We start from the raw sequence: 246094 nt of genomic DNA, 5'->3' as shown, positions 1-246094 counted from the left end.
AGATCTGTGAAACAGAATAAAAGCCTTGGGAAATAAAAAGCATGTCTGGGCTGCTTCTCTTTCAGAGCCACCTGTCCAAGACCTGTTACATCATGCTTGGAATCACTAGGTGACAATAGTGATTGATTTCAGGACTGTTGCACAATAGCTGCTGATTTCCAGAGCCAGGCAGCCAGTGTCTGGGCAGCGATTCCCAGCTGCAGCAGCTCCCTTCAGCTGCCTGCTCCCCAGCTGATGTGCTTTCCACTCAATGCCTTTCTTTCTCTAGCAAGAAATAAACACTCCCCAGCCAGGCTCACTCTCCAGGACACCTTGGGTTTGGGATGAAGTAACTGAAAGAGAAGGGCAAATGGAAGGCAGATTCTTGCCCAGCTCCAGCCACCGAGCTGGCAGCTGAGCCCCCCCGGGGCTGCAGGCAGGACCCAGCGTGCAAGGAGGTCCCCACAGCACTGCTGCAGGCACTGTTCCTGGCTCAGCAGCTCTTCCCCCATTGCCCTGCCCTCTGCTCACAGCAAAGCTGTGTGGCCCTCAGTGATGGGACAGTGGTGATGTGGGAGAGGACAAGGAGCAGGGGACACAAACCCAGCAGGTTCCACCTCAACTTCCTTACTGAGAGGCTGCTGGAGCCCTGGAGCAGGCTGCCCAGAGAGATCATGGAGTCTCCTCTGGAGATTTCAAGACCTATCTGGATGAGTGCCTGTGTGGGCTGCCCAGAGAGGTTGTGGAGTCTCCTCTGGAGACTTTCAAGACCCACCTGGATGTGTTCCTGTGTGCCCTGCCCTGGGTGACCCTGCTGTGGCAGAGGGGTTGGACTGGATGGTCTCCCCAGGTGCCTTCCAGCCCCTGCCATGCTGTGATCCTGTACTGTTTGGTCATTCTCTGGAGGTTTGGTTCATGCAGCAGCCTGGGGAGATCAAACTGCTTTGGGGCAGGCTGTGAAAACCAAAACTGTGCCTCTGAATTCCTGCCTTTGTAATTCCCTGGGAGCAGGAAGGTTGTCAGGTGGGGACTCAGCATTATCCCAGGGATAAAGGCCCTGGCTGGGAGCTCGGCCTGGAGGGATGGGCATGGGTAAATCACCAGCTTGGGAGCGAGTTGTGCTAGCCCAGAGATTTGCAGCCTGGGAAGCTGCTTTAGCTCAGAGGATTTTTAGGATGGATTAAGGGAATTCTGTAAATACAAACATCCTCCTCTTGGAGGAACTCAGAGCACTCTGCCTGGTGAAAGGTAAGCCCCCAAAATAAGTAGTGTGGGTCTGGCTTCCTTTGGACTGGATCCATGGTGTTAGGGTAAGGCTCTGCTCCTGGTTTCTCTTCCCCACAAGAAAGCCAAAGCAATTTCTGTGGAGTCAGGAAGGCTGCTGGGGGAGAGCTGCTGCTGCTTTCCTTGCACTCCAGTGGCTGCATCACAAGCAGGGAGGTTTTCAGCTGCCCAGCATGCCTGGCAAGCTTACTGCTAAGTTTGGTTAGGAAGATGCTGGTGTGGAGCTCAGCACCACTCACAGCAGAAGCTTCTCGTGGCAAACAGCCCTGCTTGAAAACTCCCACTGCCAGAGCCCCCAGTGCTGCAAACACTTCTGCCTGTGCTCACAGGAACCCACAACTGCATCCCTGAGGCCAGGGGATTCCTCACAGGCATCCAGCTCAGCAGGCACATGCTGAGCAGGAGCAAAGAGCCAAGGATTAGCTGTCCAGGGCCTGGCCCCGGTCCACAGCTGGGCTTTTTGTGGCCTACAGCAGCGCAGGTAACAGCAGTATTTGCCCCACTGGTGTCTGGATGTGCTCGTGCTCTCTCCTTGCCCCTCAGCACACCTCTTGGCTGGGTGCTCTTGCCCAGGCAGAGCCCTCCACCCGAGGAGCTGTGAGCTGTCATCTCAAGAGCCAGCAGTGCAGGGCCAGGAGCTGCTGGGTTTGTTCTGCTTGGAGCAGGATTCATCCCCAGCAGCTGCCCTGAACGATTTCACCTTTTGCCTTTCATTCTTCTTCCTACCAAATATTTCATCCCTTAGTCATCTGTACAGGGTGGCTGGTGACACTGGCAACGGCTCGGGTGTAAAATGAGCCCTTCTGCCTCTCCTCTGAATGGTGTCACTGGCTCCTCCGGCCACGCCGCCCGGGCTCCTTCTCCAGCTGGGAAGCTGCAGGCTTTGTCATCCCCTATCACCTCTTGCTCATTTCCCAGACACCCAGGGACATTCATTCCGTTTCAAAGCTATCTTGTCCTCTTGCATTCCGTGCTCTAAAGGTACTTGCCAGGGTTATTTGAGGTAAGCAACAGCTCTCCACACCTCACTGCCCAGCCTAATGAGTCCGAGATGTTTTCAACGCACAGCTGCTTTCAAGTGCTTGAGCACTTAACTCATTCACACCTCTCTCTCTGCTCCCAGACATTATTTAAGTGCTCTGCTAATTCCCATCTCCCCGTGGCCCAAGCGCAGCTCCTTTGACGGCTGGGGAGGTGGAGAGCAAGAAGCAGTAACAGTTTCTCACGTTTTCTTTCTGCCTTGGAGCTGGCTCCTTCCTCCCTTGGCCGTGCAGATGCAGCCGTGGTGAGTTACAAACAACTCAGTGGTTATTCCGCCTCTGGGCTCCCCAGGGTAGTTCGCTGCTGTCCAAGCTCAAGCCCTCACTGCAGGAAAAAAAAACAGCCAAAAGGTTTGTCAAGCCCTGCAACAGGCTGCCCAGGGCAGCCTCCATCCCTGGAGGGGATTCAGAGCTGTGGAGCTGAGGGAGGTGCTTTAGTGGTGGCCTGGCAGTGCTGGGGTAAGGGTTGATGGTCTTAAAGGTGTTATAGAATCATAGATCCATAGAATGGGTTAGGTTGGAAGGGACCTTCAAGATCATCCAATTCCAAAGCCCTGCCATGCCCAGGGACACCTCTCAGCCAGACTCAGCTGCTCAGGACCCCATCCAACCTGGCCTTGGATCACCTCCAGGCAGGAGGCAGCCACAGCCTCCCTGGGCAGCCTGTGCCAGAGCCTCACCACCCTCCTGCTGCAGAACTTCCTCAGCTCCAGCCTGACCCTGCTCTGCCTCAGCTTCAAACCCTTCCCCCTTGGCCTGGCTCAGACACCCTCAGGAAAAATCCCTCTGCAGCCTTCCTGCAGGATGCCTTCAGCTCCCAGAAGGCAGCTCTGAGGTCCTCCCAGAGTCTTCTCTACGCTAGGCTGAGCAGTGTGGTTTGTTCAGCTCACAAATTTGGGTGGGAATGGCTCAAAACTCAGCATTCCCAACCCCTTCCTCTTGCTGCATGCAGCTCGCTCAGGCTCTCCTCCTCTCCAGCCCAACCCACTCCTTTTAAGCCTAAAACAACAACCACCAAAAAAACCCCACCGTGATTTAGGCTTGCTTAAGGAAACAGCAAAGGCTGAAAACGCTAAAGCTCCCCTCAGAGAAGATCAAACACTTTTGCTCTCTTAGCCCTGCAGCACCAAATGCTGCTAAATCTTCCCCTGGCAGTCAGGGCTGGGGTGAGGGGGAGAAGATTTTTTCAGCTGCATGTGAAAGGAGGAGCAGGAGGTTGATGGATGAGGCAAGATTTCAAACGACTTACAGATAGCTCTCTCTTGGCTGAGGAAGGATGTGGCACACACCAAAAAAAGGTGGAAAAGTGAAGTGTTGGAAAGGTTCCTCGAAATGACTCAAAATGGTGATGTGAAAGCAGGAGGTTGAAGCCTCTCTGTGCTCTCATGGCCAAGAGGGCAAATGGGGTCCTGGGGGGGCATGAGGAGTGTGGCCAGCAGGGCAAGGAGGGTTTGCTTCTGCTTGTACTCTGCCCTGCTGAGGCCATCTGGAGTCCAGGGGCCACTTCTCTGTCTCTCCAGAACTGGGGAGCCCAGAACTGCTGGGGAGCGTCCAGGGGAGGCTGCAAAGCTGCTGAGGGGCCTGGAGCAGCTCTGGGAGCAGCAGAGGCTGAGAGCCTGGAGCAGAGCAGCCCCAGAGGGCAGCTGAGCAGTGCTCAGCAAGAGCTAAAGGCTGGGGGGCAAGGGGCTGGGGCCAGACTCTGCTCAGTGGTGCCCAGGGACAGGGCAAGGGGCACAGAGTGGAACCCAGGAGGCTGCAGCTGAGCAGGAGGAGAAACTTCTTTGTTGTGAGGGTGCTGGAGGCCTGGAGCAGGCTGCTCAGAGAGGCTGTGGAGTCTCCTTGTGTGGAGAGTTTCCAACCCCCTTGGCCCTGTGGGAGCCCTGCTGGAGCAGGGCTTGGGCTGGGCGAGCTCCAGAGGTCCCCTCCAGCCCCTCCACGCTGGGATTCTACCACAGGAGGCTGCAGGAGGACAGCAGCAAAGCCCCGCTCCGCCCGGCGGGGACCGCAGCCTCCCACAGCAGCTACCCGGCCACAGCACGGCCCCGTCCGCTCCCCCTGCCCCCCTTCCCCAGGCCCCGGCCCCTCCTCAGCAGGCTCTCCCCGCCCGCCGCCTCCCCCGCCCGCCGCGGCCATGGCGGCTCCGTAGCGGCGGCGGCGGCGCCCGAGCGGAAGGCGATGGCGGGGCCCGGCGCGGCCCCTCCGCGCTTGGCCGTGGCCCTCGCCGCTTTGGCGGCCTTGGTCGCCGTGAAATATTATCGGGACGCCGAGACGGCCCGGCAGCAGGTAACGGAGGCGGCGGGGATTGAAAGAGAAGAAATGGGGGCCGGGGGGAGGGGGAGGGGGAGGAGAGGCTGCGCTGCCCCTCCGTGAGGGGACGGAAAATGGCGGCCGGGAAAGGGCGGGAAGCGGCGGCGCGGCTGAGGGCCGCGGGGGATGGCTGCCCGGCCGGGAGGTGGTTATCGGTGGGGTGAAAGGGAGCGCCAGGCGCGGGGGTGCCAGGCTTGGGGTGGGCTGAGGGGAGCAGCGCAGGACAGCGGCCGGGGGGGTGGAAGTGGCTGCCGCTGGGCTGAAGGGACCACCACAGAGCCGTGGTCGCCAGGGTTGAGGTAGCCGAGAGGCTAAGGTGGCTGCTGCTGGGCTGAGGGGAGCAGCACAGGACAGTGGCCGTCAGGGCTGAGGTGGCCATTGCCAGGCTGAGGAGGCCACCGCCTACTAGTGGCCATCAGGGTTAAGGTGGCTGCTGCTGGGCTGAGGCGACCACCACGGGTCGGTGGCTACTGAGGTTGAGGTAGCCACTGCCAGGCTAAGGGCATTGATGGCCATCAGGATTGAGGTGGCCACAGAGGCTGAGGTGGCTGCTGCTGGGCTGAGGCGACCACCACGGGGCGGTGGCCATCGGGGTTGAGGTGGCCACAGCCAGGCTGAGGAGGCCACCACATACCAGTGGCCATCAGGGTTGAGGTGGCTGCTGTGGGCTGAGGGGACCACCAAGCATCAGTGGCCTTTAAGGTGGTCACAGAGGTTGAGGTGGCCATTGATGGGCTGAGGAGAGCACCAGGTGGCCACTGCCAGGCTAAGGGACTCTCCAGGCATGGATGCCCCTTGGAGTCAGGGTGGTGACAGAGGTTGAGGTGGCTGCTGCTGGGCTGAGGGTTTGATTTCTCCTCCACCTCAGCCTTGTCTGCTGCTGTGGGAATGTTTCTTTGGCCAAGCAACCCACAGGCTGGTGGGAGAAGAAGACTTTGTGCAAACCACAACCCTCCTGCTCTGGCTGGCAAAGCTCCATCTCCCTCCCCTGGCACAGGCAGGGAAACTTCATTGCTTTTAATCCCAGCTTAGAGAGAAAAAAGCAAAGAGCCTACAAGCCCTGGAGAGCTTCCTCGAAGGTGCTGTCAGCAAAAGGCCAAGCCCTGACAGCTCTCTCCCCTTTCAGACATCATTTCTGTCACCCCCTTCGGCGGGGTGCAGCAGCACTGCTGCCTGCTCTGGAGGAGTCTTTGTTCCTCTGGCGTTGGGATCTTATCTCCAGCAGGTCCTTGTGGTCCTGGTGTGGCTGAGGCTGTGTGGAGGAGCTCACAAGCTGCTGCTGCTGGGCTTGGAGTGTGGGAATGGATGTGTCCAAGGGTTGTGCAGAGCTGCTGTGCCGTCCCAGGGCTGCCTGCAGGAGAGGCTGTGTGAACAGCTCTGGGGAGGGCAGCACAGGCAGGAGCAGGCAGCAGGTTGCCCCAGAGAGCAGCTGGACGCTGGAATCATCTCCTAGGGGCAGCAGGGGGTTGCCCTGCATCGGTCAGTTTGAAGAACCAGCTTGCCAGGGTGCTGGGCCAGCTCCTTTCAACTCCACCATCACCTGGAAAGGTTGGAGCAGGTGGTCCTTGTGCTCCCTCTGCCCTGGTACTCTGGGATTCCTTAATCCTTTTTTGTTAAGCTCCTGCACACCCTTCCTTGTCTTTCCTCAGCCATCTCCACATCCAGGCCTCTGGTTTGTATTCCAGGAGGGGTTTATTTCTGTCTGTCTCAGTCCTGGAACTGCCCTGGAAGGCTCTGAAGTGCTTTTGTTGCTGCAGCTGTTGGGAGCAGAGCCTCGCAGGCTGCATCAGTGCTGCTCCAGGCTGGCAGGCAACAGATGGCAGATAAAGTGGTTGAGGAGCTGAGGGGATGGGGATGGTGCTGCAGGCAAGGAGAACAAACAGGCTCCAAGAGCAGGATGCAGAGTGCTTAGCCTTGGCTCCAGGCTGTAAGGGGGGTGGCAGAAGAAGCCACCCCAAGTGCTGGGTCACAGGCTGCCTGGCAGGGCTGTGCCTTGTCTGACTTGCTCTGTGTCTCCTGCTCCCTCACATCAACGTGGAGCTCTCTTCTGCTGCCTGCAAGTTGTCCCTTTTCCTTCAGTGCTGAGTGGAACTAGGAGCACCTAGAGGCTTTCTGGGGCTGCTCCAAGGGAGGGGATCATCCATGTGTGGGCTCTGCAGGTGGAGGAGCACAAACTGGAGCACAGGAGGCTCCACATAAGCATGAGTTAAAAATCCTTCACCTGGAGGGTGGCAGAGCCCTGGGGCCAGCTGCCCAGGGAGGTTGTGGAGTCCTCATCTCTGGAGGCAATCCCAACCCACCTAGCTGTGTTCCTGGGTGATTTACTCTGGGTGCACCTGCTCCAGCAGCAGGGTTGGCCTGGATGATCTTCAGGGGTCCCTTCCAACCTCCATTCTGTGGAGCTGAGGCAGAGGGTGGCTGGGCTCTTGCAGAAGCTCCAGGGCTGCCCAGAGCAGGGCCAAATGAGTAGGCAGCAGGGAGCCAGGGGCTGAAATGCTCCATCCAGCCCTGAGGGTGGAGGCTTGGAGAGGAATCTGAGCAGAGCATGGGTGGGGGAGAAGCTGCTTTCTGCAGCTGCTTTCCACAGGCTCAGTTGATTTCCTTTGTGGTTTTGTGCTGGGGACACTCAGGGATTTACCTGCCTCTGTGTCCCTGGGCACCAGGGAATGGCAGAAGGGAGGACCTCCAGGTTCTCTGCATGTCCACAGGCTCAGGGAGGAACAGTTGGAAATTTTTCTGACACAAGGCTTCTGGGGCCAGACTCTGAGCAAATGATTCAGTTGGAATTACTCAGGCAGCTGGAGCTGGGAGGTGCTCAGCCAACAGTTCCTGGACACCCAGCCCCAGTGCAAACAGCAGAGAGTGCTGCCAAGGGGAGTCCAGCCCTGGCTCTGCTGCTCTGTGTGTGTGCTGCAGAGCATGCAGAGCAGCACCAGCCTGAGAGGGGCTGCAGGGCGTTGCTGCAGGAGGTTGCAGTCTCACTCACCTCTTCCTCCCAAACTAGGAGCTGGCAATGAAGTCTCTGGGAAGTGAAGGGCTGTTTCTGTTCTCTTCTCTGGACACAAACAATGATCTCTACCTCAGTCCAGAAGAGTTCAAGCCCATAGCAGAGAAGCTGACAGGTGGGTTTCTGGCTGCCCCCAGGTGGGATGCTGGGGAAGATGCCTTTGCAGGAGCACTGCAGCAGGCTGGGCAGGGAGGTGCTGTTCTGGGTCTTATTTACATGAAGAGAGGCTGTGGAGCTTTGTGTGGTTTAGAAAAGGCTTAAGCCCTGGGCATGGCTTTCACAAAGGGTTTGGATGAGGTGGAGGAGCCCATTGCTGGCCTAGCAGAGGACAGAAGTGACTTTGTGTAGAGCTTAAAGGGGATTTGGGATGGGTGAATGCAACAAATACAGCTCAGCCCAGGCTGGGCCAAAACTATTAGTGACTGGCAGGGCTTCATTCATACCCTCACAGCCTCTCAGACAGCAACTGTGAGAGCTCATGTTTGGAGCCTAGCAGCCTGTGGCCAATGTCTCCTGGTGGTGCCAGCAGGCAGAGTGGGTTGGTAATGTAGAGGAGAGCTTAAAGTGCTGCCAAAACACAGACAGGTTTTGCTTGGGCTGCATTAAATTGGCTGAAGCCTGTGGCCTGATCCCTCCTGGGTGAAATGAGACTCCTCAGCTGAGCTGGGGAGGCTAAGAGAGCTGTCCCCTACAAGGGGGACTCCCCTTCAATTCATGCAGCCAAAGCTGCTCCCTAGGTGGGTCTGGGCTGGTAGGGACAGCTGGGAAACTCCCAGGGCTCCTGCATTTGCCAGGATGAATGTGTGAGCACTTCCCAATGGCTTGAAAAGGGAAGGAGGGGAAAGTGCTGCTGCAATTCCTGTCCCTTTGTCTAGGGGTGGCTCCCATCCCTGAGTCTGAAGAGGAGGAGCTGCCTGATCCCAGTGGGGAGACCTTGTCTGTGGTGGCTAAATTCCAGCCCTTGGTCATGGAAACGATGACCAAGAGCAAGGATGGCTTCCTGGGGGTAAGTATCCTGCAGAGATCCTGCTGGGAGCAAGTGCTGTGGGCTGGCACCAGCAGCTGGCAGCAGTGCTGGGGGGAGGGGGAGGTGGTCTTGTGGAGCCCCTGGGATTTGCTTGGAGAGCAAATTCCCTGCTCTGGGCAGCACTTCATTTTCAGTGCACTCAGCAGTGCTGTGCCCCAGTTAGCTCTCCCTTCCTGGGGAGCAAGGAGCAGGCAGTGGAGATGGCTCTGCTGGAGCCAGGTCTGAGAGCAGAGCTGCTGTGTGCTCTCCTCCCCTCTCTCCCACCCCCCTGCTCCATCACTGTCAGCTGACAGAGCTGTTTGGTGGGGTAGGAAGAGTTTAAAGCATGATTTCCCCCCTCACCCCCCTTGTCCAGAGCCTGCTGCAGCCCAGCTCTGCTGCAGCCCAGCCTAGGCTCTGGTGGTGTCTTCTGTTCACAGATTTCCCATGTTGCTCTCTCTGGGCTGAGGAATTGGACAGCCCCAGCAGTGCCTCTGAGTGTGCTGCTTGCCAGGCAGTTCAAAGCCTTTCTTCCTCCAAAGAACAAAGTGGATCTGGGGGATCCATGGTGGATAATTCCCAGTGAGCTGAACATCTTCACTGGCTACCTTCCCAACAACAGATTTTACCCTCCTCCTCCCAAGGGCAAAGAGGTGAGATGCAGCTTCACTTCTGGGTGCCTGAGAGCAGCTGTGTAGGTGTTCTGCCTTGCAGCCAGCTGAGCTGAAGGAGTCCCTGGAGGGGAGGTGGCTGTTGCATTACTGTCTCCCTGAGCTCCCCAAGGGAGCCAAGAAGGCTGCAGTGCACAGCCAGGAGCACCACCTCCTCGTCGGGGGGTGAGCCTGGGAGCAGGCAAAAGCTCTCTCAGGGCCGCAGGAGGCCGAGTGGAGTAACTTCAGCTTGCTTCACTGAACTGGTTGGGGGTTTACAGAGAGCCACATGTGGAGTGTTGCATCCACTTGTGGGTTCCCCACTCCCAGAGGGACAGGGAACTGCTGGAGAGAGTCCAGTGGAGGCTCCAAAGGTGCTGAGGGGCCTGGAGCAGCTCTGTGAGCTGAGGAAGGCTGAGAGCCCTGGAAGAGCAGCCTGAGAGGGGAGCTGAGCAGTGCTCAGCAAGAGCTGAAGGTTGGGGGGCAAGAGGCTGGGGCCAGGCTCTGCTCAGTGGTGCCCAGGGACAGGGCAAGGGGCAGAAACTGGAACCCAGGAGGTTCCAACTGAGCAGGAGACACTTCTCTGGTGTGAAGGTGCTGGAGGCTGCCCAGGGGCTGTGGAGTCTCCTTCTCTGCAGACATCCAACCCCCCCTGGGCACTGTGCCCCTGGGAAGGCTGCTGTGGCAGCCCTGCTGGAGCAGGGGCTTGGGCTGGGTGATCTGCAGAGGTCCCTTCCAAGCTCCACCATGCTGGGGCTCTGTGGAAGCAGTGCCCTGGAGTGGCACAGCTGGCAGGCCAGGGTGAGTGCTGTGCTGCCAGGGGCAGCTGTGTCTGCACACAGTTTGCTGCAGCAGCCTGGCTGCGGCTCTGCCCCGGGCTGCTGGGGCAGGTGTCACTGGGCACACAGCTGCTGGGCCTGGGCAGCCTGCTGTCTGTATTGATCCCACAGCCACTCTTTCAGAGCAGTATTGATAGAGGCAGCCTCCCAGATCAGTTTACTGTGCTCAGATGTTCACCCAGCTGGGGTGGTGGCAACCTGCAGCAGTGGGAGCAGCACAGCGGTCCTGGGAGGTGACCGTTCTGGGAGGCAGCCTCTTGCTTTGCCCCCTTGCTCTGGGATGAGGCAGGTCTCTGAGCCAAGGCTGAAGCCTTTTGCTTGCAGCTGTGGTGGGAGGGTGCTCTGGAGCTGCAGCTGCCCCGTGGGGGGAGGTGGCCCTGCTGCTCACACTTCTTTCCCCAGGTCCTCATCCACAAGCTCCTGAGCATGTTCCACCCGCGGCCCTTCGTCAAAACCCGCTTTGCTCCCCAGGGAGCTGTGGCCTGCATCCAAGCCATCAGCACCTTCTACTACACCATAGCCTTCAGGTGAGGCCCTGGGGGCACTTGGGACTTTGTTCCAAATTTCAGGGGAGTGCAGAAGGCCTCTGGGAGCCCCTGGCAGAGGGGTTGGGGGGTGCCATGGCGTGTGAGGTCGTGTTCCCGAGCGAGGCCAGATGTGCCCTGGCTGGAGGGAGGAGAAGCAGTTGGAGGAAGAGGATGGTTCACAGCCAGCTCCTGCCTGTGTGTGACACTTTGCTGGTGCCCAAAGACCACTCCTAATCCCAGGGTCCCTGAGGCCCTGATGAGGCAGGGGCTGTTGCCCAGCTGCAGCAGAGCAGCCCTTCTCCATCACTCTTCCTTTGGAGCTGTCCCTGGCTGAAAGGGGAGAGGCTGACTAGCAAGGAATGAGTTAGATGGTGGCCAGTGGGGAAGTGTTCTCTTGTTCTGCTGAGGGTGTTGCACACAGCTTTTATTTGCCTGACCAAGCTGGGAGGGAGGCTGAAGGGGTCTTGGTCTGTTCCAGTGCTCAGGAATTGATAATGCAATTCATCCTTCCTGGATGGACACCTGCTGCCCAGTTCCAGAAGGCATGGCTGCTGGAGATGGTTCTGACCCCAGGGATCTGCTCCAGTCTTTTCCTCTCTTCACTGTGCTTTTTGAAAGGCTTTTGGAGCTGAGCCTCTGCCCCACTTTGCCTTTTTGATTTCTGGTGCCTGGAGATAACTTCTCCCTGCTGTCATCTGCAGTGCGTGATCCATTCTCTCCCCCTGGCACTGCAGCTGATGGCTCCTTTCTCTCTCCTTTCAGGATCCATGCTGAGTTCCAGCTGAATGAGCCACCAGACTTCCCCTTCTGGTTCTCCCCAGGCCAGTTCACAGGGCACATTGTCCTCTCCAAGGACTCAGCCCACGTCCGGGAGTTCAGGCTCTTTGTTCCCAACAGCAGGTACAGCCCAGAGCCTCTGGGATGCAGTGCAGGAGTGGGGCTGTGTGTGCAGGGAGGCTGGTGACAGCTCTGCCCCTTGCTCTGTGTGGGCATCCTGGCCTGGGCAGGGTGGGCAGCTCCCACAGCCAGCTCTGGCAGGCTGGTTCTGCTCTTTGCTCGTCTGTTGTCCCCACACCTCCTTCCCTGCCAGCAGCCATCGTGGGCACCCTGTCCTCCCTTCTCTGGGTACAGCTGCTCCCCAGGCTGCTTCTGTTGCACTTCCCAGGAGCAGCTGTGTGGATGGACAGCTCTGGGGAGCATCTGGCTCAGAAGAGGCAGGGAAGGACAAAGGGCAGGGGGGGACAGGGGAGAAGCAGGGCAGAGGTTGCTGGGGGCATGGAGCATGGGGCTGGGGATCGTTGTCCTTGCACAGCCTGGCCTGCCCCTGACACCTGCTGCAGCCCTGTGGCCAAGCCTCAGCTGTGCTGTGCCAGACCACTTCAGAGGGAGGGACCTGCAAGAGAGACACAGGGATGGGAAACTGAAGCTGTCCTGATACTGCCACAAGCACTGCTCCCCTTGCCCTGTCCCAGCAGGCCCTGGCTGTGGCAGGGACTCCCCCAGCAGCCAGAGACCTGTTGCAGGCTGCAGAAGGCTGCTGGGCTGTGTGTGATGGATGAGCTCCTGCTCTTCAGCCAAGGCCCTGGAAAATCTGAGTGAATTGAGCTCTGCAGAGCTGGCAAATGCACCTTCACTGCTCACTGAAGATCCCAGAGCCATTTCTGGGTCTGATTCACTCACCAGTAGCTGTCACTTGGTAGCTGGAGGATGGGGAGGGACAGGCAGGGTGTGGAGGGCAGCCCCTGGCAAATCCAGTGCCTGGCTCTGGGCACTGGAGCTCAGCACAGCCCTGCTGCTCTTGCTTCACACGTTCTGTGCTCAGTGTCTCACAGGTTAAGGTCTGTGTCTGCACAGCTGCTCACTAGCTCTGTCCTGCTCTCTGGCAAGCAGCTGGGAGCCTTGCAGAGGAAGAGAGCTTCAAATCTCTTTGCCCATGCTGGCTGGAGTGAGCATTCTATTCTAGCATTACCCTGGTGAGTTAATCCCTGTGGCTCTGTCAGCACATTGGTTCAGCAAGCAGACACTGCAGCCCTGCCAGCAGCTCCTGAGGAAAGCCTCTTGCTTCCAAAAAGCACTTCCCAAAGTCCAGCAGGATCAGGATGTGCAAGTTAAGTGCTGGGAGGGACGTGGGGGAGGGCAAAGGAACCTCTCTCTTCCCTGCTCTGACAGGCCTCAGAGGTGTGGGGGCTTGTGTCATGGCATGGTAGGGGCTGGCAGGGACCTTGGAAGATCATCGGCTCCGACCCCCAGCGTCCGGAGCGCTGGGGGGGTTCCTGGGCCCTGGCCTGGTGTTGCTGCTCTTGTGCAGGGAACACTCTGATCCCTGAGGAGCCAGAGGCTCTGGGCTTCAGTGCTTGAGCCTGCAGTGGATGTGGTGAAGGGTCTGGGGGTTGCCCTGCCCAGCTGTGGGCTGGGCTGGCTGTGAGCAGGGGGGGTTCTGCTTGCAGGTCTCTGAACGTTGACATGGAGTGGCTGTACGGCGCGAGCGAGAGCAGCAACATGGAAGTGGACATCGGTTACCTGCCCCAGGTCTGTGCTCTGTGTGCATGCAGCATCCCAGCAGGGAGGGACTGCAGCTGCTGTGGCCCTGGGCTGTGTCACCTCAGCTGGCCCTGCTCTTCAGAGCTTTCTCTGAAATGTTCAGTGCAGCACAAGCTGCTGCTCTGCTCCGGCCCCCGCCGCAGCCTGGCTCCCTGTCGCCACTTCTTGTGCTGCTCTGGTTTTTCCCCCTCTGTGGGCTGAACCCTGAGCTCCTGGAGCCCTGTGACTCTTCCCATTTGTTGAGAAGATGAGGAGCTGAAGCCAGGCCGTGAGCCCAGGGGGTGTACAAGCTACAGGGTGTCTGAGTTCAGCAACTCTGTGAGGTTCTTCCTCTGTTTTGTGGTAATCTCAGCTCCTGGGGTAGGAAACACGAGTCAGGATTTTGACTACCCGAACTGAGCAGTCTCCCTGTCTCCTGAACTAGCTTCACCTCTCCCTCGTTGCTGAAAGTCAGCGAAAGAGGCTTAGGAAATCATTTCAGACGTGGCCGAGCCGCGAGTCCTGGGGAGCTCCTGAGCAGCTGCTGCGCCCTCTCGTGGCTAACCCGGGGCAGTGCGAGGGCTCTGCTGGCGGCGTGAGCCGGAGCTTCCAACCGGTCCAGCAGGTCCCGGTGGGTTTAAGAATCCGGTGTCCCACAGCCAGAAACCTCCCCTGGGAAGGTGGAAGCCTGGAGGTCTGATGCATTCCCAGTGCAGCAAGCCCAGTCAGGCAGCACCTGAGGGAGATGGAGTTGCTGTCCTGCTGTCCCCCAGCAAAACCCAGCTGCAGCTGAAGGGCAGCTCCAGGAGGCCAGAGCTGAAGCTGTCTCAGTGTGCGTCTTGATCCTGGCAAGAAACGGAGGAGTGGGATGCCTGCAGTGTCCAACTGAGCCTCTTCTCCTGCAGATGGAGCTGGAATCAACAGGACCTTCCATCCCCTCTGTGATCCATGATGAAAATGGGAATGTGATTGACAGCAGGGACCCCTCGGGGGAGCCCATCCACTTCGTGTTCGAGGAGATAGCCTGGCAGCAGCAAATCCCCTGGGAGGAGGCAGCCCAGAAGCTGGAAGTGGCCATGTATCCATTCAAGAAGGTGAGGAAGGGGCTGGGCACATTCCTCTGGGGCAGTTCATCTTCACTGACCCAGGCAGGCACCTGGGGCACCAGCAGAGCCCAGAGGCCACAGCCTGGTCAGAGCAGTGCGAGGGTCTCCAGCTCGGCCTGCGGCTCCCAGGCGCTGCCTGTGTGGCTCAGGGGGCTGCCAGTTTGCAGATGAGGGAGTGCAGCATCTCTGAAAGGCCCTTTGGGTGACACAGGCAGGAGCAAAGCCTGGGTGTCACCAGTGCCATGCTTGTGTCATAGCTGCAGCCCCATCCTCCCCTCCTTCCTCTTATCAGCAGCTGCCAACGCGGCGCTGGAGCGGCGCAGGGATCGGTGCTGCTTGCAGAGCTTTCCTCTGGCCTTGCTTTGCAGCCTTCAGCTGCCTGTGGACCAAGCTTTCCTTATCAGCAGCAAACACACAGCCTGCCTTGTGCCTCTGCACCCTGCAGGGAGACACAAATTTATAGCACTGGGTGACCCAAACTCTCTAACACACCAGCAGCCCGTGGAGCAGATGGCTGCTGCCTGTCACTGCTTGCTTGGCTGAGGGGATGTGTTTCAATAGCTGCCTCCTTGTGCCTGAGCTTACAAATGTCCCTTGGAGCTGCCAAGATGTTAATACAAGCTCCCTTCCTTTGAGTGATTGGAGCAGCCTCTGTGCAGGCTTCCTCTCGGGCAGTTCTGAAGCCCTTTCAGTGAGGTTTGGTAATAAATAGCCCCAGGCCAGATGTCCCAGGCTGGCTGAGGTGTGTTTGCAGACAGATGCTCTCTGCAGTGTGGGAAGATAAGGCTCTGCAGGTGCTGCTGACAGCCCTCATGCTGGGAGGGGCTTGCTGCAATCTCACCAGGAGATGAAGTTGTCCTTGGGGATTGCACCACAGTCGTTTGCTTTAATCTGCAGGATCTGCTGCACCTTAAGCTCTCCCTCTGTCACCTGTGGCAGGCCCTGCAGACCCTGCTCTGTGTGTCTCAAGCCATCTCTCTGTCCCCAGGTCTCCTACCTGCCCTTCACACAAGCTTTTGAGAGAGCCAAAGCAGAGAAGAAGCTGGTGCACTCCATCCTGCTGTGGGGTGCCCTGGACGACCAGTCCTGCTGAGGTGAGGACAGTCCCAGCGTGGCTGGAGGAGTGGTGAGCCTTGTGCTGGCTCTGAGAGGAGCTGGGGTCATGAGCCAGCAGCAAGGGTTGTGTTACTTGCTCTGGCACCGAAGATGCTGACCAGAAAGGGGCAGAAAGTAAGGAATGACTGATCAGAGCTTAGAGCCTCAGCAGCAGGATCAGAGCTGGTTGAGACAAGCTCTGGCTAACTCAGGTGCCTTTGCTGAGGGAGAGGCATGGGTCTGCTCTTCCCCTTTCTCTTCCCTTCTCAGTCTGCTTGAGTAGAGGCAGCACCTGCAGGGTGAATCATAGCATGGGTTGGGTTGGGTTGGAAGGGACCTTAGAGATCATCCAGTTCTAACCCCACTGCCATGGGCAGGGACACCTCCCACCAGCCCAGGCTGCTCCAAGCCTCATCCACAGCCTGGCCCTAAACACTTCCAGGGATGAGGTGTTCTTAGTCCTCTCTGCCCTTAAAGGCTCCCCAGCACAGATGGGCTCTGCTCAGCACAAGCAACAAGAGGCATCCAAGGTGGACCCCAGGGCCTGATCCTTTCCCAAGGGCACCACAGCAGCCCCCAGGGCCTCCTGGTCCCTCTGTGGCCTTGCAGGAGGCTGGGGGCTGCTCCGGTGAGGCTTTGAGCACCCACAGGAGGCAGTAAGCTGTAGGAACCTGCCATGGAGGGGCAGGCTGGGGCTGGGGGGCAGAGCAGGGGCATGCTGGGGGTGGTGGCATCAAGCATGGCAGCAGTGAGTGAGGAAAGACAGCCAAGGCTCTGCCTCCTCCGGCAGGTTCGGGGCGAACTCTCCGGGAGACCGTCCTGGAAAGTTCGCCCATCCTGGCCCTGCTGAACCAGAGCTTTGTGAGCAGCTGGTCCCTGGTGAAGGAGCTGGAGGAGCTGCAGGTGAGTGCCACAGCCACACCTGGGGCTGGGGAGCTCAGAGGGGGCCTGGCAGGAGGCTGCCAGCAGGAGCAGGGAGCTCCCACCTGGGCCGGGGGTAGGCTCCAAGCTCTGTGTCCTAGCAGGAGCCAAGCAAAGAGCAGATGGAGGCAGGCTGGGGGGATGGCACAGTGGCTCTCTCTGCTCTGTTGTGCCAGTGTTAAAAGCTCAACCAAATGCTTCAGTGTGAGAGAGCCCTGCCCAAGGCCATTTGTGCCAGCAACAAACTGACTCCTCTGTAACCCAGCCAGATGCTGTCTGAGCCCTGAGTCTGCCGCTTTAGGAGCTGGTCTCTGGGCCTGTGCTGTCAGCTGAGGTCATTCACAGAGCTGGAGGCTCTGGGAAGAGCTGGGATCAGGCTGTTGGTGTGTCTGGGAAGTGCCATGGGAGAAAATCTAGAGGTGAAATGTGAGAGGGAGGCTGACTGGAAGGGAACTGCAAGGCAGAGAAGGAGAATGGAGCCAGTTCCTACCATGCTTTGTGGTCTGCCTCCTCCTCCTGTGTTCAGTGTACCTCCTGCTGGTCTGCTGGCTTCAGCAGGAGTGTTTCTTTGGGGTCCTCTTGCAGAACAACAGAGAGAATGAGTTCTACAGCAAGCTGGCTGGCCTGCACCTGGAGAAGTACAACTTCCCTGTGGAGATGATCATCTGCCTGCCCAACGGCACCGTGGTGAGCTCAGCACCTGCAGCTGGCCCTTGGCCCTGCCTCTCAGAGCCTGCTCTCTGCAGGGTCATTCACAGACCCTGAAGCAAGTGTCTGCTCCCCCAGCCATGCCCTGGCTCCTCCAACTCCCTCCTGGTGCTGTGCTCTCAGGGGTGCAGCAGCTCTGCAACACAAACAAAACAAAGGTGCAGAGACAGAACAGCAGCAGCGAGGGGGAGCAGTCAGACTTGCACCAGATACCTGCCTGTGATTCCTCACTGTCCCTGGCTGGAGACCTTTGGGAAGCCACTGCAGCTTGCTTCATGCAGCCATTGTGCTCATGCTCAGGACAATATCTCCCTGTCAGCACCTTCTGGCACATTTATCTTCCTCCTGGTTCCCCAGGTTTATCACAGCAGATCAGCCATTAGCACAGCCCCAGGCTGCAGCTCTGCTCTGCTCCCCAGCCATCCCCTGCCTTGCTTTGAAGGGTGACAGCAGCTTGTGTGTGCCAGCAGCTGGGCACTCTGCAGCCCAGCATCCTGCCAGGGCTGAGCTACCAACATGTGCAGTGTCTCACTGCTGGCTCTTCAGTGGCTTCCCTCCAGAGGAGGCTGTGGGCTGCTGGGTGGCTTCAGCTCACCCTTTCCTGTCCTCCTTGCCCACCTCCAGAGAGGTGTTGGAAGCTCAGTGCTGGGTTTGGGCTCAGAGCACCACCCCAGCTGCCAGGGCTGCCTTCTCCCTCCCTTCAGAGCCAAGTTCTGCACCTGCCTGAGTTTTCCCAAATCACCTTCATCTTCCTCTCAACCCTGGAGAGGGGTCAGCAGTGCTGGGGGAAGAAACAGCCCCCAGAGCTTTGGGTGTCACACATCTCTCTGCTGTGCCCTGGGTGCTGAATTAGCACTTGCAGAGCGCTGGAGACTCTGTCCCAGGCTGCTCCCTGTGTGCTGGCTGCAGGCCAAGGCAGTGGCTGGGGACCTGGTCTGGCCTTTAATGTCTTCATTCTCTCTCCCAGGTTCACCACATCAATGCCAACTACTTCCTGGATATTACTTCCATGAAGCCTGAGGATGTTGAGAGTAACCTCTTTAGTTTCTCAACCAACTTTGAGGACCCTTCAACTGCAACTTACCTCCAGTTCCTGAAGGAGGGACTGCAGAGAGCAAAACCATACCTGCAGAGCTAAAAACAGAGGCACCTCAGTGCCCCACAGAGATGGCCAAAGACTTCAGAGACTAAAGCAATTCTTCCTCCTCTTCATGCCAGGTGTTGAGATGCAGACAGGCCCAGGACTGGGGCCTGGCTCTGGGTGTTGGATGGAAGGCAAGTTCCAGGTGCTGCCAGTTTACATCACCTGCCCCTGCTGAGTTCAGGAGGGGAAATGCTTCAGCCTGTGAACACTGGGGGGGCATATGCCATGCTTTGCCTCCCACCCTGGTGCTTTGCCAGCTGCTGCTCAGCCCCTGTGGTGAAACTCCTGTAGCAGCCATGCCAGGTGTCACCCAGGAGCCTCTGGGCTGGGCTCTGTTGTGTGTGGGATCGTGGAGAGCAGCAGCTGAACTCTCAAGGACTGTGCCTGTGCCCCATGGGCTCTGGTGCAGGCTCCAGCCCAGCTGGGAAGCTCCCTCCTGGTCTCTGGTGTCCTCCACAGCTCCCTCCAGGGCAGCTCTGGGCTGCAAGCTGCCTGCTGGCTTGGATGGCAGCAGTTAGCACCGGTGGTGGCAGCCAGTGCTTAGGGGGACTGCAGCTGGGGAGGTGTAGATGTGAGCCCAGGAGGCTGGAGCTCTGGAGTGGCCTCCTCCAGCAGCCTGGGTGACAGGATGGTCTCACCTGCTCAGGGTCTCTGCATCTGAGGGAGGTGCTGAGGTTGAAACAGTGAAATGAGGAAGGGAGGCCAGGGTGCAGGTCAGAGATGTCAGGTGTGGGTTCACTCAGGCTGGGGAGGTTAGGGAGCAGCCCTCAGCTCCACCAGTGCTGCACTGCAGGCTGTGGCACATGGCAGTGAGCAGTGCCCCCATGCCACCCAGCCCAGGGCTGCTTGCTTCTCCCAGGGCCTGCTCAGAGGTGGTGAAAGGCTCTGTCCCTGCTGGCTTTGAGCTTCCAGCTGGCACTGCTGAAGTTCCTCCTGGGAGCCAGGGGCCAGCACTGCCCTGAGAGCATTGCCTGAGGCCGAGGGCTGAGCAGCTTCACTGAAGGGCTTCTGAGGAGAGTCTTTCCAAGGAGGTAGTTGGGACAGAGCACCTCTGGCCCTTCCCTAGAGCCACTCTGAGCAGTTGCTCCTCCTCTGCACCAGTGCCTGGCTACAGAGTGAGCATGATCTGGAGAAGGAAGGGGTAAAGGAGGAGAGTTCTGAAGCTGTTTTCCTGTAGACAGGTGAGGAGACAAAGCACCTGCAGGGGGGCTGCAGCCAGCCAGGGCTGCTGATGCTTTTTCTGCTCCCTGAAGCACAATGTTGTTGGACCAAATCAAGTGGGGGAAAAGCCTTTGGAAGGATATTTTCCTTCCTGGGCTCCAGGACCTGGGAAGAACCCAGGGGTGGTGATTCCCCTGGCCCCACCCTCCCCCCAGCCCTCCTGTCTGCATCTGTGGCTGGAGCCTGAGCTTAGACACAGCTCTGGGCTGAAGCAGTTTAGCTTCACTAATTTCCCTGGTGAGATGAATTTCCCCTGGGACCTTTCTCAGTGTTGGCTTTATAACTATGCATTAGCTCTGCACTTGGCTCTCCCTCCAGGGGCCCTGCAGCAGTGACAGGCTGGGACCTGGCCACACTTCCAGCTGCAGAAAGTGCCAAAGGCTCCAGGCAGCGTTCAAGACCAAGCAGCCTTGGCCCTTAGTGCAGCTCTGGTCTGGTGCCCTTGGGACACTTGGGCCTGAGCAGGAGTGCAGAGCAGCCTGAGTGCCTGCCTCCCCTGGCTGCTGGGGAGGCACAGATCTGCCCTCCTGGCTTCCACAAAGCTTCCTAGGAGGGATTTTTGCTGCACCTTCCCTGAGCCTCCCTTGGTCAGGGGCTTCAGACAGTCACTTGTGCTGGCCTGGAGAGTCCATCCCATTTGTTTTCCCTCCCTCCTGTTCTGCAGCAGAAGGGGCAGAGGGCAGTGGCTGAGCAGGCATGTGTCTGCCCAGTGGTTGTGCCCTGTGGTGTGCCCAGCTCAGGGCTTGCAGGAGGCAGCATCACTCATGTGGTCCTGCAGCGGCAGGGACAGTGCCTGAGCCTGCAGCCAGCCTCGGGGGTCCCTGGGAGCACCTTGGTGCTTCTCTGGTGAACTGCTGGGCTCTGGCAGCCCTGCCTGGAGCCCCCCCGGCGCTGCTGTGAGCTCGGGGTGGAGGCTGGCAGAAGGAACCCCAACAGCAGGGTCGGGGGGGGCCTCACCCGTGTCCCATTCACTGCCCGAGGAGCTGTCGCTGCCCGCGGGCTGCAGCCGGCAGCCAGCCTGAGGCTTTCCTGATCGGTGCCGAGCTTTGTGCCTCCCTCTTTGTAAGCGCCAAGGTTTGACAGCTTCGTGTTCCCTCGGGGGAGGAGGTGCTGCTTTCCCCCCTTGCTCTGCTGAGCTTTGTGACGCCCTGGTCTGAAACCCACGGAGCGGGGCCAGGGCCGATGTTTGCCAGCGAGGCTGGGGGGGAGCGGCCCCGCGCGGTTCTGCGGGGAGGGGGCCGGAGGGTCCCGGCTGTAGCTGCACTCCTTAAAGCCATCCCACCCCCCGCCGGCTCCTGCTGTGCTTCTCTTCTCCGGGGCGGGGATGGGGCTGGGACTCCAGAGTAGGATCCCAGAGGGGCTGGAAGGGATCTTAAAGAGCTGTCACGGCCAGGGTCACCCCCAGCCCAGCTTGCTCAAAGCCCCATCCGGGCTGGCTTTGAACACCTCCAGGCCTGGCAGCCCCAGGTGCCTCTGCTGCAGCGCCTCAGCGCCCTGCTGGGGAAGAGTTTCTTCCCAGAGCCTCAGCTCGGTCCAGCCCCTGCCGGTGCCCGGCCGGCGCCTCCCGTCCTGCCGCTCCGTGCCGCTGGACAAGGTCCCTCCCCGGAGCCCCGGCGGAGGCTGCTCTCGGCTCTCCCCGGGGCTGTCCCCAGGACGGGGCGGGGGCGGCAGGGCCGGGGGGAAGGCGGGGCGGGAGCGGGGGTCGCCGGTCCCCGTCGCCGCCTCCCCCCGGTGCCGGCGCATGCCCGGCCCGTCCGGAAGCGCTGGGGGCGGCTTCTGCTTCCGGGTGATGGCGGCGGAGGGGCCGGGAGCGGGGCCGAGCGGTGCCGCAGCCCCTCAGGTACCGGCGGGGCGCGGGGGGCCGGCTGCGGGCGGGGGGCCGCGCTCGGTGCAGCCGCGGGGGGCTCCGTGCGGGCAGTGCCCGCAGCCAGTCACTTGTGCCCCGCAGTGAGCAGCTCCGGGCCCGGCGGGGAGCAGGGGAGGATGAGCCGCGGGAGCCGCAGCAGCCAGCGCTGAGCTCGCCCCGAGGGCGCCGCCGCGGCCGGCGATGGCAGCCGAGTCCGTAAGTAGCGCGGCCGCCGGCGCCCCGGGCGCCTTCCCTTCCCCTTCTCGCCTTCCCTTCCTCTCCTTCCCCCGGTCCCTTCCCTTCCCCTTCCCTCGGGCCCTTCCTTCCGGCTCCGCGGTGCCCCGGGGCTCCCCGCTCGGGGTTCGGTGTGAGACGCACCCCAGGCGTTCTCCCCGGCAGAGCCTCGGCCCAGCCTCCGGGCGCTGGGGGTGCAGCAGGCTCCAGCAGTTAATAAACTGGTAGTGAGGAGAGCGAAATAACCTGCTTGGAGTCCAGCCTGCCACAGGCATTGGCGGTGCAGAGCCTTGTGCTGGCTCCTGTGGCGGCCACAGGACTGGCAGAGAGGACAGTGGTCAAAGACACTTCACCTCCTGAGCCCCCCAGGAGCTCCTTCTGAAAGCCTCCACGGCTGCTCTGGCCACCCCCAGTCGAGGCTGGCCCTGGGGACCCTCCATCCAGTGCTGCTGACATGGGGCAGTGAGTGTCCCTTTAAATGAGGTTTTCAGCTGAGCTCAGCTCTCTCCTGGCCCCCTCATGTGACACTGGTCTCCTCTTTGTGATCTGCTCCCGTCTGGAGCTCAGTGGCTGTCACTGAAGGCTTCTCCTCGGTGCTGAAGACACTGCACCTGCACTGGCAGTGCCCCAGAGCCAGTGACTGTCCCCAGTGCTCAGCTGAGACACAGGCTGTGACCTTGGGGCTTAGCAGGTTCCCAGTCAAACACATCGCTGAACAGATGAAAAGGCAAAGGTCAGAGCTGCTCAGGACCTTGTGTGGGACAGTTTGCAATGTAATAGCCTTTAGAAAGGGCAAATCCTGAGCAATCATCAGGAGGACACAGAGCTGCTGGAGAGAGCCCAGAGGAGGCCACAAAGGTGGTCCCAGGGCTGGAGCAGCTCTGCCCTGAGCACAGGCTGAGGGAGCTGGGGCTGTGCAGCCTGCAGAGGAGAAGGCTCCAGGGGCACCTCAGAGCTGCTGCCAGCACCTGAAGGGATCCTGCAGGAAGGCTGCAGAGGGACTGTTCATGAGGGTGTCTGAGACAGGACAAGAGGGAATGGTTTGAAGCAGAGCAGAGTTTTGAGTGGAGCTGAGGAAGTTCAGCAGGAGGGAGCTGAGCCTCTGGCACAGGGAGGCTGTGGCTGCCTCCTGCCTGGGGGTGTTCAAGCTGATGAGGCCTTGAGCAGCTGAGTCTAGCTGAGAGGTGTGCCTGGGCATGGTGGGGAGGTTGGAGCAGATGATCCCTGAGGTCCCTCCCAACCTGAGCCGTGCTGTGACCCCAGGGGATGTTAATCCTCTCCCTTGGCTTCTTCCAGACCATCCCCATCTGGCAGAACAAGCCCCACGGCTCGGCACGCAGCGTTGTCAGGAGGATTGGATCAAACCTCCCTCTGAAGCCCTGCCCCAGAGCAACCTTTGAGGTAAGAGGAGCCCTGGGGGGGTCTGGTGATGATGTGCAGGAAGCTGCTGCCCTAGAGCAGCTCTGGCATCACTCCCCAGCTGGAGTCACAAAGGTCCTGCACCATGGGGTTCTTCTTACCCTTTGCTCTGTAGGTTCTGCTCTTGCAAGTGGTTGTGGGCAGCTGGAGGGCAATCCCTCCCCAGACACTGCTGAGGGCTGGGCTCCCAAGCTGGAGGAGACACCGAGTTGGAGCTGCTGAGCCTGTGCCTCACTGTGTGACCTCCAGCAGGGCAGATGCCCTCTGGGCCTGTGTTTCCTCAGGGCTTCTGCAAGGGCTGAGTCCCTGCTGGAGCTGAAGGGCAGCCTGGCACTTGTCAGTGGCAGGGAGCTGCACGTGGCCTTGGCAGGCTGCTGAGCTGGATCAGATGTCCCTGCACTGCCTGCTCCTCACCCAGCACAGCAGCCTCCACAGCTCCACACAGCAGCACAGGGACTGGCCCCCTGGGCTGGGCACTGCTGAGGCCACACTGGGGGCGGGCTTGGGGCCCTCACTCCAGAAGGGTTTTGAGGGCTGGAGCAGGTCCAGAGAAGAGCAATGAAGCTGGGGAGGGGTCTGGAGAGCAGGGCTGGGGAGGAGCAGCTGAGGGAGCTGGGGGTGTTCAGCCTGGAGAAGAGGAGGCTGAGGGAGACCTCACTGCTCTCTGCAGCTCCCTGGGAGGAGGCTGGAGCCAGCTGGGGGTTGGGCTCTGCTCCCAGGTGGCAAGTGAGAGGATGAGAGGAAATGGCCTCAGGGTGCACCAGGGGAGGTTTAGGTTGGCCATCAGGAACAATTCCCTCACTGAAAGGGTCCTCAAGGCCTGGACCAGGCTGCCCGGGAGGGTGATTGATTCCCCATCCTTGGAAGGGTTGGAAAGCAGCGTAGGAGGGGTGCTGAGGGACATGGTTTGGCAGCAGACTTGGTGGTGCTGGGTCAGTGGTTGGACCTGATGATGCTGAAGCTCTTTTCCAACCAGAGGCATTGTTTGGCCCTGTGCTGGGACTCCCTTTCTGTGAGCTGAGCGGTGCTGCTGTGGCACAGCTGACCTGGAGCAGAGGAGAAGGGCTCTGAAGCTGCTGCAGCCCACCTGGGACAGCAGGCAGGACAGGACTGCCCCCTCCTCAATGAGGCTTTCTTCTCTTCAGGTTCTACCCAGTGTTTCAGAGCTCTATTTCAACGATGTCCCTCCAGTCCCCACCCTGGCAGACGTTGTGTGGATAGCAGCAGACGATGAGGAGACCTACGCCAGAGTCAGGTGGGGGCCTCCTTGTGTCCCTTTGTGTCCACACTCTGCATGGGGCAGGCACTGCTCAGGTCACCACAGCTTCCCCTCCTCAGGGTCTGGTGTGGGTGGTGCCTGTTTGAAGACAGATGAACAAAAGACCCTGGGAGGGTCTCCTGTAGGATGTGCTAAGAGCCTGCTGAAAGATCGGTGCAGGGGAACCCTCCCCCCTGATCCCTGCTGTGTGCTGGTGAAGAGTTGAGTCCTGCTGGGTTTGAAATGTTCTGCCCTCAGGAGTTTTGGTTCTGGCCCTTCCCTTCTGGAGGACAAAAAGGACTTTGGGAGCAGAGGCAAAAGTTAAGGGGTAGGTGACATTCCCCACCTGCACCCAGCACACTGCCTGGCCCGGGGACAGGTTTAGCAGGAGAGAAATAGCTTCAGGCCACAGGAGCATAGCCAGGCCTGGCTCTCTGTGTCCTCCCCCCACATCCTGAGCTGCTGGGGCACAGGCCAGGCCTTGCGTCCCTGCGAGGCACAGGGAGCCCAGAGCGGCACAGCACAGCCCCGCGGTGGCACAGGGAGCTTGGTGCAGACATCCCCGCGGTGACACAGACACCACCGAGGGGCAGAGGCTCAGCTCAATGTGTGGGAAGCCTTCTGCTGCCCTGAGGTGGAGGCAGAGCGCCCCCAGGTGCCGCAGAGGGCTCTGGGCCTCGCCGGTGACCCCGCGCTGCCTGTGCCGCAGGAGCGACACTCGGCCGCTGAAGCACAAGTGGAAGCCAAGTCCCTTCACCGTCATCCAGCGAAATGCTTCGGTCCCCAACCTGAGGAAGCAGGAGGAGAAGCTGCTGGCCCTGAAGAAACCTGGTTTACCAGCCCTGAGCAGGACAACAGAGCTCCAGGATGAGCTGAGTCACCTCCGGAGCCAGATCGCTAAAATCGTGGCTGCGGAGTCAGGTAGGGCTGCAGGGAGCTCTGTGCTGGGCAGCAGCAGGGGCTGAGAGCCTCAGCCCCCTCCAGGCCTCCACACAGAGCACAGCTGCTCAGTGCTGTTCCAGCAGAGCTGCTGCTCTGGTTGGTAGGATTCCATCTCTGCTGTCAGCTCAGAGCTGGCTCTGTCTCTGGAGGAGGAGCCCTGCTTGGCTTTGGGAGGGAGCAGGAGCTGCCTTGTGGCTGTGCTTGCTCTGGAGGTTGACTCATCTCAAGCACCAAGCTTCACTTGGTGTCTCCCTGCCCTTCCCTCCCTGCTGCCAGTCAGCCAGGAGCCTGAGGGTCACCTCTGGGTTTGGGTCAGAATGAGGGGTTGGTGTTTGCTGCTCTCTGGCAGTGCCCTTCTGTAGCAGGTGAGGTCTGTGGGGCAGGAGAGGACCCAGGGTGCTCACACATGAGGTCTTTGGGGAAAGGCTGAGCTGAGGATTTTCTTTGTTGCAGTAAAGGTCTGTGCAGCTAACAGCCTTGGGTCAGCCTCAGAGCTGAGCAGTGAGGAGAGGCTCCTCTCCCTTCCCTGTGTGCTTAGCTCTGAGATCACAGAATCACAGAGTGGAGGGGCTGGAAGGGACCTCCAGAGATCATCCAGTCCAACCTCCCAGCCAGAGCAGGGCCACCCAGGGCAGGTCACACAGGGGCACAGCCAGGTGGGTTTGGAAAGCCTCCAGGACCTCTCTGGGCCCAATCTTCCTGATTGTCCAAGGCTTGCTGCAGCCTGCTCCAGAGTCTCAGCACTGAAGAGCTTCCTAGGATCAGTCTAACCCTGCCCTCCCTCAGCTGCAAACCAGCTTGAGGAGAGGAGGTTTAGAGTGGAGATTAGGAAGAAATTCTTTCCAGTGAGGGTGGGGGGACACTGGCACAGGCTGCCCAGGGAGGCTGTGGCTGTCCCCTCCCTGGAGGTGCTCAAGGCCAGGCTGGATGAGGCCTTGGGCAGCCTGGGCTGGTGGGAGCTGTCCCTGCCCATGGCAGGGGGCTGGAACTGGATGAGCTTTGAGGTCCCTTCCAAGCCAGCCCAGTCTGTGGCTCTGTGAGCATGGTGCCATGGGAAGCAGGGGACAGAGGCTGTGCTGAGTTTGTTTGCTCACAGCCTGGCTGAGGAGGCCTCTTGATTTATCTTCTGTTACTTGGAGAGGGGGAGAAACCCAACCAGCAGCTGCATGGTCTGGGCTGAGTTCTTCTCTCCACCTCTGCTCTTTTCTCTTCCAGCTTCTGCTTCCTTCACACCAGATTTGTTATCTCCAGGCAGTTCAAATGCATCTTCTCCCTTGCCTTGCTTTGGACCTTCTTTCCAGTCCACAACTTCCTTTGTCATTAGTGACATCACAGAGGAGGAGGCAGAGCTGGACAGCCCTGAGCTGCCCTCGGTCTCCATGCTCTGCTCTGCCAGCTCTGAGTGTTTTAAACCAGAGCCAAAGGATCCTGAGGAGGAGGATTCTGTGTCTCTCTCCAAGGCCAGCAGCTTTGCAGACATGATGGGCATCCTGAAGGACATCCAGAGGATGAAGCAGAGCAAAGACCTGTAAGTGCTCTCCTGAGCTCTCTGCCTTTGTTTTACCTCTGCACTGGAACAGAAAAGCCTCAGGCTGAATCCTAGAGGGGCTCAGGTTGGAAGGGACCTCAAAGATCATCTACTCCAACCTCCCTGCCACGGGCAGGGACACCTCTCCTCTCTTCCTCCCCTCTCCTCTCTTCCTCCCCTCTCCTCTCTTCCTCCCCTCTCCTCTCTTCCTCCCCTCTCCTCTCTTCCTCCCCTCTCCTCTCTTCCTCCCCTCTCCTCTCTTCCTCCCCTCTCCTCTCTTCCTCCCCTCTCCTCTCTTCCTCCCCTCTCCTCTCTTCCTCCCCTCTCCTCTCTTCCTCCCCTCTCCTCTCTTCCTCCCCTCTCCTCTCTTCCTCCCCTCTCCTCTCTTCCTCCCCTCTCCTCTCTTCCTCCCCTCTCCTCTCTTCCTCCCCTCTCCTCTCTTCCTCCCCTCTCAGCTCAGTTCCTAACTTGCTTCCCACGTGCAACAGCAGCATCTTAGGCTAGCTCAGGCTGTGGTTACTGCAGCTTAATTAAAGCTGTGTGATAGGTTAGAGTTACATTAAACAAGTCACTGATGAGCTTTAATTCCTAGGCACAGCCCTCTGGTGTCACTGCAGCACTCCAACACTTAACAGGATCTTGCAGGCTTTAAGTGGATGAGGGAACCAAGTGGTGCTTAATGAGATAACCACAGAGATGCTTCTCTGATGCTCCTGCTTAGGCACAACCTGGGGAGCTTCAGGGCTGGCTGAGGAGCACTTGCAGAGCTGTAAGTCAGCAGCTGTGAGCCAGGGCCTGTCCTGGTGTCTGTGGTGCCCTCTGAGAGGGGAGCAGCTCGGTTTGGGGCTGCTGACTGTGTGCTGGGGCTGGGGTAAGGACAGGGAGCTGAGGAGCTGCTGGGACTGGGCACAGCTGCAGCAGTGTTGGCATTTTCTCTTCACTGATTCCCTGCATGTTTTTGTCTTCCATGTAGAAACAGAACAGCAATGAAGGAGGAGGACCCAGCTGTGCTTATAGCAGAAGTTCTGAGAAGGAAATTTGCTCTGAAGGATGAAGATCTGACCCTGAAGGAGAAATGAGGGCTCAGTCATCAAACTCTGTAAGCAAAAGTATTATGCTCCCAAATCTCCTCCACTGTAGCTGCCTTCCTAAGGACTGAGCCTTCTGCCTCTTCTCTGAGTTAGGAGATGGTTCCTGCCCTGGACATGGCCTGGGAGAGGCCCTGCAGGTTGGATGCCCTGCAGGTTTTTGATGTGGTTTCCATGAATTTGTTCTCCAGAAGAAAAAAAAACCAAACCAAACCAAACCACTTTTCAAGGAGCTGGGAATTCTTTCCCACCTGTGTTTTGATGTTGGTGATTGCTAAGGATCTCCTCAAGAGTGCAATGAGTGCTGCTGGACAAAAGTTCTTTCTACCTACACTTCTTTTCCTTAGGTTCCAATGAAGCATTACCTTAGAAGGGCCTCACTCCCCCCCAACCAGTTACCATTTCCAGTAGAACCCAGTGTCCACCATCCACTTCTTTCCCTGTTGAGTGTGGTACAGAAGCTGCTGAGAATAAGCTAATTAATGTGTCCTGGTCTGTAGTGTTTAGGAGGTTGTTAAAGCAGTGGTGAAAAGAAGTCTTCTTGTCTGCCCCAGTGGTGGGCTGAGGCCACAGTGGGTGGGCAAGGGCTGCTGGTTGGCTTTGCTGTGCCCCTGGGTGTTCCCTCACTCCCCACACTTGCATGACAGAATGGCCTTAAGTTCTTGGCAGTAATTTAATGTTTCCTGACTAGTTCCTGTGTTCAGAGAATGTATTTTAGTTAGCATTCAGAGAGGTCTATTTATTGAACCACCACCCCCCCTGCTGAGAGCCCAGCACCTGCCACGAGAGCTTTCACCCCAGCAGAGGTAGGAAGGGACTTGGCCTTGCCTGTGGCTGTCGCTGACCCCAGAGGTTTCCTGCAGCTCCACCTCCTCTGCAATGTTCCTCATGGCTGTATTCAAAGTATGACTTTGGTTTTCTTTCCCCCTTTCTATAAACTGGAGCCTTAATAAGAGCCTGGCTGTGCCTGCTGCTGGTGGTGTGCAGGGGGCAGAGGGGAGGTGGCTGGGGGGCAGCTGCTGCAGAGGGTGGTGCTGCAGCTGCAGCGACTCAGATGCTGAGAGCTTGCTTCCTCCACCAGGTTCCCAGCCCTTGACAAAGCAAACCCTCAGCCCTACCCCAGCTGGATCTCTCACACTGAAGTTGTGGCCCCAGGGGAAGGGGAAGCTGTCTGGAACAGCAGCACTTGGCAGTGGTGGAGGTGTCCTCAACATGTAGAAGAGAATTAAAACAGAGCAGCCTCTTGTTCTGGAGCAGGGGCACAGATGGCCTCGGCTCCTCCTGACCCCTGGGGGTTTGGAGCAGCTGGGCCCTGTCCTTCAAAGCACAGCTCCAGCCTAGAGCCCTCCCCTCCAATCCCCCAGAGCAGGCATGAGGTGGAGCCAGCCAGGCAGTGTGGAGGCACCAAGGCTGTTGGTTGAGCTGTGGAGCATCCAGAGGCAGCTGAACCAGCACTGCCCAGCTCTGCCTGGAGCTCTCCCTGTGCTGTCTGACACACACCAGGCTCACCCCTGAAGGAGCCACACCTCGGGCCTGGGGGCTGCAGCTCAGACTCGCCCAGAGCAGGTGGCACTGTCACCATTCCTCTTGTCACAGCCTTCCTCAGCTTCAACCTCTGCTAACAGCAGCTGGGTGCTGTGATCCCACCCTCAGCTACCAGAGGTTCACAGACACAGAAAGTGCAAGGCCTTGGCCACAGTCCCCAGCTGTCACCTGACAGGGCTGGCACAGGGCACAAGCAGGACACAGCTGAGCCCAGGGCTTCCTGCAGCAGCTGAGGCACAGAGTGTGGGGCCTGAGCTGAGCCTGCAAAACCTTTACCTTTGGACTGCCACAGCTGCAGGAGCAGAGGGCTGTGACCATGACAGAAAGCAGCTCCTTCAAACACTGAGCTTTTATTAAAGCAAACACAGAGGCCCTGCCTGTTGCAGGGGGCTGCTGCATCTGCCACACCACCACCCACAGACCCTGACCCATTTCTGACCACCTCCTTAATGCTTTCCTGAGGCTTTGTGAGGTCAGCAGATGACCCAGCTGGGGGCACTTCATGTTTAACCAGCTCCTGAGAGGAGCCACCTGAGGTCACTTAGTGTTTAATCACTCTGTTCCCCTGGGAGTCCTGGGTGAAGAGTAAATCATGGCACAGGTCTGCCCAGTCCTGCCCCGCTCTGCTCAGGCTCCTCTTGGCAGCAGCCCTGGAAGAGCCCTTGCAGGGGGAGCTGGGCAGGGAGCTGCCCTGGTCCTTGGCAGGAGAGAGGAGCCTCCAGCAGCGGTGGGAGATGACTCTGTTCCCCTCTGAGTCCTGGGTGAACAATTCTCTGCAGGGGCTGCTCGGCCCTGCCGTGCTGCTGCGCTCCCGCAGGGGCTCTGCTCTGCCTGCTCTTGGTGGAGAGGAGTAAACCCCAGCAGCACAGCTCCTGCCTCTCCTTACAGCAGGGTTCATATGCTCAGGCTCAGACACATCAGTTAGAGAATTAATGCTCCTCAGCTGCTGCAGCTCCTTGCTCTGGTTTGCACCACGGCTGGGCTGGGAATCAAGCCTGCTGCTCAGCCCCTCGGGCAGCAGCTGCCTCCCTTCTCTGTCCATCCTGCAGCCTGAAGTTCTGCTGCCAACTCCTGAAGGCAGTTCTGCAGTAAACAAACCTGACTCGAGTCTGTGAGCCAGGACCTGGCTGCCCTCTGAGTCCTGGGTGAAGCTGAAGGGGACTGCTGCAGCCTCTCCCACCCTGCAGGAGGCTTGGCTCACGCTCTGGGCCTCTGCTTCTAGGGAGCCTGGCAAAGGAGCTGCCGAAGCTGCTGCTGTCCAGGCACAGCACCGGCCTGGAGCCTGCACCTTCTCCTCCCCAGCTCTGCAAGATGGCTTCTGGGCTTCTTCCTCCACCTGCAGCAAAGCCAAGATCTTCACAGGGGAGGCAGCCAAAGTGCCACCTTTTTCTTTGCAGTCTTCAGGCAGGGTGGAAGGAGATGGCCTGCGGTTTTCTTTGTCTCTTTCATCTGGAAACAAGAGGGAGCTGGTTAAAGCCAGAGCACAAAAGCAGCCTCAGGAGCACAGAGATTGTGAGCTGCCTCCTTTATCCACCCTAAACCCCAAACTGGGAGTCCAAACCTCTTCCTCACCAGAAAATGCACTTTTCTGCCTAGTAAAGCTGCCAAGCAATGAAGTGAGAGGATTTCCTCTCAAGCCTGCAGCCACTCTCCCCCAGGGCTGTTCCCCATTACCTGTCTGTCTGCAGAAGAAGGAGGAGATGGAGGTCTGCTTGCTGCGTGGCTGAGAGGCTCTGCTCTGGGTGAAAGGCACCGAGAGAAGCTTCCTCCCCAGAACTCGAGTGGACACCTTTGGCTTGACGATGAGAGGCTGGGCAGGGAGAGAGACAAGAGCAAAATGAGCGCTGAAAGCCAATCCTGTCCTTCCCCAGCGCTGCAGCACGGAGCGGATGAGGTTGGGGGGGGGGGAGGGGTCACCTTGTCCACCCCCCTGCCCAAGCCCCTCCAACCCCACCGTGTCCCCCTGGAAACCTCTCTGCCTCCCGCCCGACCCACCGCCTCGCTCCCACAGCCTCTCCTACCCCACCGTGCGGCCGGATCTCAGCCCCGCGGAGCCAAACGTTTCCCCGGGACAAGGGTCCGGGCTCGCCCCGGTGCCCAGCCGTACCTGCACCGGGCTCTGCTTCAGCTCCGCCGTGTCCAGCCACACGCCGCACGCCCCGGCCGGCGGGGCCGCGCTGCCGCCTCGGCGTCCGCGCTTCATCCCCGGCCCCGGGCCGCTCTCTAGCCTGCCTCCCGCTCCCGAGGGGCCGGGGAGGGGCCGGAGCGGGGCCGGAGCTGCTCCCCGTGCCCGCCGGCTCCGGTTCGGCTCCGGTTCGGCTCCCGTTGGCTCCCGCGCTCCGGCCCCCGCGCGCGCGCTCTCCTGGCGGATGGACCAATCAGAGCGGGGGGGCTGGACGAGCGGCGGGCGGAGCCCCGCCCACCCGGTGCCTACGTGAGGAAGTGGGCGGTGTGGGGGGCGTGGCTACGGCAGTGGGGGGCGTGGCTGAGCGCGGGCCGTGCCGAGCTGACCTCCCCTCGCGGGCGGGATCGGGCCCCGGGCCGCAGAAGAGGGTCGCGGCGGGTGGGAGAGGGGGAGAAGGAGCCCGAGTGCCGCGGAGCTGCCACGGCGGGTGGGAGGCAGGGCGGGGGGGAGCAGCACTGCACCCTTGGGTTCCTTCCGTTCTCTCTGGTGCTCTCCTGGCCCCTGCCCAGCCCTTAGCTGAGCGCAGCCCGAGCCCCGAGCTCCCCCAGCCCCCTCCACCTTCCCTTTACAAGCCACAGCTGCAGCCCCAGCTGTTTCCTGCCCTGCGTCTGCACCCTCTGTGCCTCAGCCCGTTGCACCAACAGCCCAGGGCCTCATCCACCACAGAGGCAGAGGTCCCAGCTTCTCTGGGACAGAGCAGCAACCCTGCTCTGTCTCTCCCCGTGCTGCACCCCAAACCCTGTCACTGCACTGACAGCTCTGTACCACTCCCCAGGCCAAAGGGGCCTGAAATGACATTAAATACATTTTCTACCCTTGTCTGTGGTTCAAAGCAGCTCAGCTCAGTCCCTTTCCATGGGCTACATTCTGCCACCACTAGCAGGGGGTCAGATGGCATCTCCTTACCTTTCGCTGTGGGACACCTGGCAGCTTCCAGCCCCTTCCCCAGGGCACAGGGCTGCAGCACTAACACCATTTTGTTCCGACTGTTTTATTCAGACATGTGCAGTAAGCCAGGGTGCTGCTTTAAGAGCAAGCTGGAACTAATCCTGAATTGACAGAAAGCACAGAAAGCAGCTTTTCCTTTCCCTCCCTCCAGAGCACTCTGCTGTGTGACAGCTCATGAGCAGCTTCATTCCTCCTCTCCTCGAAGCCTGCGGCCGGATTCACGCCAGCACCGCTGCCGCCGGCTGCAGGCTGACCACATGGATGAGCTCAACAGCTTCTCCCTCGGGGACCTCACTCTTCTTTGAAGCTCAGCTTGGTTTTCACCTTCCTGGCCATGTAAGCAGCTGTGAGGACAGAGCAGGTGACGGTGAAGAGGCAGAGGGCAGAGAAGTTGTGTGCCAGGTCGCCCTGGAGAGCGGAATAGATGTGCCGCCTGGACTGGTAGTCCAGCACCACCGCCTCGATCTGCGCCAGCGTGCAGAGCACCAGGCACACGTGGAAGATCTGATGGCTCTGCCCAAAGAAGTGGCATTTGCCAGGGAACCACTTCTCAGGGTAAGGGTGTGAGAAAAAAAAGGCCCCGACCAGGAAGAAGAGCACCTGGCACTTGTGGTAGAGCAGGGCCGGGTCGGGGCGCCCGGAGGGCGGCGTGGCGCAGATGCGGTGCACCACAGGGCTGATGTCCAGCAGGTAGGCCAGGCCAGAGGGCAGCTCCTGGAAGAGCAGGCTCAGAAGGCGAGCAGACTGGTGGTACTGGTACTTGGCATAGCAGGAGCCAGCACAGGACAGCCATGCCAGCAGGACAGCCGCCGGCATGTAGAACCCTTTGACCTTCTCGTGCCAGCTGGGCTCGATGGCGTAGTAGTAGTGCCCCAGGGCGCTGCCGTACTGGTAAATGGCCACCCCCACGTAGTCCATGAAGAAGAAGCTGTAGTGCCAGAACTCGGATTTGGCCTGCAGAAGGTGAGCCAGGGTGCTGAAGGTCAGGTAGGTGATGGACGCCACGATGATGATGAGCAGGGGCCGGGCGTGCAGGTCCTGCCCAAAATCCACCTGCAGGCAGAGCTGCTGGAAGCGCAGCAGCAGGATCAGCGCCGCCACCAGGTGGGTCCAGACGTTGATGGCTTCGTTGTGCTGCTGGAAGAGGGTGGAGAAGTAGTAACGCCAGGTCTGCCGCACGGGCCGGTAGCCGGTGTGGATGTAGGGCTTCCAGAAGACCTTTGGCACCTCCGAGCTGCTGACAGTGGAGGGGGAGAGGGGGGCCAGGAGCTGAGGGACTTGCCGCACGTTGATGAAGAGCCGGCTGAGCTTTTCGGTCACCACCGTTGCCATGGTGAGCTTGTAAAGGTCTTTTCCAAGCGAAATGGTTCTGTGGCGAAGCCGAACTGCAGGTCCCCCCCGTGCAAAACCACCTTTGGGATGAAGAGAGAAAGTTTTGCTGCAGGGTTTAATCTTCACCAAAGAGATACAAACCAGCAGGGGCTGTTTGGATGCTTTGTTCTGATTTGTTTTCCGGAGATCTACAAACTCCTGGCTGGAGAATGGCCTGGAGTGAAAGAATCGCCGAAAACAGAAGCAGGAAGGAGGCTGAAGGGAGATTTAAGACCCCATCAAGTGCCCCACGCAGCACAGGCGACAAACTGTCTGGAGGAGAGCAGAGGTGGAGGACACCAGCATGGGGTTGCCACAACAACCATTCGCAGGAACATCAGTTCCTAGCTCCCCCCTCCCCAGCAGCTTGAGATCTGCTACACAGCCTCAGCAAACCTCCCAGCCCAGCAGCAGCAGCTGGGATTTCCCCTTCTGTGAAGCCTCTGCAGCCTCTTCACAAACCAGCCGGGATCCCACCCACAGGGGGACAGCCCTGCTCTGCCCTCACCGGGGGGGCACCTAAGGGCGTGAGGGTACCACCAGATGCAGCTTCTGCGTTTGGAGCTGTCTCCCTTCTCCCTCAGCTCCTGGTTTTCCAGGTGGCTTTGCACACACAGAGCACAGCTCCAGTGAGTTCATCCTGTTGCATCACTGAGGTCCAGCAGCACAACCTTTGTGAGCAAGCATTTCCTTACTGACCTTTGTGAGGCTGCTGTCCTCACCAAGATAAGGACAACCCCGCGGGCCTGGCCTGCCTCTGCTCCACACAGCCACACAACCAGGCTGGGCAGAACACGCTGGCGATTGCCCCCTGCCCCCCTCCTCCTTCCCCATTACCTGCTCTTGCTCAGGCAAGCTCTGGAGAAAACAGCCTGCCTGCTCTCCAGCTCCCGTGCTGATTTATGCCTCAGCTCCCGGCAAGTGCAGACATTTCAGGGACAGCTCAGGCAGGAAAAGCTCTTCAAAGTTTGGGAACAGCAGGAGGAGGAGCTGGGGCTGTTTGTTTTAAAAGATCTCTGTCATTTCCCCATCGAAGTGGAGCAGGGAGGGCTGCAACTTCTGCCTGCCTGCCGAGCAGAGGCACAGATAAAAGCAGGCTGCTTGCTGCTCAGCTTCCCCTTTTCCCCCACCTCATCTGGTTAAAGAGGCCTCATCTCAAAGCCCATGTGGGCAGCACCTCGCAGGGGGCAGCCCTGACCCTTTGCTCGGCCTCCTAAACCCTGGGCTAGCACCGGCGCAGGGCTGCCAGGGAAAAATTAACTCCACAAACCTCTTCCGGACTCGCAGCTCCTGCGCCCAAGCCGAGCAGCCTCCGGTCCTGCCGGGGAGCTGGCAGCCAAAGCAGAACTTTCCCGAACTGAGCTCTTCTGAGCAAAAATCCGACGAGCAGCTCGGAGGAAGCTGCTGCCCTTCAGCTGCCCGCGCAACCTGCCCCCGTGCCAGGGCCGCCGCTGCCCGCGGGGATGCCCGGGAGGGGGCTCAGCTCCGGCTCTGCCCCCCGGTCACAGCTGCCAGGAGACCAACTCCTCCGGGAAAAGGCACTCCTGGGGGTGTGCTCGGGGAAAAGCCAGGCTGGGAGCAGCCAAGCGGGAGGCAGGAAAGGGAGTGGTGTTTACTTCAGGTTCTCCAAAAGCCGTTGGAGCAGGAGCTAATTAGCAAAGCTCATCCCAGCACTGGGGCTGGGCTGAGGGGGAGCACAGCCTGCGCTCGGGCAACCATTAATCTGCCTCTGACCTGAGCAGCGACCTCGGGAGATGGCTGGAAGGCTGCCTCGGACCCTGCTGTGTCCTCCCTCTGCCAGGCAGCATCCACCCATCCTGCCGGGCGCTTTCCTAACCCCCCAGCCCCCAGCTGTTAGCATCCCCGCTCGCTCCCGTGCCCACAGCTGGATTTCAACCTTCCAAAGAGCGACTGTGGCTCTTTTAGGATGCGATGGGTCCCTTCTCAGCACAGCCCCACTGAGCTCCCCCGGATCCCCCCTGCCCGGGCCAGCCTCTCCCCTTCGCCTCAGCCCCTGCCAGGATCGCCCCCGGGGTGTTTGGCGCCCGGGGGTTGAATTTCAGGACGCTGAAGGTGAAGGTCCGCGGAGCCCCAGCCCCCTGCCCTGCTGCTGTCTCGCCAGCCCCGATGCATTCCCCCCCCCGCCCCAGAACCCCACCGCACAGACCCCTGCCCCGGGGACCCCCCCCCATCCCCGGCACCTGCCGAGCCGCCGCTGCTCCGCTCCCGGCCGCAGGACGCTGAGCGCCGCTGGTCCGGGGTGGGTCCCGGGCCCCCGCCCCCTGCCCGGACCCGCCCCCGCTCCGCCGGCTGCCGCGGCCTCTCCCCGGCGGCTCCCGGCGCCCGCTCGCAGGCCTCGGTGCCGAGTCTCTGTGGCCCCGGGCTCGGTGCCGGGCCGCGCCGGGGCCGCTCTGCCGTTTAACCGGGGCCGCAGGCTGGGCTGGGCGCTGGCTCCAGCCGCGCAGCTTTTGTCTGCTTTGCCCTTTCTCATTCGTTTATTTATAGCAACCTGTTTGGGTCCAGCTTCCCCCCCCGAGCCAGCCCTGGCTCCCCTCTCCTCTCCTGCATGCTACTTTCCCCCTTTCCTTACTCCTTTCTTAGATCATTATTACTGTTTGCATCCCCCCTCCCCCATTCTCCTCCCCCACCCCTCAAAGCTTCCATTCCCTCCCAGCAGCTCTCGGGGAACCAGACCAAAGCTCCAGGCCAAGCTCAAAGCCCCAGGCACTAAACTGCAGATAAGCAGAACCGCAGGCAGCTGCCTAAAGCAGACGAAGAGGAGAACAGAAGGCCCCAGGCTGAGATCTGACAGCTTTGGCAAGACAAAAAGCTCCCATTTTGCATCTTTCGGTGCTCCCACCCCCATCGGGGGTTGGCAGCGCTGCCATCCTCCTCCCCCACGCTTTGAAGACGGAAAACAACCCCCACAGTGTCTGGGACACTTGGTGTGCTCTGGGCAGGTGAAGGAATGGATTGAAGAGCTGATTCCTTTTAATTGCTAATTATGCTCGGTCTTGGCTATGGGAATTGAGCCACTGATCACCGAAACCTCCACCGTGTGACACTCAGCATCCCCCAGCAGCTCCTTCTCTGCTGGGTCCCAGCCTTTGTCTCAAAGCTCAGCTCTGAATTCCCCTCCCTCACCTCCCCAGGTGCATCCTGTCCTCACATCCCTGTGCTCTCAGCTTACACCGAGGGCCATGGACCACTCCAAACCTGCCCCCTGCCCTGATGGGGGTGGTTGCTCCCTAAGAGTCTCTTACCTCAGGTTATGAAGGATCAAAACACTTCTGGATGTCCCTCAGGGCAAGGACCAGATCCCAGCTTTGCAGTGCAGCAAGCCTGACTTGATCCCCACATCCCTCTTGCTTCCAGGGTAAGGTCAGGTCCTGCTCAAACACAGCCCTGATGCAGCCAGCAGTGGTGGAGTGACACAGGACAGCTTAGGCAACTGAGGTTCTTCTTCAGCAGGCCTCAGCAGAGAGCTCAGCTGCTCCAGGGCTCAGTGAGGCCCTTCAAAAGAAGCCCAAATCCCACTCCCTGCCAGCTTCCCCCTCCTCAGCCCAGGCCAGGCTGCCACCTGGGCAGTGCAGAGGCTCCAGGATGGAATTAACCTGAGAATCAGCCTGCTGCTGGTGAAGCCTCAAGAGCAGACCCCCCAGGGGGCACACCAGCTGAGTGCCCCAGCAAGAGCAGCACCAGCAAGGGGCTGGCAGCAGCTGGAGCTCCCCTGCCCTGAGGGCACACCTCCTGAAGCAGAGTGGCTCAGAACCTGGTGGTTGCACTGGTGGCAGCTCACACCCCAGCTGCTGCTGTGGCCTCACTGCACCAGCACCTGTGGCTGTCCTCAGAGGGTTTGGGGGTGCTGGGTTTTCAGGGCACCTGTAGGATGCAGCAGCTTCACAACCAATCCACCTCAGGAGCCTGAGGTGCATCAGCTCCATTCCTCACCCCCCAGCGAGACAAAGCTCTGGGTGTGGGCAGGAGCTCAGCTGCAGCACATCTGGGCAGGCACCAAAACAAGCTCCAGTGCTCATTGTTCCAGCACAGGTTTGTGCTCTGCCCCTGCAGGCAGTGGAACACAAACCCCCATTGAAGAGCACAAATCAGCCCCAGCAAACCCTCCCCCCAAAAAAAGGCAGAAGGGCTGAGAGCAGCCCTGGGGGAACAAGGCCTCGTTTGTTGGCGTGTCAGCAGCCCAGGGGAGGTGGTGCTGAACTCCTTTGAACCAAAACACAGCAGCTGACAACTGCTGAGGTGTCAAAACAAAGCTCTGATTGTGGAGGTCAGACAATGTGGGAGCTCAGGGAGGGGGGAGGCAGCAGTGCAGCCTGCCTGGGACTGCTGCAAGGGCTGCAGCAGAGCTGCCCCCCCCCGGGACAGGACACCACAGACCCCAGCCAGGGGATGGGCAGTTTGGAGAAGAGAAGGCTCTGAGAAGAACTTAGTGTGGCCTTCCAGCATCTGAAGGGGGCTACAAGGCTGGGGAGGGACTTCTCAGGATATTGGGTAGTGACAGAGCCAGAGGGAATGGACTGAAGACAGAGGAGAGATTTAGATTAGAGATCAGGGAGAAGTTGTTCCCCATGAGGGTGGTGAGAGCCTGGCACAGGCTGCCCAGGGAGGTGGTGGAAGCCTCATCCCTGGAGGTGTTTAAGGCCAGGCTGGAGGTGGCTCTGAGCAACCTGCTCTGGTGGGAGGTGTCTGGCAGAAGGGCTGGGGGGGACTAGGTGATCCTCGAGCTCCCTTCCACCCCCAACACTTCCACGAGTCTCTGTCTGTCCTTACCTCCTCTCTCCCCCTCCCCACAATCACTCCTCCTGCTAACAGCACTGTGCAGCTTTATTTAGTCATTCAGTTACAGCAGGGTTTTTAGCAGGCTGGGACAGAGCCAGAGCTGTTTTCTTTTGAAGTGTAACAGATACTGAGCATGGAACAGTGTACTACAGATCCCTTTCACAAATGTCTTACAGAGCTGATACAGTACCAAGCCATCAACCCAGCAGCGAGCAGACAGGGCTGGGGGTAGGAAAGGATGCAACAAGAAGAAGCTACACTGGAAAGACAACACTTTAGAAAAGAGGTGGCACATGGAAATCTCTCCTCTAAACCCCCCAAAAGAAACCAACCACCAACCAAAAGCCAGAGCTAAGGGCCGAGTCTGGAGCTCGTGTTACAGTCCTACAGCAGAGTCTAGGAACTCAAATGAAAACAAATACAAACCCCAAGCAAACCCAAGCCAACCCAACCAGAAAGCCAAAGATAAACCACTGGCCAGTACAGTCTTTGGATATTTAGAGGAGGGGGAGAGAGTCGCTTCCAGGCTGAATCAGTCGGTTTCGGCCTCACCAGGGTCTTTGCCTTCTTTGTTCTTTCGAACCTCCTCGATATGCTTGTCCTGAAAGACAGCAGCAGGAAGCCATCAGCTGCCCTGAGGCCCCAGGCAGGCACTGCCCTGAGGCCCCAGGCAGGCACTGCCCTGGCTTCCTTCCCACCCAGCCCCAGCTCAGGGAAGGGTCCCAAGAGCCTGGGTTGCAGCAGGGGGCTGCAGGATGAAGCTCTGCAGGAGGACGCGAGGCCCTTCCCCAGCTCCATCTATTGTCCTCCGCTCCAAGGGGAGGATTTTTGCCAAGTCTTCAACAGAGTAATAATCTTCCAGGAGCAGATCACCACAGAACCCCCAAAGGATGCCAGCCTCAAAGCCTCCCCTCCCCCTTGGCCATTTATCACAGACTGGCTTAGGCTGGCAGTGCTTTAAGCTCCCCCAGCCCAACCATTCCCTCGCTCTCCCAACCCCGGTGGCTGAAGCACATCCCTCAGCACCACAGCCACGCAGCTTTTCCATCCCTCCAGGGATGAGGATTCAAGCACTGCCCTGGGCAGCCTGTTCCAAGGCTTCCTTGGCTTTTCCTTGGCCAGTTTTCCCAGCAAGGACCACGGCTGAGCTCTGCCCCAGAGGGGGCCTGGGGCTCAGACTCACCTTCTCCCTCAAGCGCTCCAGCTTGGCAGCCATTTGTGCCTCACGGTTTTCTTTGTTAGCTTCCATTTTGTGAGTCAGCTTCTCCTCAGCCATTTTGCTGAAGTTGTTGTTCTCCTCAATGGCTTTCTGGAGCACCTCCTTTTCATGCTCCCTCTTCTCAGCAAGCTGCTTCAGGACTTCTGCTTCGTGAGACTGAGCAAAGAGAGGACGCAGGCTCTGAGCGCGGAGCCGCAGGCAGCCACAGCCAGGCAGCTCCCAGGAGGGTTTCTGCTGTCACTTTGTGCTGCAGGACAAAGCTCCCCGGTGCCTCCCCCACCCACACCACCTCTGTTTCACTGTTATGAGCTACCAAGGAAGTTCAAGCCCCATCTGGATGTGTTCCTGTGCGACCTGTGCTGGATGCTATGGTCCTGCTCTGGCAGGGAGTCGGACTGGAAGATCTCCGGAGGTCCCTTCCAACCCCTAACATCCTGGGACGCCTTGCAAGCCACCTTGAATGGCATTTCTCTGCAGAGCAGCAGCAGGATTCTTTGCTGCTGGCACTGGCAGCTCCTGCCCAGGCAGCTCTCACTCCTCACAACACTGAATGGCTGTGATTGAGGTCAGAGGAGGCTGCACTGCACTTGGGCTCTGCACAGCCAAGGGGCTCCAAGCTCCATCTCAGCAGGTCAGAGACTGCCTTTGCAAACCTGCTCATGACATCCACTACACTTCCTGGGGCAGAATTGCTGTTATGATGCTAAAGGAGACAGAACAGGCAGCAAACCCAACCCCCACACCAACCACCCCAGCTTCATCCTGAAAGCAAAACCTGTCCCCCCAGTTCAAGTGAGCACTCCAGAGCACTGAGAATGGGTAAAGGAGATGTTCACTGAACCTGGCTGCAATCTCTGGGGCTCTGAGGAACCTTTGTTATGGCCTTGCAGACTAGAACAAAGGTCCCTCAGAGCCCCAGGGATTCCAGCCAGGTGCAGTTAAGATCCCATTTACCACCACACCAAGCGGTCATCAGCATCCCAAGCAGCACAGCCCAGCAGAGCTGAGCTGACTGCAGCCCTTCCCCTCTCACCTTGCGCCTCTCCTCTGCTGCTTCCAGCTTCTTCTGGATCTCCTCCAGGGAGACATCCTTCTTCTTTGGAGGGGACAGGGGGAACTCCGGGGCTGCGTCTTTGGAGCGGGGGCCGAGGATCAGCTCGAACGCCTGCCCGGAAGCGCGCTTCTCCAGCTCCTTCACTTGGATATCTAAGGAGCACAGGGACAGCAAAGGCAAAAGAGGATTGGAAGGCAGGAACTGGCTCAGGCAGCTTCAGCAACAGCCTCTGAAGATTGAGCAGCACAGAGCTCGCTGGAGGGGACAGGCCGCGAGGCAGCGGTTTTGCTGTGAGCAGCAACAGCTCCGCGCAGGAGCAGGGCAGCGCTGTTTGGAATTCCTCTCCAACACATCCCTACCCAAGTGCCTGATGTTTAGCTTCAGCCCAGGGTTATGGACAGAAGTTTATCAGCACTTCAGATAAAAAAAATAATGTAAACCACTCTTTCTCCAGCAACAAGGCTCAGAAAGTGCCAAAAGGTTTTCACCTGACAGAAGCAAAGGTCTGAGAGCAGCGTGCACAGCAGTGTGCGAGCCAGCAGCTGGCAGGCCAGGCCCTGCCCAGTGTCAGCTGCAGCAGCACACCAGAGCTGATCACCAAGAGGGGAGATGACAGCTCTGGTAGCAGAGCAGATGGCTCACAGAGGAGCTGGGGCCCATCTGCTAGCAGCCTAGGCTGGCAGGGCTTTGGGTCTGCTTTTACAAGCATCCCATTTTAACTGCTTCTCCGAAGCAGCCTAGGGAGGGGAGAACAGCACAGCAACCACAGCTGAATTCACTGCATGGGAGCTCGAATTATTTCTGAAGACATTAAGAGAGAGAGGGGGAAAAGCCACCCAGTGCATAAAGCTACATACCAGAAGTAGCCATGATCAAGAAAATACCAATCCAGAAGCCAACTCTGGAAGAACTTCAATCAGATGGATTCCTAGAGAACAAAGAGAAATGCCTTTGAGCAGCAGGGAGATGAATTGCATTTCTTCTGATAAACTGCTCAGCATAATTGGATCTGCTGAACAAAAGCCAGTCAGGACCTCCAGTCGGTGAGGCTCAGGCTGATGGACATTGCTAGGCACACCAGAGAGGTTCTGTCCCTGTCAGTGGTGCTGCAGGACCTGCATGATTGCACAGCTGGGCATTTGCAGTCCCTGTCTCACTACTGCACTGTAACCAAGAGATGCAAACAAAGATTCCCATTCCCCCAGCAGCCCCGCAGCACACCCTGCTAGGGGCGTTCCACCGACGTGCCCGAGGTAAAGTGGGGCAGAGCCCAGGACGGCACACCCAGGATTGCTGCTGCTACCAAAGAATCTTAAACACACACCGAGCTCCTTTAAAATTCCGTTTTATTTGCACAGCTGAAACCCGATGCTGCACATCACCACCGACGGGGAGCACGCACGCCGCCCCCCCGCCACTTATTAAAAGAGCACGTCACAAGAAGGCCATAAAACCTGTCGGAAAAAAAACCAACCCAAACTGCTCCCCCCCCGTCCAGGTTTTTAATTGAACCTGCGGCGGGGGCTGGGGGGCTGCGCGGACCCGGCCGGGCGGCGCTAGGACCACGCAGTCCCCCGGACCCCAGCGGTTCCGCCCCTCCCGCTAACAGCCAATAGGAGCCGAAGCCGTCGCGCGGCAGGGCGGAGGCCCCGCCCCGTCCCCGCACGCGCCTTCCTCACCGCACCGAATTCAAACAGCCGGGGAGAGCGCGCGCGCGCCCGCCTGCCCGCGCGCGCGGGGGGCTCGAGGGAGGGCGGGGCCAACCGTAACATCCGGGCACCTGCCGCCCCCCGCCGCAGGTGCGGGACCGGGCCCCCGCCCGGGGTGAAAGGGAGGGAGGGAGAGGAGCGGGCGGGGGGGGCCACAGAAACGAGACGACGCCGCCGGGCATCACCCGCTCACCGCACCGCCGCTGCACGGGGCTCGGCGGCGGGGCTGCGGGATCCATGGCGGCGGGGCGCGGCCGCCCGGGCGCCGCCCCTTCCCCACTAACAATGGCGGGGTCCTGTCAGGCAGAGGAGGGGGCGCCGCTGCCGCCGCCGCCGCCAGTAGGGCGTCGCCCCTCACAGAGCGCAGCCAGCTCCCGGGACAAAGGACACCCCCATCCCCACCGGGATCCGGAGAGCCAGGGACGCGCCCCCCGCCCATTGTCTCCCGTCCCTTTGTCACCGCGACGCCCCAGAAGCGGGCGGGGGAAGGGGACGCGACCCTCTGAAGGGTAAAAGACAAAAGAGGCAGGCGCAGGACCCCCGCTCCTCAAGCGCCCGCAAACGCCTGTGGATCCCCAGGGGCTACCCCTGGCGCTGACACCCATCCTCACCTCCCGCCGCTGCAGCGCCGCCGCCCATCTCACTGAGCACCGCAGCCCCCTGGGACCACCGCCCTGCCCTGCTCCTTCTCAAGCCCCGGAGGGGCTGCGGACTCCCCGGCGCCAAGCCCCGTCCCGGCCAGCCCGCAGCCCCGCCGCGCACCCACCTTCCCGCTCCGCCGCTCCAGCCACACTCCGCTCCCGCCCGCCCCGCCGCGCACAAAAGCGCCAAACAATGGCACGTGACCCGCCCCGCCCCGCCTCCATTGGCCCAGCGCGGCGGCACGTGCCGCCCGCCGCGGGGGGGACTGGGGGGGGGGCGCGCGCCCCCTCCCACCCTCTCCCCCGCCGCCCCGGTGCATGCCGGGAAGCGTAGTCCGCCGGCAGCGGGCGGGGGCGGCGCGGGGCGGCCACCCCCGAGACCCGGCCGGGCCCGGGAGCGGGGTGCGGGACCTCGCCGCGACGTCTGCCGCCTCCGCTGGCCGCCCCGGGGTCCCGCGCCCCTCTGCGTCGCCGTCTCCGCCCGTGCCCGCAGGGCTGAGGGACTCCCTTTGTCTCCCACCGCAGTGGTGGGGAGGAGCGGGGTCCCCGTGCTCAGGGTCGCCTGTCCCCTCGGGGGCAAGTTTGGTGGGCTCGGATGGCCGCCTCGGAGCTGGACGTGGACCTCGGCGCCACGGTAATCTCAGGGCCATGGCCACCTACCTGGGTGCCACCCGGGCACCTCATGGCTGTGGCCACTTGCCTCCGGCCCATGGTCACCGCGGTGCTACGGTCACCTGCTTCAGGACCGCGGACAGCTCATGGCCTTTGGTCACCTCCAGGTCATTGCCACTTAACCTGGAGGCCACAGTCACCTGGAGGTCACTTCAGGGCTAGTCAGTTATCCTAGGGCCATGATATGCTTAGGACTCTTGGCCCTCCCCACGTTCCCTTGGGCACCAGCTCAAGCCCAAAGGAGCTCGGGGGGTCTTCCAACCTCTTCATCCCACAGCCCCTGGCAGTGTACTCTGGGGGACAGACACTTGGCCACCTTTGGGGTGACACTTGCAAGCCCAAGCACCTCATGTGTGTACCCAATGGCCACCTCAAGACCATCTGTCCCTGTCCCACAAGCTGCAGTGCCAGCGCTGCCCGGGCTAATGCCGTTCCCAAGTGCAGGTCAGGGATTTGCTCCCAGATGTGCTTTACATGGCCCAGCTGCACGTTCACACCTTCCACACACGCCTCTCCTGTCCAATCCCCCCGGCAGCTGCCGTGTTCCAGACACTGAAGTCACACCAAGAGGCGATGTGCAGGCGGCTGGAGACCTGCACAAGCCCTGCTGCAAAGAAAGGACTTCCCTGGGGGGGACCCACCCTTGTTAAGCACACTTCAAACCACCCCCCAGGAGTTTTTGCCCCCCCAAAGCAAGCAATCCCACCTTGGGGAAGGGTAATATTGTGACAGAAAGGCATCAAGCTTTCAAAACAGAGATTATTTTAGCCACTTGCCCTGGTTTTGGTGGTTGGGTTGTGAGGGTTGGGGTTTTTTTTGCTGATCTGACGTCCATTTCCATGGAAACCACATCCAGGCACTGAGCTGCTAGAACTGGGAGAGGTTTCTGCTGGAGCAGCTCGCTGGGCATGGGCAGAGCCATTTTCCAGCAGCGTGGCAGAACCTTGGCTGCTATTTTTTTGGGGTGGGTGACTGAAAAGATTTCCAATTCCAAGTGCTGCTCGGCCCCTGGGGGCCCTGCCTGGGCCCCTGCTGGGGCTCCCTGGCTCAACACTGTGTCGAGATCACCCCCAACAAGCAGGTTTTTAAATGAACCCTCTCGAGTCCTTGGATGAAACTGCCTCAGAACGCTGCTGGAAGACAAAAGCAGCCAAGAGAGATCCTTGCCACCAGCCTGTGTTGTACTTTGTCATTTATTAATTAGCATCCCTGTAAATCAACAGTGGGCTGGCTGCTGTGATAGTAAGGCTAGGGAGGGAAAGCAAGGAGCTTATCCTGGGATCAGGCAGGATTTCCCAGAGGAAACAAGGCTCCCTGGGCTTGGGGTTTTGTGTTTGCTACCTGGGTGACTGCCTTTAGTCAGTCCTGGCCCCTCCACACCTCCTCCTCCTCAGGAGAGAGGCTGAGGAAATATCATTGACTGCTTTTGAAGAAGGGCTGCAGGCTGAGATAAACCCAGGAGGCGTGCAGGGGCTGCTCCCAGTCTTATTTCCTGGGCTTCTCACAGGGAAAAATGAAATAAGAGAGAGGGAAGAGGGGAAAAAAAAGACCTGGCTGCAACTTAGCTTCCTTTGCAGGTTGGTTTTAAGGCTAAAAATACCTCTTTCAGACAAGAGTTCTCCTCTGGGAGAGGCAACACCTTGTGTTGATTTATTATAGAGCATTTCTCGAGGGGAGCACTGAGCTGGGAGTCACATTTGGGATCCTCTCTCAGCTCTGGCTGTGCCACTTCACTGCAGGCTCTTCAGCAGCCCCCTCCCAGCAGCTGCCAGGGCTGCTTCCAAGGCAAAGCCAAACCTTTGAGTGTTGTGAGTCAAGGAGAATGGGGAAAGCTCTGAGCAGCTTTCACATTTGATTTGTGTTTATTGGCACATCTGCTGTGACCCTCAGCAGACTCCTCCTGCATGGAGCCTCCAGGCTGTGCTAGGTTTTGTCTGCTGGAGTCCTCATCACCACCAGAAGCCTCTTGCTGGAATCCCAGTTTTTCCCAACCCCCCCAAAACCCAAACCCCCAAACCCTAGGAAGCAGCAATCAGAGTTTCCCTCCCATGTAGAATCATGGAATGGTTTGGGTGGGAAGGGACCTGTAAAGCTCATCCAGTCCAACCCCCTGCAGCCAGCAGGGACATCTCCAACCACAGCAGGTTGCTCAACCTCACCTGGAGTGGTTCCAGGGATGGGGCAGCTCTCACCTCTCTGGCAACCTAGGCCAGGGTCTCAGCACCCTCAGTGTCAAACATTTCTCCCTTCTCTCCACTCTGAATCTGCCTCTTTGAGTCCAAACCATCTCTCCTTGTCCTGGCACCACAGGCCCTGCTCAGAACTCTGTCCCCAGCTCTCTGCTCAGCCCTTGAAGCACTGCAAGGCCACCAGAAGGTCTCCCTGGAGCCTTCTCCTCTCCAGGCTGACCAAGCCCAACTCTCCCACCCTGACCTCACAGCAGAGGGCTTCCACCCTCCCAGCATTGCTGTGACCTCCTCTGGCCCTGCTCCAACAGGTCCCTGTCTGTGCTGAGGACTCCAGATTGGAATCATCTCCCAAGGGAAGCAGTGGATTGCCCTGCACTGGGCAGTCTGAAGCCTCAGCTGGACAGGCTGCTGGGGCAGCTCTTTGCAACTCCACCACCCCCTGGAAAGCTTGGAGCAGATGATCCTTGGGGACCCTTCCAGCCTGGCATTCTGATTCTGTGATACAGCCAAGAAGCTGATAACTGCACCCAGTGCAGATCATCACTGCACTCAGTCCAGATCATCACTGCACCCAGTCCACATCACAACTGCACCCAGTCCACATCACAACTGCACCCAGTCCAGATCTCTGCCCACCAAGAGGTCAGGGAGGAGCTGTTCTGAGCACAGCCCAAGCATGGCTGAGGTTCAACATCTCCACTCTTGGTGAATCAGATCAGTCAAGGTGCCATGGGCGAGGACTCTGCCTGTGTGAATTCAGGCCGTGAGGTGCTCAGATTTAGCACAGAGATTAAAGCCTCTCCTGTGATGTGCTTATCAAAACACCCCACAAAGAGAGTGACATAATTAGGTGACAACTCAGCCCACAGCAGCTCTTTTAACTTGCAAAAATATTTAATCTCCAGTAAGGAAGAACCCAAACCCTGTGCTGCCTGAGTATTACACTGCCAGCCTCAAGCACTCCTGGCCTGACAGCTTATTTGTTCATCAGAGGATGTTTCAGAGCACCTTGGGTAAGTCATCTCAGCAAGGCTTTGCCAACAGTCACTGCACAACCCCCTGAAAGGAGGCTGGAGCCAGCTGGGGGTCACAGAATCACATCACACACCAGGCTGGAAGAGACCTCAAAGCTGATCCAGTCCAACCCTCGACCCAGCACTGAAGGCTCAGTGCTAAACCCTCTCCCTAGGAGCCAGCTCCACACACTGCCTGAACAGCCCCAGGGATGGGGACTCCACCACCCAAGGAACAAGGGATAGGACAAGAGGAAATGGCTCTAAATTGCCCCAGGGGAGGTTCAGGTTGGACATTAGAAGAAACTTCTTCACTGAAAGGGTTCTCCAAGCCTGGCCCAGGCTGCCCAGGGAGGAGGCTGAATCCCCATCCCTGGAGGTGTTTCAAAGAGGCAGAGCTGTGGTGCTGAGGGCCAGGGCTTAGCCCCAACCTTGGTAGAGAATGGTTGGACTCTTCAAGGTCTTTTCCATCCCAAAGGATTCTATGATTGGCAAAAGTTCATTTTAAGCCCAGAAATCCACTCTGCTCTTTGACCTGAGGCAGTCAGCTGAAAGGGTTTGGTAAAGAACCTGCTGGAGGAGGCAGCAATCTGGAGAAACTCCTTCAAGGCAGAGAGAAGGCCACCAGATTTCCTCCTCTTTGTCTTCCTCAGTCCTTGCATTAAGCTCCAGCAGCTTGCTTTGCCCTCCACACTGCAGCTCCCCCATCCCCAGGCTGCCTGCACCGACCTGCTGCTGCCTGCCAAAGGGCTACCAGGAGGAGCAGGGCCTGCAAAGGTCTCACTGCTCTTCAGGTCCAGAGAGATTTGAATCCAGATGCAGCCAAGGAGCCCAGGGGGTTGCAGAATAAAACCATGAAGGCATTGAGGGAGTGTCTCCCTCACAGTGCAAGATCTTGCACAGGCAAGGAAGGCTTAATGCTGCAGGAATCATCTCTGCTGTGAGGAAAGGCTGAGGGGTGTGAGGCTGAGAAGAGAAGGCTGAGAGGGATCTGATCAATGTGCATCAATATCTGAGGGGTGGGGGTCAGGATGGAGGTGCCAGGCTCTGTTGGGTGATGCCCAGTGACAGGACAAGGCACAACCAACACAAGCTGGAGCCCAGCAGGTTGCACCTCAACAGGAGGAGAAATGTCCTTGGTGTGAGGCTGCTGGAGCCCTGGAGCAGGCTGCCCAGAGAGGCTGTGGAGCCTCCTGCTCTGGAGAGCTTCCAACCCCCCCTGGCTGTGTCCCTGTGTGCCCTGCCCTGGCTGACCCTGCCCTGGCAGACCCTGCTCTGGCAGGGTAATTGGACTGGATGATGTTTCAAGGTCCCTTCCAGCCCCTGCCATTCTGTGGTTCTGTCAATATTTGCTTACTGCAGGTGTCCAGGCTGATCCTGGATTTATGCTGAACACCCTCACTAAGAAGCTGTTCCCCTCCCATCAGATCTGCTCTTGCCAGTGTGCTGTAGGAAGTTACTGAGGGTTGGGTTGTTCCAGCTCAGACAGCTCCCCCCCAGCTTCCACTGCCAGTCTGGGCTCTGAGACATTCACTCCAACTCACTTCCTTGCTCCAGAAGATGAGACAAGTAAAAGCTCTCTCCACAGATGGTGCTTGCAGCAGGAGGGAGGAAAATCCTCTCCCAGGGGCAGCAGTGGATTGCCCTGAACTGGGCAGTGTGAAGGCTCAGCTGGACAGGCTGCTGGGGCAGCTCACTGCAGCTCCACCATCCCCTGGAAAGCTTGGGGCAGGTTAGCCCTGGGGGCCCTTCCAGCCTGGCACTCTGTGCAGTATCTCCATTCCTTGCTTGGGTTTGGGGCAATATAACCCTGGCAGGTGGCACTGACCCCTTCTAGTGCAGTCCTGGGACTGTGCTGCCCAGTAGCCAAACTGTGGTGCTGAGGGCTGGCAGGGCTCTAGAGCAGAGCAGTTCTGTGAGCTTCCAAAGAGCTAAAGACAAACCCCCCACAAGACAAACCCCCCACAAGAGCTAAAGACAAACCCCCCACAAGCTCCCTGCTGTCCTTGCCAGGAAAAAAACCCAAACCACCTTCTCCAACCCCTGAGATGGTGACAGAGCCGAAAGGAGAGGCACCCACCCGTGGGCACCTTCACCCTGCCTGCAACCAGGACACTGAAGGAGGTCTTTCTCCCACCTAGAGAGCTCTGCTTTCAGTCCAGGCAGGTAAAGGGAGCAGGATTCCCTTCCCAGCTGCTGCTGGACCTCCTGGCCTGGTTTGCTTTCTTTGTTTGCTAAGGAATGAGTTTCTACATGGCCAAACTCCTCCTGTGTCTCAGCTTAGGTTTCTCTCCTCTCCCATCTTTGAGCTCTGTGAGGCAGCCCCTGCCCCTCTCTGGTGCGTGTGGGGAAGAGCTCAGTGACAGGAATTCCACAAGTTTCTTGCAAACAGATGGCTGGGGAGAGGCAGGAGTGAGGAAAAGGCTTCAGCAGAAGCTCAGCTATTATTAGAGACCAGAGACTTCACACCAGGGAGAGCTATGGCAGGCACCATTTCAGAGCTGGTTGCTTTCTTCCTGGGCACCAGCAGATCCTCCAAGACACCAAGGTGTGGTTGTCCTCCTCTGGGAGCTACCTGCCCCCCACAAGGACAGACCTGTGTGTGGCTGCTGGCTCCCACCCTCCACCACCTCCACAACCAGCCAAGGAGAGCTGCCCAGAGATCTCCCCAGGTTGCTTCCCCCCCACACACACCTCCTTGTTCCCACCTGGGCCAGGAGCCTCCACCCCTCCCTCTGCATCCTCACTGATTTTTCCCTTTCTGCTCCCAGCCAGAATCCACCAAATTTGCATTCCCCATATGGAGCACCAAAAGCTTTTGCTATTCAGGGAAGCTCACAAACAACTCAAAAATAACCACCCTGCACAGAGCTGCAGCACCCAGCCACAGCCCCAGGCAAGGGGCACTGGGGAAGGAGCTCTGCTCCAGGCTGCTTGGGGTTCTTCTGGGGGGGGTTGTGTGCGAGAGCCAGGAGCAGAGGCAGTGATTGGGTTTGGGAAGTGGCAGAGGCAGCCACTGCAGCTGGGATGGAGCACAGCAGGCAGGGTGATTTTTGACAGCCACATGGAACAGCATTGGGAAGGCATAAAATATTCAGCAGGCACAGAAAATTCCAGGGGAGGCTTTGCTTTGGCTCTTTGGAATAGGGGAGGGGTGGGGAAGCAAAGCTGGGGATAGCACTAATTATCCCCCAGGTTCTAATTAGCCCCTGGAATTCCAGGCAGGGATGCAGCTCCGGGAGCCTTTTGTGCTATTAATACTTCCCTGGCGTGACAGAGTTAAAAATACTCCCAGCCAGAATGTGGCTTGGAAGTGTCACAAAGGGAGGAGCTCAGGGATGGAAATCCTCTTAAAGGAGCAGGAGTGCCCTGGTGGCAAATAAACAGCCCCAAGGAGCATCCTCTCCTGGGAGCCTTCTCAACCCCAGCTCCCTCAGGCTGTCCTCACAGCAGAGCAGCTCCAGCCCTCTGCTCATCCTCATGACTCTTCTCTGGACACCTTCCAGCCCCTCCAGATCCTTCTTGTGACAGGGGCTCCAGAACTGGGCACAGAGCTCCAGCTGGGGTCTCAGAGTGGAGCAGAGGGGCAGAATCCCCTCCCTGGCCCTGCTTGTGCCCCACGCTGGGTCCCCAGGCTCTGCTCCCGGTCCTGCCCTCTCCCCTGGCATAGGAGGAGGTGGTGCTTGGGAAGATGAGAGAGCTGAGCTGAATCCCTCGTGGCTGTGAGCATGCAGGGTGCTCAGCTCAGGGCAGCCTTGCAGCCCCCACAGGAGATGAGAACCAATTTGCTTTGGAGATGAAGAAACTCAGAGTTAGTTATTTACCCTTCAGAGCTTCACCCAGAGCAAAGCTGTGATTTGTGCCAACAGAAAAGAGACCCAGCATCCAACCAAGCAGCTACTCACCAGCCCAAGGAGCCCAAGGAGCTCTGCTCTGCTGGGTGCTGCCCAGGGCTGGCTCAGGAGCCAGGGCAGCCCTGCTCCTGCTTCCCACGCTGCTCTCCTGGGCTGCTGTGCTGGCCCACAGCTGGGCACTGAGCTCCTCTAGCAGAGCTGGAGTGGTTCTGCCTGCACACCCCTGGGCTCAGCTTGCAGGGCCGAGGGCCTTCAGGAGCTGCTGTGAATCCAGGCCTGAGTGTTTTCCTTTAAACTACAACAAAAAACAAAGGGGGAAAAAAAGCAAAGCCCAGGCACAGCCCAGGGCGGCCTGAGGGCACTACGAGGAGGCTCTAACACATGCCTCAATTTGCATTAATTAACTCGACAGGGAAGCTTCAATCAAGCAAATGAGATTGTGGCTTTGGTTGCTTTCTTTTCCCTTTTTTCCCTCCCTTCCCTCAGCAGCAGCAAAGGCTGCAGCAGGCTGCAGTTGCAGGCTGCAGTTGCAGGCTGCAGTTGCAGGCTGCAGTTGCAGGCTGCAGTTGCAGGCTGCAGTTGCAGGCTGCAGTTGCAGGCTGCAGTTGCAGGCTGCAGTTGCAGGCTGCAGTTGCAGGCTGCAGCTGGCTGCATGCATTTGCGGTGGGCTGGAAGGGGCTTCCCAGGAGGGGGGCAGCCACAGGCAGGATGGGCTGGGGGTGGGGAGGATGAGGAGAGGGCTCTCAGCTCCAAGCTGGGGCTGTGCTGACACTCACGGCTCAGAGGGGCGAAGCTCTGAAGGCAGAGGCGGTGGCTGAGGGGAGGTTGCTCAGCGGAGATAAGCTGTGGGAAAGGGGACTGTGACCATTCACAGCCCAGGCAGGCTGCAGGCACAGCTGTGAGGGGAATACCAATGGGCAGTGGGGTTGGGCTGCTCCGGTTTTAAAGCCACCAGGCTGAATTGTAAACCCATCAAACCCATCGAGATGCTCAGCTGGCAGGGGACCCCTTCCCAGCCCCCTGGGCTGCCAGGCTGCAGGGGGTGTCCTGGGTGCTAAACCTCCCCCCGGGATTAAATGGAATTGGTGTCCCCTTCCCATGTTCCTGAGATGCAAAACACTTCCATGGATAATCCACGGGGGGGCTTCTGGCTGTGGAGCCTGGACAGGTCCCATCCAGCCCTGAGCAGCTGTGAGGACACAGCCACCCAGAGCTGGTGCTGGGGGGCAGCTGTGGGCAGATCCTTCCCAGCTTCATCACAGAGTTGGTTTGGTTGGGAGAGGCCCTTAAGATCACCCAGTCCAACCCTCAACCCAGCACTGCCAGGGCACCTCTAACCCATGGCAGCCTGGGCCAGGGCTTGACAGCCCCTCTGGGGAAGAAGCTGTTCCTCAAGTCCAGCCTAAACCTCCCCTGGTGCAAGGTCCAAATCTTCCTCTTCTCCTTCCTCCCATTTTTTCCCCCCAGGAAAGGCTCTAATCCTGGACTCCTGCTTTTTGCCAGGAACCCTTCCAGCATGGCACATCCAAGCCTGGGGCAGCCTGGGGCACCCCAAAGACTGGAGGGGTCTCCCCTCTGCCCCTGCCTGGGGAATGCTGCCTGCAGCAGAGCTGTCCCAGCCTCTTTCTTTCCAACCTCTCAGGCTCAGCAAAGCAGTCCAGGGAAACAGGAATGTGAGGAAAGTCTGCTGAAGGGCTTTGAACACCTCACGAGGAGCAGCTGGGGGAACTGGGGCTGCTTAGACTGCAGGAGAGGGAGCTGAGGGGAGAGCTCATTGCTCTTCACAGCTCCCTGAGAGGAGGCTGGAGCCAGGTGGGGTCAGTCTGTTCTCACATGCAGCTAGTGCCAGGACAAGAGGAAACAGCCTCAGGGTGCAGCAGGGGAGGTTTAGGTTGGACATGAGGAGCAATTTCTTGCCAGCAAGGTTCCCAGGCACTGGCCCAGGGAGGTGATGGAGTTCCCATCCGTGGAGGCATTGAAAAGCTGCCTGGATGTGGTGCTGAGGGCTGTGGTTCAGGGGCAGTGGCTTAGCAGCAGGGGTGGGATTCTGAGCTCCAGGTGGGTGGTTGGACTTGATCTCAAAGGTCCCTTCCAGCCTCAGCAGCTCTCTGAAAACACTTTCCCTGGGTGCTGCAGCAGGGATTTGTGCCACATCTTCCACGCATGCTGCCTCTAGCCTCGGGGCTGGAGCATGTAATGGAGGAAAGTGCTGCTCACAAGAGGAGCCTGATTGAAGAGGTGGCTCCAGGCTGGATTTCAAAGCAGAAGCAGCAAGGCAGTGAAGTAAGAAAATGCTCAGAGAGGGCTCCTGCACCCCCACATCCCCCAGAGAGCAGAGAGGCACTGATGGAGCAAAGGAACAAAGGTGCTTGCCCTGCCCAGGGGATGCCAGGGCTTGTCTGGGGACTCTCCTCTTCCTTCTGGGGGGGTTTCCTCCAGAGAAACAAAGCCATTTGGGGGCTGTGGGCACAGAGGCTGGCTCGGGAGCAGGGAGCAGAGGGCTGAAGCTTTCCCTGCTCCCCCAGCCCCACGGGCACCGGGATGGGGACAAGCAGCTCTCTGTGACCTGAAGGGTTAATGGGCTGTCAGAGTGTCCCTCCTGAAAGCCTTTACATAAGAGTCTTGCAGAATTTATAGCCTGCCTCAGCTGTGCCCTGCCCCGGAGCTGCTCCCCTGGAGCTGCCAGCGCAGATCCCCGGCCGTGCTAATTCGGGGAGGAAAATGGGATTTGATTCCTGCACCAGTCACTGTCCCTCACGGGTGAAAAGGGACCTGACTGGCTCTGCTCAGCCCCCTCCTGGCTCACCCACACCATTCATCTCAGGCATCGACCTTGAACGTCCCCCACCCTCCCTCAGCATCTCGGCAGAGCCGTCCTGAGGCTCTCTGGGCTCTCACATCCCAGCCCTGCTCCAGGGCGTGAAACAATTAACAAACAAAATTAATCTGGAAGCCTCACAAGCACCAGGGGCTTGTGGTCCTCCTCACAGCAGCCCTTTGTGTCCCTGGAGAGCAGAGGGGATGTTGAAAGATGTCCTCTCTGCTGCTGCTGCACAGTTCTGCACCTTCCCCCAGGGCCATCCTGCAGCATCCTCAGCCCCGGGACTCAACCACGAGCGGCCAGGGGCCACCGGCAGGGCGGGGATGTGGCTGGCACAGTGGCACAAACCTGGGCACCAGAGGAGCGAGATGCTGCTTTACCATTGCCCTTTCTTCCCCTAGGAGAAGAGCTTGGCTGGCACCCCAGGCCCCAGTGACAGCCAAGTGACAGCCAAATTGGTCTCTGTCCCTGAGGATTTTATTCCTGCAGCCCCACAGCCCTCACCGCAGGCTCCCTGCAGCAGGGAGGGCTCTCCTGGCAGGCTGCCTCGGGCACATCCCACGAGCATGGTCTTCAGGTCCTGCTCTGCCCCGGGGGTGTCCCCATGCCCTCCTGCCTGGCTCAGTCTGGACAAGCAGGAGCCACTTCCCCAGAGCCTGGCTCCCACTGGTGACATCTCAGCAGGCTACAGGTGGGAGCGGCTGAAAGGTGCTCCTGGAACCAGGGAGTCTCCGATGCCCTCCAGGAGCTTTTCCCACTGACTGAAGTCCTCTTCCAGGTCTGCGTGGGGCAGAGATGGTGGCAGGGTTCCTACAGCAACCATCAGCCCAGCTCCAGGAGCAAAGCAGCCCCCAGGTCACTTTGCTTTGTGCAATGGGGATGGGGAGCACCAGGGCCAAGCCCAGGCAGGCGGCGACCACCCCGCAGCCTCCTGCAGGCAGGGAAGCTCTTGTGCCCCCCCCAGCCCCCAGCCAAGGTGCCTCCACCCCGTGCCATACCCAGATGCCTCTGCAGGAAGGCCAGAGCTGCCCTGCTGGTGATGTCCAGACACTTGTAGGGGTCCAGGGTCCCTCTTGCTTTGAAGATGAGGCTGAGCAGCTTGCCGGTGAGGAAGGCGAGGTCGGTGTGGCTCTGGTGCACGGTGCCCCTGGGGCAGGGAAGGGGTTGGGCTTCAGTGGGAGCTGGGCAGAGCTTCCCCTGCTGGGACACAGCTTGTAGGTGCCGCCAGCAGGCTCCTGGCAGGGTGGATTCCCCACCAGCTCACAGGATGGTTATGATCTTCGTCTGGCTGTTTCTGGAGCTCAGCCTCTTCATCCTGGCAACGCTGTCTGGTGTCTGGAACTTCTCAGTGTTGATGAAGAGCACAGGCCTGGGCACCTCGGGGTACAGCGCATGCTCCAGGGGGAACATCCAGGCGTCGAGAGCCACCGCGCACCTGCGGCGGGGGACACCCAGCACTGCCACCCACACCACGGCTTCCCTTCCCACCAGGAGGCAGCCACCTGCCCCCAGAGCCCCCCGTGGCTCCTCAGCCCTGCTGGGGCTCACCTGAAGCTGGGCTCCTTCACCAAGGCCAGCACTGCTGTCACCCCGCCGAAGGAATGGCCGACGGCAGCCACCTTGGTCACATCGATGCTGTCCTGCAAAGAGCAGAAGGACTGCAGAAGGAGCCTGGGGCCAAACCTCACAAGGTCCTTCCTCAGGGCAGGAAAAGCCAGCAGCAAAGCTGGGTCCCATTTCCCCACTGGTGTGACAGGACCCAGCTTCCTCCCATGCATGGGCAAGACAAAGGAGAAGAGAGGCACTGAGCAGCCAAGATGTGGAAGGCTGCGGCTCCGCACAGCCCCTGCGAGTCCCAGGAGGGGAAGTCTCACACAGCAAGGCCTAATCCTGCCAGCAAAGGGCACCCAGGCCCCCCCAGGAGCCAAACAATGCCTGTGGCTGGTCCTTCAGCCAGCCCCAGATACCTTCAGCACGGAGAGGTCGAAGTCCTGGTGCAGGACGTTGGGGACAGGCTCCCCGCGGCTGACGTCCTGCAGGAGCCGCAGCGCTCGCACACATTCCTCTGCTCGATGGTGAATCTGGGGGGGAGAGTTGCCCCTGCCCTGGTGAATCCACCTCCTCCACCCCACAGGTTTTGGACCCAGATCCTCCCCTTGAAGTCCACCCATGCTCCTCCCTCCAAAACCCCAGCGCCCGGAGCCAGCAGGTGAGGGAGGAGGCTGCGGCGCGGGGAGGATGCGGCGCAGTTATTGGGAGGTTTCTGTCTTGGTTTGTTCTGAATTCAGCTCATCTGACAGCTCAGAGAGCAGGAGAGGAGCACAAGAGCTCTGCTCTGGGGAGGCAGAGCCCAGGTTCCTCACCAGCTGCCCCTTGTTGAAGCCATCCCTCAATGCAAACACCCACAGGGAGCCCAGAGCCACCCCGGCTGCCAGGAGCCACCCTGGATGCCAGCCCAGCTCAGGGGCTCCATCCAGCAGCAGCTCAAAACACCAAACCACCAGTTTCAGGGGGAAGAAGCCCTGGCCTAGAGCCACTTTGGGACGAGGTCCTCTGCTCCCCTGAGGAGACAAATGCTGTTGGCTGTGCACATCTAAAAGCCTTCCCCCTGCGAGGAGACAAGCGACAAACAGAGCTGCAAACCTCCCTCTGCTCCTCCCTGCTCCCTCCAGCACAGGAGATGCTGTCGCCGAGCCTGACCTGGCAGCTCTCTCCCTCTGTTCACAACTTATTTCCCCTTCACCCTCTGCATTGATGCTCCTGGGCTGCTCTTTACAGGCAAACTCTCTCCCTCCTTTGTGCAGCGTGCTGGGAGGTGACCTCAGGCTGCCAAAAGCAGCTCCAACCACTGCGTTTCCTGGAGAGCTTCCCTGCACCTCGCTGTTGTCCTTTGCAACAGGGCAGAAAGGGGCTGGGGGGGCTCAGCAGGAACTCTTCCTGCTCCCCAGCTAGCAGCTGTCTGGGGTCAGCCCAAGGAGACAACAATCAGAGGGGGCACAAAGCCAGCAGCAGGTCCAGAGCCCTGCTGGGCCGGGCAGAGAGCCTGGCTGTCCCCAGGGCTGGGGTGACATTAAGCATCTGAGGAGATGGCAAAGCCCAGCCCGGCTCAGCTGGGGCTGGCCACGGGGCCCCCGTGCAGAGGAGAGGAACAGGCTGCACAGATTGTCCTCAGCTTGCCAGGAGAGAGCTCAGCCCCAGCGCCGCGGCAGGGTGGGTTTGGGAAGGGCAGGAGAGGACGATCCCAGGAACGCAGGGGACAGCTCAGCTTGGCAGGAGAGGTTTCACACCTCCCCAGCTGCCCACCCCCAACCCCCACCCTGGTACCTGCTTCTTTCGGAAGTAGAACTCCTTCTGCCCCTGGGGCACCTGCTGGAAGGGGATCCACTCCTCCCTGCCGGGCTCTGCTGTGCAGAAGTAGGTGGTGGAGGCGGAATGGTCCCTGCAGCAGCAGGGAGGTGTGTCACAGGGGCACCACACCCTGCCAGCCCCACCACGGAGTCACAGAAGCCTTTTGGTTGGCCTTCAAGCTCACCCAGCCCAGCCCTTAGCCCAGCACTGCCAGGGCACCACCACCCCTTGGCCCCCAGCACCACAGCTCCACGGCTCTGAAACCCCTCCTGGGATGGGGACTCCACCACTGCCCTGGGCAGCCTGGGCCAGGCCCTGACAACCCTTCTGGGGAAAGAATTGCTCCTCATGGCCAACCTAAACCTGCCCTGGTGCAACTTGAGGACATTTCCTCTCATCCTGTTGTTTGTTACCTGGGAGCAGAGCCCAACCCCCCCTTGGCTCCAGCCTCCTCCCAGGGAGCTGCAGAGAGCAATGAGGTCTCCCTCAGCCTCCTCTTCTCCAGGCTGCAACCCCCCAGCTCCCTCAGCTGCCCCTGTTCTCCAGACCCTTCCCCAGCTTTGTTGCCCTTCTCTGGACCTGCTCCAGCCCCTCCATGCCCTTCTTGGAGTGAGTGGCTCAAAGCTGACCCCAGGATTTGAGATGCAGCCACACCAATGCCCAGTGCAGGGCCACAATCCCTGTGCCAGTCCTGCTGGGCACACCATGGCTGCTACAGAGGCAGCATGGCTGCTGAATCCTGCAGGGAGCAGGGCACACACCTGTGCTCCAGCGATGCCACCACGAAGCCCCAGGATGCCAGCTCCAAGCAGACTGAGGAGTACAGGGTCCTGCCAGGGAGAGGAGCAGTCAGGGCCCTGCTGCCAGGGCAAGGGAGGTCCAAGTGGGGCCACAGGGGACCCAGGACACCTCTGTCCCCATCCCAGCTGCGGTCCTGAGCATGGGCACAGCACTCCCTTGGGGCTCATCCTACCGGAAGGCTCCCAGGCCATGGGAGAAGATGATCAGTGGGTACCCCCTGCTGCAGGGCTTGAAGGGCCCATTCCAGCTCACTGGCACACGGCAGGAGCCTGCAGAGACAGAAACTCCGGAGCTGCCCCCAGCACTGCAGGGGGGGTCTCAGCAGAGAGAAGCAGAGGGGCAGAATCCCCTCCCTGCCCCTGCTGCCGATGCTGCTGGGGATCGGCGCAGGACACGGCCGGCAGCGCTCGGTGCCAGCTCATGCGCAGCTTTGTACCCCCCCAGCACCCCCAAGCCCTTCTCCACAGGGCTGCTCTGCATCCCTGCAGGCTGGGGGCTTGCCCCCACGGGGGATGTGGTGCCCAGCACCCCCTTACCGAGGGCCAGGCTGGCCAGGGCAGGGAACCAGCGCCGGCCGCGCTGGGTGACATCGCCCAGCCCGGAGAAGTACTCTCGGCGCGGGATCCAGAGCGGCCGCTCGGCACCGGCCCGGGGCACGCAGGGGTAGAAGAGGCGAAAGAAGAGACCCTGGGGGAGAGAAGGGAAGAGGGCACACAGCGGGGACAGCGCAGAGCGCCGCTGGCCATGGCCACACCGAGCGCAGCTCTTGCAAAACCCGGCGGGCTGCAGCCTCCCTGCTTTGCCTTGAAGCCTGTCCCTGTCCCCGTCCCTGTCCCCATCCCCGCCCCGTCCCCGCCCCCGTCCCTGTCCCCTACCTGCTGCGTGTGCCCCACCATGACATCCGTGCAGCCCACCTGGTGAGGTCCCTTCCCCGGGGGCAGTGCCAGCGACTGTGCCCCCCCCATGCTGTCACGGCTGAGCCTAGAGGGAAGCAGAGTCAGGGTCCACAGGCCGATCGGGGGACCCTCACTCAGACCCCCTGAGTTCCCCCACCCCTCCCCCATCATCCCAAACCCCTCACTCCAGCGCTGCTCCAGCAAATGCCCCAGCAGCAAGAGGAGAAAGCAGGCTCCCAGTGCCCGCCCCAGGCAATTCCAACCAGGCAGAGACCCTTGGGGCTGCTCTAGGATGGGGCTCGGCAGGACCTGCCCCATGGCCACCCTGCTGAGGGGCAGCTGTCCCCATCCCTGTCCTCTCCCTGCACTCAGGGTTGCTGAGGGCTTGAGGGGAAGCAGCACAGCCGGATGCTGTGGAGCTGGGGGGGCACAGGGCATGTGTGAGCAGGGGGTCAGCGTGGGGCTGATGTGGCTGTCACTGCCCTGAGTACCCACAGGAGACACCGAGGGCACAGAGGGGACAGAGCTCTGCACCCCCGCCCAGTGCAGAACTACAGCTCCCAGCAGACTCCGGGGACGCTAAACCACAACTCCCAGCACAGCCCCGGCCGGAGACTACACCTCCCGGTACGCACCGAGCCTCCGGACTACACCTCCCAGTATGCGCTGGGTCCCTGGACTGCACCTCCCAGTACCCCCCAGCAGAACTACAGATCCCAGTGCTTCCCGGTGCCCCTTCCCCCGCACCCTTCCGCAGTCCCAAGTGCTCCCCCCAGCACCCCCACTTACAAACACAGCTTCCCACAGTAGTACCCCCACCAGCTCCCAGTGCCCCCCAGCTCCACCACCAGCTCCCAGCGCTCCTTCCGTCTCCCGGTGTCCTCACTTACCCCGCAGCTCCCGGTGCTCCCCAGGAACTCTCAGTGACACCCCCCGCCGGCTCCCCCTTCACTCCCAGTGCCTCTCCCAAGCCCTCAGGGCTCCTCCTGCTCCATCTGAGCCCTCCAGCTCCCAGGTCTCACGCCCCAGCACCCCCCACTCACCCCCACTCCAGTTCTCCCTGCGCTCACCAGTGTCCCGGGTCACAGTTCCCAGCACTCACCACTGCACCCTACACTACAGCTCCCAGTGCCACCAGGGCAGGAGGCAGCTCCCAGTCCCACCAGGGCAGGAGGCAGCTCCCACTGTCACCAGGGCAGGAGGCAGCTCCCAGTCCCACCAGTGCAAAAATCACAGCTTCCGGCGCCACCAGTGCAAGATGCAGCTCCCAGTGGCAAGAGTGCAAAGTCACAGCTCCCAGTGACACCAGTGCAAAGTCACATCTCCCAGTGCCACCAGTGCAAAGTCACAGCTCCCAGTGCCACCAGTGCAAAGTCACAGCTCCCAGTGCCACCAGTGCAAAGTGTCAGCTCCCAGCCCTGCCAGTGAAGGACACAGCCCCAGACCCTCCCACCACAGCCATGTCCCCACCACGGAGGGCTCTGGGGGGCCTTGCCCACAGGCAGTGCCCTAACCCCAAGGTTGCCCCGTCCCTGTCTGCACCCCAGCTGGATTCCTGCCTCCCCATGTTCCCCCTCCCCAGAGGCTCAGAGGTGTCCTGGGGCTCCCACTGCCCGTCCCCATGTTCCCTGTCGTCTCTTAATCCTCTTTCCACAGCTCAGGCAGCCCTGGGCCCACAGTAATCCCTCTGCACCCAGGGATTAACTCCCCACGGGGCCAAGCTGCCCAGGCCTGGCAAATAAATACCCAAAGATTTGGTAAAATGCATGCCTGCAGAGCTGCCACACAGCCAGCCCACACCAGTGCCCCCAGCACGGAGCCCTGCCAACCAGGGAAACTGAGGCAAGGGCTGGGCAGTGAGGCTCTCACTCTGTGTCCCACCCAGCTGCTGAGGCAAGGAGAGGGGACCCCTCCATCCCCGAAGTGCCAGCTGGGGCCGCTGGCACCCTGCCCGGTGCCAAGCACCGTCCTGCCCAGAGGCTGGTCCAGCCGCGGGCTGAGGCCGGCCAGGTTGTTACACCCACGGATGGGATCCAGCATCCCGGCACGTCCTGGCTTGCCTGGCCGGCGGGGCAGGGCGGAGGGCGGCTGGCACGGCTGGGGATGCCGGGGCAGGGTGGGAGAGGCGAGCTCCGACCTGTCCCTCCTGCCCACTCCAGCCTACGCCTGGCTCCCCACGGTGGGGCTCAGCACATCGCCCCAGCAGAGTCCCAGAGGGTCCTGGCTGCAGGTGGTGGGGGGCTGCTCGAGGTGGTAGGACCTTGCTTGGGGCTATCCTGCTCTCAAGCTTGGCAGGGCAGGGGCATGGGGGTGAACCACTAGGGTCCCACTTACATGGGCGTCACTGGGGGAGCACTGGTGGCCAGCTGGCTTTGCTTCCCCCACAGGAGCCCAGGGTCCTCTGGAGTATGGGGATGTCACTGGAGCTTGAGGGGGCCACTGGAGCTTGGGGGTCACCAGAGCCTGAGGGTCGCTGGATCCTGGAGGTCATCAGAGACCAGGAGTGACATGGGGGCCTGGGGGTGTCACCGGTGGAGGTGGCCCCAGCTGTGTTTCTGTCCCTGCTCCCCATCGCTGCCCCACCATGACCCCATCGTTGCCTTGTAACCGCTCCGTCCCTTGAGGGTTCCCCGGGGGTCTCGGGGGCACGGCGGTGCCGGGAGGCTGCAGGCACAGGCGAGAGCTGAGCCCAGCAGGACCATCCGCTCCCCTCGGGACTCCCGCGGCAGGACGCGGAGAGGAGACAGGGGACGTGGGACGACCCTCGCGTGGGGTCCCAGAGCGGGCGGCGCAGGAACCCTGCAGAGCCCCGGGTTCCCCCCCCGCGGCGGCGCGAGGGGAACCCCCGTCCCACGTGGGCGCTCTGCGGGGGCCAATGGGAAGGCGCCGCAGGGGGGGCTCCTCGGGGCGCGGCCGCTGAGCCCCGCCTACGGGGACAGGAGCGACCAATAGGAGGTGGGAGGGCGGGGCCAAGGTGGGAATCGACCGCGGGGATAACAGATGCGGGCGGGAGTGGGGGGGGGGGGCACGGAGCCGGGGGGTGAGGGAGCACCGGGACCGGCCGGGCAGCGGGGCCGGGCACTGACCGGGGAGGAGGCAGCCACTGAAGGCAGGCAGGGAGGAGGGAAGGCAGGCAGGCAAGGAAAGAGGCAACAGGGAAGAGGCAACAGGGAAGAGAAGACAGCCAGCCCTGGGAGAGGGACGGACAGGGGGTCGCCAGCCTCGTGAGGGGACAGACAGACAGGGGACAGCCAGTGAGGGGGAAGTGACACAGACGGTCTGACACGGGGACAGTCAGACAGGCAGCCTCGAGGGTTGCAGTCACCTGGGGACACACGGGGACAGACAGCCCAAAGCAGGGATACACGGGCAGGGTGACAAGCGGGGGGAACGTTCCCAGCGCCCCCAGCCGGAGGCACCCCCGGAGCAGGCGAGAGGAGCAAGGTGAACTCCCGGGACCGGGGCTGCACAGAGCCTCTCGCAGAAGCAGCGGCTCTTGCGCACCGGGAGAGCCCGGCACGGTGGCACGGCGGCTTCTCTGCCGCCTTTCCCGGCCGGGAATGCAGCCCGGAACCACCAGGAGCCTTGTACGGAGACTTCAAGGCACAACGGTCCGAAACCCACCAGGGGCTGCGTGTCCCCAAAGGTACAAGGGACACCGAGCTGCGAAGGAGCCGGTTGGGAAGAGATGGGGGGTCCCGGGGGAGCGGGCGTGTTCGTTCCCAGGAGGGGTCTGGGGATCCCACGGCGGGGACGTGGTGACGGTTTGCGGCGGCAGGACGGCGACAGCGCAACCTCTCCCCTTCTCCAGGGATTTGAAGCTGGGCCAAGCAGCGATGGAAACGTCATTGTCGCGGCACAGGGGCCCAGCGAAGTGACCGCGGAGCAGGACATCACTGCACCGAGCTCTGCTCCACAGCTGGAGAGAGGGACGGCCCCAAAGAGCCGGGGGAGAGAGGGCAGCAGGAGGACCTGGGGCTCATCCGCGCTCCTGTGGGCTGCAAAGATCACGGGACGACACCTGGGGGCCAGGAGCTGTCCCACCACCCACTTGGGGTTTGGGACGTCGGCCTTGCAACTGGACTCCAATCCCAGCCCGATGAGGAGCCAGGGAGGTGCATGAACCTATGCAGACCAGGAAGAAATACATTTTCCTGGCTCTCCTTGCCTCTTGGCTCCTGCTCTTCTCCTTCTTCGGAGATCAGCTGCGCCGTTTCGCATTCTTTCCCGGGAGGAAAGCCGAAGCCCAGAGGACTTGGCCTCGCTGGACGGATCAGTCCCTTCTCAAAACCTTTGCAGACCCCGGGGAGCTGCAGGGCGATGGGGACCCCTCCCTGCCGTCACCCCGGGAGCGGCGGGCGGCGCGGCTGAGCGTCTACAAGAGCAGTCGGTGCCGGATGGAGACCTGCTTCGACTTCTCCAGGTGCCAGAAGCACGGCTTCAAAGTCTTCACCTACCCCCGGGAGAGGGACCAGCCCCTCTCGGAGAGCTACGGCAAGATCCTCTCCTCCATCCAGCGCTCTCGCTACTACACCCCGCGCCCCGAGGAAGCCTGCCTCTTCATCCTCAGCATCGACACCCTGGACCGCGACCACCTCTCAGGCCAATACGTCCGTGATGTCGACGAGAAGATCCGCGGCTTCCCGCTCTGGAACGGCGGCCGGAACCACCTCATCTTCAACCTCTACTCGGGCACCTGGCCCAACTACACCGAGGACCTGGGCTTTGACCTCGGCCAGGCCATGCTGGCCAAAGCCAGCTTCTACACCCAGAGCTTCAGGCCCGGCTTCGACATCTCCATCCCGCTTTTCCCCAAGGACCACCCGCAGCGCGGCGGGGGGGAGGGGTGGCTGCGTCACGACTCCATCCCCCCCCGAAAGAAATACCTGCTGGTGTTCAAGGGGAAGCGGTACCTGACTGGCATCGGCTCGGGCACCAGGAATGCCCTGCACCACATCCACAACGGCAAGGACATCATCTCACTCACCACCTGCAAGCATGGCAAGGACTGGGAGAAGCACAAGGACCCTCGCTGCGACCAGGACAACGTCGACTACGAGAAGTGAGTCGGGGACGGGGTGGGGCAGGGGCTCTGGTGGGGAGGACACCCCCACAAATGTTGCTGCTGCTCTGCGGGGGGCAGCTGTGTCTGTCTAGGGTGGCTCTCCCCTCCAGGTGTGGGGAGAGAGGAAAGTCTGGGGCTTTCCTGAAGGAGAGGAAGGTTTCATCTGCAGAGTGAGGCAGAGGTTGTTCAGGGCTTTGCTGTATTAAAGTTGGAGTAATCTGGGCAGAGCAGCTCTTATCTGCAATCACCCTGGCTGCCTCTAATACGATTTCCCTTTTGCCTAGCACTGATGAATGTTGCATTTCTTCTCCCCCGCTCCTGCCCTCCCCTAACAAAAACATTTCTCTTGGACATGAACCTGAGACATGCCCCCACCCCCCCCCAACACTCAGTGGCTCTGCTAAGCATCCCACAAATCTGGTGGGCCCTTGGACATCCCAATGTGGGCAGCCCTGAGCTCATCTGGCCAGGGTGAGGGGTCAGCCTGTGGATATGGCATGTCAGGATGTGGTTTAATGGTCCTGGTGGTCTTAGGCTGGTGGCTGGACTTGATGATCTTAGGAAGGCAATTTGTGATTTATGAAGCAGAGACGGTGGCAGCAGTGTGTGATGGATCTTGGTGGGAAAATGAGGGGGACAACACTCTGTCAGTTTGGGGAGCTCCATATGCTGGCTCCTCACCTCCTCCTGCTTGGCTGCTTGGGACCTCTCAGCAGCTGCCTGGTCCAGGGCTGATAAACACAAACCCTGTCCCAGTGGTGATGGGCATGTCCCTCAGACACCCAGCTGGAGAGCAGATGGGGAGAGACCACGTCGAGCATCATCCTCAAAGCATCTTAGGAGGTGCTGGGAGGTAAAAGTGGAGCTGGGGTGCTGAGGCACTGGGATTAGCTGGGGCTTCAGGGCAGCTCAAGCGTGGCATGGCCCTGTCAAACAGGTGCCACCAGCCCAGCTGGGTCAGCCCCTGTGGCAGAGCCTTTTTGGGGATGGGGCTTTGCAGGATGGTGGAAGATGCCACAAGCAGGGTGCCCAGGGTCAGCCCTGCACCATGCCAGGGGTGGTGCAGCCCAGGTAATCTCCTAATGCTGTTTGCAAGTAGAGGAAGCTTTGCACCTCACCCAGGATGGCAGCAGATAGATTGGGGACACCTAGTGCAGGACAGTGTGCTCCTGTGTGGCCCCAGACTCTGCCATCCTGCTCCACCACATGGGACACCTGGGCAAAAAGCCATTGGCATCTCCATTGCTCTGGGCCAGCTCTGCCCAGTCTCTTGGGGGCAGACCTGGGCAGGGTGAGCATGAGGACAGAGCAGTGTGGAGGGCACAGCTGGCAAAGCAGGGGGACCACAGCTGGCAAAGTGAGAGCCCAGCTGCCCCATTCACCTGGGGCACAGGGGATGTCCCCATTTGCTGGGGTGCTGGAGGGCAGCACTGGGAGCAGAGGAAGGCCTTGCTGGGGGTTCCATCACCCTCCTCACTCCCGGGGTGGAGCTGCTGGAAACAAACCGGTTCTGTGCCCGGATAAAGGCTGGCTTGTAGCAGCGCTGTGGTCTGGGCTGCCCCAGGTTTAAAGCAATCAAAGTGGGTTGGGAAAGGCTCTCTGGAGCCGATGGGTCCCTGGTGGCACCGTTCCTGGCCGGAGCCATGGAGGGGCCGGGCAGAGGGAGCACGGTGGGCTCCTGTCCCAGCTCCTAACAAAACAAGGAAGCCCTGACGAGCTGATTGCCCGGAAACCGCAGCGCGTCAGGAGCGAAGCCTTTCCATCGCCGGCTGCTGGCCCCGCAGCCCGCCCGGCGCCAGCCTCCCTACCATCAGGGGATGCTGCCCACGGCCACTCTGCCCCCCGGGACTCATCCTGCAGCCCGCCCAGCCCCGGCAGTGGCAATGGCCTCATATTGGTGCTGGGGGTCACGGCGGGGTTGGGGGTCCCCAAGGAGCGGGTGGCAGTGGGGTGAGTGTCCGACGCTGCAGATGTGGCTGTCGCTGCTGTGGTTTCGTGGAGAGCTCTGGCCCCTGTCTGAGCTGCTCTCCCCTCTCCAACTGGTTCCTTGGCCAGAAGCTGGGGTGTTAACGAGGCAGGGTGCACTAATGGAGTGTTTGGCATCCACCAGAGACCTTGGGACGGTTCACCCGGAGGCAGGTTTTGGTCATAAAACTTTATGCTTTGGCACTGGAGTCAGTTTCCCACATCCCAGGGTGCTGGGGTGCTCCACGGTGCTCCAGCAGCCGTGGAGGGGACACGACCTCAATATCCAGGCTGACGTCAGCCCCATGTCCCCCCCACGGGAAGACCTTTCCCCCTGGGGACCAGCTCATTTCAAGCAGCTCTTTGGCCTCTCAGCCCCTCCCCAGGCTGGGTCCCCCACAGCTCCCCGTCAGCCCATCCAGGAGCTGGCTGCCCCTTAGCTCCCTCCCTGTGGGCAGGAACAGACAGGGTCTGTCCCGACCTAAAGTCAATATTGGATTTTCCGGCGCGGTCGCAGGGACCCGGCAGGGGCTGCGCCTCTCCCCACCCGCACAGAAAGAGCTTTCATAGCCCCACGGTGTGAGCCCAGCCTGGGGAGGGGGGAGACGCTGGAGCCCTGCCTGCCCCGCTGCGGGCAGCCGGCCCTTGGCCCCCTCCGAAATGCTGCCAGCGGGGCAGGCAGGGCCGATCCTGCCCGGCAAGTCTGGGCACGGCAGGGGAGTCGCCGCAGTTTCGGGCTGGGGGGTTCGGGCGCTGGCTTTGCAGGGGTTGGGATTCATTAAGGGCAGGTGGAGGGAGCTGGGTAACACCCAGCCGAGCGCTGCCTGGGCCCCGGGGTGCTATCCTGAACCCCCTCTTCAAGCTGAATTTGGTTCTTAGCTCTGCCACAGATTCCCTTTCTGACCATAGACGCCTCCCTCCGTCACCCAGGGCATCTCTGCTCCACCTGCCCCATAGAACCAGGGCTGTTCAGAGCCCAGATCGGTCCAAATCCAACCTAACGCTGCCCTGGGATGCTCAGCCTGTCTGGATTCCAGTGGAATACTCCAGGAGGCTCACAAGGGGTCGGGAGGGTGTGGGGGGACATGCCTGACCTCCATCCCCATCTCCCTTCTCAGGTTTGACTACCAGGAGCTGCTGCACAATTCCACCTTCTGCATCGTGCCCCGGGGCAGGCGCTTGGGCTCCTTCCGCTTCCTGGAGGCTCTGCAGGTACGGGGCGGGCAGGGCGACAAAGGACCCCTGCGGCTCTGGGGTCTGGGGACTCCGTCGCAGCCTGTGTCCCACCACAGGCTGCCTGCATCCCCGTGCTGCTGAGTGACGGCTGGGAGCTGCCCTTCTCTGAAGTCATCGACTGGAGCAAAGCTGCTGTCGTGGGCAGTGAGAGGCTGCTGCTGCAGGTACCATGGCTGGATCCTGCCCCACACTGGGAACAGGGACCCCCCCATTGTTGATACCAGGGGCGGTGGAGCCCCCAGCCAAGCTTGGGGATGAAACCTCTGCATCCAAGCCTGCGAGGATCCGGGGGAGTCTCATCCAGCCCGGAGCAGAGTGACCCATCCCAGCTGCAACCCAGGGGCGGTGTTCATCTCGGGGTGGGGGTGTTAAGCATCTTCCCAAACCCAAAGCCCTTGAGGGGGGTCCTTGGCCAGGTGGCAGAGTAGTGGGTGACACAGGGCTGTCCCTTGGGGTGGCACAGAGGAGACCGAGGCAAAGTAGCCGTGCTAGGAAGTCAAGGTAAGAAAGCAGCTCTCCCCGCCCCGCACCACCGCAGATCCCCTCCATCGTCCGCTGCATCCACCCGGAGCGCGTCCTGGCATTCCAGCAGCAGACCCAGTTCCTGTGGGACGCCTACTTCTCCTCCGTCGACAAGATCGTGCACACCACGCTGGAGGTGAGTCCCGCCCGGGGACCACCCTCCCTCCAGCTCCTGAGGTCACAACCTGGGTGCTGAAAGGCTCTTTTGGGCAGATCATCAAGGACAGGCTGCTGCCGCACCGCTCCCGCTCCCGCTTCCTCTGGAACACGCTGCCCGGGGGGCTCCTGGCTCTGCCTGACTTCTCCACCCACCCCGGGGACTTTCCCTTCTACTACCTGCACCATGGTAGGACCCCACCTGCCCCAGCTGAGCACGACGAACTCAGTGCATGCCCTAACCTCTATCCTCTCCCCTCCTCTATTTTTTCAGGCTCCAGCCCCTCTGAGAAGTTCACAGCTTTCATCCGGGTGGTCTCCTCAGCGGGGTCCCCTTCCCAGCCCATCCTCAGGCTCATCCAAGCTGTCTCTGGATCCCAGTACTGTGCCCAGGTTGGGGGAGCTGAGCCCTGCACCACTCAAGTGCAGCTTACAAGGATGTGGGAAGGATGGGGCAGGGTCCTGTGGGCTGGAGACGGACATGAGTGGGTTTAGGGGTGGCCGTTGGTGTCACCCTTGGGTGGGCAGAGCTGTGAGATCACCCATGGGTGATCCAGTACCATTCTGGTCCGAACTGCCACGAGGTGGTGAGCTGGGCTGGAGCAGGTTCTGTTGTGGGGCTGGGGAGGACTCAAATGTGGCTGCCCTGCAAACACTGATGGCACCAACGCACTCCAAGGGGTCCTGCCAGCCAAAGACCCCTGGACGTGCTGCTTCTCCCCACTGCAGATCCTGGTGCTGTGGAGCTGCGAGCAGCCACCACCGCCAAGGGGGAGATGGCCCCAGACCACCGTGCCTCTGACCGTCATCCAGGGCAGGGGAAAGGTGAGAGGAGCTGGGGCATGGGCAGGGGGCTGGGATGTGGGCAGGGAGCGGGGGCATGGGCGGGGAGCTTGAACCGAACACGGCACAGCCCACCCTGATTATTCCCCTCCGTAGCTCAGCGGCCGCTTCCTCCCCTACGCTGCCATCCAGACGGACGCGGTGCTGAGCCTGGATGAGCACAGCAGCCTCTCAACCAGCGAGGTGAGGCCATGGCCACCACGGCCCCTGGCCCCCTGGACGCTCAGTGGTCAGCACAGTGCCGGCAGGAGCTGGTGCCGCCTGTCCCCACGTTCCCCACGCTCTGGGGCGATGATGAGCCCACTCCCACAGAGCCCCGCACCCCGGTGACACCACCCCCTGTCCCCTGCCAGGTGGATTTTGCCTTCGTGGTGTGGCGCAGCTTCCCCGAGCGCATCGTGGGCTTCCTGACACGGAGCCACTTCTGGGACCCCGAGCAGGGGCGCTGGGGTTACACTTCCAAGTGGACCAACGAGCTCTCCATCGTCCTCACTGCCGCCGCCTTCTACCACAGGTACCCAGCCAGGGAGAGGCTGGCGGGGGTGGGGCACTCAGCCGCATCCTGCCCCCCTCCATCCCCCAACGTGATGCCCTCCCCCAGGTATTACCACAGCCTCTTCACCAAGTACCTGCCGGCGGGGCTGCGGGAGCTGGAGGACGGCCTGGCCGCCTGCGAGGACATCCTGATGAACGCCCTCGTGGCTGCCGTCACCAAGCTGCCCCCCATCAAGGTCGCCCAGCACAAACAGCACAAGGACACTGTGCCCCAGCAGGTAGGCTGCGAGGATGGAGCTGTGCAGAGCCCTCCAGCCAGGGAGTGGAGCCCCTCAGCCCCGCGCTCCGCTGCCGCCAAGGCGAAGGGCACGTCGGGGGCGGCCGGCGGTCTCCCCCAGCAGCAGGACTGCCTCAACCAGCTGGCTGACTGGTTTGGCTACATGCCCCTCGTATCCTCCCGCTTGCGCCTCGACCCCGTCCTCTTCAAGGATCAGGTCTCCGTCCTGCGCAAGAAATACCCCCGCCTGGAGAGACCCTGAGGGCTGCTGGGTGGCTCCGGCTGTCCTGTGCCCGGAGCCCTCCCGGCGCAGGGGGTGGCTGCTGCGGAGGTTTCAGTCGGTATTGGGTTTTACCAGTACAATAAAGGTGGGTGCAGAGGCTGGCCGGTGACTGCAGGATGTTGGGGGAGTGGGCTGTGCTGCGTGGGCACCCCTGGTGGTTTGGTGCTTCTGCCGTTGGTGGCCACCTGGGCGCCCTGGGAACGAGCCGTGTGGCACCCAGCCGAGCATGCGGCAGCCCCCAGCCCCCAACCCTGCAGGCAGGGCGAGTCCTTTGGCTTCCCAAGGGCAAACAAAAGAGCGATAAGAGGCGAGGACAGAGCGACGGCGTCCTCCCTCCCCTTCAGCTGCCCCTGCAGCCCCCCATTGCCTTGGGGACTCCTGAAGGAGGGGGAAGGGTCATTGCAAGCTGCCTTTTGCCCCACTGAATAGAAACAGGGAACATTCAGGCTGCTGGCCTCCGCCAGCTGCTCGCCTGCGGCCCCGCAGCCGCGGGTCTGCCCTTGCTGCAGACACCCAAGATAACGCCCGGGCACTGCCAGAGCCAGCAGCCCCCACACGCTCCCAGCCCTTCGCTCCACTTTATTTTCCACGTGTGCAAAGTGACCCCCCCGGGGCCAGGCCGGGGCTGCTCAGTCGCGGGGGGGCTGGCACTCCCGGCAGTCCCTCATCTCCTCCGAGAAGCTCTCCACCTGGATGGTGGTGGTGTGGAAGCGGAAGGTGCCCCGCAGCCGGGAGCTGGCCTCCTCCAGCACCTCCTGGGCGTCGGCGTCTGCGTCTGGAAGGACCGACGGAGGGGATGTTGGGGTGTGGGTGAGCCCCAGATCCCCTTTCCCCCACATGCCCCAGGCAGTGGCACTCACTGATGGCGATGTGCACGGAGAGCAGAGGCTGTGCCGCCGTCAGTGCCCAGATGTGGAGGCTGTGCACAGCCTCCACCCCTGCCACTGCCAGCAGCGTGTCCCGCACGGCGTTGAAGTCCATCCCTTTTGGGGTGCCTGGGGAGGAAGAGCCGTGGGCATTGGAGGAATGGGGACTGCTGCACCTATGGGTGGCACCATAGCCCAGACTTCACCCCCCCATCCTCCCATCCCCGCCCCGGAGAGTGCCTACCCTCCATGAGGACAAGGATGATGTCACGGAGGATGGTCAGCGTCGTCCCCAGCACCAGCGCAGAGAAGAAGAAGGTGCAGATGGGATCCATAAACTTATACTCAGGCTGGAGGGGGGGGGGAGATGGAGGGGCAAGAGAGGGTGAGGAGGGGCAAGAGAGGGTGAGGTCCCTCTGGATCCACCACACCACCCCAAATGCCCATCAGCACCAGCAGGGAAGGGACCCGGTCCCCTCTGCCTCACCCTTGGGCCTGACCAGAGCTGGCTGAAGTCACCATGCCCATGTGTCCCCCCCCCTTTGCCCCTGTGCCCACCCAGACCTTAAAGAAGATGATGTAGGAGGCAACCAGGACACCAACACTCTGCAGCAGGTCCCCCACGACGTGGACAAAGGCTGCACGGACGCTGGCATTGGGCTCTTCGCCGCCTGCCCCATGGCTGTGCCCATGCCCTGTCTGGTGCAGAGCCAACCCCATCCTGTGGGCAGGAGAGTGGTGACACCCCCAGGGCTACCAGGCACAGGCTGGGGGGCACCCGGGGAGGGAGAGAGGTGGCAGTACACACACGATGTTGGCAGCCACGGCGCAGGCAGAGGTGATGAGCATGACGCTGCCCTCGATGTCGTAGTCGCCCGAGACCAGGCGCTGGGCAGCCAAGTAGACCAGGACACTTGTCACCACCCAGATGGAGGCCACGGAGAGCAGGGCCCCCAGGATCTCTGTGGAGAGCACCCCCCCAGCCCCACATTGCTGTTTTGCCAAGCCTGAGTACCCTCCCAACTCCCCCAGCAGTGCCAGGGCTCTGGGTGGGCACCCAGTGCCCAGCCCTGGGGTTGTTCCCTGTATGGGGATGTGGTGGCTCTGCCCTTCCCTGCCCTTGCCCGTGGTGCTGGGGCTTTCCCAGGGCTCCCTGAGGCACCCAGTCTGTATCTGAGGGCACCCTGGGATGCTCTGAGTGCTCCCTGGATGGCAGCCCCAGGGATGGCACCATCCTGTTACCTGCCCGGTGCCAGCCAAAGTTCATGGTTTTGGTGGGGGGCCGTGAGGACACCCAGAGCGCAAAGAGGCTGATCATGATGCTGGCAAAGTCTGTCAGGAGGTGGGCTGCATCTGTCAGGATGGCCAAGCTGTGTGCCAGGTACCCACCTGTGGAGAGAGCAGGCAGCAGGGACGTCAGGGTGGCATTGTGCTGGGTGTCCCACCTGCCAGGCACAGCTCAGGTCACCCTGTGCCACACTGGGGGCCCCACTGGGTGCTTCAACCTGGTGAAAAGCAACGAGGAGCCCTGCCCCCACCCTGCCCCCACGCCATGGGCGCCACCCCGGACAGACCTTGCACCCACCACTCACCTACAACTTCCCCCACCATGAAGACCAGGCAGATGCCAGCAGCCAGGTAGAGCTTCCTGCGTGCCCGCCGCTGCCGGCCGGGGTGCCCGCTGGCCTCCCGCGTGTGGCAGTGCCGGCTGTGCTGCGGCCCCAGCTCCAGGGCGGGCACCTGGCCCTGCAGGGAGCTGTGCCCATTCTTCTGCACGGCCCCCAGGTAGGACCTGCCGAGGAGAGGGGTGGGCTGGGGCAGGATGGGGGCTGGGGGGATCTGGGGGAATTCTGGCGCACGAGTTGGCGCCTGAGCGCCTTCCTTCCCCCTCCCCTTCCCTGGACGCACACCTCCGGAGGAGCCCACCTGGGAGCAGGACCTGGGAGAGGGGAGACCACATCCCAAACACTCCCCCCCGGGCACCCCCTACCCTCCTGTTCCCTGGCTCAGCAGATGCCGCTTCTCGCCGTCGGCCGCCATGCTCCCGCGGGTCAGGGGGCCTGGGTCGGTGCCCTGCTGCGTGCCCGGCGCTGGTGGCAGCCGGTGGCCTCGGCCCGTGTGGAGTGCTGGGGACTCGTGTGCAAAGCGCTGGGACAAGGGAGGGAGGGACCCGGCCGGCTGCAAAGCGGCAGCGACAGCGGCGGCTCCGCTCCCCCGGCACCGGGGAGGCTGCTGGGGGAGGAGGGGGATTGCCCTGGGACCCCACCATGGGCACCCCGCAGGAACTCTGCACCAGGGGTGGATGCAGCTTGCCCAGGGTGGGGGGAGGATGGAGCACCCCTTTAGCCCCCCTTAAAGCACCTGGGGACACCCTTCCCAGCTCTGGGCAGCCCTCGCCTCCCCCCCCCCCCCCCCGTTTAGATCCAGCCATGGAGCAGCCGTGGGATGGATAAACCTGGGACCAGCTCCAGCCCTCCCCAGCAGTGTCTCCTGCCCGGGGGGGGGGCGGAGGGGGGGAGCAGCACTAATTGCCCTGGGGCTAATTGCAGTTGTGGCACAACCTTGGGAACCACTGTGGATGCTGCCTCAGTTTCCCCCTGGGCATTGTGCCAGGCTCTCTTTTGGCAGCAGAAAAGCCTTTATGGTGCATTGCTGCTGCATTGCTGCTGCATTTCTGCTGCATTTCTGCTGCATTTCTGCTGCATTTCTGGTGTGTTTGTGCTGCATTTCTGCTGCATTTCTGATGCATTTCTGCTGCATTTCTGGTGTGTTTGTGCTGCATTTCTGCTGCATTTCTGGTGTGTTTGTGCTGCATTTCTGCTGCATTTCTGGTGTGTTTCTGCTGCCTTTCTGCTGCATTTCTGGTGTGTTTCTGCTGCCTTTCTGCTGCAGTTTTGCATTCATGATCTGTTTTGTTTTGCAGTCCTGTTGGCTCAGCCAGCAGCGAACCAGCAGCAAGAGGAGGAGGCCACCCCCGTTTTGGGCACACCTCAGAGCACCCTCCCCCTCCCCATCACACCCCCAAGGCTGGGCAAGCTCTGGCCCTGGGCACCCCGCTGCCAGGAGCCAAATTCCATCGGGGGCTGACCTGCCCCCGCCGCGGGCAGGCAGGCAGCCAGCCGCGGGGTGTCAGCGCTGCCCGAGGTGCTAATGAGGCTGAAAATTAAGCGCTGGGCTGGAACGCATCCCCCTGCCACGCTGGGCGCTGGCAGGGACACCCACGGTGGCACCGGCCCAGCAAACCCACCCCTCCCCACGCCTCCAGCGCCCACCGTGGGCCGCGCAAGCTGAGGGCGAGAGGCGAGGAGCGGCAAACGAGCACAGAGAGCCGGCAGAGTTCTGTAGAAAATAGCTCAAAATTCAAAGCTGTGACAATTCTGTACAAAACAAAGATACAAAACGTGAGGCATTGGCCTCTTTGCACCCCCGTAGAAAAGTGTCCTGTGCTGGGGCAGGGGCTGGCTCCCAAGGCCACCAGCCCCTGCCGTGTCCCCCCCCTCTCCCCAGGTCCCGTCGCCGGACAGCCTGCGCCCGCGGCGTCCCTCCTGCGCCGGCAACCTGGCTCTGGCTACTGGGGAGCTGTCGAGGGGAAAGGATGGGGGAGGTCAAAGGGGGGTCAAGCAGCCAAAACTCCCCCCTGGGTGCCTCAGGGCACCAGAGAGGGTGCCGGGGAGGGTGCCAGGGCTTAGCCCTGTTGCTCCTTACCCATCACTGTCCTCTCGGGCGCCACATCCTGCTCCACCTCTTCTTCCTCCCCATCAAAGTACTCCTCATCTTCCTCAGCTGTGCACAGATGGGAAGTTGTCACCACAGGGGCACCAGGGGAGTGGATGAGTGCCACCAGGTTGGTGAAGGGGCACCAGGGAGGCAGGGGCTGCCTTACCCAGGTCGAAGTCCAAGGCGTGGACTGCCTCGGTGAGGTGCTCCAGGCTGATGGAGAAGGTGTCCATGTTCTCATAGCCCTGCTCGATCTTCTCCAGCCTGCCACCCTTGGAGGCTTCTACAATCCTGGGCAAGCAAAGCATGGCCATGGCCCTCCCTGTCCTCTCACCAGGCAGGGGGACTGAGGAGTGCCAGGTCAAGGCATCCCCACGTTCCCCACCCGGGTGACCCCAGGGCTGGATTTTGGGGCGGGGCCTGGGCGGTGGCCGAGTTTCCCCCGGGCCGGGCACTTACATTTGGATGAGCTGCTTGGCGTTCTGTGGGGAGCAAGAGGAGAGGTGAGTGGAGCTGTGCGACAGCCGCCAGGACGGCCCCGAGCTGGCTGGGGGGTGCCCTGCGGGCGGGGGGTGGGGTGGTGGGGTGGTCTCACCATCAGGAAGGCAGCCCCTCCGGTCTCCTCCATGGCCTGGATGGCCGTCTCCAGCAGGCGCCTGGACTTCTCCAGCTGCTCCTTGTACTGGCAGATGAGGCCCTGGATGAAGCTGGTCTTGTCCCCCTGCTCGCGGCTGATGCGCTGCAGCAGCTCGGACTTCTTCTCCTCCAGCAGCGCCGCCAGGGCGTCGAAGCGAGCGCACAGCTCCTGCCTGGCCGCTTCGCCGTTCTCCTGCGGGCACCAGGGGGCAGGGGATGCCACCTGCGCGTCCCCTGCTGCTGCCACCACCACCAGCAGCCCCGGGGGTTCCGGCTCCCTCCCAGCCATCCAGGACAGGATCAGCCAGGTTGGAAGAGACCTCCAGGACCATCAAGTCCAACCCTAACTAACCAACCAGACCATGGCACTAAGTGTCCCATCCAGGCTTTCCTGAAACACCTCCAGGGATGCTGACCCCAGCACCCCCCGGGCAGCCCATGCCAGTCTCTCTTTCTGGGAAGAACTTCTTTCTATAAGCTCAAGCCTAAACTTCCCCTGGCACAGCTCGAGACTGTGTCCTCTTGTTCTGGTGCTGGTTGCCTGGGAGAAGAGACCACCCCCCACCTGGCTACAAGCTCCCTTCAGGCAGTTGTAGAGAGCAAGAAGGTCTCCCCTGAGCCTCCTCTTCTCCCTCAGCCTCTCCTCACAGGGCTGTGCTCCAGACCCCTCCCCACCCTCCTTGCCCTTCTCTGGACATGTTGGAGCAACTCAACATCTTCCTTGAACTGAGGGGCCCAGAACTGGACACAGAGGGTCCCCAGCTGAGGTTCCCACCCCTAGGTTTCAGAGGGCTCCTTGGGATGCTTTGCTCACCTGGGTTCTTTGGCAGGAGTCCTCCAGCTGGGTGATGATGGTCTGGATCCGGTCGTTCCCTGCCACCAGCATGGAGATGCAGTTGTTCAGCTCGGTCTGGGTTGGGGTGGATGGAGAGAAACAGCTTGAAGCCCAGCAGGGATGGGGAAATCTCCCACCCCAGTGTGGGGGTGGGCCAGCCACTGCCCAGCCCCGGCTCTGCTCCCCCCACAAGCCGTGGCAGCTCTAAATATAGGGCTGTCTCCTAGGAGAAGTCACCCGGGGGCTATTAATACCCCATGAGCAGATCCCAGAGCTATTTGTGACAGCCCCAGCTCAGCACATCACCCCAGGACCAGCTGTGTCCCCCGTGCCCCCCCTGTCCTCCTCTCACTGCACCTTCTGGCCCTGGAAGACGTTCTGCAGGGGGGCAACCTCGCAGTCCTTGTGGGCACCAAAGACTTTGCACATGGAGCAGGTGGGGACCTCACAGGTGACACAGTAGATGTTGATCCTCTCATCCTCGTGCTCCTTGCACATGGGGTGCTCCCCCTTCTTCAGTGGCCTGCTGGAGAGAGTGGCATGGCTGTGGTGACAACCCCACCGTGGTGGCATCCCCAGCAGGGTGATGTCCCCCACTGCAGTGACATCCCCCTTGCAGCGTCACCCCCACTGCAGTGACATCCCCCTTGCAGTGTCACCCCCACTGTGGTGACATCCCCACCCACGCTGCACAGCCACCCCAAAATCAGGCTCCCAGGGAAGCAGCCAGAGGCCAGCAGGAGCCCACACTTGCTTCTTTGGGAGCCACCAACCTCTGTGCCTCTGTAAGCCCTGAGCCCAGCAAGTCCCAGCTGAAGGCAGTGCAGTGCTGGGCACGGCAGCAGCCAGCACTGGTGGGCAGGAGGCCACACTCCAGGGATGCTGCACAAGCTCCTAATTATAGCCTGGGGCTGACAGGGATCTGCTGTTGTCACCCAACTCGTGACCAGGGTGAGGGTGCCCAGAAACCCCTGGGGGGTCCCAGCTGGGGCCTGCAGCCAGGCTGTCCCCTCTGCAGCACCAAGGGACATGGGGACAAGCCAAGCCCCTGAAGGAAAGACAGAGCTGGCCCCCCAAGCCCCCCCAGCGGCTGCAGACACCTGCCACGTGCCATCAGCCCTGTCCCCATGGCTCTCAAACAATATTTACAGTGTTCAGGGAACCTGCTCAGGGCCACTGCTCTGCCTCGAGAACCTGTGACCCCCCTGGGCCCCCCCCTGCCAGCTGCTTGCTGCCCCCAGCCTGTCCCTCTTGCCCCTTATCGGCCAGCAGTGCTTGCTGCCACCGGCAGAGCCTGGCTTTGTCTCCCACACCTCTTATCTCCCACCCGGTGCTCCAGCGGCAGAGCATGAGGTGGGCAGGACCTGTCCTGCACCTCCTGAGTCACTGAGAGAGCCAAAGTGCTCTGAGCAGGAGGGGGATAGGGCTCAGAGGAGGAAGATTTGGGCATTCCTCCCCTCCCCCCTCCCCCCCCCCCCCCCCCTTTTCTCACCCAGCTGCAATCTCCTGCAGTCTCCATGCTGGGGCTGGGGCTCAGCAGGGGGGCACCCCCCTGTCCCCACGTCCCCACATCCCTGCCATGGCAAGGCACAAGCAATCAGCCGCGGCCACCCGTGCCAACCTGGAGCACTCCTGCTTGTAGATGTCGATGATGTTCTCCACCAGCAGGTTCCTCTGCAGCCCATAGACCCCGTGGCGATCCAGCAGCACCTCGTGGCGGCAGGATGGGCACCGGAACCGGCCCCCAGAGATCACACTGCCCCGGCTCTGCCAGTAGGGGTTGGCAGCCTGGGAGGGGGGAGATGAACGCTGAGAGGTCTTTGAGCATCCCTGCAGCGCCGCAGGCATCCCCGCGGCACTGCCAGCACCCCAGGGACCTCCAGCCCGGGCGGGAGGCGGAAGGGTGGCCGCGGAGCTCCCCTCTCACCTGGAAGACGTCGTTGGCACACTTGCGGCAGAGGTTGTGCTGGCAGGGCAGGATCACCACCGGCTTGCTGAACATCTCCAGGCAGATGGGGCAGATCAGCTGCTTCTCCAGGCTCTCCATGGGGCTGCCATCCTGCAGGATGCCTGCTTGGAAATCCATCGGCACCGCTCTGGCTCTGGCTCTGCTCCCCGCCGCTCTGTGGCTGCCGCTGCCACCCCTTGCCCTGCTATTTATAAGTCGCTCTCTGGTCACGAGGAGCCAAATCCTGACGCGGGGTCGGGTGTCTGGGGAAGGGGCAGCACCTGTCACATGGGACTGAGCCATCGGGATGCCACTGGCTACGGTAAACAAGCCAGGGACAGGCTGTCCAGGAGGCCCTGCCCGCCCGTGCCGCGGTCGCCGGCACATCAAAACTGGAGCCAGGGGGGCAATGGGGCCAGGCTCCACCCTGGGGCCAAACAGCCACACACCCCAGGGGTCACCGTGGCCAGATCCTGGGGCTGGACCCCACAGTGGCACCAGGGATAGGGCGAGGAGGGGCAAAACCCATCCCCGTGGTCAGGCAGACGTGGTGACGGTGCCCGGAACGGGGCAGAGCTGCCCCAGGGGTGGTTCGTTTGGACATCTCCCTTTGCACCCCTATTGTGTGACCACTTCTGGGGAGGAAACATTGAACCATGGAATGGTTTGAGCTGGAAAGGACCTTAAAGACCATCCAGCTCCAGCCCCCTTGCCATGGGCAGGAACACCTCCTGGTAGCCCAGGTTGCTCCAAGCCTCATCCAGCCTGGCCTTAATCACTGCCAGGGATGAGCTGTCCATAGCTCCCTGGGCAGCCCAGTCCAGTGTCTCACCACCCTCACAGTAAAGAACTTCTTCCTCATGTCCAACCTAAACCTGCCCTGCTCCAGTTTCAAACCATTGCCCCTTGCCCAGTTGCCACAGGCCCTTATCAGAAGTCCCTCCCCAGCTCTCCTGTAGCTGCTTCAGGTCCTGGAAGGCTGCTCTGACAGGCTCCTCACCACTGGCTCCACAGGTTATGCTTGGAGGAGCATCAGAGAGATACAACCCCCCCGCCTGGCACACGCACCAGAGTCCTCTCTTCCCTCCCCAGCCAGGCTTTGGGGGGCTCTTCTGTACCCCCAGAGGCAGGGAGGGCTGTGAGGGCTGCTCCCAGTGCTGGTGTTCACGGTCATGACCCAACCAGCCCCTCCACTGGGTTGCAAAACCTGACCCAGAAACGTCTGGGGGGAAATTGGCCAAGCACAGCCCCCCCCGGACCTGCCACCCACCGGGAAAAACAGCCCTGGCACACGGTGCCCAGCTGGTGAGGTGATAAACAGGATGTGTGCCAAGTGCCACTGCCTGTCCACAGGGAGACCTGTAAATATGGGCAGCTGTGTGAGGAGTAATTATAGCACCCTTGGCTGAGGGGCACACTGGGGGGGAGAGGGTGGGGTGGGATGGGGGCTGCTGCTGTGCCCACAGAGACTGCAGGCAGGAGGGGATGGGTGCTGGGGAGCCTGGGGGGCACATGAGCAAGGAGCATGTGGAGTCGTGGGTAAAAGGGGGCAGGGGTGCACAGGGACCATGGGTACAGAGGTACACGAGTTCAGGGGTGCATGGGTGCACCAGTCCAGGGGTATGTGGGTGCAGGAGTGCAGGGCTACACAGGTGGGCAGGTAAAGGGGTGCAGAGGTGCAGGGGTACAGGGGTGCATGAGTAGCTGGGCACAGAGGTACACAGATCCAGGGGCACATGGGTGCAGGGGTACTCATGTGGATAGGTACATGGGGACATGGATGCAGGGGTACAGGGGTGCACAGGTACCAGAGTGCACAGCCCCCATTTTCTCTGCAGCACCCCCAGCCCCCCAGCCCAGCCCAGGGCAGGGCAGCCCCAGCCCTGTTTTGGGTGCTCCTTCCTGGCAGCTCATGTGCTGACCAAGTGACTGCGCTGGGACCCGCCAGGCACACCTTGCAAAGCTGTCCCCATTTCGGCACTTGGGGCTCTTCCAGGAGCAGCTGGCATGAGGCAGGGCTGGCTGGGCACGCAGGAGGGCAGAGCGGAGGTCAGCCCCTGGACGACGCCAGGAGTGGGGCACCCACGTGTGCACCATCCCCGCGAGCAGGAGCTGGCCCTGCCCAGGGGTGCTATTGATTGACTAATTGCTTCTGGACTCGGTTAAGGGGATTCACGGGAACGGAGGGGTTGTAATGCCCTAAGCAGCTTTCAGAACCCACAAGGGGCTCCTCGGCCCCTAATTGGCTTGGGACGGCTTAGGCGGGGCCGGGGACACTGATCAGCGCCGGGCTGCTGCCCAATGAACCCGGGAGAGAGCAGTGCCCTGGCACGAGCCTATCTGAGCAGCCTCCCAGGGGTGGCCGTGGCTGCTCCCCACATGGCCCCGCGGTGGGTGTGCAATGGTTGAGGGGTTGGGGGGAGGATGGTGGGGGACCGCGACGGGACCCCTGTGCCCCCCACCTCCTGCGCACGGGGGGCACCTCCAGCCGCACAGCCTGGGCAGGGAAGGGGACAGCGACAGCGAGCGGGCCGCGGGGACGGGGGACAGCTCTCTGCCAGGAGCTGTGTCGCCATCACACGACGCCAGAGCTCAAACAAAGGTGCGAGGGACTCGCTCCGCTCTCCCAGCGCCAAGCGATGAATGAATGAATGAATTAATGAATGAAACGTGGACAAAAGCCACACAAAACAGCCCGGAAATAAAGGGGGCGCGGAGGGGGCACTGCGAGGGCGGGGTGGGCGCAGCGCCGGGGGCTGCGGGCACGGAGAGGGGGAAGACGGAGACCCCCCTTGCACCGGCACCTAACAGGGGCTGGGCGCGCCCCCGCGGCACCAGCGGGGACGGGCGCGCTCCCGCTCCCCACGTCCCGCCCTCCCCCTCGGCGCTGGCCAATCAGAGGGCGCGGCGGCGCCGTTGGGGGCGTGCCTAGCGCGGGGCCGCGGCGGCGGCGCAGGGCAGGGAGGGGAGGGGGCAGCCCTATAATGGCGGCCGGGCGGCGGCGGCGGCGCGGCGCTGGCGGCCCTGAGGTAACGCGGAGTCTGCCTTCGCCCGGCCTGGCTCGGCTCAGCCCGGCCTGGCTCGGCTCGGGGGGGTGGGGAGCGGGTCCAGGCTGGCGCCTCAGTGCGTCATAGTGGGGCGCCCGCGGTGCGGAGCGCCGCTCCGGCTGTGCGAGGGGGACCTGGCCAGGCGGCTGTGGCCCAGCGGTGCCGGTTCCGCCTCCGGCCGCGGCTGCCGCGGTGAGACCCTTCCACCCCCCGCTCCCGGCCTGCCCCCCGGAGGCAGCGGCGCCTCGGGCGTTCTCCTCTGGAGCCGGGCGCCCCGCGGTGCAGGTGGGGGCCGGGTGTGACAGGGGCGAGAGGGAGAGGGGGAGGGGGCCGCGATGGATCTCGTTCCGTAACTGCGGCCGCCAAGCAGGCAGGCGGCGGGGGAGGGCGAGGTGCCGGCTCCCGGGCCCGCAGCAGGGAGCGGGAGCAGGGCCGGGCCCGGCCTGTTTGCGCCCTGGCAGGGCCCCGCAGCTGGCAGCAGCTGGCCCGGGCGGTCGCTGCCCCGGGGAGCAGGAGGCTCTCTGCCTCGGGTTGGGCAATAGCCCTGGGTGGCATTGCCAGAGCGGCCTGGCCCGCGGTGGGGGCGAAGGGAGGCAGGGAGCGGCCCCAGCACCCGGCAGAACGACAGCTCCAGCCTGGGAACGGCACGCAACCGACTGGCACCGGGGGCGGGGGGGGGTGGGTTCGGAACGCCCCCTGCTCATTTTGACCCTGGTGTGAGAGTGTTTGAGCGGCGCAGCCTTTCCTTCGGGCGACGTGTGGCCGGCGGGGAGGTCGCAGCTCCTGCTGCTCTGCCCCTGCATGGGAGGAGCCCAGCGCCGGCCCGTCGGATGCTGGGGGGCGAGTTCGCAATCCCGAGGCTGTGCCTCGCAGCCCTGCTGCAGGTGCAGGCTCCCTGCATGCATCCTGCCAGGAGGCTCTCCTGCCAATGCCTTCCTCGGGCACCATCACACTTGGGTTCAAAATGTCGTGGTCAGTGTTCAGCACGGAGCTTTGCTGAGAGGATGAGACGTCCGTGTTCTGCTGCCCTGGGACTGATCACATCTCTCTTTCTCTCTCTTTTTTTTTTTTTTCCCCCTTTTTGTTTTTCTTTTGTTTTTTTTTTTTAAAACAAACCAACCCAACCAAACAAAAGTACTTAAAGAGTGGAAATAATTGAAAGCTTCCTACTAATCAGAGGCTGTTTCAGTGTGGCCCTCACTGCTTGGTTTACTGACATAAATGACATTTCTCCCTGGCAGTCTGCCCTCCCTCCTTGAGTTGTTTTCTTTCTGTTGTGGGGATTTGTGTTCCATTCTGCTTCAGCAGTGACAGCTGGGCCAGACCAGCTCTTCAGTTTTCGTTTGCTTTGCCTCTTGCCCACAGTCAGTGTCCCGTTTTTGGTTTGTCTGAGTGGAGGTGGTGCCTGCCTGGTGCTGCTCTGGTTTGTGAGCATGCAGGGAAGGTGATCAATCCGTAGCAGTGCTTGGTGGCTTTTTGTTTCCTCTCTCTCTGTGTTTCTTGTTTTACTTGTAGAGCAATGTCTCGACTTCTGCCCTCTCCCTGCTGAGCAGAAGTGAGAGTTAGATGCTTGGGTACAAGCTTCTGCACCCACTCAGCCTTTCTAACATCCTGTAACTGTGAGCTCCTCATTCAGAGGAGCTGGGGGGGGGGGGGAGGAAAAAAAATCACAGTGCCCTCAACAAAAGAAATCAGAGGTGACCTGAAGCATCCTCTTGCAGTGTCAGTGAAAGAGCTGAGCTGTGACTGCACCACTGAGTGCACGAAAAGGCAGTGCTCGTTAATTCAACCTAGTGCTGCCCAACCTGCAGCTGGAAGCTCCTCTCTGGCGTCCCAGGGTGGCTGGGGAGGATGACCCCACACTGTTATTCCCACAGATGCTCCCGGAGGACGCTGAGGGAAAGGCGCAGGAGCCGACGCCGTAGCGCTGCCTGGGCCGGCTGCAAGCCTGGGTTTGAATTGTTGCCATCTTGAGAACCGGGCTGTGTTTGAAACCTTAGCTCCTTCCCCTCCCCCCCCAACCCCCAAAAAGATGTAATTTCACTTTGTGAGCAGCCCATGGCCGCAGGTAGAGGGTTACAGAGTAGCTGGTGGCGCGCCGCAGCCCTGGAAGGCAGCCTTGCGCTCCGCGCCGGGCTGGCAGGCGCTGCCCTGCTCCCGGCAGGGTCTTGCTGGGCCTGATCCTGCCTCCCCCAGCCCCGTGTGCGGGGGGGGGGTGGCAATTCCAGCCCTGTGCTCGTTGATTTTAGCTGTGTGGGTTTCTCCCCCCTTCCCCAGAACCCCTGGCCCTGAAGATGGTGAGTAGCCAGCCTAAGTACGATCTAATTCGGGAGGTTGGCCGCGGCAGTTACGGTGTGGTGTACGAGGCGCTGGTCAGGAGGACCTCCGCGCGGGTGGCGGTGAAGAAGATCCGGTGCCACGCGCCGGAGAACGTGGAGCTGGCGCTGCGCGAGTTCTGGGCGCTCAGCAGCATCAAGAGCCGGCACCCCAACGTCATCCACCTGGAGGAGTGCGTCCTGCAGAAGGATGGCATGGTGCAGAAGATGTCCCACGGCTCCAGCTCCTCCCTCTACCTGCAGGTACTCCACACGGGCCCCAGGTGGGGAGAGCAGGTTTGGAGCGCAGCCCTGTGAGGAGAGGCTGAGGGAGCTGGGGGTGCTTAGCCTGGAGGAGGCTCAGGGGAGACCTTCTTGCTCTCTACAGCTCCCTGAAGGGAGGTTGTAGCCAGGCAGAGGTTGGTCTCTTCTCCCAGGCAGCACCAGAACAAGAGAACACAGTCTCAGGCTGTGCCAGGGGAGGTTTAGGCTGGAGGTTAGGAAGAAGTTCTTCATAGAGAGAGTGATTGCCCATTGGGATGTGCTGCCCGGGGAGGTGGTGGAGTCACCATCCCTGGAGGTGTTCAGGAGGAGACTTGATGGGGTGCTTGGTGCCATGGGTTAGTTGTTCAGGTGGGTTGGACACGATGATCTTGAAGGTCTCTTCCAACCTGCTCTATTCTATATTCAGATCCTGAGGGATTGCTTGCTTTGGAGCTGTGCTTAGTTAGGAGAGCAAACTGCTTGGCAGAGCTGGTTGGGAGAGGAGACTCTGAAATGGTTAGTCAGGAAAGGAGAAAACTGTGAGGCAGGAGAGAAAAGACAGGAGAGGGAACTGCCACAGTCAGGAGAGGGGGAGAGGAGTTAGGGGAGAGAACTGCCACAGTCAGGAGAGGGGGAGAAGAGTTAGGGGAGGAAACTGCCACAGTCAGGAGAGGAAAACAAACAGGAGAGAAAACAAACAGGAGAGAAAACTGAAACAGGAGAGGGGAAAAACCAAACAGCAAACTGAAACAGTTAAGAGTGGAAAAAACAGTTGGGGGAGAAAAGCAAACAGGAGAGGAAATGTTTCCCCTGGCTGTTAGAGAAGACCCTGTGCACTGCTGGCAGCCCAAGGTGCTGATCTTCCCAGGGCTGTTGCTGCTGCCCTGCGTCATGTCACCTGGAGCCGTGCCAGAAGAGACTCCAGGACTGCTTTTGAATGCTCCTCTGCTGTGCTAGTTGGAGACCCCAGGGTTAGTGGGCAGACATCTCTGGTGGGACAGAGCTGTGAACCCCCTTGGAAGGGGGGGTTGCACTTTGTGGCATTTGATGTAGGAAGCCACCACTCAAAACTCCTTTGGAGGTGAGCAGCAGTTGGTGGCTTGTGGCTTTCTTTGGGGCATAACTAACTATTAGTCTCTTCAGAGGGGGGTAACAGCATTGTGAATGAGGGGAGAAATACCAGCTGCCCTGTGTGCCTGCTGGCAAGTGCCCTCCAGGCTTGGAGCTGGCTGTGCTTTGAAGGATAAGGAGCTCTGGGAAGAGGCCAAGGCTGGGGAGGTCCTGGCCAAGAAGCTGCCCCCTGGAGAAACCTTTGGTGTCTGTGGTTGGACAAGTCAGCAGCCTGCTCTCTGTGCTGTGCTCTCCCCAGTCAGCTTCTCTCAGTTTGCTTCTCCTGGCTGTCCTGCTGGCATGTCTGAGGCAGGACCTCTTGTTCAGCTGGCAGCCCTGCCCAGGCCACCTTGTGCTGAGTGCTCAGAGAGGATTCTTGCCTTGGTCGACTCCCTGGGGCTGGGTGGTTGGTGCTGCCCTGCTTTCAGGAAGGGATTAGGGTAAAATAACTCTGAGGGAGGAATTAGTGCCTGCACCTTCCTAGTCCTTAGTGCCTCTCTGGAGAGACTGCATCCAGCTTGTGGACAGCTGGCTGAGGGAGAGCTTAGAAACTGCAAGGTGGGAGAGAGCTTCCAGATCACCCACAGCTGGGTTTTGGTGGCAGTGCCTGCTGGCAGTGCAGCCTGGAGAGCTCCCCTGTGCCAGGCACGAGCACTGCAGATTGATTTCCTGCTCCAGGGAGCAGAGAAGAGCAAAGGGCAAAGCTGAGCTGGGGATCACTTCTTCACAGCTGGTGCTGCCCTGGAGGAAATCAGCTCTCCCTTGGCAGGTCCTCTCCCCACCCAGCTGACAGTGCCAGAGCTGAAGGGGTGCAGTGTGAGGAGGCTGCCTGGGGAGGGAGGGTGGTGTCTCCTGGGGGGCTTTGGGGCAGGTGCTCAGCTGGGGTCAGCTCTGCTGAGAGGTGAAGGGAGAGTCCAACCCCAGGCTGGCCTTGTGGTGCTTTGGGGCTGCTGCCAGCATGCAGCTGGATGCTGTCCTTGACCTGGGGGCCAGGAGAGCTCTCCAGCTTTGTGCTGCTGCTCACCCCCTGCTCTCCTCTCATACCTTCACCCCCCTCTCACTGACTGTGATCCCTAAACCTGTGGCTCTCCAGCTGTGACTGTTTGAAGATGGTCTGCTTTGAGCCCTGGCACCAAAGGCAGCCCTCCATTGCTGGTCAGTTTTCCTCTGCCATGGCAAAGGTCACTTTTGAAAGCATTTGAAGATGCTTCTGTAAATCTTCACCGCTGCCTTCGCTGCTCCAGGCCTGGTGGAGCTCCTCTGGGTTTATCTCCAAGTGGAACAATTGCAGAGCCAGCTCAGAGGGGCAGAGGGGCACTTGTGGCCCTGAGGAGGGAGGATCAGTGAAGCTGCTGGCTGGCTTTGTGCTGCTCTCTGTCTGAAGGAGCTGACTGCTCCAGCTGCTCCCTCAGCCTCCTGAGCTAGGGATGCTGCAGCACTGGAAAGCACTCATGGCTGAGGAGTGGGCTGAGAATCCTCAGCAGGGGACAAACACCAAGCAGTACACCAGAGTCACTCCTTGGGACTTTGTTTGTGCCCTGGAGGTGTTGGCCAAGTGGGTGGGACAGGCTCTGCTGGGGTGGGACACTGTCCAGCTGAGCAGATGGCAGTGCAGTGGCCACTTGGTATCTTTCAGAATGCTCTTATCAGGGTCTAGCTCCAGCTCCTGGGCAGCAGCCTGAGCTTGATAGGCTTCAGCCATGGGGGGATGAGGAGGCTGGCAGATAGATTGTGATCATCAGAGAGGGGATTCTGCCCCTTGGCTCTGCTCTGCTGGGACCCCCCCTCCAGTCCTGCCTCCAGTTCTGGTGCCCCCAACAGAAGGAGGACACAGAGCTGCTGGAGTGAGTCCAGAGGAGGCCACAGAGGTGATCCAAGGGCTGCAGCACCTCCGCTGCGAGGCCAGGCTGAGGGAGCTGGGGGTGTGCAGCCTGGAGAGAAGACTCCAGGAGACCTTAGTGCTGAAGGGATCCTCCAGGAAGGCTGCAGAGGGACTTTTCAGGAGGGTGTCTGAGACAGGAGAAGGGGCAGTGGTTTGAAGCTGAGGCAGAGCAGGGTCAGAGTGGAGCTGAGGAAGAAGTTCTTCAGCAGGAGGGAGCTGAGACTCTGGCACAGGCTGCCCAGGGAGGCTGTGGCTGCCTCCTGCCTGGGGGTGCTCAAGGTGATGAGGCCTTGAGCAGCTGAGTCTGGTTGAGAGGGGCAGGGTGGGGAGGTTGGAGCAGATGAGCTCTGGGGTCCCTTCCAAGCTGAGCCCTCCTTGGGTTCCTCGTTGCTCACCTCAGTGCTGCAGGCTGGTTTCCACCCTCCCCGCTTCCCAGCTCAGTCTCTGGACGGAGGCTTCGGGCTTCCCCCGTCGCACCCTTGCCTCCCCAGGGCCGTCAGGGCGGTTGTGACCCTCTTCCTTTGCCCTGCTGCAGCTTGTAGAGACCTCGCTGAAAGGAGAGATCGCCTTCGACCCGCGGAGCGCTTACTACCTGTGGTTCGTGATGGACTTCTGCGACGGGGGGGACATGAACGAGTACCTGCTGTCCCGCAAGCCCAGCCGCAGGACCAACACCAGCTTCATGCTGCAGCTCAGCAGCGCCCTGGCCTTCCTGCACAGGAACCAGATCATCCACAGGGACCTCAAGCCCGACAACATCCTCATCTCCCAGAGCAGGGGGGCCGCCGCCGACCCCGAGCCCACCCTGAAGGTGGCCGACTTCGGGCTGAGCAAGGTGTGCTCGGCGGCGGGGCCGAGCGCCGAGGAGCCGGCCAGCGTCAACAAGTGCTTCCTCTCCACCGCCTGCGGCACCGACTTCTACATGGCCCCCGAGGTCTGGGAGGGACACTACACCGCCAAGGCAGACATCTTCGCCCTGGGCATCATCATCTGGGCCATGCTGGAGAGGATCACCTTCGTCGACACGGAAACCAAGAAGGAGCTGCTGGGCAGCTACGTGCGGCAGGGCGCGGCCATCGTGCCGGTGGGGGAGGCGCTGCTGGAGAACCCCAAGATGGAGCTGCTGATCCCCGTCAAGAAGAAGTCCATGAACGCCAGGATGAAGCAGCTGCTGAAGGAGATGCTGGCGGCCAACCCCCAGGACCGGCCCGACGCCTTCGAGCTGGAGCTGCGCCTGGTCAACATAGCCTTTAAGGACAGCAGCTGGGACACGTGAGCCGCCGCGCCGGCCCGCCTGGCTGAGCTGCTCCTCCCCTGAGCCTCTCCGGCGGGGGGGGAAGGAAAGAGAAACAAAGAGCAGAGCCTGAACTCAGCCCTGCAGGGTGTGGTTTGTAGCCGGCGTAGAGCCTGAGGGGTGCGAGGTGGAGGCTGCCGCCGGGGGGAGTGCGGGGCCGGCGCGGGGGGAGGCTGTGGGGGTGTCGCTTGTGCGTGCTGGCAGGGGGGGCCTGGAGGGAGGGAGAGCCGGGCTCGGGGCCCAGCGCTCCTGCAGGATTTCCTACATTCCAGTCTCCTGTGTCAGTGTTGGGGATCCTGGGGGGGTGGGGGGAGGGGAGGAGCCCTGAGGTTTGCATGCTGGCAGTGCAGACCTCTCCAGGCTCTGTAGCTAGCTCTGTGTACATACTCACGTGGAGGAGCGAGTGGGAGCGAGTGTGCCACTTAAATTATTGGCTGTGGGTCTGAATGATTGGGGCCTGCTAGGAGACCAGGTGGAGGAGACAAGGTGAGAAGCATTCCCTCTTCTCCAGGCAGGAATTTGTAGTTCCTTATTTATTTTTGTTATGTCAAATGCAAGGTCTGAGCCTTGGCTTTGTGGGCACAAAACAATGCACTGCAAGGGGCTTGGCAGTTGCTGAAGTGCTGGTGTGGCCAAGCTGAGCCCTCAGAGCTTCAGCAGCCTGTCGCTGAGGGACTCAAAGCAGCAAGGGTGCAATCAGGTGCTGGCTGGGTGGGGAATCATTGGGCTTTGGTTTTCTTCCAGTAACCAACTACTTCATTAAGCAGTGGGGCTCCAGTTCTGCAGCCTGCTCTTGTGCCTCTAACCCAGCAGCACCTGGGGGATTTCTGGCAGCAGAGTGCTGTGGGTTCAGGTGGTGGTGCTGAGGGTGAGGGAGCCCAGCACTGTGAAGTGTTGATCTGAAAGCTCTTCAAGCTGCAGTGGCAGCAGAGTTTTCCTGTTAGCTGAGTCTGTAACTAGTACTAACTACTCATGGCCTCTCTGGTGCTGCCTCTAAGCCAGTAGTGCTGAGGAGACAAAGGGCTGTCTGTCTGTCTGTCAGCACAAACCTCTGCTCAGACAGGGCAGAAAGCTCAGTGGGCAGCATGTGGAAGCTGCCTCCCATTTGTGTGCCAGCCTGGGCCCTTCTCCTGCTGCTTTCCTCCTTTTGAAGAGGTTGAGCTTGATTTAAAAGCCTGGCTGGTGGGCTGGGAGGCTTTGCAGTGGCTGAAAGGCTGCTCAGCCCCCAGCTCTTACCCCACAGCAGCAGACTGGATGTGCTCAGGGAGGCTGCACTGAGGCCACCTGATGCTGTTGAGCAGACAGAAGCTGCTTTGTAGCAGCACAGCCCTGGGCTCTTTGGCTGCAGCCTGTGGCCCTGCTCCTCAGTTTGACCCTCCTGGGGAAGGTGCAGTCTCAGAAATCTGCCTGTAGAGCTGCAGCAGAGGCCACTTGGCTTGACAGAAGCAGCTGAGTGTTTGGCTTTTTGTTCAGCTCTCACCTGAGTATTTCCTTCTGGAACTGGCTGCTGTTCCCTGGTGCTCTGGTGAGAGCAGCTCTGAGCAGCTGGCTTGATTTCTGGCTGGGTGTGAATAAACACCACAAACCACAGAGGTTTGTGTGCTAAGCCCAAAGGATTCAGGTTCTGCCCACCCTGAGCTCTGTACAGGCTGCAGAGGCTTCTTCCTGGTGCCCTGTGGAGCTGGTGGCTGTCACCTGGAGGGGTTGAGTGCTGAATTCTGGTTCCTTTGCTTCAGTTTCTCATTTGAAGGCAAGTTGTGCTTCTCAGAGAAGCACTGAGGCTTTCCCAGGCAGCACTCTGCTCCCTCAGTGCTTATTGCTCAGAGGATGCTGCAGAGGTGAGTCTCAGACGCTGGAGTGGGAATTGATGGGAAGGAGGTGACCACACCTACAGCCTGTGGCCTCTTCCCTGCAGGATGCTCAGGCCAGGGAAGAAGCTGTGGGGCCTGGAATGCTGAAGAGCTCAATTTATTGTCCTCCAGAAGTGGAGGTCTGCTGGGTCCAGGATCATTGAAGCCTCAGCCTGTGACTGAAAGGGGGGAGATCAAACCTCTGGCTGGCTGTGCCCAGGCTGCTTTGCAGGGCTCCCCTTCCACATGGTCATTCCATGGGCACAGCTCTAGAGGGGTCTCCTTTTCCCCTGTTCAACTCAAAAGCACTTCACAAGCACCTCACAAACTCCTGCCCCAGATCACACTCAGCTACACTACCTTAAAGTGCAAACCTCCCCCAGGGTGCTGCTGACCACTGACCCTCCAAGGCACTTTGGTTCCTCTCTGAGGTGTCCCAGAGGATGAGCACTGAGCCTGCTGCCAGCCTGGCACAGGAAGAGGCTTTTGGGCTTTGCTTTGGTGGGTTTGGGGTTGGTTGGTTTGGTGGTTTGGGTTTTTTTTTGTCTCCCAAAGTTTTCTTTGCACTGATTGCCACTTTACAGGGGGGGGAACCTCAAAACCCCCCTCCCATGGTGCTCAGCCTTGCTGTTGGGTGACACTGAGTGTTCCCTGTAGGCTCTCCAGGTCTCTTCTGTTTGTGTTCTCTGAGGTCTTTGGGGGTTTTAAAACCTTTGGTAAAGAAAATTGTTTGTAGCAGCTGCAGTTCCTCACCAGCCTGCCACAGAGCCCAGACCCTTCTCAGCACTCAGAAGATTTTGGTGGTGGTTTGGTTTTTGTTTGTTTGGGGTTTTATTTCCTCCTTCTTTTCTAAATCCTCCTTTGCAATCTGTCAAATCTATTTTCTGGAGAGTTTATAATGAGCAAATTTATTGTGTAATTTATTGAGTTCATGACTGGGGTTTTGAAGTAAAAATCTGAATTTCCAGGCAGTCTCTGAGCTTTCTTGGAAGATGCTGAGGGGCCTGGAGCAGCTCTCTGAGCAGCAGCAAGGGCTGAGAGCCTGCAGAAGAGCAGCCCCAGAGGGCAGCTGAGCAGTGCTCAGCAAGAGCTCAAGGCTGGGGGGCAAGAGGCTGGGGCCAGGCTCTGCTCAGTGGTGCCCAGGGAGAGGGCAAGGGCCACAAACTGGAGTCCAGGAGGCTCTGCCTGAACGGGAGGAGAAGCTTCTTTGGTGTGAGGGTGCTGGAGGCCTGGAGCAGGCTGCCCAGAGAGGTGGTGGAGTCTCCTGCAGAGGGCTTCCAACCCCACTTGGCTCCAACCTCCTTTCAGGGAGCTCTGGAGACCAAGGAGGTCTCCCTTCAGCCTCCTCCAGACTGATCCTAACTTCTGCTTCATTTCCCTTGCTCTGCAGAGTGCTGGAGCCTCCAGCTCCAGCTTGCCCACCCTGCTGCCTGGGCAGGGTGATGCCCCCTGAGCAGTGCTGGTGGAAGTGGTCACCCTGGGGCTTTCCCTTGGGGCTGCTTTGAACAGAGCTTTGCTCCTGGGCAAACTGCAGAGTCACAGCAGATGTTGCTTTGTGGTGGAGATAAGTCCTGTCTGAGGCAGCCATTCAGCAGCCACCTGCCCACCCCTTGGAAGCCTGCCCTGGCTTCCCAGAAGCAGCTCTTCTGTCCCCTGGGCCAAGCAGAGGCCCTGGGGTGGCCTTTGGCCTGCAGGCAGCGCCGGCAGCCAGCCCTTCGCTTTTCCCTTTGCTCCAGCACCGGCCCAGGAAGCCTTCGGGGGGTGCTGATCCTTCGGTGGCTTTGGCTTCACTGCTGGCTCCTGTGGGCAGATCACAGAATGCTGCAGGCTGGAAGAGGATCCTCAAAGGTCATCTTGTGTCCCCCCCCCCCTGCTGGCAGCAGGGACATCCCCAGTCTGGCTGCTCAGGGCCACATCAAGTCTGATGCTGAATGTCTCTGGGGCTGGGGCCTCCACCATACCCCTGGGCAACCTGCTCCAGTGTTCCACCACTCCTGTGGTGCAGAACTTCCTCCTGGAGCAGCCAGCAAGGCCAGGCACTGCCCAGCCCGGGGTCTGACTCCCCCATGGGAGCCTTGGTGTCTCCTTCCAGGCCCTGACTGCTGTGTAGCTGCTGCTTGCACCGACTTGCCTTGGATGAGCTGCTGGGCTCAGATTTGTTCATGGCTGTTTGAACCCTTGGTATTTTGAAACCAGAACAGCAACCCTCCCAGTCCTGCCCTCTCCCCAAGCAAAGCTCCTGCACCCTGGGCCCTCCCTGGCTCACAGCCACCCAGCTCCCCTGGGCTGCTCTCCAGGCAGTGGCATTTGCATGGACCTCGGAGCAGAAAGGGCTTTTGTGGGTGGTGTAAGTAAAGCAGCAAGTAGGAACAGGTGGCTGTGGGACCAGGTGCTGCAGCCCTGCCTGGGCCTGGTGGAGCTGAAGGGATTTCTTGGCTTTGTTTTTAAAGGAGAAATGCAGCTGGAAAGGATTCAATGGCACATGGCTGGCTCCAGCCTCTGCCTTGCCCTATCTGCTTGTCCAGATCCATCAGAGCCGTGCCGGGAGCCCCGTGCCGGGAGCCCCGTGCCGGCCATGCTGCTCCTCAAGCCTGCTGGGTTGGCTGTGGGATGGAGATGGAATCAGCAGGGCAGAGAGAGCCACATCCCCCCCATGAGCCAGGAGGGAGGGCAGCTTGCAGGGAGCTGGGCTGTGGCACTGGCAGCTGGAGGTGCTCTGAAAGGGGCAGCTGTGCTCTGCCCCTGGTGACCCTTGAGGCCTCTCTCAGAGTCTCTCCCACTCCAAGGGCTGGAAGGTTCCATACCTGCCCCCAGCTGTGGGTTGTTTTGCTTTCCTGGCTCCGTGCTTGCTTCCTGGTGAGCTGGGAGGGGGCAGAGCCCTCCTGAAGGGCAGAGAGCACCTTGGGACAGCTCTGAGTAACCTCAAACAGAACCAAGGGACTCTGAGCATCCACCTGACTAAGAAAAGCTTCCTGCTGCATGCACAAGAGGCAAATCCCTTCCGAGAAGGCAGTGACAAACCTTCCTCACCTCCCGAGGGGCTGCAGGAGCTGCAGCAGGAGCTGCAGGGATGCCGATGCCAGGAAGGGCTCCTCAGATCCTCCTCTTTTTGGTATCCCAAAGGCAATCTGCCAGTAAGAGGCTGGCAGGTGCTCCAAGGAGGAGCCAGAAAGAGGGCAGTCGCTCTGGGGCGGGCGTTGGGTAGGAGCATCCCCTGGGAACGCCCCGAGAAGGTGAATCCGAGGCTGCCTCTTCCTCACTTCTGGCTCTGGCGGAGCCGCTGCCGGGATTCCAGCCTGGAGAACGCAACCTGGCCCCAACGAGCGGTGACTCACGGCGGCTGAGTTAAAAATAAGGAGCTGCTGGCTGCCCCTCTCCTCCGTGGGAGCCTGGGGGCGGTTCCTGAGGCTGTCAGCAGCTTCCCCGTTCTCGTCAGCGCAGGAGCCCTGGCCCCAGCCCCTTCCCGGCACCGGTGCTGTCACGGAGGGAGATGTTGGACGCCAACCCGGCCCCAGTTCCTGGCACAGGTTCTCCAGCAGCATCACGACAGGAAGGATCTGCGCTGGGGGGCAGCAGTGCTGGGGCTGGGCCCCCTCTCATCTCCCTGCCCTGCGGGTCCCAGGGCTTTGTCCCCGCTGGAGTCTCTACAAGCAGCCTGGGCTGCGGTGTACCCCAGCTCCCCATCCGTGCTGGCCGCTGGAGGTACGGCAGGAGGCAGCAGGTCCCTAGGGAGCCCTGGGGGCTTTCTCTGACCCTGCTTCATGGTGCCGGGGTCGGGGTGCAGCAGGTCCTTCCTCCCTGGCTGCTGCGGTGCCACACTCGCAGCCCCCCGGGGAATGAGGGGGGTGGGATGGAGGGCAGCGCTTGGCCCTCGGGAAGGGGGGAGAGGGCAGCATAAAAATAACCTCTGGGCCAGCTCCAGCCCTTTGTGGCTTCCTGCGATTTACAGCCCTTCCCGGGGGGAAGAGGAGGCAGGAACTGGCCTGGCTCGGGGCTGGCTTTGACCCTTTCACCACCAGCACAGAAGGTGCTAGAAGGGCTTCTCATCCTTCCTCCTCTCTCCTGGCCGGGGCAGGATCCTGGGGAAGAGAGATCGTGGTGGGCTCTGGCTCCTGAGCTGCACCCTGCACCTCAGGGTGGATGTAGGAGAAGCTGCTGGAATGGACAAGGTTTCCCTGTCCAGTTCCTAATTCCCTGTGTGCTGGGGTGGATAGAAAGACTCAGACCTGCCTGGGGGCAGGGTTAGGGTCAGGGTCCCTTCTGTGGATCCCAAAATCCCAGCCAGGCTCCCGTAAGGAGGTGGAGGAGAGCTGGCAGAGGTGAGCTGGAGCTGCAGGAGGAGGAGGGTTAATGTGGCTGGGCAGAGGCAAGGCAGCAGGGTGGGTAGGCTGAAGGCTGTGGCTGTGACACCAGAGCCATGCTGGCAGGGTGGGCTCCTGCTGACGGGGCCGGGCTGGCAGGGGTTAATGGGGTGGCTCTTCCTCTTCCTCAACTTCTATATGAGGCTCTGGACAGCTCTGGGCTCAGTTCGCAGCGGGCAGCCAGAGGAGCAAGGGCGGAGTGAGACCGGAGCATCCCTACCCCCACCCCTGCGTGGGCTCAGGTGAGCAGCTTCTGCCTGCCGAGCCCAGCGGCTGGGCACGGATCCTGGCATCCTGGGCACACTGCTTCTGCCAGGGTGAAGCTGGTGGGTGATGAGACCGTGGGCTGGGGGCACCTTCCCTTGAGCCACCAGGGAGCTCTGTCCAGCACTGGGGACCTCATCCCTTGGGAGCACAGGACCAGACAAACGGCGTGCCTCAGATTCCCCAGCTGTAGAGCACTGGTGGGGGTGGAACCTGTGGGCTGTGTGTGGAGGTGCCTGGGCAGAGGGCTCCTGGGCTGTTTGTGCTCCAGTGAGCCCTGCTCTGCCCTTGTCCCTGCTGTCACCTGGGCAGGCTGCGGGGCTGGGTCAGCTGCTGGCTGTGGTTGCTCCCCGTGGCCGTTCAGGCCTCTTCTGCTCAGTGAAACCCTCTGCTTCGGGCAGTTACAGCCTCCAGCTCAGGCTCCATCCCCCCTTCCCCTCATCACTCACCTCCACCACTGGATTCACCACCCAGCCCCCCAGCAGTGCTCAGGTACAGCTGAGCTGGAGCCAGGGCTGATAAAAGCCTCTTTGCGCCATGGCTCCAGCAGGAGCGATGCCCTCCCACAGAGCTGAGCTCAGCCTGGCTGGGGAAGGGGCGGCCCGGAGACCCCAGAACATCGCCCAGCTGCGGCGGGGGCAGCTGGCCAGCTCTCCTGCCCGGGGGCTTTGTTCTGCCGGCCCCGAGCTCGGGAGGATGAGGCGGCAGGCTCCGCTATTTTTTCCTGTCGGGATCCACTCCTGGGATGTGAGCGAAGCCGGCGGATGCTCGGCGCTTCTCTCTTCCTGCCCACGGATTGTGTCTGCCAGGACCGGCAGAGCTCGCTGCCTGCTGTCTCCTCTGCCACGCAGGGCACTCAGGGGACCCCCAGCTCTGCTTCACTGCCCCCTCCTCCTCCTGCCACTGCTGCAACCCCGCTGCCAACCCTGCTCTCTGCTCTTCTCCTAGGACCGAATCCAGAAGCTTCTGGACCCTCCCCTGCTGCAGCACCGGACCCCTCCCCACAGCTCCTTGAAGGGGAGCAGATCGCCCAGGGGTGCTGCTTTGGGACTGGGGGACGATGGTGCCCCTGGGCAGCCCTTCTCTTGCTGTCTGCGCCTCCAGCAACCTGCACCTCGTGGCCCCTGGCCGCAGCTCCCCTCTGGCCTGGCTGAATCGGGGTCCCGAGTGCCCGCGGGAGCTGGGGGGCAGCCGGGGCAGAACCCCCAGCGCCGTGGAGCGGCTGGAGGCCGACAAGGCCAAATACGTCAAATCGCAGCAGGTCATCAACAGCCGGCAGGAGCCGGCGCTGCGGGGCTGCTCTCCTCGCTTCTCCCCCCGCGGCCGGCGCCTCCTGGCCCGCCAGCAGTGCACTGAGCTGAGCCCGGGCTCGGAGCTGGGCCGGGAGGGTGCCCGGAAGCTGCCGTGTCCGCAGTCTCCCGTGTCGCGCCGGGCCGGCGGCAGGCGCCTGCTGAGACCGGACTCCCTCATCATCTACCGGCAGAAACGAGACTGCTCGGCCGGGGACAAGGAGAACACCAAGAGCTCCGGGCTGGTGCGGCGCCTCTTCCAGGGACACCTCAGAGACAAGCCCCCCAGCTCCCCGCCGGCCAACAGGCTGCGTGAGGGACCTGCAGCCCCCCAGAGCCCAGAGACCCCCATGCTGTGGGTGTCCGCGGAGAAGAAGGAGGCGAGGAGGCGAGGTGCCAGCAGCGGGGGCAGCGGTGACATCTTCGCCCTGCCTGGCAGCCCCGCGGCGCAGCCCCCCGAGCCCCCCAGCAAGCAGGCGCTGGCGCTGCGCCTGTCGGAGCAGGAGAGGTTCTTCAACTACTGCGGGCTGGACCGGGCGCTGGTGGAGCTGCTGGGCCGGGAGCGGTTCGGGCCGGCGGGTTGGGACACCGCCTCGGCTCGGCTCCCCGGCTCCGGCGAGTCCGAGCCCGGGCAGGCCTCGGAGGTCAGCGAGGGTGACGCGGAGCCAAGCGAAGAGGAGCCGGATGCGCGGCTGGGCTCCGCCGTCTCGGTGGTGGAACGCAACGCCCGGGTCATCAAATGGCTCTACGGCTGCCAGAGAGCCTGGGCGGCTGCCAAGGAGTCCACCGTCTAGCAGAGGCAGCCCGGCTGGGGACAAGGACATCCGTGTGGCTCCCACCGGCTGGATGTGGCCCTTCCCCAGGGACGATGGGCTGGTGGCATCCATGGTCCTGGTGCCACGGGGCTGCTGTTGGCTGGGAGGTAGCCCAGCCCCAGGGCTCAGCGTGCTGGGGGCACCTGAGGGGCCACTAGGGAAGGCGCTGCCCTGGGCGAGTCTGTCCTTGGCTCCAGGGCCGATGGGCTGCTGTCCCTGTGCTGTAAGCCACTTTGCCTTCCCCAGCCTCCCCGGGTGGTGGGATGGGCCTGCAGCCCCCATCAGCTGCTCACCTCCCAGACCAGCTGCATGCTGTGGGGGGTGGGCAGAGCCTGAGCACACAGTAACAGGCAGTGCCCACCCCACAGCCCCTTCCAACACTCAATAAACCTGCTTGGGGTTTTTTTTGTACCCTGGCTTTGTGTGGTTTGTGTGGGCAGAGCCCAGGCTGGGGCTGGAGGGACCATTTGGGGCTGGGGTGGCAAAGAAAGCACCAGGGGTCAGTGAAAGGGGCACCTCAGGGTCTTTAGTGCAGACACATCGCTGAAAGCCACCGCGGAGCCCTCAGGCAGCAGCAGGGGGATGCCCACCAGCGGGGGTGGGGGGCGCCTGTACTGCTGGAGAGTCTGGCTCAGCTCAGCCTCCTCTAGTTGCCCTTGGGGGCACTTTTATTCCGGATCTCGGCCAGTTTACCAGCCAGGAAGCCCCAGTGGAAGGCTCCTTCCTCTGGCTCCCGCAGGTCGCTGTCGTCGTCACCCGGTGGCTCCCCCGGGCTCTCACTCGGCTCCGGGGGGGTCACCCCCTTGTCTGGCCCCGATGCCTGCTGCCACTTGGTAGCAAAGAGATCCCAAAAGCCAGGGGCCTTATCGGACTGGGGCGGCTCGGGCGGCTCGGCGGCCAGCGGGCTGGGGAGAGAGTGAGGACCGGAACGTCGGTGTCGGGACCGGAACGTCGGCGTCGGGACCCTTCTCATCAGATCCCACAGTGACCAGGACTGGCACCCCCAACCCATGGCAGCTCTCCTCCTGCTGTCCCCCAGCCCCATAGGGTATAGACAGGGGAGGGGGATGCACGGACTCAGCAACCCCCAGGGTCTGGATCCAGGCTTTCTGTTCCCCCCCCGGCCCCAAGCTATAACTTACTGGTCTGCGCAGGGCTCCGGGCTGAGCAGCTGGTGCTCGTCCTCACGGGTGAAGAGGGACGAAAGCGTCCGCCAGCCGCGGGCACCCACCCCCTGCACCTGCGTGGGAGGCAGCACTGGGCTTACCGGGGACCTACAGGTCCCAGCGGGCCCCGGCCCCTGCTTCCCTCCAGCCCCCTCCTCACCTTCCTCGCCAGCTGGGACACTGGGCTGGGTCCCTCCTCCATCAGCGCAGGGCTCTCATCAGTCTCCATCAGCTCGGGGTTGTCTCCCTGCAACGAAGCCCCCAGATGAGGGCAGGTGTGCAGGCAGGGAGAGGGCAGGGATGTTGGTCACCTCGCTTTGGTGGGACACAGGCTTGGTGGTGACCTCCCCGACCCTACCTCTTCCCGCAGCACTCCGTCTGCTTGCACTCCCCCCAGGGTCTGCAGCACTTTGGCCTTGTAGAGCCTCCAGAAGCCCTGGGTCATGGTGAGGGGTTCAGCGGGGTCAGGAGCCAGCAGGTGCTGTGGGGAGCAGGAGGGGTGCAGGGCTGCCCCCCCCCGGCACGCCGTGGAGATCCAGTGGCTTCATTAAAGTTTCAGGGGCCACATCCATGCACAAAGGGGAACCTGAGCCCGGCCTGAGCCGGGGGCAGCACGGGGGCGGCTGCTCTGGTCACTCCCAAACCCCTCTCTTCACCGACTGCAGAGCCCCTCAACGCCCCTCGTCCATAGGAACTCTCCTCCAAAGCTGGGGCCACCCCAAGCCTACAGCATAGAACAGGGTTGGGGCTCAGGCTCCCCCCGCCACGGGTCCCCATCCATAATTGATCATCCGGGGTGAAGGAAACACGATCAGCGCCGGGCCAGGCTGCACTGAACCTTCCGCAGCTCATCCCCGCAGTGACCGGGGCAGGACGGGTGGCGGTCATCCCGTGAGCCAAGGCCAGGCCCGGTGTCTCACTGAGGAACCTGGGAACGGCTACCGCTGGGGGGTCTTGGGGACGCGACTGTCCCCTACCCTGGGGATATTCGGACAGGGGCCGTAAGGCAAAGCCATGCCGGGACCCTGGGGGAGGAGACCTGGTCGTGGGGGGGCGTGGCTTTCCCGGTCCGGGGGGGCGTGGTTTCATAACATATGGGCGTGAGTAGCCAGCCCTGTCGTGGGCGGGGTTTGTCGTCTGTGGGCGGGATCCATTGGCGGGACCTGCCGGCTCGTGGGCGGGGCGTCCTGGGGCGGGGTGGGGCCTGCAGCCGCCTGCGCCTGCGCACGGCGGAGCCGGGGCCCAGCGTGGCTGCGCCATGTCGCCGCGCAACGGCCGCCGCACCGGTGCCCACCGGGCCCACTCGCTGGCCCGGCAGTTAAAAACCAAGCGACGTCGCCGAGACCTGGATGAGATCCACGTGGATATGCAGCCCGAAAAGGCCGCTCGGCTGCTGCACCAGGAGCCCGACCCCGACTTGCCAGGCTGCGCCCAGTTCTACTGCCTGCACTGCGCGTGAGTGTGGCCGGGACCGGGGTGGGGGTCCCCGAACCGGAGGGGGGTGGGAGGGTGGGGCGTGTGTGTCCCCGAACCGGGTGGGGGTTCCCGGTCTCGGGGGCTGGATCTTGGAGAGGGAGGGTTCTAACCATTAGGGGATCTTGGTGGGTCCCTGCTGAGGTGGGATTGTCGTGCTTCTGCCTGGTCACTCAGAAGGGGTTGTCCTGATCATGGGGGCGTCCCTGACTCCTCAGGAGGTTGTCCTGGTCCTGGGGGAGGTCACAGACCCTGGGAGCGGGTTGGCTTTGTCCCGGAGGTGGTTCCTGGTCGGTTGGAGGGGCTTGTTCTGGTCCTAAGGGGTCTGTGGCCCCTATGAGGGGTTGCCATGTCTCTAGGGGTCCCTGCCTTCTGGGAGAGGCTAGCCCTGACGAGGAGAGCTCTGACTCCTGACAGAGATCTTGTCCTGGTCTCGGGAGGAACCTTGGCCCTTGAGGGGAGTCTCAGGGGGGACTAAAGGCCTTCAGTAGGGCTCTCCCCAGCCCTGCTCCTATCTCGGGCCCCTCTGACCCCCAGCCTCTTAATCCCCACTCCAGGCGCTACTTCGTGGATCTGAACAGCATGAAGGAGCACTTCAGGTCCAAGGTGCACAAGAAGAGGTAAGGAGAGGCCTGAGGGGTGTCCCCAGATGCTCCATGGCCCCATGCCCTGACTTTGCTCTGGGGAAGCAGGTGGTGCCATCAGTTCTGTGCCTGTCTTGCTTTTTGGAGCTGGGGTGCAAGGCCTGAGCCCTCCTCTTGCCCTCCCACAGGCTGAAGCAGCTGCGGGAGGCTCCCTACACGCAGGAGGAGGCAGAGCGTGCCGCGGGCATGGGCTCCTACATCCCCCCGAAGAAGGTGGAGGTGCAGACACAGCCGCTCGAAGAAGCCTCTGAGATGGAGGCATCCAGCTGACCCTGGCAGGCTGAGGGGCCAGGGGGCTCCCTGAAGGTGTCTCTGTCCTCAGCGTGGTGAGAGCAGCTCACCCCAGCACAGCCGGCGGCCGACACGGCGCAGCTCCGGGCAGCCCTCCTGGCCAGGGCACTGCTGAGGAGGAGCCAGCAAGGCCCTGGCTGCCCTCACTGCCTGCCCTCATTTCTGGGGAAGGGGCAAGCTGCCTGTCCCCTCGGCTCTGCTGTGACTCTGCACTCCTCTCTCGGCTGTTGCAGCGGGTTTAGGCCTCTCTCCTTGTGCCAGGGCTTGACCCTGGTGAGGTGCCCATTAAAATATGTCAACCAGCGCCCTGGCAGTGTGGAGAGCTCCGAGTGTGACCCAGGCCCTGGCTGGAGGGTGGCAGCCACCTCTTGGCATAGAAGACATCTCTGTGTTGTGCACTTCCCAGGCATGCAATGGAGCCATTGCCAGTGTCTGTGCCAGCCCAGAGGGATGGCCTCATCCCAGTGCTCCTGCCCTGGCAGGCTGGCAAAGCTCCCTCTGCTTTGCCCTCCCTGGCCCACTGGCAGCAGATACAGAGCTGCTTTCTGGGGGGGTGAGGGAAGAGATGCTTGACTGAACTCTTCACCGAGCACTTGGGTCTGTAGCGAGCAGCTGGGCTGCCAGCCCTGCCCATCTGAACCTTGAGAGGGGGCTGCAGGTGTTCCCCCAGCAGGGACACCGAAAAAGCAAAGGGATTTCATCTTCCCACAGGGCTGGCAGTGCCTTCAGCCTCCCCACCTCTTCTCCACCAGTCTGATGCTGCTCTGAGCAGGGTGGTGACCCTGCCTCTCAGGGGGGCTTTGGGTGGCAATCCCCCCACCTGCTGCTGTGAATTCCTGCAGAGTGGCTCTTGGCTATGCAGCCTGGGCAGCAAAGCCCTCAGGCTGGAGGTTTGTGTCTCCTGCTGAGCTGGGGATGGAGCAGCAGAAAGGCAGAGGGACCAGCAGCTGTGCTTGACAAGAAAGGATTTATTTTGAGGGGAGATTCAGACTAGACAGAAGGAAGAAGTGTTTTACCCCGAGGGTGGTGAGACCCTGGCCCAAGCTGCCCAGAGAGGTGGGAGATGCCCCATTTCAGGTCGGGTTTGGGGCTCTGAGCAGCCTGCTCTGGTTGGGGATGTCCCTGCTGGCTGCAGGGGGGTTGGACTGGATGACCTTTAAAGGTCCCTTCCCACCCAAACCATTCCATGATTCATTCTGTGACTCCAAGCAGCCTGCCTGGGTTTGTCCCCCCCTGCCCCTGGGGGATGAAGTGCTGCAGCCCTGCGCTGTTCCAGAGGCTGGGAGGGAGGGAGGAAGGTCTCAGCCCCCATCCCAGCAGGATGTGCCTGCCTGGGGGGGCACATTGCTGGCCCCATGTCCCCCCTGCCCTGCTGCAGCACAGACTGGGCTGGTCCCAGCCACTGTTACCTAACAGCGCTCGGTGCTGACCTCCTTTCGGCAGGCTGGGCTGGCTGCAGCCACAGCACAGTCCCCGTGGGGACAGGGGGGGCTGTGTGGCTGCCAGCAGGGTGCTGGGGCCCCCCCAGACCCCTCTGCTTTTGGGGGTGGGGAGGGACATGGCACGTGGCTCCCTGTCAGGCTGTTTCTGTGGCTCAGGAGGTGGTTTCACTGTTCTCCATGGCAGTTGATGCAGCTCCCAGAAGTGAGGACAGGCAGGGGGCAGAGGGGGGAGTCCCCCAGCCCTGGGGCGCTGCAGCCGCCTGGCTGTGGAGGGGAGGGCTGGACGTGGATCCGCATCGGGTGGGGGCCAGCAGCTGGAGGGGGTCCCTGGCACACCCCTGGGGATCATCCCTCTGGCTCTGGGGGGGTCTTGGCAGGACCAGCCATCCTCCGGGTGCTGTAGATGGAGAGGCAGAGCCCAGCGGCTGCCAGCAGCAAGGCCAGGGGGGGCAGCAGCCTCTCCCCCGGCTCAGCTCCCCTCCCTGCTGCCAGCTGCATCTGCAGGGGGAGAGAGAAGAGAGGGGAGCACCGTGAGGACCCTCAGCCCCAACCCCCCTGGGGACAGGGGACCTGCAGCAGTGTCCTGAGCAACCTCATCACACCCAGACGGGTGTAAGGGTGATGGGAGCAGAGGTGAGCCCCCCCGGGCTGCATTTGGGGTGCTCCATGTAGTGCCTGTGGGGCTGTACCGCCAGCACTGGAGCCAGGGTACGGCTGCCACGGCCAGTGGGTCTGCTGGGCAATGCAGGCTGGGTCCCAGGGGTCCCCATGGCTCCCCCAACCCTGCTCCCCTCTTACCTGGAGCAGGCGGAAGTACCCCGGGGTCAGGCGTCGGGGGCGGATCATGGCGTGGCCAGGAGCAGCAGGATCAGGGTCAAGAGCGGCAACGGGGCTGGGGTCCCGAGCCCCCCGCCCCGAGCTGCACGAGGGGGCTCTGGGTCTGCCGCCCCCGTGCCAGCCCCTCGCAGAGGGCAGCCGGCGCCGGGCGAGCGCGGAGCAGCTGTCAGCTGCGATCAGTGCCCACTGCTCCCCGGAGCGCACACGGCAGGGCGGGGGGGGACGGGCACCCAGGCGCTGGCGGGGGGGCCAGGGCCAACCCAGGACAGATCTGGCGTGTGGAGGACCAGGCTGGGCACGGGCAGCACCTCCGCAGGCCTGCGCAGGGGTCGCCCCTCTCCCACCCTCCGCCTCAGTTTCCCCAGCTGGGAAGGAAGGGGGGGAGTTGTGCCTGATGGGACCCCAGACCCCCTCAGGCGGCGGGGAGGGGGCTGAGCAGAGGCTCCCCTCAAGCTTTCCTGAGGGTCTGCGTGGCTAAACATTGCGCCCCGAGGCTGCTGGGGGGCACCCACCGGTGTCATGAGCTCGGCCAGGACTCAGCCCTGGCTGCGTGCAGCGGGTCGGGGCGGGGGGGGGGCACGCCTGAAGCTTAGGTGAGCCGGAGGTGGGGGTGCTCCCCGGGTGGGTCTCGTTTCCCCGCGGGGGAGTTTCGGCAGCGCTGCCTCGCCCCGCAGCCGGTGACTCACCGGGGTGCGCCCTGTGTCCGTGCGGGGCGGGCGGCGGCGGCGGCAGGCCGGCGGTGAGCGGCACCCGGGAGCGCCAATGGGGCCGCCCGTGCCCGGCGCAGGTGAGAGCCGCTCCCCACCGCCGTTCCGTTCCGGCCGCCATGGAGCCCCTGGGTGCCTGGGGCCCTGCGCGGGTGGCTGCCTGGCTGCGAGGTGAGCGACCCCCCGGACCCTGCCCTCCAGCCGCCCCCCAGCCGGAGGGGGTCCTGCTCGGGGGCGGCATCCCGGGGAGGGTTTCCCGCAGCTCGGGGATCTGGGGGTGGCTGGGGGGGGTGGCACCCCTTTGTTGTCCCTCAGCCTTCTCCCACGGGAGGGTCATGCACTGGATCTGGTAGGTGGTGGGGTTGGGGTCCGGCCATCCCTTGGGGTGGGGGTCTGGGCTGAGGCCGGGCAAACTCGTGGCATAGGGGAGTCCCCCCCCGGCAGCCTGGGGTCACAGCCTGGGGTCACCGAGCCGAGGGCCAGCAGGGACACCGCCGGGGGGGTGCTGGGCTGCCCCCCCGGGTGTGCAGCTGGCACTAGGGCAGAGCTGTGGCAGGGCTGGACCCGGCGGTGCAGGGCTACCCCTTCGAGGCCTGGGGGCTGGCAGGGCCCCAGCTGCTGGCGCTGTCGCCGGCGGCTCTGGAGGCGCTGGGCGTGTGGCGCCTGGGGCACCAGGAGCTGCTGCTGGAGGCTGTGGAGCAGCTGCGAGCCCTGGTGAGTGCCAGCACCCATGGGCGCTGGGGGGGGATGTGGATGTAGCCCGGGCTGGATGGAGCAGGGGGACGTGGGGACACCCAGGGCACGTGAGGGCACTCCGAGGGAGGATGTGGGCACAGCTTGGGCTGACTGAGGGTGGAGACGGAGGGGCACCCTGGGGTGGATTGGGGACACACACATGAGGGCACCCTGGGCTGGAGAGGGAGGATGTGGGGGGCACCCTGGGCTGGAGAGGGAGGATGTGGGGGGCACCTTGGGCTGGGTGAAGCTGGGGAGGCAGGGGCACCCTTGATTGGGTGGAGGATGGGGGACACTGGGACACTAGGCTGGGTGGAGGTGGAGGTGAAGGAATCAGCCTGGGCTGGGTGGAAGTGGGGGACAGGGGGGCACCCTGGGCTGGAGAAGGAGCATGTGGGGGGCACCTGGGGCTGGGTAAGGGGGAAATGCAGGGGAACCCTGGAATGGATAGAGGAGGAGCCATGGGGGCACCCCAGGCCTGGAGGGGTGGCACAGGGGCACCTCAGGCTGGCTGGGGGTGGGATTTGAGCTCACCCTGCATTAGGTGCAGGTGAGAACGGGGGGGCGCCCTGGAGACCCCCCCTGCCCTCTGCCCCCTCCACAGGACGCGGGGCTGGCAAGCACCAGCCTGCGGACGCTGACCGAGAGGCTGCAGGAGCTGGCGCAGGGCATCCAGGGCCTGGTGCGGGGGGGGGGCACCGGCAGGGGCTGACCCCCACCCCCCCTCCCTCGGCCTCCTGTCCCGCGTTGTCGACCTGCTGGGTGCTGCCAAGGGGCTCTTCTCCTGGCTGAACAGGTCTGGGGGCGGGGGGGGCACCCGTGGGTGCGGGGCACCCGCTGGGCCGGGGGCTGAGCTCTCTGTTCCTGCCCCCCCAGGTATCTCTTCTCCACCCTCAATGACTTCTCGGCCAGCAGAGACATCGTCCTGCTCTGTGCCCAGCTGGCAGAGACGCTGCAGGCGGTGGGTGTCCAGGGTGGGCATGGTGCCCGGGGGGGGGGGGCAGCTGTCTGCCCCCCAGAGCTCTGCCCGCTGGAGCAGAGGCAGAGAGCTGAAAGCTCTCCTCTGATCCCCCCAGGACTGCCCTGCAGCTGAGAGGGACAGCAAGATCCTGTGGATTGTAAGTGCTGGCTGAGGAGGGGGTGGTGAGCGTGGGGGGGAGCCCAGTGCTGGCAGGGCCCCCCCCAGCCCCCCGCTCTCACCCCCAGTGCCAGCACATTGTGGGCATCTGCGAGAGCATCCTGGGCTGCAGCCCCCCGGCGCTGCTGGACTGCAGGGCTGTGCTGCAGCGTGTGGGGCTGCAGCGGCTCCCCGGCCCCCAGCACAGCCCCCCAGCGTCCCCACACACCCCAACGCTGCCTCTTGGCCTGTGGGGGAGCCCCCCAGCGTCCCCTGACACCCCAACGCTGCCTGCCAGCCCAGGGGCCTGCCCCCCGACGTCCCCTGACACCCCGACGCTGCCCTCTGACCTCCCGGGGGCTGCCCTGCCCCTCCTCACTGCCCCACTGGTGAGTCCTGGGTGCCCTCCCCTGCCCCAGGGCCCCCCAGCACCCCCTGCACCCTGCTGACTCCTCCCTCCCACCCTTCTTAGGGCCTCGAGGTCACCTCCTCCAGCTCCTGCCTGCACTTTGTGTCTGCAGCCACTCCAGAGGTGAGTGAGGAGCTGCTCCCCCCGGTCTGTGCCCCCCGCTCCGTGCCCACCCGTCCCTCAGTCACCCACTTCTAGCACCTGCCACGGGGATTCCACCCCAGCTGCAACCAGCCCTGGGAGCCTCTTGGGGCCCTGATTCATCCCTACCCCGACCTAGACCCCGGCGTGGCTGCCTGCAGCTGAGACCCTGCCGCTCACCTCATGAGTGAGCACAGCCTGGGCCCTGCTGGGATCCCCCCCAGCTGGTGCTGTGCAAGGTCAGGCTGCTGGTTAATGGTTAACCCCTGCCAGTTCTCCCCAGCTGGGAGAGCTCCTGAGTGAGGGATCAGCTGGGTGGGGAGCAGGGACAAGCACCCTGGGCTGGGCAGCCCAGTCCCACCCTGCCTCTGCCCCAGGCCCTGGCTGCCCACGGGGGCCGCATCCTGCCCGGGGATGAGATCGTGCAGGTCAACGAGCAGGTGGTGGTGAGTCAGGGAGGGGCTGCTGGCTCCAGCGGTGACCTCGGAGCTGCAGGGCCCGGGGGGGCTGGGGGCACATGAGGGCTGTGGGTGGGGGGACACAGGATCTGCAGCAGGGAGGATGGGGGGGGGTGTGTGGGAGCTGTAGCTGGGAGGATCTGGGGGGGACACTGGAGCTGGGACCCGCAGCCTGCAGGAGCTGTGGCACTGGAAGCTCTGGGGGACACAGGAGCCGCTGCTGGGGTGGTCTGGGGGCTGCAGGAACTGCTGCAGGGGAGGGCTTGGGGGATGTGGGAGCTCGTGGGGCTGTGTCACTGGGGGCTGTGCGCAGGTGGGGTGGACCCACAGCAACCTGGTGAAGAAGCTGCGGGAGAAGGGGAGCGGAGTGGTGCTGGTGCTGAAGAGGATCCCCCTCCCCCTGCCCTGCTCACCCCCCTCCCCCAGGCAGCAGGTGAGTGACCCCAGCACCACGCTGGGCTGTGCTGGGAGCCAGGCAGGATGCTTGGAGGCATCTCCCATCCCTGGGGGGTCCCCAAGGCTCGGGGGGACCACGTGGGGTGCTCCATCCGCAGCTCCCAGGTACAGTTCTGGACGCTGCAGATCATCCTGGCACCAGGAGCAGCGAGTGCCCGGGCAGCCCTGTGTCCCTGACCTCCAGGTGAGCCTCATGCCCCGACCCCCCCAGCCTGGAGCTGTCTGGGTGCCCCCAAGGCCTCTCCCCAGCCCTTTCCTGGGGGGAGAGCAGGCAGCGGCCGCCTGGCAGCGTCCTTAGGGCAGGGAGGGCCCAGGGCCTGTGTTTGCAACTCACTCACTTGGTAACGTTCAGAGGGGTTGGAGCTATTTTTAGCCATGACCCTTCTCCTCTCCCGGAATGGAAAGGAGCTGGGCAGGAGCTGGCAGGCTGGGCTCAGACCCTGCTGGGCAGGAGCTGGCAGGCTGGGCTCAGACCCTGCTGGGCAGGAGCTGGCAGGCTGGGCTCAGACCCTGCTGGGCAGGAGCTGGCAGGCTGGGCTCAGACCCTGCTGGGCAGGAGCTGGCAGGCTGGGCTCAGACCCTGCTGGGCAGGAGCTGGCAGGCTGGGCTCAGACCCTGCTGGGCAGGAGCTGGCAGGCTGGGCTCAGACCCTGCTGGGCAGGAGCTGGCAGGCTGGGCTCAGACCCTGCTGGGCAGGAGCTGGCAGGCTGGGCTCAGACCCTGCTGGGCAGGAGCTGGCAGGCTGGGCTCAGACCCTGCTGGGCAGGAGCTGGCAGGCTGGGCTCAGACCCTGCTGGGCAGCGTGGAGGCCGCCGGAGCCGGTACCACGCCGCCAGCCCCACCACACCTCCAGCCCTGCTCCTCCTCGGGCAGGGAGGGCTGTGGGTGCTGGAGCCCTGTGAGAGTGACCTCCGTGGTGGTCAGGGAGGGGCTTGGCTCAAGGGATTCCTTTCTCCCCTCCCCAGTGCTGCTGCTGACTTGGAATCGGGGCCGGACTCCGCACCAGACCTTGGCAGCGACGAAGAGGACGGAGAGGACAAGAGGGACTTGGGGCTGCCCGGGGCGGCGGTGGGCGAGCTGCTGGGGCTGCCTGGCTGCGGTAGGAGGGGGGCAGGGGAGGGGGGCTGGGATGGTTTCTCCCCCCAGGATGGGAGGCTGCAGCCTCGCTTGTTGTTGTTCACAGGTGTGCAGGAGGAGGCATCGCAGGAGGGTGGCACCCCCCTGGGCACCCCCCTGGGCACCCCACCAGGCGCCCTTGCTGCTGCTGGGCCTTGCACCACAGAGCTCAGCCCCACAGTAGCCCCCACTGAGGGGTCTGGGGGTGCAGAGCACAGCCCTGGGGAGGTGAGAGCCGGGGGCACGGCGGTGCTGAGCCTCGCAGTGGGCATCAGTGGGGGCAGGCAGGATTCATGTCCCACCTGAGCTGGGAGGCATCCCTGGGGTGCATTCCCCTCTGAGCTCCTTGCTGTGGGTGTGCAATCCGGGGGTCCCCCAGGGTGCTGCTGGAGGGTTCAGCCAGTGCTGCCCTGCCCTCAGCCCCTTGCATTGTCTCTGACTTCTCCTCTCCCTCTGCCCCCATCCAGGGCAGCCCCCAGGCAGGACGCAGACCTAAAGGTGAGCAGGACCCTGCCGGGCGTGGGGCAGACCGGGCTGAGGCCTCTCCGGGGCCCTCTCCGCTGCTTGCCCTTCCCTGCCTGTGACTCCCCTGCGCCCCCTGCCCCCTCTGTGGCTGGCAGGAGTGGCGACCAGGCTGAGCCGCCGGCGAGTGTCCTGCCGGGACCTGGGCCGGGTGGACTGCGATGGGTGGCTCCTGAAGAAGAAGGACCACGGAGGCTTCATGGCCCAGCGGTGGAAGCGGTGCTGGTTTGTGCTGAAGGGCCACACCCTCTACTGGTACCACCACCCCAACGTGAGTGGGCACCCCCCGGGGGTCCTGCCCCTGCCCCTGCCCCGGCCGGGCCGCGCTGAGCACAGCTCCTTCCCCCGGCAGGATGAGAAGGCTGCAGGGCTGCTCAACGTGGCCACCTACGACCTGGAGAGCACCAGGGAGCAGAAGAAGAAATAGTGAGTGGGGTCTGTCCCACCGGGGAGCTCCTGGCTGGTGCTGGAGGGGGAGGATGCAGCCCCAAGTGTGCACACTGCTGGGTGCCACCTGTGTGCTCCTGAGGGGCTGCTGGGGTCCCTGTGGGGCTGCTGGGTGCCACCTGTGTGCTCCTGAGGGGCTGCTGGGGTCTCTGTGGGGCTGCTGGGTGCCACCTGTGTGCTCCTGAGGGGCTGCTGGGGTCCCTGTGGGGCTGCTGGGTGCCACCTGTGTGCTCCTGAGGGGCTGCTGGGGTCCCTGTGGGGCTGCTGGGTGCCACCTGTGTGCTCCTGAGGGGCTGCTGGGGTCCCTGTGGGGCTGCTGGGTGCCACCTGTGTGCTCCTGAGGGGCTGCTGGGGTCCCTGTGGGGCTGCTGGGTGCCACCTGTGTGCTCCTGAGGGGCTGCTGGGGTCCCTGTGGGGCTGCTGGGTGCCACCTGTGTGCTCCTGAGGGGCTGCTGGGGTCTCTGTGGGGAGCTGGGGTCTCCATGGGGGAGCTGGGGTCTCCGTGGGGCTGCTGGGGTCTCCATGGGGAGCTGGGGTCTCCATGGGGAGCTGGGGTCTCCGTGGGGGAGCTGGGGTCTCCATGGGGCTGCTGGGGTCTCCGTGGGGAGCTGGGGTCTCCATGGGGGAGCTGGGGTCTCCGTGGGGGAGCTGGGGTCTCCATGGGGGAGCTGGGGTCTCCATGGGGGAGCTGGGGTCTCCATGGGGCTGCTGGGGTCTCCATGGGGGCTGCTGGGGTCTCCGTGGGGCTGCTGGGGTCTCCGTGGGGGAGCTGGGGTCTCCGTGGGGAGCTGTGGTCTCCATGGGGCTGCTGGGGTCTCCGTGGGGAGCTGGGGTCTCCGTGGGGGAGCTGGGGTCTCCGTGGGGCTGCTGGGGTCCTCACAGGGCTGGCAGGAGCTGCAGTGTGGGATCCATGCTCTGGGCAGAGGTGCACTGTGCTACTGGTGGTAGCTGGGCCCTGGTTGAGGGCTGGAGCATCTCTGACAGCAGGGAGAAGCCCAGAGCCCTGCACTGGGTTGGGATGGGGGTGCTGAGGTGCAGGGCAAGCTGGATGGGGCCCTGGGGCTGGCTCTGGGTAGCCCCAGCAGCAAAGGCAGCTGCCTGCTTGTCCTCCTGCAGCGTGTTCCAGCTCTCCCATCAGAGGTACAAGCCTTTCATCTTCGCTGCAGAGACTCTGGCTGACCTCAGCATGTGAGTGGCACATGGCAGGGTGCTGGCACCTCCACACCAGGCTGGCTCTGACCCTCTCTCTGCCTGTCTGTCTGTCCTTTCTTGCCCCAGGTGGGTCAGTCACCTAATAACAGCCAAAACCAAGTATGCCCTGGCCCACCAGTCAGTGCCAGACAAGGAGGAAGGTAGGGAGAGCTTCCTGAGGTGGCAGATGAGGTTGGTTCCCCCCTGGGAGATGGGGAGCTGTGGGTCAGCCATGGCTGCTGTGACAGCTCCTGCCTGAGACTGCTGGGAGCTCTGCCTCTCACTAGGGAGGAATGGGAGGAATGTTCCCTGAGAGGTGGGCTGGGGAGAAGCTCAGCCCTGGGAGGGGCTTGGGGGACAGCCCAGGGCTTCCAGCTCCCTCTTCTCTCACTGTCCCCCTCCAGACTGCTACAGTGAGACAGAAGCTGAGGACCCTGACGATGAATCCCCCAGGCCAGGATGCGACTCCGTGAGTGGCCCTCGGGGACACCCCAGGGAGGGGACAGAGGATCCTCATCTCACCTCCCATCCTGTCTCCCCCTCAGCCAAAGAAGAGGTTGCCAACCCCCCTGGAGAAATCCCAGCTCCTCTCAGGCAGCAGCCAGCCCAGCAGCACAGCCAGCAGCCCCCAGGGCAGCCCCCGGCCCTGCTCGCCCATGGGTAGGTGCTGGGGGGGTGACCTCTGTCACCTCCTGTGCACCCTTCAGGCCAGGCCAGGGCCACCCTTTGTGCATGTGTGTGGGCTGGGGAGGGGGCTGGAGCTGAGAGCTACCTGAGTGTGACCAGGCAGCCTCTCAGGATGCTTTCAGGGCAGGGTCACACGCGGGGGGTGCCCCATGGGGTTTGGGGGCTGCCCCATGGGGTTTGGGGGCTGCTCCTTGCTGCAGCGTGCCCTTTGCTCACCCAGAGCCCGCTGGGGAGGATCTGGAGTGCCTGATGAGGTGCCTGAGGCAGGGGGGGGTGTCCCTGCTGGGCCGGCAGCGCTTCCTGACGCAGGAGCAGTGCCGCAAGTCCTTCATCCGGCGCAACAGGAACCCCCAGGTCAACGAGAAGGTGCACACCGTGCGGGCCCTGCAGAGCACGCTCAAGGTGGGACCCTGCAGCGCCCCCCAGAGACCCCTGCCCATGGGCAGCCGCCCCTAAAGATGTCCAACAGGTGGCAGATGTGGAATTGTTAGAGGGGAGAGCCAGGAAGGTGAGGCCAGGCTGGGAGAGTTGGGGCTGCAGCTTCCAGTAGCTGAAGGGAGCTACAGGAGAGCTGGGCAGGGACTCTGGGCAAAGGGTTTGAGGGACAGGATGAGAGGTGATGGCTTCAGACTGGAAGAAGCTGGATTGAGATGAGACAATGAGGAAGAAATTCCTGTGAGAGTGGTGAGGCATGGGAATGGGATGCCCAGGGATGCTGTAGAGGCTCCAAGCCTGGAAGTCTTCAAGGCCAGGTCAGATGGGGCCTTGAGCAACCTGGTCTGGTAGGAGGTGTCCCTGCCCACATCACTGGGTTGGAACTGGATGATCTTTAAGCTCTCTTCCAACCCAAACCATTTTGTGATGCCCCTTGGCAGGCCAAGCTGGTGGAGCTGCAGGCTTTGGAGCAGCTGCTCAGCGATGCTGCTCTCACTTCAGCAAAGTTCTCACGCTGGAAGGAAGAGCACCAGGAGCTGTACCAGGAGCTGCAGGAGTGGTGGGCACCAAGGCAGGGCCAGGACAGCAGCGGGGGGCTCGAGGCCGAGCATGGCTCCCACAAAGAGGCAGCTGAACCCTGACACCCCTCTGGCACAAATCCTTGCTGATAACTGGTGGTGCTGTGGGAGCTGAGTGGGTGCTCTGCCTGTGCTGGGGGAGCTCATGGGCAATGGATGTTTTTGAAGGCTCAGCCCCCAGCGTGGACTTGCTGCAGAAGTGGTTTCTGCTGCATCCCCAGGGAGGGGACAAGTGACAATCTTGCTTTTTTGGAGGACCTTTTGCCTCAGCTGCACGTTGGCAGCAGTGGCTCCTGCCTGGAGGAACAGTGCCTGCTGTGGTGCTGCCAGCCAGCCCAGGGCTCTTCTGCTGTAAATAAACTCTCAAGGCAGAGGGGTGGTGCTGTGGCTGTTCTGGGCACCACATCATCCCTGCAGCGACAGCTCAGGGACGACTGCACTCGGGGGTGTGGGGGCCCATGGGTGGGCTCCAAGGGCAGGAAGGGTGATGAAATGGGGAAGGTGTCCCAAGGGGGGTTGGAGTACGCTGGGGCCTTTGTGCAGCTGACAAGGGGCAAGAGGAGAGCGTGGGGCTGCAGGAGGAGAGAGATGTGGTCAGCATGGAAATGGTGGAGAGGTCCTGCCCTTCCCTGTGCCCCCTGGCTCCTCAGGGACACCACAGCTGAGCTGCCCCCACGTGGCTGGGCGTAACGACAGGCACAGTGTCCTGGCTCCTGTACCGCCGGTACCCAGCTTGGAGGCCTGGGCTGGCTGGGGGGGAGCAAGGACAACGGATGGACAGGGGAAGAGAGCGGCCCGGGCCGGGCTGGCTCAGGTGCCCGGTACGGCTCAGGTGCCCGGTACGGCCCAGGCCAGGCCCCGCGGCCCAGGCTCACGCAGCGCCGCTGCCGGCACCACCAACAGCGCGCCCGGGGAGGAGGCGGGGCCTGACCGCCCTACGGGTAGCGACAGAGGACATTTTGCCGAGCGAGAAGCTGTTGCTCTGCTCGCAACGCGGCGGGGCGGGGCTCGGCGTGCCGACAAGCCAATGAGCGAGGGCAGAGGGCGTGGCCGGCGCGCCGATAGGCTGCTGGGCATGGCCCTGCCCCTTTCCCTCAGCCGCGCCCCCTCCTCGCCGCTGTAACGGTCGCGGCGCGGGGCGGTGCGGGTGCCGCGGCGGAGCCAGGTGAAGCGGGGGGTGGGGCTGGGGCCGGGGGCCGGGACCGGCCGGGACCTCTCCGCTGCTCGGCCCCAGGGGCGGGCAAAGGCCTGGGGCAGCGCCCCGCCTGCCTTCCCCCTCGGTGGAGCCATCCCGGGCAGCTTGGTGGCTCCCTGTCCCGCTCAGGGACTCAGCCTTTTCCCCACACGAGTAGGCCCCTGGGGACAAGGCTGCGCCTTGGAGCCAGCCGGACCCTCTCCCTTGCCCTCTCCCTTGTCCTCTCCCTTCCCTCATTCCGAATCACTGTAGTCCCCATTGCCTTCCGATGGGCGAAGAGCTGCCCCCCGCCCTGTGGCTTCGCATCGCCCCAGGTACCGGCCAGGCTCTCCCCCTCCGCCGGGTGAAGTGCTGCTTCCCCTCTCCTTCCGACCCCCGACCCCCGCTCCCCTTCCCCTCGCTCCTTCATTTTCTCCGTGTTTTGCACGAGTGCCTTCCCAGGCTCTCTGCAGGGCCTGCCCTGTGCTCGCTGCTGGAGGGGGGTGGTCTGCGGGGCGGTGTGGGTGCCCCCGGGGCGGGCAGCTGGCAGGAGCCGAGCGAGGTGGGAGCGCTGCGGTTGCTCTGTTTGATTGCAGGAGCTCAGGTTTGAATCCCCCTGTGGTAACTGCCCGGCTGCAGTGCTGGAGGCAGACTGAAACTGGGAATCTCTGAAGCATACCTGAATGAAACATCAGCAGCACTCCATTTAGCTGGAGGTGTTTTATTTCTTGGCTGTGAGTGAAAGGCTTCCTTTGGTTCATTACTCTGCCGTGTTCCCGGTGCCTCTCCTGTGCTGTGCACTCTGTGTGGGTTTCTAAGAGCTAATGGCTCCTGTGAGCTCTATGAATCAGTGAGGCAAAAGTCTGTAGGAGCTGGCAGTCGAGGATTTAGCGGAGCAGAGCCTTGAATTGCCAGCGGGAAGCCTGGGAGCTGTGGGTTGCACTCCCCTTATCGGAGGCAGGAAGCAGATAAAGGAAAGCAAGGCTGTGGATAGATAACCACTGCCATTTATGGGGCAGCAAGGCTGACTTCTGCCTGCCTTGGTGCCTGTTGTTGCTCGGTGACCTCTGCAGAGGGCAGGAATGGGCTTTTAGAGGGCATTCCTTAGCCTCTGCTGGCCGTGTGTGGGTGCCGTGGTGCTGCATACCTGGGGAGAGTGCTGCAAACAGGAGCTCCTCTCCTGGCTCTTCAGGCACGGAGGAAACCTACAGCAACTGCAAAAAGCTGTTTGCTGTTGGGAGAGTCCTCACAACCTGATCTAGTGGGAGGTGTCCCTGCCCGTGGCAGAGGGGTTGGGGCTAGATGGTCCTTGAGGTGCCTTCCAGCCCTGACATCTGTGGTTTGAGAGGAGCTGCTGGTCAACCATGAAACACTGTGCTGCTCTGAGGGAGCAGCTGCTCTGTTCCCTCTGCTTGGCAGTGGGGACAGGGTTTGCTTTATGCTGATTTTTCAACTCTGATTCTTTCAGTTTGCTGCCCTGTAGCTCAGAGGGAAGCTGAAATGGCTGCTCTTGAGAAACATCCAGACCTGAGGCTCCAGCAGAGCAATCCAGCAGGTAAGGAGAGTCCCCTCTGCACAGCCCAGCTGGTGGCAGCTCCTGTTTCAGTCTCTGTGAGACACATGGCCAAAAGCTTTTGATTGAAACCCCACTGCCTTACTCCTCCAACAGAAAAGAGCAGCAGGGCTGTGCAAGGGCAGGGAGCCATTTGCCACCAACCCTCTCTCTTGAGTGCTGGCTGACAAATCTGGAGGAGTTCTTAGCAGTTCATGCCAAAAAGGATCTTTAGCTACTCTTGCTGCTGCTCTTTTCAGGCTGGGTAGCAGAGCATCAAGTGGGAGTCCTCTCTCTCAGCTTATCAATGGGAACATCACTTCCTGCTTCTGCATTCTGACTCCCACAAGAGGATTGATTGGGGTTTTTTTCCCCACTCTCCTGTGTTGCTGCCATTGCCTTTGGCCAAAGGTTCCTTCAGCAGCAGTGCAGGGAGTCAAGCAGGGATCACTTTGGGGGTTGGTAGCAGGGGTAATTAGATCTGGTTTAATTGGGTGTGTTAAAAGGCTTTTCATCCTGTTGTCTGACACACAAATATCCCTGGCTTCTCCTCTGCAGATCCCAGCACCAGCCAGAGGAGTCACCTCCTGGAGGCTGACTGGAAGACCCCCATGCTGTCTGCCAAGTTCCAGAGCCGTGTCGGTCGCTCTGCCAGAGTGGCTGCCAGCAGGGGTGGGGGCATTGGCACCTCCTGCTCAAGCAGCACAGAAGGTGATGGGCAGCATGGGAGCAGGGGCAGCCAAAGGCTTGAGGTTCTCTCAGACTCACAGGCAGTGACTGACCTGAGGTTACTGAGCCCCAGACTGCAAAGCTCAGGGAGAGCAGAGTCTGTGGTGATGTTTGGAGGCTTTCAGAGCCAGCAGCGCAGTGCAGAGTTGTGCTGCCTGAAATCTAAGCAAATGATTAAGGAGCTAAGCTGCTTTGGTTATCTTCTAGCTGTAGCAAGCATGTCAGAGGACCCCAGCTGGTGGGGTCCAGCTGCTGGAGCCCACCCAGCCCAAGCCCCCTGCTCCAGCAGGACACCCACAGCAGCTTGCCCGGGATCAGAACGGCCAGGGGGGCGTTGGAGTCTCTCTAGAGAAGGAGACTCCCTCAGTGTTCCCTCAGGAGAATAAAAACATCCAGTGGCACAGGGGAGAGAAGAATGGTCCTCTGGGAAAGGCCCTGCTGAATGTTTGTGATCTGCACAGAATTGTTTTGGTTGAGAAGACCTTCAAGGTCATGGAGTCCAACCAGTCCCTGACTCTGCCAAGTCTGGGGCTGAGCCATGGCCCTCAGCACCACATCTCTGCCTCTTGGAAACACCTCCAGAGGTGGGGATTCAGCCTCCTCCATGGGGGTTCTGTTCCAGTGCTTTGGAACCCTTGCAGTGAGGAAATGCCTTCCAGTGTCCAACCTAAACCTCCCCTGGTGCAATTTGAGGCTGGTTCTTCTTGACCTATCAGTTGTTGCCTGGGAACAGAAACTGCCTCTCACCTTGCTCCTCACCAGCCCTCTGCTCCAGACCCTTCACCAGTTTGTGTCCTTCTCTGGACCTGCTCCAGCACCCCAAGGTCTTGCTTGTTATGTGGGGCCCAAAACTGAGCCCAGTACTCAAGGTGTGGCCTCACAGTGCTGAGCCCAGAGCACAGTCCCTGCCCTGCCTCTGCTGGCCACACCATTGCTGATCCAAGCCAGGAGGCTTGTGGCCTCCTTGGCCAGCTGGGCACAGGCTGGCTGATCTTCAGCTGCTCTTGCAGCCTTGTTGCTAACTGCTGAGTTGCCAGCTGGCTGAAGCCCACCAGCCCCCAGGTCAGTGCTGGAGTCAGGAGTGTTGTCACAGCCCTGAGCACGTTCAAGGGAGGGATTGCAGCACCTGCACGTGGGCTGCTGGGCAGGACTGGAGCTCCTGCTGGGGACACTGGGCTTTAAATTTAGGTGCTGTCAGAGGAAATGGTACTGTCCCTCCTGCCTGCCAAGGGAACAGCCTTACCCCTGCTGGGTAGCAGAGTGTTCCCTGCAGCTCCAGGGCACAGCCCAGCAATGCCCACAGGTCGTTCCTCCTCCCTCCTTGTTTTTGAGGTCTTTGTTGTAGTTTTCCTGCAGTTTGGTGGTGGCCTTTGCAGAATCTCTGCTGGGGTGCATTCAGACTGACAGAAGGGATGAACACTCGGAGTGCTTTGAGCTTACAGCCAGGTGGAAATCCTGAGAGTGCTGATGTTGGGGTAGGGAACACCAGGTGGGGAAGGGCCTTTGGCCGAGGCCCTGAACAAAACAAAGTGGTGTACCAGGGAGAGCCCTGGAAATGCTGTGGTGCAGAGTGTGTGGGGACAAGGAGTGGGCACAGGCACTTTGCTGTTTGCCTTTCCCAGCTCTGGCTGTTGCTGTATTGAAACCTGAGCCTGGCTAAGAATAGCTCTGGGCTCCCACGTAGCCAGGGCCGGTGCCCGCCGGGCAGGGCAGGCTCTCGCTGCCCCTGCCCCACTCTGTCTCCTTTCCTGTGGCAATAAGGGCAACAGCCTCCAGAGAAAGCTCTTTTGCTGCAGTGTCCTGGAGGAGCTGGAAGGTCATCTGCTTGGTGGTCTGGTGGTCAACTATGTGTGAAGCTGACCATGGGCTTAGAGAAGGCTCCAGTTAGCTTTGTGTACGGTTCAGAGGTGCTGAGCTGTGGGACGGGCAGGACAGGATCAAGGTCTCAGTGTTCAGCTGAGTAAGTTTCAGCCTTTTTCTTCCATTTAAAGGATTTGATTTCTAAACCTGTAGGAAGATAACCCTCAGATGTTTTGAACTTCCTCTGCTATAACCTTAAGAGCTGACAAACCTGTGCTGCACTAAACCTGGATTCTCCCTGTGGTCCGCGGGGGTAGGACGATGCCGGCAGGCTGCCGCAGCTTGAGGCGAGGGCAGCACAGGTCTGCCTCAGCCTTGTGGCTGCTGCTGTGTTTAGTTCTTGTTCAGGGGGTACAAGATTTGGGGTTCAGTATTATTTTGGGCTGCTCTTGTCTGGATGCTGCCAGGGCTGTGACTTCCAGCACCACTCTTCTTCTCTCCCCAGACTTCTGCAGTTCCGCTAGCGGTTCCTCATTCCAGCCCATCAAAGCCCAGGTGGCCATCCCAACAGCCCATGTTATGCCTTCTACACTGGGTGCCTCACCCTCCAAGCTGTGTCCTGCAGGAGACCAGAGCTGTTCTCAGGGTACTTCAAGCCCTGCTATGCCAGGATCTGCCTCTGAACACGCAGGGCTCGCGCGGAACGGAGAGCTCGGGGCCGGGAAGGTGCCCCCCGGGGAGCTGCTGCGTCCCTACAGGGCTGCAGGAGAGAATGGTCTGGGGCAAGGCTGGCATCCTGTGCCTGATCACATGGGAGCAGAAGACACTTGGAAGTTTGACACCCCTGCTGTGGAGTCCACCCTGAACCAGTCCCTGCTTCGGGACGCTCTGTGCGCCGACCCTCTCCGCAGGCTGCAGAGCTTCGCCCCGGGCGCGGGGCTGGCGGAGGCAGGGAAGGAGCATTACAAGGTGCTGCCAGAGGGCAAACAAGCAGCCAGCGGAGCCTGCCAGCCCCAGGAGGGTGCATGGCCAAGTGGCAGCAGGCTGATGCCAACAGGAGGCCAGGCCAACAATTTCCTCCCCAAACCTGTGAACCCAGGCTCCCGGGGCTGGGGGCAGGAGGGCTGCGCGCTGCACGAGAGGGGCTGCGAGCTGAGCGCCTGGAAGCAGCAGCTGGAGAAAGTGAGGCTGCAGCTGGAGCAGATGCAGGTAGGGAGCTGCTGGGGTGCCTGGGAGAGGGGCAGGTAGGGAGCTGCTTCCTGGTCTCTTCAGGTGTGAGTCATTGTCTGGGGCTGATGAAGCAAGAGGGAAATGCTTCCTGCTGCTCTCTGTCTTGCAGCAGTGCTCTCAGTGCTGGGTGGTGTCCCTGCTGTCCTCTCTGCCAGCAGCCCTGCATTGTCCTCCAGCACTGCACTGCAGCTCAGGCCAAGGGGTGGAATCTCCCAGCCCCTGGAAACTGCAAGGAAAAGCATGCCAAGTCCTTCAGAGTTCCTGGAGTGATTCTCTTCTGTATCCTGAGTGAGGGGAAAGAAGCCTTGGTCTGGAGAGAAGCATCAAATAGCTGCAAGTGATGAGGTGGAAGCAGTTTGGGGCTCACCTGCCACCAGCTGCACTGGCAGACACAGGCTGTTTGCAGCACTGGGAGCTAAAATTGTTTCTTAATCTCCAGTTGTGCTTGGGCAAAGCTGCTTGTTCTTGGACATCAACAGGGACTGAAATAGCTCTGTCCTGGCATGCAGATGAGCACACAGTGTGCAAAATAGCTCTGGTGATGTTGCAATTACCTCTCTGGAGCACAAACTTTTCCCTCCTGGTTTTGTCTCCTCTTGCAGTTACAAAATGGAGCTGCCTGCCACCACCCCTCCCTGTGTCCTTCACTGCCTGCACCTGACCCAGCCCAGTGGATCAGCATCCTGAACTCCAATGAAACCCTGCTCAAGGAGAAAGAGCTTCTGATTGACAGGTGAGAGCTTGAGGGCAGGAGACCTCCTTGCCCTCCACAGCTTCCTGGAAGGAGGCTGCAGTGGGGTGGGGGCTGGCTCATTTCCCAGGGGGCAAGAGAGGACAAGAGGAAATGGCCTCCAGTGGCAGCAGGGGAGGTTAAGGGTGGGCATGAGGAGGGCTGCTTGGCAGTGTATGGAGCACTGGAGCTGTGGCAGTGCTTGTGTTGCTCTCTGCTGTGTGCTGAGCAGGGCCTCACCTGTTGCTTCCCAGGCAGAGGCAGCACATCTCCCAGCTGGAGCAGAAGGTCCGGGAGAGTGAGCTGCAGGTTCACAGTGCCCTCTTTGGCTGCACAGCATCCTATGGAGATGTCTACATGTTGAGAATGCAGGTAACTGGCTGCAGCACTCAGCTGCTTCTGCCCTTGAACACAGCCTCCCTGGGCAGCCTGTGCCAGAGCCTCACCACCTTCATACTGAAGAGCTTCTTCCTCAGCTCCAGTCTGACCCTGCTCTGCCTCAGCTTCAGACCATTCCCCCTTGGCCTGGCTCAGACCCCCTCATGAAAAGTCCCTCTGCAGCCTTCCTGCAGGTTCCCTTCAGCTATTGGAAGGCAGCTCTGAGGTCCCTCTGGAGTCTTCTCCAGGCTGCACAGCCCCAGCTCCCTCAGGCTGTGCTCAGAGCAGAGCTGCTCCAGCCCTTGGCTCACCCTTGTGGCCTCCTCTGGACTCCCTCCACCAGCTCTGTGCCCTTTGTTGATTGTTGTTTGGGGACTGGGAGGGCTGAGATCCCAGCTGTGAGACTGTGCAGCTGCTCTGCAGCTAACAGAGCTCCCTGGCTGTCCCTGCTGCAGGAGCTGCAGAGGGAGAATGTCTTCCTTCGAGCCCAGTTCACAGAGAAGACTGAATCCCTCAGTAAGGAGAAGATTGAACTGGAGAGAAAATTGGCTGCTGCAGAGGTAGATGCAAAGCTGATTCGAGAGTCACTGAAGGAAACAATGCAGAAACATGCAGAGGAGCTAAAGAAGCAGGAAGAAAGGGTAAGGACCCATTGCTGCAGAGGGCTTTGATTGCAGCAGTGCTTAGGTGAAGGTTTCCTGCAGTATTTTCTGATCTCCTTGTGGTGGTCTCTGGTTGCTAACCAAAAGCCTTTCCTCCTGCAGCTAGAGTGTGAATGAGTGGCCTTAGAGAGGGCTGAGCAGTGGGCAAGGGGTTCTGTAAACTAAGCTTGCATCCACCTGTCCCCACAGGTAAAGGGAAGAGACAAACACATTAATAACCTCAAGAAGAAGTGTCAGAAGGAATCTGAACAGAGCAAGGAGAGACAGCAGAGGATTGAGACCCTGGAGCGGTACCTGGCTGACTTACCCACCCTGGAGGACCACAAGAAACAGAGTCAGAAGGTAAAACCTCCTCTGAGTTGTGTTGAGAGCTCTTCACATGCTTGCTCAGGTGGCTGTTCCACAGCTGCCCAGCCAAAGTTGTGCTTGGAGGAGGAAATGTTCTGAGCTGGAGCTGAGAATTGCCACAGGGGTGCTAGAACCCCCCAAGGGCATCGCAAACGTGGCTGAAACCTGAGGGAGGTGGTGAAGCCCTGCTGCTGGGAGGCCTCTGGAGCCTTGTGATGGTCTCTGTTACAGCTGAAGGAGTCTGAAGTGAAGAGTGCTGCTATGCAGGAGACAGTGCTGGCACTGGAGACAGAGCTTGGAGACATCCAGGCTGCTTTCAGGGAGCAAGAGGTGAAGCTGGAAAACCAGAAGCAGAAGGAGCTGGAGCTGCTCTCCACAGTGCGCAGGTAAGGCTCAGGAGGCCTGCAGGGAGCTTCACCTTGGCACCAAAGGGAGCCCAGCAGAGCAGTGCTGCCTCAGCACAGCCCCTGTCCCTCCTGGCACCACCAGCTCCCTCTGCATTGTGTAGTCAAATTCCTCCTGCCAGCAGTGCAGGCTGGGAGCAGAAGCAGATGGCTGAGCGAGGAGAGGCCTCTGTGTGTCACGGGAGTTTGTGTCCCCAGGTGGTTGCTCTCGACCATAGCTCCTTGCAGATTGGACCTGCAGGTACTGCCTCTGGACAGTGATCATGGCCAGCACCAAGGCTGTGCCCAGAGGAAGAGCCCAGTCCCAGCCCTGGCAGTTTGCAAGCTGGAATGCAGACAGGGCAGCCCTGACAGCTGATGGGAGACTCCTTTGCCTCTTTCTGCTGTTCAGTGAGGGAAAGCCCTTCGGCAAAGCCTCTTTTCCCCATGGTGGTTTGCTAATTCCAGCTTGCAGGACAAGGTGCAGCAGTGTGTGAAGCATGCAGAGAGAGGACCCCCTGCCCAGGATGGGGAGAGACAGAAAATAGAGAATGAGTCCCTGAAGAAAGAATGTGACTGCCTCAGGAAGGTAACAGCCTGTCCCAGCTGGGAGCCGCTCTGTGCCTGCCCCTCGGTCACACCAGGCACCGAGATGACAGCAGGGACTTTGGCTGTCACAGGCAGTCCCCACTGCAGTGACAGCAGTTCCTGGAATTCCAGAGTGAGGCTCTGCAAGCTGTTGGTGGTGTGTGATAACCATCAGCTCCTGGACTGGCACTGCAGAGAAGCTGCAGCATGCAGGGGAGGGGAGAGGCAACCCACAGGAATGCAACTGCTGCAGGCTCTGTTCAGCTGATGCTCGGGGTGGTGCTCTTCATTGGGTGCCTTCTGCCAGGGGGTTGAAGTCCACTGCTAACAAGGGTCAGGGATTGAAGCAGAGGGGGCAGGAGTGAGGAGGAGAGGGGATGCAGTCCTGCTGAAGAAGAAACCTCGGTGGTGTCCTGATGCCTCTGGGTTTGATTCCAGATTGTGGACAAAAAACAGAAGAAGATGGAGCAGTTGTCCTTGCAGATAAAGGTGAGAGGAGGCTGCAGGGAGCCCCAGAATCCAGTCTGCTGTGAAGGGAGTTAGACTTACTGCTTTCCCATGGTCTGTTCCAGAGCCTGGAGGAGCAGGTGGCCCAGGAGGAGGGGACAAGCCAAGCTCTGAAAGAGGAAGTGATGAGAAGAGCAAACGCACTGCAGCAGCTCCAGAGCGCAGTGAAGGAGGTCAGCAGGGGTGCAGAGTGCCTGAGTGTGGCAGCTGAGTGGACAATGGGTTGCCCTTTAGCAAGGCCAGCAGCACCTTTCCTGCTTCCTTGCCTTCTCAGTGCTCTGGAAGGAGCTGCTCTGCTCAAAAGCAGAAGGGCAGTTTCCACCTCGGGAACTTCGGCTGGGGCTGGGATGGAGGACGCTGAGTTCGCCAGCTGGGGGCAGCAGGGCGGCCAGTCCAGACTCAGGCCCTGGCTGAAGGGCAGGGCCGAGCTCTGCTCTAGAGCCTTAAGGAGCAAGCACCACAGCAGCCCTTGAGGGGAGGGGTGGTCCCTGCTGGGGTGAGGGGCTGGTGCATGCCCTGCAAACGCTTTGTTGCATCGTGGCAGCGCCGAGCCTGAGCGGGGGGAGGGCCCGGAGGGTCAGATGTAAGCCAGCTCCTCCTGCCCTTGGTGCTGCCACTGTCAGATCCCTTGCAGTGTCCCAGCTGTGCCCTGAGTGAGCACTGAGTGCTGTGTGCCTTTGTCCAGCTTTCGGTGCAGAACCAGGACCTCATCGAGAAGAACCTGAGCCTGCAGGAGCGGCTGCGGCAGGCGGAGCTGAGCAGCCAGCCGCTGCCTGCCGAGGCGGCCAGGCTGGCCCAGGAGCTGCAGGCAGAGCTGGCCAGCTGTCTGCAGGACCTGCAGGCTGTCTACAGCATCGTCACTCAGAGGGCTCAGGGCAAGGACCCCAACCTCTCTCTGCTGCTGGGCATCCGCTGTAAGTGACTGCCGAGCCACGCCTGCTCCCTGCCGCAGCAGCTCGCTTCCTCCTGTATAATGCAGCAGGGAAGCTTCTCAGCTTTCTGGGATCCTGACCCTCAGCTCCCTGCATGCTGCAGGGACCAAATGTTAAGCAGCAGCTGCTGCTCTCTTGCAAATGTGTTTGGTTCTTCTGGCTTGCTTGCAAATGTCTGTGTGTGGGCTCCTGGGTCAGGGCTGCGTGGGAGCTAACTCCCCTCTCTGGCTCCACAGCTGTGCAGTGCTCTGCCAGGGAGAAGGACGACTTGCTGAGCCCTGATGGACTTGCCAAGAAACTGCTGGAGGTAAAAGAGCTTCACAAAGAGGTGGAGGACTTGAGGACTGCAATATCTGACAGATATGCTCAGGACATGGGAGACAACTGCATCACCCAGTGAAGAACACTGCCCAAAGTAAGGCAGGAAACGAAGACTTGAAGCCCTCAGGAGCGCAGAGCTCCTGCAGCCCCAAACCTCTTCAGCACTTTACCCTCCCTCTGCTGGGGTACCCAGTGTGTGACCTGACCAATCCCTGGCAACCAGGGGGGGCCTTCCCAGAGGTGTTCAGCTGCTGACTGGAACGGTTCAGGGCTTGGGTGTCAGGGTTTGCAGCAGCTTTGACCTTGTGGAATGTGCTTTGTGCTGTGCTTGCTGGAGCTGCTGTGGTCTCTGACACTGGGAGAGGAGTCCTGAGCTGCCTTCCAGGCCTGTCAAATGCTGAGCATGCAAATGGGACAGGTTCAAATCATCACTCAAAGGAAATGCCTGCCCTGGCCTCTCTGATAAGTTCTCTGTGCAGACCCTGTGTGACTTGCAGGACCAGAGGATTATCAGAGTGTTCAGGGGACACCTGTGGGCTCCACAGGCGAGCAGGGCTGCTAATTACACAGCTGCTAATTACAGCAAGGTGCTGCAGGCTCTGCAGATGCTGTGTGCACTGTTCTGGCTTGGATGCTGCTGTTGATGGAGCAGGACCTGCTTGCCTCAGGTAAACCTGACCAGAGGCTTCCAGTAAATGACAGGGGTTGGGCAATAAAGTAACACTAGAAGGAGCCTCTTGAAAACTCTCCCCCTGGGCACTAACCCCAGAAGCCTGAAGCCTTAAGCCTTTTACCCCCCTCAACAGCACTCTGTGGGTATGAGTCAGGCTGCAGAGGAAGTGGACTGATGCTGAAGTGCCTTAATGTGCTAGAGAGACCTCCTGTCCCCACACTGCTTCGTGCCTAATGCATCTGCTGGCAGGGTGAGGAGCTGCTGGTCCTTGTAGTGACCTTGGAGCCATCAGAGATGATCCTGGGGGCCCTCAAATGTCTGCAGCCTCTGCACCCCCAGGGACTCTGCTGCAGGCCAGCAGGGAGACTGCCTCTGCTTGGCTCTTTGCTCAGTGGGAGAGATCCATTCTGGTCCTGACAGGGCAGGATGAAACAGCTGGATCCAGGAGCTCCTCCTGGTTCCTGCAAGGCTCAGGCTTTGTTGCAGCCTTGCCCCTCATTGTGGGGGAGCTCCCTGCCCCTCTGCTAAATACTGGGGGCTGGTAAATAAAGTCAGCAGGGGAAGGTGGTTCACTTTATCACAGTCCCCCCCTGACCTTCATGGAGCTGAGCCCTCGCTTGTGACAGTGCTGTGGTGCTGAGGGGCAGCTCTTGTTTCAGCTTAGAGCAAGATTTACAGTGGTGGTGGTGGGGGAACACTCCTGGAACTTCTGCTGCTTGGGTACTGGTGGTTCACTCGGGGGCTGTCAGCCCCAGGTTTGGGGGAAATGCTTCTGCTGTTGCTCTGTGGTTAATTTCAGACCAAATCTGTTCTGTTCTGTGTGTTTTGGCCCCTGCTAGTGCTGGCAGTAACAGAGGGGTTGGGTTGCTGTCCAGAGCTGCGTTCTGCACCTGGGGTGTTCCATTTCTGGTTGTTTCTGTTCCTGGGCTGCTGCTGCCTTGTTCTGAGCTCACTGGGCCAAGGCTGTTTGTTGAAGCAGTTTGTCCTGATGGGGAGGGTGCAGAGCAGCAGGGTGACAGCTGCTGTCCTGCTGTTCATCACCATCCCCTGTCCCTGCATCCTCCTCGGGGTGCAGGCTCTGGTTCCCAGGTGCTGTGCAGGGTCCCCTCTGCCCCCGCGGCGCTGTCTGTAGGAGCCTGGCTGGCAGCATCTCGGCTGAGCAGCCTCCTGCGGGGCTGGGCTGCCCAGGCCGTGTGGGGGCAATGTCCTCTCCTCATCCTCCCGCAACCCCGGCCCCCGCTGGCTGAGACGGGCATCCCACCCGGCACGCCTTGGCCCTTCCTCTACAGGGGCAGCAGGACCGCGCTCCCCCCTTGTCCCCCCCTTGTCCCCCCCTTGTCCCCACCTTGTCCCCCCCTTGTCCCCCCCTGTCCCCCCTTGTCCCCCCGCCCGCTGGCGCTGGGCGATCGCAGCGGCCTTGCTCTCGGCCGCCGCTTTGTACCGAGCGTTTCGCATCCCGAATAAAGCTGCTGTGGCTCCACTCGTGCCGAGCCGCCCCGTGGGGGCCGTGCGTGGGGCGGCCGCGCTGCCGGCGGGGGCCGCCCGGTGCCCGCCCGGTGCCCGGCGCCGCCGACGCCGCATGCCCGCGCCCGGCGGCGCCATTGGTCCCGGCAGTCACATGGAGGGCGGCGGCGGCGCCGCCCGGTCCGTCCCGGTCCCTCCCTCCGAGCCTCCCTCCGCCGGGCTGAGCGCTGGGAGCGGCCGCGATCGCAGCATGAGCACCCTCAAGGTCTACAGCACCTCGGTCACCGGCTCCCGGGAGGTGAGCGGCGGCGGCGGGGCTCGGCGGGGCGCCCCCGGGGCGGTGTCCGTGCCCTGGGCCGGGTCTCTTCCCCTCTCCATCCCGGGCGTCCCCTCCCCTGCTCACGCTGCCCCGTCCCCTCCATCCCCCGAGTCCCTCCCGCTCCCCACGCAGGAGCGAGCCCGGTGGCCGGGCGGGCTCTGGCCGGTGTCCCGCAGGGGGAAGCCAGCCCATGAGCCCTGTGCCGAGCGCGGGGCGTCCTGGGCTGCACGCTCAGCCTCGGGGCTCCTCTCCCCCTCCCCATAACCTGCCCTTTCCCACCCGGGCTTGCAGATCAAATCCCAGCAGAGCGAAGTCACCAGGATCCTGGATGGGAAGAACATCAAGTACGAGCTGGTGGACATCTCCCAGGACAATGCTCTGCGGGAGGAGATGAGGGCCAAGGCAGGCAACCCCAAAGCCATCCCGCCCCAGATCGTCAACGGAGACCACTACTGCGGGGTGAGGCTTGTGCTCGGCGGGGCCGGGGGTGGGGCCGTGACCCTGCCCCCCTGTTTTGGTTGGGGAAGATGTGAGGACACCTTCCAGGTGTTTCTCCTGGGGTGTACCAAGCACTGCCAGGGCTGAGGGAAGGGCTCTTTGGTGGCTTGTGAGAGGTGGAACCCGTGCAGGGGGCCTCTGGGGGGCTGTCCCCACCCTGCCCTGTTGGCTCCTGCATGCCTGTCCCCCATGCTGTGACCCAGTTTGTGCTGCACCCCTGGGGACCCTGTGCTGCCTGGCAGGGGGGAGCCTGCAGCCCCTGCCTGCTGAGCAGCCCTCTGGCTTTCCCCACAGGACTATGAGCTCTTCGTGGAGGCTGTGGAGCAGAACACCCTGCAGGAGTTCCTGAAGCTGGCCTGAGCCCCTGGCTGCCCTCCTCTCCTGGACTCTACCTGCGTTCCTGAGCACCCTCACCTCCCACCACCTTCACTTCCAGGCTGTCAGCTCTGTCCTGGCACCATGACCTCTCTCCCAGCACAGGGGAAAACCCATGACCAAAACTACTCCTTGCAGCTGTCTCCAATTCCCTCCTGCCTAACCCTGGGATCATCTCAGAGGGATCCAGAGCAAGCTTGATGCTCCCTGGGAACAGAGCTGGGCCTGGCTCCCTCCACAGCTTCCAGTGCCTCTGTGAACAGCAAAGCCTCTGGGGCTGTGGAAGTGCAGCTCCCTCAGCCCTCTCCTCTGCAGGGAGAGCTTCCCCTTGGGGAGGGAAGGGCTTAGGCTTGCAACTTACTTCCCACTTCTCCCAGCTGCTGTTGAAATTGTAACCCTGCTGCCTCTCTTCCTTGGGTTTTGGTTCTGTTTTTCATCTCAACTGCAGCTCCTGGCAGCTCAGGTGATTGTTGTTGTTGTTTGTCTGTCTGTTTGGTTTTAATTTAATGCACAAATACTGCACAGAGCTGGGGCCTGGCCACCCCCTGCAGGAGGAGGCCCAGGCTGGGCAGCTCAGGCTGCTGGCACTCTGCTGGCACTTGTCAGGCTGCCCAGGGCGAGGATCAGTAAGCCCTGGAAGTGGGACCCCTGGGCTGCTCTGGGCTGCTGGGGGCCTCCCTGGTGAGGGTTAGCAGCTCAGGGCTGCTCCAGAGCAGCTGATCCTGGGGCTGCCCTCACTCTGCTCTTTGAGTTGGCTTTTGCTTGGGGTTTGGTTTGGTGGTTTGGTTTTTTTTTTGCAACCTGGACCAAGTGCATTTTGTTTTCCTGCCAAAAAGCAAAGTTTATAACCAGTGTTGTCTTCAGAGATGCTATTAAATGTTACTGTACCTTTCCCCCATGGCCCTGCTGACCTTCTTTGCAGTTTGCTTTTCACTTTGACTGCAGGTTAGCCACCACCCTCTGTAAAGACTGAGTCATTTCCAGCTCCCAGGAGCTGAGGCAGCTGTGCTCTCTGCTGCAGCTCCACACAGCTCTTGACACCTCTAGAGTGCTGCTGCTAATCAAAGGCTCCCAGGACTTGCTGAATCCCCTGCAGTGTGCTAGTGACAGGAACCTCTCTGAAGCAGCCTCCTCTGCAGGGCAAGGAGCAGGGCAGGGACAGCTTCAGCGAGAAGCAAAGCCCTGCTTGGCTCTAGACCAGGTTGCAGAGGGGCAGTGGAGAAGGCTGCCACAGGAGAGGGTTTCCTGTGTCTGCTGGAGGTGGCAGAAGGAGGAAGCAAGGCTGTGGAAATTGAGTCAGTGGTGCCAGGCAGCCCATGGCAGAGCTGCAGTGGTGCTTCCTGAACTGGAGCTCTGAGCACAGGGTCCTGGGTGAGCTCTGGGCATCCTGCCCCTTCCCACAGCAGCTCTGCCTTTGAAATCCTAATGGGCACAGGAACTGCAGCTCCAGAGATGGTTTTATTGGGAGCCTTGCCGGGGGCTGGGCCAGCAGTGTGCAGGGCCTGTGCCGAGGGGGAGCCTGCCGGGAGGCTCTGCCTGGCGCCAGGGGGAGTGCCGGGGGCTGGGAGTCGAGGGGGAGCTTGTCACAGCTGCAGGGAGGAATGTGCTGCAGAAGGGGGCTGCAGAGCACAGCCCCAGCACAGCACAGCCAGGAGGATGCTTGCCTCAGGGCTCAGCAGGGAAGCAGAGGGATCCAGCTCTTCTCCAATGACAGGGTGTCCTGTTGCAGCACCCAGCTCCTGCCTGCTGGAGGGAGGGAAGGAGGGAGGGAGTGGGGCTGAGCCTGGTGTGGCTGGGGCTGAGCCTGGGCCTGGCTGGGGCTGAGCCTGGGCCTGGCTGGGGCTGAGCCTGGGCCTGGCTGGGGCTGAGCCTGGGCCTGGCTGGAGCTGGGGGCTGTCCAAGGGAAGGAGTTGTCCACGTACAGGAAACCCAGCAGCAGGATCTGCTGGCTCTGTCCCAGCACTGCAGTGGCTCAAGGCCTCCAGATCTTGCTTCAGCAGGGACTATCTGACTGCTGCTCTCGTGGTGTGAGTGCAGCTGAGACCGCTGGGGAGCGCTGCATGGAGAGCATATTGCCCCTGGCTGTTTGTCCTGCTGCCCTGGAGAATCCCCCAGCCCAGCACCAGTGCAAAGCAGGTGGCCTTCCTGGGCTGGGGATCAGCCTTGTGCAGATAAGAAACTAGACCTAGACCTAGAAAGGAATCCCCCTGCTGCCAGAGGGAGAGGCCAAGCTGCTGCCTCCAAGCTCTTCTCTCCATCCCAGGTCACAGCACAATGAAACCAAAGCTGGAAGGGCTCCCACTCCGTGCTGAGGGTGCAAGGCAGCTCCTTCCTGCAGGGCCTGGGGGGAGCAGCTCTTGCTGTTAAGCTGTGTGCAGCCCTGACCCCCGCTGTGGGGAGAGGTCTCTGCTCCTCAGCAGCAAGCAGGCACTGGGGGTCAGGCCACATTCCTGCAGGCTCCTGGAGTTGTCCACATACACCCTGTGGGGAAAGGTGCTGATGATCTCATAGGAGGCAGAGTCTCCACCCCTAGGAAAGAACAGCCCAAACTTTCCTAAGCACAGCATCCCCTAAGGTTTTCTCTGGGCTGCTCTGGCTGCCCCAGCTGTGCTTAGGTAGGAGCAGCAGCAGAGTTGCACAAGCACTGGGAAAAGGCTTCCCACCCAAACTGCAAGCAGCCAGGAGCAGAGTGATTGTTCCAGGCTGCACAGCTGCAGGGGGAAAGGAAGCTCTCACACCCCAGCTGCAGGGAGCTCCTCAGGGGCTCAGCCTGAGGCCAGGCCTGCAGCTCAGAACTAGAGTGGGAAGAGGGGAGAGCGAAGGAGTGCCCTCAGCCATCTGGAACTGTCCCCAGAGGGCAGTGTGAGCCCTTGGGCAGCGTTAAAGGCGCTGGGGCACAGAGCTGGCTGAGCTAAGGGTGGTCTTCAGCCAGGCTGGAGGCTGCAGCGCAGCTTCCAGGCTGCACCAACCCCTTGAGAATGGTGGCACTGGTCAAGTGAGTGGTGCTGAGGAGCTGGGAGGAGGCAAAGGCAATGCTGGGCCTGGTTCAGTGGCAAATGTGAGAGGCCAGAGGAGGTTTCCCTCTGCTGCTGAGCCAGCTTCGTGCTACAGGTGGGCGTGAAATGCTCTGAGCTAAAGGTCACCCTGGCAGCGCTGCCCAGGGGGCATCTCTGCGGGAGGAGCAGCTCCTGGAGCTGGACTAACCCTCAGCCCTGCTTGGCTCAGGCTGCTTGATGAGCTCCAGGGCCTCCAGCAGCAGCCCAGAAACCTTCCCTGGGCCTACCTGGTGAGCGCCAGGCGCCGGCGCAGGTCCCCGATGGTGTCCGTGGGCAGCAGCCGCAGGACCTGGCTCTGCTCCCCGCCCTCGGACTTGACACGCAGCCTGCAGACGGCAGGGCCAGCAGCCTCAGCCTCCTTCCCCCTGCAGGTCAGACACCTGGGTCAGCTGAGGAGGGAGGGCTCAGCTGGGGGCAGAGCCTGAGAGCTCTCAGGGCTCTGTTTGCCCTTTGGACGTGCCCTGAGATGAGCAAAGCTCCCTCTGGGCGTGGGCGAGAGCAGCCCCTGGCCCAGGCTGCTGCTTGGTGCTGCCCCTGCTCCAAGGTGCCTTGGAAAGGAGGCTGCTGGCCTGGTTTTAGCTTCCTTTTGGATCAGGGCTGTCTGGAAAGTACTTTGTCCTACTTTTGGTTTTGATTAAAAATACTCTGCTTGCTGCTCTTCTCTGCTCCTCAGCTCTCTGTGTCCTCCCTGCCAGGAGGCTGCCTGGGGGGAAGTGCTGTGTGTGACCTCCCCCTCAGCTGCCAGCTTCCTGGGGGCATTCTGCCATGTAACATCCCCACAAACAGCTCCTTTGCTGGTTTGGGCTTTGCCAGGTGGTTGCAGACTCAGGGCAAGTATTTGACAGCAGTAAGTAAGATGTTGAACCACAGAAGCCTGTGGCAGAGGTCACCAGCTGGGCAGGGTCACCAGGACCTCCCAAAAGCCCAAACTTGTCTTTTTCCCCCTAATGATCTCTGAGGTGTAAGATAAAAGGGCCAAGTCCACTTCGTTCCTCAGCTGAAGGCCCTGAAATGACCTCTCAGTGATGAAAGAGGAGGAAGAGAAGAGCCTGAGAGGGCAGGGGTGGAGGGGCTGTGCCCATACCTCTCCAGGACAGGCAGCCTGGCTGTCTCCAGCAGGTTCTCTCTGCTGCTCTGCACTCCTCCAGAGCCCTGAAACCAGCCCAGGTGAGCTGTCAGCACTGCCTGCCCTGCACACAGAGCAGCCAGCGCCAGGAGAGCCCAGGGGCAGGTGCCCAAGTGCCACCTCTGCTCTGCTGGAGCCCTGCTGGGAGGAAGAGGAGGCTGTGCAGAGCTGAGGGAGGCCTCAGAGGGAGGTTCCAGTGCTGTGCAGGGTGCTGAGCCCAGGCACTCCCTGCTGGCCTCCTCCTGTGGGTGCTTGGGGGGGGTCTGCTCCTACCTGCTGCACAGCTCTGGCTGAATCCTGGACCCTGGTGGCCTCTCCAGGTGTTGATGGCTTGGGAAGCTTGGTGAGAAACTGCTCCAAGGAGAGCTTGGGACCTGCCAGAGCAGAGGGGAGATGAGACCAGGTGTGGCCTCTTGTACATGATGGTCCCCTAGGAAAGGCTGAGCTGGGCCTCTGTGCACCTCCTGTGGGAACAGGCTGAGAGGCTTGGGGCTGCTCCGCCTGGAGACACCCTGGAGGCTCTGGGGAGACCTGGGAGCAGCCTTCCAGTATTTGAAGTGGGCTACAGGAGAGCTGGAGAGGGACTTTGTACAAGGGCTTGGAGTGACAGGAGGGGGATACTGGCTTCAGACTGGCAGAAGCTGGATTGAGATGAGGCATTAGGAAGGGATTCTTCCCCAGGAGGGTGCTGAGGCTCTGGGACAGGCTGCCCAGAGAAGCTGTGGAGGCTCTAAGCCTGGGAGTGTTCAAAGCCAGCTTGGATGGGGCCTTGAGCAGCCTGGGCTGCTAGGAGGTGACCCTGCCTGTGACAAGGAGTGGAACTGGATGGTCTTGAAGATCCTTTCCAGCCCAAACCCTTCTGTGCAGCAAGAATGCAGCAGCCAACAGGGAGAGCTCCAACCTGCTGGAGCTCCTGGGCTCCCCAGCTGGAGCCTGCCCCACTGCCTGCCCCAGGAAAGGGCTGGCAGCAGCAGAGAGCAGCTGCTGAGCACACAGCTGTGATGTGCAGCAGGCACAAACCTCCTCAGCTCTGCTGTGGGCAGGAGAAACTGCCCCCTGGTGACTCCTGCAGGCCTGGGGGAGCTCTCACCTGCTGAGGGTGTGCTTGGTGCTGCTGAGGGTGGAGCTGGGAGGAGCTGTGGCCTTCCAGCAGGGCAGAGGTGGCTTTGGGAACCTGCTGGGTTTCTGCTCCTCTGTTGCCAAGCCTCATTCTTTAGGAGGATTCAGTGATGAGAGGAGCCTGGCTGGCTGCCAGCTCCTGAAGCAGCACTGGCACTGCCAGCACAGGGCCCTGCCCCAGAAGTGTGCCCTTCCTTGCTGAGACCCTGCACAGTCCTCTCCTACCAGCTGGACCACCCTGGAAAGCTCTTTGGGAGCTGTAGTTGTGGAGGTTGAAGAACGTGGAGCAGCTGTAAGGAGTTACCTGGGCTCCCAGGGCTGTCCTGCACCTCACTTGCTCTGGACCTGCCAACCACTTGGCCAGGGCCAGGAAACCTCCCTGGAAGGTCTCTCTCCTGGAACACCACATCCCTTCTGTCAGTGACCTGTTGGAGGAAAGCCAACTGGCAGAAGCAAATCTGACTGCTGCAGAAGCATTGGAACCACAGCAGTGACAACCCAGAGTTGTGAGCCCCAGAGCAAACCCTGGGAGCTGCTCCCCTGGGAGCTACTCCAGCTCTCCACACTGCAGGCAGTGCACTTTCAGCTCTCTAGCAAAGCCAATCCTGGCAGGACCAGCAGGTGCCCAGGATCTCCCCTCTAGGCCACAGGGGAGCTGTTCATCTGTCTCAGCAGGCTGCTGCTTTCCATGAGCTGGGCCTCCCCTTTCCTCTGCTTCCACACCTGGGAATGTTATCTGGCTGGAAAATGATGTGAGAGCTGGAGGTGAGGGCAGAGCAGAAGGAAGCTGCAGTGGGGGCTGGCAGGTGGCTCTGACAGGGCCCCAGCAGTGCAGAGAGCTGAGCAGGCTCTGCCAGGCTGAGCCTCCAGTCCCTTTCACACTGTGTCCACTCCACAGGGGCTGATTGACTCCAGAGTGCTGGGCTGGCCTGTGGCTTGTGGCCATGGAAGCTCGAGAAACACAGCCCCAGGAGCTGTGCCCTGCTGCCCTGCAGGGGGAGGCCGGGGCTGGGGCTGTGCCCTGCTGCCCTGCGGGGCTGGGGCTGTGCCCTGCTGCCCTGCGGGGCTGGGGCTGTGCCCTGCTGCCCTGCGGGGCTGGGGCTGTGCCCTGCTGCCCTGCGGGGCTGGGGCTGTGCCCTGCTGCCCTGCGGGGCTGGGGCTGTGCCCTGCTGCCCTGCGGGGCTGGGGCTGTGCCCTGCTGCCCTGCGGGGCTGGGGCTGTGCCCTGCGGGGCTGGGGCTGTGCCCTGCTGCCCTGCGGGGCTGGGGCTGTGCCCTGCTGCCCTGCGGGGCTGGGGCTGTGCCCTGCTGCCCTGCGGGGCTGGGGCTGTGCCCTGCTGCCCTGCGGGGCTGGGGCTGTGCCCTGCTGCCCTGCGGGGCTGGGGCTCTGCCCTGCTGCCCTGCGGGGCTGGGGCTGTGCCCTGCTGCCCTGCGGGGCTGGGGCTGTGCCCTGCTGCCCTGCAGGGCCAGGCCAGGGCTGGGGCTCTGCCCTGCTGCCCTGCGGGGCTGGGGCTGTGCCCTGCTGCCCTGCAGGGCCAGGCCAGGGCTGGGCTCTCACTGCTCACCTGCAGGGGGATGCCATCTGGGTAGTGCAGCTGCAGCTCAGAGGGGAAGTATCCATCGATGATGTCCTGCAGGCATTGCTGAAAGAGGGAGAGCTTGAGCTCCTCTCTGCCCTGTGTGGCCCAGGCCTGCTCTGCTCTTTGGGGGGTGCTGGGCAGAAAGGATGCAGAAGCCACAGCAGCTCTAACTACTCCCCAGAGTCATCCAAGTCCTCAGTGGGCACAACCCTGAAGCCAGGAACCATCCCAGCTCAGGCTCCCTGGGGCTCTGAGCAGCCTGCTTCTGCTTTTAGGATCTAAGCACGAGAAGAACTTCTTTACCTTGTGGCTGGCAGAGCCTTGGAGCAGGCTGCCCAGGGAGGTGGTGGAGGCTCCTTCCCTGGGGCCCTTCAAGGCCTGCCTGGCTGTGCTCCTGTGTGATCTGCTTGAGGTGATCCTGGCCCTCCAGAGGTCCCTTCCAAGCCCTAACTCTGATTCTGGGGGGAGCTGGAGGTCTCAGCAGCTGCTCCTTCCTAGCCCTGGGATGAACTCCCAAGCCCTGCTCCCACACCTGCCCTTTCCTGGGGCTGCCAGGGCTCCAAGCCCAGCTCCTCCCCAGCCCTTTCCATACCTGTGTGGCTGGGTGCTGGTAGGGCTGGAAGGGTCTCCCTGCCAGCACCATCCCATTCTGGTACAGAGTCAGAGGGAGGGCTGCTGGCTGCCTCAGCTGAGCTCCCCCAGCTGTCAGCTGGATCTGAGTGATGCCTTCCCCAGCCAGCAGGTTCAGATCCTTCACCTTTGCCAGGATCAGGTCAAAATCAATCTGCTGCTGGGAGACAACAGCTTCACCTGTGGAGAGGGCTCAGAGTCACAGGGGGAAGGGGCTGCCAGCAGAGCAGCTGCTGCCTCCCTGTCTGACTTTGGGGTGCATTTCAGACCTCACACTTTGGGGCTGTGCTGCCTCTCCACCCTTTGCTCTCCTGCACAGGGTGGTGTAACAGGGCTGCTGTGTGCTGGGGGGGTGTGAAACCACAGGGCAGAGGGCAGCAGGGCAGAGGGCAGCAGGGCAGAGGGCAGCAGGGCAGAGGGCAGCAGCCCTCTTGCTACAGGCTGGAACTCCAGAGCCAGCTGCAGCCCTTGAGAATCATCCAAGAGTTGTGGCTGGAAGGACCTTTAAGATCCTCCAGTCCAACCCTTCTCTAACTCAGCCAAGGCTGGGGCTAAGCCATGGCCCTCAGCACCACAGCTCTGCCCCTGTGAGATCCCTGCAGGGATGTGGACTCAGCCTCCTCCCTGGGGTGGTTCCAGGCTTTGAGAAGCCTTCCAGTGAAGAAGTTTCTCCTAACACTCAGCCTAGACCTTCTCAGGTGCAACTTGAGGCCATTTCCTCTTGTCCTGTCTCTTGCTCCTTGGGAGAAGAGATCAGCCCCTAGCTGGCTCCAGCCTCCTTTCATTGAGCTGCAGAGGGCCAGAAGGTCTCCCCTCAGCCTCCTTTTCTCCAGCCCAAGCAACCCCAGGTCCCTCAGCTGCAACTCACCTGACCTGCAGACCTTTCCCCAGCTTTGTCACCCTCCCCTAGTGCCCCCACTCAGCTCCTTGCCTTGAGCTGTGAGCTCAGGACTGCTGTTAGCCCTTCATGTGGGGCTGTAAAATGCAGAGTCAGGGATTAAGCAGCTGGGCTGGACAAAGGGAGCAGGGCAGGCTTGGTGAGGAGGTGCCAGGGTAAGCACAGCTGCCTGCTGTGGCTGCCTGTCTGGGGGCTGCAGGAGGGTGGCAGGAGGAAGCAGTCAGAGTTGAGATGAGACAGAAAGAAAACTGCAGTCAGAAGGGGAAGTGAAAGAGAAGGAGGCAAAGCCCTTGGGGGCTTTCTGTTCTGCTTTTTGAGAGGTGACAAAGAAGGAAAGCAGGGTGGGGAGGAAGCCATCCTGGGAAGGGGGAGCTGAAAAGAATGCAAATGAATTCTGCTGCTTCCCTCCTCCTCTGCCCTCCTGCACGTGAGGGAGGGAAGAGTGCCTGAGCTGATGCTTGCACAGGGCTAGGGAGCAGCAGGGCCTGACCAGCACAAGTGGTATCCTCTTGTGCTATCCTCTCTCTCTTTCCTCCATTACCACTGCCCAGGCAGCCAGGGCCAGGCATGCTTGGACCCCATGCAGCACAAGCAGGTCTCAGTTAAAGCTGGGAGGAGAGGCAGGCAGTGCTCAGTGATGAGGGCAGACACTGGGGGTAAGTCACTGCACCCCTGGGAGCACCAAGCAGCTGGGGCCACCTTCCACCCACCTTGGGCCAAGGCTGTTGGAGCAATCAAGCTTCAGCCCTTTGGGAAGCAGCTGCCCTGAGGGTGTCCTGCAGCTGCCTGGGCCAGCAGGTTCTGCCCTCCTCCTTTAGGCAAGGCTGGCAAAGGACAGGTGTGGAAACCCCAACCCTACTGCCTGGCTCAGCTCCTGAACCTGCTGCATGGCTCTGCCCTGTGGTGGCCTCAGCACAGGACCACAAACTCCCAAGGCCCCAGTCCTGTGCCTCTGCTGCTGGCCATTCCTTCTGTGAGAGTGCAGCAGGAGCTGGGGCAGCTGCTTCAGCAGGGTGCTGGTGCTTTACCTGGCTTCCAGAAGCTCCTTGCTGGCAGCTCTCCCTCATCCTTGCCTGGTTCTGCATCTTCCAGCTCTTTGTGTCCCTCTCCAACCCAGACCAGGCCATAGTCGCTCAGGAAGCGCTGTCAGGGGAGTGCACAGGTCAGAGCTGCAGAGCTTCAGGCAACCAGACATGGAAGAGGGCTCAGCTGTGACTGTGAGAGCAGAAGGGGAGCTGAGAGGCTTTGTCTTGAGGCTCTTGGGCCCTGGCAGGGTAGTTTGTAGCAGCTCTACTTGCAGTTAGCAAAAGGGCAGGTGAAATGATTGGTGGTGAAGCAGTGATGCCCCAGGAGGAGTCCAGCAGGAGGAGGCTTGGAGGAGGCACCAGTGTTTGTATGTCAAAGCCCTGCTGCCCTGCAGCTCACCCCCAGCCTGCTCTTCCTTTGCAGAGGGCTGAGGTGAGGATCTGTGAGCATCAGAGTGGCAAAGGCCAAGCAGCCTGGGACTGCAGTGAGCTCCCAGTGCAGCTGCAGGTGGCTCAGGGCAAGGGAAGCAGGTGGCTCACCTCCATCTCCCAGACCTGGCTCTGCAGCTGAAGGCTTCTCCTTCCCAGCTCCTCTGCTGTGGATGAGTTGGGAGCAGCTGAAAGGGAAGACTTGGTGTGGGGGCTTTAATGCACAGGAGAGAGATGCAAAGAAGAGCTGCAGGCAGCCTGTGGCACACAGGCAGCACCTGCCTGCCCCAGCACTGGGCTCAAGGCCCTGCAGGGCAGGGGCTGAGCATGAGCTCTGCACTCTGGGCCCTGCTGACAGACTAAGAGGCAGCTGGGAAGGGCAGCAGTGCAGCTTTGGGCTGCAGGGAGCTGGTGTGAGCAGTGCTGCTTGCACCTGAGGTGGGAATCACTTGGCTCAGTCCTGAGGAGCCTCTTAAAGCAAGGAGCAGCTGCCCACTAAAGCTGGAGCCAGAGCCCTAGGCTGGAGCCAGGCTGCTCTGTGGTTTAACAGGCACCTTCTTGTTCTCTGCCCAGGAAATGGAGCACTCACCACAGCTTCATGCTGCTAAGCTGTGGTAGGAAATGTGTCTGGGCTCAGCTGGAGAGCTGCTGGACTCCAAGGAGCTGAGCAGGAGGGAAACCCTTTGGTGATTCACTCCAAGCTGGGTTCAGTTCAGAGCTTGCCTCACAGGGCAAGGAGCCTGAACCTGTTCAGGGCTCCCAGGAGAGTTTTGCTTCCTCAGCTGGGAGCAGCTCTGGGTTTTTCTCCAGCCTGTTTGAACTCTGCACTGTTTACCTCTTGTTTTGTTGCTCTTTTTCCTGAGCACCCTCAGGTAGCTGTGTGCCTGTTCTGTGCTCATGGAGACTGAGTAACCCACAGAAAATAGGGCAGGAAGCTGCTGGGGTTTTCTCACTGCATCAGAAGGGCTGAGGAGCAGCTGCAGCTCTGAAGTGTGGCCCTGCTTTGGCAGCCAGCACCACCTGTGTGTAACTGATCCCTCCTCACCTGAGAGGCTCTTGGGTCTTCAAGGCAAGAGCAGCTCAGAGGGGAGCTCTCCAAGCTTGCTCTGTTTGGGTGCCAGGAGCTCTGCAGCACTCCCACAGCGAGGTGCCAAGGGCAGAACAGTTTTATTACCTTCCTGCTGCAGAGCCTTCATCTTCTCTTCAAGTTCAGCAATTCTCCTGTCCTTCAGCACAAGAGCAATGACCTGGTTTAGTTCCTTGGCCTTCAGGACCCTGAGGCACAGCTTGCACAATTAGCCCTGGCCAGCTGGGTCAGTGGTGCTCACACTCCTGCCCCACTCAGACAAAATGAGGGGCAGGGAGGCTGAATCACCTCAGAGGTGCTTTAATTAGCCCCAAATGAGGGGTGGGCTATAAATAAAGTGCCCCAAGAACAGGTGAGGGACATGCTGACCTCTCTCTCTCCTCTTCCTCCACCTGCACAAGAGCTGTAGGCAGGCCCAAGGACTCCTGCCCTGGCACAGCTCCTGGCCTGGACCCAACCCCAGCCCCCCTGCAGCCTCCCTTGGGAATGAAAAAGAGGATTTCTTCTAAGCTGCAGTAATCAAAGAGGTCTGCTCCAGGACAGCTCTGCTGTGTGAGCAGCTCCCAGTGCAGAAAAGGAGGAGAAGAAAGGTCTGAAGCCAAAGCCAGCAGTGCTGGCAGCTCTCAGCAGGTGCTGAGATTCTTGGCCTCTCCCCTCTCCCACCCCAAGGGCTGGTAAAATTGCTCTGTTGCTTGGTCAAGGAGCAGAGCAGGCTCCAGCTCAGTTAGGCTCAGCCCAGATGAGGTCTGAGCAGATGTTAGCACTGCTGTGCCTTCAGCCATCAGAGCAGGACACTCAGCAGGCTCAGCAAGGCCCAGGGGCTTTACCTTCACTTGGATTTCCTGTGCTTGTTCCTCTATTTTCTGTTCCAGCAGAGTGATTCTTTGCCTCAGGAAGGACAGGGCCCCTGAGGCAGTGCAGGCAGCCTCTGGAAGCACAAACAGGTGGCACCTTTCTAAGCTGGGGATCAGTGCTGGAGGCTCATCTGCACCCCAGGGAACCCCACACAAGAATCCAGCAGGCAGGAGCAGGGAGCCCTTTAGGGGTGCTGGGTAGGAATCTGTTGGCTCCTGGCTGCTAAGGAGATGGAATTAGCCCTGGCCTGGGGTGTTAAAGCCCACCTGATGGCCCAGAACCCCCTGACTGTGGAAGAACCTTACCCTGCATGTTCTTTCTTTTCAGGCTTCTCCCCCTTGAGCAGCAGGGGAGGCTGCCCTGCACTGGATCCTTTGTCCTGGGAGACAGGCTGGCATCTCCTGGGAAGGGCATGGAAGAAAGAAAAGAGGTCAGTGGCTTGGCTGTGACCTCTCCAAAAGCAGGTAAGGACAAACTGGGGTTATGCTGAGGGGAAAAAGAGGGCAGGAGGAGGCAGAGTGTTTCAGTCCCTTCACTCCCATAAGCTCCTCAGCTAACTACCCACTGGTTAAGGGCCAGGCCCCAAGGGAAGGTAAAAATCTCAGCAGCAGAGAAGACTGAAGACAAAATGAGGCTCAGAAAGAGAGCAGGAGACTGAGACAGAGCATTCTGCACTGCACAGGGAGGCAGAAGGGGGTCCTGTGGGGCTGCTTTAACCAAACCAAAAGACACTCTGGGATGAACAGAAGCAGCAAACCTCACTGAACGTGGTAAGGGAGTTTTTGCTCTAAGCTCTAGTAGGAAGGATGTGACCTAAAATGGAGCTGTAAAAATAGATGAGGTTCTACTGTGCTCTGGGGCTTGCTGAGGATGTGGAAATCTTTTGTTGCTTATCTGATTTGGGACATGCAGGAGAGAGAGCTGCAACCATTGCAAAACAGGTAGGAGGGTAAGGAAAACCTTGCTGACAGAGGCAATGAGCCTGGGCAGCTCTGCCCTGGCACTGGGGGGAGGAAGCAAAACCCCAAAGCACAAGTCCATTAAGGTTGGGAGGGTTTGCTTGATGGGCAAATTTGATAGAATGCTGGCCCCAAAGGCTCTCAAACTGTCAGCTGTCCTCCTCAGTCCACCTCAGTTCCTACACCCACAGCTTGCAGCAGTTCAAACCCTTCAGCCACGATCTGCTGCCTGGGAGCAGAGGGGGTGGGATTCGGGTGAGCAAGGTGCAGGGGTGCCCTCTGTGCCAGGGCAGGTGATGCTTGCGGTGCCATTGCAGCTACAGAGATCAGTTCTCTGCTCCAAGCTGACGGAGCTCTAACGCCAGAGGACCCTGTGGGCTGCGACTGACCCGGAGCCCTGGCTGCTGCTGGCGGCCGCTGCCAGCCAGGAACCGCAGCAGGTAGGGGATCTGGGGAGTTTCCTTCGCGCTGGGGTTGTTTCTCAGCCGGTCACAGCCGTGCGGGTCTCCAGCAGGCCGGCAGCCATCAGCTGCTTGAGGGAGCGCTGGCGAAGGGGCTCCGCGCACCGGCGGTTACCCGGCACGGGGCAGCCCGCCTGCGGGCGCTGGGGGGACCCGACGTGGGTGGCAGCGCCGGGGGCCACCCCGGCCTGTGCTGGGGGGGGGGGGAAGGCCGTGTGTGGGGGCGTCCCTCACGCTGTTGGGGGGGTCCCCGGCCGCAGGGGGTCCCCCGGTGCCGCCGCAGCACTCACCCGCGCTCAGCGCGCCGCCATCTTGTTGACGGGCGGTTGCCATGGCGACGAGCGGCGCTGCGATTGGCTCGGCCCTGGCCACGTGGGGAGCGCGGGACTACGGATCCCGGCGTGCACCGCGGCGGGGCCGCGCGGCCCAGGGAGGGGCCCCGGGCCGGGCCGCTGGGCGAGGCCGCGGGGCGGGGCCTGCGCTCGGCCCGCGGCAGCCCCGCGGCCGCTGGGTGGCCGCAGATGGAGCTGGGGCTGGGGGGCGGCCGTGGCTGCACACGAGGCGGCCAGCAGCACCCCGGCATGGATCAGCCGTGGTGCGGGCAGCAGGAGCGGGGCAGGGATTGTCCCCTGTGCTGGGCGCTGGTGAGGCCACACCTCAGACACTGCGCTCCGGCCTGGGCTCCTCGCCCTAGGAAGGACATTGAGGGGCTGGAGCAGGTCCAGTCTGACCACACACTGTTGCTGGTGGCCTCAGCTGCTGCTTTTGTCTAGCAATGCTCCCCCTCACCCCAGCACTGTTTGCTCCCTGATGCTCCCCCTCACCCCAGCACTCTTTGCTCCCTGATGCTCCGAGCTCAGACACTCACAGAATTGTCGGTGTTGGAAGGGATCTCAAGGCTCAGCCAGTTCCACCCCCCTGCCATGGCCAGGGACACCTCACACTACAGCAGGTTGCTCACAGCCACATCCAGCCTGGCCTTCAAAACCTCCAGGGATGAGGCTTCCACCACCTCCCTGGGCAACCTGTGCCAGTCTCTCACCACCCTCCTGATGAAGAGCCTCCTCCTAACATCCAATCTGAATCTGCCCATTTCTGTTTTGGTTGCAGTAACTCCACTCAGCACTCCCTGCCATCCAGAGACCCTTCCCTGGACCTCCCACCCACCACCACCACTCTCCTCAGCTCTCCGGGGCCCTTGGCCTCGCCAGTCAGAGAGGAGCGGAACAGAGGCTGATTTTTAGCACCTTTTATGGGATGTTTGCTGTCCCTCAGAGACTTTCATTTTGACACTTCCATGAGGTGCAGAAATCAACGAAATGTGGTGAAGCTTTGCTGCGGAGGAGCCCTCAGCTGCAGGCTGTGCTGTGATGCACTTCACCACCACAAAAGCAGACAGCAGGTGTGTGTGCTCCCTGCCTTGCAGTAGCTTCACCCCTTTCAAAGTGGCTTTGAGATAAGCAGATCTCTGTGCCCTGCAGCTGCAGGTGAGTGGGTGAGGAGCTCAGATCTGCTGTGAGGAGGCAGATCCTGGGCAGCTGGAAGGGTTTCCCTGATCCATTATCTGGAAGAGCCTACCCCAGGTGTGTAACTGAAACTCAGAGGGATGGCTTGGTCCCAGCTTCTGCCCCGAGCTGCAGGGATGGTTTGTTATGTGGTGCCCTTGTTGAAGTGTTGGCCTTGATTTGCAAACCCTCCCAGTGAATGTGGTGGGGGTTAACCCTTTGTGGTTGTGGGGCACAGGAGAAGGTGAAGTAGAGCTCAGCCTGGTGTGGTTCATGCTGGTGGGAAAGGAAGAGCAAGGAGCTCGCTGGCTTTGCTGGAGACAGGGAAGAGGAGCTGCTGCTGTGCTGGGTGATGGAAAAGCAAGGCTGGGAGGGCTGTGTTGTGTGGAAGGGTCTTTAGTGAGGTGGGAAAAGGCAGGGCAGGGAGCTTGCTGCCTCTGCCCAGGGAGCAGGAGCTGCTCTTGTGCCAGGTGATGGAAAAGCAAGGCTGGAAAGGCTGTAGAGCATCATCCCCACGTGGAGCTCCTCCAAGCTGTGTCTTGCATCTTCTAGCTCACAGCATCAGCAGCCACTTCCCCAAAACTGCCCTCAGCAGTGACTTCCCCAGGCCTGTGCAGGGAGGGAGGTGTGACTGGTGAGGCAGGGCCACCGGGCTGCTTAAAGCCTCCTGCCGCGCTCGCTGCCAGCAGAGGAAGTCTCAGGACGCGCTGAGAGCTGAGCCCCAAGCATGCAGCCCCTCCTGCTCGCCCTGCTCATCCTCTGTGTGGTAAGACAAACCCCACAGCATGGGGCCCTGTGAAGCCTGGGGAGGGTCCCAGCCACCTCTGTCCCCTGGGTGTGTTGGCAGCCAGGGCTGGGTTCAACTGGTGGGAGGATTCCTGCTGACCTGCAGCTGGGAACCGCAGCCTTTGGCTTTTTGCTTCACCTGATGATGTTGTTTGGCTTTAGCCTCGGCTGGCTGTGGCCTCTAAGGTCCAAACTGAATCAGAGAATCGTTTGTTTGGGTTGGAAAAGACCTTCAAGGCCATTGTGCCCAACCATTCTCTAGCTCCACCAACGCTGGGGCTAAGCCATGGCTCTGCCTCTTTGAGACACCTCCAGGGATGGGGACTGAGCCTCCTCCCTGGGCAGCCTGGGCCAGGCTTGGAGAACCCTTTCAGTGAAGAACTTGCTTCTAATAGCCAACCTAACCCTCCCCTTGGGCAGCTTGAGGCCATTTCCTCTGCTCCTTTCACTTGTTAGTAAGGAGACAAGACCAACCCCCTTGCCTTAAGACCATTGCTTCTATCCAGAACCTTCTCTGCTCTTAGCTCTCCACCCCACCTTGCAGCCTCTCCTTTGGTGTGGGGACACCAAGCATGGCTGCAGGGCCCCCAGAGGTGCTGGGCTCAGCTGTGGGGACGCTGGGTGGGTGCACACAGGTGGGTGCACAGCTGCCTGGTTTCCTCCTGTCCCTTCCCACTGTTGTTTTCCTTCCTGCAGGGAGGCTCTGTGGGGGTGCTTGTGCTGTGCTGGTGGCCTTGGCTGTGTTGTGGGAGGGATGAAGGTCCTGGTGCTTTTGGGGAGGTTGCTGCTCCTTGGAGCAGCTGTTGGGATGATTTTTGTGCCTGCAGCACGTTGATAACGGGGCCAGATTTGTCTGTGCTGATGTCTCACACAAACTCCAGGCAGCTGTGACCCACTGCAGGCTCCCCAGGGTGCAGTTATGCCTTCGGGAGTCCCACTCTGTGTCCAGGCAAACCAGCCCAAGGCCCTCACAGCACAAGAGTGATTGAGAGGGGCAGAGCTGGGTGCTGGGACCCAGTCCCTGGCCTTGTCCCAGCTCCAGAGGGACCTGAGGAATGGTGTGAAGCAGCGTGGGGGGCAGTGCACAGGGGCAAATGCTGTCCCTTCTCCAGCGACCCTTGTGGCTGTGATCCCTGCTGTGGGCATCACACACAGCTGCTTGTGCCAGGTACCCTGCACAGGCAGGGCAGGAGGGATGCCCACACCTTCCCTTGGAGGTCTCTTCAGAGACAGAAGGAACCTGCCCTGCAATCATCATCCCCTGTGTGCAACCTCCCTGCTTGCGACAGCCTGCGCTGCTGGGGCACAGGGGCCCCTCCTCCTCTCCCTCCCTTCCAGGGGGGGCATTTCCCAGCTCTGCTCCTGCACCCCAGGTCCTCATGGTCCCCCCCTGCAGTGGTTCGAGGGGCAGAGCCCCTCCCCCAGCTTCCGTTTTGCCAAACAGATTGCTGAACGCCTCTGCCCCGAAGCAGGGCAGCGAGAGGAGGCAGAGCTTGCCCGGCTTCCTCTCTGGGGAAAACCCCCAGCCAGGGCTGAGGGCTGCCCGAGGCCAGCAGCCCCCGTGTGCCTGCCCGGGGAGGTGCCGTGTGAGCACCGGGCTGCCCTGGCTCCTTTCTGCCCGCCAGGGCTGCCGGGCAAGGGCTCTCCGGGGCGTTTCTGCCCCGTGCTGCCCTCTGCTCGGCTTTGGAGCAGCGTTTTGACTCTCTTCTTTTCCAGTCCCTCGGCCAGGCGGACACGGGGAAAGGCCAGGAGGAGGCCCAGCAGAGCACCCGTGCTCCGACTGCCAAAGTCCCTGTCAGCAGCATGAGCCCGGCCTGCAGCAGCCCCCCGCTGCTCTCCCTCGCCCTGGGGCTGGCTCTGCCTTTCTTCCTGCGCCACTGACCCGGAGGGGGACACCATGCACCTCACCTTGCCCCCCCCAAGACGACCCTCCCCAGGGTGGCACCCCCTGCACCTCCGCGGATCCTCGCAGCACAGAGGCCCAGCCAGCCCAACGCCACCGCTCCCCTCCCTGCAAATCAAACCCCAACCCTGGCCCTGCGCCGCGCCTGAGAAATAAAAGCGCTGCCCTAGAGGCTGCTGGCTGGCTCCGGCTCCGGCTCCGCTGTGGGGCTACCGGGGGGCAAGGGTCGGTAACGGAGATCCCCCCACCCGCCGGGGGCTTCGACCCCCCGCTGCCGCTGGAGCCCTGCGACCTGGCTCCCCCAAAGCGCTCTGTAGAGCCCGGGAGGTGTCCCCGGCCCCGCAGCCCGAGCCTGGACCGCGCTCCAGCGCCCCCCTCAGGCCAATCGCACGTCAGGGGCTTCCACTCCTAACCAATCAGGCGCTGCCAAACTGCCTGCCGCTAGCCAATCAGGGCCCGGCAGGGGGTATATAAGGGTGGGAGAGGTTGGCAGCTGCTGCCGGTCAGCGGCGGGACGCAAGGAGGGGCGGCGGCGGCGGCGGCGGCGGCGGCGGCGGCGGCGGCGGCGGCGGCGGCGGCGGCGGCGGCGGCGGCGGCGGCGGCGGCGGCGGCGGCGGCGGCGGCGGCGGCGGCGGCGGCGGCGGCGGCGGCGGCGGCGGCGGCGGCGGCGGCGGCGGCGGCGGCGTAGGCGTAGGCGTAGCAGCAGCAGCAGCCCCCGGCGGGAGGGGGGGGATTTGTCTGCTCAGCTCGGTCCCTACGCACCGAGCGGGGCGGCCCCGGTGCGTTTGGATGATCCGCGGTGGTTTCCAAGCGCTGGAAGCCCAGCTGAGGTTGTACTGGGAGGCAGCATCCTCCTTGCGTGGCTCCTCGGGTGCAGGTGCCCAGCGTGGTGGGGGTCCGAAGGGACCTCTGGAGGTCATCCAGTCCAACCCCTCTGCTAAAGGAGGGGCAGCCGCCGCAGCTTGCCCCGGATAGCAATGGCCAGGCACTAGAGGGCACTGAGCACCAGTCCTGGGAACAGGATTGGGCCCTTTGCTGCAGGGCTTGGAGGGGGGCAAGGAGCTGGGGTGGGAGGCAGCTCCCCGGGGTGGGGGCTGCCAGGCTGTGGCCATTGCAAGGACAAGGACACCAAGCACTCAGAGCACACAGAGCTGGCCCAGCTGAGCAGGGCTGTATCTTACACACCTCCATAAATACAGTCAGAGGGGCAAGCTGGTGGGGAGGGGGCTCGGTAGGGAGGGGGCTCAGCCACTCTCTGGAGGGTCCCACGCTGGTTGTGTCTGTGGGGTCCTTTGTGAGCTACACACAGGGCTCCCCGGGAGGGAGGTGAGATCCTTCCTCTCGTGAGGGCGAGGCTGGAGGGCTCGCACACAGCAGCCAGGGCTGAGAGTGCTTGGGGTGCAGCATGTGCGGAGTACAAAGCCTCCCACCTCAGTGCAGGGGTGCTGCCAGGGTGTCCCCATCCTGCCCTGTGGCACTTCTGGGCATGAGAGCTGTACACCAACCCCTCATAGCACCTGGATGTCCCAGATCTGCGTGGGTCTCTCCTCAGCCATGTCCCAGACGATGGCATGGTCCCGGTCGTAGGATCGGCCACCTGCCAAGGGAGGGTTTCAGGAGGGCACTCCTGGCGGTGCTGAGTGCCCCCACCCGCAGCCAAGCAGCCCCTGTGCTGCAGCTGAGGCCTCACCCTTCACATCAAGGATCATGTCCTCGAACATCTGGCTGTGGATCCGTCCCTGGGAGTCGATGCTCCAGGTCTGCCTTGGCATCCGGGTCTCAGACCACAGCACAGCCTTGGCGCCCTTCCCAGCTGGGCCAATGACCTGCAGGCTCATGGTGGGGGCCACCTGCAAGCAGCAGCGGTGCCCAGGTCAGCCTGCTCCTTGCCATTGCCTCTGCCCAGCACAGAGGCTCAGAGAGGTTTCCCTGTAAATGCAGCTGGTCCTGGGCTGGGACGTGGGATGAGCAGGAGAAGCCCTGAGTGAGGGGTGGGGAGGATTAGGGTGACAAAACAGCCCCCATGGAAGCCAGAGAGGCCTTCAGCTCTCCAGGGCAGACTTGGGGAGGAGAGAATCAACTGATCTTTGGGGACAAGGCTGAGGTCAGGTGCTGGGACAGGTTATTATAAACCCTGAGGTTTGCTCTGGGGTGGGGAGTACCCAGCAGGAGTCCTGCTGAGGGCTCCCCAGGTCCCCTCTGAGGCTCTGGCTGGAGCCCTGACCTGGTTTTTGATCAGTCCATCCTCGTAGTACCAGATGGAGCTGATCTGCTCGCTCAGGCTGGAGACCACCACCCGGCCTGCCTTCATGTCCTCCACATCATCAGGCACCAAGAGGTAGAGCTCCAGCTCCCTGCTCCTGACGCGGAAGTAGATCCTTCTCTGTGAACACAAACCACTGCTCTGGCACCGGGATGCCCTCCTGCCTGCACCCCCAGCTCCTGGCTCTGGGAAAGGAGGACCCTAGTCCCTTCAGGTGGCTGCCCAGAGGGTTCTCCTTCTGTCCCCCAGGAGGTCCCTGCCTCTCCCCAGGGCTCTGGCCTGTCTCTGACAGCTGGCACAGACACAGGCGTGGCTCTGCCCACAGGGATGGTTCACAAGGTGCCTGCCCATGGGGAGTGCTTCACCCTGAGGCAGCCACTCCCAGGGCTGGGGACAGGGATCTGGAGGGGTCTGGTACTGGGCTGGTGGCACCTCCCACGGGCCAGGGCTGGCAGCAGGGTTCTGCTGCTCTGCAGGCCATGCCCAGAGCCGGGGCCGCATCCTCCCCCCAGCCATGACCCCTGGCAGCTCTTTAGGTCCATGAGAGCCTCCTGCTCCAGGGTTTTGGGGTTCAGCCTGCTGGGTGCCAGCACCTTGTCCCACGCCAGGGCAGCACCCACCTGGCGGATGGGGTAGAGGGAGCCCACGTGCTGGAGGCCACTGTAGGTCAGCCAGTTGGTGATCTCGGTGCAGTCCAGCAGCCACTGCCGCCCACGGAAGTCACTGTGCTCACACAGCACCCAGCTGGGGAGGGGAGGAGGGGAGGGGATGGGGTCAGGTGGGATGGGATGGGGTGGGATGAAAGGGAGGGGGTGGGATGGGGTGGGCAGGACTCAGCAACCCCTTGGTGAGCAGATGGCTCCCACCATGGGGCGGGGCTGGGCAGGGCCGGGGGTCACTCACATGCCCCCCTTGACGCGCACGGACAGCACGTGGTTGTTGAAGCCTTCCGCCTGCAGGCTCCGCACCTCCGCGTTCAGCTCAATCTCCTTCCCCTCAAAGCACTCCAGGCCGTGCAGGAAGATGGAGGGCTCGGAGAAAAACTGTGGGGTGGGGGCAGAGACGAGGTGTGAGGCGGGGCAAGCAGAAGGAGCAAGCACCCGTGGGTGCAGAACGGCCCCTGGCGCTGGTGGGAAGGGAAGGAAGGGTCTGGGGCTCACCACTGGGACCTTCTTCAGGGAGAGGATGGCGGTGGAGGAGAGGCAGCCCATGGCGCTGAGCGTGGGGTACTCGCCCTCGGACAGCACGTGCTGCTCCCCCGCGAAGGCCTCCCCGTCACACAGGATCCAGCTGGCAGGGGGCAGCACCAGGTGGCACCGTGGTGGGCATCCGTCCCTCCCCTGGCCCGCCGGCACCCCTCCGTCCTGCCCACCCTCCTGGGCAGCCCCCATGGGTAATGCCTGTGGGGCTGCCAGCCAGGTTGCTGTCCCTGTCCCTAGCTGCAGGCAGCAAGGCCCCAGGGCACCCTACCTGCCCCCATGGACCCTGCAGGAGCGTGGGATGAAGGTGTCGGGCAGCACAGCCTGGTCCTCCTCGAAGGCAATGTGGTCCCCCATGAAGTCAGGCTCTGAGAAGAGCAAGATCTGGGGAGGAGGAGCAGAGGGGCTGGGTGAGGGCAGCAAAGCATTACCCCCACCCTGCAGGGCTCTGTGCCCCCAGGGGGGCACATCCCCTCCCCAGCCACCCCCCCTGACCTTGGAGACGAAGTGGAGGTTGTGTTCCCCGACCTGGAAGCAGACAGAGGGGAGCTGGTTGGTGTCTTGCTGATGCCTGGCACCCCCCCAGCCCTTGAGCGGTGTGCAGGGGGTGGGGGGCGCAGGGGGTGCTGGGCGCAGAGTGCCGGGGGCGCAGGATGCGCTCACCTGCAGGATGGGCTGCACCGAGGCGATGCGGCAGTCGGTGGCGCCCCAGTCCTCGCAGCTGCGGTACACTCCCTTCTCCAGCACGTACTGCTCGCCGGAGAAGTTGGTGCCCTCGTAGGCCACCCACCTGCCGGCAGAAGGTGGGGGGAGGCTCAGCCCCTGCCCCCCCTGCCCGCCCCCAGCCCCCTGCCCGCACTCACACGCCGCTCAGCACGTGGATGGAGTGGGTGGCAGTGCCGTATCCTGCCAGCCGCGTGTCCGGCAGCGCCTCGCTCAGCTCCACGCTCGGCCCCTCCTCGAAGTCCATGGCCTCGAAGAGGACCAGTGCTGGGTCGGAGAAGTCCTGTGGGGAGAAGGAGCCCCCAGCCCCAGCCCCTCGGTCCGGTGAGGGGAAGGGGCTGCAGGCCAGGTGCTCGCTGCCTGGCCTCAGGGACCCCAGGGAGGCTGGGGGCAGCGCTGAGCACCTAGGGCTCTGCATGTGATGAGCTTGGGAGGGGAGGGAGGGAAGGGAGGGCTGCCTTTGGGGGATGGGCCCCGGGGGGCTGGCTCTCCCTGCCCACATTGGTTCCTCCCCAAGCGGTGGCACCACCCCTGCCCTCACCGTCCGTATCAGCCGTAGGGACACCAGCTCCTCGCCGTAGCCACCCCACTGCCTCCAGTCCTGGTACTGCCCTTCCTCCAGCAGGTACTGGTGGCCACGGAAGCCTTCCTTCTCGTAGCCAACCCAGCTGTGGCACAGGCAGACACGGGCAGTGAGGCCTCTGGAGGACACCATCCACGCCGCTCCGGTGCCACCCAAGCTGCCCACAGCCCTGGGCAGCTCCCCTGAGCCTTTAACCCAGGGCTGACCACCACCTTCCCAGCCTTCTCCAGCCCACCCCACGCCACTCACCAGCCACCCAGGACATGCAGGGAGCCCACCGTGGCCAGCGCTGGCTCGGCCAAGCCCTTCAGGTCGTAGAGGTCTCGGCTGATGGTGAAGCTGCGGCCCTGGAAACCTGCGGCCTCGTAGATCAGCACCTGGGGACACAGCAGGGGGAGCAAGGTGCCCATGGCCGTGCCAGCCCCCTGCCCGCCCTAGCACTGCTCCAGCTCTCACCTGTGGCTCTCCAGGTCTCTCCACGACAGGGCAGCCCTGGAAGGAGAAGGAGCCCCAGTGAGGCTGCGGTGTCAGGAGGGGACGGCACAGGGACATCCACTTTCCCCCCTTAAAGCCTGAGCTGTATTTTTGGGGTCATTCTCCCTCTGGAAGAAGCTCTTTTGGGTCTCATTTAATTGTTTTCCTTCACCGCCGATCCCCTCCCCAAGAGCCCTGCCGAGAGCTGTGCTTGGCACATTTGCACCCTGCTGGGAGGGGCTGCTGCCTGCTGGGCTGGGTATGGCCTCAGCACCCCAGTGAGCTCAGCACAGCACTCACCAGCCTGATGGGGTGCATGGAGCAGATGGATGGATCCTTAGCACCCCAAGCCTTTAAATTGGGGTAGCCCCCCGGCTCCAGCACGTAGGGATCGTCGTCGAAGAAAGGCTTGGAGTAAACCAACCACCTGGGGCAGAGGGGAAAAGCCTCCCAGAATCAGAGTCACAGAAGGGTTTGGGTTGGCACAGCCCTCTGAGGCCATCCACTCCAACCACCAACCCGACCCCCCCCGGGCACCTACCCACGTCCCGGAGCGCCACGGCCACAGCTTTCCTGAGCACCTCCAGGGGTGGGGACTCCCTGCCCTCCTCCAGCCCACACTGGAGCCCACCTGGCACCCACCCAGCCCCACAGTCCCACTCACAAGCCTGAGTGGACGATGATGGAGGCAGCAGCGAGCGCCTGGCCCTGGGCACGAGTGTCCTCGGCCGAGTCGGTGAAGCGCAGCCTGGCACCGGTGCCGTTCTCCCCGGTGAAGAGGCTGATCTCGGGGGTGCAGTAATCCTGGGGGGGGAGGGGGGGGGGCACAGGGGTGGGGCTGGGTGTGCTGGGACGTGTGGGGTGAGTGGGGTGCTGGGGGTGGGTCCCTGTGCTCACCTGCACCACCCTCTTGAAGGAGCCGATGCGGAAGGGTCTGCTGCCCGCGGGCTGCCCGCTCTGCCCGTAGGCTGCCCAGGGGTTGTCGATCTCCACGTCCCCCTCGGCCAGCACACACTTGCGCCCGTGGAACCGCGGCCTCTCGTACATCACCCACCTGGGGTCGGCATGGGGTGGCAGCAGAGTCAGGGAGGGGCAAGTTCCTGCTTTCCCCCACAGCCCCGCAGCCGTCGGGAGCCCCGGGGGCAGCGCAGGGGTGGGGACGTTTCTGCCGCCGCTGCGGCCCTGCCTGATCGCAGCTGCGGTAATTAGCACCGGCAGGACGCTCACTCCTCAACCCCAGGCTGGGACTCGGCTACCAAGCCCAGCGTGGGGAGTTCGTGAGCCCCGGGTGAAACCTCCCTCCACGTTCTCGCCCCACCGCTGCCCCCTACCCTCCTCGGATGACTCGGATGGAGATGGTGTGCGAGAGCTCCCAGGATGTGGCATCGGGAACGTCCCCCCAGATCTCTCGTTTCTGGCCAGCGAAGCCAGCCTCGGAGAAGAGAATGATCTGGGAGGGGGTGGAACAGAGGAGAGAGGTTACTGTCCCATCCCACCCCACGCCCCAGCCAGCCCAGCCCGACCCCACCATGCTCTCTGTACCTTGCCAGGTCTCCTGTTGATCTTCTCGACGCCCTCCTTGTCCTCCTGCTGTGAACACCCGAGGGGACAGGCGTGTGAGGAGCACGGAGGGACATCAGCTGCACCATCCATCTCTGCACAGCCCCAAGGAGCTGCAGCCACAGGCTCACGGCTGGCGTCTGCCGGTCCCTCCCCGTGCCCTGAGCAGCCACACCTCGAGCATTCCTGCACCGCTGGGGAGCAGCCTCCCTGCCTGCCCCGGGACACTCCTGTCACCCGCCCCGGGACCCTCCCATCGCCCATGGTAGCTCCCTCCCATCACTTGACCTGGTACCCTCCTGTCAGTCTTCCCAATACCCTCCCATCACCTACGCTGGTACCCTTCCATCACCTACCTTGGTACCCTCCCATCACCTACCCTGGTACCCTCCCATCACCTACCCTGGTACCCTCCCATCACCTACCCTGGTACCCTTCCATCGCCTATCCCAGCACCCTTCCACCACCCACGCCAATATCCTCCATCACACACCTTAGTACCCTCCTGTCACCCATCCCAGTACCCTCCCTTTGCACCAGGGCTTTTCCTGGCCTCTCTGATGGGAAACCAAAGCCATGTGCTGGGAAGGGGAAGGACGCTCCAGGATTCAGCCCCCACCAGCTCCCCGCACGCCCAGGACAGAACTAGCTCTCGGTGCCCACGCTGCGGGATTCACTCACCAGGACACCAGCAGGACACGGGGCCACGGTGCAGTCTGGCTCCTCGGGGGCAGGAGTGATGCAACCAGGACTTGAGGCTTCCAGCGCGACCGTCTGAGGGCCAGGCTGGTCAGCAGGACCAAGCCCATTGTAGTCCCCAGGGATGGGCAAGCCCATGCCAGCCCCGTCCCGGGCGGGCAGCTGGAGCGGGGCCGTGCTGGGGCAGACGAAGCGGCTGTAGAGCACACTCTTGTCCAGCCGGGAGTGCGGCTTCCCCTCATCCCCCGGCCGGTGCTCCAGGAAGTGAGAGAGCAGCGCCATGCCCTTGAGGACGTTCCCCCGGAAGGGCACACTGCCGTCTGCCAAGCCCCTGGCCACCGCGGTGGCATTTTCCTCCACTCCCACCTGCCTCAGTGTCCCCGGGAGCGAGCCGCCCTCCGCCCGGCCATCTCCGGCCGCGCTGTCCCCAGGCCCCCGGCGAGCCAGCGCCCGCTCCTCGGGGCTCAGGTAGGGGTTCTCGATCTCCTCCTCGGGGCTCTCCTCCTGCTGCCCCACCGGGCCCCGCTCCAGCAGCTCACGTAGAGCCTCGGGGAGGGAAATGGGGGCGCGGGGGGCCACGCGGTCCTCCTGGATGGGGGGCAGAGCAGCACAGCGACCCAGCGAGGAGGGCCGCGGCTGCCGCGGGGTCTTGGGCGCTTTCCGTATCTCCGAGGGCTCCATGTTGCGCAGAGTGTCCACGAAGATCTCCATATCCACCAGCAGCTCAGGGTCCTCCTCGGCTGCGTCTGGAGGGCTCTCAGCCAGGGGGTCAGGGGCTGGGGGTTCACAGGGGGGCTCTGGACTGTTCTCAAGCTGTTGAGCTGTGCCCTGGGGCTCCTCCGTTGTTTCACTCCCCAGCTCAGCCTCAGCCGTCGGAGGCGCTGGTGCTTTGGATGAAGGCTCTGGAGCACCGCTCGCATCCAAGGAGGGATCTTCAGGGGTGCCGTCGGCTCCGGGGGGGCTCTCTGTCCTCAGCGGCGTGGTGGAAACGGTGCCATCCCCATCTGCCACATCTCCCTCTCCCGCACCAGCCGCTGCAGCCTGGCTGCCAGCGTCCTCCGAGGGACACTGTGGGGAGCTGGTTCTGCTGGTTTGTGGGTCCCCAGGCCTGTCGTCGTCGCTCAGAGTTGCATTCAGTGGCTCAGCTTCGGCTTGCGGTGAGTGTTTGTCCCCAGGGCATCCCTCAGCCGCGAGCCCGGCGGCCTCTGTGGTGCCCGGTGAGCTCTCGGTGCCATCCTGCCCGTGGCTCTCCCGCCGTGGTGGGGCCATCGTGGCACCGACAGCATCCTGCTTCCCATTTTGGGCTTTCCTTCCCTCCACCACCCCCGACTGTGTCCCAGCTGCGTCCCTGCCCGTCCGCAGCACCGTGACGTGCCTGGCTCTGGGCAGGGCAGGGGCACAGCCAGGCTTGACCGTGCAGGGTGCACCGGGGCCCTCACCAGGACCCACCGCGGGGCGCTCAGCGGGTCGGGTGGGGAGGAGGGTGCCATGCACGTAGCTCTCCCTGTGCACAGGCACCTCCTGGGAGGTGCCCACCGGTGGGGGGTTGCTGTCACCGCCATCACCGCCACCAGCGGTCCCCACCTTCCCCCTCTCATCCTGCCTCCGGGGCTTCTGCGCCGGGGAGTACACCTGGGCGAAGACGGGGCCGTGCGCCGTGAAGTCCCGGAGGAGGCTGATGGAGGACGAGCAGCGTTCCCGGGGTGCCGGGGTGCTGGGACCGGTCGCTGTCTTCTCCACGATCTCCCTCTCCCAGGCCTGCAGCAGGAGGGAGACGCGGGAGGGACTCCCCTCCCGGCCCCGTGTGCCGTCGGTGTTCTCCAGGCGCCGAGACACCAGAGAGACCTTCTGGAATCGGGAGCGGCCCTCGGGTCCCGGAGCAGCGGCCGCCGGCTGCTTCATGCTCAGCTCCGCGCTGGAGACAAAGCCCCCGGCCTTGGCCTGCCGGAACGAGGGATCCATGCCGGAGGTGGGGGCAGGCTGGCGGCTGCTGTGGCCACCTGACCCCCCCGTGCTGCTGTGCTGGGGCAGGTGGAGCTGCAGGGAGAAAAGGAGATCCTGGCAGAGGTGAGCAGAAACCACCCTGCAGGGAGCAACCCTGGTCCCTGAGCCAGACCCTCAAACCACTCCCCAAACTCCCTCTGATCCTGCAGGATATTCTGGGGGGCTCCCATGAGCACAGACAGTGGCTTTGGGGCTCTCAGGATGCCCATGCCATCCATCCTGGTACGTGTGGGGGGCAGCATGGGTCCCTCAGCCTGCCTGTGCCAACGCTTCTACATCCAGCAGACGTGGCGGGGGGTGTGTGTGGGGGGGTGGGTGTGCTTCACCACACTGCCAAGGAGGGCTCCAGCAGGGCTGGCACAGCAGCGGTGAGTGTGGAGGATCCGGCCAGGCCATGCCGTGCCCCGAGCTGTGCCGTGCCCCAAGCTGTGCCGTGCCCCAAGCCGTGGATGAGTCAGGAGGGCAGCAGGGCTGCGCCGCGTCAGCAAAGGCAGCAAACAAACAAGCCCACGGAGCAGGAGGGAAGCTGCTCCCCGGGGGAACGGGGGCTGGCCGCCGCCAGGACCGGGGCCGGGGCAGCCATGCGGTTCAAAAGGAGGAGATGGAGACCTCAGCAGCATCTTCCCTTGACTTTTCCCTGCTGCTTCCCAAAGCTGGGATGGCTCCGTCCAGCTCTGCAGCCTCGTCGGCAGGAGCAGACTGCGCTGATCACCCGGCGCTGGCACCCAGCTGGCACCCAGCGCCCTGTGCCTTTGTGTTCGGTGCTGCAGAGGGGGCATCGCTGTGGTCCCCCAGGGTCAGGACAGGGGACAGCGACGTCCGGGCTGCCTCAGCTCGGGGGAATGCTGGGGGAGGTGTCGCTGTGCCGTGGCAGCGTCCCTGACCCAAAAGGGTTTTATTGCTGGGTTGGGGTTCAGGAAGCAGCTGACACAGCAGGTGCTGGGGAGGGAGCCGGATGCGTCCCAGCATCTCAGCATGTCCCAATTAGGAGATGTTTGGTGTCACCTCCAGGCTACGGGGACAGCATCGGGGACAGGTCTTGGGGCTCAGCCTGAGGACAGGCTGAGCTTGGGGTATCCCGGGCAGGGATGAGGACATCTCCCTGCACAACCCTCGGGGCTGGTTTCTCCAGGGGACGCCGTGGGAGAGGGCCCTGAAGTGGGCACAGGTTGAGCTCTACCAGCCCCTAAGTGGGGTGGGGGAGGCCGGGGGCAGGCAGGGAAGCTCTGGGCGCCTTGCTCTCCCCAGCCCAGCAGGTCTTTCCGGTAGAGATAGGAAGGGTTTGTGTCATTTTCCAGGAGGTGATGAGACCTCGTCTGGGGCAGCCAGCGCTGCTCGAGGCTGGGACCAGCCTGGGTGGGGCCACACATCTGCATGGGCAAAGCCACAGCTGGATCCTCAGGGTGACGGGAAAAGGGATGGGTTCACGGAGATGTGCTGGGGCACGATGGGTGTCAGGGAAAATGAGCAAGAGCAGGGTCAGGCTGGCAGTGCCAGGGCAGTGTGGTTTGCACAGGGACGTGACCCTCCCTGCCCTGTGATGTTGCCATCCCACTGGAGATGGAGCTGGAGCTGCCTGGCACCTGGCTGCGCCCCAGGCTTGCTTCAGCTCTGGTTTCTCAAGCGCTTGCTGGTGGTGCCCAGCCACGCCATGCCCCTGGCCCCGGGGTGGCACCAGGACAGAGATGCCAGCTCCGTGCAGCACTGAGGTGCTGGGGAGGAGGGGGCAGAAGCTGCTGACTCAGCATCACAGCTGCCTCTTGCCCAGAGCTGAATTTCCAAAGATCTCCAGGTCTGCCTTTCCCATCCCTGCAGCTGGGTCCAGCACCCAGTGCCACCCTGGGCTGCCCAGTGCCCTGCTGGCCTTGGGAAAGGAGGTCACCCAGGAGCCCTGCTCTGCCCTGGCACCTCATTTTATTGCTAAAAATATTTCCTGCTGATTCAAGGAGATGAGGACAGGAGGAGACAAGGACAAGAGCTCCTGGCTGCTCCTGCCAGCCACCCCTGCCCGCCAGGACGTGCTGCGCTGGATCCCGCTGGCGTTGCCACACTGGGGGCGCAGCTCTTTAGTTTTGCCCCTGGCCAAGCCAGGCCAACCTGCCCGGATCAGCTTCCCAGCATCCCAAAGGGTCTCCCAGCATCCAGCCCGGATCTGCCAGCACCCGAGGGAACGGCACAACGTGTCACTTAATATTCAGAAGGGACAAAGGGGCCGAGGGCAGCGGCTGCGGCTGTCTTTGAGCTGGTGACCAGGGATTAAGCTGAGCCTCTGGCCACAGCGGGCTGAGCCCCAGCGCCGCGGGCTGGGAGCCGAGCTGCCACCTCCAGGAACGGCCCGGATTAGGTTTGGGTGGCTGCTGCCGTGCCAGCTGGGGTTCATGGTGAGGGCAGGGAACTGCCATCTCCCCCTTGCTGCCCCTGGCTTTCCCCCGTGTCACAGCAGCCATGTGCCCTGCAGGGCAGGAAGGGGGCACAGGGGTGATGGGGAGCTCCTGCCCCTGTTCCCCCAGCCCAGGTCATGAGGCCACCGGAGCTGGAGGAGCTCCAGATCGCTGCAGCGACTCTGGGGATGAACTTTGGCGGCAGGAGGGTGGTTACGGCTCCAGCAGCCCCCCAAATTAGGGGAGTGAAGGCGAGAGAGACAGAGCTGGGCTGAGTCCCCACCTCCCAGCCCCCTCCCACCTTCCCTGGCCAGTGCTGATCCTGGAGGGACAGGGCCACATCCCAGCACCTCCCAAACCAGGGCATGGGCCAAGCGCCGGGCAGCCCCCACGGGTGGCAGCCGGGACAGGAGCAGCAACGTCCTCTGGATCCCAGCACCGCAAAACCTCCCTCCCTTCCGGCACCTGTGCACGCCGGGCTGGCTCAGGCAGCACCCTGTGCCTTGGCCCCCCCAGCTCTGCACCCCCACGTACCTGCTGGCCGAGGGTCCCACCGTGCCGGGCAGGCGGCGAGCGGGTGCCGTGCCGTGCCGTGCCGTGCCGTGCCGTGCCGAGCCGAGCGGGTTCTGGGGGTGCTGCTCCCTGCGCAGCCCAGCTGGGCGGACCGGCAGAGTCACCCTCCGAGCACCCAGCCCTCGCCGAGCACCCAGCCCTGAGCACCCAGCCCTGGCGCAGGGAGGTTTGGCATTCCTCAGGTGCTGACAGCCGGGGAGCCGGTCGGGCTGGTTCCCCAGCACCCAGCGCCTCCATTTCCTCCGACTCAGCAGCGCCGGGAGGGAGCCCGGACGGCCTGGGTGGCTTCGGACCCCCCGCAGGTCCCTGCCCGGTCACCCTCTCCCCATCACCCAGCTCGGTGAGGGTGATGGTAACCTCGGGCAGCCTCGGAGGGGCTCGGTCACCAGCGTTGTCACCAGGACCAGCCGGCTGGGCCACCACATCGGCCGGGCTGGGCAGGGCCGTGGAGCTGGGGGGGTCCCAACACACTGGTGAGGAACTGCGGTGTCCCCAGGGCTGCGGTCGCACCCGGATTCATAAACTACGTGGGGGTCCCACTTGGAGGCCCCCGGCTCTGCAGCACCTTCCTGGGGGGCTCCCAGTGCTGGGAGGTCTCTCGGGTCCTGTAAAGCTCTGCAGGGACTTTGTGCTGGCCTGGGGACAGAGCAAGGGTCACGGTAGCCCTGGGCCACCGCAGGACGCCTGACCCCGGGGCACAGGGCCCTTTCCCAGCAGCAACGACAGAGCCAGCACCGCCCTGTAGCCTCGCCCTGCCCTCCCGCTCCTCCCCAGCACCCGCGGGTGCCCTGCTGCTCTGCCAGCCTTGCCCCAGGGCCACCACTCCCGGCGCTGGCCCAGCCCGAGAGCCACCAGCCTCCACCAGCCCGGCACAAGCAGCCACAGTTCAGCTCGGGTTAGGGTGCCCGGGGTCACGCAGCTCTGAGTCCAAGGGTGGCTGAACACCCATGTGGGACTCAGCTGCCCATCCCCATGGCACCAGCACAGGAGCAGGATCTGGCCCCTGCATCCCTCCAGCATGATGGGACAGGGATGTGGGGTCCTGGAAGCGCTGGGGCTGGCTGCAGTGTGTCAGTGTGCGTGTGCACATGTGCAGGGGTGTGCAGGGCTGTGCAGGGCTGTGCAGGGCTGTGCAGGGGGTGTGCAGGGGGTGTGCAGGGGTGTGCAGGGCTGTGCAGGGGGTGTGCAGGGGTGTGCAGGGCTGTGCAGGGGGTGTGCAGGGGTGTGCAGGGCTGTGCAGGGCTGTGCAGGGGGTGTGCAGGGCTGTGCAGGGCTGTGCAGGGGGTGTGCAGGGGTGTGCAGGGCTGTGCAGGGCTGTGCAGGGGGTGTGCAGGGCTGTGCAGGGCTGTGCAGGGGTGTGCAGGGGGTGTGCAGGGCTGTGCAGGGGGTGTGCAGGGGTGTGCAGGGGGTGTGCAGGGGGTGTGCAGGGGGTGTGCAGGGCTGTGCAGGGCTGTGCAGGGGGTGTGCAGGGGCTGTGCAGGGCTGTGCAGGGCTGTGCAGGGGTGTGCAGGGGTGTGCAGGGCTATGCAGGGGTGTGCAGGGGTGTGCAGGGGCTGTGCAGGGCTGTGCAGGGGTGTGCAGGGGCTGTGCAGGGCTGTGCAGGGGCTGTGCAGGGCTGTGCAGGGGTGTGCAGGGGTGTGCAGGGGCTGTGCAGGGCTGTGCAGGGCTGTGCAGGGGTGTGCAGGGGTGTGCAGGGCTGTGCAGGGCTGTGCAGGGCTGTGCAGGGGGTGTGCAGGGCTGTGCAGGGCTGTGCAGGGGGTGTGCAGGGGGTGTGCAGGGCTGTGCAGGGCTGTGCAGGGCTGTGCAGGGGGTGTGCAGGGCTGTGCAGGGCTGTGCAGGGGGTGTGCAGGGGGTGTGCAGGGGTGTGCAGGGCTGTGCAGGGGTGTGCAGGGCTGTGCAGGTAAGTGCCAAACCAGCCCAGCTAGCCCCAGCTCTGCGGGAGGCAGGAGCTCCCTGCTGTGTCCCCCCACACCCGGTGCTGGCTGAGGAGGATTTAGTCAGCGCTGGGGATGGTCCTCCCCGAGGCAGAGCAGCTCCCCAGGCACTGGAGGGACACTGGGGTGAGCCCAGGCTTCGAGTCACTGTGTGCAAAGGGAAGGAGGAGGCACGGGGCAGGCTGTGGGGACAGGGCCAGGCTGAGCTGCAGCACCTGGGGGGTGAGGGGGAGGATGACATGAGACTGGAAGGAGCCTCACACAACCTGGGGGTGTCCCAGGGGTCTGGGGGTTTTCCCTGCTGTCCCTTTCCCTCTAGGCAATTGGTGCACCTGGAGGTCGCTGCTCTGGCCACACCTGCAATGAGTTTCCAGATCTCAGCACCGGGGAGGGGCCTGAGGGCGGGGTGGTGTTTGCCACAACTGCTGGTGGTGGGGGGTGGTGAGGGTGAGAGGTGGTGGCTGTGCCAGGGTCATCCTGCCTGGGGCTTTGGCTGGAAAGGGTCTCTAAGCACCTCAGAAAAGGAGAGGAGACCACCGGGGGGAGGAGGAAGCTGCTGGCGATCTGGGAGGTGAGACTCAGCTGCCCGAGGAGAGGCTCTGCCTCCTCTCTCCTGCCCCCGGCCCCTCTCCTCCAGCCCTGCTCCCCCTGCCCTGAGCCATTTTCTCTCCCCCTGCCTGGGTCTGCTGTCAAGGGGAGTGAGGCTTGAAGTGGAGTGTGGGGGCTGAGAGGAGACTCCTGAGCCCTGAGCTGCTGGAGCTGCTGCCCCAGAGGAGGATTTCTTTCAGCTATTGATTTCCCTTTACCAGAGAGCAGGAATATGTATGGGGCTGAGGTCCTGATCAATCGCTGCTCTGCACAGGATCGATCAGCTGCTGCCCAAGGGCTTTTAATCGAAGGGAGCTGTGGATGTGAGGAGGAGCTGCCAAGTTTGGGCACGATCCGTGGCTCCAGGCCAGGACCAGCTGTACCCCCTCCTGCCTTACCCAAAAGGCAGGGAAGCTGCAGGGAAGCCTGGCACCGGGCACCACCCTGGCACCGGGCACCACCCTGGCACCGGGCACCACCCTGGCAGTCACCCTCACGATGTGTGCTCCTCACCCTTCCCTCCCCCAGTGCCAATGCCCTGGGGAGCTCGGTTTCTGAGGGGCAGGATGGCCATGCCCCATCCCCTCCATGGGCACCCCAGAGCTGCAGAGCAGCCCCCAGGGGAGCTTTTCGGGGGGGGAAGAAGGAGCCTGCTGGGGCGTGCTGGGGAGCACACCTGTGTCTCCCGTGCATGGCTGCACCCCCAGCCCCGCGCTCCCGGTGCTGGAGCGTCCCTCAGTCCCGACTGGGCTCATTAGAGGCACGGGGCGAGCAGGGGGTGCCGGGGGCCAGCGAGGGGGAGGACGGCACCGTGGCCTCCGTTATTGATTGCTTCATAGCCAAAGGTCAGCAGCGAGCGTGCAAGGACAGGGAGGAGGGAGTGGGTGGGTGGCTCTGGGACGCTCTGGCCACTGGAGCTGTGCCATGGAGAGCAGGCATCGGCCTCTAGGGGTGCACAGGGCACGGAGCTGGTGTGGAGAGCCCAGGATGGGTTCCCATTGCACAGGCACCCACAGGCCATGGATCCCCCTCGTGCCTCAGTTTCTCTACCAGCAGGGTAGGGCAGGAGGCAGTGGGGACTGCAGGGAAAGGTCTGTGTCCATGGGAGGGAGAGGGGAGGTTGGCTCAGGGCATGCTGGATGAGGTTTGTGCCTGTCAGTGTGCAGCTGGGAGGGTTGGTCCTGTGGGATGGGCAGGGAAAAGGCTTCCTTTGCCCTGGCAGGAGCTCAGAGACTGGTTTTGAGCTGGTCTGTGCCCTCCCAGCTGGCAGGAGGTTGCGGTGACTGTGCTGGGAGACAGCACTGGAGCCACAGCCCCAATAACACCAGGGCCCTTCTGCTCCCCAGGACCAGCCCCTGATGGGGTCTGCAGCACCATAAGGACCCCAGTCCCCACCTCTAGCAAAGCACCGACCCATGTGCTTTGGCCTCATCCTGCCGGGCTCAGGACCTGGCTGGAGCCAGGCAGCACTGTGCTGCCCATGCAGGGGTCTGCAGTGCCAGGCAGCCCTGGGCTCCAGCACAGCCCAGCCCTGCCTCGGCTCTGCCATGAGGGGGAAGATTTACAGGCTGTCAGAGCTGGGGCCAGAGGTCAGCAGGGGTCAGAAAGTCCATTTGGGAGAGGTCACTGTCCACTTCTTTCAATCTAATGAAGCCATTATTGGTGAAAGCAGTCACTCTGCTGGCTGCTGCCTTGAAGCTGAGCAGGGCACAGCGACAGGCTCTGAAAGAACAGGAAGGAATCCCCTTCCCCTTTGCCTTTGCCATTCAACAGGCCCCCAAAACAAATACACCACCCAGAGGACTACGACGTGGGGACACCGCCGCTGCCCGGGGAGAGCAGGCTGGGAGGTGAAGGGACACTGCTTGGAAGTGCTGTGCTCAGGGATGTGGCTGTGTCACCTGGGTGGAAAGCCACTGAGGACGGGGCAGAAACTGGGGGGTGCTGAGGAACTTGCTGCCGAGTTTAAATAGCTACAGGAAGGTGTCTCCAGGGGCTGCCAGTCCCTGCTGGCCATCGGGGAGGGGCTGGGCTGGGCAAGCAGGGCACGGTGAGGGATTGGTTTCTGAAGGATTCGTTTTGGAGGAAGCAAAGGGCTCATTCCTCCTCACTTCATCCTCCTCTACCTCAAACCTCTGCCCACTTCCCATTCCATGACAAGGTCTGCCCGGGGATGCCATACCCAGGCTGTGTGGATGATGGCATTGTGGGAAAGCAAAGCCATTTCTGCTCTGCAAAACTTGGCCCCAGAGCTGGGGGCTCGTTCGGGTGCCTTGGATCCCCCACGCATGGGCTGGGGTCGTTCAACCCCCAGAAATGTGTACTGTTCCTGCAGGACAGGAGTGAGACACCCAGGCAGCCAGCTCTGCCCTCCCGAAGTCCCACGGTCAGGTGGGGAGGGAGAGGGGCTGGAAGAAGGGATGAGGAGACAGGAACGGAGCTGCACGGAAGGGGCTCCCCCAGGTCCTGGGTTTTTTTCCTTCCGCCGCTTCCTTCTCTCCTGCGCCCCAAGTATCCAGCGAGCGAAGATTAAACGCGGCCGGCGGAGCTGGCTGCGGCTGGCCAGGAGAGGGCGCCAGAGGCACCCGGGTCCCGCAGCCACCGGGACGGTCCCGCAGCGGATTCCCCACACCGGAGCCTCGTCACGGGTGGGAGTGGGAATCCTGGGCTGTGCCCGGGAAGCACACAGCCGGGATTTGTTCTCCTGTTGTCGAGGAGCTGCTGGATGGCTTTGGGGACTGGAGTCAAGACTAAGAGGCCAGTGGAGTTTGCTTCCCCCGCGCCCTTTCTCCCCCCGTTAAAAGCAACGTGAAGAAGCGGCACCGTGTGGGCGTCGTGAGAGGGTCACGGGCATCTCCTGCTCCACCTGTTCCCCGTGGGAGGCGACAGAGACTTCCCTGTTGGGGGGACAGACTCGGTGGCAGTTCAGCTGCTCGCCTTGCCTTTGGGATGCCTTCATCATCCTGCTCTTCCTCCTCTTCTGCCCTAAGCCCAGAATTCGGGGGTGGGAGTCCGGTTGGGGCTGCTCGGCTCTGGGGGAAGGGACAACATGGAATGGGCAATGAGCGGGGGGCGTGCGGGGCAGGAGGAAGAGGAAGGGCAGGAGGAGGAAGAGCAGGAGGAAGAAGGGCAAGAAGGTGAAGAGGAAGAAGGGCAAGAAGGTGAAGAGTAGGAAGGAAAGGGCAGGAGGAAAGGCATGGCAGTAGGAGGAAGGGCAAAAGAAGGAGGATGAAGAGAAGAAGGAGGAGGGAGAAGGGCAGAACGATGAGGAAGGGCAGGATGATGAGGAAGGGGAGGAAGCGTCAGCAGCCGCTCAGGACCCTGGACAGCGGCCGTGCTGTTCAGCACCCTGGACAGCGGCAGCGGCCCCGGGACTCGCACGGGGTTTCCCCACGCGGGGCTTCCCCGGCAGCCACGGTCTGAACCGGGGAGTCCTCACCAGGAGACACCGGACAACCCCCCCCAGCCCCCCCTCCCCGTGCCCAGCCACCCCACAGTGCACCCCCTCAACCCCAGCTCTACACAAGGGCACCATGCGAGGCACGTCCCGCGTGGGCGGCCGCAGTCAGATTTCCCCCACCCGAGCTCTCCCTGTGGAAGGTGATGGGGGGCACTGCCGCTTCACCCCAATTTGAGGAGCGGGGGTCGCCCCCAGAGCGCGGGAGGGGCGGCGGGCGGCGCTGTGCCCCCACGGGCCGGGGCGGCAGCAGGGTATTGTCCGCCCGCCGGAAATGGAGCCGGGATGGTCACTCGCCCCTTTGTCCCCGCCCGGCCCGGGGGGCGCTGGGCCCCCGCCCCCGGCACCGCCGGCACGACCCAGGGAAGAACGGTCCCGCGGCTGCAGGGCCCGGAGGTGCACGGTCCCGGGGGTTCCGAGGTCCCAGGGGTGCACGCCCCGCTCACGGGACAGGGGATGGGGGCGCAGGAAGCCCCCCCGATGTCCCGGAAAGCCGATCCCCGTACCCCATCTCCCCCACCCCCCTCGGTGCTTCAGCCCGGCCCGGTCACGGTCCCTGTCCCCACGCCGTGTCCCGGACCACGGTTCTCGTGCGGCTCCACTCGTGCTGGGGTGGGTGAGAGGCGCGGAGAAACGCCGTGGAAACTCCCCCGCAGCCCTCGGGGGTCCTCCCTCCTCCCCGCCCCCCCCCCCGGAGAGGACCACATCTTCCCTTGACAGGTGGCCTCGCCCCTAAGTATGGTGGGGGTCAACCCCCACCCCCCCACCCCAAATCCCTCCCGGAATGTGCGGCTATTACCGGGGGGGGGGGGATGTGTGTGTGTTAATTAGGATCACGTGGGGGCGGGATGGCGGAGCGGGGCCCGGTGGGTCCCGGGGGGGGGGCGGGGGCTGTGCTATTGTCTGCGAGAATTTGGGAGCCTTTGAAAAAACCCTTCCCGCCCCCTCCCACCCCTATTGTTGGAGTGAAGATGGAGTCAAACCTTTCTCGGCTCCCTCCCGCCAGGGTCTAAGCTGGGGGATTTTTTTTTTGCCCCCCTCTCTCTCTTTTTTTTTTTGTTTTTCCCCTCTCTCTGGAAGGTTTTTTTGTTTTGTTTTGTTTTGCGAATTTTTTTTCCTCCTTTTTTTTTTTTTTCTCCTTTTCTTTTTCCTCTTTTTTTTTTTTCCTTTTTTTTTTTTCTTTTTTTTTTTTTTTTGGCTGGGCCGATACCCTCAAAGCTGGCCGAGGAGGAGGAGGGAGAAGGAGGCGGTAACAGCCACAACTCGGAATTTGCAAGCGAGTGTCGGGATGGGGTCTGTTTCCAACCAGCAGTTTGCAGGTTAAGTTATATTATTGTCGCAGCCCGCCTCGGCTCCGCGATTATTAATAACGGCAGCAGAGCCCAGCTGGGGGGCTCAGGAACCCTCCCCACCCCCTTCCCTCATCCTTACCGCAGACCCCAGCCCACCCAGCCCTCACCGCGTCCCGGCAGTGAGGCCGGGCCCGGCGTGTGCTGCCTGCTCCGCCGCAGCTCTTGGGGGGGCCTCAAGGGGAAGTTTATTTTATTTTCCCACATCCCCCCCCCGCCTCCTTCCCCAGCTTCAGGATGAACCCAGAAGTTTGGGGCCGGTGGCGGCTGCTGGGGCTGTTTGGGAACGGGGGGGTCCCCGTGCAGCGGGGGGATGCTGAGAGCCGGGGAGAGACTTTCTCCAGCGTGGCTCGCTGGGGGCAGGGGGATTTCGGGTTGGTATTTTGGGGCAGCTTTTCCCTCCCCCCCCCCCGCCTTCTGTTTGTTTTGTTTGGGGGTGTTGGGGGGGGGTGTTGTTTGGTTTTAATTTTGGGGGGGGGTTGGTTTTGGGGTGGGTTTTTTTGGTGATTGGAGTGCTTGGGGAATTTGGAGTGTTTCGGGTTTGGGACTTTTCCGTTGGTGTTGTTTTATTGTTTGGGTTGGGTTGTTTTTTTTAATGTTTTTGATAGGGGAGAACGAATTTCGTTCCCCCCCACCCCACGCACCACCGGCAGGACCTGCCCTCATTTCCCCCCACTCGCAGGGTGATTCCCAAGCACACGTGGAAGCAGAGCCGACCGCGCTGCCCGGGAGGGGCTGAGTTTTTGGGGGATTTGGTTTTGGAACCTTTTCTTTTGCCTTTTCCTTGAGAAACCTTGAGCAGGATTTGGGGCTCCTGCTGCCCGGCTGGGGTGACGGGGACCCCGCGGTTCCCCCCAGCCCCTCGGCTCAGCGGCTCTGTGGGTCTCTCCCCAGGTGCGAAGCCGGGCGAGGAGCCGGCCGGAGACTCCCCCAAGGCGGAGAACGAGCCCCAGCCGCTGCACGGCTCCGGCATCTGTAAGTGGTTCAATGTCCGCATGGGCTTCGGCTTCCTCTCCATGACCGCCAAGGGCGGCGCGACCCTGGACTCCCCTGTCGATGTCTTCGTGCACCAGGTAACGGGGCCGGAGCCTGCGCTGGGGCTGAGGGAAGAGGATCAGCCCCTGGCACACTCCCCTTTGAGGGGATGCGAGGCGGGATGGGGGACCCTCACCACGCCGCCTCCACTCCAGGTCCATGGTCCCTCCCTACATCCCGACGGTGGCGGGATCTCCCCGGGCTCGTTGTGGCTGGTGGCGAAGGGGGAGGCAGAGGCCGGGGGCTCCCCTCGGGGGACCGACTCTGTAAACTGATCCCCGAGCGATTTAATTTTCTCATCATGGGTCCCCGGGGAGCCCCTTGGGGTTGGCTGCAGGGGAGCAGGTGCGAGCGGGGCTGCCGCTCACCTCATGGAGCGACCTGGGGATGAACTGCGTTTCCCCCTTGGAACAGGGTCCTGGAAGTGCTGAGCCACGCAGGGAGGCAGGATCAGGCTGTCCCCAGCTGTGGCTCATCCCCTTGGCGGGGGCAGTCTCTACCCGGGCCCTCGTTTCGGCCGCGGCTGGCACAAAGGCGTGCGGGGGTCGTGTACGTGCCCCTAAGGATCCTGTGGGGTAGTGACAGCCTCGTGGTGCGGGTTTGATCCGCACACACCTTGCTGAAGGGGGAACCCCCACGCGTGTCGGTGATCCTGCGCCGAGGGAAGATGTGAATTGAGGATTGTAACTTTGAGCCCCTCCCACAGCTGGTGGACCCCATTTAGGGGCCAGGGGGTACAAGTTTGGAGATGGTGCTCGGAGGGAGATGATGTGGGGCTGGCAGCGGCTCGTGTGGGTGGGGGCTGTGTGAGAGAGTGGTGTGTAGTCCCTCGCCCCAAGGAAGTGGCTGCCATCAGGGCTGGGGAGTACAGCGAACAGGAGTGAAGGGAGGACAGTCACAGGCATCCCTGAAGCAAACCCGAGCGAGTCTGGGTGCAGCTGGGAGCAACTGCGCCGGATTTGGCCCGCGGCAGCGGGATGGTGCCGGCTCTGGGGAGCCTGTGGCCAGCCTGGCTTCAGCAGCTGCTGTTTTCCCATGGACCCAAATCCCCCCAAGTTTGGGTCCTGTTTGAGTGGGGGTGCAGGACTGAGCCCCTGGGCTGTGTTCCTGGGGCTGGGGGCTCCAGCGAGTCTGCCACCCTCTGCCCACGAGGCAGTAGCTGCTCCAGGCAAGGCTGCAGCGATCTGGGAGGTGAATGATGACCCAGGGAGAAGCAAATCCTTTCTGCCTCAGCTGCAGCCTGTTAAAAGTGCCTCGGCGGGAGTTACCCTCCTGAGCCAAACCCACCAGCTGGGGTTGGAGTCGAGGGCTCCAAATCAGCTGGGAAAACCGGGATCCTGGGGCTCTGGGAGAGCAAATGGGACTTTGCATCTCAATGTAGCACAGCGGGACCCAGTGCCCCTGGGGGGAAGCCTCCCGCCCTCCTTCCCTTCTCCTGGGGGTTTATTGCCCCCAGACAGTCTGGTTTCCTGATTGCTCTTGCTCACATTCCTGCAGGAAGAGAGAATTAGCTGGGGTGCCTCTGCCGGGAGCATCCCACCACCCACACAGGGAGCAGTGCAGCTTCCCACTGCCCCCCATTTTCTGGGCTCCCATGTGCAGGGTTTGCTGCTTTTGGAGGAAATATGGTGAATGCTGGGGAGAAGTTGACGATTTTGGGTAGCAGCAGGGCAGCACGAGTGGTTCTCACAGGCAGGGTGCTCCCAGTGCTGGGAGCTCCTTGGCTTTGGGCTGATACTGAGTTTTCCCCCTCAAGGCTGTGCTTTGCCTCCTGCTCTGCTTGGGCTGATCCTGGTGCTTCTTCCACCACAGAGCATCCCGGTACTGCCTCATCCCCCCCCTGTCAGAGAGGGACCGAAGTGTGCTCCAAGCCCTGCCTTGCTCCTTTGGGGTGCTGTGTGGAGATCCAGGTCTTTCTGGTGATGCTTTCCCCACCCCAGCGTCCAGGCCCTTCTCAAGAGCTGGCACCAGCTCTGCTCCCCGGGGAGGGGGTCAGGCCTGGGAGGGCAAATGCCAGCGCTGCTTTGGGGAGGGGGGACGACAGGCAGGACTCAGCCCCACGCCCCCAACCAACCACTGGGGGTTTAACACCCTAGAGCCCCCCACAACCCGCTTCTTCCCCTCCTCATTTACATATGTGAATGATGACCCACAGGAAGTAATTGTGGGAGAAAGAAGGGAATTGGCCTCTTTAGATCTATTAAATCACTTTATTACAGGAACCAGGTCTGAATGGCTCCTCTCTGCGGGGAGCGCGTCTCCATCTCCCTCTCCCTTTATCTGATCACAAAGAGATTAAAATCTCGGCAGGACAGGAGACTAACAGGGCTCCTCGGGGCTGCCTTTCCCTCGCATTGTGAGCTAAAAATGAGGCATTTGGGTTCAAATGCCTCCCCCGGCCACTGGAGATGGATTCATTTGGGGCCTGTGAGGAGACGGGGGGATGAAGCACCGAGGACCAGAGCAGGTTGTCCCGAGGAGGAGAAGGGTTTGAGCAGCATCCATGAAGGGAGTGGGGTCTCGAGGTGGCAGAAACCAGGCTAGTGCTGAACTCAAAGCTGCGGTGGTCCCATGGAGATGTGGCTCCTGGGCTCTGGGCACCACTTATGGGAGTGTGGGGCTGCAGGGAAAGGTGACCTGGGAAGGGCAGGGGAGAAAACCTGAGCATGCCAGGGCCCCAGGGCTCGGTGCTGTTGGCCAGAGCAGGAGTGAGTGCAGCCCAGCAGTGTGGGGGTCGCAGCCCATCTCCAAACTTGGACCCTCCAGTCCTGTCTGGGAGTAGAGGAAAGGGCTGCTCAGCCCTGGGGGACCACTGCCCAGCGTGGCTCTGCCTCCCCAAGTGTTTCTCTGAGCCAACAGGTCGAGATCTTTGATAAAGATGATGGTAGAAGGGCTTTGGGGTTTGGTTCCTGGTGATTTTAGCAAGGAGAGCTGCTGGGCACTGGCTGCTGCCATGGCCACAGGGAGTTTGGTCCCTGGCATCTTGGGGACACAGTTCTGACTGCCCTTGAGGGAACAGAAGGCTGTGCCCATGGTTAGACCTGCAGGGGCCAGGATGTGGCACTCCCCACCCGTGGCAGCGTGGGGCCACCACGGGGGGGATGCTTTGATCCTACCTTGGTGCTCTGGGTGCTGTTATCCCCAGGAGACCCGTGGGGGTCAGGGGTTGGTGGAGGGGATCTGTTCTGGCTTGGCTGAGGACTGGGCAGTGTGGAGGCACTTTGGCTGAGCTGACCTGGGCGCTCTCCTGCCTGGGGCTGGAGCCAGCCAAGATGTGAGCCATGGCCTGGGCTCTGAAACAAACCACCACGAGCTTGGAGGCAGCTCCAGGCCTGGCTGTGCAGGAGAGCAGAGGCAGGGACAGGAGGGAGAATTGATCTGCTGGGGAGCAGGATCCAGCCAGCCCAGGAGCTCCCTGCTGCCTTTCCCCTGGCGTGGGGAGCAGGGCAGGGTCTGGCTGGGAGTGGGATTTGGTTTGTGCAGAGCTGGGATGGCAGCTCAGAGCAGCCTCCGGTGTTAGCCACTGTGTGGGACTTGTGATGCTCACAGAGGCACAGCACACATTTGCTGTCCCCATTTTTCTGCTGTCTCATGTGCACCACTCCTGGGTTTGCTCTCCAGGAGCCGGGCTCACCCCACAGCCCTGGCTGGGCACCCTGAGGTGCTGGTGTTGGGTGGCTGCAGCACCTGGGAGCACCGGGGTTGCTTGCACGTCCTTGGGGAAGGGATGCCCTGGGGTAGAAACCTCTCTGCTCCTGGGGGTGGGGAGGAAGTAGTGGCATTTTTGGGGGGTTGTTTTTAAAGAGCTGCTGGAATCGAATCGTCTCACACTGCTTGTGCTCCTCTTCCTGGTGGTGAAGAGTGAAAGAGAGAGAGAGAGAGAGAGAGAGGCTTTATTCCACCCCTGGAACTCCCTCAAGACTCTCGCACAAAAAAAGCCTCCTGTCTCTGTCTAAAGATTAACTGATGGCTGCAGGCTCATCCCTTCCCCCCAGCTCCCCCTCACAGCCCCAGGCTGAGGGGCAGGGAGGGAAAACACCCTTCAATGGGCTCCCAGATAAAGTGGCCCAAATGAATGGGAATCGCTCCTCTTGCAGCTCGGGGAGGGCCGGGATGGAGTCGCTGTCTTGACAAACTCCTCTCCCTGCCCCTTCCCCCTCCCCCCCCCCCTTCGTATTTTCCCTCTTTTTCCCTAAGGATAGGTGGGATAGAGCTGGGATCACCAAGGGAAGGTGTGCTGCTGCTGCTCCCATCCTGTCCCTGCTCTAAAGTGGGATTATGAAACAAATACACAACCACTGGTCCCAGTTAGCTGCTCCCTGAGAAGCAAAGGAGGCTTTGGCACCCTCAGGGTGGGGGAAAATCCAGCTGAAGGAGCTGGAAGGGTGGACTGGGGGCAGGTAGCTGATGGATGAAACTCCTGGGGGTGCCCTTTGTTCTGGTTTTTCCCATAATTAATATCTAGCAATTAATGTTGCTGGCTCATGGTGGGAAATGAAGCACACCTGTAGTTACTTTGGCCAGAGAGTGATTTTATTCTGAGTTTCACTTGAATTGGGAATAAATCCTCGAGGATATTGTTCCAGGTGAGAGGAGGGAGATGCTGGAAAGCCCTGCAGGTGTTCTGCTAAAACCCCTCTGCTCTCTGGGGTGCATCACCCTCTCTGCCTCTGCACCAGGCCCCTGGAGCTGGGGCAGGACCCTCTTTCCGAGCAGCAGCCACCAGCTGCTTGTGTGGAGCTGCAGGAAGGGCCCAGGAGGTGATTCCTGCTCCCAGCCATACCCACGTGAGCCTGGAAACCGCAGCCCGATTCCCAGTGCCTGAGCTGCCACCACTGGGACAAGATTTATTGCCTGGGCTGGGGAGAGGGAAGGGCTTTGCTCAGAGCAGGATCCAGGCACTGGCTGTGAAGGCAAAGGGACATTTCCCTGCTGGCCTCGTGGGGAGCTGGGCTGGCCCTGGCGTCACTGCTCCGTGTCGGCAGAGCCCCCAGCCCTGCCAAAATCTCCTTCGGGGCTGCTTGCCCTTGGACAGTGTGCAGGTGAGGGAACAGGGCTCAGAGTTCCCATGGGCTTGGGCTGCCCAAAATGCTCCGGGCACGGCCTGGCCACAGCTTGCCGCTGCCGTTCGTGTTCCCACAGCTGTATCTTGGCGCAGCATCCCGACCTGGCTCCTTCCCCGAAGGGTTTCGGTTCAAACCGCATCGCTCCGGCGAGGTGCAGCGGCGGCTCCGCCCCAGGCCCCTCCGGACACAAAGCTGGTTTGATTGAGTGGCCAGGGCTGGCCGGGAATAAACGTCCCCTTGTGTCACGCTGGGGAGGCCACGGGGACAATGGTGACCCCGGGGCTGGCCGAGCCCCTCCAGAGCCTGGTGGGGTGGGGGTGAAGCAGATCCTGGTGGTTCGGGGAGCAGCAGCTGGATTTGGGGGGTTCCGTGGTGTCGCCCCTTGGGAGGGGAAGCAGAGGGAGGGAGGAAGGCACCCATGTACAGGTGGAGGAGGGGTGAGGGTAAGGGGCACCCAGTGCCAGGGGGTGTGGGCAGTGCTCAGCTGCTTCTGTGCTGCGTCTTTGTCTGTGGTAAATCACGGCGGAGCTGCCAGGGTGTGGGATGGGTGGAAAAGCAGAGGGGTGCCCGCCGTGGGGGTGCCCAGGGAGGCTGCAGAGAGCTGGGTGAAGTGGCATCGGCTCTGCTTCGGTTCCTTGTCCCCCTAACGACGACAGTGAGGTCCTTGTGCTGGGCTGTGCTTTAAAGCAGTTTGATTAGGAGGCCGGCAAGCGCTTTGTGATCCTGAGCCCAGGGTCACCCTGCACACCCCCGCACCCAAACCTGACCCTTCAGCTCCACCGTGGGACCCAGCCCCCCAGCACCCTCCGGGCAAACGCCGGCTCGGCCGCGGCAGGCTGGCTGGGCGCAGGGCTGATGTGCGGAGGGGCTGCAGGGGGTCAGAGGGGCCGCGGCCATGCCTGCCACCCTTCCCCACCCCCCCGCCGTGGCCTGGAACTCCTGGAATTTGGGCAGCGGGAGCTTGGCCGCCGCCAGCCCTTTGTTCTCGCTGGCCGGTGGCTCCCGGCCCCGGCCCTCCCCTGCGCTCTCCCCCCACCCCGCCCCATCCCCAGCATCCCCGGCTCGCTCCGATCCCCCCCCTTCCTCTCTTTATTTTTTTGGGGAGGGAGGGGGGTGTGGAGGCCTGGGAAGGCTCCGGCTTTGTGTGTGGTGTGGGACAGGGGCTCTGGGCCCCTTCCTTTCAGATGCAGGAGGTATGCAGCTAATTCAATGGGCTGCAGTTTGATTACCTATCTGATAACAGAGGAATGCCAGCAATGTGTGTGTTTTGGGAAGGGGGCAGGGGGGATGCGCAGGGACCACCGGCCACTCTGCAGCTCACATCAAAAGGCTGCGGGCGGGGGGAAGAGCTGGGGTGCCCTGGCAGCTGCCCCCCCCGCCCCTTCCCCACTCCTTCCCTGGGGAGAGGGCGTTTCCTTTGGCCTTTTGGTGGAGGGGGGAGCGGGGGGGTGGTTGTCATCCTCGCTGGCTCCTGGAAAATAAATCGCTTCCCCCCTGTCATGTTGCAGCAGCTTCTGCCCCGGCCTTCCTCGCCCTCAAAATGGGGGAGCTGGGTGGCTCCTGGGGGAGCTGGACCCCTGGCACTGGCGGTGGAGAGCTTGGCTGACCGTGGGTGATGGTGCCAAGGCGTGGGCCGAGCTGGGGGCTGGGCAGCAGCCTGTACACTGAGGTGCCCCCTGCCACGGCCAGGCTCTGTCCCAAAGCTTGGAGATTCCTTGTCTGCAGTGTAAACACAGCTGGGGCTGTGGGCACCCCAGCAAGGATCTCTGCCTCCTGTGCCGTGGGGGGCTGCTCCCCGTGGGGGGCTGCTCCCCGTGGGGGGCTGCTCCCCGTGGGGGGCTGCTCCCCGTGGGGGGCTGCTCAGCTCTTCCTCATCCCCCAGCCACCACAGCTGCTGCTGAACCGGGGCAAATTCACCACCCATGGAGCCCCTGTCCCTCAGACTGCCTCATGTGGAGGGGTTTGAGGGCAGCACGCTGGGCACAAGGCAGGGCTGGTGGCCAGCCCCGGACTGGTGGCCACCCTCAAGGTGTCAAGGCTGAGCCAGGTGCATCCTGTGTTGTGCTGGCAGCTGCAGTGCTCAGCACCCTCTTGGTGATGCTCAGCACCCTTTTGGTGATGTTCAGCACTGGGGGAAGCCCAGTTAGGGCTGGGAAGCAGTGTCTGGCTGGCTGCTTGCCAGTGGTTTAGTGATTATGGCATGGCCCAGATCAGCCCAGGATGGGCAGAGGTTGCTGTGAGGCTCTGTCATGTCCTTGTTGTCACTGGGGACCTCATGGTTTGGCTCTTCCCTTTGGGAGCAGGAGCCGGTCAGAGAGTAAATGCTTCTGCTGATCCCCCAGGCCCAGCTTGGAGCCCATCCCAGCAGGCAAGTGGAAGTGAACTAAGTGGCTGTGGGTGACTTGGCCCAGCCTGTGGGGCCTGTCCCACCCAGAGCTGTGTGCCCAGACACAGAAGAGGGGAGAAAGCAGCAGGAAAAGGGCCCTCAAGGGTTGTTCCTCAAGCTCTGCTGTGTTCCCACTTCCCTTGTGCACGGCACATCCTGCAAGCCCTCCCCCCCAAACCCAAACAAAACAGCCACTCCTGAAACCTCACGACTCCATTTCCTCCCTCTCTGCTTTTCTGGGTCTTGGCAAGACCTGGGGTGGAAGAGGGAAGCCTCCATGCCTGCCCCTGCGGGAGGAATGAGAGCCAGAGCTCCACGTGCCGGGAGCTGCCCAGGCCATGAATGGGGGAGATGCTCCATTCATGAACGCGGCTCCCGCTGCAGCGGCGCAGGCGCCGGCGCCGGCTCCGCCGGGAATCCCCAGCCCGCTGGAGCTGCTCCTCCCTCTGCCAGCCAGTCCTCCCCCTTAGCGCTCTGCTCATGCTCGTTTGGGCTCTGCTCATGGAGCTGAGAAAGCCCTGCTGGAATCGCTGCCTGGGCTCATCCCCTGGCAGAGCAGGAGGAGATGCTGGCACAGGGGGGCAAGAGGTGCCAGCTGCACCACCCAGCTCAGCTCCCTCTGGGCTTGTCCTGCTCAGATGGACAGAGCTTGTGCAAGTGGAGTGGGTTTTTCTATCTGCTTCACAATCTCTCCTCCCCAGCCTGGGTCTTTCTGAACTTCCAGTTTGATTGTGTGGTGATGATCATGGCATGGACCTTAAAGATCATCCAGTTCCCACCCCCTGCCATGGGCAGGGACACCTCCACACAGGGGGTGTTGGCATCTCCTGTGCCACGGGAGGTGTTCGTTTAGTGCCTGGTGGATGCCCCAGCTCCACGCTGACCTCCATCCTGTCCCTGTTCCCCCCTCCCAGAGCAAGCTTCACATGGAAGGCTTCCGCAGCCTGAAGGAGGGGGAAGCTGTGGAGTTCACCTTCAAGAAGTCCTCCAAAGGCTTGGAGTCCATCCGGGTGACCGGCCCCGGGGGGGTCTTCTGCATCGGCAGCGAGAGGAGACCCAAAGGCAAGAGCCTCCAGAAGCGCAGATCCAAGGGAGACAGGTAAGGGGGGCTGGGGGCTGGGCTGGGGGCTGGGCTGGGGCTGGGTCAGGGGCTGAGCTCTGCAGGCACCAGGAGCTGCCCAGCAGCCTGCCCATGGCATGGGGCTGGGGTCGGGCAGCGACCCCTCCTCTGGGGAAGTGTCTTCCTTCAGGGGTTAATGAGTGGCAGATGCAGCTTGGTGGGGAAAGGGCAGAGATCAGGGACACCCCAGGGGGCTGCTTCCCTGCTCTGGGAGAGCTGTGCTGGGCAGGGCTACTTTTCTGGAAGAGAAACTCTTCCCTGTGGGAAGGCAATGGCTGGACGTGGCCAGATGTCCTGGCAGCATCTCCCACGGTGCCACTGGCAGCCCTGGGGCAAGACTCAGGCCAGCTCTTCATCCTCCCTCTCCTCTCCCATCCTCTCCATGCTGGCTGCCTGGGGATGCTTCATCCCAGCCTGCCCAGTGGATGCTTCCCTCCCCACCCAGCTGTTCCCACAGGCAGGTTTCTGATTCAGTTGGGAAGGAAAAGGAAAGAGCCAAAGGGTTGTGGCCACCCCAGGTGGGTGCAGGGTTTAAAATGGAGCCAAGGCAGCTCCCTCTGCCCACATCACTCTGGTGTGGAGGTGACACCTGGGGCATGAGTGCTGCAAAGACACAGCTGGGAGAGGAGCCACGTTTGGGCTGTCCCCGCAGCCCCTGCAGCCTTTCTCCTCTCACTCCTCCCACTGCCTGCTCAAGCTCTGCCGAGGGCTTCTGGTCCACAGAGGGACACAGGGTGCAGGGTCTGGAGACACAGGAGCCAGAACCGGGATGGAGCCCTGATTTTTGTCCTTAAGTGCCCCCCTGCATCCCTGGCTTTGGTCCCCAAGTGCTCGGTTTGGCTGCAGAGGTTTGCTGCCATCTCCTGGGTACCAGCAGCACCACGGAGCCAGGGCCAGGCTGGTCAGGCTGGGGCTCCGTGGGACCCAAACGCAGAGCAGAGTCACCGCCCAGCAGTGCCTGAGCCATCCTCAGCCCAGCTTTGGCTGCAGTGCCAGGTGGATCCCCCCAGGCACCCATCCCCCCAGGCACCCATCCCACCTCATTTGAGTTCTCCTCCTCGAATCTTTCTCCTCCCTCCCCCGCCCCCCTCCCGCAGATGCTACAACTGCGGCGGGCTGGACCACCACGCCAAGGAGTGCAAGCTGCCCCCACAGCCCAAGAAGTGCCACTTCTGCCAGAGCATCAGCCACATGGTGGCCAACTGCCCGGCGAAAGCACAGCAGTCGCCCAGCTCGCAGGGCAAAGCTGCCTGCGGCCGAGAGGAGGAGGAGATGCACAGCTCCGCCCTGCTCCCCGAGCCCCGCGAATGAGGCAGGCTGCGGGGGGCCAGGGAGGGGCTTCCACCGGGCTCAAAAGGCTTTGGCAAGGCGAGGGGCAGCCGGGGGGGAGGGGGGGAGGGGCGGGAGGAAGGAGGGCAAGGGGAAGGACTGGGGAGGGATGACGGCAAGGCTAACAGCAGGGACCTGGTGTCCCTGCACAGATCTTTTCCCTCCCCTGCTCCCTTCCCAGCCCTGTTTTAACTGGGAGGGCTTGTTCCAAAACCAGCACCCAGCACATCTCTTCCAGCTGAGGAAACTAAACCCAACCATATTGGATTTCATTTTCATTCGCCCAAGTGAAGCCAGGCAGTGGTGTCTCTGGGAGGAGGAGCAGAGAAACAGCATCTCAGGGAGGAGCTCTCACAGCTCCTTGTTCTCCTGAGCTTCAAACAGGCCCTGGCACAGCTTGGATGGGCTGCAGGAGACCCTTCCCCATGCCTGCTCCATCCCTCTGCCCCAAGGAGAGAGGCCAAGGGGAGAAGGCTGGCTGCAGAGGGCTGGGGAGATGCCCATGGGGGGACCCTCTGCTCCTCACAGCTCCTTGCTTGAGGAGCTGCAGTTTTTCCATGGTCACCCACTGCTGAAAGCAGCAGAGCTCAGATTTGGGCTCAGCCTGGGAGGATCTGGGGCATCTCTCGGGGCTGGGCTCACACTTACTGTCTGCTTGTTGGGTTTGGGGGAGATCAGGTCAAAAGAAACCCACTTTTGGGTTGTTTTTTTGGTCCCCTAAGCCTTCCCCCAGGTGCCAGCCCAAGGTGTTTTTCTGCAGCCATCTCCTCCCCTCTGAGGCTTCTCCCTGCCTCCAAAAGGTGGAGCTGGGCAGCAGGAGGGTTTCCTGGAGCACAAATGCTCTTTGTTACACCTGGGGCAGCAGCCATGGGGCAGAGCCAGCTCCCAGGGACGTTGCTGGCAACATTTCCCTGGGAAGCTGCACATGAAACCCACCCAGGGCTCAGGCAGCTCCAGCTGTGCCTCGACCCAGGCTGCCTGGCTCTGGAGCCAGCACCCTGCCCCTGCTCCTCCTGCCCAGCCCAGGCTGCTCCCAAACCAAAGGCTGCTGGGCTGAGCCTTCCCAGGGGCAGAGGAAAGGGCTCCCCCCAGCTGGTTGGTGGCTGCTGCCCTCCTTCCCCAGCAGCCCCCCCTCCAAGTCTTGCCTTTATTTATTGGCCCCAGTGGACAGGTTCCTGTCCTGGGGCAGCCATCCCCTGGCCATGCTGAAGCCAAGACCAAGTGAAAGCTGCACTAGGACGTGCGTGAGTGACGTATCCTTGGGGGTGTTCCTTGTCTTTGGGGTTATCTGGGGGGGATTCTGGGGGGTTTTTTTTGGGGGGGGAGGGAGGCTGTGGGTGGTTAATTTTTTTTTCTTCTTCTTCTTTTTTTTTTTTTAATATAAATATTCTGTTCTTGTATTTTTGTATATGTTAATCTTTAAGGAGAAAGAAAGAAAGAGAGGGAAAATAGGAAAAGAAAAAGGAAAAAGAGAAAAAGGAAAAGGAAAAAAAAAAGGGAAAAAAAAGAGAGAGAGAAAGGACAAAATTCCTGCAACTTATTCTCAGGTATTTGAGCAATCTCAGGGATAAAAATGCCTCTGGAGCCCAGTGCTGGACAGACAGGAGGGGGTTTTATGTTTTCCAGCAGCACAAAGATGTGACAAAGTTTGTACTGGAAGTGTAGCTCTCCCTCACTGATGCAGGACTGACCCTGTCCAGCTTTCCTCTGTGGGTTTGGGGTTGGGGGGGGGGGGTGTTTTTGGGATGTATTTGGGATTTTGCTTTCTTTTTGACTGTATTTTAATAGAGTCTCTTTGCCCTTCCCTGTGGACTGAGGAGGAATTTGGCTCTGCAGATCCATGTGCAGGGATGGAGAAGCCAGGCAGTGCCATGGGGCAGGGAACCAGCTGCTAGAGCCTGTGTTGGCTCCCCAACTCCAGATTTCCTCCCAGCCCAGTGGCTTTTGAGGACTGTCCTCCATTTCTCTCTCCTGTTCACTCTCACAAATCCCCTTCCCACCATCCCAGTGGGAATGCTCCAGTCTGCCCCATGCCCAAGTCCTCCCATTGCCCGGGGGCTGGGATGTTGCACAGGCTCCCAGCAGGCTGCTGCTGTTTGGCTGGGGGTTGGAAAGCCAGAGGATGGGGGTGCCCAGCCTGTTCAGGGGGCCCCAGCCCAGGCAAGGGGACATGGCAAAAGGTGACAGCAGTATGGGAGGCTCTTGGGAGCCTGAGGGTTTTCTTCAAACCCCTGCCCTAACCTGCCCTCAAGCAAAAGGCTACCTGAGACCTCCTGGGGTAAAGGACCTGGTGCCAAGGTCGGATCCAAGTCCCAGGGAGGTACAACTGCTCCATCTTTCTCCTCCCTTCCTGGCTTTCCCCAGATTCTGGCTGACAATGGCCAGGGAAAACTCCTGGTCCCTGGTCTGGGGGCACTAGGACTCCACTTTGCAGCTTGGGGCTGGCTGGAGCCTTCCCAGGGAGGGTGTCCTGCCGTGCTGGTGGCTCAGGCCGCGGGCAAGGCTTCTGCTGGTGTGTAGGTAGTGGTAGGTTTAGCTGTAGAGCAGGGCTGGAGCAGGTGAGGAGCACCAACTCCACGCTGCCCGCTGGGCATGGCTCTGCCCCGGGCGCGCAGACGGAGGGCAGCTCCCCAGCTGCTCACCTGCCCTGCTGCAGTAGTTTCAGTGGTGAGGTGGTGGTGCTCTGCTCGGGAGGGTGGGGGTGGGGGTGTGGAAGGACATCTTTAGTTCTTGACTAGCAATGGGATCTATACAGAACTGCTTCAGGCTTTTGTCTGCACGGGGTAAATGCAATAGAGAGCTCCAGGGCTGTGTCCCCAACCCGGGCCTGGGTCCCGCTGCTGCCTCGCAGGGGGGCTGATGGCCTTCCCCTGGCACCTCTGTTGTGCCAGGGAAACTGCTGCCCCCTTCCCTCCCCCTCCCCCCCCCCCGACCCCCCTAATTCTTGTATCTGTCTTGGAAGAATCATGTAGGACCTTTCCCACCCCCTCCCCGTGTAATGGTTTGGTGATTTTTCTGCTAGCTGTCTCGTGTGTAAATAACCTCTGTAAAGCTTTCCACTTTCTCTCAGTGTTCTCCTTGATTATTGTTTACAAATGGAAGAGGAATAATAGTAATAAAAATGATAAAAATAGCCAAAGCATCTAATAGGTCATGGGCCAGGGAGAGAGGATCTTCTCTGTAGACTCTGCCTTGCAGCTCTGTGTGGGGATATGAGCTCTGGCACCATCCCTGTCCTAGGCTACAGCAAATAGCAACCAGCTCAGAGAATCGCTCAGGTTACCCCTGGGGCCAGCGTGGTGCTGGCATCCAAGAGCACAGGGATTTGCTTTATCTGCAGAGGGAAGCCAGGCTGGAGAGGGTGGGATCGATCCACCACCCCTCCTCACCGTGGTTCTCCCTCTGTCTTGACAATAATTAACTCGCTGCATCATCCCCCACCCTGCCCAGGCTCGGCTCGCAGGCGCTGGGCACTATGCATGAGGGCAGAGGGGAGAGGCAGAACACTCAGGGTCCTGCTCTAACCCAGGAGCATTTGAATGTATGAGATAAAACTGCGTCCCTCACGAGATAGGGGAGGGAGCCTCCCCGGCTGGGAAAACCCTTTTGAGTCACAAGATTGTCTCGGAGGACACAGAAGAATGTAATCCATGTTTACTGCTAGCAACCAAAGCTTGTTTGTGTCAAACTCTTGAGTTTGTATCGAGTGGGTGGGAGGGAGGGGGGGACGGGGGTGGTCTGTGTGGGGGTCAGGGCTTACCCTGACTCCCAAAGAGATTTCCTGCTGGATTCCCTGCAGCAAGATCCCTTGCTGTGGGTTCCCCCACACCTCCCCCCCCTTCCTTTCACTTTTTATTTTGTGTTTGTACCGAGTATGTCAAAGGTTGGTGGTTGGTGGTTTTTATTGTTTTCTTTTCTGGAAAAAAAAAATTAATAAAGACCATGGGCAATGGCTGCTGCTGTTCTGAGCCTGCTTCCTCTCCTTCCTTTCCCTCCCCGGGGCTTGGGCAGCCTACATCCAAACCGGGGGCTGCCTGCGCAGAGGTGGAGGGAGGGCTGGGAACTGGGACACCCAAAGCTGCCTCGACCAGCAGCCAACCACCCCGGCCACGCTGCCAGCCCCCCATGCCCCCCGGCCACGCTGCCAGCCCCCCATACCCCCCGGCCACGCTGCCAGCCCCCCATGCCCCTCGGCCACGCTGCCAGCCCCCCATGCCCCCCGGCCACGCTGCCAGCCCCCCATACCCACCCTGGCCTTGCTACCAGCCCCTCCCCCCACTGATTCCCCCAGTCCCTCACGACCAACTCAGGCCCAGCCTGCACACCCCAGTCCCACCAGACTACCCCAACTCTGGCCCAGCCCTATCAACCCCCAGCCCTCCATACCGGCTCCGGCCTGCAGCCCTCCCACAAGCACCCAGGCTCTGCCCCTAGGCCAAGCCGACTCCCGTCTCCGGCCTGTAGCTGCCGCACAGCCGCACCGCCCCGGCCGCGCTCCTCCGGCCCCCCCTGCCCTGGGCCGCCCCGGCCCGGCCGCGCTCCTCCGGCCCCCTCCGGCCCCCCCCTGCCCTGGGCTGCCCTGGGCCGCCCCGCCCCGGCCGCGCTCCTCCGGCCCCCCCCGCCCTGGGCCCCCCCTGCCCTGGGGCGCCCCGGCCCCCTCCGGCCCCCCCCCTGCCCTGGGCTGCCCTGGGCCGCCCCGCCCCGGCCGCGCTCCTCCGGCCCCCCCTGCCCTGGGCCCCCCCCGCCCTGGGCCGCCCCGCCCCGGCCGCGCTCCTCCGGCCCCACCCCTGCCCCGCTAAGGGCTCAGCCGCGGCGGCCACAGCCCCTCCGGCCCCGCCCCCGTGCACGCGCCCGGCCCCGCCCCGCGGCGCAGGCTGATGACGTCAGCGGAAGCGCACGTCAGCCTCCGCGGGGGCTGAGGCGGCGCCGCCGGCAGAGAGAGCTAACGGCGGCGGCGGGCAGCGGGGCGGCTCCTCGGCTTTGGCGTGCGGGAGGTCTCCTTCCTGCCCCCGCGGCCCTTCCGCCGGGCTGCTTCCTTTCCCCTCGCGGAGCCGGGGCAGGTCTGAGGCGGGCCGCGGCCCCGCCGTCAGCGGGAGATCCGGCGGCCGGGCCCGAGGGACGGCGCCTAGGCTCCGCTGTCCGCTTCCCGTCTGCCCCGTGCCTGGCGGGGAAGGCTGCGGAGAGGCTGCCTCGCCCAGACGCTGGTCCGGGTATCTTCCTTCTCACTTCTCTTCCACCTCTGCTTGGTACCGTTGGTGAGTGTTGGCCCGGCTGTCGGTGGGGAGAATGCCCCTCGGCGGGGAGCGGCCGGAGGGGGCTACATTCTCCCGGCTGCACCCTGTCCGCTGGGCAGGAGCGAGTCGTGGCTTTTCTGGTGCTCAGTCCCTCGCTGATAGACGTGGGGCTTCCTGGTGAAGCGTGTTCTTTAAGATGGAAGCATGAATTCGAGTGTAAAAGCCTGATTGCTGTTAGCAGCCGAAGGTGGCTTTGGAGAGGGACGTGATTTCAGCCTGAGCTGTTCAAGGCGGGCGTTAAGAGCTTTAGGAACAGAACCAGAGGGTCAGCAGTTCCTTGCCTTAATGTTTTGTGGTTGCATCTGTGGCTTGCCAGCCCTTCCTGAGGGGACAGGCAAGAAAATGAATGCCATCAATGAGTGGAATTTGAATCTGGTTTGATCCCTGAATGGGCACTGGGTGGTTGGGTCTGGACTGTTGCCCCCACAGCTCTCCCTTCATTGCTGCTTTGTCCATGTCCTGGGGCTCTGAGCTGAGAGAGCTGAAGGTTAAGGTGGAGTTTCAGCAAGCTCGTGGTAGCTCAAAGCAGATCTTGGCATTTGATGTGCAGGTAGAGAGGTAAAAATCCAATGGTTTTATGGCTCTGGGGGCTTAGGTCCTCTAATTGTGGAGGAAGAAGGAGACTCAGTAGTGCCACAAGTGCAGGGCAGGTGGTGGTGGAGATGATTGCTTCATTTGAAGGGTTTCCAAGAGCTCCAACACAAGAACAGTGAAGGGCAGTTCGTGCTGCTGCCACCTTGGGGCTCACCTGGTGGGAGCCCACCTGTGGGTCTGTGCTCCCACAGCAGCCAGTCTGGCTGGAAAGCACAGCAGAGGTTTTCCTTGCTACCAGCTGGGGCAGAACCCAACTCTGCTGACACACAGCTGGAAAATTCCAGAGCTGGTTTCTCAGCTTCCCTGGTGTCTGCATATCACAGGTGATTAAAAAGGGCTCCAGAGCAGCTACTCAAAGCCTCCTTTCCCCAAGCTGATGGTTTGGTGGTGTTGCTTTGGGTTTGGACAGAACCTCCTGTACCTCTAACCCCTTTATTTTCATCCTTCTGTTGCAAAAGAAAAGGAGCTGTGGGGAGAGATGTCGTGGATCAGAGAGGGCGAGCTGACCATCCTAGAGAGGTTTTGTGCCAACATCATTAAGGTAAGGAAGGAGTTTGGCTGCCTGGGTGCAGAGCTGGCAGGTCCCTCAGGGCTGAGAGTGGCTGCTCAGCTCCAGCAAGGTCATGGTGCTGGCAGGGGGTGCTTGCTAATGCTGGCACTTGGGTGCACATCCCCAGACAGCAGCCAAGGATGGAAAATTACTTCAGCTGAGTCTTGCAAATGAGCGAGGAGGCTGTGGGCAGCACTTGCCAGTAATGAGCTTACACTCCCAGCCTCCCCTGCTTTGTGCCCTTGCTGATGAGTGCAGGGCGTGGGAAGGAGGCAGAGAAGCAAACTGGTGGTGCTGTGAGGCTGAGAAGTGCAGCTGAGGTTCTGCTGAGTAACAGCACAGCAGCTGCAGGGAGATTCTGGCCTTGCTCAGGCTGCTGCCCTCCCTGCAGGATCTGTGCAGACCTAGTGAGGTCAGTGGAAAGCAATCCTCCACTTAAAGGTGGGGAAGGCTCATGACCTCCTTTGTGTCCTTGTGGATTGTGGCTGGGGAAATGCTCTTGAGCTCTGGGACACAAAGCACTTCACAGTTCCAGCAGCATGGAGCTCTGTGCCCTGCCTGTGGCTGCAGGGGGCTGGCTGTGGCAGTGCTGCTGTCTCCTGAGTGCTGCAGTTCTCTGTCTTGATAGGATCAGGGAGGGTAAAGCTGCTTTTCAGTGCAGGCTTTTACCTTCCTGCCTTTTAGAGAGCCTAAACTGGGACTAGCAAAGAGGTAATCAGCATCTGGCTCTTTCCAGCTCCAGGCTTGAAGCTGGGGGCTGGTTGTTACACCCCTACAGATGGTGCCACCAGGAGCAGAGGGACTAAGCTCTCTGTGGTGCAAGATGCTGGCTGCTCACTTTCTGCTCTGTTCTTTCTCCTTCCCTGGGCTGTTGTCCCTCTGCTCTCCTGTGGCTCTCCTCTCCCCCAGGCAGGCCCGATGCCCAAGCACGTTGCCTTCATCATGGATGGCAACCGCCGCTACGCCCAGAAGTGCCACGTGGAGAGGCAGCAGGGGCACTCCCAGGGCTTTGATAAGCTGGCACAGGTGAGAAAGGGGTTTGTGGCTTGATGTTGTGTGGTGAAAGGTTGAGCCACAGCCACCAGATGACTTTTTACTGCTTGACTGCTGTGTTGTGTTGCTTTTCTTCACTGGAGTCGGGCTCGTGCTTGGAGCTGGGGTTGCTCACCAGGGTTCTGAGCTGCAGCTCCTCTCTCTCTGTGCTCTGGCTGGCTCTGGAGTCTGCTTCTCTGAGTTCTGTTTTCCACTCTGCTTGGGTTTGTTTTGCAGACACTCAGGTGGTGTCTGAACCTGGGCATCAGGGAGGTCACTGTCTATGCCTTCAGCATTGAGAACTTCAAACGTTCCCAGGAGGAGGTGGACGGGCTGATGGATCTGGCCAGGCAGAAGTTCAGCCGCCTGCTGGAGGAGCAGTAAGAACCCTCTGAGGGGTGTCCCACAGGGTGGAAAGGAAGCAGAACATGATTAAAAGGTGTTGCAGGGATGTTAGAAGTTGTGAAAAGGGATTAAATGAGGGAAATGGTTCTCCAGCTAAAGACTTGGGTTGAGGAGCTCTGCACATCCCATCCCAGTAAGCAGCTCCTGAGCACAGACAGTGCCCCTGCACACCAGATTTGTGTCACTGTGCCAAGCAGCTGGGACAGGACAGCTTTTGGAGGAGCACAGCGCCATTAGAAACTCCTGCAGGGCACTGAAGTGCTTGGTAGATGCTCTGCTGGAGTGCCAAAGCCATGCCTTGACTCCTTGCTGGAGCAGGCATGGATGATTTCCTGCCTTGTGACGTTCGCTCCCCAGCCCACCTTGCCTGACAGCAGCAAGCAGCTGTGCTGCTCTGTGGGTGACCATTCATTTGTGATCAATTACAGATGCCCAGTTCTGCTTTGGTGGGTGTTAGGCAGAGAGAACACAGCAGAGTGCAGGGTCCTGACTCTTGTCTCTGGCTGTAGGGAGAACCTGAAGAAGCATGGAGTGTGCATCCGTGTCCTCGGGGACCTGCCCCTGCTGCCCCTGGACATCCAGGAGCTGATTGCCCAAGCTGTGCTGGCCACTAGGAACTACAACAAGTAAGGAGCACAGTTTGAGGGGGCTGATACCTCACATCTTCCTCTTCTACTTGAAGTCTGAGTCTTGGCAGATCTTCTCCACCCTTTTTCTTTAACTTCTTTGCCCTGCAAGCCCAAGCATTGCCCCTGGGCTCAGCACTGCTGGGGGCACACCTTGGGTACTGGGGGCATCACTCCCAGAAGGACACTGAGGGGATGGACAATGAAGCTGGGGAAGGGTCTGGAGAGCAAGGCTGGGGAGGAGCAGCTGAGGGAGCTGGAGAAAGGAGGCTGAGGGGAGACCTGCACCTCCCTGAGAGGAGGCTGCAGCCAGGTGGGGTTGGTCTCTTTTTCCTTGTAACAAGTGATAGAATGAGAGGGAATGGCCTCAAGTTGCACTGAGGGAGGTTTAGGTTGGATATTAGAAGAGACTTCTTCCCTGGGAGGGTTCTCAAAGCCTGGCCCAGGCTGCCCTTGGAGGAGGCTGAATCCCATCCCTGAAGGTCTTTGCGAGAGGCAGAGCTGTGCTGCCGAGTGTTTAGCCCCAGCCTTGGCAGAGCTGGAGAATGGTTGGGCTCAATGATCTGAAAGGGCTTTTCCATACTCCAACTGTTGTAGATGTTCTCTCTGCCACCCCCTGGACCTTCCTGGTGTTGGCATTCCACACTTTCCCCTCTTTTCAGATGCTTTCTGAATGTCTGCTTTGCTTACACCTCGAGACACGAGATCAGCAACGCCGTCAGGGAGATGGCCTGGGGGGTGGAGCAAGGCCTGCTGGAACCCAGGTAACTCCTGGCCCAGGGTGCTGAGAGCTTCCCACCTACACCTTTATTAACCACCTCTCAGGAGCCAAGTGGCTTTTCAGCAGAGCTCATGAAACCAGCGTGACTGGAAGGAGTGACCTGAAAGTTACTGCTGCGCTGTTTGGTTTTTGTTACTTGGGTTGCTGTGGTGACAGAAACACAACCAAGAGAGAGGAGGAATTGGGTCTGTGGCTCAAGTGAGTCTGAATGGGAGGGCAGATTTCTGTGCCACAACAATTGGCTGCTGGGCTGGCAGACTTTAGCTATGAGGTCAAACAAACAGATGAATCATGACTGCTGAGCTGTTTCTCCACCCTGGAGGAGATGGAGGAGTTAGAACTTTGCTCTCTGCTCCAGATGGAAGTCCTCACAGTCTGCTTCCACCACTGTGTTGGGTTTCAAAGAGCATGGAGGGGGTGGGGGGAATGCTCTGGGGGCTAAAAGAGCATTAGAGGTGGCCTGGGGAGCAGTGGCCATCAGGAGTGAGGTGATGACTGGCTGTGGCACTGCTCCACCGCTCGGGCTGCAGCTGCAGCCCCTCAGTCACTGCCATCCTGTGCTGGGTGAGGGCAGGGATCTCACTGAGCTGCCTCTGTCCCCTCAGTGACGTGTCAGAAGCGCTGCTGGATCAGTGTCTGTACACCAGCAACTCCCCTGACCCTGACCTGCTGATCAGGACCTCTGGAGAGGTTCGCCTGAGTGATTTCTTGCTCTGGCAGGTAAAGTCTTTGCTTCCTCCTGGAAATGCTCCCTTGGTGCCCCAGTGCTCTGCTTGCTTCAGCTGTCAGCCAGCACAGGGCTCTCACCCTTGCTGTGCTAGGGATTAGATGACTTCTTGGATGGATTCATGGAGTGCTGGAGCACCTCTGAGGAGTGTTGCCTGCAGCCTTAAACACCTTGCAGCACAAGTCTGAGATGGTATCAGCCTGAAAGCAGTGAGTGAGAAATGGCAGCTTGGTCTGACAGCAGACAAGGGAATCCTGAACTGCTCCTCCTTGTGCTCCTCCTCCCACACTTAGATGGTTCCTCATTTGCTTGGCAAACTCCTGGCTTTGCCTCACTTAACCTGGGAATATGTTTCCTGGGATGAGGAAGTCCCAGGAAGGATTTCTAGACTCCTGGGAGAGATGTGTGTCACCTGTCAGCTGGAGCTGTGACCTTACAACCTCCATGGCATGGATGTGCCTGACTGGTCACAGACCATCAGAGTGAAACAGGAGCCCCACACCAAGGTTCTGAGGATGGTGAAGCCAGCTTGGTGTGGCTGGGCTGGTAAACTCAACCCCAGCAGGCTCTGCATGCACACTGAGTGCAGATATTTGCAGTTTCAGCACCCAGAGCTGCTTTCAGTTCCCAGTTGCACAGTTTGGAGCCAAACCCCAACTGCCTTTAAGCAGCCACATCAAATGCACCTGCTCCAAGTGCCTTCACTGGTGAGCTGACAGGAGCTGTCTGCTGCCTTCCAAGGCATTTCCCTCTCCTCCCTGGATTTTTGGGCACACCTGCACCCTGGATGGGTGTCAATGCCATGAACTAACCTTTTGCTTGCTCCTCTTGGTGGTAGCCCTGCCAGAGGTGCCTTGGAGCTTGTAAGTGCTGAAGCATTCCTGAGGTCAGTGCTGTGTGTGTCAGGTTGGCATGGTGCCCCTCTGCCATGCCATGGATTGCAGCAGAGGAGGATGTGTGCTCATGCTGCTGCTGTGCCAGCTCACACCCCACAGCTCAAGAGCTTGTGTGTCCTGACAGCCCCCAAATGGGAGGAAATTTGGCTTCAGGATCATTCTCTGACTTCAAAGAATGTGCCCTTTGGAACAGGCTGCCCAGGGAGGTTGTGGCTGTCCCCTCCCTGGAGGTGTTCAAGGCCAGGTTGGATGAGGCCTTGAGACCCTGGGCTGGTGGGAGGGGGTCCCCATGGCAGGGGGTTGGAACTGGATGATTTTTAAGGTCCCTTCCAACCCAAACCATTCTATGAGTTCTTGGTGAGCTGGTGAGAGCAAAACCAACCCTCCCAACCCAAACCCCTCTGTGACACTAAGCTTTTCTGTAGCCCTGGAGCTGCCCAGAGAGGTTGTGGAGTCTCCTTCTCTGGAGGGATTCCAAACCCACCTGGCTGTGTTCCTGTGTGCCCTGCCCTGGGTGACCCTGCTCTGGCAGGGGGGTTGGTCTGGATGATCTCTGGAGGTCTCTTCCAACCCTACCACTCTGTGGTTCTGTGAGCTTTGAGAGTCATTCAGAGTCCTTTTAAGTTAGATTTTGGGGTGATGGTCCCAGGAACACATTGAGCCAAAACTTTGAGGAACCTGAGGGCAGAAGTAGGCTTTCAGTGGAAATCTTGCACCTTGCAGCTCCAGGGTGGCTTCAGTGCACCACAACTCTTCAGAGTCATTAAGCACTTGAAATGCCAGGAGTGGGCAGCAAGGGGTGGCAGGAGATGTCCTTTGATGAATGGCTTAAATGTCATCTCCTGATCCTCACTGCATCTCTGACTCCCTTAACTCAGCCTTGGGTAGCCCAGAGTTGCTATTTTAGTTTGTTGGAAGTCTGTGATGCTTAAGCTATCAAAATACCTCTGTGAAGACCAGCACAGCACCAGGCAGAATTCTGCTGGTGCCTTGCAGGAGGCTGAGTGGTGTCCCAGCATGAAAAGCTGATTGGAAGGCCTCTACCTTGTGTCACTTCAAACTCCCCTGGCTGGTGCTGATTTCACTGTATCCCAGAATGCCAGGTTGGAAGGGACCCCAAGGGTCATCTGGTCCAACCTTCATGTTAAGCAGAATCCTCAAACACAGCCTTGGCAAAGCCTCTGTGGGCAAACCAGCAGAGTTTTGATCACCAGAGCTGCCCTTGGTGACCTGTGCCTCGCAGGATGCTTCAGCCTGTGGTGCTCTTGCTTTCTGCAGACATCCCACTCCTGCCTGGTGTTTCAGTCAGTCTTGTGGCCAGAATACTCCTTTTGGAACTTGTGTGAGGCTATCCTTCGGTTCCAGATGAACTACAGTGCCCTGCAGGTAAGGGAGCCCACAGGGGATGGAAGGCTCAGCTCTCTCCTTCCAGCCTGACCTTGCAGCAGAGGTTCTCCAACCCTCTGATCATCTCTGCGGCCCTCCCCTGGGCCCGCTCCGGCAGGTCTGTGACAAGGTGAGCTGGAAGGCCTGGAAAGTGCTAATGCTCTCCTGCTTTTCACTCCAGAAGGCCAGAGACTCCTACATGGAGGAGAGGAGGCGGCAGCAGATGGAAAGGGATCAGGCCTACGTGGCACAGAAGCTGCAGCAGGAAGGGCTGGCGTCCCACGGAGACTCTCAGCGCTGCCGGACGCTGCTGCAGAAGTGCAGAGCCATGAGGGAGCAGAGGATCCAGGGCTTCCTGCAGGCTCTGGAGCACAAGAGAGTGGACTTCTTCGAGAGGTTGTGTCCAGTGTCTGCGTGACACAGGTGCTGGGTGGCTCCTGGGAAGACAGGGACCAGCTGCTGCCCAGAGCGGTTCCCTCGGGGTGGCGCCCCTGTGGGTGTCCCCAGGGCCCCTGTGGGTGTCCCCAGGGCCGCTGTGGGTGTCCCCAGGGCAGGAGCAGAGCACTGTGACCCTCCCCAGGGCTGTGGGTGCTGCTGGGCAGGGTGATGCCGTCCTGTCTTACCTCCCTGCCCCCGTGATGGAGAAGGCACACAGCCCACCACAGCTCTGCTGCTTGGCCCGCCACAGCCCTGCCTGTTTGGACTAAAATGAGCCCCCAGTTCTGTCTGACTCCTCGTGAGCTGGCCCAGACAAACCAGTTCAGCCCTGTTAAATCAGACTGGGCTGGGATTCTGTCCATGGCTTCACAGCAGTGGATCTCCTGCTGAGATTTTTCTCTGCTACCCCTGAAGTGGAGCCTTGCTTTCTGTAGGCAGAGGATTATTGCTGCTGTGGAAGGCAGCCCTGTGCCAAGCAGGGGCAGAGAGATTCCCCACACCAGAATGGCATCTTGTCTTCTCCCTGCCTGGCTCTGTTGGCTTTCATCTGTCTGCTCTTGGCTCCCCAGGAGCTAAAGCAAGGTGTTGGCAGCCTGGCTGGCAAGAGAACAAAGATCCTCCAGAGCTTCCCCAGCCCTGCAACCCCTCCTGAGCAGTGCACGTGGGGGAAAACCCTCAAATGCTGGTGTTGGAACAAACTGTGCCCAGGAAAGGCTCTGAGCAGGCAAGGAGAAAGGATTGGTTGGGAATTAGCTTCGTGGTTTAAAAAGGAAAAAGAAATGAGCTCAACCTAGGTGATGGACAGGGTAAGCTGAATCCCTGTGAGCCCTGAGAGCCATGACTTAACATCCTGTTTCCAGGGAACGGGGGGAGCCCAGATGAGGAATACAGTAGCCAAACCCAACCTGTGAGCCCAGCCAAGAGGGTTTAGAAAAGCCCTTGAGCTGCCTGTGCTGGGAGTGGCTGCAGCAGCTGTGGGGTGTTGTTTGTTCTCACTTTTCCATCAGGCAGGGAGGGAGGACTAAGCCCAATTCCAAGATTGTTTCCGTCCCCGTGGTCAAAATCAGAGGAGATGTCTGGATTCTTGTTTCTGATGCACACAGAGGTGCAGCAGGGGCAGCTTTGGCTGCTGCTAGAGGGTTCCTGTTTCCCTCCAGGTGAAAACTATAGAAAACAGACTTGGGAAGTGCTTCACACTCAGCTCTTTGAATGTGATGGTGAGGAGGAGAACTCCACTGTCAAATGGTGAATAAAGCATGCTGGTAGCAAAGTCACTTGGGAAAACCAGAGAACCATTTGAAAATGCAGAGAGATTCTTGTTCTCAAGGTGTGGTGAAGTTGGCTTCCAGATCTGCTATCCCATCCTTCAGCCTCTGCCAGACTCTCCCAATTGCTTCCATCCAACAGGAAGCAGAGGGGAGGGCTGTGTGCTTTGCTTTTTTGCAGTCTAGTGTGAGCTGTTTGCTGCCTCCAGGCTTGGCTGAACCAAGACTCCATGCATGTCCCTCCTCTTAGGAAGTAGCTTGGATAAGGTCATGCCAAGGGGCTGGGAGTTACTCATTTTGCTGCATTTTCTTTTCTTGGGCCTCACATTTCAGGAAGCTGCCTGTGGAAATAGCTTATTCTCCATGCATCACAGAATGGTAGGGGTTGGAAGGGACCTCTGGAGACCTAGTCCAACCTCTCTGCTGCACCAGGGTCACCCACAGCAGGTTGCCCAGGATCATAGAATCACAAAATTGTGTCAGGGTTGGAAGGGACCTCAAGGCTCATCCAGTTCCAACCCCCCTGCCATGGGCACCTCACACTACAGCAGGGTGCCCAGAGCCACAGCCAGCCTGGCCTTAAAGGCCTCCAGGGATGAGGCTTCCACCACCTCCCTGGGCAACCTGTGCCAGGCTCTCACCACCCTCCTGGGGAAGAACTTCCTCACATCCAATCTGAACCATCCAGGTGGGTTTGGAATCTCTCCAGAGAAGGAGACTCCACAACCTCTCTGGGCAGTTGAGACCTGAGGTTACCTGAGGGGGTGAAATGTGCTCCGGGGGTGGTCCCTGGATGGGGTTCCACTGAAGGGTCCATGCTAGGAGCACAGGGAGGTGTCTGTAGGGAACGAATGGATTGTGGCCATCCCGGTGTGAGGAAGGGCTCCTGCCGGGAGCAGCCCAGCTCTGCAGCTGCCTTGGTGCAGGTAACGGCTCCAGCTGCCAATATTTTTGTGTCATGTTCTTGCACTTTGGGGTTGCTTGGGTTTGGGTGGTGGTTTTCTGGGGGGGAAGGGGGGGGGGGGGTTGGTTTTATTCTTTTCCCCATCTCCTGTTCTCCCCTTCACATCCAACTCACCTCTCTCCCAGGGGCAAATAAAAGCCTCCTCCTGCTTCTCCCAGCCCCACAGCACCCCGGGGCTCCCCCAGCCCTGCTCTGTGCCTATGGGGGGGGGGGGTTGTGGCTGCCCTCCTAGGTGCTGAACGAACAGCTCCGCTCACCTGTGGGCTGCCCCGCGGGGGGGGGCGGGGGGGAGGGTCCCCTTTATATATATATTTATTTATTTATTAATCCTTTTCTCCATGTTTTCATTACCTGCTCCCCCCCCCGCCCCCAGCCCCATTTCCCCTCCGTGTTTCCCGCCCGCGGGAAGGCGGCGGGAGGAAGGGATTGGGGGGGGGGGGGGGGGGGGGGGGAAGGGAGCGCGGAGGGGAGCGGGGGGGGGGGGTGGGCACGAGGCCCAGCTGCGCGCGCGCCGCCTCCTCCGCGCGCCCCCCTCCCATCCCCTCGCGCTCCCTCCCCGGCTGGCCCCACCCCACGTGACCCCGGCGGGCCAATGGGCGAGCGGGGCGGTGGGGATCCGGCTGGAACCGGTTGGGCCGCGTCCGGCTCTATATAAAACTTTATAAACAGCCGATTCAAATTAGTGGGGTCGGGAGCCCACGGAGCCAGCCGGCAGGGCAGCCCCCGCCGCGCCGCCCCTCCCCCGCGCGGCCGCCTCCGCTCCGCTCCTTCCCTATAGATTTGGGGTTTGGTTTATTATTTCCTTTTTTTTTTTTTTTTTAACTCCCCCTCCCTTCCCCCTTTTTCCCTTTCCCCCCTTCACTCCCTCCCTTCCCCCGCTCCGCTTCTCGCTGCCTCCTCCGCCGCCCCGGGCCGAGCGCTCCCGGCTCTCCCCCTCGCCCTCCCCCTTTTTTTTCTCTTCCCTCCGCCTTCTCCCTCCGCCCCCTCACGCCGCCCAGCCGAGCTCCTCTCTGCCTCACACACACAAAACACGCCCGCACGGAGCCATGCCGAAGAGAAAGGTACGTGGCGCCGGGGACAGCGGCGGTGGGAGCGGGCCGAGCCTGCCGCCCCTCTCCGCCGGTGGGGCCTACCGCTCCCGCTGCCCCCCCCGCAAGCCTCATCGCCGCTCGCCTGTGGAAGGGTGTGGGGGGGGCGGGACTAGGCGCTCATTCTCTCCCCCCCCCCCCCCCCCCTTCCTCCCTCCCCGTTCGGGGCGGTAACGGTTGTGAGGCCCCAACGGGGGTGGGGGCGGGGCGGCGGCGGCGCGGGGACCGTTACCGGGGGGGGGGGCGCTAACGGAGGGGGAAGAGGGGGAGGGGAGGAGTGGGGGTGGTGGGAGAGGAGCGGTGTGCGGCGCCGGTCCGATCCGGTTGGTTTTGGCGGGAGGTCGGGCTGAAGAGAGGAGGGGGAGGAGGATGGGGGGGTGGGCGGGGGGGAGGGGAGCGCCGGTGGGGCGGGAAAGGGCGGGAAGCGGCCGCGCGCCTGGCGCCCGGGAGGCTTTGCCGCCAAAACCGCCGCCCCGCGGGGGCAGCCGTGGGCGGGAGCGGGGCCTCCCTGAAGGGGCAGCGCTGCTCCCCCGCCCCTGCTGTGCCCCCCTCCTCATCCCCATCCCACGCTCCCGGGGGAGGCGGCTGCCCCCGCCCCGCCGTGGGGTGGGTCGGTGTCGGCCCGCCCCGGGAATCCCGCGGAGGAGGGAACCCGCCGGTGCCTCCCGCTCCGCCCCGGATCCCGGCGGCCTGCGGAGCGCCCGGGGGCAGCTGGGGGACTCCCGGCGGCCTGAGGCGTGGAGAAGGCCCAGCCCCCCCCCAGGGTGTGGGTTGGAAACGGTTGCTGTGCGGACGCGGGGGGGATGAACGCTAAGGGTGGGTGCGAGGGCTGAGCCTGGCTGCCCTTAACGCGTTGGTACAACTTGTGTGTCACGTCCTAGGCTGAAGGAGATACCAAGGGCGATAAGGCCAAAGTTAAGGATGAGGTAAGAAGTTCAATATTTAGAGAAAGTTTGATCCTGGAGTGTGGAGATTTAACTTCATTCGAAGCACAGGGACTGGGGAGCAGGCTAAGGCTTGGGCTTGGCTGGTGGTGACTTTTCAAAGTCTTTTAACCTTAATTGTGAGAACCCAACTTAATTCTTGTTAGCAGTGCTTTAGATGGGATGGTCTCCTGCTTCTTGAGAAACAGGGCAGGGGGGAAGGGGAACTAAAAGCCTGGGGGGGTTGCTGCTTTGAAAGGAGAGTTTCCCAAGAGTGGGGGGGGGAAATGGAACTGAAAACTGGGGTTTTACTACTTTGAGCTGAGAGCTACTCTGTACATGTTTGAGAGTTCATTTTCTATCACATTCAATTCAATTCTCTCTCCTCTCTTAAACAGCCACAACGGAGGTCAGCGAGGTTATCTGCTGTGAGTATTCTCTTGCTGAGCAGAGGTGACACAACCCTTGATAGCTCTTAAGCTTGAGCAGCTGTAAGGATGGAAAGTTCCTGCCTTGCTGCGTGGTTCTTGGAGGGTGGGGGAACAACTGACAGATCAGTGCTTCAGTTTTGACGCCTGTGGCTGGCTTTCCTAAAGCAGTTCACTGTTTGGCTGTATGCATGTCTTGGAATGGTTGGAATAACACAAGGTTGGGGTTTTTTTGTCTCACAGAAGCCTGCTCCTCCCAAGCCAGAGCCTAAACCTAAAAAGGCAGCTCCAAAGGTGAGTGGTTGTGTCAGCCAGAGATAGATGGGTGGTGAGCTTTAGATTTGTCCTGTCACAGAATCAGGGAATGGTTTGGATTGGAAGGGAGCTTAAAGCTCATCCAGGTCCAACCCCCTGCCATGGGCAGGGACACCTCCTGCACCTTCCTCTGGGCCAGGTTGCTCAAGGCCTCACCCAGCCTGGCTAATAAAATTACTAAGGCTGGCCAGTAACCAGTACAGCTGTGGCTGCCACCATGCACAGGGGTGACACTGAGCTGCACCTTCACTGCTGCTAAGCAGTGCAAAGTTTGCATTACAGCAAGGCCAAGTGGGGACTGCAGAGTTGCCTCCTCTGAAGCATGCAGACAGCTGTGTGCTGTGCTCTTCTGCAGGCCAGCGTCCAGCGCTGGGGCCGCAGAATGCTTCGGGTTGGGAAAGATCTTTAGGTTGACCAAGTCCAGAGGTTGGGTTTTGCAAAACCTTCTGGTTGGTGGATTCTTGTGGCTCAACAGCTGGCTGCTCACTTGTGACAACCATCTTGCATCATCTTCCCTTTGCTTTGCAGAAGAGTGAGAAGTTGCCCAAGGGAAAGAAGGGGAAAGGTGATGCTGGCAAGGAGGGGAACAACCCTGCAGAGAACGGAGATGCCAAAACAGACCAGGTAGAGCAGCGGCTCTGGCAGCTTGTCTGACACCAGCCTGCTAGTTCTTCCCCATCACACACAGGCAGGCCTGGGCTTGTGCTGACAAGAGGAATACTGCACAGTGGCTTAGAGCTGTTACTCGTGGCACTGACAGCACTGCTGCAGGTGTGGAGGGTGTGCGGCTTGGTTAGCAAGGAGTTAAGGCTGCCTGCTGGTTGGGGCTGCCACGTGAAAGTTGCTGTTGGGCCTTTCCTGAGAACACACAAAGCTGACATCTATCAAAGCAGCCTCGGGGTGGCCTCTTAGGATGCTTCAGGTGTTCAGCTTCATTCTGGTGGTGGTGCAGCCCAGGTGAGGCTGCTGCTGTTGGCAAAAGGGCTGCTGAGGACCAGGAGCCACCGGCTGCTGGTGCTGACTGCTCCCTGCTTCTCTCTTGCAGGCACAGAAAGCCGAGGGTGCTGGTGAAGCCAAGTGAAACCCAAGAGCAGAGAAGAAGTGTGAATTTTTGATAACTGTGTACTTCTGGTGACTGTACAGTTTGAAATACTATTTTTTATCAAGTTTTATAACAATGCAGACTTTTTGGTTGACTTTTTTTTAAGCTATGTTGTTAGCACACAGAGCGCTTCGTTGTTGTGTTGGGGTGGAGGGGGGTGGGGAGGGGGGCTGTTGGGGGGGTGGGGTGTCAAATGTCACTTAGTTTATTTCTCACAAGCTAAATTGGGGTAAGAAAAAGCTTTTTTGGGGTTTTCCTGGTTTCCCCCAGTTTTTGGGAGAAGGGAAGAGGAAGGGAATTCCTTCCTGCTGCACCTCAGCAGCTGAGTGAAGATCAAAGCTCCCGAGATGCCTTTTGCCGGCCCCACACCCACTGTTGCTTAGACCTTCTCTTTCCTTCCACACCCTCCTGGTTTTCCACAGACCCTAACACTCCAAACCACGGCAGAGCTGGCAGCTGGGGGCTCGCTGCTCACGCGGTGTCAGGTGTCTGATCAGGGATAGAAGGGCTCTAAAGGAGCCTCCACTTCCTCTTCCCCATGGCGCTGAAGCGAGCCTGCGGTGCCCTTCTGTTCCTCCCCGCCTCAGGGTAGGTTTGTGCCGAGTTGTCAAACAGCGTGCTCCATGTGAAACGTGTCCACCCTCACTCTAAACCTTTCCCCTCTGCAAGTATGAAATGAAGATTCCTCAGTTTTAGAGCCTCTTGTACCCTTGGGTAGTCCATGAAGGGAGGGGAGTTCGACGGTTGTTCAGTGTTGCCGGTTGTAGCCCATGTCCTGCCTAACTTGCCATGACTGTTCATGAAAAGTACCTTTAATAAAGCTGGATACAGTTTGGCCTGGACTGTTCTTGATGCCTTGCATGCTGCCCTTGCCCTTGCTTCCACGGATTCATAGAGTGGGTTGGAAGGGGCCTTGAAGTGGATCTAGTTTGTGTCAGGAGAAGCCTTGTTCTGCGTGTGCCAGGGCAGGGATTGTCCCTCTGCGCTGGGCACTGCACCTCAAATCCTGGGGCCAGTTTTGGGCCCCTCACTCCAACAGGGACATGGAGGGGCTGGAATGGGTGCAGAGAAGGGCAACAAAGCTGGGGAAGGGTTTGGAGAGCAGGGCTGGGGAGGAGCAGCTGAGGGAGCTGGGTTGTTCAGCCTGGAGAAGGAGCTGATAGGAGACTTCATTGCTCTCTGCAGCTCCCTGAAAGGGGGCTGGAGCCTGGTGGGGGTTGGTCTCTGCTCCCAAGGAAGAAGTGACAGCACAGGAGGAAATGGCCTCAAGTTGCACCAGGGCAGGTTTAGGTTGGCCATGAGGAACAATTTCTTCCACAGGACGGCTGTCCAGGCCTTGCCCAGGGCAGTGGTGGAGTCCCCATCCCTGGAGGGGTTTCAAAGCTGAGGAGATGTGGTGCTGAGGGCCATGGTTTGGTGGTGCCCTGGCAGTGCTGGGGTAAGGGCTGGGCTGAGTGACCTTAAAGCTCTCTTCCAACCAAAACGACTCTAGGACCCTCTGGCTGCCTTTGTATCCAGGCAGGGCTTTGCCAGCAGCCAAGAATTCATTTGAAGCATCTTAATGCAGATCATTAGCTCCAGGGCCAAGTGAGAGGCAGATTTCCTTACCTCAACATCCAGCTGGCTGCAGATGTTTGGAAACTGTTGGCTTACTGGGAGGCCCAACATGGAGCACGAAAGGGAATCTGTGGAGAGAAATCATCTCCATTATGGCCAGAAAAAAAAAGCAGCATTGGGCAAAAGGGAGAAGAAAAGAGCAGCCCTGCAGCTGCTGAGGGGGAAAGTGAACTCTGGTAAGCTTTTCCTGGTAGTGAAACCAGAACTGGCTCCATGACACTGATGATGTGTTGGATTTCTGCACTTCACCTCCAGTCTTGTTGCCTCTAATCAAATACAGACCCTGCTGGGGGAGTGACTGAGCGGGAAGTGAGGTTTGTGGAGTGGAAAAAGCACTGAGAGGACTCCCACTGCAGAGCCGAGCCAGAGCCAGCCCCTGCTGTGCAGCCTCCTCCTGTCCAGGCCTTACAGCAGAGGCTGCTGTGGTACCCTGGCTGGGTTGGTTTGCTCTGCGTTGTCCTGGGTACAGACTTGTCCCCGGGGGCTGAAAGCAGTTTGGGTTCAGGAGAGTCAGAGAACTCCTGGAGAGAGTCCAACAGAGGCCACAAAGGTGCTGAGGTGAGAGCCCTGGAGCTGAGCCTGGAGAAGAGCAGCCCCAGAGGGGAGCTGAGCAGTGCTCAGCAAGAGCTAAAGGGTGAGGGGCAAGAGGCTGGGGCCAGACTCTGCTCAGTGGTATCCAGGGACAGGGCAAGGGGCACAAGGTGGAACCCAGGAGGTTCCATCTGAACAGGAGGAAAAACTTTGGTGTGAGGCTGCTGGAGGCCTGGAGCAGGCTGCTCAGAGAGCAGGGGGAAGGGACTGAGTGACCTCCAGAGGTCCCTTCCAACCCCACCATGCTGGGGTTCTCTCAGCACCCTCAAGCACAAGGTGCTGGTGCCAGGTTGGATTTGCCAGAGGGAATTTCCAGGTGCCAGGGGGAGAGGAGCCCTGGGGCTGTGGAGTGGTCTGGGATTTGGGCACAGCCAGGGTGATGCTGTAGGAGTGCCCTGGGTGGTGAGATTGGGATGGCACCCAATCACCATCATAATGTAATTATCACCGCATTAAAATAATCCTTTAATTACATGTTTGAAAATTGGGAATCTAATGCTTTAATTAAGCCTTTTAAATTAGCTGAGAAGAAACCCTGCAGTCACCTGCCCTGCCTTGGAGAGTGCTGAGCTTCCAGCCCCAACCTCCCTGGGCACAGCTGGAGGCCCTTTCCTCTTGTCCTGTGGTTAGCTGCTTGGGCAAAGAGGCCAACTGCAGCCTCCTCTCAGCCTCCTCTTCCTCAGGCTAAACAACCCCAGCTCCCTCAGCCCCTCTTCCTTGTCCCTGCTCTCCTTACCCCTCCCCAGCTTTGTTACCCACTCCAGCCCCTCAGCCTCCAGAAGCTTTGCTCCCCCTGCACGATCTGTGCCAGGCTCTGCCTCCTGCACGCTGTGAGCACCTCCTGCACCTTCTGCTGCGAGCTCTGAGCCATTCCTGCCATCCATTTCCCTCTGGCCGTGCCCTGCTGCCGGAGCCATCGGCCTGCTGCCTGCCACTCGACATGCAGGGCTCATCTTTTTCTCCTTAAGCAAACAGTGGGGAAGGGAGGCTGAGGACAGTAAATCCAACTAATTAGCTGTGTAAATTAAAAGCTAAGGAGCAGGCAGGGCTGCGCTGCGCTCCCTGCGCGCTCGGCGGTTACGGCAGCCACAAATCTGCATCCCCAGCTGCCAGAAGGCCCCCAGCTAAAAAGAAGCTGCTGAGGGTTTTTTTTCCCCTGTTCAATCATAATTGTTTTACATGGGGGGAAAAAAAAATGTCTCTGTTTATTGTCTGGGAGAGAGATTGATGCTGCTGGGGGTGGTTAAAAAGCTGGGCTGGCAGGTGCCTCAGAGCCTGTGGTAGCTGAGGGAGCAGTGGAGCCCACCAGGGGCTGCTGGCAACAAAGCTAAGGAGGGAAACTACCAAGGGGCTGCTGCTGGAGGGTGCTGGTGCTCTGAGGCAAGGTGCAGCTGCCTGCCAACCCTGTTTCAGATCAAGGGGAGGGGCTGAGCGTTGACAAAGCTCCTGGCAGCACACAAGATCGGTTCCCATCTGACGCTGGAGATGAGGAGAGCCTGGAGTGCCCCAAGGCCAGGTGAAAACAAAGGTAGTGGAGGTAGGGGCAAGCTGTCAGAGCTGCCTGCAGCCCTGAGCTCTGTTCAAGCATCCTGCTGAGGAATTTGTCTCGTGGGGGATCTCATCCCCTGTGGTTTGTTCATTCTTCTTCAGTACTGCTCCAGTGTTGGTACCTTGGGGAGCAGGAGAGTCCCATCATGGCAGGGTTGGAAGGGAGAGCTAAAGATCACCCAGCCCAAGCCTCCTGCTCCAGTAGGGCTCCCGCAGCAGCTTGCCCAGGAGCACAGTGGCCAGGGGGGGTTGGAAGCTCTCCAGAGAAGGAGACTCCCCAACCTCTCTGGGCAATTAAAACCCAGGAGTTACCAGGAGCTAGTTGCAGGCCAGTGAGTCACTCCCCAGGATCCTGCAGAACCTCCTTTCCCCCAGCCATGGTTTTTCCTTTCAGTCAATTGGCCTAAAAAGATGCAGCTGCATCGTGTTGGGAGGGCCCCCGAAGAGCAGCAGACTCCTGCCCCTCCCAGGGCCATCCTATGGTCAAATTAGCTTCTGCCTGGGCAAGCCCTGCAGCAAGCAAGGCAGGAAACGTCCCTGGACGCCGGGTTCGCTGCTGCTGCGGTTTCAGAGGGAAGCTGGACCCGAGGCGGGCTGCAGGGCAAGGCTGGGCAGCCTGGTGGCACCGCCTTGCCCGGTGGGCTCGGGGGTTTGTGTAGCGCTGCTTAGCTCATTAACACGGCGCTGATTAGCAGCCTGTTGCCGCCCTTCGCCACACGGTGGTACCAGGAAACGCGGAATCAGGGCTGGCGAGCGGCAGGCAGCCTCCGAGCGCAGCCCGAGCTACCTGCTGGCCAACCTGGGAGCCTGGAGCCTGCTTAATCCCAGGCTAACCCTGTGGGTTATTTGCTTTGGGAAGTGCTCGACCGCCGTCGTCCTGCTGGCTGGTCGTGGAGGTCTCTTCCAAGCGGATGCTCCATGATTCTGCCAGCTCCTGAGGGTGAGTGTGAGCCAAACGGTGCCCCCCCGAGCAGTGGGTGCCCCCCCGAGCAGTGGGTGCCCCCCCGAGCAGTGGGTGCCCCCCGAGCAGTGGGTGCCCCCCCGGCCTCCCCACAGCTTTCCCTTTCTGGGGAGGTTTCTGCTGGAGGTGCAGGCAGAGTGCTCCATTCCTCAGCAGCTCGCAGCCACAGCTGACACCTCGCAGGATTCTCTGCCTGCTGTTGGAAGCCTTTGAACTTAGGCCTCCCAAATTCTATTTTGAGACTCCCTGGACCATTCCTTTTCCTCCTCAGGCAGTCAGTGCAGCTGCTCTGGCACATGTCCTGCAAATTTAAGCCTAAACTAAAGCTGCCACCATCTATCTCCTCTGTCCTCAGCTGGGACAGGGAAACTTCATCCTAACCCCAGATTTCACAAAGGTATTGTCTGAGCCTGGTCACTTTCAGGGTTGTTGATATAAACTCCTTTGATCGGTGACTCTTCACCCTGAGATCACAGAATAAACCACCATGGCCCAAAGAATTCATCCTTCGCTGAACAGCTTCCTGAGCTTTTGCTCACCTCTCCTTTCCCCTTTGGGAGGGTGTGAGCTGCCTCTCTGCCAGCTATGGGCTGAGGAAATCAGGTTGTAATCTTTGTGCTAACTGACATTGCTGCTCCAGAGCCTGCACTCCTGTCCTTGACCTGATGCTGTGCCCCCTGCTCAGTTTGCCAGCCAGCAGCCTGCCCTAGCCCTGCATTTGAGCCTCACAGAGTATCACCCTGGAGCGTGCCCTGGGCTGAAGCACTGCCAGCCACGGCACAGCTGCTTTGCCTTCACCTTTTCCATGGTGAAATGCCTCAGCCCTTGGGTTATCTCCTCCTGACACATGCTTCCCGGGTTTGCCTTTACCGAGGAGCAGTCTGCAAAGCTGGAAAGGAAGTGGCTGACTTCCTACAGCTGGTGAGGTTGGATGTGAAGCACTTCACACCCTCCTGATACTCCCTTGAAGTGGATGCAAAATGGAAAGATGAGCTCCTGGCAAGCCAGGCTCATGCCTGTCCTCATTTCTCAATACCTGCTTGGGGCAGGGGGGGCTGAATCTGTAGGAGCATCCCCTGGGGCGGGGGCTCCTGCCTGCACCGGGGCAGGGTTTCTGCCTCCACTGGGGCAGGGTTTCTGCATCTATCTGTTGGCTGAAGTGGGCAAAACCTGATGCTGACTGATAAGGAAAAGGCAGAGATTTCCAGTCCCAAGGGTATATGCTGTGGCATGAAGATGGAGCATGCATGGAAACCGAATGTCTCTGGGGCACCTGGATGTGCACTGTGCTGACAAATGCGGTGTAGATTTCATCCCCATGTCTCCACTGAGCAGACTCTGCCACCATTCCCTGCTGGTTCCTAGATAACAGACCTGCAGTGATTGCTCAGTGCTTAGCAAAACGAGCAGAGCAAGGTCCTTGCCCGTTTGCATGGGGAGCTTGGGTTATCGATTAACTCGGCAAATGGACAACTCCTAGCAGCAAAGCAAGGATGAACCAGGCTGGGGCTGAGCTCATGGTTGGTGTCTGGGGGAAGGAACCCACAGCCCAGCTCAGCCCAGGGCTGGGGATGCTGACAGACCCTTGCACAGAGCCAGAGAGCTATTGAGGTTGGAAGAGAGCTTTGAGATCACCAATTTCTCACCCAGAGCTCACAGTGCCACCACTGCCACCAAACCAGGTCCCTCAGCACCCATGTGTCTTTGAAATGCTTCCAGGGGTGGGGACTCCACCACCCCCCTGGGCAGTCTGTTCCAGTGCCTGAGAACCCTTGCTGGGAAGAAATCTTTCCTAATATGCAAGCTGAATCTCTCCCTGCCACAACTTGATGCTGTTTCCTCTGGTCACTGCTAGAGCTGGCAGCCCCCAGCCCCCTCAGCAAGCTTGGTCTGAAGTGCACTGGCCCCAGCTAGGTCCTGTTCTGAGCAGTGCCTGGCTCCCATGCATGAGTAAGCAGATTGGTTAAGATAAACCCCCCCAATGTCATCCCAAGGTCCTTCTCATGCTGTGTGCTCAGCCCTGGCTTTGTGCTTTCCCTGCCTTTGTGCATTGGAGCAGTGAGAAGCTCAGGGGGTTGTGTTCCTGAGGCCAAGGGCGCTGGGGTCCTGCAGAGGCTGAGGAGATGTCAGGGCAGGCAGCTCCTCGCAGGGCTGCGCTGAAGCAGGACAGTGGCTGCTGTGCTCCCCTGGTGCAGGTCCCTCTGCACCACCAGGGGGATTCCTCCAGCAGCACCACCTCACCCCCTCTGGGGTCTTGTCCCTCTGGGATGTGGTTTGGTGGCCATGGTGGTGTCAGGCCAGTGGTTGGACTTCTCCAGCTGAAGCAATTCTAGGACCTTACCCTGGGAGGCAAACAAACCACCTGGGCCCACGGCTGTGCTAAGAACAGCAGCACCACGAGGGGCAGCTGCCCAATGCTCTGCAGAAGCTCTCTTGCCCTGGCCTTTGTCTGCTTTCTGGTGTGACCCTTTCACTCCACTCAGCAATTCATTCCTAATTAGTGGTGATGCTCAAACCCTGCCTGTACAGAGATGATTTTTACACCCAAGCCATCTCTCCCTCCATCTTCCCCCTCCAAAACACTCTGAGCTGGTGCCAGAAGCGAGTTGGTGATCCTGTAGAGGGGACATTTGTCCCTTGGTAATTAACTCCCATATTCATTTCCAAGGAGCTGGCAAACAGCTGCCAGGAAAGCTGTTTTCCATCTCTGTTGATCAATATTATCTTTCAACAAGTGTGTGGTGCTGCTGAGTGTTAGCAGCTAACAGCACCCTGCTTCTTGTGCTATTTTAGGGGCTGTAGCATACCCCAGAGAAGACTCCTGAGTTAAATCTTGTATTAGATGTTATTTAGTCTCCATTGCCAATGCCCTGACCCTGTTCTCACCTGTATCTTCTGCTGGGCTGCAGGCACAGGACATTGTCTCCAGCTGGGAGGGTGTTGGAAGGGACCTCTGGAGCTCACCCAGTCCAAGCCCCTGCTCCAGCAGGGCTCCCACAGCAGCCTGCCCAGGGGCACAGTGGCCAGGGGGGGTTGGAAGCTTTCCAGAGCAGGAGACTCCGCAGCCTCTCTGGGCAGCCTGCTCCAGGCCTCCAGCAGCCTCACACCAAAGGAGTTTCTCCTCCTGTTCAGAGGAAACCTCCTGGCTTCCACTTTGTGCCCCTTGCCCCTTGTGCTGTCCCTGGGCACCCCTGAGCAGAGCCTGGCCCCAGCCTCTTGCCCCCCAGCCTTTAGCTCTCACTGAGCATTGCTCAGCTCCCCTCTGGGGCTGCTCTTCTGCAGGCTCTCAGCCCCAGGGCTCTCAGCCTTTGGTGCTCCCAGAGCAGCTCCAGGCCCCTCAGCAGCTTCAGAACCTGTTTCCCTGTGCTGTCAGATGTGCAACCCTGCAGAACGCTGAAGAGCCTCAGTGCCTGCTGACCCTGGGGCTTTGCAGTGCTGGTGAGGGAGGCAGAGGTTTCCTTCTGCCAGGTACTTGAGTTTCTGCCCTCCCTGCACTGCTTGTGCCTTTTGTTCCCTCCCCAACAAGGAAGCCATTGAGCACTGTGCAGAGTTCCCTGCTACCTGACCCTGCAGGCCACCTGAGTCAGCTCTGTGCTGCTCTGCTGCCTTCAGCTGGTTTTAAATCACAGAAAACAATTAGAAAATAAAAGTCTTATTAGAAGAGAGGTTGGAGAGCTGCTCCTCTCTCCCTCAGTGGTGAGGCTGCCTCCTCCCCACACCCCTCTGAAAAACAGTCTTGCTTGTGTTGTGCCTTCCCCTCTACCACAATTTGGTCGCTAGGTTCCCAGTCAGGAGCATTTCTCATGTTTTGGACATTTCTTTCTCTGTTTATCTCTGGCTCCCCCAGGCTGGATGTGTGCAAGAGGCTTCTGTAAGAGAAGTCAAACACTGCTGGGCTTAGGTCAGGAATGAAGTTTGCTTTTTCCCCTAAGGAGAAGAGGTCCCTGGGGTCTTTAGGCTCCTCATCAGGATTTCTGGGAGTCACTTTCCCTGCTGAATTAGTTTCTTTTGCTTTTTCCCCCTGTGAACCTCCCAGGCTGCAGGTGAGCAGGGATGGCTGTTTGTGCCCTCTCTGAGCAGGATGAGACTTGCCAGCTGCATGATGTAGGCTGGAGACCACGAAGCCTGGAATGCCATTTCCCTTCTGCTGGAGCTGGGTTTCTGCTGAGATCTGCTTTTGTTTGCCCTCAGCCTCTCTGGGACCTGTGTGAGGAGCACAACACAGAGAGCAGCTCTCTGGATCCACTTAAAAGCCACATCCCTTGTTTACAAGTTCTTAAACCTAAAAGAGCCATAAACCCTCAGTGTGCTGAGCCCTTCTGTTTGCTCAGCTTTCTCCCTGGCCAGGGGACAGTCCAAACAGGCCTGGCAGTTTCGCTGCTGCTTGCAGCTCCTAATAGTTTTCTCTCTCTCAAGTTATCACTTCCCTCCCGTAGGGCGGCACTGAAGTCAACTGCAAACAAATCCTCGCTGCTAATTCAAGCCAAAATGTTGCTGGGCAGCCTGCTCTGGCCTCACCACCTGGGCTGCAAACCTGCTCTAACAGTTCAGACACAAGTGGTTGCTTTATTTGGATGTCGTGGAATCACAGAAGTGGTTGGGTTGGACCTTAAAGATCAGCCAGGGGCAGGGACACCTCACACCAGCCCAGGCTGCTCAAGGCTTCATCCAGCCTGGCCTTGAGCACCTCCAGGGAGAGGGTGTTGAGAAAACTTTGTAAAAGCCTTTTGTAGATGGAGTTTGAGCCACAGTTGGCCTCTTGCTTCTCCTTCAGAGCAGGGGGCTGAAGGCACTGGAGCCCAGGGCGGGGTGTGCCAGGGCCAGCAGCAGGCACATGCAAGCTGCAGAGCCCAAGCCCGTGGCAGGCTGTCACCAATCCAAAAGGCTGAAAGAGAGCAAAGGCTGAATGTGCTGTGGAAAGAGCTCCTCTGAGGGCCTTAGGAAAGAGCCAAAGGTTAGGAAAGCTCCAAAGGCAGCTGGGCAGGCTGTGATCAGGCTCACACAGTTCAGACAGAGAGAGCAAGCTGCCTCCCATGCTCCCCTCGGCTGATGTTAGGAGGGGATGTCAGGGTCTCAAACACATCATTTGCTCCTTTTATTTGGAAGCCAGGGGTGGTGTCCTGCACAGGGACTGGAGCAGACCTCTGCTGCTTTCTTTGCATCCGGGAAAGGGAAGGTAACCGATACAGGAGGCCGGCAGCGATTGTATCCATGGCAACCGGCAGATACGGCCTCGCTGGCAGCTCCCTCCCCAGCGCCTCCCCTGCCTTCCCACGGCTCTGGCGGTCCCCTCCTCACTCCACCTCTTGGCTGCAGCTCGGTGTGCCCGAGAGAGAGGTGCAAAATGCACACATGGAGCCTGTTTCCTGCAGCCAGCAGCTCCTTCAGCCCTGCTAGCAAAACTCTTCAGCTCTGTGGGCTTCAGCCAGGGGCTCCCCGGCAGATGCTGCAGAAGGTCTGCTCCGTGGATGGGTGGTTTGGAGCAGAAGCAGGGAGCCCTTAGCAGGCTGGGGGCCTGCAGAACCAGCAGGCCAATTGCAATATGTTCTGCAAAGGAAAAGGTTCCAGGTCTGATGAACACCTCCAGAGCTGCAGGTGAGCCGAGCAAGGCAGCCTGGTGCTCACCTTGGCAGGAAGCACTGCAGAGGTTAAAGTTGGTTGCTCTTCACCTTCGGTCTGCACAAACCCTCAGTGGCAGGAGAGCTGCCTGGGCTGTGCCTCCCTCAGAGCTCTTCATCCCTCTGCCTGCTGTGGTGTGGTTCCTGCATTCCATCCACTGCCTGGACCTGCCTTGGGAAATGCTGGCATCTGAGGCAGCTGCAGCCAGTGCTGGGGCAGGGGAAGCAATGGCTCCGAAAAGCAAAACACCAACAACCAAAGAGTTGAGCTGCCACAGGCAGCCAGAGGTCCTCCTTTCCAGGGCCCCTGCTGTGTTTCTGCAGCGCGGTGTTTGTAGCACACCAAGGCAAAAACCTGTCCCCGGGATCAAAACAAGGTGATCTATCACCCCGCCCCTCGCGGCGGGGAAGCAGAGCAGGAGAGGCAGGGAAATGAGATCCGGGATGGAGAGCTGGGGATTAGGAGCCAGGACGCAGCGTTCAAGTCGTGCCCTGACAGCCTGCTGAAAGCATGACTCAGTTTCCCAGGGCGTGCAGGGGGGGGACAGGGAAGCAGGGAGCTGATCAGCCAGGCTTGAGAACACAGAGAGGGCTGCTGCCAGCTCTGATGAAACAACTGCCTCGGCACAGAGACAAAGCAGATGACACCAGGCTGTAAACTGGGACTCGGCTCTGGTGCCTGCAAGCTTTTTGCATCTCCTTATATGTGTAAAAGCAGCACAGCATGAAGCAGGCTGTGAAGGAGAGATGCTCCCCGGCTCTGGTGAAAGGCAAGGATGCAGGGAGCCCTGGGAGTGTTGCTTTGCTGCCATAGGGGAGGTGGAGAACCACTTGGGCAGCTTTGGGAATAACGAGGGGAAATTTGGTCTGGGGATGTAGATGAGGAGCAGCCCCGGGGGGCGCCTGCGAGGGGCTAACCGGCTCAGTGCCTCCTGTCAGCCTCTCTGGCCGGGAGAACATTGCACACCCAAACCTCGGCAGCTGCCCAGGCAAAAAGCCATCTCCAGTCGCATTGGAGGAGGGTTTGGTGTTTTTAAACCCAAGCAGCAGCAATTTGACTTCCCAGCAAAGGCAGTGCTGCCTGCGGGGCTGGGCAGCTGATGCAGAGCCCCCGTGCACCCCGGCAACAGCCCTGCAGCTGTCTCAGAGCAGCAGCAGTGAAAGCTTTAATCACTGTGCTTAGCTGTGACACTTCACCCAAACAGCAGCCTCTGCTCCTCAGGCAACCCCTGCCTGCGGGATGTCCTTTTTATAGCTGTTCTTTGACTAGGAAATAAAGCCTGGGGGAGACCACTGCCTCATTTCTCGCAGCCAGACATCCTGCCCTGGGCTTGCCAGCAGCCTCCCGTGGCACACTGCACTGTCTGCTCAGCAAGGATGCTTCAGCGTGGGCTTGGTGCAGGGGCTGAGGGGAGGTCAGGCTGCTGACAGCTTCTCTCAGCAGAGAGAAGGCTTCTGAGTCCTGCAGCCAGGGATGGAGAAGCTTCAGTTGCTGCTGCTGAACTGCTGTGCTGTGACAGAGGCTTTTTGGGGCGCTTTAGGGTCATTTTGAGGATCCTGTAGAGATACCTCAGCCAAATCCTCTCCTAGCCTTTAATCATGGTAATGTTCCATACAAACTCGAGGAGGAACCTCTTTCATTTCAGGGTGATGGAGCAGGCTGCCCAGGGAGGTGGTGGAGAGATTCCAAGCCTGCCTGGCTGTGTTCCTGGGTGACCTTCTTTGGGTGACCCTGCCCTGGCAGGGGGGTTGGATCTGATGATCTTCAGAGGTCCCCTCCAGCCACGACCCCGTGAAAAGCAGCTGCAGAGATGGAGCAATCATGCACAGGTTGGTTGTGGTCTCCTCCATCTCTTTCATTAGCTGCTTTATGCAGGGGGGCAGGCAGGAGAATTTGGCTTTATGTGGCTGCTGTGGGCCCCATGGGTTTCCAGCTGTCTTTTTCTTCCAGCCTGAAGAAGTGATTGCTCCACAAAGCTTCAGCATCTCTGCCCTTTGCCAAGTCCACAGCCTGCTGCCTGCCTCTCTGCTGTGAAGTGGGAAGGACTTTCTGCACCTCAGTTGACCTAGCAGGGGATGGAAGCTGCAGTGGGTCCTGTGTCTCCTCCTCTCACTTGCAGAGGGCCTTTGCCCTGCCTGCCAAAGGGTTCCTCTGGCTACTGCCCATTCACCTTTCCCTGTGACCCTGCAAACCAGAGCTTGCTTCCCTCCTGCCTGTTGTACCACCCTGGAGCTTCCCAGCGCCTCAGAAGTAATTTGTTTTACTTTTACCTTTTTTTTTTACTGTTTACAGTAGCAGTCATGACCTTGGAGACAGAAATTTCCCAGGAGTTCATGCCCAGCATGGCTGAGATTCCTGGGAGCTGCTCAGCACCTGACCCTGCCTGACTTCCATGTGCAACTCCCCCTCGGAAGCTGGGAGCCATCCAGTGAGTGACCTGAGGGGAGCTGGCATTTGTGCCTGGCACTGTGGCTCCAGAAAGACCCCAGAGCAGACTTCCACTTTCTGAAGGAGGCTACAGGAGAGCTGGGGAGGGACTTTCTACAAAGGCTTGGAGTGGCAGGACGAGAGGTGATGGCTTCAGACTGGGAGAAGCTGGACTGAGGTGAGGCATTGGGAAGGAATTCTTCCCCAGGAGGGTGGTGAGGCTCTGGGACAGGCTGCCCAGAGAAGCTGTGGAGGCTGCAACTCTGGAAGTGTTCAAGGTCAGGTTGGATGGGACCTTGAGCAAGCTGGGCTGGCAGGAGGTGTCCCTGCCCATGGCAGGGGGTTGGATCTAGATGATCTTTAAGATCCCTTCCAACCCAAAGCAGTCTCTGATGCTATGATTCATGGGGCCTGACGTTAAAGCACAGCAAAGCCACCCAGCAGTGCCTCATTTTGTTCTCCTTGGAGGAAGGATGCAGAGAGGGCTGTCCTGCCTCCACCTCCCCTGCATTCCTACCCCAGGCCTGCCTGGCACAGAGCAGAAGCCAAGGGAGCTGAGTTCTGCAGACAGATGAGGAAGGTAAGTGGGGCACTGCCATCAGGGTGTTACTGATGGTGCTCAGAGCAGGCTGCAGCAGCTGGAGGTTGGATGAGAGCAGAAGGCACAGAGTGTACCAGGCAGTGAGGGGAAAGCAGGGATGGCTTTGGAGCTGAATGAATAACTCTGCACCAGATCTGCTCCAGCTTGCTCCAACAGCAAGTGACAGGAGTTTAATTGGCTGTAACAGGACCTCAGCTAGCATCAGCTGGGTGGGTTTGTGTTATTTAATGCTTTCATCTGGAGCTCCAACACTTATGGCACAGAGGGGGGCTCTGAGCACAGGCCTCGGAGGCAGCAGTTCCCAGGCTTGGCTCAGACACTCCCTGTCACCGTGGGAATTCTCTACCCTTGATTTCTTCACATGCAAAAGAGATGACAGCTCCAGCCTGACCCACAACAGCTCCTGGTGATGGCTCACAGACTGTGAAGCTCAGCTGGAACGTTTCAAAGCAGTGGGCTCCATCCTAACTCTGGGTTCCCTGCCCTCTCTGAACAGGGACAAAGGGCTGCAGAGCCCCACAGAACCTTAGACTCTGCCTCCTTTCAGCTGCAGGGCAACCACTCTGTAACTGCCAAGGCTGGTGCTAAACCTCAGCACCTTGAACACCTTCAGGGATGGGGCTTCAGCCACCTCCCTGGGCAGCCTGTCACAGTGTTTTGAGAACCCTTTCAGTCAAGAAGTTCTTCTAATACCCAGCTTAAATCCTCCTGGGACAGCTGCCCTCAGAACGCGGATCCCAGCAGTAGATGCTTTCACTTGTGCTCATTAAATAGTTCCAGCCACACCTTGATGAAGTCAGCCCTCAGCCATGCAGCCTTCTGCAAAGATGATTTCTTTCAAGCACGATTTTCTAATGAAACCTGAAAACTCTGTGCTTTGGGGGACTGTGAGCAGAAGAGAACTTTGTCCTCTTCTGAGGAGCCTGGCAACAGAATTGGGGAGCAGCCCCAGTTCTGAGCACTTAGAGCAGGGGAGCTGCCTCAGTGCTTAAGGCAGCTCTCCCCTGGGGCTCTCCAAGGGCAGCAGAAAGGTGAATGTGGTTTTTTTTTTTCAATCCCTGTGTTGTAGGGAAGGCTGAGGAGGGAAGCACTGCAGGAGGTGATGAGCAGTGACTCACTGCACATCTCGGGCTTGGAATCCGGATTTCCCACAGCAGCTTCCTGCCTTAAGCAGCAATATCTGAACTGTGTCCCCGGCTTTGTGCTCACCACCTCTTCTCCCGGGGATGCTGCACAGCGCCGTGTGTGGAGTGGCAGAGCTGGACGCTCCTGGAGGAAAAAGACTCCTTCCAGGACACAGAGGAGTGGGGCACAAGGTGTATTTCTCAGCAGGTGGTTGGTGTTCAAGTGCCTTGAGGATCCCCTTGCTGGAGGTGAGTGTGCAGTGAGCAGCTGGCAAAGGTTGGTTTGCATCCAGAGGGTACCCAGGGGAAATGCACAGGGGGGAAGGGCACAGCAGACAGAAAAAGGATCTGCTGTGAGGCCAGGCTGAGAGAGTTAGGATTAAAAGAGGAGACCTTCTGGTGGCCTTTCAGTGCTCCAAGGGCTGCTCACAAAGCTGGGGACAGACTTTTGAGCAGGGCCTGTGGTGACAGGACAAGGGGGGGGTGGTTTGAAACTGCAAGAGGGAGATTCAGGCTGGAGAGAAGGATGATTTTTTTTTTACACTGAAGGTGGTGAGACCTGGTGGGAGCTGCCCCTCCCTGGAACCATTCCGGGTCAGGTTGTTCGGGGCTCTGAGCAGCCTGCCCTCGTCGGGGATGTCCCTGCTGACTGCAGGGGGTTGGTCTGGGTGAGCCCTACGCTCCGTTCCAACCCAAGCCGTTCTGTGCTTCCGTGATTCATCCCTGGCCACTCCTGCTCCCCGCGGAGGGACGCGTGTGGCATCCGCGCACGGTTCGTCATCTTTGTCCCTTTATCTGCCACCTCGCTGGGCTCCCGGCTCGCTGCCTGCCTCCAGCTGCAGCCACTCCCGGCCCATCGCCCCGCCGGGAGGCTTCCACCGGGACCCCTCCCTTCCCTCCCTCCTTGCCCGGCAGCTCGGCGGGCGGAGCCGCCCCGCTCCGCCCCTCCCCGCCCCGCCGCTCCCCTCCCGGCCCGGCCCGGGGAGCCGGTGCCCAGCGCGGGGCCCCTGCTCCGAGCGCGGCCGCTCCGAGCGCAGCCCCGCGGGGCAGCTCTCACCGGCAGCATGCCGCTCGCCCAGCTCGCCGAGCCCTGGCCCAACATGGAGCTGGTGCCGCTGGACACGGAGGTGAGCGGGGCACCGGCCCTTACCGGCGGCGGGGAGGGGGCTCCGGGGTTGCGGGCGGTGGCGAGGGGATGTCTCCGCCGAACAAAGGAGCGCCCGGTCTGGCTTCCCCCCGTCCGGCGGGACCCTCCCGGCTGCCGTGACCCCCGGGTTGTGCGGTTCCTCGGGGTTCGGTAGCCCGGGGCTGGGGGATCCTGGCTGCCCGGAGGCAGACGCTGCCCGGGGCTCGGCGTGTGCACGGCGAGGCTCGGTACATGCACCGGAATCCTCCCCGCTGTGGTGACCCCCGGGCCATGCGGTTCGGCGGCCCCGGGGACGAGGCGGGGGGAGTCACGGCCAGCCGGGGCTGTCCGCTGCACCGGGGGCTCGGCATGAGTACCGGGGGGGGGGGGGGGGGGGGGGGGAGGAGGGGGTATTCCCGGTTGCGGGGGCTGCGGTGACCCCCCGGGGAGTGCAGTTCCCCGGGGTGGGGGTTCTGCAGCCCGGAGGTATGGGGGGTCACGGCCGGCCGGCGCCGTGCGCTGCCCGGGGCTCGGTGTGTGCGTGGCGTGTGCCCGGTACAGCTTCCCGGCTGCGGCTCCCGGGAAGGGTGGTTCGGTAGCCCGGGGATGTTGGGGGGGGTCACTACCCTCTGGAACTATGCGGTGCCCGGGGCTCGATGTGTGCCCCGCGGGCTTCCTGGCTCCGGTGCTGCCCTTGCAGGCTTTAGTCGATTTGGAGCCTGAGCAGCGAGCTCCTAAATCCCCTCCCAGACACAGAACAAGGCTCAGGGAATAAATGTCTGCGATTTGGGATCTTTCTCCTCGGGGCTGCTTTGCTGTCCACCAGCGCCGGCTGCTCTCCCGGGCCTGCGCTTCCAGCTCCCATCGCGGCCCTGTGTCACTTGGCTGGGTGTCTGCTCTTCCCTCCTGCTTTGCTCTGTTCCTTCTATTGACGACCTCAAAGCCAGATGTGCAGGAGGGTGTGCAGCAGCTGGCCACAGCTGCAGGCTCCCATCACAGCCATTTCAGAATAAAGGGACAGCTTGGAGCAGTTTTCAGCCGTCGCAGAGCAACCAGCTGAGGCTCTGTGTCTCTGGCACTCTTCACTTAAACATCTTCTCATCCAAACGGGAGCTGGATGCCCTCCAGGGGAAGGCAGAGGGGTGCTGGGGGGTTGCTTCAGGTGCCTTACTCGTTTTGGCTGGGTGTGATGCTGTCGCACACCTGTGTCGTGCTGAGGGATGTCAGATGATGGCTCCTGGGTCAGGTTTGCTCATTCCTGTTCAAAATTGCCTCTTAAGAGGTCTCTGCTTGGAGTGCAGGCAGTTTCACTGCTGCTGCAGTGATGGGGGTGGGGGTCTGCTGCTGGGCAGGGGTAAGGTTGACTCATTTTCATCAGCCAGATGCAGCATGACTTCCCCTAGAGCAAGGGAGCACCCCCTGTGCGTGGGGTGCTGTGCCCAGGGTCCCTCTGTGCTGCTGGTGCCAAGCAGGGTGCCAAGGGCTGGGAACATCTGTGCTGAAGCATCACTTGAGCCCTGAGGATGGGTTTGTGACTGAAGGTGGGAGAGGAGGGAAGTCCTGCAGCAGCTCGGTGACAGCTCCTGGAGCCGCACTGTGTGCCCAGAGGCAGGGTGCAGGATATCGCTGGCAGCCAGGGCTTTGGATTTGTGGTTTTCTCTCTCTGCCGAAGCCAGAAGGCAGCCCTGAAAAGCCAGAAAACACAACGAGGCTCATAATGGGAGGCAGCTAATGCCAGTGCCCGGGGCAGTGAATGCTGTGGGCGAGATTCATTTGCTCCTTAATCCCAGGTCTGCCAGGTGCCAGGCAGGCGCCGTGTCAGCAGCACAGGAGCCCTCTGGAGCGGAAGGGGAACGGCCGGGAGGGGCTCGGTGGATTTGTCAGCCCCAGTCAGCTGTGAGGGGCAGGACAGCAGCTAAGGACTGTTCTCCCCCTTGCATTAACTGTAAACTGAAACTGGTGGCCCTGCCTCTGGCTTCTAAGCCATCCCCTTCCCCCATCTCACCTTGGCCAGGGCTCTAGGGCAGGGGCAGGAGCTGCTTGCAGGTGATCCTGCTGCAGATCAGCCTGGCTGCATCCCAGGATCACCAGTGGGGCCTTAGCAGCTTACTGCCTTTGTGTGAAGGTGAGCAGGTACCTGCAGGTGACTCCAGTGAGGAGGATAATTAGGAATGGGCTGCCCAGGGAGGTGGTGGAGTCACCATCCCTGGAGGGGTTCAAGAGGGGATTGGATGTGGCACTTGGTGCCGTGGTTTAGTCATGAGGTCTGTGCTGACAGCTTGGACTCCATGATCCTTGAGGTCTCTTCCAACCTTGGTGATTCTGCGATGTCCTCCACCTCCAGACCTGGCTGCCCTTGCCTGGGGCAGGCATTAGAGGATCCCACAGCACACCTGTGAACAGCAGAGAGGAGCTAGGGCTTGAGGGCAAGGGCTTTGCACCTTGCAGTTAAAATCCCCGAGGGCAGGGGCCCGAGGAGAAAGTTTTGAGCCCTGCTGGGGGAGGTGGCTGCACTGAGGAGCCCAGGAGACTGTTCTGGAACACCAGTTACGTAAACTGCCCTGGGATCACTGCCATGCAGGTTAGAAAGCAGCTTCCTCCAACCTTTGCTTTCTGAGTCATGGAGCAGAGGTGCTGCACTGTGCTGCTGAAGGCATCAGTCCTGTTGTGAAGGGATCTGGGGGTCTTCCACCGAGCCCTGCTGCTGGGGATGGGTCCTGTGCCCCGGCTTGCCAAGACAGGGCGTGGGGGTGGGGGCTGGGCCTGACCCCTGGCAGGAGAGCAGTTCCTGGGCACTGAGCTTTGCAATGCTTTTCCCTTTTTGCCTGCTCTGCTCTCTCTGCTGCCTGTGTTAGCAGCAGAATATTGCTTAGGTAGTAGGAAAAACCTGGCTGGGGCAGAGTGCAAGCAGCAGAGAGTGGAGCTGAAGGACTCCATCGCCATAGTGATGGATGCTGTCCTCGGGGCTCTGCTGCTCTTTCACCTCCTGCCTTGCCACCAAGGCGTCCAGCAGCAGGGCTGGCGTGGGCTCACGCCAGCCCCAACCACTCTTAGCCTGTGAGTCTGTATCAGCCCTTACTGAGCAGGAACTATTCCTGAATAACTTATCTTCTGCAGGCATCTCAGCTGAACAATGCACAGCCCCCTGATCAAAAGATAGTGGAGGAAGCCAAGCTGCTGTCTCTGACACACCCTTGTGCACAGCCTCCTTGGGCTCTTTGGGCTGCCCAGGTTCTTCTGGAGGGCTTTATTTCTGCAGGATCCTTTCCTTTCTCTGAACTGCAATAGGCAGGATCCATAAATTCTACTTAATAACAATGAAGGCCTTGTTCTTGGGTCCCACTAGCAGGAGCTGTGGGGTGAAGGCTTTCTTCCCCCACTCCTTCCTGCTTCTGTGCTTCTGAGGTCATCCAAGGAGCATCTTTGGGTACCTGGGGCCCTTGTTGTGGTGGTTTATGGATCTAGCAAAAGTGACTGGTCACAGGATGGGTTTGGTTGGAAAAAGACCTTTAAGATCATCAAATCCAATCATCAACACAGCACCACCACGGCCACCAAACCCTGGCCCCAAGTGCCGTGGCCATAGGTTTCTCGAACACCTCCAGGGCTGGGGACTCCACCACCTCCCTGGGCAGCCTGTGCCAGCCCCTGGCCACTCTTGTAGGAAAGAAATTGTTGCTGATATCCAACATAAACCTCCCTGGTGCAGCCTGAGACCACTTCCTCTCATCCTACCACTTGTGAGAAGAGCCCAATCCCTACCTGACTCTCAGGGAGCTGCAGGGGGCAATGAGGTCTCTCTTCAGCCTCCTTTCCCCAGGTCCCTCGGCTGTTCCCCTCCAGACCCTTCACTAGTCGAAGCCTGGAGGTCCAGCCGTGGCAGCAGGCTGCCTCTCCAAGTGGAGCTGTGGGTGCTGGTGGTGCTAACTGGAGGGCACAGCCCTTGGTGGCAGCAGGATTGGGCACAGCCCTGCCAGGGCTGCGACTCCTCCTGCTTTCAGACCAGAGCAGCGTTGGCCTGGTCTGTAAATTGCTGCCTGTGCTGTGGATTTTGTGGCATTAGAGGGATTGCCACTGCAAGATGTCCCAAGATAAACATCTCCCAAGTGCAGCCAGCCTGGCCCTCGTGTCCCTGTGCTGCCGCTCCCGGGCGCTGCTCTGCCTGGACTGGAGCAGCTCCGTGTGCAGGAGGGCTGCTGGGGCCCCTCCCGGGCAGCTTTAGCTGTTGCTCACCCAGAGGTGCCCTTGCTGCCAGGCTGCTGCTCCACGTGCCCATCAGATTAGCTCTGTGATCCCCAGAGCAGGACAAGCTGCAGGGACAGGCTGCCGGCCCCCGGTGAGGCTCCTGCTGCTGCCCTCTCGGTAGCCCAAGCCCTGCTCTGCTGCTGCCTGCATCGGGTCCCTGCGGGCACCCAGGGGAAGGGGCTGAGCCTCCCTCCTGCAGCAGGTGTTGCCTGCTTGCTGCCTTTGGGGAGATCTTTGGAGTAGGACATTCAGGAGGGTCCTTTCCAAGGCTGTGCTGTGAGAGGGCATCTGGAGACAAACGCAGCCCCAGCCCCTGGCACACTGCTGGGAATGCAGAAATGAAGCTTTGAATGAGAAACCTCAAAGCAGGAAACCTCCAGAGTATTTCAGCCCCCCCCCCCCCAGGAGGTGGGGAATGGCCACAGCTGGTCTCAGGAGGTGATGAGTTTGCAGCTGGGAGAGCTTCCCTCCTGGATGCTTACAAGGGGCTCTTGAATGCCATATGAGGGAATAAGGACTGGGAGAGCACTTGGCTGTAAGTGCTGCAGTTCTCTCCTTGCACATCTGCCTTAGAGCAGCTTGAGAAGGGCCTCGTTGCATCAGGCTCATCCCTCTCAGACCATGGACTTGCATGCCCAGGAAACCTCCCTGGCACAGACTCTGTTCTCTTTTCCCTCACATCTCTTCCATCCCCAGGCAGGATGGGCTTCTGTCAACAGCAGAGCGCAGGACAAAGGCTCCTGGCTGAAACACAGCCCTCAGGGTCTGGCAGGGCTGGAGGTGGCACCCAGTATCCCCCAGCTTGTCCTTGCAGCCAAAGGCTTGGGCAGAGCCTGTGCTCCCTCTGTGCTGTGTGCTGCCTTCCCCACAGCAGCAAAAGCTCTCGTCCCGTGTCTCAGCTCTCCCCTTCCTTGGCACCTGCCTTGGAGACCTTTTCTCCAGCCCATGAGCCAGGCACTGCCTCCCCCTGTCCATCGTGGAAATTTGACTTCTGCAGCTGTTCTGGCCACAGCCAGCCCTCCCCAGGCTGTGGTTTGGATCAGCAGGGAGCCAGGAGTTGCTGCTCAGTGACAGCTGAGCCAGCAAGCAGCAGCCTGCTTCCAAGCCTGGTTATCTCAGTCTCAGGCTGTGCCAGGGGAGGTTTAGGCTGGATGCTAGGAAGAAGTTCTACAGAGAGAGTGATTGCCCATGGGAATGTGCTGCCCAGGGAGGTGGTGGAGTCACCATCACTGGAGGTGTTCAGGAGGAGACTTGATGGGGTGCTTGGTGCCGTGGGTTAGTTGTTCAGGTGGTGTTGGATTGGTTGATGGGTTGGACACCATCTTGAAGGTCTCTTCCAACCTGCTCTATTCTATTCTATTCTATCTGGAGCACAGCATCTCCCCCTCTCTGTGCAGGCTGTGCATAAACACAAAGTCTTACTTCACTCTGGAGCCATTCTCTGTGCTAAGGGCACCAGGAGCTCTGGGTAAACATCAGGGCAATGTTCCTCTGGAAGGACTTGGCTGAGGGACTGGAGCCCAGTGGAAGCTGGCACAGAGGTGAGTGGTGGAGCTCAGAGGGGAGCCAGAGCAATGCCAATACAGCACCAGGGCAAGGCACAGGTGGTCTCCCCAGCTCCCTGTTGTGGTAGGACTCTCTGAGGGGTGGGTGTCAGGATGAAGGTGCCAGCCCCTTCTGGGTGGTGCCCACTGACAGGACAAGGAATGACAGGTACAAGCTGCTACCCAGTTCCAGTTTGTGCCCAGTGCCTCTTGTCCTGCTCCTGGGCACCACTGAGCAGAGTCTGGCCCCAGCCTCTTGCCCTCCACCCTTCAGCTGTTGAATAGCATTGAGAAGATCTCAGGCTGCTCTTGGGCCATGGCTGGAAGCATTCCCTGTGTGTGCTGCAGGAAGGGCTCTCAGAGCCTGTGTGAGGAGGTGTGAGGAGCTGTCCCCTCCCTGCAGCGTGCTAACAGCAGGTTCTTTTCCCTTGCAGAATGGGCAGGCAGCTCCAGAAGAAGGTGGGAATCCTCCAGCCAAGGTAAAGATGCTTTGGGCTTGTATCCTGAAGCCATCCCTCTGAGCTGCCTGTGGGGTGGGAGCTGCCCTGGCAAAGGGGCTGGGGCCAGCTGGGCTTGAACCCTGTGAGCTGCTGCTTTGTGACCTGGGTGGCTGCATGTGGGAGGGTAAGGGACTGGAGTGGGGGAAAAGAGAAACCTTTGTTTCTTCCTTCCTTTTGGTCATCCAAACCTACCTGGGAAGATTCCCAGAGGGCTGCCTCAGGCCAGCACAGGAGGTGTGCAGGAGGCTGCACCAGAGGGCTGGAAGTGAGAATCCCTGGGGTGCTTCAGAGCTGTGTTTGCAGCTTGCTCTGTGCTGCTCTTGCCAGGTGGGATGAGAAGTACAAAAGCCTTTGATGGTTCTGGCCCAGCTGCCCTCGCTGAGTGCCTGCTATCTGTTCCTCCTCCTGCCTTGTGGGGCTGGGAGAAGCTCCACTTCTGCCAGGCTGCCCTTCCGTGCCCCTGGGAATGCTGAAGGGAGCTGGGCTGCTAGCTTCCATGTTTTGGACGAGGGGTTTCACCTGCTGGAGCTTCTCCAGGCACAGAAAGCTCCTCCTGCTCCACACACCGTGCTGAAGGAGTTGGCTTCCCTGGGGTGAGCTCCCTCCAGGCCCCACTGTGCTTACCCTGGGCACTGCCTGACGGTGCCCAGGCTCTGCCCTGCCAGGCACCGTGCAGGGCAGCAGATCCTTTCCAGCACCTGGAAGTCCTGAGCCTTTCAGGATCTCCTTTCCTGGTGCACAGATGCAATGCCACAAGGTTTGGCTTGGCTGGGCAGACCTTGCTGAACCTGTCAGGAGTTTGTCCTGCAGCAGTTTCTCTCTGAGTCATCCTTGGCCCCTGCTAAGGGCTCTTGTGTTGTTCTTCCACTTAGTTGCTGTCCTATTTTTAGTGAAAGAAATTGAAACCTAAGCCCCAATTGCCTCCTCCTCAGCCAGTCCTTTCCAGCAGCTTCTGCTGGACTTGGGGCATTGCCTGCCCTGACTTCCCCAGGTGCTGCAGCTTGCTTGGACTGAATGATCCCTGGAGGTCCCTTCCAACCCCTAACACTCTGTGGTTGCCACTGCATCCCAAGCACCTCTTGTGCACTTCTGGCCCAGTTGCTGGGCTGGCAGATGTCCAGGAGCTCTGGCATGGGTCAGAGGGGCTCAGGGCAATGCAAGTGTGCATTCCCTCCCCTGAGAGGGGTGGGTTTAGGGCTCTTTGCTGTGCCTGCTGCTCTGGCATGGAGGAAAAAACCCATCTGACTCTCCTGGTTGGATTGCAGCTGGGCTCCTAAGACTTGAGCCTTTGCCTCTTTCATCTTCAAACACTTGGCTGAGCCTCCCTGCTGCACAAGCTGCTGAAGGATGTTGCTTTAAAAATAATTGAAGGGTTGGGTTGGGTTTTTTGTCTTTGAAGGACATCCCTGGGACAAACCCTGCCTGGTTCCATCTGTAGATGCAGCCCCACAGAGCGATCACGCAGCAGAGGCCAAAAGGCACTTGGGGTTCTCTTTGCTGCTCTGTGCCTGGGAGAGGGATGTGGAGTCCCTGGGGAGCTGGAGCAGAGCAGCAGGAGACTTGATAGAATCTCAGCATGGTGAGGTGGGAAGGGACCTCTGGAGCTCACCCAGCCCAACCCCCTGCTCCAGCAGGGCTCCCACAGCAGCCTGCCCAGGGCACAGTGGCCAGGGGGGGTTGGAAGCTCCCCACAGGAGACTCCACAGCCTCTCTGGGCAGCCTGCTGCAGGCCTCCAGCAGCCTCACACCAAAGCAGCTTCTCCTCATGCTGAGGCAGAACTCACCCTGTTCCAGTTTGTGTCCTCTCACTGGGCACCAGTGAGGAGCCTGGCCCCAGCTTCTTGCCCCCCACCCTAATGTAAATGCTGCTCAGCTGCCCTCTGGGGCTGCTCTTCTGCAGGCTCTCAGCCCAGGGCTCTCAGCCTTTGCTCCTCACAGAGCTGCTCCATTCCCTTCAGCATCCTTGTAGCCTCTGCTGGCCTCTCTCCAGCAGTTCTCTGTCGTGCTGGGGAGCCCAGAACTGGACACAGTGCTCCAGGGGAGGCCTCACCAGGGCAGAGCAGAGCCAGGCACAGCAGTGCAGGTGTCCTGCTCTCCACTGCCCCGAGGCTCCGTGGCCAAGCTGCCTGTGGGCAGTGCCTGGCAATGCCATTTTGGGTAAGCTGGGAGCTGCTGAGGCTCTGCTCCCTGCTCCTGACACAACCTCAGCTCTCTTTCCCAAGTTTGTCCAAGGTACTTCTGCTGCCAGCAGAGACAAATGAGGTCCCTGCTGTAAACACAGCTCCAGGGCCAGCTCCCAGCCAGCTGCAGCGCTGTGGATGGGGAAGCAGGCAGCAGGCTCAGCACCTGGGCATGATTCTGCTCAGTCTGGGGGTAGGCAGCAGCAGCTTCTGGCACTCTGCCTCCAGGGACCAAGGAAGAAGTCAGTGGTAGTAACTGGATTGGAAGGGATCTCTAAGGTCACAGCCTGCACTGGGTTGGAAGGGATCCTCCAAGGGCATCTTGTCCAACCCCCTGCAGCCCCAGGGACAGCTCCAGCTGGATCAGGCTGCCCAGGGGCACATCCAGGCTGATCTTGGAATGTCCCCAGGGATGGGGCCTCAACCATGTCCCTGGGCAGCCTGTGCCAGTGTCTCACCACCCTCTCTGTGCAGAACTTCCTCCTGATGTCCAACCTAACTCTGCCCTGCTCCAGTTTCAAACCACTGTCCCTCATCCTATCACTCCAAACCCTTCTGAACAGTCCCTCCCCAGCCTGCCTGGGTCCTGTTCAGATGCTGAAATGCAGCTCTAAGGCCTCCCTGGAGCTTTCTCTGGACTGAACAACCCCAATTGCTTCACCCTGTCCCCATGGCAGAAGTTCTTCATCCCTCTGATCATCTTCCTGCCCTCCCCTGGCCCCACTCCAGCAGCTCCATCATTGCCATCAGTAGATCTCAAGTCCAGTCCTCCAAGCTCCCCCCTCAGCTTGGGTACCCAATACAAACCCTTCCCACCCAGCTTGCACAGCCCTTACCCTGCAGGTTACACAACAGCCAAGGTTGGCTCTTCTCAAGCTGAAGGTTGCTCAGGATCCTTCCTGTGCCCTTCTGGCTGTGTGAGAGCTGTGAGGGGGAGAGGCAGCTTCATCCCTGCTCTCCTCTTGCAGCTAATTCTGTGATCCCTTCTAAAAATAGCCTGAGGCAGGGATTAATCAACACCCCCACAAGTGCTGGCCCTCCCCTGGCCCTCTGAGCAGGATGCTGCCAGGAGCAGTCCTCATTTGCCTGGGCACCAACCAAAGGTGCTCTGCAGAGCAGGAAACCCAAGAGTTCCTCAACAGAGTTGGGAGCCTGGCAGCTGGGAGCCTGCTGCAGTCCAATGCCTCCACCCCTGGAGGTGTTCAAAACCTGTGGCCATGGCTCTCTGGGCCATGGCTCAGTGCCCATGGTGGAGCTGGGCTGATGGTTGGCCTCAATCTTAAAGCTCTTCTCCAACCCAATTCTGTGATCTGCCAGCATCAGCCTTGGGTTAACCTCAGCTGCATCTCTGTGCAGGGCAGCAGCAAACCAGGAGGTCTCAAAAGCTGCTCTGCCCCAGGGGTTCATCTGCAGCACTGTGCCTTGGTCCTGAACCTCCTTCTCTCCTGTCTTCTTCAGGCTTTAACTGGTGGCTGGGCTGCAGTCTGGGCCCTGTTCAGCTGGGGAACAGCAGCAGAGGCCTTGAATGCAGTGGGGAAGTAAAACTTCTCCCAGCTGGGGGTTTAATTCCTGCTCCCCAGCCAGCCTGGCTGAGGGGTGAGCTTGTGCTCCCTGAAAGGAACTCTGCCTGGCAGCACAACACCAATTAGTGGAATCACTTTATAATGAAGAGCAGAGGAGTGGGCTGGCAGCAGGGAGTGTGCTGGCAGCAGGGAGTGTGCCCACTCCTGCTCTGGTGCAGGCTGGCAGCCATCAGCTCCCTCCTGGGGGATAATCACAGAGTGCAGTGAAGGCTGGGGAGGTGAATCTGTGACCTTTGAGACAGGCATGAGGGCTTTGCTCTGCTGCACACAGCAGGCAGGGGCTGCTCCCCCTGCTCAGGTGTGGGGCAGCAGCCTGTGGTGGGACTGCAGCAGAGGGGAAGGTGCAGCTCTGCTGATCTGTCCTTGTGTCCTGAGCAGGCAGAGCTTGCAGAAGGGTCCTGCTGTCCTGCAGCAGCTTCAGCAAGGGAAGCTACAGGCAGGAGCCCTGGTCCTGGGCACTTCTGGCCAGAGAAATACTCACTCCAGCAGCCTGAAGGCTGGCTTGGGTTGTTCTGTGTCAGCTCTGGGGGTGACAACCTGCAGCTGCAGCCACAGCCCTTTCCACATCGCCTTCACCCAGGCTTTGAGCTGTGCATCAGAGCTCCACTGACCCTTGTGCTGTCTCCTCTGGAGCTGCACCACTGAGTGGCTGGTCAGAGGCAACACTCCAAGCACCTTCTCTTCACAGAGAAGAGAGGCACCCAAGGCTTGCTGGCCACCAAAGGGCAAGTCCTGTGTGGCCAGCCAGGGAAAGGCTGTGCAGGCTGCATGCTGCCAGCACTGCAGGTGAGCTGCAGCTCCAGGCTGAGTGCAGGGCAGGAGACACATCCAGTGGTGTGGTCCTCACCAGTACTGGACTTGGCTCTAAGCAAAGCCTCTTAACATGAAGGGTTTGAAAACAAACAAGTGAATTGCTGTGCTCTGGAGCAGGCCTGCTGTGTTTGCACAGCTGCTGCTGGGCTCTCCAGGAACTGGGAAGCTGTGGGACAGGGGAGCAGGCAGCTCAGCAAACCCCTCCTCTGCCATCTCTGATGGCTTCCCAGCTCTTGCAGAAGCTGGCAGCAGCTGTGCAAACACAGCAGGCACTGGGGGACCACACTGGCTGCAGCACTCTTGGCCAAGGGGCTGGAAGCAGCAGAAGAGGGGCAGCCAGCCTGGCCCCCCAGGGCTCTGCAGGACTGCCTGGTGGTGGGAGAAGAACATCTTGGGCATGGCATGGAAACTGCCTGCCCAGGACTGGGCTGCTCCTCTGCCCACTCCTCCTGTCAGTGGTGGAGCCCTTGGGTTGGAGCCCTTGGTTTCAGTGGCTGCTGGCTGCTCTGTTGTGGCAGCTGGGGTGGTCAGGAGGGTCTGGTGTTGAGGCAGTGCCTGACAGCTGCCTGGCCTGCTCCTGCCTGGGCATTTGCTCCTCATCCTCAGCAAGGTTGGGCTATGGTGGACAGCAAAGCTCCTGAGCTCTTCAGAAAGCCTCCCAGTGTCTGTGTGTGAGGAGCTGAGGCTGTGCTGAGCTGCAGGCTCCAAGGAATAATTGAAGAGAGGTCAGCTTACAGGGCTGGCCCGGGAGGAGTGCAGCCAAGTCTGCAGAGCTCCACTCCTGCCACCCTGGCCCAGCAAACCTGTTCTGCTTTCAGCTCCTCCATTCCCATCCCCTTCATGGGTTGACAGAAGCTGCCTCAAGCTCTGCCTCCAGGAGGCCTCCTTCATTGGGAGGTCTAAGACAAAGAATCTTCTTCTGTGTGCTGTGCTGGGGGAGACCTCTGTCCCCCAGGTCCCCAGCAGAGCTCACTGAAGAGGACCTCAGAGAGCTCAAACCAAAGAATTTATTCACGATCGATGTTTGAAGGGCTCAGGAGTGGACCTGGGGCTCTGGAGCATCCCAGCACAGCAACTGGGAGCTGTGAGTGCCCTTGGCTGGGGCTGGGGGAGGGTCACTGTCTGCACAGCTGCCTCAGATGCTGCTCTGGGGCTCTCCCTGCACACACAGGCAGCCTCTGCAGCTTTGCAAGCCTCAGCTTTGTTTGGAAGCTGGAGCCTGGGTTTGACACAGGCACTCAATTCCTTCCGTAGCTCCGGGTGGGGCTGCAGTCACCTCTGCCCCCGAGGCTGCCCTGTGCTGCCTGCCAGCAGCTGGGGCAGGCTGGGGGCCGTGCAGGGAGGGCAGTGCCAGCTCTCCTCTGAGGACTCCTGGGGGCACAGCTCTCTGCTGGACTCTTCTCCTGGGCTGGGCAGGAAGAGGCTCAGCTGAGCTCCTCCCAGCTCCGGGGCAGGAAGGATTTCCCTAGGGCAGCTCCAGCTCCAGCTCCTTCCCCTGCCGGCCCCGGAGCCTGCAGCCCTTGGGCGAGGCAGAGCCTTTAGCCCTCCTTTGGACTCGGAGCCTTGGGCTTGGCAGAGCTCCTGACGTGGCTCTGGGAGCTGTGCAGGGCCTGGGATGCAATCCTGCTGTGCTCCCGGGGGCACTCTGGGATGTGGGGGAATCGATCTGCTCCCCAGCAGAGCTGACTTACAGGGAGGGGAGGAGGCTCTGCACCACCTCAGGACGAGCAATGAGCACCAGGACTGGGTCCTGTGGTGGTCTTTGGAGGTCACCCCCAAAGCAACACCAGGAGGGGAGCCCTGGGGTCTCTGCATGGACAAAGCCAGGAGAGGGGGGAAAAAAGCTCCTTAAAAAAGGCACTTTTGTGTCTTGGGGGAGCAGGACAAAACCTGAGTGCCAGTGGTCAGTGTGGCTGCAGTGCCCATGGGGTGCTCTTGGGGAAGGGCCCTGGGGGCAGCTGAAGATGAGTCAGTGTGTGCCCAGGTGGCCTTGGCTCAGCCATGGTGTGGGCAGCAGGGCAGGGATTGTCCTCCTGTGCTGGGCACTGCTGAGGCCACCCCTGGAATGCTGTGGTCTGTGCTGGGTCTCTTACTCCAAGGACATGGAGGGCTGGAGCAGGGCCAGAGAAGGGCAATGAAGCTGAGCAAGGGTCTGGGGAGGAGCAGCTGAGGGGGCTGAGGGTGTTCAGCCTGGAGGAGGCTGAGGGAGACCTCGCTGCTCTCTGCAGCTCCCTGAGGAGGCTGGAGCCAGCTGGGGGTTAGCTGCTTCTCCCAGGTAACAAACAACAGCATGAGAGGAAATGGCCTCAAGTTGCCCCAGGGGAGGTTTAGGTTGGACAGGAGGAACAATTTCCTCAGGGAAAGAGAGGTTAAGCCCTGGCCCAGGCTGCCCAGGGCAGTCCCCATCCCTGGAGGGGATCAAAGCTGTGGTGCTGAGGGCCCTGGCAGTGCTGGGCCAAGGGCTGGACTGGGAGATCCTGGAGGTCTTTAAGCACTGCTGTGGTTCAGAGCCCCTGGGAAGATGTGACAAGCACTTCAGAGCATCCCCCAGGGGCTGGGGCAGGGCTGGCTTCTCCCAGCTTGCCCATGCCAAACCTGGCAGGTACTGGGCAAAGGCTTCTGCAAGTGCTGAGCTGAGTCTCTGTGTGTCCTGCAGCACAGCATCCTCCAGCAGCCTGTGTGTGCTGTGGGAGGAGTATGGAATTCTGCCTCCTGAGACAGGGAATTGTTTCCACAGCCCACGGTAACTCCAGGGACAGCAAACAACTCTTGGCTCTCCCTCTGCCTTGGGCTCCAGCCTGAGGCTTTCTCTGCTCTGCAGAAAGCAGCACAACTGCTTGGTGCCTGGCTGAGGGTGGTGCTGGGAGGTTGGCTCCTCAGAGCAGGGTTCCTCCTTCAGAGCAGCCTGGGACAGGTCTCCTGGTTGGGTCTTTAGCACCACCAGAGCGGGAGTGGATCTGAGTTTGCTGAGTGAGACCTTTCCTCCTTGCTGGGAAATGGTAGGGCTGCAGAAAGGGGAGGGGGGGAGGGGGCTGTGTGCTTTGCACTCTCTACTGGAGGCTAATTCGTTGTGTAGAGGCTGCAGCATGAAGTGGTTCCCTCTCTCCTGGCAGCTGAGGCTGTTTCCCTGGCCTCTTTCACGGGGTGCAAAGTGCTGCTGGCCCAGGGTGCTGCTCCCACAGCTGCCCAGCACAGCTCTCTCTCTCGGTGGGGCTTGGGAGCAGCTTCTGCCCGAGCTTGCATCCTGAGCCCAATTGCTCACTGTCAGCTGATCCTGGCCAGCTGCAGCCTGCAGTGCCTGGAAAGGGAGGAGAGAGCTGATTGCTCTTCTGCTTTATTGCCTTTTGAGAAACTCTGAGGATCTGTTGCCAAAGTGCCCTTGGAGAGAGCCAGGAGCAGGGAGTGCAGGGGGGATGCCTGTGCCTGAGCCTCTCTGCTCCCTGCATGCCAAAGGGACCCCAGGCTCTGCCACCAAGCAGAGGTTTTGGGGCTCCTGGGCAGCTGAGTCAGGGAGCAAGAGCTCAGCAGGGCTGATTGGGGCAGGGGATTTGCTTTGCCATCTCGGTGAGGTCACCTTCTGCCTCCTGCAGCCTTAGGCTCTCCTTGGGAAAGTTTCTCATCCCTTGATCTGTTCCTGGCCCCCCCGGGCTGCTGACTGTCCCCAGTGAGGAGGGTGTGCTTTGGGTGTTTATGGGATGGGACCTGCTGGCTCTCGGCCCCCAGGGTCGGGACCGCACCGCTTGGGACACTCAAGATGCTCTGAGTGCCATCTGCTGGAGCCTGCTCGAGGGCAGCAGTGCCCTGGCAGCCAGCCTGGCAGGGAGCTCTGGGGGCTCAGCCCCCTTGGGCTGGCAGAGCCTGGCCCCTGGCACCACTGTCCCACCAGGCCCTGCTGGAAGACTGATTCTGCTGAGGTCTTACTGGTGCCCCCAGGACCGTGCAGCCTCCTGCCCGAGGCAGCTCCATCCAGCACCACAGGAGCTGGTGGAGGTCACCTTCTGCCCTACAGAAGTGACCTTGCTGGTGAGGAAAGAGAGAAGGGTGGAACTGCTCCATCTGAGCCCCAGGGAGGGCAAACCCACGCTGGCTGGGGCCGAGTTTTCCTTTTGCAGGCATTTCCTTGTGCCCCCCCCGCTGCAGGGAGCCAGCATCACTGCCCAGAGTGGCAGCAAAATCCTTTCCAAGGCCACCAAATGAATTCTGCTTTGAGCATTTGGCTGCTTTGGAGTGGGGAGGAAGCACCCTGAGGTGGCAGAGTGCTTCCAGGAGTCCAAGGCATTTGTTTTAAGCCATGTGGGGAATGGGTCAGGGATGCTTGGGCTGGTGCTGGAGGAGGCTGAGGTGGTGCCCAAGCCACGTCACAGGCACTGGGTGACGCTTCCAGGAGGTGCCAGAGCAGCTGTGAAGTCCCCCAGGGGTGCTGCTGAGGGGGCAGGTTTCCTGTGGGGGTGGGCAGCATCACCTGCCTCCCCTTCCTGGAACTCAGGGGGTGGCCACAGAGCAGGCTCAGACCTGCAGCTGCTGCTCCAAGCAGCTGGTTGCTGTGGGCAGCACTTCCTCTGGGGTGCAAATGGCTCTGCCCCGAGGTGCAGCTCCCTTCCCTCCATCCCAGCCCTCGGCTCAGCTCCAGCCCTTGCCCTGTGCTGGCTGCTGGGTCCCTGCAGACACAGCTCTGCTGGGGTCTCTGCTCAGGATGCTGCTCAAGGCCAGGTGTCCCCCAGGATTTCCCAGGCTGGCACCAAGTCTTGGGGGCTGCCAGGAGCACTGAGGGTGACCCACCAGTGCCCACCCCCTCCCTGGAGCTGTTCAAGGCCAGCTTGGATGAGGTCTGAGCAGCCTGGGCTGGTGCAGGTGTCCCTGCCCGTGGCAGGGGGTTGGAACTGGATGGGCTTTGAGAGCCCCTCCAGCCCAGCCCATTTCAGGCACAAGGAGGTGGCTCTGTGGTCCGTTCTTGGGCTGCAAATGAGGCCAACTGTCAGCCTTGCCCAAATAAGGCCTTGGCAGGAGGGCAGGCAGTGGCTGGGGAGGTTTCTTTGCTGGGTTTCTTCCCCTTTTTGAGAACCACCACTTGAAAAAACCAGAAGCAGCTCCAGGCAGAGCAGCCTCTGCCTCCCTGCCCTTCCTCTGCAAGGCTGCAGCTTCCCCTGCTCCCCTTCACTCCAGGCTCCCTCCACAGCAGGAGTTGGTGCCCTGCAGGGAAGTTCTTGCCCTGGAGTAGTTGCTTAAAACTTGGTGCAGAAGTTGAGGAGTTCAGCTCCCACCTCCCTGAGGCTGCCCCCCAGGAGCAGCCTGCACCAGTGGGGTTGGACTTCATCAGAGGTCTTCATCCAGAGCTTCCTGGCCGGCAGCTGAGACCTCTGCTGAGCCATCCCTAAAGGAGGTGGCTAAAGGGGTTCTGTGAGGTAGCAAAGGACCTTGCAGTGCCCCTGGGTGACTTTGGAAACCACCTCTGGCATCTGGTTTGCATAGCTGAGGTGCAGGTGGCCTCTGCTGGGAACTGGGAGCCTGGGGCTCCCTCTGCTCCCTGCCGAAACTGGGAGAGAACAGCAGGCTGGAGCCCTTCTGAGCTCCACTCCTGCACTGCCTGGCTTGGCCACTTCCCATCTCCTGCCCACCATGTGGATGTGCAGGAGCAGGGTGCAGAGCAGGGCAGGATTGTGCCCCCGCTGTGTCCAGAGCTCTCGCAGCAGCATCCCAGAGACCTGACACAGCAGCTGAGCAATCCAGGAGGGAAGGATGGAGATCTGCCTCCTCCTAGCCCCTTCCCTGGGGCTTCAGCTGATCCTGCAAGGAGAGCACTTGCGTGGGGCCAGCATCTGTGCTGCCCAGAGCAGGGAGAGCAGAGCCCAGGGGAGGAGCAGCCCAGGCTCCTGGCTGCCTGCCGCTGCCTCACCGAGTGCCTGCGATTGCTCTCGCTGTGCCCTGACGTGGGGGACTGCACTCATCCCCCCCAGACCTCTCCTGCTGAGCTTTGCTGATGGAGAGAGCCCTGCCTAAGCCCCCCTAAAGCCACCCAGTGTTCCTGTTTGGCTGCTGGTGCCGTGCAGCCATGGCCACACAATGCGATTGCCCCACACCAAACCGCCGCTTCCTCTCGGCTGCAGCTCCCGAAATACATCCCAGCGAGGGAGCTGCAGCACCCAGGCTGCTGAGCTGCTCGGGGGCTGCAGGCTGCTGAGCTGCTCTGGGGCTGCTGAGCTGCTCTGGGGCTGCTGAGCTGCTCTGGGGCTGCTGAGCTGCTCTGGGGCTGCAGGCTGCTGAGCTGCTCTGGGGCTGCTGAGCGGCTCGGGGGCTGCTGAGCTGCTCTAGGGCTGCAGGCTGCTGAGCGGCTCGGGGGTGCTGCTGAGCTGCTCTGGGGGCTGCTGAGCCGCTCTGGGGGGCTGCAGGCTGCTGAGCCGCTCTGGGGGGCTGCAGGCTGCTGAGCCGCTCTGGGGGGCTGCAGGCTGCTGAGCCGCTCGGGGGGCTGCAGGCTGCTGAGCCGCTCTGGGGGGCTGCAGGCTGCTGAGCCGCTCGGGGGGGCTGCAGGCTGCTGAGCCGCTCGGGGGGGCTGCAGGCTGCTGAGCGGCTCTGGGGGGCTGCAGGCTGCTGAGCGGCTCTGGGGGGGCTGCAGGCTGCTGAGCTGCTCTGGGGGCTGCAGGCTGCTGAGCCGCTCTGGGGGGCTGCAGGCTGCTGAGCCGCTCGGGGGGCTGCAGGCTGCTGAGCCGCTCGGGGGGCTGCAGGCTGCTGAGCCGCTCGGGGGGCTGCAGGCTGCTGAGCCGCTCTGGGGGGCTGCAGGCTGCTGAGCCGCTCGGGGGGGCTGCAGGCTGCTGAGCGGCTCTGGGGGGCTGCAGGCTGCTGAGCGGCTCTGGGGGGCTGCAGGCTGCTGAGCGGCTCTGGGGGGGCTGCAGGCTGCTGAGCTGCTCTGGGGGCTGCTGAGCCGCTCTGGGGGGCTGCAGGCTGCTGAGCCGCTCGGGGGGGCTGCAGGCTGCTGAGCTGCTCGGGGGGCTGCAGGCTGCTGGAGAGTCCGAGGCCAGCTTGCCGGAGGATGGGAGAGTAGCAGCCTGAAGGCTCTGGAGATGCTGAGGCTCCTGTTCCGCAGCAAGCCAAGGATCCAGGAGGCAAGTGTGAGGCTGCTCCGAGCCTGCCCTGCTGCAGGGCTCTGCTCTCTGCTCCGCAGCTCCTGGGCTGTTGCTGCATCTCCTGCGCCTCGGGAGCCAGCCCTGCTCCCCTCTGCATTAGCAGCTTCTCCTCTGGCAAAGGCTTTGCTGATGGCTCCCCTGCTCCCTCCCAAGTGTCTCTCCTAGGTGCTGCCAGGCTTTGGGAGTGTTTGGGGAGCAGAGCATGTGTTGAGGCAACAGAAATTAAAACAGCTTCTGGTTAGTTGTTGATGACTAGGAAGGGAAATGCCAAAAGTGTAATCTGTGTAATCTGCTTCTAGCTCTTGCAAGCCTCTCCTTCCCCCCCCGGTGTCTCTCCCGCGTTTAGCTGTGGCTGTCTCCTGCCTCCACCAGCAAAGTGACAGAGCGGCAGCGAAAACAAACCTGGCTCTTGGCTTCTGCCTCCTGAGAGCCTTCCTGCGAGGGGGGGAGGAGGGAAGAGGATTTGTCACTTGAGTTTGGTGGGGGAAAACCCACCCCATGTGCATGCCCCCAGCCCCCGCTGTGGGGTGGCTCAGCCTGCCCTGCGGCTCGAAGGCGGCAGGGGGGAAGTTCAGCAGCTGTCTCCTCTGACTTGAGGCAACCTCCTGAGCTCAGCGCTGGCTGCTGGCTGGGGAGGGCTCCTTTGCTTTTCCAGGAGCAGGAAACAGCTCCCAGTGGTGCAGGAGTCTGTGGAAAATGCCCACCAGGAGGCTGTGGGTGTCAGAAGGTGGCTGGCAGCTCCCAGGGCAGTGTGCCCCAGAGGGGTCCCTGCTGGAGGGACACAAATCCCAGGCAGGGCTTGGTGGCTGCTGGGAGCAGTGGAGGAGCCCAGCAGGAGCTGGTTGCTCCACCTGGGTGTATGCCCTGCTCAGGGGGCACTGCTGAGGGGCTCAGGTGTGGCTGTGGTAGAGGTGCCAGCTGGCTGCCCCTGGCATCTGCTTCCCACCTTCTGCCAGCCCCAGAGAGGTCTTGGCTGCTCCAGCAGCAAGGGCAGAGCCATGGAGGGGACGAGGGGACAGCAGAGGCTCCCTCTGCTCTGATTTAGTCCTTCTGGAGCTGAGGATCAATTCATTCTTCACTCTGAGCTTCACACAGCTCCTCCCTTCCCTCTGGGTTTGTTTGTCCTTCTCTCTCCTCTCCTACCTCCTGTCCTGCTCTCAGCTCACTCTGCCCCACGCTGAGCCTGGTGCCCAAGAGCCCTGCCAGAGCTAGAGGCATCCATGGGAATGGACTGCTTGGGAAGGGCCAAGTCACAGCTTGAGTCTCTCTCAGGTCCCTTCTGGCTGCACCCAGAAGAGTTTTATCTCATCCACAGCGAGCCTTGGACCCCTTGGAGGGAACTGTTCAACTCTGATTTGATTTTGGGGGTGGGTGGAGATTGTTCTGTGCAAACTCTGACAGATGTGGGAGCAGATCTGTCTGCAGCAGGCTTGGGGGCTGACCTGGCCTAAACTTCACTTCTTCCCTTGAAGTCTGAGCTCCTGGGGCAGCAGAGCTCTGTCCTAGCTGAGAAGCAAGGATTTGTTTCAAGCTGCCTTTCAGTGCTTCTGCATCTCTGCCTTGAAGGGTTCACAGCTGGCATCTGGCCCCAGAGGCAGCACAAACTGACACTTCTCAGGCTGCCTGGGGACTTGTCAGAGCAGCTGGGCTGGCCCTGCCCTGCCCTCGGGGGATGTGGTGAGCTTTGGTGCTTGAGTCTGTTCCTCCTGGTTGCTGTAGAAGCTCTGAGCATGCCCTGGAGAGAATCCATCTCCTTGCCATGGCGGTGCCAAGCGTCCCTGCAGGCCCAGGACTTCACCACCAGAAGAGATGCTCTGGGTGTAGCTGAGTGAAATCTGATCTAGGCATTAATCAACCAGCCAGAGATTAATTACCTCTCCTTAGTATCAGTGTTCCTTGGGGAGCACCTGGAGCCCAGTGCTGGCACTGTGGCCTTCTCCACCAGCCAGCAGTTTACCAAAGCCTTTTCAGAGGAGATGGCTCCAGTGGCTCTCCTGGAGCCCCCAGCAGGGCTCAGAATCACATCCCAAGGAGCAGAGTCAGGTGTGACAGCAGCAGTGGCTGCCAGCAGCTCTCCTGCTCTTGCCAAACAAGCTGGGGAGCCTGGAGCAGGACGTGGCAGCCCCTGGGTGCTGATGCTCCTTTGTGTCCCACAGGCAAAGTCAGACATCCCTTGGATAGAGAAGGACCTGGTGGAGCCAGCAGACAAGGTAAGAGATGCTGCAGAGGTGCAGCCCAGGGAGCCTTGAGTCTGCAGCTTGCCCCATGGGGGCTGGTCCCACACAGAGCTCCCAGGGACCCCTGCACAGCCCAAAGCCTTCCCTGCCAGCCTGGCTGAGCTCCCTGGGGCTGCTGCCACAGGGAGCAGGCAGCTCTTACTCACTTGCTCACATGACATCCTGGACTTGACTTCATCCTCCTCCTCCTTCCTCCCCACACCAAACCCCCTCTGTGCTGTCATTTCTGTCTCTCCTGTGGCTTTCTGCTGCTGTCAGCTTGCTGGGGCAGCCTGGGCAGCAGCACAGGGACACGGTGGGAGGCTGCCGATGGCTGGGGGCTTCCAGAGGCTCTTCTCTTCCTTTTTTAAATGGCTTCTGAGAATATCCTCCTGCTGTGGAAATGCCCCCAGAGCTCACAGCCTGGCAGGAGAGGGATGTCCTGTGTCAGCACCCCTGGCACCATCCCAGCTCAGGGTGTCTGGGGCTCTGAGCAAGTCGGGGGTGTCCCTGCCGGCCGCAGAGGGGCTGGCCTGGGTGAGCCCCGAGCCCTGGGGCTCTGTGACCTTGGCTGAGCCATGGACATGAGCAAGATTAGTGTTTTCCTTTTAAACCAAGATGAAAAATGTAAATAAAAGAAAAAGGAACCCCAGGCCCAGAGCCAACCCCAGAGCCCCAACCTCAGAGCCCCAACCCCGGAGCCCCAACCACAGCTCGGTGCCGGGGAGGTGCTGGGGCTGGCTCCGCGTGACTGCGCCGCTCGGTCCCCACTGCGCATCTGCCAGCAGGGCTCCAAACACCTGCATCTGCTCCTGCCACCACCCTCGGCCCTGGGCTGCCCACAGGAGCCTGCCTGAGCCCCAGCCCCCGGCTCTGCTTCCCCAGGAGCCGGCGGGGGTGGTGGTTCCTGGGGCTGGGGGATGCCGCTCGGGATGGGAGGATGGAGAGGGGCCCCAGGCTGCCTCGCGTCTGTGCCCTGCTCCTGCTCTGGCTGCAGAGGAAGCACCGAGCCAAGCCCTGCAGGCTGCAGCTGCCAGCCCCCAGCCAGCTCTCCAGCACGGTCAGTACCATCCTTGCCTGCTTGGCTTCTCCTGGCACCCCCTGGGTGCTCTCCCAGCTGGGCTGCTGCTTCAGGTGGCTGTCTGGAGCAGCCTGCTTCGCTTTGCTCTTTCTGCCTTCCGAGGCAGTCTGTGGGACAGTGCCCCTGGCAGAAGCTTCCCTCGCTGCCTGCTGGTGCTGCAGCTCGGTGGGACACAGGTGGTTTGGTTCTGCTGTGCTGCTGAACAGGCTCCAGCAGCTCCAGGTCCCCAGAGCCCTGATAGTTGAATTGCAAGTTACAGGCTGAGCCCTTGGGAGGCAGCCTGGTGTCAGCACCATGCCAAGTGGCATCCCAGAGCTGTTCTCAGCCAGCTGTCAACAACAACCTCTCTGCTGCTGCCAAAGCAGAGGTGTGAGGTGGCTGGTTTGAGCTGGGAGATCTCCTGGAGCATGAAAAGTTCTTGTCCCAGGGAATCTGAGGTCTTTCTTGTCTGTGATCACGGAGAGCAGCACAGCCCAGGGGAGCTCCTGCGCTCTGCCCCTGCTCAGGCTGCACTGTGGAGAGTGTGAAGCTTCTCTGCTAGGGCTTGGCACCTGGTAATGCAGGGCCTGGAGAGGGCAAAGCTGCCCCCATGGAAGCAAAGCCACTTCCTAAGGCAGAGAGGAGCCAGGCTTGAGAGCAGGCAGGGAAGGGTGCTGGGTGCAGGTAGCAACCACATCCGTGGTGCTTGGCCACGCTGCCCCAGGAGGGGCTGGGAGGGTGCAGAGGAGAGGCTCAGCCTGGGGCTTGGTTCCTGTTGTTTTTCAAAGCTGCTTTGCTTAGGTGGGTTCCAAAGCAAGGAGCTGAGCAGCTGCAGGAAACAAAGAGTCACTTTTGTCCCCCAGCTCTGCAAAGCCAAGGAGCAGCTGCAGCTTTCTGCCAGGCTCTGGTGGCCACATCTGCCCTAGGGCCAGAGAGCAGCTGAGGTGGATGCCTCAAAGGGCTTTGCCAGCCCAAATGATTCCATGATTGTTGTGCTCCAGAGGGAAGGAGAAGGGTTGCTGGGGGACAGGAGGTGTCCCCAGGGCTGGGCAGCTCCTGGTGCTGGCCTGGCTCTGCTGCTGAGTTTCTGCCAGACACTGCTGATTGAATCTCTTCTTTTTTTCCCCCTCTCCTTTCCCCCCCTTCTTTATTTTGTTTTTCAATGACAGCAAAGTGTTTTAAACAAAGCATGTGCCAGGGACCTTGGCTTCCCCTCAATCTTCTTGAAGGCTCAAGTCTGTTGAAGCATCATCTGTATGTGCTGAGGATGCACTGAGGCTTCTGCTGCTCAGATTGCAGAGCAGATGGGCTCCAACACGTCTGATGGGTGCCAGCCCTGGCCCTGTTTTGCCAACAGTGCTGAGTTCTGGTGCTGGGGGAGTTGTGTTCAGTGGCATAAACACTCCTGGCTTTGCTACCAGGGCCTGCAAAAGGAAGGTGCTGCCCAAGAGCTCTTCTGAAATGCAGTTCAAAGGAATGCAGCAGCTGTGGTGTGAGGAGGAGGAGGGCACAGGATGCCAGCCAGGGCTGCCCCCTGCCAGCCCACTGGCCACTGGCTTACTGCAGGTGTTGGAGGCAGGAGGTAGCCTGTGGCAAGCACCAACTTGTGTGGTTCCTGTGAGTCTAGGGAGGTTCTCCTCCCCCTCTGCTCTGCCCTGCTGAGACCACACCTGGAAGGCTGTGTCCAGTTCTGGGCTCCCCAAGCCAGCAGAGACAGAAACCTGCTGCTGGGAGCCCAAAGGAGGCTGTGAGGATGAGGAAGGGACCAGAACAGCTCTGCTGTGGAGGAAGGCTGAGAGCCCTGGGGCTTAGTCTGGAGAGGAGAAGGCTGAAAGGGATATGATCAATGTCTATCAATATCTGAGGGGTGGGGGTCAGGAAGAAGGTGCCAGGATGGCTTTAGTGGTGCCCAGTGCTAGGACAAGGGGCAGTGGGCACAGACTGGAGCCCAGGAGGTTCCACCTCAACAGAGGCAGAAACTTTGGTGTGAGGCTGCTGGAGCCCTGGAGCTCCTGCCCAGAGAGGTTGTGGAGTCTCCTGCTCTGAAGAGCTTCCAAACCCACCTGGATGTGCTGCTGTGTGACCCTGCCCCGGCAGGGGGGTTGGCCTGGATGATCCAGCCCCTGCCATTCTGTGGCTCCCTGACCCTTTCCCTTCCTCAGGAGCATCTGCCCAGTTAACCATCTCCCCTCTTGCTCAGGGTGAAGGTGTTGTGAAAGAAATCAACATCACACACCACGTGAAGGAAGGCTCCGAGAAAGCTGATCCCTCCCAGTTTGAGCTCCTGAAGGTGCTGGGCCAGGGCTCCTTTGGCAAGGTCAGTGCAGCTCTCCCTGGGGGCTCTGGAAGGTTTTGGTGGCAAAAAGGACAATTCCCAACCAAATTTTGCTGCTCCCCAGCAGACTGTGAGAGCTGAGGGGCTGGAGGGGGTCAGCGAGGGCAGGTCTGTAGCTGGCTCTGCCAAGCTGTCAGCTAAACTGGGGGCTGGGAGGACTCAGCCTTGGTGCTCCCTTCCCAGGAGTGTTGCTGTGTGCCAGGGACTGGCTTTGGCCCCTGCCTGGGGTCCAGTTTCCCTGCTGTGAAGGGGGCAGGAAGCAGCCTGTGGCTCTGATGTGTTTCCATGTGCAGACACTCCAGGGCTCTCCCAGACCATCTGCTCACACTTCCATCGGCCTCTTGGCACTTCCCAGCACTGGCACTGGGGGCTGCCCGGGGCTGGGGGCTGCAGCCTGGGCAGAGGAAAGCCAGGGGGGAGCCTTTGGAAGCTAAAAGCAGGTGGGATGGGACGTCAGGGAAGGAGGTACAAATCCAAAGGGGCTGCAGGACCTGCACAATGGGAGGTTGATCTCCACAGCAGCAGGTCAGCAGGAGGCTCTGTGGCACTGTCAAGCATCAGTGCTTGGAGTCACAGCTCCCAGGAGCAGCCACAGCCTCCTGGGAACTGCAGAGTGAGGGAGAGGAGTGGAGAGGATGAAGGTGCAGTGTGAATGCAGGAGGGCTGCAGAGAGAGGGTGAGAGACCTCTACACACAGCACCTGCCTGAACACCTCGTGGGGTTCCTCAGGGGGAGTCTGAGGTCTGAGCAGCCCTGTGGCCAGAGGCTCTTGGGGTTACTGCCAGCTGTGGCATCCAGCTCCCAGGCTGTGCTGGGCTGATGTGCTGCTCCTCTGCCTCAGGTTTTCTTGGTGAGGAAAATAACCCCACCAGACAGCAACCACCTCTATGCCATGAAAGTGCTCAAGAAGGCAACTCTGAAAGGTAGGAGACTCCTCCTGTGGTGCTCTTGACCTCCGTGGCCTGAAGCGCAGAGGGGAAACGTCACAGCAGCCACCCCAGGGGGGTTGGGGGAAGGGGAAGTGTCTCAGCCAAAGAGCCTCCTTTTGTCTCCAGCTGTAGAAGATTCTTGGTGCAGTGCTGGAGCTGGCAGAGATCTGGCTCAAGCTGCCTGGCACTGCAGAGCTGAAGGCTGGGGGCAAGGCTGGCACCAGGGTGCTGTGCCTGAGCTGTGCCTCCCTCTTCCCTCAGTGCGTGACCGAGTGAGGACGAAGATAGAAAGGGACATCCTGGCTGATGTCAACCATCCCTTCGTGGTGAAACTCCACTATGGTGAGTGTGCAGCTGCCTGGGGGCTGCTGGCAGGGGGCTGCAGGCACAAAGGGGCCCTGGCTGCTTTTAAGCACAAGGAAGGAAGGTGCCATGAGCAGGAAGGTGAGCGTGAGGCATCCAGCAGCAGGCTGCTGGGAGGATGCTGAGAGCCTGTCCTGGTGCCTGACAGGCTTCTGGAGGCAGCTGGAAGGGAGAAGAGGCCTGGATCAGCCTGCACCCCTCCATGGCTGTGCTGCTTTGGAGCCTTCACAATCCCCTTGGCACAAATCCCTTCATGGGAAGGTTTCCTCCCGTGCCTGCCCTGGCTGTTGAGTGGGCAATGGAGCATGGACTGGGAGAAGAGTTTAAACACCAAATCCTTGGGATTAAAACAGTAGAGCTGGAGAAAGTGAGACAGCAGAGTCAAGCCAGAGTCTGGCAGGAGTCATGCTCTGACTCTGGGGCAGGTGAGGATGGCCTCTCCCCTGGGAAGTGACCAGAGGCTCTTGAGGGAAAGCAGCCCTGGCAGCAGGGCACCAAAGAGCCCTGGCAGCAGGGCTCCAAAGAGCCCTGGCAGCAGGACAACCCTGGCTGCAAGGGAGCCAAGCCCCTGTCAAGGAGGAGTTTCTGCAGTGCCAGAGTGCTGCTGGTGAGCTCCCAGCCAGGCTGCCTCACTTTCCCCACAGCCTGAGCCCTACCTGGTGTAACTCAGTACCCAGGCAGGGCTGTGCCCAGCTGGAGCCAGGGGGACTGGCAGTGACTAGTGGAGCAGCAGGGAGCCTGCCCTGGAGCAGGGCTGTGACTGCTGCTCTGGGCTGTGTTTCAGCATTCCAGACCGAGGGGAAGCTGTACCTCATCCTGGATTTCCTCAGAGGAGGTGACCTCTTCACTCGCCTTTCCAAGGAGGTCGGTGTGCTCTGGCAGCTTGCTGGGGGCCTGAGCCTCTCAGTTTGTGCTCAGCTGCCTGGAGCAGTGATGGAGCTGCCTGAGAGGGGGGAAACAAACCCAACCTGCTGCCAGCCCAGAGCTGGCGACAGGAGAGGATGGCTGAGGAGCCTTCCTCTGGCAGAAAGCAGCAGCACAGCAGCAGGTCTCACCTCTGCTGGGCACCATGTGGAGGGTGCAGGCAGGTGAGAACCCTGCCCTGGTTGTGTGGGGGTGAGGCAGGGGATGGGAGGGGTAAGGAGAAGTTGTGCCAGGTGATGGCAGCTGAGAGCACAGCCCTGGGGAGCATAAATGCAGAGGGGTTTAAAGGTCTGCTTTGGGATTTGGTGTGGCTGCTCCAGGGTGCTGAGTGAAGCCTGGGAGACCTGGGTGTGAAGGAGCAGGGAGGGGGCAGCATGGACGTGGAAGGTGCCTTGGAGCCAGTCCTGCTGCCAGCATTGTGACCCCAGCTGCTGTGCCCTTCCCCTCCCTCCCTGCAGGTGATGTTCACTGAGGAGGATGTGAAGTTCTACCTGGCAGAGCTGGCTCTGGGGCTCGACCATTTGCACAGCCTGGGAATCATCTACAGGGACCTCAAACCAGAGAAGTATGTGGGGCACAGCTGGGGCACGGACCCCACTCAGCAGCCCCCAGAGGCAGAGCTGGGTGGTGCCCCAAGGCCAGGCAGAGGGGAGGGGGCAGTGCCAGTCCAGGGGCTTCCTGCTCTCAGCAGTGCTGTGGAAGCAGCGTGTGGGCACCACAGGTCTGAGCAGCCATCCTTGGCTCCACTTGAGAGCCCTCAGAGGGAAGTGGCACCAGGCAGGGCCTCTGCAGTGGCACCAGCTGCAGCCCTGGGGCACCAGGGGTGGTGTCCCCTGAGGGGGTCACTCCCTCGGTGTGAAGCTGAGGGGGCAGGGAGCTACTTTTTGTCCTGCCCACATCTTGTTGAGGGAGCCTAAAGCACTGGGGGCAGGGGCAGGGGCAGGGGCAGGGGCAGGGGCAGGTAACTCCCTCCGGGGGAGCTCTGGGGACATCCCCAAGCAGCCTCTGCTGTGTGCTGGCTCTCACAGCTCCTGCTGCAGGCAGTGGCAGCTTCGTTTTTCCTTTCCTGCTGCAGCATCCTCTTGGATGAGGAAGGGCACATCAAGCTCACAGGTAAGGGACTGCAGAGCCTTGTCCCCCAGCCAGGCTGGTGCTGGCAACAGGGAGCTGCTCTGTGGCCTCCCAGCCCTGCCTGCTGCTCAGAGTCCCTGGTGCCTGCCGACAGCTCTTCTCTCTGGTAGATTTCGGCTTGAGCAAGGAGGCCATAGACCACGAGAAGAAAGCCTACTCCTTCTGTGGCACCGTGGAGTACATGGCACCAGAGGTGGTGAACCGCCAGGGCCACTCCCACAGCGCTGACTGGTGGTCCTACGGCGTGCTGATGGTACGCGGGGGCCGGGGCGGGGGGCTGCGGGGCCGGCTGCGCTGGGGGGATTCTGCGCACCCCAGCTCAGGGCTGTTGGTGTCTGTGCAGATCTGGTGCCACCGTCTGGCAGCAGCTGCAGCCCGGGGCTGCTGCGGCAGCAGGCGCTGGCTGGGAGGCGCTGTCCCTGCGCGGCGCTGTCCCTGCGCGGCGCCGCTCGCAGCTGTGGTCGCTCACTGACTTCAGGAGCTCCGCGGAGCTCCCAGCTGCAGCTGCAGTGGGATCTGTGCCTTGCTCGGATGTGACCTCCCCTTCTTCTCTCTCCCCCCCAGTTTGAGATGCTGACTGGCTCGCTGCCCTTCCAGGGGAAGGACAGGAAGGAGACCATGACTCTCATCCTCAAGTAAGAGAAGTTTGCCCTCCCTGCTGAGCTGCTCCCAGCGTTGTTGCAGCCTGGGGCCTCCTGCGACTGCAGGGCACCGTGTGGCAGGCAGCAGGGTGGCACCAGCAGGGGGTTGGAAGGGTGCAGCATTAAATGCCAGAGTGGTGATTGTGCTGCTGGGGGTGGAGGTGCTGCCCACAGCCCGCGGGCTGCCTGCTGCAGCCCTGCAGCTGGTTGCACAACTTCCTGCAGGGCGAAGCTGGGCATGCCGCAGTTCCTGAGCGCCGAGGCGCAGAGCCTCCTGCGAGCCCTCTTCAAGCGCAACCCAGCCAACAGACTAGGTGAGGCCTTGGCCTTTGCTTCAGTTTCTGGCCACCCCTGGTGCTGGGCTGGGGCCTCCCCATCCTCCTGGGTCAGCAGCATGCTCACACTGGTGCTCAGCTCGTGGCCTCACTGCTTTGCAGCCAGGTTCATTGCTAGAGTCACAGAATGGGTTTGGTTGGCAGGGACCACAAAGGTCATCCAGTTCCAAGCCCCCTGCCCATCAGGGACACCTCCCACCAGCCCAGGTGGCTCCAGGCCTCATCCAGAGTGGGAGAGTTGGGGCTGTTCAGCCTGGAGAAGAGAAGGCTCCAGGGAGACCTTAGAGCAGCCTCCCAGTACCTGAAGGGAGCTACAGGAGAGCTGGGGAGGGAGTTTCCAAGGGCTTGGAGAGATAGGGCAAGGAGCAGTGGCTTGAAAGCAGAGCAGGGGGGGTGTAGGGTGGACATTAGCAAGAAGCTCTTTACTATGAGGGTGGTGGAACACTGGAACAGGTTGCCCAGGGAGGTGGTGGAGGCCCCAGCCCTGGAGACATTCAAGGTCAGGCTTGGTGGTGCTTTGAGCAGCCTGCCCCGGCGGGGGGATGTCCCTGCTGACTCAAAGGGGGTGGCCTGGGTGAGCTGTAAAGGTCCCTCCCAGGCCAGTGCTGGCTGTGTGCTGGTGCAGCACACCCATGGGTGCATCTTGCAGGTTCTGGACCAGATGGGGCAGAGGAAATCAAACGCCATCCCTTCTACTCCACCATCGACTGGAACGTGAGTGCCGGAGCCTAGCCTCAGCCTCCCCTGGTGCAGCCTGGGACTGTGTCCTCTCATCCTCTTTCTCCCCAGAGTGACTCAAAAGCATCCCCACTGGCCAAAAAGTCTTCCCTCAGGCTGAGGAACCCCTTCCTGGCCTCTTGTTCCTTTCCTCCTGCCTTGGCATCCTTCTGGGCAGGCAGCAGAGCCCTGCCAGAGCACTCGGGAGCTGTCCTTGTCTTGCAGAAGCTGTACCGCAGGGAGATCAAACCTCCCTTCAAGCCTGCCGTGGGGCAGCCGGATGACACCTTCTACTTCGACACAGAGTTCACCTCACGGACACCAAAAGGTTTGTCTGAGGCCACACAGAGCCAAAGCTCCCTGAGTGGGGCCAGGCCCCATGGCCCCATCCTGCTGTGCCAGTGCCAGCAGGGCAGGGGTGGCCTCCTGTTGGTGCTGCCAGCTGCAGGCGCAGGGGTGCTAGGGGAAGCTCGGTGCTGTGTGGTGTGGCTCTGGTCCCAAATAACCTAAAGAGAAGCCACAGCTCCTGGGGAGCAAGGGGAAGGCTTCTGCTGCCACAGGAGCAGCCCCCCTGAAGCTGTCTGTGCCCTCCTGCTGCAGACTCCCCAGGCATCCCCCCCAGTGCAGGAGCACACCAGCTCTTCCGAGGCTTCAGCTTCGTGGCCACAGGACTGATGGAGGATGGCAAAGTGAAGCCTGCCCAGCCCCCCCTGCACTCTGTGGTACAGGTAGGAAGCAGAGATGCAGGAACCACTGTCTGAAGCTGCAGTGATGCTCCAGAGTGGCTCTGGGGGAGCTCTCTACCACCTGGAGCAGAGTTAATGATCGGAGGCTGGAAGCCCTCTGCTGTGAGGCCAGGCTGAGACAGTTGGGGTTGTACAGCCTGGAGAAGAGAAGGCTCCAGGGGGACCTCCTGGTGGCCTTGCAGCACTTCAAGGAGCTGAACACAAAGCTGGGGACAGACTTCTGAGCAAGGCCTGTTGGGACAGGACAAGGGGGGATGGTTTGAACTCCAAGAAGGAGACTGAGAGAGGAGGGAAGGGAGAAATGTTTGACACTCAGAGTGGGGAGAGCCTGGCCCAGGCTGCCCAGAGAGGTGGGAGCTGCCCCATGGCTGGAACCATTGCAGGTCAGGTTTGGGGCTCTGAGCAGCCTGCTCTGGTTGGGGATGTCCCTGCTGACTGTAGGGGGTTGGAGTGGATGACCTTTAAAGGTCCCTTGCTACCCACAGCAGTCTGTGGCTCTGGCAGGAAGGCTGAGGCAGTGCTGTCCTGTTTTGAGTTCTCACATCCTGTTGTTCTTCCACTTCCATCAACTCTCCTGTGCAAAGGTCACCAGGGCAAGGCAGCTCTGTTTGCTGTCCTCTCCCCAGGTGGACCTGTGCTAGCAGAAGGTCTGTGTGAGTGCCCATGGCTTGGCAGGTGCCACCAAAATGCTGCACACTGGATGCAGGCAGCCTTAGCCTGCTGACCTACATCTGCCTCCTTCCCTTCTCCTCCCTCAAGCTGTGGGACGCAGCAGCCTGCAGCCTGCCGGCTCGCTCTCAGCTGCCGTTGCATCGTGTTGCAAGCCTTCCCCTCAGGCCCCTGAGCTCTCTGCTCTCCCCTTGCAGCAGCTGCATGGCAAGAATGTGCAGTTCAGTGATGGCTACGTGGTGAAGGAGGCCATCGGCGTTGGCTCCTACTCGGTCTGCAAGCGCTGCGTGCACAAAGCCACCAACATGGAGTACGCCGTCAAGGTCTGGGCTCTGCCCCCTCAGCTCCCCTGCCAGGCTGCTGCCCACCCCCACGGGCACCAGAGCAACACCCAGGGATGAAATCTCCTCCCCTGCTCACACAGGGCCCCAGGGGGCAGCTGCTGTGCACGTAGCCAGATGAGAGTTCTGGCTCAGGGAGCAGGAGCGCAGCGCAGCCTCCCTGTGCCTGGCCGCTCCAAACGTCGTAGCCGAGCGTCAGGACTCTTGCTCTGGAAGGTTCCTTCCAACCTCAGCAGTTCTATGGTCCTATGAATGTGGGGGTCTGGGGCACAGAACTGAGCAGGGGGTTCTAGAGCTGGTTGCTGGAGAGAGCAGGGGCAGCAGCTGGGGGCATCTGGCCAATGTGTGCGGACATCTGAAAGGGTGGGGGGCAAGAGGATGGGGCCAGGCTCTCTTCACTGGTGCCCTGTGGCAGCAGGAGGGGCAACAGGCACAGAATGGAACCCAGCAGGTTCCACCTCAACACAAGGAAAGAATTCTTTGGTGTGAGGGTGCTGTGGAGAGCTTCCTGTGCAGCCTGCCCAAGGTGATCCTGCTTTGGACTCAATGGTCTCCAGAGGTCCCTTCCAACCCCTGCCATGCTATGGCTCTGTGATTCTGGGCTCTCTGCAGGCCCCCACTCTGCAGTGCTTTGCTTTCTGCTGGCCTCTCTCCAGCCATGCTCCTCATGCTCCTCCACCCTGCTGCAGGTCATCGACAAGAGCAAGAGAGACCCTTCTGAGGAGATCGAGATCCTGCTGCGGTACGGACAGCACCCAAACATCATCACCCTGAAAGATGTGAGTGTGGCTCAGGGCTGGCCCTGCCCTGGGCTCAGCACTGCTCTGGGGGGCACAATGCAGCCCCAGCACAGGCAGCCCAATGGCCCTGCTCAGTGCATTGCTCTGGGGTGAGGAAGCAACCCCAGAACACCTCTGCTCTGCTGAATTCTGCCTGGTGGCAGGAGGGGGCTCTGGAGGCCCTTTTGGGTTAACCTCAGTACAAGAAGGAGGCTCTGGAGGCCCTTTTGGGTTAACCTCAGTACAAGAAGGAGGCTCTGGAGGCCCTTTTGGGTTAACCTCAGTACAAGAAGGAGGCTCTGGAGGCCCTTTTGGGTTAACCTTCTCCATCTCTCCCTCGTCAGGTGTACGACGATGGGAAGTTCGTGTACCTGGTGACTGAGCTGATGAGGGGAGGAGAGCTGCTGGACAAGATCCTCAGACAGAAGTTTTTCTCTGAGAGGGAAGCCAGTTCAGTGCTGCACACCATCTGTAAGACAGTGGAGTATCTGCACTCCCAAGGGGTGAGTGTGGTTCCCTCTGTCTCCCTGGGAAGCTGGCACTGCACTCCTCTCCCTCTCTGCCCGGCAGGACCCTTCCTTCTTGCTGCTGTGGCGCTCTTGGCAAGGCAGCCGTGGGGCCAGGGCAGGGCTTGAGAGTCCTGCTGCACCTTCAGACCTTCCTCTTGCTGGGCTATGAGAGCAGCACTTCCCTTGCTCCACAGGTGGTTCACAGGGACCTGAAGCCCAGCAACATCCTCTACGTGGACGAGTCAGGGAACCCCGAGAGCATTCGCATCTGTGACTTCGGCTTTGCCAAGCAGCTGAGGGCTGAGAACGGCCTCCTCATGACCCCCTGCTACACAGCAAACTTTGTGGCACCCGAGGTGAGCACCCAGCTGCCCTGAGACCCTTCAGCAGCTCCCATGTCCCTCCCTCAGCCTCTGCTCTCTCTGCCCCATTCCCAGCCGCAGCTCACTCTGGCAGGCTCTGTGCTGGAGAGGTGCTGACAGAGACTCCCTGGAGTGGCAACCAACCCGGGGACCTTAAGTGCAGTCCTCCAGCTTGCACTGCCCTGCTTAGGGTGCTGAGACTTTCAAACCCCAGGGATTTCCTGGGCAGCTTCCCTTCCTGATGAGCTGCTCAGTTACAAGAGCTGGGAGGACTTTCCACTCAGCTGTCTTAGTGTGGAAGAAGGACAACGAGCCAGCCCACCACGGAGCAAGCTGCCACTGGAGCATGGCTCCTGTGTCGCTCTGGGCCTGACAGCTTCCTCTGCCTCCAAAATCTGACTGCAGTCCTGAGCCTGACTCCAAGACTTTGCTGTTCAGTCGAGGTGTAGGAGCTTTGCACCCAGGGGCCAGGCTGCTCTCCACCAGCTGAAGGGAGCTCAGCAAGGAGAAGCCAACGCTCTCCTTTTTGTCTTCTGCTCAGGTGCTGAAACGCCAAGGCTACGACGAGGGCTGTGACATCTGGAGCCTGGGGGTGCTCCTCTACACCATGCTGGCAGGGTGAGCACCGTGGGCCCAGCGCAGCTGGACCTCTCCTTGGTCACTGCCAGCTGGAGGTGCTCCCTGGCTGGGTCACAGGGCAGTTAGTGCAGGGCTGTCCCTTCTCTCCCCAGCTGCACTCCGTTTGCGAATGGCCCCAGCGACACTCCAGAAGAGATCCTGACCCGCATCGGCGGGGGGAGGTTCTCCGTCAGCGGAGGCAACTGGGACACGATTTCTGACATGGCCAAGGTAGGCTTGGACCCCCACCTGCCTCACCCTGCAGGCTTGGACCCCCACCTGCCTCACCCTGCAGGCTTGGACCCCCACCTGCCTGACCCTGCAGGCTTGGACCCCCACCTGCCTCACCCTGCAGGCTTGGACCCCCACCTGCCTGACCCCTCAGGGTTGGACCCCCACCTGCCTGACCCTGCAGGCTTGGACCCCCACCTGTCTGACCCCGCAGGGTTGGACCCCCACCTGCCTCACCCTGCAGGCTTGGACCCCCACCTGCCTCACCCCGCAGGCTTGGACCCCCACCTGCCTGACCCCGCAGGCTTGGACCCCCACCTGCCTCACCCTGCAGGCTTGGACCCCCACCTGCCTCACCCTGCAGGGTTGGACCCCCACCTGCCTGACCCTGCAGGCTTGGACCCCCACCTGCCTCACCCTGCAGGGTTGGACCCCCACCTGCCTGACCCCTCAGGGTTGGACCCCCACCTGCCTCACCCTGCAGGCTTGGACCCCACCTGCCTCACCCTGCAGGCTTGGACCCCCACCTGCCTCACCCTGCAGGCTTGGACCCCCACCTGCCTGACCCCTCAGGGTTGGACCCCACCTGCCTGACCCTGCAGGGCTGGGGTCAAGCACAGCCAGGTGCTGTGAGGCAAGATCAAAGCAGGCTGGGGAGGGCCAGAAGGGAGAGAAGAGCAGCAGCAGGGCTCCTGCCCTGGGGCAGCCCAGCAGTGTGCTGCTGTGGGCTCAGCAGTGGTGCTGGGCCTGCAAGCTCCAGGGGAGTGGTTGGACTCGATGATCTCAAGGGTCTCTTGCAGCCTCCACAGCTCTGTGGCTCTCCTCATGCTCTCTTTAGCTCTGGCTGTCAGCATCTGTGTGGAACATCAACTCCTCCTTGGCCCACCTGGGGTTTGCTGCTGTGTTCCACCCAGCCCAGATTTGATACAAAAGGAGATATCTGGGGACTTCAAACTTGGCCTTTGAATTTCCATCCTGATTTGGGGGCAGCCAGCTGGGATTTTTGCATTTCAAATATGAAGCCTTTTAAAGGCTTAACCTCCCAAACCATGCCCTTAGGATCTGGTGTCCAAGATGCTCCACGTGGATCCTCACCAGCGCCTCACAGCCAAGCAGGTCCTGCAGCACCCCTGGATAACCCAGAAGGACAGCTTGCCCCAGAGCCAGCTGAACCACCAGGACCTCCAGCTTGTCAAGGTACAAAGCCTGGGCTGGGCCTCCAGCTGGTTCCTCAGGTGCCAGGGGCTCTGTGGAAGGCAGCAGCCCAGGTGGGCAAAGCTGGATGGAAGGTCAGAGAGGAGGGGGCCAGGGGAGGCAGAACAAGGCAAGCTGGGAGGTTTTGGCAGGAAACCTGGGGAGGTTCTTCAGCAGCATGGGAGGGAGGTTTGAAGAAGAGAGAGAGATGCTTCTGGCTTTGTAAAGCCCTGAGTCTCCCTCTGCTACATCTTAGCCTGGAGAAGAGCTCAGTGCTCTCCACAGCTACAGAAAGGTTGGATTGAGGCTGGGGTTGGCCTCTTTGCCCAAGCAGCTGACAACAGGACAAGAGGAAATGGCCTCAAGCTGTGCCAGGGGAGGTTTAGGTTGGAGCTTAGGAAGAATTTACTGCAAGAGTGGTCAGGGATTGGAACAGCTGCCCAGGGAGGGTCACAGTCCCTGGAGGTGTTCAAGGACCCTGTGGCCATGGCACTTTGGGACGTGGTTTAGTGTTCATGGAGGTGTTGGGTAGAAGGTTGAACTTGATGCTCTTGGAGGTCTTTTCCAACCCTAACAATTCTGTGGTTCTATAAATGACTTTCTGCCTTCTCTCCCAGGGGGCCATGGCTGCCACCTACTCTGCACTGAACAGCTCCAAGCCAAGCCCCCAGCTGAAGCCCATCGAGTCCTCCATCCTGGCACAGAGGAGGGTGAAGAAGCTTCCTTCCACCACACTGTGACACTGAGATGCTCTGCAGCCCACAGCACGGGGCAAGCACAGCCCAGAGCCCTGGGGACAGGGCAGGAGATGGTTGATCGATGCCTGCCCAGGAGCTCCCTCGAGGACCTGTTCTCAAAAGGCCAAGTGCCTTCTGAAAGCCTGGCTGCTCCCTGCCTGGACTGACCTTTGGGAGAGTTTCACTGGAGGACCTTTAGGAAGTGTAAATTGTTGATTTTTAGAGACCCTCAGCTGTGTATATCAGACCCAGAATGGGACTGGTGTCAAGTGGCACTCAAAAGCAGCCCTGCTTCACCCTCCCCTGCCTAGGGCCAGACGTTTGCTGTTGCTGCATCACTGCTGGGAGCTGATCCTCTCCAATGCCATCACAGCTGGAAGACTGCACAACATCTGGGGTTCAGGCTCTGGGCTTTTTCCTCCCTGGAACCTTTGGGTGCCCTTCCCAAAGTCAGCCCTGCAGACTCCCAGCCAGCAGCTCCGGTGTCTGCAAAGGCCCTTCCCTCACCTCCCCTCTTTGTCTTTTGTGTTTGGAGCACCAGCTCTGCTCTTCAGACTCTGTTTTCTGCTGTCTCCTGCCCTCCCCCAGCCCAGCCAGGACTTCTTTTCCAACCCCCCCTTAGATACTCTTCTTTGGCTCATTCCTTCCCTCTGCCCTCCCATCCTCCCCATCGCTCCCAGGAGGGGATGGCAGAGGAACCTCCTCAGCGGAGCTGAGGCTTCAGCCTGGCTCTGGCTGCTGCTTTTACTGGGGTTGGGGGGGGGTCATTTTCCTCCAGCAGGAAGCTGTGGAACAGCCTCATCCTTTCTGGTTTTAATTTCCCTCTGCTCTCCAGCTGGTAACTCAGGGTTTCTTTTGGAGCTGTACAATAAAGGTGTCCTCAGCTGACCTCATCTCACCACCTGACTCCTAGCTGCAGAATGAAGCCACCCTGGCCGTTCCCCCACCTTGGAAGGAGCTAAGGTTTCTTGCCTGCCTCTTGGGAGATCTGCAAAGCTTTTTTTCCTCTGGCCCTGCGATGGAAACACCAGCAGCAAGGGCTGCAGCTTGTGCCACCTTCTCTCAGGTGCAATAAGACCTCCCTTAGAAGGGGTTGTGGCATGAGGCAGTGACCGACGGGAGAGCTGCCAGGGGCAGGCTGTGCAGGGGAGCTCCTAACTCTCAGGACATTTTAGTGCTAATAGGAAACAACACCTGGAGGCAAACTGTGCTAGAAAGAACTTTCTGACCTGTTCTAATTGCAGGGAATTGCTGGAGCTCCCTGGGTCACTGGTGGCTGCTTCCTGGGAGGAGCAGGAGAGCTACGGGGACAGCACTCAGGTGCTCCAGGGTGCAGCTGAAGGCGGCAGAGGTTCCCTTGTGAATTTCTGCTGCTTTGGGCTGGTCCTGTAACAGAAGGGAAATTGTCTTAGTTGCCTTTCCCTCTTGTTTAGTCCTGATTGACTGTAAAATGGAGAATGCCATTCTGAGAGGTGCAGCTCTCTGCTCTCCTCCCCTCGCCCTGGCAGGATTCAATCCCTGGAGCAGGCAGTGAGAGGCTGAAGCAGTCTCAGTTTTCCTGTGTTTATTCCAAGCACTGCCCCGGTGCCCAGTGCTGCTGAGAGGAGGAGCCCAGGGCACACTGGAGCTTCTCCCTGGAGCTGATGTTTGGCTGATGTGAGGAGGGGGACACACCAGCACACAAAATGCCTTCCACTCTCCCTTGGCACAACGTTTGCAGTGGTGCCATGATCCTGCCTTATGTCTCCTACAGCTGCAGGGAAGCTCTCGTGTCACTGAGGAGGGCTGCAGACATCAGGTACCCGAAACAGCTTCACTCTGGAGCTGGGGTCAATCCCTGTGGGTGCTGCTGGAACTGAAGCAGACCCCTCAAGAGTTTTTCAGACTCTTTCCCTTCTAGAGTGGGGCCTGCAGGGGTGTCTGGGGGTGGATGTGATCACCACTGTGAACCTCCCAGCAGCCTGGACCATCAGGGTAGATCTTACACCAAACCTTCACCCTGCCTGGGGGGGTCTGGCTTGTCTGTGTCAAATTGTACAGGCTTGCAAATGTCAGTCAGGAAAAGCATCACAACCTTGGCTTGATCCTCCCTGTAACGGTGCTGCTGTGAGGCCACCCAGGCTCAGCTCCAAGCCATGTAGGACAGCCAGGTGTAGAGCTCTGAGGGCACAGGGAGAGCAGCTCATGGTGGCTGCAGACTCTGCCTGGCCGTGGGCTGATACCTGGAGGGTCAAAGCCTGATGCCTGGGAGCTGATACTTGGAGCATCAAACCCTTCTGCCTCTCTGGGCTCTGCCACCACATGGCCCTTGGGTTTGGTGCAGCTGCGGTTTGAGAGACCTCTGTGGCTTTGGAGGAGAGAGTGAGCAAGAAGGGCTACACCTTGCTCCCTGGGGTGCTTTTATCTGAGTTGTTGTGAGTGATCCTTCCATAAGTAAAACAAAGTCTTGGTTTTTAGTTCCAAATCAACCAAGTGCTGTTACTTTTTTAATTCCAGTGCTCAATAAACATGGATTTGTTGATCTTTCTCTGTGTGAGAACTGTCAGTGTTTGGAAGGGCTCAGGTGGGCTCCCTCAGTCCCTCTCTGGTTTTGTCCTGGCAGCATTGAAGTTGGGACCAGCTGCTGGCATCTGAGCTGAAATTGCATTGCTTGAGGTGAAAGTTGGGCCTGGCTGAGGCTGGGCTCTAATGCCTGTCCTGGGGAGCCAGCAGGTGTCTTGGGGAAGAGCAGAGGATGTGCTCTCACAGGAGCTTGAGGTTATTCAGCTTGAGACAAAGACAGACAGCTTCCCTCTGTTGAGTGGAAAAGGGACTCCAAACGTCTTTACCTTTCACACAGAAGGAAATCTTTACAGGGGAAGGTGCCTGGGGGGATTTCAGGTGATCAACAGCCAACAAGACCTTTAAGACTTGGCCCTGCAGGTCTCTGCTGAGAGCTCAAAGGAGGAGAAGTCCTGGAACCCAGCTTGGTGTAGCTGAGCCTGCCTGGAATGAACCTGTGTGGAAAGAGGAGGTGAGAGCACAGCCTGGAGGGAATATTGAGCAGCTCTCTTCAGACAACACAGCTGTGGAACTTCCCTGGCTGGGGCCTGAGCCAGCAGCTTTTCTGACCCAGGTGAGAGGC

The 246094-nt window shown here is 60.9% G+C and overlaps 23 protein-coding genes across 25 annotated transcripts; 13 read left to right on the top strand and 10 right to left on the bottom strand.

The window, feature by feature from the left end:
- Positions 1-4472: 4472 nt before the first annotated feature.
- On the top strand, positions 4473-18975 carry SELENON (selenoprotein N). Its single transcript, XM_054171006.1, has 12 exons — positions 4473-4586; positions 7615-7732; positions 8493-8623; positions 9064-9276; positions 10515-10639; positions 11402-11539; positions 13087-13168; positions 14065-14253; positions 15254-15359; positions 16151-16263; positions 16867-16968; positions 17957-18975. The coding sequence occupies exons 1-12, from the start codon at positions 4479-4481 to the stop codon at positions 18125-18127; spliced, it is 1596 nt and encodes a 531-aa protein (XP_054026981.1). The 5' UTR covers positions 4473-4478; the 3' UTR covers positions 18128-18975.
- A 2347-nt stretch (positions 18976-21322) lies between these two features.
- On the top strand, positions 21323-28608 carry MTFR1L (mitochondrial fission regulator 1 like). The gene is made up of 6 exons (XM_054171024.1): positions 21323-21416; positions 22731-22835; positions 23999-24108; positions 24821-25032; positions 26269-26581; positions 27555-28608. The coding sequence occupies exons 1-6, from the start codon at positions 21402-21404 to the stop codon at positions 27658-27660; spliced, it is 861 nt and encodes a 286-aa protein (XP_054026999.1). The 5' UTR covers positions 21323-21401; the 3' UTR covers positions 27661-28608.
- A 966-nt stretch (positions 28609-29574) lies between these two features.
- Positions 29575-31451, bottom strand: AUNIP (aurora kinase A and ninein interacting protein). Its single transcript, XM_054171009.1, has 3 exons — positions 31322-31451; positions 30889-31024; positions 29575-30663 (listed from the first exon to the last, which is right to left on the bottom strand). Exons 1-3 carry the CDS (start codon positions 31415-31417, stop codon positions 29756-29758), a joined length of 1140 nt encoding a protein of 379 aa, XP_054026984.1. The 5' UTR covers positions 31418-31451; the 3' UTR covers positions 29575-29755.
- Positions 31452-32225: 774 nt separating this feature from the next.
- Positions 32226-35211, bottom strand: PAQR7 (progestin and adipoQ receptor family member 7). 2 transcript variants are annotated; one of them, XM_054171011.1, is made up of 2 exons: positions 34989-35211; positions 32226-33759 (listed from the first exon to the last, which is right to left on the bottom strand). In XM_054171011.1, exon 2 carries the CDS (start codon positions 33677-33679, stop codon positions 32639-32641), a length of 1041 nt encoding a protein of 346 aa, XP_054026986.1. In that variant the 5' UTR covers positions 33680-33759; positions 34989-35211; the 3' UTR covers positions 32226-32638. The 2 variants fall into 2 exon arrangements, with proteins under 2 accessions (XP_054026986.1, XP_009906759.1); XM_009908457.2 differs by lacking the exon at positions 34989-35211 and adding an exon at positions 34556-34774.
- Positions 35212-38542: 3331 nt separating this feature from the next.
- On the bottom strand, positions 38543-43320 carry STMN1 (stathmin 1). Its single transcript, XM_054171016.1, has 5 exons — positions 43264-43320; positions 41646-41716; positions 40768-40940; positions 39699-39890; positions 38543-39116 (listed from the first exon to the last, which is right to left on the bottom strand). Exons 2-5 carry the CDS (start codon positions 41656-41658, stop codon positions 39048-39050), a joined length of 447 nt encoding a protein of 148 aa, XP_054026991.1. The 5' UTR covers positions 41659-41716; positions 43264-43320; the 3' UTR covers positions 38543-39047.
- A 10961-nt stretch (positions 43321-54281) lies between these two features.
- Positions 54282-58812, bottom strand: PAFAH2 (platelet activating factor acetylhydrolase 2). The gene is made up of 10 exons (XM_054171020.1): positions 58712-58812; positions 58373-58523; positions 58009-58105; positions 57797-57865; positions 57012-57126; positions 55655-55768; positions 55236-55327; positions 54952-55122; positions 54686-54834; positions 54282-54467 (listed from the first exon to the last, which is right to left on the bottom strand). Exons 1-10 carry the CDS (start codon positions 58799-58801, stop codon positions 54373-54375), a joined length of 1143 nt encoding a protein of 380 aa, XP_054026995.1. The 5' UTR covers positions 58802-58812; the 3' UTR covers positions 54282-54372.
- LOC128898220 (translation initiation factor IF-2-like) lies at positions 58806-62581 on the bottom strand. Its single transcript, XM_054170883.1, has 5 exons — positions 62098-62581; positions 61333-61659; positions 61067-61212; positions 60614-60829; positions 58806-58817 (listed from the first exon to the last, which is right to left on the bottom strand). Exons 1-5 carry the CDS (start codon positions 62579-62581, stop codon positions 58806-58808), a joined length of 1185 nt encoding a protein of 394 aa, XP_054026858.1.
- Positions 62233-69587, top strand: EXTL1 (exostosin like glycosyltransferase 1). Its single transcript, XM_054171017.1, has 11 exons — positions 62233-62378; positions 62544-63794; positions 66881-66974; positions 67055-67162; positions 67537-67656; positions 67734-67866; positions 67951-68069; positions 68406-68501; positions 68616-68702; positions 68873-69033; positions 69121-69587. The coding sequence occupies exons 2-11, from the start codon at positions 62860-62862 to the stop codon at positions 69551-69553; spliced, it is 2286 nt and encodes a 761-aa protein (XP_054026992.1). The 5' UTR covers positions 62233-62378; positions 62544-62859; the 3' UTR covers positions 69554-69587.
- A 616-nt stretch (positions 69588-70203) lies between these two features.
- SLC30A2 (solute carrier family 30 member 2) lies at positions 70204-72538 on the bottom strand. The gene is made up of 8 exons (XM_054171022.1): positions 72431-72538; positions 72033-72232; positions 71683-71829; positions 71249-71402; positions 71005-71161; positions 70685-70790; positions 70435-70569; positions 70204-70349 (listed from the first exon to the last, which is right to left on the bottom strand). Exons 1-8 carry the CDS (start codon positions 72478-72480, stop codon positions 70204-70206), a joined length of 1095 nt encoding a protein of 364 aa, XP_054026997.1. The 5' UTR covers positions 72481-72538.
- Positions 72539-73777: 1239 nt separating this feature from the next.
- TRIM63 (tripartite motif containing 63) lies at positions 73778-77775 on the bottom strand. Its single transcript, XM_009908559.2, has 9 exons — positions 77556-77775; positions 77250-77416; positions 75986-76154; positions 75608-75703; positions 74753-74986; positions 74617-74639; positions 74324-74448; positions 74146-74223; positions 73778-74019 (listed from the first exon to the last, which is right to left on the bottom strand). Exons 1-9 carry the CDS (start codon positions 77712-77714, stop codon positions 74009-74011), a joined length of 1062 nt encoding a protein of 353 aa, XP_009906861.2. The 5' UTR covers positions 77715-77775; the 3' UTR covers positions 73778-74008.
- A 2772-nt stretch (positions 77776-80547) lies between these two features.
- PDIK1L (PDLIM1 interacting kinase 1 like) lies at positions 80548-87503 on the top strand. 2 transcript variants are annotated; one of them, XM_054171012.1, is made up of 3 exons: positions 80548-80605; positions 82901-83202; positions 86730-87503. In XM_054171012.1, the coding sequence occupies exons 2-3, from the start codon at positions 82918-82920 to the stop codon at positions 87468-87470; spliced, it is 1026 nt and encodes a 341-aa protein (XP_054026987.1). In that variant the 5' UTR covers positions 80548-80605; positions 82901-82917; the 3' UTR covers positions 87471-87503. The 2 variants fall into 2 exon arrangements, with proteins under 2 accessions (XP_054026987.1, XP_009906862.2); XM_009908560.2 differs by lacking the exon at positions 80548-80605 and having other exon boundaries at positions 82864-83202.
- A 7379-nt stretch (positions 87504-94882) lies between these two features.
- On the top strand, positions 94883-96218 carry FAM110D (family with sequence similarity 110 member D). Its single transcript, XM_054171013.1, has one exon. It carries the CDS (start codon positions 95024-95026, stop codon positions 96044-96046), a length of 1023 nt encoding a protein of 340 aa, XP_054026988.1. The 5' UTR covers positions 94883-95023; the 3' UTR covers positions 96047-96218.
- A 478-nt stretch (positions 96219-96696) lies between these two features.
- C20H1orf232 (chromosome 20 C1orf232 homolog) lies at positions 96697-97844 on the bottom strand. The gene is made up of 4 exons (XM_054171029.1): positions 97592-97844; positions 97394-97480; positions 97210-97307; positions 96697-96972 (listed from the first exon to the last, which is right to left on the bottom strand). Exons 1-4 carry the CDS (start codon positions 97676-97678, stop codon positions 96714-96716), a joined length of 531 nt encoding a protein of 176 aa, XP_054027004.1. The 5' UTR covers positions 97679-97844; the 3' UTR covers positions 96697-96713.
- A 604-nt stretch (positions 97845-98448) lies between these two features.
- On the top strand, positions 98449-99938 carry ZNF593 (zinc finger protein 593). The gene is made up of 3 exons (XM_009908459.2): positions 98449-98688; positions 99264-99326; positions 99479-99938. The coding sequence occupies exons 1-3, from the start codon at positions 98492-98494 to the stop codon at positions 99618-99620; spliced, it is 402 nt and encodes a 133-aa protein (XP_009906761.1). The 5' UTR covers positions 98449-98491; the 3' UTR covers positions 99621-99938.
- Positions 99939-102746: 2808 nt separating this feature from the next.
- On the top strand, positions 102747-111196 carry CNKSR1 (connector enhancer of kinase suppressor of Ras 1). Its single transcript, XM_054170673.1, is given in 21 exon segments — positions 102747-102798; positions 103184-103341; positions 103967-104050; positions 104052-104158; positions 104239-104323; positions 104439-104480; positions 104569-104868; positions 104952-105011; positions 105407-105475; positions 105801-105920; positions 106042-106127; positions 106909-107287; positions 107527-107557; positions 107680-107852; positions 107934-108007; positions 109145-109216; positions 109307-109380; positions 109624-109688; positions 109765-109879; positions 110127-110308; positions 110782-111196. Coding segments are annotated over 21 exon segments (2529 nt in total). The 3' UTR covers positions 110983-111196.
- Positions 111197-113561: 2365 nt separating this feature from the next.
- On the top strand, positions 113562-122491 carry CEP85 (centrosomal protein 85). The gene is made up of 13 exons (XM_009908460.2): positions 113562-113648; positions 114204-114356; positions 116680-117383; positions 118007-118137; positions 118389-118506; positions 118968-119153; positions 119364-119516; positions 119754-119908; positions 120374-120494; positions 120932-120982; positions 121066-121173; positions 121686-121914; positions 122169-122491. Exons 1-13 carry the CDS (start codon positions 113594-113596, stop codon positions 122330-122332), a joined length of 2328 nt encoding a protein of 775 aa, XP_009906762.2. The 5' UTR covers positions 113562-113593; the 3' UTR covers positions 122333-122491.
- A 1984-nt stretch (positions 122492-124475) lies between these two features.
- SH3BGRL3 (SH3 domain binding glutamate rich protein like 3) lies at positions 124476-126349 on the top strand. Its single transcript, XM_009908562.2, has 3 exons — positions 124476-124688; positions 125001-125168; positions 125502-126349. The coding sequence occupies exons 1-3, from the start codon at positions 124506-124508 to the stop codon at positions 125565-125567; spliced, it is 417 nt and encodes a 138-aa protein (XP_009906864.2). The 5' UTR covers positions 124476-124505; the 3' UTR covers positions 125568-126349.
- Positions 126350-127927: 1578 nt separating this feature from the next.
- On the bottom strand, positions 127928-137697 carry UBXN11 (UBX domain protein 11). The gene is made up of 12 exons (XM_009908563.2): positions 137691-137697; positions 137358-137458; positions 136618-136669; positions 135555-135631; positions 135018-135132; positions 133054-133271; positions 132447-132524; positions 131188-131308; positions 130038-130138; positions 129723-129790; positions 128866-129018; positions 127928-128111 (listed from the first exon to the last, which is right to left on the bottom strand). The coding sequence occupies exons 1-12, from the start codon at positions 137695-137697 to the stop codon at positions 127946-127948; spliced, it is 1257 nt and encodes a 418-aa protein (XP_009906865.2). The 3' UTR covers positions 127928-127945.
- A 6763-nt stretch (positions 137698-144460) lies between these two features.
- CRYBG2 (crystallin beta-gamma domain containing 2) lies at positions 144461-152462 on the bottom strand. The gene is made up of 19 exons (XM_054170902.1): positions 150483-152462; positions 149784-149828; positions 149573-149691; positions 149139-149295; positions 148906-149045; positions 148542-148668; positions 148224-148259; positions 148017-148144; positions 147726-147852; positions 147325-147467; positions 147125-147251; positions 146957-146989; positions 146733-146845; positions 146423-146552; positions 146166-146305; positions 145883-146006; positions 145224-145382; positions 144690-144849; positions 144461-144596 (listed from the first exon to the last, which is right to left on the bottom strand). Exons 1-19 carry the CDS (start codon positions 152460-152462, stop codon positions 144508-144510), a joined length of 4077 nt encoding a protein of 1358 aa, XP_054026877.1. The 3' UTR covers positions 144461-144507.
- Positions 152463-162725: 10263 nt separating this feature from the next.
- On the top strand, positions 162726-173704 carry LIN28A (lin-28 homolog A). Its single transcript, XM_054170952.1, has 4 exons — positions 162726-162756; positions 163681-163859; positions 172188-172372; positions 173491-173704. The coding sequence occupies exons 1-4, from the start codon at positions 162726-162728 to the stop codon at positions 173702-173704; spliced, it is 609 nt and encodes a 202-aa protein (XP_054026927.1).
- A 5960-nt stretch (positions 173705-179664) lies between these two features.
- On the top strand, positions 179665-188112 carry DHDDS (dehydrodolichyl diphosphate synthase subunit). Its single transcript, XM_009908461.2, has 8 exons — positions 179665-180151; positions 181070-181186; positions 181430-181572; positions 182107-182223; positions 182886-182987; positions 183610-183724; positions 185906-186013; positions 186195-188112. Exons 1-8 carry the CDS (start codon positions 180089-180091, stop codon positions 186429-186431), a joined length of 1002 nt encoding a protein of 333 aa, XP_009906763.1. The 5' UTR covers positions 179665-180088; the 3' UTR covers positions 186432-188112.
- A 1385-nt stretch (positions 188113-189497) lies between these two features.
- On the top strand, positions 189498-192521 carry HMGN2 (high mobility group nucleosomal binding domain 2). Its single transcript, XM_054170638.1, has 6 exons — positions 189498-189741; positions 190650-190694; positions 191090-191119; positions 191363-191413; positions 191963-192058; positions 192480-192521. Exons 1-6 carry the CDS (start codon positions 189727-189729, stop codon positions 192513-192515), a joined length of 273 nt encoding a protein of 90 aa, XP_054026613.1. The 5' UTR covers positions 189498-189726; the 3' UTR covers positions 192516-192521.
- Positions 192522-207986: 15465 nt separating this feature from the next.
- RPS6KA1 (ribosomal protein S6 kinase A1) lies at positions 207987-243725 on the top strand. The gene is made up of 23 exons (XM_054170862.1): positions 207987-208151; positions 214374-214418; positions 228290-228343; positions 231610-231726; positions 232586-232667; positions 232935-233015; positions 233821-233900; positions 234419-234525; positions 235036-235073; positions 235202-235344; positions 235656-235726; positions 235958-236046; positions 236717-236781; positions 237010-237112; positions 237385-237512; positions 238397-238522; positions 239230-239319; positions 239664-239822; positions 240023-240184; positions 240732-240808; positions 240922-241039; positions 242099-242236; positions 242851-243725. The coding sequence occupies exons 1-23, from the start codon at positions 208089-208091 to the stop codon at positions 242971-242973; spliced, it is 2259 nt and encodes a 752-aa protein (XP_054026837.1). The 5' UTR covers positions 207987-208088; the 3' UTR covers positions 242974-243725.
- The last annotated feature ends 2369 nt before the right edge of the window (positions 243726-246094 follow it).

The sequence above is a fragment of the Dryobates pubescens genome, chromosome 20, assembly GCF_014839835.1.
Source record: "Dryobates pubescens isolate bDryPub1 chromosome 20, bDryPub1.pri, whole genome shotgun sequence".
Lineage (NCBI taxonomy): Eukaryota > Metazoa > Chordata > Aves > Piciformes > Picidae > Dryobates > Dryobates pubescens.
The sequence above is the reverse complement of the archived record's forward strand: the minus strand, read 5'-3'. Positions and strand labels throughout refer to the sequence as shown.

Bases quoted from the DNA above. Each gene is read 5' to 3' on its own strand.
- SLC30A2 (XM_054171022.1), bottom strand. From the start codon at position 72,480: ATGGCGGCCGACGGCGAGAAGCGGCATCTGCTGAGCCAGGGAACAGGA. The intron at 71,830-72,032 runs GTGAGTGGTGGG...CTCTCTCCACAG, and splicing joins CATGGTGGGGGAAGTTGTAG to GTGGGTACCTGGCACACAGC. The intron at 71,162-71,248 runs GTGTGTACTGCC...TCCTGCCCACAG, and splicing joins GCCGTGGCTGCCAACATCGT to GATGGGGTTGGCTCTGCACC.
- AUNIP (XM_054171009.1), bottom strand. From the start codon at position 31,417: ATGAAGCGCGGACGCCGAGGCGGCAGCGCGGCCCCGCCGGCCGGGGCG. The intron at 31,025-31,321 runs GTACGGCTGGGC...CTCCCTGCCCAG, and splicing joins TGAAGCAGAGCCCGGTGCAG to CCTCTCATCGTCAAGCCAAA. The intron at 30,664-30,888 runs GTAATGGGGAAC...TCTTGTTTCCAG, and splicing joins CTTCTTCTGCAGACAGACAG to ATGAAAGAGACAAAGAAAAC.
- PDIK1L (XM_054171012.1), top strand. From the start codon at position 82,918: ATGGTGAGTAGCCAGCCTAAGTACGATCTAATTCGGGAGGTTGGCCGC. The intron at 83,203-86,729 runs GTACTCCACACG...GCCCTGCTGCAG, and splicing joins GCTCCTCCCTCTACCTGCAG to CTTGTAGAGACCTCGCTGAA.
- PAFAH2 (XM_054171020.1), bottom strand. From the start codon at position 58,801: ATGGGGGGGGCACAGTCGCTGGCACTGCCCCCGGGGAAGGGACCTCAC. The intron at 54,835-54,951 runs GTGAGCTGGTGG...TCCCTGCCCCAG, and splicing joins ACGAAGATCATAACCATCCT to GGGCACCGTGCACCAGAGCC. The intron at 54,468-54,685 runs GTATGGCACGGG...TGCCCCACGCAG, and splicing joins CTTCCTGCAGAGGCATCTGG to ACCTGGAAGAGGACTTCAGT.
- DHDDS (XM_009908461.2), top strand. From the start codon at position 180,089: ATGTCGTGGATCAGAGAGGGCGAGCTGACCATCCTAGAGAGGTTTTGT. The intron at 181,187-181,429 runs GTGAGAAAGGGG...TTTGTTTTGCAG, and splicing joins GCTTTGATAAGCTGGCACAG to ACACTCAGGTGGTGTCTGAA. The intron at 182,224-182,885 runs GTAAGGAGCACA...CCCTCTTTTCAG, and splicing joins GCCACTAGGAACTACAACAA to ATGCTTTCTGAATGTCTGCT.
- ZNF593 (XM_009908459.2), top strand. From the start codon at position 98,492: ATGTCGCCGCGCAACGGCCGCCGCACCGGTGCCCACCGGGCCCACTCG. The intron at 98,689-99,263 runs GTGAGTGTGGCC...TCCCCACTCCAG, and splicing joins TTCTACTGCCTGCACTGCGC to GCGCTACTTCGTGGATCTGA. The intron at 99,327-99,478 runs GTAAGGAGAGGC...GCCCTCCCACAG, and splicing joins TCCAAGGTGCACAAGAAGAG to GCTGAAGCAGCTGCGGGAGG.
- EXTL1 (XM_054171017.1), top strand. From the start codon at position 62,860: ATGCAGACCAGGAAGAAATACATTTTCCTGGCTCTCCTTGCCTCTTGG. The intron at 66,975-67,054 runs GTACGGGGCGGG...GTCCCACCACAG, and splicing joins GCTTCCTGGAGGCTCTGCAG to GCTGCCTGCATCCCCGTGCT. The intron at 68,070-68,405 runs GTTGGGGGAGCT...TCCCCACTGCAG, and splicing joins GATCCCAGTACTGTGCCCAG to ATCCTGGTGCTGTGGAGCTG.
- PAQR7 (XM_054171011.1), bottom strand. From the start codon at position 33,679: ATGGCAACGGTGGTGACCGAAAAGCTCAGCCGGCTCTTCATCAACGTG.
- CRYBG2 (XM_054170902.1), bottom strand. From the start codon at position 152,462: ATGGATCCCTCGTTCCGGCAGGCCAAGGCCGGGGGCTTTGTCTCCAGC. The intron at 149,692-149,783 runs GTACAGAGAGCA...ACCCCCTCCCAG, and splicing joins TCAACAGGAGACCTGGCAAG to ATCATTCTCTTCTCCGAGGC. The intron at 147,468-147,725 runs GTGAGGGCAGGG...TTCTCCCCACAG, and splicing joins CCCTACGGCTGATACGGACG to GACTTCTCCGACCCAGCACT.
- UBXN11 (XM_009908563.2), bottom strand. The intron at 130,139-131,187 runs GTAACTCCTTAC...CTGCTCTGGCAG, and splicing joins GGACAGCCCTGGGAGCCCAG to GTCCCAAGCTCTCCTTGGAG. The intron at 129,019-129,722 runs GTATGGGCACAG...CAGCTGACCCAG, and splicing joins AGGCTGCCTGTCCTGGAGAG to GTGTCTGACCTGCAGGGGGA.
- MTFR1L (XM_054171024.1), top strand. The intron at 22,836-23,998 runs GTAAGAGGAGCC...TCTTCTCTTCAG, and splicing joins GCCCCAGAGCAACCTTTGAG to GTTCTACCCAGTGTTTCAGA. The intron at 25,033-26,268 runs GTAGGGCTGCAG...TTTCTCTTCCAG, and splicing joins AATCGTGGCTGCGGAGTCAG to CTTCTGCTTCCTTCACACCA.
- CEP85 (XM_009908460.2), top strand. From the start codon at position 113,594: ATGGCTGCTCTTGAGAAACATCCAGACCTGAGGCTCCAGCAGAGCAAT. The intron at 120,983-121,065 runs GTGAGAGGAGGC...GGTCTGTTCCAG, and splicing joins AGTTGTCCTTGCAGATAAAG to AGCCTGGAGGAGCAGGTGGC. The intron at 121,915-122,168 runs GTAAGTGACTGC...CTGGCTCCACAG, and splicing joins TCTGCTGCTGGGCATCCGCT to CTGTGCAGTGCTCTGCCAGG.
- LIN28A (XM_054170952.1), top strand. From the start codon at position 162,726: ATGGGGTCTGTTTCCAACCAGCAGTTTGCAG. The intron at 163,860-172,187 runs GTAACGGGGCCG...CCCCCCTCCCAG, and splicing joins TCGATGTCTTCGTGCACCAG to AGCAAGCTTCACATGGAAGG. The intron at 172,373-173,490 runs GTAAGGGGGGCT...CCCCTCCCGCAG, and splicing joins CGCAGATCCAAGGGAGACAG to ATGCTACAACTGCGGCGGGC.
- STMN1 (XM_054171016.1), bottom strand. The intron at 39,891-40,767 runs GTGAGAGGGGAA...CTCTTTGCTCAG, and splicing joins CAGCAGAGGAGAGGCGCAAG to TCTCACGAAGCAGAAGTCCT. The intron at 39,117-39,698 runs GTGAGTCTGAGC...GCTGTCTTTCAG, and splicing joins TGGAGCGCTTGAGGGAGAAG to GACAAGCATATCGAGGAGGT.
- FAM110D (XM_054171013.1), top strand. From the start codon at position 95,024: ATGGTGCCCCTGGGCAGCCCTTCTCTTGCTGTCTGCGCCTCCAGCAAC.
- C20H1orf232 (XM_054171029.1), bottom strand. From the start codon at position 97,678: ATGACCCAGGGCTTCTGGAGGCTCTACAAGGCCAAAGTGCTGCAGACC. The intron at 97,481-97,591 runs GTAGGGTCGGGG...GCTTCGTTGCAG, and splicing joins ACGGAGTGCTGCGGGAAGAG to GGAGACAACCCCGAGCTGAT. The intron at 97,308-97,393 runs GTGAGGAGGGGG...CCTCCCACGCAG, and splicing joins TGTCCCAGCTGGCGAGGAAG to GTGCAGGGGGTGGGTGCCCG.
- HMGN2 (XM_054170638.1), top strand. The intron at 191,120-191,362 runs GTGAGTATTCTC...TTTGTCTCACAG, and splicing joins GGTCAGCGAGGTTATCTGCT to AAGCCTGCTCCTCCCAAGCC. The intron at 191,414-191,962 runs GTGAGTGGTTGT...TTTGCTTTGCAG, and splicing joins CTAAAAAGGCAGCTCCAAAG to AAGAGTGAGAAGTTGCCCAA.
- LOC128898220 (XM_054170883.1), bottom strand. From the start codon at position 62,581: ATGACGTTTCCATCGCTGCTTGGCCCAGCTTCAAATCCCTGGAGAAGG. The intron at 61,660-62,097 runs GTATCCCTGCTT...CTGTCCCCGTAG, and splicing joins CCGCTTGTCACCCTGCCCGT to GCGGGGCTCAGCGGCCGCGC. The intron at 60,830-61,066 runs GTAAGTGGGACC...CGGCATCCCCAG, and splicing joins GCTCCCCCAGTGACGCCCAT to CCGTGCCAGCCGCCCTCCGC.
- RPS6KA1 (XM_054170862.1), top strand. From the start codon at position 208,089: ATGCCGCTCGCCCAGCTCGCCGAGCCCTGGCCCAACATGGAGCTGGTG. The intron at 233,901-234,418 runs GTCGGTGTGCTC...CCCTCCCTGCAG, and splicing joins TCACTCGCCTTTCCAAGGAG to GTGATGTTCACTGAGGAGGA. The intron at 237,513-238,396 runs GTAGGAAGCAGA...CTCCCCTTGCAG, and splicing joins CCCTGCACTCTGTGGTACAG to CAGCTGCATGGCAAGAATGT.
- TRIM63 (XM_009908559.2), bottom strand. From the start codon at position 77,714: ATGGATTTCCAAGCAGGCATCCTGCAGGATGGCAGCCCCATGGAGAGC. The intron at 74,987-75,607 runs GTGAGCAAAGCA...TGGTGCCCGCAG, and splicing joins ACTCCTGCCAAAGAACCCAG to GAGAACGGCGAAGCGGCCAG. The intron at 74,640-74,752 runs GTGAGACCACCC...TGCTCCCCACAG, and splicing joins GAGGGGCTGCCTTCCTGATG to AACGCCAAGCAGCTCATCCA.
- SH3BGRL3 (XM_009908562.2), top strand. From the start codon at position 124,506: ATGCCCGCGCCCGGCGGCGCCATTGGTCCCGGCAGTCACATGGAGGGC. The intron at 124,689-125,000 runs GTGAGCGGCGGC...CCGGGCTTGCAG, and splicing joins CGGTCACCGGCTCCCGGGAG to ATCAAATCCCAGCAGAGCGA. The intron at 125,169-125,501 runs GTGAGGCTTGTG...CTTTCCCCACAG, and splicing joins ACGGAGACCACTACTGCGGG to GACTATGAGCTCTTCGTGGA.